Source organism: Pteronotus mesoamericanus, unplaced genomic scaffold (genome assembly GCF_021234165.1).
Source record: "Pteronotus mesoamericanus isolate MK-2021 breed Mesoamerican mustached bat unplaced genomic scaffold, CSHL_Meso_final contig_130, whole genome shotgun sequence".
NCBI lineage: Eukaryota > Metazoa > Chordata > Mammalia > Chiroptera > Mormoopidae > Pteronotus > Pteronotus mesoamericanus.
Window position 1 is genome coordinate 2,849,634 of NW_026555060.1, and position 288,358 is coordinate 3,137,991.

General features: G+C 37.2%; 7 protein-coding genes and 2 pseudogenes across 13 annotated transcripts in view; 6 read left to right on the forward strand and 3 right to left on the reverse strand.

The window, feature by feature from the left end:
- Positions 1-5,615, forward strand: part of ALB (albumin) — a 17,051-nt gene extending 11,436 nt beyond the window's left edge. The window contains exons 11-15 of the mRNA XM_054591527.1: positions 1,164-1,302; positions 1,939-2,162; positions 3,555-3,687; positions 4,314-4,381; positions 5,457-5,615. Of these exons, the coding sequence (XP_054447502.1) occupies positions 1,164-1,302; positions 1,939-2,162; positions 3,555-3,687; positions 4,314-4,355 (538 nt within the window). The 3' untranslated portion in view covers positions 4,356-4,381; positions 5,457-5,615. The remainder of the gene's footprint in view (positions 1-1,163; positions 1,303-1,938; positions 2,163-3,554; positions 3,688-4,313; positions 4,382-5,456) is intronic.
- Positions 5,616-16,323: 10,708 nt separating this feature from the next.
- On the forward strand, positions 16,324-35,395 carry AFP (alpha fetoprotein). The gene is made up of 14 exons (XM_054589804.1): positions 16,324-16,408; positions 17,378-17,429; positions 18,393-18,525; positions 20,461-20,672; positions 21,790-21,922; positions 23,163-23,260; positions 25,881-26,010; positions 27,876-28,090; positions 29,905-30,037; positions 30,576-30,673; positions 31,245-31,383; positions 32,930-33,153; positions 34,284-34,416; positions 35,351-35,395. The coding sequence occupies exons 1-14, from the start codon at positions 16,324-16,326 to the stop codon at positions 35,393-35,395; spliced, it is 1,830 nt and encodes a 609-aa protein (XP_054445779.1).
- A 6,568-nt stretch (positions 35,396-41,963) lies between these two features.
- Positions 41,964-64,204, forward strand: AFM (afamin). The gene is made up of 15 exons (XM_054589817.1): positions 41,964-42,072; positions 44,934-44,982; positions 45,299-45,431; positions 46,126-46,337; positions 47,156-47,288; positions 47,886-47,983; positions 48,715-48,844; positions 50,942-51,156; positions 55,810-55,942; positions 58,163-58,260; positions 59,876-60,008; positions 60,822-61,045; positions 61,864-61,996; positions 63,240-63,301; positions 63,970-64,204. Exons 1-14 carry the CDS (start codon positions 41,985-41,987, stop codon positions 63,273-63,275), a joined length of 1,815 nt encoding a protein of 604 aa, XP_054445792.1. The 5' UTR covers positions 41,964-41,984; the 3' UTR covers positions 63,276-63,301; positions 63,970-64,204.
- A 3,408-nt stretch (positions 64,205-67,612) lies between these two features.
- LOC129085140 (alpha-fetoprotein-like) lies at positions 67,613-104,027 on the forward strand. 6 transcript variants are annotated; one of them, XM_054591531.1, is made up of 15 exons: positions 67,642-67,711; positions 68,295-68,423; positions 68,808-68,859; positions 69,006-69,147; positions 70,452-70,663; positions 72,448-72,580; positions 75,669-75,766; positions 76,763-76,892; positions 79,851-80,065; positions 81,528-81,660; positions 83,259-83,356; positions 86,398-86,536; positions 87,508-87,734; positions 95,725-95,857; positions 103,276-104,027. In XM_054591531.1, exons 2-15 carry the CDS (start codon positions 68,378-68,380, stop codon positions 103,318-103,320), a joined length of 1,803 nt encoding a protein of 600 aa, XP_054447506.1. In that variant the 5' UTR covers positions 67,642-67,711; positions 68,295-68,377; the 3' UTR covers positions 103,321-104,027. The 6 variants fall into 6 exon arrangements, with proteins under 6 accessions (XP_054447505.1, XP_054447507.1, XP_054447520.1 ...); XM_054591530.1 differs by lacking the exon at positions 68,295-68,423 and having other exon boundaries at positions 67,613-67,711; XM_054591533.1 differs by lacking the exon at positions 69,006-69,147.
- A 5,556-nt stretch (positions 104,028-109,583) lies between these two features.
- Positions 109,584-163,737, reverse strand: RASSF6 (Ras association domain family member 6). Of its 2 annotated transcripts, none has more exons than XM_054591561.1 (10): positions 163,522-163,737; positions 152,743-152,841; positions 135,416-135,494; positions 131,211-131,347; positions 122,284-122,381; positions 120,961-121,145; positions 116,556-116,607; positions 112,109-112,227; positions 111,904-112,001; positions 109,584-111,802 (listed from the first exon to the last, which is right to left on the reverse strand). In XM_054591561.1, the coding sequence occupies exons 2-10, from the start codon at positions 152,805-152,807 to the stop codon at positions 111,727-111,729; spliced, it is 909 nt and encodes a 302-aa protein (XP_054447536.1). In that variant the 5' UTR covers positions 152,808-152,841; positions 163,522-163,737; the 3' UTR covers positions 109,584-111,726. The 2 variants fall into 2 exon arrangements, with proteins under 2 accessions (XP_054447536.1, XP_054447531.1); XM_054591556.1 differs by lacking the exon at positions 163,522-163,737 and adding an exon at positions 116,928-117,029.
- A 37,979-nt stretch (positions 163,738-201,716) lies between these two features.
- Positions 201,717-202,323, reverse strand: LOC129087464 (stAR-related lipid transfer protein 4-like; annotated as a pseudogene).
- A 42,582-nt stretch (positions 202,324-244,905) lies between these two features.
- On the reverse strand, positions 244,906-247,867 carry LOC129087473 (Y-box-binding protein 1-like). The gene is given in 3 exon segments (XM_054594415.1): positions 244,906-246,282; positions 246,284-246,514; positions 247,703-247,867. Coding segments are annotated over 3 exon segments (1,299 nt in total). The 3' UTR covers positions 244,906-245,379.
- A 6,792-nt stretch (positions 247,868-254,659) lies between these two features.
- CXCL8 (C-X-C motif chemokine ligand 8) lies at positions 254,660-257,047 on the forward strand. Its single transcript, XM_054589831.1, has 4 exons — positions 254,660-254,775; positions 255,720-255,855; positions 256,209-256,292; positions 256,732-257,047. Exons 1-4 carry the CDS (start codon positions 254,712-254,714, stop codon positions 256,751-256,753), a joined length of 306 nt encoding a protein of 101 aa, XP_054445806.1. The 5' UTR covers positions 254,660-254,711; the 3' UTR covers positions 256,754-257,047.
- A 29,702-nt stretch (positions 257,048-286,749) lies between these two features.
- Positions 286,750-287,438, forward strand: LOC129083836 (ras-related protein Rab-13-like; annotated as a pseudogene).
- Positions 287,439-288,358: the final 920 nt, after the last annotated feature.

The window sequence follows — 288,358 nt, forward strand, 5'->3', positions numbered from 1 at the left end:
CCTGTCCTCTAGAAGATAAACTGGATTTTTTTTTTGGTTCCCCCTTGTAGATTCCACCTGCCATAGAACTTTCAATCATGAAAATAAAGTATATATTTCTAATCCCTTGCCATCAAGAAAGACTGGAGAAGAAGAGAGAAAATAGTTGATGAGATGTGGAGACCTATAACTGAGTGCAGTTTAAAAATTAGCCTCTTGAGACTGGGAGGGAAAATACTAAATCTTGGGATATAGGAACTGAGGATGCCCTCTGAAGGTTAAGGACTACTTTATGGACAAACTAAAGACAGCAATGCTTTACAAAACAGGAAATAGTTGGGCTTGAATAGGAGTAGCTCATGAAGTACTGTAATATGTAAGTTGACCGACTAATGTCCTGATCTAATATAGCCTTACCTATGGAGGTGAAAACAAAGGGACATATCATTCAGTAGATATTCATTGTTCAACTCACATGTCACCACTCTTCTAACTATGGGTGCCAGGGATAACAGTGATGAGCAAGTCTCCTCTCTTAAGTAGATTACAGTTACATATTGACTTTCAATCGTGATTGGAATTCCTAATAAATGATTGTTACATGCTAGATATCATGCCAGGTTGATTGCACAAATTCTTTCTTTTAAATTAATCCTTGCACCATCCCTATTGAGTCAGGTATATTTATTCCCATTTTACAGATGAGAAAACTCATCCATATCTTTCACATTTAGCACAGTGCTGATATACAGGGGTGGGAAAAATTAGGGTTACAGTTGTGAGTACACAAGACAAAGAGTTAATAAAGCTATCGTAATAATCATTACTCTCATGTCTTCCATATGAACTACTGTAAACTTACTTCTGTCTACCCCTGCATTTTAAGCTCAGCAGATTTTATTGAAAGAAAGAAACAGCTGATAAATATATTAATGTCACTGAATTGTAGTGAGTTAAGTCACTTTCCTGAAATTATACAGCACTATGGAATTTACAATTAGGCTTAATAGTTGCCCAGGACAAGGCCTTCCCCCACCCTACCCCATCAACTTGGAGACAGAGATAATTTTATGAATGGAAAACCATTTTAACTGATTTTGTGTACATGTTCTCTGCTTTGCCTACTATGTTAGAAGAAAATAGTTTTTTACCTTGATGAAAATACATGAACTATTTTGTTGTAGGCTCATAATTCGTTATACCAAGAAAGCACCCCAAGTGTCAACTCCAACTCTTGTGGATGTCTCAAGAAAACTAGGAAAAGTGGGCACCAAGTGTTGTAAGCTTCCTGAATCAGAAAAATTGGCTTGTGTTGAAGACTTTGTGAGTCTTTTAAAATATAATAAGTCAATAACAATGAATTTTTACCTTTGGATATTTACAGGCTAACTTTCAGGAGCAGGAGTGAACTAATGTGTGTGTGTGGGCAGGGCAGGGGTACGGCTGGAGGAGGTAGTAGCAGCCAGGACTTGTTACCTCTATTACCCTGACCATCAGAATGAGGATTTAGATAAGATCCCAAAGGTGATATATTGTTTTGAAAAAAATCAATGAATTTTTAATGTTCCATCCTGGCATTTAAAAATTTTTTAGTTTTGGCAGGGGTGGGGGTGGGGAGAATCTTTCCTTCAATGTATGAATATAAAACTGCTTTCTCCTCACTCCAACACATACCTTAAGATTCACCTCAGAGTTTTTTAACAAGTTATTTTCTCAAATAAATTATTCTTAAAATGTAGACATATCTCAAAGAGAAAATACTTTAAAAATTCCTTATTATTTGTAGTTTTAAATTAAATCAACCTTAGATTCAGTGTTGTTAGTTAAAATACAATACTGTCTTTGGTCCACTGAAAAGTAGAATTTTATGGGAAACTTTACCCCATATTTATTTATTTTATTGTTGATGCTATTACATTATGTTTCTTTTGAATTTCTGCCCTACTCCCTGTTCTCCAGCTCTCTGTGATCCTGAACCAGTTGTGTGTGCTGCATGAGAAGGCACCAGTGAGTGAGAGAGTTGCCAAATGCTGCACAGAATCATTGGTGAACAGACGGCCATGCTTTTCTGCTCTGGAAGTAGATGAAACCTATGTTCCCAAAGAATTTAACGCTGAAACATTCACCTTCCATGCAGATGTATGCACACTTCCTGAGAATGAGCAACAACTCAAGAAACAAACGTGAGGAGTGTTTCATTACTGCATGTGTTTGTTATTTCAACAGTGAAAACTGTAAACTAATAGGATAACTTTTCCTGAAGCAGTTATTACATTCCTTAAAAAAGAATATTTAAGTATTGGCCCTAAGTTGATAAAAGTATCAAAAATAAAATGGATAGGTTTTTGTTTTCCTAGCAAAACAAACAAATAAACCACCACCACCAACAGAACTATATTATAATCTTGCCTAGAAATCATTCAGAATAATCTTGTGGATAAAGGCTGCAGTAGAATAATATCTCAGTACAAGTTTAGTAGAAAAAGCTCAACAATTAACTGATTAATTTGTGCAGGTAGCAAATTAGTTAGTAGAAATCTTAAAATAACTTTTTATTTTAAGTTTGTTCTATGGCAACCCACAAGTAAGGCAAATCTCCAAGATGTAACTATTGAGAATGGAATTTGGGATTAAAAAAATCTAGAAATGTGAGTTCTGAGGCTTGACTCCCTGCTGCTGTCACAAGGGGTTTGAAATGTAACATAAAGTTGCTATCCTCTCTGGTGGGTTCTGATCATGACCATACACTTAAGAGTAAGATGGCAAAATTTACTGCTCTCGCATGCCTTCCTCTGGCGCTATTGTATGTGCAGATGTTAATGAAAGAGAAACCACCAGCTCCCATGAGTTTCGATGATCTTGTTTCCTATTGCTTCCCCTATTTACTTTGAATGAGCCAAATTCCAAAGACCACATATAAATATTCTCAGATTAGAAACTTTTATTTTTTAAAAACTTTATTTATTTATTTTTAGAGAGAGGGGAAGGAAGGGAGAAACAGAGGGAGAGAAACATCAGTGTGTGGTTGCCTCTTGCATGCCTTCTACTGGGAACTTGCCCCTTAACCCAGGCATGTGCCCTGACTAGGAATTGAACTGGTGACTCTTTGGTTTGCAGGCCAGCACTCAAACCACTGAGCCACACTAGCCAGGGCGGATTAGAAATTTTTAAATGGAGTCCAAGATAATTAAGCTTTAAGGATCATATATAGCTCTTAAATTGCTATAGACTTTAATATGGCATCACTTTCAAAATCTAAATAATTTATAAATGTAATGACATTTTTTCCAAAAAGATTTAACTGAAAAGAGGTTTATTGATTTATTGAGATTTATTGACACTACAGATATTGAGCAATTACACTTATGATTTTATTTATTTCTATCACTAACCTCATTAAGCAAATGAAAATATTGAAAAAATATATAGTGGTAAGCCTGGGCCTCAAGCTCAGACTTGCCTAACTCTTAAGACTTGGAATTTCAAACAGCTACACCTCTGTCTTTACTGTCTTCCTTTTTCTTTATCTGAGTAACCTTTTCTTCCTGTTTTGTTTTGTTTTCATTTAAATGCAGTGCTCTTGTTGAGCTGTTGAAACACAAGCCCAAAGCAACTGAGGAAAAACTGAAAACTGTTCTGGGAGATTTCACAGCTTTTCTACAGAAGTGCTGCGCAGCTGCTGACAAAGAGGCCTGCTTTGCTGAGGAGGTGCTGGAGTCATCTTCATTTTAACTTACCCAACATCCTTTGCTGTGGCACTCAGTCAGGCTGGGGCTTAGGGGTTTCTGTATTTGCAGGCCACCTCATACATGAGGGACAGGAACTGCATTCTATAGGGATGTCTGAAAAATGATTTAAATTAGCTCTTATTTTCTATCTTCCCACACTGGAGCATATTATTAAATGTATGTAATATATGTTCTTTTTCCAAAGTTGGGATGTTTATGAATACAGGTAGAAATATTCAGGGTTCTGAAATCTTTTGGTAGAGATATCATTAAACCAAAACATTAATTTATGTAAGCATATTTTTAAAAGTGCTGGCTTGTAATTTGGTTGAATCTGAGTGCTTGATTTTACAAGTTAGTGGGGAAGTTTACACTGAAATGCCTAAGTCCTTTAATAGTTTTCCTTATGACTTGACAGTAATGTTTTTGTTTCTTTGGAGCAATGGGTGTCAGTACATTTCCTTTTATAGATTTTAGTACTAAACTGGAATTACAAAATGAGAAGCATAGAAAATTACTTAGTAATCATCAATGGCTGTGTAAATGTTAATTTTTATCTTAATAATACTAATACTCCCCCCAAATCTGTCATTTCTTTGTATTCAGGGTCCAAAACTTGTTGCTACAAGTCAAGCTGCCTTAGCCTGAAAAGAGCACAGTCACAGGCACCTCAGGTAACTATACTCTGGATTTGCTTTTAAAAATTATTCATAATAGTTAGTATTAAAATAGTGAAGATCAACCGACCATTTGCTGATAGCCATACAGACCAGTGCCAATCAATGTTTTAAGGTCCTTGTACACATTAACTTATTTAATTCCCAAAATAGTTGCCTGAGTTGAGTTCTATTATTATTTCCATATTTCAAATGAGAAAACGAAAGCAAAGATCAAAGCGCAGACTAAGTAGTTTATCCAGCTGGTGAAAGATGGAGCCACAACTCAGTATTCAAACCAGGGCTTGACAGTTAATCACTGATACGTTCTGACCTAATGTGACACAGTAGACAGAGCCATTCAACTAAATAATGATTCAGCAGTGGATTACTTCAAGTATTAGGCTGGACGATATGCATTTTTGTAGGTTAAACAAAAAGTTGAATGACAATGATTTCACAAGGTTCAACCTAATAGCTCAATAACAAATTCATGCCATTGGAGAATATGATAGATCTACTTTATGTGAACTCTGCTTAATAGTAAATAATATACTACTAAGTTTCCAGTGTGTCAACATACTAAATTTTAATAGAATTTCTCTTCTTAGGACAAAAAAAAAGTCCACCTTAAAATTTAGATGTTTGACCATAAACATGTTTTATCCACTTTGGTTGTAAAATTTTGGGGGAGATTTTTTAAAAAATAGGATAAATTTTCTCTTTAAAAACAACTAGTCCATCTATTTTTTAGCATGAGTTTTCCAAACTGACCATGATGCTCATTCCACTACTGGACTTAAACTTATTCTTTGCCCACATGATAATACCTACACATTGTTCATTCAGGCAAAGAAGCAGCTTTGTATCTGTGCAAATTTGGTAGTTTCAAAAAAATGGTTTGTTTTAATCCTCACTGTTCAGATTTTCTTCCTAAAGGTCTAACTTGCAGGAGACACCTTGTTTTATTTTCATTGGTGAACATTGAAAATTGCAGAAAGACAATCTAAGAAATTTTATATTCATTTAAATAGATTTGAAAAATGAATCCCATTTTAGAAGCAGTACTTATATTTATCCCTTTGTTTTTCAGCTCACTCTGGAAGAAAGAGAAATGAAGACCCAAAGCTTATTCATCTGTTTTTCCTTTTGTTGGGTGTAAAACCAACAACCTATCTAAAAAACATACATTTCTTTAAGTATTTTGCCTTCTTTCTCTGTGCTGCAATTAATTAAAAATTTAAAAATCTAATGTTATGGCTCAGGACTATTATTTTTCAAAGAATAGTCGCCATTCTGACAAGTTTGTCAGTTCCTTGGCAGCCCTGCTGTTCTCTCTTTCTCCACTTCAGTAGAGGACTCCTAGTTCCTAATGGGCTAATTAATTAAAAGAAACATTAACACTACTCTGAGTTGTTAACTATAAACATTTAAAATAATATTTTAACATTATGATAATTCTGAATAAAAGAGTAATGAGTGCAGCATAGATAGAGTATACAAAACATTTCTTTTCCTTAGTACTAGAACTCTCTAAGAAATGTGAGGGACGAAGAAGACAGAGATGATTATAAGGATAGTCAAATGAGTGGGAGAAAAACACTGATCCTTGAAGAAACTTAACAGTCTAGGATGACAATATATAAAGAGTGTAAGAAATTGAACAATTTTGGAGAAGCATTAATGGAAGAGGGAATTAGGAGATCTGGCCAAAATATAGGAAGGCATGAGTAAGGCACACTGAATTGAGGAAGTACAGGACTTGGAGGGTAAAATTTTCTTGTAAAAATTAAGAGATTATGCTCATTATTGGGCCTCTTTTCCTTGGTCCCAGAAGTAGCCACTGGTATCAGACCATTGTCTAGAATTTACATACTTAAAAGTCATTTATAACCTTGTTAATTGTATATATTTTATTTTTTAGAAAATTGATTTCATACTGTACATGCCATTTCACAACTTATTTTGTCCTTAATAATAATGCTTTATAGTTTTAAGTATGATGCTTGTAAAAGATTTTGGTACCAAGTGAAAAAAAGTCTCCTTTTGTATCTGGAGTGTTTCATTCCACAGTCTCTCCCATTCCCACCTAACCCCCACTTTGGCCTCCGCTGGCTGTATCAGACACTTTTCCACCTAGGGTGCAATGATGACAAAGGTTGAAGAGAGCCTGGGCGGGGAGAAATGGAGATGCAGTGTTTTGTTGAGGGTCTCAGAGGCAGAACCAGGAAGTTCTGAGTAAGGGGTTTCCGCGTGATTGGACCCGCACCGGACCAAGATGTGAGCGCCCTTACCTGGAAGGTTTTGCAGTCCAGGCACGGAAGGGGGACTTAAAACGTTTGGAGAAAGATGTTCCAAACTGTGGGATGCCTGGAGCCCAGCTGCCTTTGCTTTCTGCAGGGTGAACCAGATTCCCAAAGTTGCCCAGTCAGTTGAGCCTAAGAGTGATCCAGGAGCCCAGTGCCTTTTCTGGTTCTGAGACAGTGGCCTGGAAAGTGCGTCATTCGGGTTGGCTGACTTTCGCTGCTCGTGTTTCACCCACAGCGCAGGGGATGGGGCCACCAGAAGGATGCAGACACACCGGGGTGTGCGCGCGCCTGTATGTGAAGTGTTCTTCTCATTTCCTATCAACTGGTACAGGATGGTCACATGACTTATACCAGGGATGTCAAGATTGAGTGGTTGGTTAAGGTGGTGTTTGCCAGGTTTCTCCACTGTACAGATAATTTTACCCTTTCTCTATCTAGTTTTAAAAACAAGTCGCTAAATCCAACTCACCATCAAAGGGAGTGAGGCAGGAGATGAAGCTCCTGGAAGGATGAGTAGTATCAACATATATATTCAGAATTCTTTTGTAAAAAAGGTTTGCCACTTTATTTATTCACTGATTTATACTGCTATGAACTCATGTATACTTATTTTATACTTTGTGTTACAATTCAATGCTACATTATTGATTTTGTTACTTTAATTATTCCAGCTTTGGCTTCTGGAGTTCTCAAGTTGGCTCCTTTTGTCCCTTTGGGTGCCCCTAAACTTTGTTTTTTGAACATATCTTAAATTTCTGGCACTACATAATTCTTCAGGCACCTCTTGTATTTTCCCTCCTTCAGTCCTGGAAACTACCATTTCTTCAAGGAGTTCTGATTCTATTTACTACAGAGTGGTATTAGAAACAAAGCTCTGCACACTGGGTGTGCTCATTGCTAATGGGATATCAGTGCTTCTAGACTGTTTCAGGGAACAGAGCTAAAAAAATGTAGGTTTGTATGCTAACCCATGTACGTGCACATAACTGTAATTATTTCTGTATCTATTTACCTGCCTATCTGTATGGCTAAATATGAGCTCATCCTGATGTCTCTGACTCTGCTCCACAGCCACAGATTTTATTCATTTTCCCTCCTTGCTTATTTGTAACTGCCCTCTTTGGCAGTGAAAAACTCGGCTACCACTACCCACCATCCATTTACTTATTGTTCAACCTCAGGATACATGTAAAGCAGTTTCAGAATTGTTGACCCATACCTCCAAGAGAAATAAATTTACAACTACAGTGTTTATGTACAGTTTCTTTTATCTTTAGCCTTATAGTTTCCAGTCAAAATATCATTTTTCAAAGTTAATTGGGTCACATCCATTTTTCCCTCCCTCCTTCAGCAAGATGATGACTGGTGAGTTTTGGGTGACTCATTCATATTAGACCTAATGTGAGTTTGGGGTCCGGCCATTGAATGAACTTTGGAGATGATCTGCATGCGTGGGCAGCTCTTTCCTGCCTGTGTTCCAATAGGGCAGCCTCTGTCGACCGCATACAAAAGCGACTCCCTGCCAGTGGCAACCAGGGTGGGCACACTGATTCCTTCACAAACTTCCCATTGAGTATGTTGCAGTCTTCAGGGGTGGACAAGTCTATCCCTTTGGAGGCTTTTGGAGACCATCGCTCTGGAGCGCCCCTAGGCCCTTCCATTTGATGTCCTCCCTTGCTTCTGTCCATGTGGTCATATTATGTTCCCCCGGGGTGGTGCTGAGCCCTGCCAAACATGCCTCTAAGGAATGGGATCACTCTTCTTGCTTCACCATAAGCCCCTCAGCTGTCTTTCCCCATTGGTTGCTGTGTGTGGAAGTCCAGGATGCAGTTAACATCTTCAGAAATCACATTCTACAAATGCAGCGATTATGGTCTGAGAGTTCAGGAAAAACAGGGTTGAAAGGTGTATTTATGCCAAGAAAAATATGATAGTAAATTTAAGATGACCAGACTTGCATTTGTGGTTGTCATCAGTGAAACACAGGAATAATTGAAGAGAGTCATCGGGAGCTAGAATTCATGGTGACATGACAGAGAATGCATTATCAAGAATAATGATAAAACCAGTATTAAATTAAATACAAGATAATAGAGAACTATCAAGCCAAGACAATTTATTTGTTGCAATGCAAATAGTCTCCAAAGAGCCATTGTATCATCAATAATAACAGCATTGCTACCTTTTCCTTGAGGTTGCATAAATAAAATTAACCAGGAATGAGATGCACTTGACAATAAAGAAGACAGTACAACAAAAAGATGGTACCTGAACCTGAATGGGAAGATATGGTGCCTGGACATTAGGAAGAATCCTCTTGTGCACAGATAGGACAATAAACAAGCATGTAATTGTGTTTATTCATTATTCAAAATCTTAATTGATAAATTAGTGTACTTCACGTTGGCCCATGCTAGTGTTTCATAAATCCAGAGGATATCATTAATGTAGAATAAAATGTGAAGGGTGCTCCCTGGAGTTAAGTAACAAGAACTAAGTTATTTTTATTACTTAGGCATTTGGTTTACAAAGGGACAGCTGAGAATGTGACAAGACTCTTGTTTCATAACAGATGTGTTGAATATGTAGAAATTACCCAAGACTACATCATTTCTATCCCTCTCTTCTCATATAAGTTTTCTTTGCTCCTTTTAGTCACTTTAAAAAGTGGTTCACTGTTTTTACAATCTCTTTTTTCATCCTCCCTCCCATACTCTAATTGAAACACACCATGATTTTTCATATATGTTTTTCTTCTACCTAAGATATCTTTCTCTCTCTTCTTTGTCTGCCTAGTTCAATACAAAGGTCACCTTCTTTGAGAAAACATTCCTTTATACAGTTAGCTTCTTCCTACTCTGATGTCTCTTCTCCCCTTGAACTTTACTTATTACTGCTTTCACATTTTATTATAATAATGATAGATTTTATGTGCATTTTAGTATGTAAAATCTGAATTCTAAAGCTGAAATTTGAACACATGTGGCTCTGACTCTTGAGAGCAGGCTTATTTAATGGTTCATTTATATACCTTTTGCTTTAACTAGATAGCATTTCTCACCAGAATGTACCATGAATTAGAAGTCTGTGTGTCTCCCTTGGCACTTAGCATAACCTGGTATATAATAAAAATCAGGGTGAATAAATTGATTTATGCTGGGGGCTATAAATATTCTAAACTACAAATAACAGAATCTTCACCTAAAATAATTTCCTGCAAATTTGAATCATGCAAGCTTGTGCTTTAAGATAATAATGATAAATTCTATTTTAACATGTAAAATAATAAAATTCTCCAAAGTTACAATATGTCAAGAACTGCACATACAAACTTGTTAGACCCAGTAATGTGGCATATAATGGTATAACTTTCACATCAGTTTCAATGATATAAAATTATCCTAATTATCTCTCTTGTATGAGTAGTTGATGAATAAATACATGCTGATTCGCATGCCACCAAAGAAAGTGCTTTAGCATTTTGAAATACACCTTTTAGGAAAGGTGGAATCTTTTTTCTGACCAATGAAAGATTTTATGTTAATAAAATGTTACACATGATGGTTGATACATAGGTGGATTAGCAGCCATTTCTCTATTTTATTTTATTCATGTGAACCTTGTATATAATCTTTTCAGTACTAGGCTATAACCCACGACCTGGATAATATCTAAAAAGTACTGCATGCAAATGAGCAGGCAATTTTTCCATATTTACTCTTTATATCTATTTAGGTCTTAGTTCTGTTTGTTGCAAATTTCACCATTTATTCACTTAGTCAACTGATGTCTGGACCTTTGGGACTGGTTCTTCAAGAAGCTAGTCTTAAGGATCTCAAGGGAAGAACTGAAGTTCCTCAACTACTTCAAGTGGAGTAATTTGCTTGACACAGTTGAATGTTGGGAGTCATAGACATCTTCCAGCAATGGAAGGGAACATCAACAAGGCAGATACATTACAAAATTTCAGTAACCTTAGCCCATGTCTTTGGGCTTGGTATTAGGGCAAGAGGCTACAAGGGAGCAGAATGTAGTTAGTTAGCTCCAGTGGTTGTTAAGAAGACTATGTACCAAAATTAAGATGTCTCCACATTATGAGAAAGATGGTATCCTTTTAAGAAAATTGTAATATGAAAAAATGTAGACCACCACAAACAATATCCAGGTATTCATACCACTGTTTCTTCCCAGTGCTGAAAGATTGGCTCTTCCATGTTTAGAACAGTATTAGATGACAGAGCTGACCTCTCTGACTCTGTGAGGAGATGGACAACAAATGCATTGCTTGAGACCAAACTACCCAGTGCAAAAATGGTTGCAACGTATTGAGTATGGGAATGGATGTGCGCTCTCACACATCTTACTACCTTTCTCATGACAGAAATTGTGAGGCCACAGTGCCATCCATTCACAAATTTCTCACCTCCCACAGAATATTGGCAAGCACATATGTTGCTCTTTTTTAAAAGGCCACCAAAAGCAAGCATCATTTCTTTAAATAAAGAGGAATTGCTTAGAAATATATAGTCTGTTATGGAAGAAGCATAATTTGCTTAAGGACAATGGATAATAATTCTAGGTTTTTATTCCATATATTTTCCATGAGAAAAAAAATGTATATTTACACAGATGTGCATGTATGCATCTTAGTCCGTTCAGGCTGCTATAACAAAAACCAGAGACTGTGTGACATAAACAACATAAATTTATTTTTTCATAGTTCTGGATGCTGACAGCGTTTACATTTTGGGGTTAACACTTCAAAATACAAATTTTGGGAAGACACAAACATTCAGTTCATAATAGTGCATGAAACCTCTGGTCCATGTAGGGAATTTTTCTTAATCTCTTATGATAATCAGCCATCTTGCAACCTTACTGAGGAAAGGGAGAATCTAGCAATTATGCGGATGATGGCAGAAGACCAGGGACTACCTTTGTTATTTGTCATACCCTGTCAAGCTGGGAAGAGAGGGGTCATAGTATTTCTTTATAAGACAAAGTATATGTCATTGTAAAAAGTATTTAGAAAGTGCTTTCTCTATACAAATATTGTTCTAGGTCTTTTAGGAAACACTTTCAGAATATGATTATTTTCCTCAAGCAGTTTATAATCTATTTGAATCTGTGGATCAGTTCAGTTACTTTAAGGATCCATGCTTAGCCTAGCAGGATCATCCAATACATATAAGAAGAAATGCTCTTAATCAACCATAGTTTTTTTTTAATGAATTTACCTCTAATTGACTCTTGACTGACTTTGCTCTATCTTTGCTTGACTTTCTTATATTGATGTCTTACTTCACCTTGCTGACCTTACTGTACTTTTATCTTTTTAAATATGGCAAGCAGATTGGTTGCTTTCTCTAAATTTGATAATTCTCTCTCTGCTCCTAGTGTAGAAAAGAGGAAAAAATGCCACCCTCCAAAAAAACCAAGGCAAAATTCCTTTGATGAAAGAAAAAACTCTCTCTCTCTCTCTATATATATATCTCTGTCTCTCTTTCTCTTTCTCTCTCCCTTTCTCCCTCCTCTCTTTAGCAAAGTACTCTGATAGTTTTTGGGAGGCAGCAAATGTGGAAGGTGATCTTTTCCCTCCAGATAATTATTTTGATAGGCTCGAATTAAACAAACACAGAGATGGTTTGATCTGCCTGAAAATAGTGGTAGAAAGGGAATGTAGAAGCCAGGGATAGATGAGGAAAGATAAGTAAGAAGGAGGGGCAGAGACCAAGAAAGGAGGTTGGTCAGGGTTCAACATGTGAAGAGTCAGGTGGTGTTGATATAAGATGAAAGACCTTTTCATGTTTGACTTCAAGTTCCTTGATACAAACTTATGTCAGGATTCTTTGAAAGAGTGATTGAGTGGTAACCAACATAAGGTTCAGGACAAAGAAAAGAAAGTACATATAAAAGAGAAGATAAAAGTAGAATAAATAAAGATAAATGTTCATTGCATCAAGAAATAAGGGTCAGAGTGTGAAAGATACATGCAAGCAGTCCTTCCTAACTCCTAAATTCTTAGAAATCTAATGAGGGTGGTGGTGGTAGTTCTGGTTGTTCTCTGTAAGTAGGATCAGCATGGGTATAGAGGCACTAAATCTAAAGGGACAAGAGGACTCTTTTGGGCTCAAGGACTCCAGGGATGTTCATCCTACTAGAATGTGAATTTTATCTACTCTGTTGAGTCTATGACTTGTGATCAGACTCATCAGCTTCCTCCCAAGACTCTAGTCATTGTCCTCTTCTCATATCTTTCCCAAGGCCTCTAGATGCTGGATATCAGAGAAAATATAGGTGCAAAGATTTTGGTAATGCTCTGTGGTAAGGTAAGAAGGGTATTTGTGTAACATTAGTGAATGAGGACAATTAGTGATCCTGACCACAACAAAATGATTTAGGGTGACTCATTTTCTACTTACAAAAGTTATGTTTGTAAAGCAAGGCATTTTCACTATATTTGTAAGACAAGACATTTTCTAGCAATGACATGCATAGTTTACCTGCAGAGAAGAAGAGTACACCTAATATTTAACACAAATAGAAATGCTAATCATGAGAGTAATTGTTATCTTTTTCAAATGTCTGTTAGGTGTAAGACATATAAATAGATTATTTCATTTATACTTAAAAAATTAAGGGGAAATATCATTTTCATTATATATATGAGAAAAGAAACAGAGAATTAAATTATTTGCCTACTGTCATATGGCTAATAATTGACACAGCAAGATTAGAATCTGTCTGATACCAAAGTCCAGTTTACTGTGCTTTGTTGCTTCTGAGCAGTTTCACAGATTTGTGACAAAGTAAACAGAGTCAGAATGGAAAAGAATTTGATGTGAACTATGTACTTAGACCAAACTTTGAGCAGTGACATATAGATCAACGGTTGTTTGCAGTTAGTAGACAAACTCTGGTTCAAAGCTCTCCTTTACTGTTGTCTTTTAAAATTTGGTGTTCCTCCAGATACTTCTTTTCTCTACAATTTCTCTTTCTACTCTGTTCACATGGCTACAATAACCCTCTATAAGATGATGCTTCCTGAATCTCTGTCTCCAGCCTCAATCTTGTTCTGGAGGGTAAGAAGCACTATTCAACTGCCATTAACTTCTCGACTTTAAGGTCTTAAAGATACTTCAACACATGAACCAGGGTGTTCTGGTAATAATTACTCTAAGTCAACAGGCACAAACCAGGTCTCTTTGAGTAAACTGGTCACTCTGTCCTGAGCTCGGTATATCCAAAACTGAACACATATTCATTAAGTTCTTTTGATTTTATCTCATTCTTACCCCGTAACTTTATCCATAGCTCTCATTTTCCATTAACACTACTCTCACCCAAGTACTCACTGGATCATATTGTTGTCATAGTGTTGCAAAAAACTTCCTCACTTCCCTCCCTATCACAATCTTGTCCCTCTCTATACCAGGAGAGATGATTTCAACACACAAATGTAAATTTTTATTTGCTTCCTTTTGTAGCATTCCATTATCTTAAGATGAAGTGTAAACTTGATTTAAAAGGTCTTTGAGATGTGGACCCCACCAACTTTGCAGAAAATTCCCTTTATAGAGTGAGCTTCCTCATCTTTAAGCTTTGTATTTTATTGAAAATTCATTTCTTCCGGTTCTTTATATACGCCATGCTCGCCCTCACCAGGGGACGTTTCCACAACTTTCACCTGCACACTCTTTCCTCCCTTTTTATTTGGTTCACCTCCAGTTTTTCTTTCAGTCTCTAGTAAGATGTTCCTTACTTCAGGACGGCTTACCTGATGCCCTCCAAAGATATCAAATGTTTCTATTTTTAGTCTTCTTATCACTGCATCCATCACACCATTTTGTGATTCCTGACAGAACTGTCTGTCTCTCCCACAAGATAGTAAATGCAACAAGAATGGGATGGCGCCTGCTTCCTGTTGCTGATTATCCTCATCAAATTGCAGTCCCTGGTATGCAGACTTCATCCTTCTGTTGAATGAATAAATAAAGCTTCCATCTATTAAATGCTACTCTGTGCAATGCCCTATTCTGAGCCACTTATGCTCATTAATTTATTTAATCCTCATTGACTCATGAAGGAGGGCCGTCACCATCCTTATTTTATAGATGACGAAAATAGAGCTCAGAGAAATTAAATAACTCACCCAGAGTCAAAAATTTAGACTTGGTCCCAAGCCCACATGTTTAATTATGACACTGAACTGTTCTTCTGATCACAGGGCAGAAAATTACAGAGGTCTACTTGGTAAGGGAGAATATGGAAAGAGATTAAAGAGAGACACAAAACCAGCTCAATATCAGAGGAAAGATCCAAAAGGACTGGACAGACAGTAATGTTACTCCTCGTTTAATCTCATCAGGGTCTCAATGTATGAGGCTGGTGACTCACCACCTGCCTCTAGCTTGATGTGCACGTATTTATAGTTCTTGTCTATTTATATCTACAGTGTTAAAATAATCACAATTTTGTAAATTCATAGTAATTTACTTTTTACCTATGTCTCCTCTAATTTTTTGATGAAATCATGAGATTGAGTTGTCTAGCCTTGAGCATATTTCCATATCATTAAATCTCCTTCCACAAAATTATTTTTAGGGCTGCATATTATTTCATCTTATTATTGTATCATACTTATTTCCTACCATAGCTTATTTGATTTTTAAGCAGTAGTAACTATAGAATGGTGAATCACCTGTGAAGCTTTAGAACACACTAATGCGTAGGCTCCAACTCCAAAAGATTCTGATTTAATTAGAGTCTGGGGTACAGTCTAAGCATTGAGAATTTTCAAAGTTCCTCGAGGGATATTAATCTGCAGCCAAGACTGAGAACCCTCATAAATAGGGAAGCTACAATATGAATACCTAGAATCAGGTGGCTTTTGTAAGTGCTCTTTATTTAGTGTTAACACAATTATCTTGAGTTGCTAAGTGAACAGTACAGCTGACCCACTTCAAAATCCAGCACACATGCAATATTATTTTGTAACAAATAAAATGGTTATAGGACCTGGTTCACCAGGGTGTGTGCTCTAAGTTTTCTATGTTAACCAATACACAGTATACTAAGTACTTAAAAATGCACCTTATGGACATACACATCAGGTGAAAAGGATTTTTGAGCTAAACAACAACATAATAATCAAGCAACACATTCTTCAGCAAAAGCCTGAGTTCCTCAATGTGTCCAGAGCATGGCATGTGGCAAGCATTCAGTTAATACTTTCAAATGAATTGATGTATTTAGTTGAATTTCATACAAAGTCTGGTCTCTTTTCTTCATAGCCTCATTAACTTTTTTATTTGAAAGGAAGTAATTATTGTATAATTTGGGGAAAATCATCTCTCTGAATACTCTGTAGTTTGAGGAGAATATTTGTTATATTTGCAACATGGAATGAATTTGCAAGTTTTTTTTTCCACCCAAAAGAAGCCTGTGTCCTTGAACATTAAATACAAATAATCCTGTGCTGTTAATTATTGGCAAGTTGTCTATTTCAACCTAAGGAAATAAGGTAACAGATATACCAGTAACAGATTACTAGTTAACAGGTATTGCTTGAGAAGGGTATAAAAGAATTTCAGCATGATTTTCAATATTCTTTCCTGACCTTTGCCTACAACAGCAAAATAACTAATAATCATGAAGTGGGTGGTATCCATTTTTTTCATTTTCCTACTAACTACTACTGAATCCAGAACAATGCATAACAATGCATATGGAATAGGTAAGATATTTTGTGTTTTATTTTTTGTCTTTTCTCTATATGAAAAATTTTATATTTGCATATATTCACTTGTCTTGATTTATTTATCACACTATTCCACACAGGGGAAAATATATAATTAGTGAATATCTATTTTTAAAGATTTTATTTATTTATTTTTAGAGAGAGGAAGGGAGAGAGAAAGAGAAGGAGAGAAACAACAATGTGTGGTTGCCTCTCACACACCCACTACTGGGGACCTAGCCCACAACCCAGGCATGTGTCCTGACTGGGAATCAAACTGGTGATCCTTTGGTTTGCAGGCCGGCACTCAATCCACTGAAACACACCAACCAGGGCTAATTAGTGAATATCTTTAAATGCATGATAAACTTGTAACTGTACAAGAGGTTTACAAAATTATGGCAGTGTTTAACATTATGAATGATGTGTATTCTTCACACTGAATTAATTTTTGTACAGCATTTATTTTTTATATATATATAATCTTGGTTCTGTTACATGCAAAACCTCCCTTAGACTGGTAAAATAAATACTATAAGGGTCATCTTTATTCTTTACTTTAGAAAAAATAAATCATTATTTGACTGTCTAAATAAGAAACAGTGGGACTGGGATACAAATGGGGAAGGAAACTGTGGTATAAACATGTTCAAAAGGATGACTAATATCAACACTTTTAACCATTTGCTTTCCAAGCCTATTAGAGCATCACAGGACGGGAGAGAAACACAAAAACTCGAAGATACAAAATCTGGATTTTAGTGCTAACTCGACTATAAATTATTCTTAACTTTAATTCTTAGTTTTCTATTTGTCTCAAGTACAAAATTAAGATGTTTAGATAGATGATCCCTATTTTCATTTCTAAAACTATATACTTCTTACATACATTTACAGGTAATAATGATTACTTTCCTAGTTGCAAATGAAGACGCTATTTCTCATGAGGTATATTTTGCTTTCCAGCTTCCATATTGGATTCTTCCCAGTGCTCTGCCCAGGTGAATTTAGTAGACCTGTAAGTTTTGCTTATATAAATTCACTTTAAACATGCAAAGCAATGATAATTTTAGTTAAGTAATTAAATGAAATTGGGTAACCTTATGGATTTTTAAATTGTAAAAATAAATTGGACAATGTCAAAGAAAGTCATTTATATTCAATATCAAGTTGATATTGAGGAAGTTGAGCTGCTGGCCTATGCCTTAGATGTTAACCTCTAGATTCCTTCCAATTCCATGGGACAAACCAAATCAGACTTTAGAAACTAAAGATTAGTATCTGATCATTGACAATCAAGAAGAATTCAGGAATTCTCCTTGATACCAGTAAGATGATATCACAGTATTCTCTATTCTGAATATTATTTAAATCCTAGTAAAGAAAAAGAAGAGGTAAACTACTCGATTTTCTGTTATTTGTAGAAGGTGTATTGTTCTTTTGAATGCTATCTTTCTGTTCCACTTCTGAAGGCCCTAGTAAGGAATTTAAAAGTAAATATTGCTACTACCCTTAGCACAGGGAAACCTGCTAAAGCAACACTTTGGGTCAATCCGTGAGTGCCATAGTCTTGGATCAAACCTTGATTATACCAAGAGTGGTCACACGCAGAGGTCTGATGACCAATTCTTTGCTTTAATTTAAAAGAATATATATAAAGAATATAGATACCCTCAATTACAATTACATTACAAAAAGGAAGAACCACTCTTATGGGAAATTTACTTATTTTGATTTTTAACAGATATATGTAAATTTATAGGTAAAAGGGACAAGAAGAAGGCTGATATTTTTCTCGGATGACTGGAACCTAATTTCCCAGGAATTTTTAGCAAAGGTCACTCCCTAAATAGGTCACAACATAACAAAAAACAAAACAAAACAAAACAAAACTGAAACTAAAAGCAAATATAAAGTAAACGAGAAAAACAAGCTTGATGTAAGTCTGTTCCTTAAGCATTCATATATATTTTTATTTTAGAGCTACCATATTTTTTGCCCAGTTTGTTCAAGAAGCCACTTATCAGGAAGTAAACAAAATGGCAAAAGATATCTTGACTGGAATTGAGAAACCCTCTGTCAATGAGCAGACTGCAGGTTGTCTAGAGAACCAGGTGAGTGAATAATAATAATGATAATAATAGTGTGATATTTGACCAAAATTTGACATGCAGAAGAGAAGATACAGGGATAACATGAGAAATGCATTTAAACATTTAAAGAAATGTATGAACAAGGCATCAGATTAATTCTGAATTGCTAAAGAGTAGAAGAAAAAACAATGAGTGCCTATTATAAAGAGACAACAGAAGCATGATAACTAAGAGCGAAGGCCCTGAAATAAGAGTATCTGGGAGACCACAGTCATATTTCCTATCTTCTTGGAGCTTTAATTCCTTATTTATGAAATAAAGAATAGTCACAGCTTCCATTTCAGGATATCATGGAAAATGATATAATAACAGTACTAGGAATTAATTTTTAATTAAGCACATAGTGACAAGCATTATTCTAGGGAGTGTTACATACATGTTAATGATCGCACTGTTTTATGGCATAGAGCATAGATGGCACTGATGAATCAGAATGGATGTCCAGTGAGCCAAGAGGCCCTGGCTGGGGTTTATTGGCAGAATATCAGCTTTTCTTACAAATATGAACATTAAATCTCTATGAGCATCCAAAAGACAGATGCTAATCTTTCAGCTGAGGAAGCTGAGTCATAGAGAGGTTAAGTAACTTGCTTAAGGGATCGCAGACCCAACCAGGATTCAACCTGGGCCACGGGGCTCCAGAACTAACATCCTGGAGACTTCATCCCACCACCTCCTGCATGATGATGAATGAGAAGTGCCTGATTTAGCCAACAATCAGTAACAAAACGTGAAGCTCACTTAAATGTGAATTTCAGACAAACAATAAATACTTTTTCTGCATAAGAATATCCTAAAGTAGAAGATCAATAAATAATACTTATTGTTACTTTATCTCAATCAAGATACGAACTTTATAATAATTAAAGTTACCCAATTATGGAACAAAATGTCCAGAGAATCCTTTGTCACAACGGGTTGATGAAGTGGCCAAAAGATAATATGTCTGGAATATTGTAGAGAAGATGCCCTTATAAATTATTTCCCAACAATGAATTTGGTGATTTAATAAAAATCCCTGTTTTGCATCTCTATTTTTGGCTTATCCTGATAATCTTCTAAAGATATGTATAAATTAAATTATATATATTCCATATTGCAACTTTACCTCAGAGGAGAAATTCGGGTAATTTTAGATTGGTGATTTATCTTTCTAAACTTAAAGACAGGATTTTTATGTAGATCAGGAACTGGAAGTCTTACTTGAAATATCCAAGATTCTCTATATATTAGCAGTAATAAAAACTAAATTTAAAGTTTCCTGAGATGAATAAAATTCAGTATTCCTCACAGTCATTCTTCAGAATATTGGTGTTGTCATGACCTTGGTAAAATTTAGGCAAAAAAAAGGTTTCAAACATTTAAAATGTACATTTTCAAACATTTTAGCTATATCTGTAATTATGACCCCCCAAAAAATGTTTGATATTATTTTTTCAATTTCAAGTTATTCTTATTTTTATCTAAAAATAATATCCAATATTAGATCAATGTCTCACCATAAAAGTCCCATGTGGAATGAGTATCTATGTCTGAAAAGTGGCTTATAATAGAAAAAGGAGAGTTTACACCTATCATGGGGTCAAACTGTTGATAACATAACACAGAAAAAATAAAATATTTCATATTTCTTGAGGGGAGGGAACAAAATATTGCATGACCTTTTTCCCATTTAAAATAAAAATTTTAATAATCATGTATATTACTTAAGATTGGAAACCAAAAGGCATCAAAAAGAACTATTTCATTTGGCTAAAACTACATATGTTGAAATTTGTATGGGGAATTATTTTCTTAATCCATAGTCCTGATTCTGGATATTAGGAAAATTTTAATGCATTTTACAGATTTTTTTAAAGTTAGTTGTCTTTCATTAAAAACAAATCTTTCTGATAGCTCTCTGCCTTTCTGGAAGAAATTTGCCATGAGAAGGAAATTTCTGAAAAGCACGGACTTTCAGACTGCTGTAGCCAAGGGGAAGGGGAAAGACACAGCTGTTTCCTAGCACACAAAAAGGCCTCTCCCGCAGCCATCCCACCTTTCCAGCTTCCAGAACCTGTCACAAGCTGCAAAGAATATGAAGAAAACAGGGAAGCATTCATGAACCGGTAAGGATCCGAGTTAGAAGTTAGATTAAAATCCCGGAAAGGGAATAGTACCAAGCAGAGTCTAGTATTTCTGCAAATTGCAGATGTACTCTCAAACACGGAGCAGTAGAAATAGCATTTGGCATTTGACCTCCTGAAGCCCTGGACTAGCTCTCCAGGAGCAGCTCTCCGTGCGCCTTGTTTCCGCAGCGTGCCAGAGAGTGCAGTGGGGACCACTCCAGGCCCACCAGTGTTCCTTCAGCCTCTTGCGGTGCACCTTGGTTTTTCCCCCTCTAACCTCTCAATTTTAGTTTGCCCAAGGGTATAACAGTACCTTGCAAAATGACACCTTCTGGAGCCAAATGTTTGGTGTTTTGGATTGAACAAATTCCCTGAAAATAAAAAAAAGTGTTAGTGACCCAAGAATGTTTAATATACACAAACATGCCTAACATGTATTGTGTACTTAGGATGTTCTAAGAACATGTGTGCTTGGCGCATATGATCAGATGAAGGCTCACAGCTACCTGTGAGGTCTCCTTGTCCTCTTCCTCTATATTCTTTTTTCCCTTTTCATTTTGCAGATGAGGAGATTAAAGTTTAGAAGGTCAGAGCAAGTGGGTGAGGGCATACTGCTAGTACATCCCCAAGCGGGGGTTTGCACCCAATTTCTCTGTTAAGAAAGCCTGTTTCGAACTCTTAATCTCTTGTGTCTCTTACGTTGCTCTCTAAACCAGAAGACTTTGAAACCTGACCTTAGAATATCTCAAAAGCTTTGGCGACTAACTAGATAGATAATTCCATTCTTCACTAATGAGGGAGAAAACTAAATCTACCATTCTGTTTTACTTAGTGGCCGTCTGGCGTTGCTGACCCTTGAAACACGGTTGAGTAGGCCTTTCGAAAGGACACTTTGCTAAGAACCATCTCTGCCTATTTTGTTCACAAATTAGCGCATGGTATCAGTTGTCAGATTTCTTTCCCCTGAGGATTTTTAGTGAGGAAAATATTTTTATAGAACATGGGAAAAATACGATGGTTTTGTGATTCTTTGAACACATTCAGGAGTCCAATTCCAAGCAACAGTAGTCTTATTTTATGTGCTTGTAAACTTTACCAGTTCTATTTCATTTCACAGATATATCTATGAGATAGCAAGGAGGCATCCCTTCCTGTATGCACCTACACTTCTTTCTTTGGCTGCTCACTATGACAAAGTAATTCCACTTTGCTGCAAAGCTGAAAACGCAGTTGAATGCTTCCAAATGAAGGTATTATATTTGTGTGAATATCTGAACCAGTACTTTCATCTGGCTATGACTCATTAAAACCAAGCAAAGTTAAAAAGTAGAAATATGCTTTCTGTGTGGAATAACATTTCCAGAATAGAGCATATTTCAGTATCCTGAAGATCTTTGGGCTAAACAACCTGGATTTGTTTTGTTTTTATTCATTCACTTATTCATTCAGTCAGAATTATTTTATTATTAAGGAAAGAGTCTAGTGGAGATAAAGAAAGACAAATGTAGAGGTGATAAATGAGAGAGAAGCGTAAGAGGTGAAAGAAGTGAAAGAAGATGGAGTGGGAGAACAACAGGAGGAGCAGAGAAGAGAGGAAGCAGTGAAAAGAAAACTATGATGAATGCTTTATGTTTACTATTCCTTTTAATCCTTAGAACAAATCTGAGGTGTTTAGTACAGTTGACCCTTGGACAATGTCAACTCCCATAACTTCAAAATCTGTGTATAACTTTTGACTCCCCTCAAAATTTAACTACGCATGGTATCCATGGAGGATATGTTCCAGGACCACCCACCCCCACCAACCCAGGATATCAAAATACAGAAATGCTCAGATTCCTTATATACAGTGGCATAGATCAGTGCATACAATCAGCCCCCTACAACCTCAGACTCCTAACCACAGATTGAAAATAGCACAGGTATTTATTGACAAAATCCACATATAAGGGGGCCTGCACAGTTCAAACTCATCTTGTTCGAGGGTCAACTGTATTACTGTCATTTAACAATCAAGAGAACTTGGGTGTAGAATAGTGATTAGCTTGCTTAGGTTCAAAGAGCTCGGATAATATCGACAATTAATTACTTGCCACCCGAACCCCTACAACAAAAATTTTTGAAGAATTATTACTATTCCCAGAATGACAGACTGTTATACAATATTTTTTGTGAGCGGGCATATATTTAATTAATTATCAGTCTTTAATATATCTTACAGCTATTTATTTATTTATTGTCCCAAATATAAAAGTTAAAAGGTTTTTATTTTAAAGTATTTAAAAAAAATCTATCTGGCATAGATGCTTATAAACCAATCTAAAAGAATGAATAAATGAATACAGTTCTACAAAAATGAATTACATTGATAATTTCTGGTAAAAACTTCATAGAGTTCCACATTTGACCTATATCTGTTGTTTCTGTAGTTATTAGAGCCTATTAAAGAAAATACATGCTTTCCTGATGCCTTGTTTCTTTGAATTGTAGGCAGCATCAATTACAAAACAATTAAGAGAAAGCAGCTTGTTAAATCAACATGTATGTGCAGTTATGAGAAATTTTGGACCCCGAACCTTCAGAGCCATGTAAGTTTAAGTTCTATCTAGGAAAAAAGGTGAGGTCTGCAAAACTATCATTTTACAATCTAAGTTCATTTTCTCTTTGTCACTAGTGTAGGAAATGAAGATTCCCTTGATGAGAGCTAATGTGATTAAGAATCATGAAATCTTAGGATTGGAAGGAAGCTAACAGATCAATCTGCTGTTTCACATTTATTAACCTAGACAAGAAAATACTTAGAGAAGACTTCTGAGGTTTATACCGTTGATCTAGTTTAGATACTCTTAAGTTCCTGGCCTGCAATCAAATTATACCTCATTACCCTACGTTTTCCCAGATTCTCTTCAAAATAGACTAGTCTTCACTGATGTGTCCATTAATATTTTTGGCTTAAGAACAAGTTTTTAATATTAATTCTGCCTCCTAGTCTGCCATGAAGTCCATTATGTCAATTGTTCCTTCCTAGGAAAATATTTACTTAAGTCAATAACGTTGGAATCTAGTGTCAGGAGATAAAAAATCCTCATGTTTGAAGAATTAGGTTGTATTCCCCTAGATGATGAAAGCAATATCATTCACTGAAGTTTGTTTTCTTGTCCCAGCTGCTAAAAATATCAAAGCCAAGTTTAGAATTTTTCAATTGACCATATTAACTCTTTCACTTGGCATATTTGCCTTATCTCTTTTTTCTTGATTATCTTTTTCTACCAATCTACCATCCCTATCTATCTATCTATCTATCTATCTGTCTATCTATCTATCATCTATCCATCCATCCATTTTACCCCTACTTCATATTCTATCTATGTTGTTTTAATAAATAGGAATATAATATAAACCCAGTTAAATTATCTAGTCCAATTTCTTCATTTTTATGTATGAATAACCTGAAGGCCAGAGAAATTAAAGTACTTTACCCAAGACCGCAATGCTGGACATCAGAAGCCAGTTTTTCTAGGTCCTTGTCATTATTTATTTTCATTATACCTATTTGTCTACTATGTCAGTGATCTCTAATTGTTTATACCCTGACAATGAGACATTAAAGTCACGTATAAGAATCAGACTACCAACAGTTTAGGTGTGCTATCCAATATGGCCGCCACTGTGCAAATGGGGAACTGTGCTCTAAGTGTAAAATATACACCTGATGTCAAAGACTTATTATGAAGAAGAGAATGCACAGTATCTCATTATAAATTTTTATGTTGATTACATATTAAAATGATATATATTTTTTAAATTTTGTTTTTCAGTTATAGTTTGCATTCAATATTATTTTGTATTAGTTTCAGGTGTACAGCATAATGATTAGTTAACTACATACTTTACAAAGTGATTCTCCAGATATTTCAAGTACCCACCTGGCACCATACATAGTTGCTACCATATTATTGACCATAATCCCTCTGCTGTCCTTTAGATCTCTGTGACTGTTTTGTATCTGCCAATTTGAACTTCTTAAACTCTTCACCTTTTTCACCCAGCCTCCCCAATCTCCCTCCCATCTGGCAACCATTAGTCTGTTTTCTGTGTTAAAATGATATTTTTTAAATTATATTTTTTGATATGTGATGTTAAAATATATTGTGAAAGTTCATTTAACTTGCTTTATTTTACTTTTTTAATGAGGCTACTAGAAAATTTTAAACTATATAACTGGTTAAAATACTCTTCAAAATTTAGGATGAAATATTTCTAGTATAGCAAGACAGCTTATCTTCTAATCAGAGTATTATTATATGCATTCATATTTTATTTCTTTGTTTATTTGTTTGTGAAATGACACAGTACACACCTAGATTAAAGTTTTTAGTCATGGAGTTAGGTCAAGATAGGCTGAAATTTCTTCTTGGAAGAGGCCAAACTTATGTTCTACCCTCTCACTCTGTTAGAAACTTAAAGCTTGATTTATGAATTGGCTTATTTAAACTTATCTTAGTAATAAATATAAATTAGATATTACTGCAATGATTTTATCATTTGATATCCATAAGTAATTTAACTTAAATGTTGTGAAGAAAATCCATATTCATTAGTAAAACACCATCAGCTGCTTCAGGAAGTAGGGGTTTCATCTAGCCATCTCTTCAATCTAATGAGATGTGTGGAAGGAACAAGATTTTTTTTCTTACTTCCTTTTCGGGCCATACTACATTCCTTGACATCATGACACATCTGAATGTTTAATCTGCTCCACTTTCTTGACCCATTTTATTGATTTTCACCCCCTCCTTGTATTCTCAGAAGTATTTTTTTCCTTTCCAAGTAAAAAATGATTATCATTTAATTTTCCATTTCTTAATTGTTTATCCTTTTTAATTTTTTTCACCCCACTCACTACTCTGATCCTAAGTGGTCAGCATTAGGGGTGAACAGCAAAGAATGCTTTCATCACAAGTCAAAGGAAGTGTTTTAGGTAAAGATAAATCACTTCCAAACCATTTGTGGGGCCAGGTCATAACTTACAGAGCCACTGCCTTGGGAGATTGGACAGCAATCTACAAGACTCAACACTTTTCCTTTCTGTTTAAACAATAAGAACACTGCAGGGCTTTGGAGCTGTAACTATATTACTACTCTATAATGTTATTTAATTTTGATAGATAACCAGGACTAATTTCTAATTCTTTTCCCCTCCTCTAGAACCATTACAAAACTGAGTCAAAAGTTTCCCAAAGCTAATTTCACGGAAATTCAGAAACTGGTCCTGGATGTGGCTCACACGCACGAGGAGTGTTGCAGAGGAGATGTCCTGGAGTGTCTGCAGGACGGGGTGAAGAGTCTTACTCCCTGAAAAAGAGCTATTTCCACTCCCTTTTCTTTCCTTTGCTCTTATGCTCATTGGGAGGAGCCTTTTTGGCTTGAGTTGGTCACAGATTATGGTAACTAGTTGACTCAGTGAAGTTACAGACTTCATGCTAGTGGAAAGAATTCTTTTGTAGATCCTGCCTTTCACTTAAGGGATGCTCTCCTCTTCGGAGGCCAGCGCTCATTCATGCTTACTTCTAAAGGAGGTGGTAACCTCTCAGAAGGCCTTCACATAATTTGGGGGGCAGACTCTTCATTTTTAGTGTCTTTGTTTTTTTATCTGTTTGTTCCTTTATTTGACAAATATATATTAAATAATTCGTATGTAGTAGCCACTGTGAGGGACGTTTGTTATTAAAGTACAAACTTACCTCAAGGCATTTATAGGCTGATGGGGAGATAGGACTGGCAACCTCCTTGGGGTGAGGGACTGTCTTTCATTTATTGTTATTGCTGCAGGCTACCAGCTCCATGCCTGGCACCTGTGAGAAAATGTATTATATATTCATATAGCTAGCATATGAATACAACAAAGTAACACAGACACAACAAAAATAACACAAAAAACTATTCTATAAGGTAAAGCTAGCCGTCCCAAAGAGAGGTGCAAATAAAGGGTTCTAGGAGAATTAACCACCAAAACCAAACCACCCAAACAACAGAATTACAGCGTAGGCAATGTGGCATTGGTCTATTTGGGCCAACACTATGATTCCTAGATATTGTACAAGAGGCCTGTCTATCCTCCAAATTACTGTCTCTCTGGTCTGTATGATATATCTTCTTCTCCACGGAGGCTTAAACATGGTTTCCAGAAAGTTGAAAGTGAAGATAAAATGTTCGTTTCAGTGGCAATTCGGCTGAGATAGTCTGACATGTCAGCAAGAAGCCAAGGCTGCAGGAAGGACTGAGGGTAACAGTCTCTGAGCTCAGGCAGGGATCCTGGTGTAAGGAGTTGGAGAAGATGGACTGAGAGGAGGTTGCCACAAAGACAGGTTTTCTTATTTCATTCATTTTTACTTTTAGAAGTATTCACCTGCATATAAGGGACAGTGAAAGACACTATTTTGTCTCTCTCTGAGGTCTGTTTTCTCAGTTTTAATTGGTAATTTTATTAATTTGTATAGTCATTTTTTAAAAATTGGTTTTTCAATTTTTGGAGCTTATAACTACTTTTCCTTTTAAAGTGCGAACATTAATTTCCATATTGTGTGTAAGTTTTACTTTAATGAATGAATAATGAGTTCTAATTGTCCTTGCTGAGAATGCACAAATATTCAATCCTGTCACTGGAATGTGTAAATTCTGCTTCTTTCTGGCCACTTAGGTGCACTGTCATTTTATTATCTATAGACTGCCCTCTGGAGGTCATAGTGGGTCACTGCAGATTGTTTAGTTAGCGATGGAGCAGTTTGCTCTCCATGTTACTACATCAACAGCAAATGCCTAGTAGCAAATTTCAATACTAATAGAAATATATACATAAATGTGCATGTAATTTGGCTTGAGGAGTACATTTCTCTCTTGGTTTTAAAAGCTTCCTATTAAAATAAATCAGTAGGTTTTAGCTGTCTTTATCTATCAAAAGAAAAATTGACCAAACGGGTAGGTGGAGAGGAGTGAGGAAACACAAATTGGAGAAAGCACTAAAATAGGTGACAATATAAAATGTCTTCCTTCTCCTCCTCCTCCTTCTTTCCTTCCTATTTTATCCTTCCTTTTTCTCTTTTCCTCCCTCCCCCTTTTCCTTCTTTCCTTACTAAAACTGGTCTTGAGGTCTTACAGTAAGAATAAACCTTAAAAATTTATACTATATTTTTCCTATTACAGGGAAAAATTATGTACTACATATGTTCTCAACAAGATATTCTCTCAAGCAAAATAGCAGAATGCTGCAAATTACCCACACTTGAACTTGGTCAATGCATAATTCATGCAGAAAATGATGACAAACCTGAAGGCATAGCTCCAACTCTAAACAGGTTTTTAGGAGAGAGAGATTTCAACCAATTTTCTTCAAAGGAAAAAGATCTCTTCATGGCAAGGTAAACACAGTCTATAAATTATGTTTACACAAGCAAGGATTATGTGGTGAACAGCTTTGTGTGGTTGAAATGGGGAGGGAAGGCTATGGTTTTTGAGCTCCGTGTGTGAGAATAATGGTAGGCTGTCTTGAACTAAAATATATTTAACAGATAACTAGGGAATAAGGAAGGAAATCTATTATTAACTGGCTTGTTTTTAGGCTGTATTTTATTTTGCATGAATTTCTCTGGAATTTGAAGTATTGCCATCCCTGTATGGGTTACTCATATAAAGATCACTATTGAACTTCCACATAGAATGTGAATATTTTTGTAATAATAAGGGTTTGTGATTAAGAATGTGCTTTCTCACTGAACATGTTTTAAAAATCCCCCCAAATAGAACTTGATAGATAATGCTAGTTAAAAGGGCTTTTATTGGAAAAGTTTATTTACTATTTATTAAATTCATGTTTTGTTTTTGTAAGAAAATAAAAAGATGTTTAAAGACACAGTATAGTAGTTTGTTGTAATGTAATTGATATGACATGTTATTCTGTTTGCCTTTCAGAGAAGCACAGTTAACATTTTCCTTTATTGTATAGCATGTATCTGGACATCTATGGACACTATTAGAGGAAGGATTTGTGCCGCTCTTAGGACATTATACTTAATGATCTCCAAGGGTCTTTCTAAATTTAAGAGTCTGTTTCTAATGTAGTAATTTTCCCTTTTTCTCTTTGATATTCCTTGAGGATATTAGTTTATTGGCACATTAAATTTAGACATCCATACATTGTTTGCATTGCTAAATAAAATTATGCAAATAAGAACAAAGTCAAGATTTAAGAACCCATATTGACAATTTATTGCTGGCAGAACTAACATAATCTCTTTCTACAACCTGGGAATACAATTAGCAAGTTCAAGAATTATGTTTCAATTTATACATCCATACACATCCACAGCTTATTGTTTATGTAATAGAAGCAGCTCTTCAGTTGGAAAGGTTCTTTGCAGTAGAAATTTCTCAGCTGAGAATGATATTCCTCCAGATACCTGCATGGCTCCTTTCACCTAGATATCTGGTCCAAAAGAGCCACTCAAAGGGAATTTTCTTGACCACACACTCTAACTTAGATGTCAACTCTTTCTCTCTCTTCTAACTTTCTTTGTCTTCATTTATTTATCACTACTGAAAATTAGATCACCTACTTCTCATTTATTTGTTTCTGCCTCCCCATCATGTACTCTTTTTTTAAAAAATCTTCACCTGAGGACATGCTTATTGATTTTAGAGAGAGGGGAAGGGAGGGAGAGAGAGGGGGAGAAACATCAGTGTGAGATAGAAACATCGATAGGTTGCCTCTCTCACAGGCCCTTAGGCATGTGCAACCTAGTCATGTGCCCCGACCAGGAGGGAAGCCCACTGCCTTTCAGTTTGTGGGACCACACTCCAACCAACTGAGTCACAGTGGCCAGAGCTATAATGTATGTTTTTGAGAGGTCAGGCATTTTATCTTATACATTATTGAAAATTTGCTGCTTAAAGAATGCTTGCATAGAGTCAGCACCGGAAAATTATTTGTTGAGTAAATAAATGTAAAATCCACAATTAAAAAGCCAAAATGAAAGATGCAAAGGAAGACATGGGGCACCATTTTAAAACAATTGAGGGATTATAGTTTGTACTAATAGTTTTGTCATGCATATAGTTTAAATTATATTTGATTCCCAGGGTTATTTATTTTGGTTTTAACTTCTGCTTGCCATATAACAAAGGAAAAATTTTTCTCTTAATTTTAATAATATGATTTTTTTCACACTTATTTCAGATTTACTTATGAATATTCAAGAAGACATACTAAGTTTGCTGTCCCAGTAATTCTAAGAGTTGCTAAAGGATATCAGGAATTATTGGAGAAATGTTCCCAGTCTCAAAACACTCTTGAATGCCAGGATAAAGGGGTAAATTGCTCTAGCTTTTTAAGCAGAATCTGAACTACTGGATTGATGTCATCCATTAAAATATGCTGTTAGTTTGAAAGTATCTAGTTATTAACTAATAGCTCATTATATCTGTTTACTAGCATCTAGCTATTAAGTAGTTATTAACTTAGTTGTCAATAACTAGTGGCTTACTTTTGAAATAAAAATGATACTCAAAAGTTCTTTTCTGAATAAAAATAAATACTCATTTTTTAAAACAACTTAAGAAAGGCAAGAATTTGTATAGGAAGAACTGTAATCCTTAACCCAAAGACTGAATTCTGTCATCAAATAGCTTGGTGATTCACAAAGTTTTAAACTTAATCTTCCCAGAGTCCATTTGCTTTATTTCTCACAATTCAAACTTTGTCATCTTTAAATTTAAAAAATTCTTCTCAATTGCTTTCTCTAAGATTTGTATCATCATAGAATAAAGTATTATTGGGCAATTTTTACATACAAAGTTAAGTGTCTAAGAAGAGAAAAAAAATGTCTGTAATAATGCTTGTATTGTCAGGAAGAAGAATTGGAGAAATATATCCAGGAGAGCCAAGCGTTGGCAAAGCGAAGCTGCGGTCTCTTCCAGAAGCTAGGAGAATATTACTTACAAAATGCGTATGTCTTATTAAGCCATATTTTTAGTAATTTAAAATTATGAACTGGTGAGGGAAACATACACCTACATTAGTCACCCATGGCTACTCTAATTTCAACTCCTTTTTCAGATCAGCAGTCAGTGTAATGTGACCACCCAGTTTTCCCTGAGAAGGCTTCATCCCCATTCCCCTGGTTTAGGAAGCAACAAGAATAGCCTGTGAAGTCTGATCTGTGGCATCAGCTTTGGGTTCCCCCAAATCATGCAAATTTTTGCAGGAAAGATATCTATTCCATCATAGTCTGTCCTAGTTAAAACACCAAAAGATCAAAGTTAAAATCAATGAAGCTTCTGATGCAGGGAATAGGAGTCAACCTTCTGCCTAGAGTTTGTTTCCCACTGTGATATGTTGATATAAGGGAAATACACAAGGAGTGGTTGGTAGAATAATCACATCTCAAAAGTTGATCCAAATACCATGTGGATGATAAAATGAATTCATGTCTTCTGATACCAAAAGAGGATCTTTGAGAAGCGAGTCCAAAAACTCGTGAATGACTCAGCAGGATCTGGTGAAAAAATGCCTTTCAGGTTTCTGGTTGCTTACACAAAGAAAGCCCCTCAGCTGAGCCCACCGGAGCTGCTGGCCTACACCAGGAAAATGGCAATCGCAGCAGCTGCTTGTTGCCAGCTCAGTGAGGAGAAACAACTGGCCTGTGGTGAGGGCGCGGTGAGTGTCTTGTCTAGTCCCATCTTGTTTCTGCCCTGTTTGAAATGGTCTCATCATTCCCATTGAGGGAAAATGGCAAAAACCAATGTGGAGGTGACTTAGCAGTCAGTTACAGTTGGAGAGGGTATAAGAACTCAGCTCTGGATAGTTAGCATGTGGCCAGGCTTCCTGCCCTTCTAGAACAGCTGGTGGAAGTGCAAATAGTTTTTTCAACAATGTCTGAGCAAGCTTTACATAAAGGGAAGAGAGAATGATTTCTCTCATCATTCAATTCACGATTTCCTTTTCTTGTTCACTAAATGCTTATTTTAATGTTTAAAAGAAAAAATAAGCTTCATCTTTGATGACTTAAAATCAGTCATTTTATTTTAGCCATACTTCTATTTTTACCTTTTGTAGTACAATCTTCTTACTGTGGTCTTAGGAATAATTTGTTCCCTTTGACAAGGTATAAGGTACAAAAAAGGATAAATCTCATGTTCTCAGTAGTAAAATGACTGATGTCACTAGTGTCCTACATATGAATACAGGGTTTTATTTTTCATTATTTTTTCCCTTAAAGTCACAATTGTGACCAAAATTGTATATAAAATTTTCCCTTTCCCCTTTTTGATGATGAGGAATGATTTGCTAGTTAGTTTTCATGTCCTAAAACTTTTGACCAAAGATTAGAAGGAAAAGGAGAATTTCCTGTGATTAAGCATCATCTTTATCATTTACCAAATTCTACCTGTTGGGAGGATGCAGAGATGCAGGATGGTGTGATGGTTCGGGAGTTTGTTCTGGAGGGCTCCTGTCTTCAGTCCCTTCCCACTTTTAACACTTGTTGGTCATGTCATTGGGGAGGCTAGTTGTCTCACTGAGCTTGAGCTTTTTCATCTGACATTTGAGAACAAAAATTGTGCCACCCTCATAAGATGGCTGTCACAAGGTAATGTTCCCAACTCACTCGTGATTAGCCTATTACGTAGCGTGCACACAAAATGTATTGGCCCTTATTACAAGTTATTAGTAGGTAGTTAAGAAATATCTCCAAAGTGTGGAAGTTGGGAGGGTTCTACATTAGGAAAACCTTAAGGACATACATGCACACACATGCCCTATTTCTTTTCAGTTAAGAATGACTATGTTTGTGCTATTCTTACCTTCAAAAAGAGATTCTCTGGATCCCAAAAGTAAAATAGAAAAGTCAACAAGATAAATAGGGAAAATGTAAGCCATGTATTGATTTCCTAGATTGAGGCAGAGACTTCTTTTCTCCTCTTTGGAAGCGTGTTTTGAATAGCTGACCTAAATAGCAGAAGGGATTGTCTTCAACATCACCTATAGAACACCTGTCACTAAATGCTGAGGTTCATGCCAAACAAATGGGTAAACAAGAATCTAGAATGTAGCAACGCATGATCCTACAAAGACAGCAAATTTCTAGTAATATTAATTAAAAGTTACCATACTTAAAATTTATTGTAACAATTTCCGGAAAACCAGAGTCAATTTTACGGCTAATGCTCAATCCCCTTGTTTTTTTCCTCATTCTCCTAACTAGGCTGATCTTATTATTGGACAGTTATGCATCAGGCATGGAGAGGCTCCTATAAACCCTGCTGTTGGCCAGTGCTGCACTTCTTCGTATGCAAACAGGAGACCATGCTTCAGCAGCCTGGTGGTGGATGAAACATATGTCCCTCCACCATTCTCTGATGACAAGTTCATCTTCCATAAGGATCTATGCCAAGCTCAGGGCGTAGCCCTGCAAACAATGAAGCAACAGTAAGAAATTGCTATTTGCTAGCATGGAGAAGAGTGACAACACCAAAGAGCAGTTGATATTTCTGTGCTACATACCCAACACTCTTGGGCTCATCAGGAGAACGTTATTACTCCAAAACACTTAAAGTGGTTTTCAAGATGGTTTTCTCTCAGTGCCTTCATAGCCTCACTGGGATGTAGGTCTGGGAAAATTTAGTAAGGCAGACAATTCCCTGTTTGTAAAAACAGCCTCCATTGTAACTATTGTGGTATTGTTATTTTTGAGGCTGAGGAAAATGAGCAATCTATTTTGGGAAATTAGGATATATCTTTGCAGTAAGTCTGGGTACTTTCATTCCAAAGCACTACTGAATTGTTTTCACCTTATTTACTCTTTGAAGAGAATAACCATAATGCTTGATTCAGCCATGAAGTGTGGGTGTTAAGGAATGGAATGCACATTTCAATTCATTGTGGGAGGCATTCTGTAATGGTGATAGTAATGTAAGTCAGTAAAACTTACGGCGTCCAAATTCCCATACATTTTAACACTCTCTTGCTTTGTGAATGATCTTCCTTCATTTTGGAAAATGTGTTCTTCCCTATTTTCTCTGTTAAATTCTGGGACATGTTTCAAGGTACAGTAAGAATGCTACCTCCTCTGGCAAGCCGTTCTTATTGTTCCATTCAACATTAATTCCAACGTGAAAGTATTGCTAAATGAATAGAGCAGACAATTATTATCACCAGTGCTCAGGTAGCAGTGTCATAATTATTGATGGCAGGTGTTGGGAAATCTGGGCCTTTGAGTAAGGATATGACAATTTAGAGGAGAGAATTGGAAAGGATATTCTAGATAAGTAAGAAAAAGACTGCATTTCACTATGTATAAGTATGGTGGAACTATGAAACAGTATTTCCTCTGTAATCTGCACAAATGCAGGCCAGTAGAACACTTGGCATGTTTCTAGCCTGTCTTTCTAATGAAAGTATTAGACAAGGTATATGAGCTAAGTCTGATTATGGGTTGATGGAAAGACGGTTTATGGTGAGGGTTGCTAAGGCTCTGAAAATTTTCTACTGGGAAGGCTTTAGAAAAATATCATTGCATAACAGATTTCCCTTGTGTTTTGTTTTGTTTTAAACCATAGGTTTCTCATTAACCTTGTGAAGCAAAAGCCACAAATAACAGAGGAACAACTTGAAGCTGTCATTGCAGATTTCTCTGGCCTGCTGGAAAAGTGCTGCCAAGGTCAAGAACAGGAAGTCTGCTTTGCAGAAGAGGTATGTGCAGCTCATTTTCAGACTCAGAATACTTGGTACAGAATTTTCTGCAGTGAATAATGAAAAGAACAGCCCATTAATCTATAACTTTAAAATAATGCCAGATAGATTTACATTTGATTTAGAAATGGAAACAGTTTTCTCACCAAATAGTAGAAAGAAGTAAAATGTTTAAAAATATTAATAGAATTAGTAATTTTGATTTATTTCTTAGTAGAAAGAAAAATAAAGTGAATATATAATTAACTGATGATAATTTAGACAGTTTCTGACCTAAAATTTATCAGTTCAGCTAAATGGATTAAAATAATTTATTAACAAATGAATTGTGCGAACAGAATACTGCGGGAATATTTATAGAAAATATACCTGAACTCATTTGGAAGCATGCCTTTGAATATTAGTAGAGTAGTAATTAGGGATTATCTTAATGTAATTACTTAGCAGTTTTAGCTGAATTTGTAATTGGCTACATTTTGTAAACCTTTAGTTTGTATTATTAAACATATTTAAGTATAGCATCACTATATTTTAAAAATATATTCTATAATAGCTTTTCCCCCCAATTTTATCTATTTCATAATGCAGAAGTTTAGATATTTTTATTTAAATTACAAAAGTAATGTTCAGAAATGTTTAGTTTTCCAATAGGTAATATAATTAGTGTGCCTGAGTGTGTGCATTTATCAGTATTTGGCTGTGTTTTAGAGATTAGTGTAAAAAAACAAAATCTACTATTGATATGAATATATTTTTTTCTCTCTCTGGCATCCACTGTCCCAGCTTGTAGGCATCAGAAATGTATATCTTTATTTTTAGCTTGGTTAACCTATAAACATGTGAATTCACCTTTGGATAGTAAAAAATTAACTGCATGACTGGCACAGTCATCCATTTCTTTATCTGATGATTCTTATTTATTCTTAATTTGCAGGGTCCCAAACTAATTTCAAAAACTCGTGCTGCTTTGGGAGTTTAAATTCCTTCAGGTAATAAAAAATTTGGACTAGACTAAATAATGCTGATTTTCTCCCAAATATCAGACTACAGTGAAATGCATCCAAAGAACTACCATTAAATGCATTTCTTAACAGAGAAATGCAACTCAATTAAAAACTGTATTTTAAAGACACTGAAACAAAATTATGGCCACAATGTTAAATCAGTGATTCAACTAACTCAAAATTCTTTGAGGTTAATTCAAAGGCTTCAGAGAAAGCCATCAGAAGAACTTCCTTTTTATCTAATATTTCTCTGATATAAAATAATAAACCAGTTACCTTCTGCACCTAGTACTTAATTAGTACTTACTTAATTTATTTATTCAATCTATTTAATTAACTTAATTAGTACTTAATATACATTTCTTCATATTACAGGGTGAAGAGACAATAAAATGTGCCTTGAGGGTTTGGTGTGAACTTTTTAATTTTTAATGATTTTAGTACTTTTTATGAATTAATAAAATGATGAAGACTTTTATGTGAGATTTCCTTATCACAGAAATAAAGTATCTTCAAATATTTCCTTTTTTCTACCTGCTTATTTATGAAAATCTACAGGTGATTTCTTTAAGTGGTTTCGTATATAATTGTCGGAAGCAGATTCTCATCAAAACACATCCAGTATTGGCTGTGGTAGGAGATTAAATCCAATCAAGGATGGATTTATAATACTAAGGTCTAAAGTACATGGTGAACCAAAAATATATTCTCAAGTTAAGCACTGTTTTGCACTGCCAAGGCACATCTTTCATTAAATAACTACTTAAGCATTATAACAGATGAGCTGGAGAAAAGAAATTGTTTTATAGAATCCATCAAGAATGATTCTAGTCCAAGTTTAGTCTCTCCTTTTCTCATTCTTGTTCAGTTCTCTATTCACTGACATTTGAGAACATAAGTGTTAATGCACTATAGTTGTTTTAATTGAATATAATTAGTATTTCCATCAATTAATTTTTTTTATTCCACAAATGTTTATTGAGCATTCACTGGGTGCCAGGTGCTGTTCTGGGTGCAGCCACTGTCCTCCAGTTGCTTTAGTAGAGAAGGGAGCAGCTAACAGCAATGCAAGAAGATTATGGCTATTATAGACGTGATGACCAACTGTTGAGAGAATCAAAGGATGGGCGAGACCAATGCAGACTGGGGAAAGTTTCACACTGAAAGAGACCATCATTTAAAAAGAGTCTTAGAGATGAGTGGGCATTTATCGATTCAAGTAAGAGAGATGTCCAGTTCTTGAAAGAGTGAAACAGCCTATGACAAACATGGTAAATGGTTTGGGGGAGAACAGGGTGAACAGGAAGAGTATAGATATGGAAGCTCTGTAGGATTGAGCCAGATTCTCATGGGCTTTATTCCAAAGGGTTTGGCCAATATCTTATAGGTAACAGAGAACCAAAGTGATGTTTAATTAGTAATTAACTTTTAGAAAGATATCCACAAGATATGGAGGGTGGAGAGCAGAGGTAGGGGAAAGAGTGCAGAGGGCCAAGGTAAGCAAATGGTGAAAAAAGATCAATCTAGCAGTAGGGAGACCTTTCATTGTACTAACTTTGAATAGAAATCTAAAAGTTATATTCGTACTCTGGGCTCTCCTCCAGGAGAAAACAATTGCTCCAGAGCAATGTAATAAGCTTTCAGTGCTAACTCAATTGCTTTGGACTTTACTTTTTTCTTTCAATTCTGTTGCAAAATCTGTATACTTCATCTGATTTTGTTATAATTCTGAAAGGTATTAATTTAGAGGTCACAATAAGATAAAAATAGAATTTAGTATGAAAACATTAAACAGGAAAACAAATTTTTTGTTAAGAGGAAAGTTCAATGTAGGTAAAACTGTTGGAAAAATTTATGACCCAAATGATGTTTCTGTGAAATACATAAAGAAAAAAAATCATTGGAAACACAAGGATAAATGACATCAATACAACGGTAAATTGGTGATTTTAAATTGTTTTAACTTCTTTGAAATAACAAGTTAGGCAAGCAAATAAAGATTCAGGGGAACCTCCAGTCAAGGTTACAAGTGACTGCCATGCTGTAAAATCCAAGTCATTTCTCAGTCTTTAGCTTACTTAATCTGTTCCAGTAGAATCTGACACAATTGGTTACTCCCTTTCCCTGAAACATTTTTCTACTTCACTTTTGGATTTTTTTCAACCTTATGGCTGCATCTCTTCAGTCTTCTTTGCTGCAATTTCTGCAACTCTTGAACCTCGAAATGTTCGAGTGTCTCAGAGCAGCCTTTCCTAAAGCCAAAGTTGCTCTCCAGGTGATTTCATTTAGGCTTGGTTCAGTAATACCAACTAGATGTTGATAGTACATCTTCATATCCCCAGCCCGGATTTCTTCCTTAATATTCAGACTTATATGTCGGCTTCCTTCTTCACATCTCCATATTGATAATACAGAAAGAATTCAAATTTAGCACATTCCAAACTGAATTCTTCCCCTTCCCAAACTTGTGTTTCTATCTGTTTTGTCAATTCTTCTAGTTTCTCAAGCCACAAGCCTTAAAATTATATGGTTCTTCTCTTCCATATCACCCATACATTTAATCTACAAGCAAAGCCTGTTGGCTCTATCTTCAAAGTATATAGAGAATTTAACTCTTTCTCAATACTTATAATACAAGCCAAAATCATACCACACATGGATTATTTCAATAGCTTCTTAATTAATCTGCTTTCAAATACCTTTGCCCCACCCCAGGTCTGGTCTCAATATGCTAATTAAAGTGATTCTTTACATTTAGGTACATTACACCTACAGATAAAAATTCATAAGTTTGAGATTCAGGGGACAACAGTAGAATAACTAGGGAAGATTACCAAGAGTAAAGATGTTTCATTAGATAACAAGGCTAAGATACCCACACCCTCAAATTCCCAATTACTGTGTATGGCTGTGAAAGTTGGACAGTAAAGAGGGATGACGGGAGCTTTACAGATACCCTGGCCCACTGGAAAGATGGACAACTGGGTCTTAGAGCAAATTAAACCTGAAACATCCTTGGAGGCAAAAATGGCAAAATTGAAGCTGTCTTACGTCGAGCACATCATGACAAGGCAGGGTTCTTAGGAAAAGAGAACAATATTGGGAAAAACAGAAGGCAACAGGAAAAGAGGGAGACCAAATATGAAATGGATGACTCCAAAATGGCAGCCATAGGCATGAGTCCACTGGAACTGAGCAAGGCTGTTGAAGACAGAACATTGTGGAATGACTCATTCATAGGATCGCCAGGACTTGGACCTGACTCAATAGTACATCAGCACACACACACACACACACACACACACACACACACACACAAACTATGCCACTTTTTTACTTAAAACCCACTGTGGCTTCCCATCTAACTCAGAGTAAAGTGCAAAGTCTATACAATGCCCCTACAAGATGGTCCCTTTCTGCCCTCTTCTCTTTCTCCTTTTTCAGGCTACTGGCCTCCTTGCTGTTTTTCAAGTTACCAATTAATTTCCTGTTCAGAGTTTTGTCTTTGTGATTCTTCTTTCTTGGAAAACTGACCTCAGATATGTGTGGGCTGACCTCCTTATCTCCTCACACTTCTACTCATTATCATCTACTGGATGATGTCTTCCTTCACTGCTTCATCTTCTAAAAGGCACACTGGGGAGAGGAAGAAGCATGGGTCTAAAAATTAACAGGAAAATGTGAGAAACGTGTTTCTCCTCCATGAGAAAGTTAAAGATCTGGAGTGAGTGAGTGTGTGTGTGAGAGAGAGAGACAATCTAAGATAACTGGCCTTGAAGAGGATGAAAAGGTGGTGGGGGATAGAATGTAACCTGTGCTCTTGCCTATACACTAAATTGCAAAGAAGACCATCACTGGATCCATTGCCACTGTGACACATAAATCAGAAGCAGCGGCCTAGATTTCCTGGTGTCAGCAGGATTACATTATCTATATTTTTCTGGAGTGAGCTTTGGTAGTGTCTATCTTTCAAGGCATTTACCCATTTCATATAAGTCATAAAATTTATTGGCAAAATAGTTTTCAATATTTTAATATCTATGGGGATGTCACCTCTCATTCCTAATATTGGTAAACTAAACAATGCTGTGGATGTGACAAACAGTTCAAAAAAAGTGAGCACAGAGCAGCCACTCTTAGGGGTTAACTCTTCCGAATTTTCCCCTGTCCCTTCACACCCCACCCCAATTGAGAATCACCATATAAGGAATTTGTCTCCCTCAAAGAGAGTTATGTGAGATTCTAGAGAATTGCTTGATAGCATGGAATTAAATTGGTAATAAATAATAGTGGTGTCCCTGAATATCCCAGAATGTTCATGAACTAAATCACTCATTTCATGAAAATGAAAATACAACATATCAGAATTTGTGGGATGCCACCAAAACAAGGAAAATCTCAAACTAATGAACTCAGCTTCAACCTTAAGAAACTTAAAAGTAAAAGGAAGAAATAAAAAAGAAAAAATAAAAGAAAGTAAGCATATGAAAGGAAATAATAAATATAAAAGTAGAAATTAATAAAATAGAAAACAGGAAAAGCAATCGATAAAAATCAATGAAACCAAATGCTTGTTCTTTGAGATTAATAATTTTGATAAACCTCTAACCAGATTTATCAATGGAAAAGAGAGAAAAGACAAATTACCAGTATTAGGAGTGAGAGAGGTGACATGAAGCAAATATGTATGTAAATATGTTCCTATTATACCATTCTATCTTTATTACACATATTACAAATGTTGTTCTATACCTTGATTTCTTCACTTAAAAATATAATCTTGACAATCACTCAATATTATGCATAAGTTTTTTCCTAAGTTTTTTAAGAAATCAGCTTCATAGAATTTGTTTGTGTGGATATGCTATAGTTTATTAACCAACTTTCTACTGATGGACATTTGGATTATTTGCCATTTTCTATGGCAAATAATGCCACAATGAATAATGTAGTACTTTAGGTATTTAGCAACAGTGGCAGTGTATTTTAATATATGTACTTATTGGAAATTTTTTCAGCTCAAAGGACAAATGCATACATTTTTTTAGACATTGCCAAATTTTCTCTTATAGCTATTGCATTGCCATTTTGCATTCAAATCAATGGATGAGAATACCTACTTCCCAACAGTTTTATCCTCAAAATATATCACCAAACTTTCAGATTTTTACCAATTACATAGGTGAGAAATGATATTGGGGTGTTGTTTAGATTTGCATTTTTCTTTTTATAAACATCTCTCTTCATGGTTAAGGCCCATTCGTTTTCTTCTTCTTGTGTACTATCTGCTTTTATCATTGTACCATTTTTATCAGATTGTTGGTCTTTTTCTTTTTCCCTCCAGTTTCCAGGAGCTCTTTGTATATTATAATGCAGATTGCAGCTATCTTTTCTCAGTTTTTCCTCTTGGTTTTTGACTTTGCCTATAGTATTTTTTCATGTAAAGTCTTAGAAAAAAATTTTATGTAGTTGAACTTATTTCTTTTTCTAGCTTTTGCATCATAGTTTAAGTAATTTTCTCCAAATTATTTGTATTTCTTTTAGTATTTTTATGGGTTTTTTTCTTTTTACTTTTGGATCTTCGGTCTATTTGCAATCATTTTTGTGTACGTATAGACATTTGAATATAATTTTACATTTTTAAATTGTATTTCTCTCTCTTGATTGCCAGTGCCAATATAATTATAATTATTATAATGTTTTAGAATTTGCTTGACTGTCCAGTAGTGCGGCTTTACACTACCCCTCACCCTAGTCCTTTTCTTCTTAGGGTTTCCATGATTATTCTTGCTCAGTCAGTGGGTAGGTGCCCCAGCTCCCTGGTTCTCTGGCAGGGCGATTCTAGGAACTCTTCCACTCCTCTGGAAGTTCCCAGTAAGACTGCACCCAGTTGCCTGCACTGTTACTCTTGTCATTAACACCCGATTTATTAGTGTTTGTTAAAAAAAAATATGTACTTAAAAATATTTTCACAGTTAAGATCATGTTCTAAATATAGATTAAAAAACTTGGGTGATTGGTTTAGATAACAGTACTGATCCTTATTATATACTTGTTTTCCAAAAGCTTTGGCTATATGGGTACCTGTTTTGCTATTTGTTTACAAGAATATGATATCTTAATTGTTTTTTTTTCATAGTTCTATCAGGTATAGAAATGTTTTACTTTTAAATTAAACTTGCTTTGGTTACTAGCAAAATTTAACATCTTTCTAGTTGTGTTTTCTCTTTGGTAAATTATTTATTTTAGTTCTTTTTCTCTTAGCATTTGCAGTATTTCAAGATATTTTTTCAGTTGTCTATTTGATTAAGTACTGTGCATACTTAACCTGTGGACTTTTTTTTTTCCTAACCAATAGATTTTTTCAGTGAAACACAGAGATAATTTTTTCTTAGTTAATAATTAACAAGACGACTGCAGTGTGATCAAATAACAATCAAATATGAGGTATGTGAGAAATAGGTTAAACAGGTTACATTTTTACTAGTAGTGCCTAAGAATAATATAAAAACCTGATTTTCCTCAATCACATTACTTTCCTTTGTGAATGTGATTTCTAAAGAAATGAAACAGTTAAAACTTACAGGATTTATTATTTTCTTGTTCTTTTTGACTGAATCCCTAAATTTGCCCACAAAGCCTCAAGATGTAGGTAAGAAATTTACTTGTATAAATCAGCTAAGGAATGACTAAGTTGGGATAATTTCTATTATTTTAACCTATATTCTTTCAACTTAATTTTTCACTTGTTTTTTCTTCCCCACATCCCTACTAGTTTATATATTCTGATCAGATACCCTGAACTACCCCAGACTTTGTATTTTGGTAGCCACATTACCTAATCTATAGACAGAGACAGTTACCACACCCAGAAAATGGTCACCAGTCTTAATGCCAGTATAGAAAGTGTTTCTGGGAGATATAATTTGGATTTGAAAATACTTGTATTTCTTGCAAATGTGTAGAGTACATAGTTACAGTGGAATGATAAATTTGAGTTGGGATTTTTCTGGAACCTTAAGTTGTTCAACATACCTCTTAACTGGGTAGAAAACACCTTTAGGGCATGTAGGACCCTGCTTCCTCCAACTGTACGGTTTATAAATCTCCCAAGCCTGTACACCCCTTGCCCACAAGTCTATCCAAGGCAGTGTCAGCCTGAAGGAAAAGGTGATTTCATATTTCTTCCCACCAAAAAGGGGGCATTTTTATCTTCATATGATCAGAGGAGGTGTCTCTTTGTAATCCCTTTGACCTGAAAAGAACACCTGTTTGTAACTTGCACAAAGGTGCCGTAAGTGTCACAGTGACCCCAAAGATGAGGACTGTGTCTTATTCAATTTGATACCCTCCACAGTGCCTGCTTGTGAAACCCAGTCACAAGGCTCAAACATGAGTGGTCATTCTTGAGTTTTCCTTCTTTTCCCTTTGTAACAACCTGTTCAAAAATTCTATTTATTTCTGTCTCTATCTTTTACGTCTATGTTTTCCTTTACATTGCCATTATCCTTTCAAAATACATGTCCCATTGGTTTTTAAATAAGACGATTGCAAAAGTCTGATGAGTTTCTTTCTTTTTCCCATCCACCCATTCAGTCTACCATTCATCTATTTGACAAAAAGTACCTGTCACTTTCTATTTATCAGGCACTGCGGGAGATCCCAACATATTAGATAAACTACTACCTGGCTGACATTTCTTGGCACATAGAAATAATCATTTTACATAAACATTTCAATGGCTCTTTATGGCTTCCAACTGAAGCCTGAACTCCCAGCTTTGTATGCAAGACTCTCATAATCTGGACCCAGGTCCTTTTTATATTAGGTTCCATAATCCTTCTTTATGACCCATGTTCTCTTCAAAGTGGACTATTTGACCTTCCCTAAAAACATCTTAGGATTTCTTGCCTTTGTACTTTTACTTACATCATTTTATCCACACAGAAAGATGGGCCTCCTTATTTTTTTTGTTAGTGGAAATCTTGTACATTTTTTCAGATTCAACTCATGTGCCGCTCCTTGTATAATCTATTTCTAATTCTTCACCCAGGGATCATAAAGCATTCCTGTTAGATACTTACCCACATTATTTTAGACTGTCATATACATTTTATTTTTTCATTTTTCTTTTTCTCTTTTTTGAGATGTACTTCTTTTATTAAAAGTTATATTTTGATTATACTATTACAGTTGTCCTGATTTTTCCCCCTTTCCCCCCCTCTACCCAGCACCTCCCTTGCCCTCAGGCAATGCCCCCACCCTTGTTCATGTCCATGGATCATGTGTGTAAGTTCTTTGGCTACTCCGTTTCCTATACTGTACTTTACACCCCCATGGCTATTTTGTAACTATTTATTTGTACTTCTTAATCCCCTCAACTTTCATCCATTCTCCCATACCCCCCACCCATCTCTTTATCTTTAACTTTTGGCATTTTAATTATTATGTGTCTTGAGGTGGGCCTCTTTGCATCCATCTTGTTTGGGACTCTCCATGCTTCCTGGGCTTGTAAGTCTATTTTCTTCACCAAATTAGGGAAATTTTCTTTCACTATTTTTCCAAATAGATTCCCATTTTAAAATTTTTTTTCAATGATAATTTGTAGTCAATATTATTTTGTATTAGTTTTAGATGTACAGCATAATGGGACCAAAAAGTACAAATTGTTAGTTACAAAATAGTCATGAGGATGTAAAGTATACCCTAGGGAATATAGTCAATAATATTGTAATAATTATACATGATGCTAGGTGGGTATTGGAAATATTGGGGGAACACTTTGTAAAGTGTCTGATTATTTAACCACAATGTTGTCATATACATTGTAAACTGGATTATACATAATCATTTTCATGGGTCACTTGCACTGTGAGTGTACCTAGGAACCTGAGGTCCAAAGGAGATGTCTTGGTCATCATTGATTGCCTTATAACATACAGCACACTACTTTGCAAAGGTAAGGACTCCACAAAAGTAGTCTATGTGGACCAATGTAAATGTGCTAGGATTATGCTCATTGGAAAGGAATCAATGATCTGAGACTAGTCCAGAGATCACCTAAATATATGTCTGGCTAGCACTGTAAACTATACTGACTACCACATGCATGGCAGCTCTTGTTTGGCTCTTCTGTAACGTGACATCACCTATCAGTTTACCTTCCTACTATTACTTTTATAGTCAAACATGATAAATACTTAACATGGAAATGTTTGTTGACATTTGTGGCTGGGGAACAGTCAATGGCAACACTGAAGTCTGTTTAGTTTGAGATTAATGCAAGTCAATTCAATTAAATAAATATGTTATGTACATAATGAGCTGTGATTAAGATTCCATATTTGTTTCATATGACTTTTATTCCTTCTTGTTAATTATACAAAATTATTTCTACCTTAGTTCTCTATTTTATACTTTGTATTGATAAATTTAGGTATACTATATAGTTATTTTATTAGAAAAGTGTTAAATACCAGGATATAGAATAACTTAAATATCTTTGTTTTTCAGATGATTTTAGTACTACCCAGAAATTTATAGAGGAGAATGTTGGATATATGTGAGTTTCTCTTAATTCTTTTTGATGATGATGGTGTTTATCCTAATCTTATCTGATGTATTACAGAACTGTTAATGCTTCTCAAAAGTAATTTAATTAAATAGAAACCATATCAAAAAGTAAACATATTGTTAATCATAAAATTCAGATGAGGTCATTGAATTGTCAAGAAGTTGTATTATTTACAGCCTCACACTTGGATAATTTCCAGAGGCTAGTCAACAAGTGGATGTTCCTATGAACATCTGCCGCATATATTGGGCATATATGGAAATTCTGCAGATAACCATTATGTACTCTGTGTGGATTGTTGCAGCACCATCATTGCATTTGCTCAATATATTCAGGAGGCATCTTTCGAGGAAGTAGAAATGTTGGCAAAAACCATGATGGAATACAAGGATCAATGCTTGGCCAACATGACACTCTCTCAGTGTTTAAAAGTACCTGTAAGTAAGTTTTTCGCATTTCCTAAACAAACTAGCTTATTTGTCAACACTAAGAAAATTTTTGGCTTGAAAATCTAGAGAGAGATACTCTGTGCCCCGTGTTTTATTTCACCTGACTTTGGTATTTAGGATAAGGTGGTTTTCTAAGAGAGATGCAATTCTGTATTATGATGCACAAGGGAACTTGACCATGAGCTTGTAGTCCATGCCATATGTATACAGGCACAGGACAGCCAAAAACCTGGGAAAGTGCACAAAAGTACAAAGCTGCTCTCCTTAGCTGCCTCTCTCGATATGTACTCTACTATCGTACCCTCTTTTCTTGGACTTTCCCACATAGGGTCACCGTCTGCATCTCTAGAAAAGTATTACTAAACTCCACTACTAAATACTTTACCAACACACTCACACTCTGTCTTAATCACCTTGGGAGAGGAGGAAAAAACTGTTATGCAAGTGGAATATAAGCAGCAAAGAAAAAGTAAGAGGTTAAAGAGTCTTAGGGTAGGGGAGAGAAACTTTTATGGAGTATAAGATGGTTGTTAAGGGTGTGGGTCAAGATGCTCCACTGCTGATATTGGGAAAATAGCAACCTTTTCCCCAAAAGGTGACTCTCACTGATCATTGTATCAACTCAGTAGGCTGAGAAACTTTACAATGAATGAAAAATGTCTTTTACTTCTCTGTTGTCCAGCACCATGTTTTACTGGAAGCAATATGTGCTATGGAGGGGCTGCCACAAAAGCATAATTTTTCACACTGCTGCAGTAAGGTTGACAATGAAAGAAGGCTCTGTTTCTTCCGTCATAAGAAAGCTGATGTAGGATTTCTGCCACCTCTCCCTACGCTGGATCCTGAAGTGAAATGTCAAGCTTATAAAAATAACAGTGAATCTTTTCTAAGCAAGTAAGTTTCATTTTAATTAAAAATGATGTAATTGAAGAATTATTCTTAGGCTAAAGAATATCTTATATCTATTTCAAAGGAACATAGTGGTGTTCATTGAGCAATTAAATCATTTACTGTTTATTGTGTGTCAGGTTCTGTGTTCAGTATTGAGAATATAAACATGAATAAGGTAAGAAACGTGCTTTCAAGGTCCTTTCATTAACGATGTGTGTTTTCTAATGTGAGAAGCCCTAGAACAGAGAAGTGTGTGCACGGTGACAAACTGCTAGTGGAGGAAATACTGCTTTTCCAAAGAGAAGGTGCAGCTTTTACTGAGGGTAAACCTGAAGTCAATAAATGTTTAGTAAAAACCTGCTTTCAATAGCACAGTAATTGCACAAGGAGAGACTTTTTCTGGAAGCCGGTGTACTCACTGAAATCTAAATCACAAGTTCATAAGAACATAAGTGAGCATGATCCCGGAATCTCAGAGGTGGTGTGTCTAGGTAGCTGTTCTTTAAACGTGGAGGGGAGAGAAGCTGACCATTTGGCAGCATGGAAGGTAAGAACAATAGCCACAGCCCAGTGTTCAGGGTTAGAACTGCAATCTTCACTCACTTCAGAGTTGGCAATTCAGTGGTAAGTCTCCAAAAGACTTCCCCTGGTGACTGAACAACGCTGCCTTATACTGAAGGTTTCCCTAATGGGAAATCTTCCTTCTTTGTACTTTTATTTTCATAACCTGATCTCCTCACCTTTTCCCATCTTTTCCTCTCTTGTCTACCATGCCTTTACTTCTTTCTTGTTCCTCCTTCTCTACTTCTTTTCTTTTATAGTTATATCTATGAAGTTTCCAGAAGGAACCCCTTTGTTTTCGCACCTACACTTCTAAGAGTCACTGCTCTTATTGAGGAGATGACTAAAACGTGTTGTGAAGAACAAGACAAAGCTAACTGCTTTCGAACAAAGGTGGGTATTGCATTTATTTCATGGATAAGGATAAGGAGTCACAGGAGATCCTTATTGAAAATTAAATTATAGCAAAGAGTTGTTTACCATTTATAACCACCCTCTTCTTACTTTTACTGGGTTTCAACCCATTGACCACCTGCTGCTTATCTAAAATCTTATTTCCTGACACCCCACAAAGATAATCACCCATTTCCAAGGTATCTGTCTTCTGGATTTTTCTTCTTTGTAAATTGAAAGAAAACCCTGGTGACTTTCAGGGTAAAATTTGACATTTTATCTTCTATCCTTGGCAGGCTTCTTTTAGCTAACCATAAAAGGGAATCATCCCAGTAAAGATGAAGAAGCTCACAGCATGCTACGTGATTCGCCTTCCCACCAAGTGCAATTCTGTTATCAGAAAGACTGGCTCCATCTTTATAATGTGCCACAAATGTGTATTTTTTTTCTGATACATAAATTTTTTACAGTAAAAATCCCATATATTTTTTTAAATTTATGAGCAAGCTTTGGAATAGTTTGGTTGACATGTAGTTAAGAAATAAGAGAATAGAGGGATTTTGCCCTTGCTTCAACAGAATTTTCTTTCTCTTTCAGGCAATAGCTGTGATACGATATTTAAAAGGATTGTCTTCTTTTCAAAAAAATGTCTGTGGGGCATATGTGAAATTTGGACCACAAGTTTTAAAATCTATGTGAGTTTTATAATACATATGTTGTCTTTCCTTGTATTTTCTTGTCTGTGTTCTATTTTTGTTAAATTGTTGATAACTTTTTATTTATACGCTCCCTAGTTCCTGAGTCTATGTAGATAGCTCAGAACCAGGACTTTTATAGCGGGATGACAAAAGACTTGGGAGGTGAGGAAAGGCCAGAGAGAAAGAAGGCTACGTCCAAGATATTTTTTTGGTTCGCTGGGAATCTGAATTGGTCTGGGAGTTCCAAATGGGAACTGAATCTTCCAAGTGCTTTAATATGTCATGTATATCCATCTTCCACTTTAATGACTAAGAAACAACTCTATATGGATAAATTTTTATCTCACTTGGTCATCCTAGTCAATTAGTAATGGTGCTAGTGTAATTTTTTGAGAAAAATTCTAAGATTTCAAACCGATGAGCAGGAAACAGGTCTGTGATGGATCACCTACGCTGACCATGGGCTCGCAGCAGGAAGTGGTGGTTCTTACAGGTGTGCTGTGCTATGAAAATTATGGAAGAGAGCACACCTCTCAGGCCTTCCCCTCCTCACACAAAGTGATCGTGCAGGTTAAGCAGTACATAAACGGCCTTTTATAAAGACATCTGTGAAAAAACAAGGGTGCCAATTCTTTTTTGCAGCTGCTTATACTGCATCATCAAATTAACTCTCTCTTGTCTTGCTTGCTGTTCAAGTTTTCTTAGTGGTTTATCGATTCTCTTTCCAGATACACTGTTATACTTAGTCAGAAATTCCCCAGGATTGAATTCGAGGAACTTACTTCCCTCCTAGAAGATGTTTCCTCCAAGTACGATGGGTGTTGTGAAGGGGATGCTCTGCAATGCATCCGCGGAAGGGTAAATATTCTCTAAGACCAAGTAAAAATAGTGGCTGTGACAGCCATTTTTTAATTCTGAAGTTGTACGAATGCATGGCCACTCTACCGCAATGAAATAAGAATGTTAACAGATTGCTAAAAAAATAATATAAACATAAACATAGTGAAAGGTAAAATGTTAACAAATAAGTACAAATAAATCTTTGGGATTTTATATATATGGGATTGTTTTTAGATTACTCAGCAGGTTCTATTTCATATGGCTAAATGTCTTTGACATAAAACTTCATAAATTTAGGATTTGTGAACATTTTTATAGAACAGATTAAAGTATTTTTTAATGTTGCAAACTCTCTTTTGGAGGTATTAGAAATCAATAGTAAAGCCCAGAGAATGGTTTGTTACCTTTCTTTTTAAGAGCTGCTTTCTCTGAGTTTCCTCAGATTATTTAGAAATAGTCTATCTGAATAAGTGGACACATTAATTTAAAATAAGGGGGGGTAAATGGTAATAAAAAAATACATTAAAAATAACTTACTCTATTCCTTAAAATTATTCTCTAAGAGTGTATGCTGGTAAGTCCATTGATCTAGTTTAAGTTGTTTATGTACAAAAAGGTAACCAATTTCATTAAATGTTTCCTAACTTCTTAATTGAAATAATACTTTTTTTGTAGTGATGTTTAATTAGTTTTACTTTTTCATATTTACAGTGAAAGAATATGTTAATTAAATAACTTGAATTTTAGGACATGGAGATATGTATATTTTATTTTAGGTAGTGGACAACAGATGTCCCCAAGAATTATTTTGTTCCTAAGCATACTCCAACTAAAAGCAATCTCACTAGCTATTTATTTTTGTATTGTTTGGTTAATGGGGATGTGAGTTTTATAATATAACTTACTGAATTAAGGTATAATGGAAGATTTTTCTATGAAATTTGGAGCTGAGACAAAGGGATCATATTATATTCTTAGTATCTTCTTTGATGTTTTATAGAGAAATATGAGGAGTTAAATTATAGTTTATTAAAAATAGAAATGAATTCCAGACAATAAGATATATGTTGCCTAAAACAGTAATGGCCTTGAGTGAAGTGTGTATATGTATGTTTGCAAAGACTGGGCTCAATGTGGTTAATTGAAAACATGATGCCAACCACCCTTCCACTTCTCACCTCAACCCAGAGCTTCATCCTATTCTTCACCCTCTGTATGCACCAGAATAAAATTCTAGGCAGGAGGAGCAGCTTGAGCAAAGTCACAGAGGCCTGGAATAGCCTGCTGTTTTGATGGAACTCCGTGCAGTTCATGTGAAGCTGGAACAGAGAGTAGGAACAATGTGCAGTCTTATTCTGGAGAGTCCAGAGAAGAAACTAGGGGCCAGATCAGCGTTTAAAAAATTATCCAACTATTGTGTAAATAAGAGAACTTCAGCTTCTATCTTATTCCCACAACTTTATGTGGAGATCAGAATTGGGATGAAGGAATAGACTAAGAGTTTTCATTTTGTACATTATTTAATCATTTGAATGGCTTCAAATTAATAATATCCATTGGAAAATGACAACAATGAGTAAGACAGCTTATGTTTCAGAAGTCTTCATCTGGTAGTTGCTGTAGTGGTTCATTTGTTTACCATTTTTTCTTTTACTTATCAAATATTTATTGAGCTTCTACTATGGCTTGGCAATGCAGTTCCAGGCTAAAAGAGAAGAAATCTAGGATTAATGATATTAAAGTAACATGTCTTGGTGGCCCTCATTGATGAACAGTTAAACTTTTATGGGAAAGAAGCAACACGTAGAATTTAAAATGCCAATATATCAGAGAAGTAAGAGTAAATTATTTAAATGATTAATATTTAACAATATATGTGAATTTATAATAAAGTCTTGTTTTCATAGTTATATCACCTAAAATCTTGAATGATAAAACTTGTTTTAATATGAAATTTCATGTGTATTAAATTATACAAAATACAAATAAATTTTATCTGTCAAAATGAAGCAATTTCAGATGCTATGCTTATGGTTAGCTTTGCCTTCTATTATGAAGGAAAATCCAACCATGACAAAATTGTCAAAATAAATTCATTTCTCATTCCTGGTACAGAGCAAAGTTATGAGCCATATTTGTTCAAAACAAGATTCCATCTCCAGCAAAATTAAAGGGTGTTGTGAAAAGAAAATACCAGAACGTGGCGAGTGCATAATTCACTCAAATAAAGATGACAGACCAAAGGATTTACCTCTAAGAGAAACAAAATTTACTGAAAATAAAAATCTGTGTGAAGAACGAAATGCTGACCAAGATATCTTCATGGCTAAGTAATATAACTATTTTGAAATTTATAAGGCAAACAGAAACTTATGATTTGACTTGTTTTGGTTAATTTGGGTGGAAGAAATGGGAATCATTTAAATCATTGGGTATTACATTATTTTAAAAAATCATGGTTATAGACTATAGTATTTTCACAATTTTCAGAAAATGCAACTCTGTTATTATAGTGATGGCTAACACTTATTGAATACTTGATATGTACCAGACAATGGACTAAATACTTTATATAAATTATCTATTTCAATTTTTACAAGGTCATGTAAAAATGATTTCCCCCAATTTTTCAGATGAACAAACTGAGGTAGAGAGAAACTAGGTAATTTGCTCAAAGTTCACATTTAAAAAAATAAAGTAAACAAAAAAGTAAGGATTTGACCAAACAAGTTCTAAGGCCTAAGGAGTGGCAAGCTTAACTGCCATGCTATGCCACCCCAAAGCTGCTCATGGGATTGTTAGTGGACTTAGAATCAAAGGGACAAGATTTGAGTTCTGGTTGAGTCACTGGGACAAGTTAACTTCTCTGTATTTTAATTAATCAAATATAAAATTTGTGGAATATTCATTCATTCATTCCTTCTTTCATTCATTCAAAGTTCATTGGTAATATAGCATAATCCGGTAACTTTAGTAGGTCAGACAGGGTTCCTGTCCCCAGTAAGCTTTCACCAATAAGAGGTATAATGTGGGGAAAAAACAGACGTATAAGTGAGTGCAAGAAATGTTCTTTTATTTCTTATAACACTATATTCTAAGTAATATGAGGGCAGAGGAGGAAGTGGGCAATTCTACCTGGGGTCCCAGGAAAGGTTTTATTAGGCAGAAGTTCTTGAGGAAATTTTGGTAATCTAGACAGAGGGGGAGGAGTGTGTATCGAAGTACAAATCCACTTGGTGCATGTGTGGTTATGAGGAGGGTATCTGTAGTGAGAAACAGGGCAGTCAGAGGTAAAAACAGATCAGATCATGCAGGCATGCTAAGTAACAAGATGCCACTGAGAGGTTTTCAATAAAGAATAAAGAAGGGCAAAATCACTTTTGTTTTTTAGAAACTTCATCTGGAATGAATCCCAGTTTGGGGCTTAGGTAGTTGAGTAATTTTAGTAATTAGGTAGTTTTAATTTAGTAATTAAGTAGTTTAGTAATTAAGTAGTTTTCAGATTCAATGTAATGGGAAGCATTGGTAAAGAAGCAGGTTTTGGGGATAAGAGAGTATGTTTGGATATATGCATATGGACTTTGGGATCCCTGTAGAATAACTAGCTGGGACTGGAACAAGACAATTTTATATGAAAACCTAAAGCTCGGGAAAGAGGCCTGGGCTAAATAAAGATAAGGTTATTCAATGTTTGCCAAACTTTAAGTGCTTCTTACCTACTAACAAACTTAATTTTCAAAACAACTCTCTGAGGTTAGAACACTTTTATTATTCTCATTTTACAAGAAAGAAAACTGAAGCACAGAGGTTAAGCAACTTGCTCCAAAGTGACATAGCTAATACACGTGTGGTAGAGCCAGGGTTCAGATGGAAGCAGCCTGACTCCAGACTGCTGTTCTTACAACCGCTGTGATCTATTGTTTCTTACACAGCACGGCACAAAGTCAAATTAAAGTAAACCAATTGACAGATGTAATGCATTTCACTTGAGACTGGCACATGTGCCTACTAAATGAAAGCCATCTTTATCATCATCATCTTCATCATCATCATCATCATTACAACATAGGTAGTATTTCAAATGGGGGGAGAAATGATAGAGCAAACAATGAAACAGTTTTAAGGTGCAGTCTTTCTGGATGTGAATGTTTGACACAGGACTTCAATGGATCTAGCAAGCAAGGGTAGGCTTCCAGAGGTTTTTGATTGTAACATTTTGGTGGCATGTTTTTAGGTGTAATTTTATTCTTGGAGAAAGGTCCATGGCTTAGTTCAGATATTAAGAACAGCTCTTCATTCTCTGAAGACTACCCATCCCTGATTTTGTAAGTAGGAATATATCCCACAAGTGGGACTGAGAAGGCAGATAAGGAAGTAGGAGAGACAAGGTCAGCAAAACCAAGATTGATTAAGATATTAAAGGCTGCAAAACAGATTAAAAAGAGTTCCCAGACTTCAAAAATTCTTGTGAAGTATTGCTCTCACAAAACATGGAAGACCATTTTAATTTATCTTAAATGGATAAGATTCTATTATGAAGAAGGTTGTAAATGTGCAGCCAAGATATTTAGAGAAGATACTCCTCTCTTGAGAAGAGAGTTGTATAGTTTAAAAAAGAATGAAGTAGGCATCACATGGAACCTAAGTTCAAATTCTATACTTCCTTTAACAGCAAGGTGCTTAACTGGTCAGAGATTTAGTTTCCTCAGCTATAAAATAGTACTTATCTTGAAGACTCAGTAAATGCAAGTGAGAAAGTGTTTAAAGAGGCCAGAAAGCATATCTTATTTCTGTCAACCAAAGGCTGATTCAGTGCCTAGTACCTACTAAGGGCTTGCTAAGTGCTAGGATCTTTGCTTTCCCTTTCCCACTTTCTCCCCAGATCACACCACCTAGACCCTTGGGGCCTCTCACCGAGGCCATGGAAACCACTGCCAATAATTTAGAGCTGCAGGGCTGACGACTCCCATATTTGAGAAGTGTCAGGATGAAGTGATGGACAAAGGCTGCTTCACAGTCTCTCACCAAGGCAGCACTGGGAGTGAGGAGAAAGTCCTATTTTCATCATCTCAAGTTGAAAGTCTGAACGCATTTTCCAGCAGAACTATACTCGATATGTATTTTCTAAAGTATTGGTGGTATGATATACTAATTTTGATGCTTATGGATTAAACTGTCTTAATAATTAATTCAAAATGAACGGAACTAGCAAGCAGAACAGAGACAGACTGATAGGTAGAGAGCAGGCTGGTAGTTCTCTTGGGGGGGCTGTTTAGAGGGTGGAGGGATCAGGCAAAAAGGAAAAAGGCCTCATGAACACAGACAACAGTTTGGTGATTACAGGTGGGAGGGGAGATAAGGGGGATCAAGTAAATTTAAAACATAAAATTAATAAACATATTTAAAATGGAATAATATAAAACTGCAAAAAAATTTTTTAATCAAGCATTCAGTCTAATAACTCTGTGTCTAGAAGGGCCATTTCATATTATAAAGACACCAGTTACAGCTGGTCCAACTCAAGTTACTGCTCCATCAGCCTGAAAAATCCTTTACTGCCAAAACAGAATAGTTAATTCTAATTAAGCCTAACAATTCTATCCTCTAAGTAAAAGCATTGTTAGTTTAAAACATAATTTAAACTTAAATGTTAGACCCAAAGCCATAAAAATCATAGAAGAAAACATAGGCAGCAAAATCTTGGACATTGCTCATAGCAATGTTTTACGGATATATCTGCCCGAGCAAGGGAAACAAAAGAAAAAATAAACAAATGGGACTACATCAAACTAAAAAGTTTTTGCACAGCGAAGGAAACCATCAACAAAATCAAAAACCCATAGAATGAGAGAACAGGTTAATATGCAAAATTTATGAAGAACTAACAAAACTCAACACCAAAAACCAAACCAAACCAAAACAAAACAAAACAAAAATCAAATGACCCAGTTAAAAAATGGGCAAAGGACTCGAATAGACACTTCTCCAAAGAGGCCAATAGACATATGAAAAGATGCCCAACATCACTAATCATCAGCTAAACACAAATTAAAACCACAGTGACATATGACATCATACTTCAATGTTAGAGTGTTTGTCATCAATAAATCAACACACAACAAGTGTTGACAAGGATGTGGAGAAAGGGGAACCCTTTTGCACTGTTGGTGGGAATGCAGACTGGTGCAGCTACTGTGGGAAGCAGTACGGAGATCACTCAAAAAATCAAAAATGGATCTGCTTTTTGATCCAGCCATCCCACTTCTGGGAATATATCCGAAGAAACCCAAAACACTAATTCAAAAGAACACAAGCACCTCTATGTTCATTGCAGCGTTATTTACAACCGCTAAGATAGGAAGCAGCCCAAGTGTCCATTAATAGATGAGTGGATAAAACAACTATGGGACATTACATTATGGAATACCACTTGGCCATAAAAATTAGAAAGTTAAAAAAGAAAAAGGAAGTTTTACCCATTGTGACTGTATGGATGGACCTAAAGAACATTATGCTAAGTGAAATAAGCCAGTCATAGAAATATAAATACCATATGATATCACTCTCATGTGGGATCTAATGAACAAACTTAACTAACAAGGAAAATGGGGGCAGACTCATAGAGAGCAGGGTGACAGCTAAGAGTGGAGTGTAGAGGGTGAAGGGATTGAGCAAAAAGGAAAAAAGACTCATGGACCACATTGTGGTGGTTGTCGGGGGACAGGGGAGTATAAGGGGACTAAATGGTAATGGAAAAAAATAAACTTTCAGAAACAACAACAAAGAGAGAGAGAGAGAGTGAATCTAGGTAAAATGATTGCTGATAGTCAAAATGCCCTTGTGAAGTCACTCCCTGGCCACACTGAAGAGGAACACCATCTGAGAGCAGATTCAGTATTAGATCTGACTACACTAAAAGACAGCAGGATTTCGTGTTTTGCTTTCTCTAAATTCTAATATACACAATATTTTACCCCTCACAGGTTTCTTTATGAACGCTCAAGGAGACATCCAGAACTGTCTACACCACAGCTCTTAAGAATTGCTAGCGTGTACGATGACCTTCTGAAAGAGTGTTGCAATGCAGAAAACCCTCCAGACTGCTACAGTAATGCGGTAGGTTCCATCAAACAAACAAATCAAAACAACAAATACTTAAAAAGTGATATGAAAGTTTTACTTTAGTCTAAGGGGTAGAAAATGTGATTGGCCAACCTGAGTTTACTTTAAATTCAGTGCAAGCTGACCACTGGGAAGACCAAAATCATTAGTTTGAGTTATGCATTAAGTTTTGAACTACTAATTCTGTGTTGTTGATGCAAAAAACTCTTCTCATTAAATATTTTATGTTTATATTTTTATTTATGTACTCTGTATTTTATTGAGCCGTACTAGATATTTTTATGGCTGTAAAAGTAATACATGATTATTAAAGATGATTAGGAAAGTGCCAAAAGTTACAAAGAAAAAAATAAAAATTTTCTGATTCTGTCACCAAGAAATAGCTATAATTAACATTTTCTTTAATCTCTTTAATAAAAATATGCATATACAGGATGGGGAAAAAGTAGGTTTACAGTTGTTTATATAGATAAAAATACAAGAATAAGCTCCATATTTTGTGTGCTCACAACTGTAAATCTACTTCTGCCCCACCCTGTATATGGGTGCGTTTAAAAATAAGACTGGAATATTAGTTCTTAAGGAATTTTTGGACACATTTTTATTTAGTGTCATAAAAAACTTTATGTTATTAAATGGACATCAAAATGTACTTTATTTTAAATAGTAGTGTCCCATTATAATAATTGATGTAGCTGCTTTCCTATTGTGTTCAGCTTTCTGGATGTTAAATTAAATTGTTTTTAACTTTATAAGTGACCCTGAAATATCTCTCCACTCATTTTTGTTTATTTTTATTCTTTATTTATATTTCTTTTTTATTGTGGACACTGTTACAGATGTCCCCAGCCCCTCCTTTGCCAGCCTCGACCCGGTCCTAAACCCCTTTCCCTCTGGCGATCACTATCCTGTTGTCTGTGTCTATGGGTTATGCATATATGTTCTTTGGCTAATCCCTTTTATTATTAGTTATTTTTAAGGTAGGTTATTACAAGGAAAAATATTAGGTCAAAATATAGACTTTAAAAAAATTAACACAATTGCCTAGTTAATTTTCAGAAAGATTTTACCAGCATATAGTCCTACAACAATGCTTGCAAATGCTCATTTTACTTTCACCTTCACCAAACATGGCACATGAAAATTAACTTTGCTAGATTTACATGTAAAAAACAGTGAGCACGTTTTAAGCATATATTTACTTGATTTTTTAAATGAAAGTAAGCTTTTCTCATGTAACTTTAGCTATAGTAGTTATGTTTTCTATAAATAATTTGTTCATGTCTGTTACCCATTTTCATATTGTAATTGGTGTTTTTAATATCAATTTATATGGATCCCTATGTAATATAGAAATTATTTATGATTTCTGATTTTTCATTCATTTGATATGTGCTGCTTTTGATTTATTAAAAGAATTTCTTCCACTAGCCGTGAAAGGCAGTTTACATCCATTCTTATTTGAACAATGAAGTGAGAAGACATGAGTTTCGGCAGGGCTCTGCCACTGTTGTAATGAGGAGGTCTTTCTCTGATCTTTAAATTAATCATGTTGCTATAGTTTGGTGTGTTTTTTTTCCCCACGGAGACACAATTTGTCCCACAGCATCCATTCCCTGGTGAGTGGTTTTCTACCTGGTGTTCATTCAGTAAGTGTCTAATTTTATGTCTCATGAGAGACAGTTTGTCAAATATTGGAAGACAATTATTGGAAGTTTTAATTTCCAATTCTAAATGATGAAAAGAAGGTCTAAAATAAAGATAATTGATATTTAAAATATTCTGCAGCAATACTTACTAGCTGGGTCATTCTAGGCAAGTCACTACTTTACAAAACCAGTTTCCTTTATGTAAAAACAGAGGCAACAGCTGCTCTGGCCACTTCAAGGTGAGAATTGAGTATAATCATTGTCACCATAAGATTTGAATTTGTACTTTGTAAACTGGAACTCTAAAAAAAAAGTACAAAATAATGATGAAAAATGTGAACTTTCATATTTAAGTAAAAAACATATCTAACTATAACCATAATTGATAAAATTCAAATTTTGATACACACATAAAAAGAAAACTACCCTCAATTTAGTGAGTAATGTATGGTAATGATAGTCTGAAAATATTGTATAAATAAAGAAGTTCTTTGACAAGTCAACATGAAGTTTATGATTAAATTTTGGATAAAATATTAATAAATATGATTGTTCTTATTTTCAGGAAAACAAATTCAATGAGACAACTGAGAAAAGCCTCCAGATAGTACAACGAGAATGTGAACTTTTCCAGAACTTGGGGAAGGATGACCTGAAATACCAGTAAGTTGTCTGTACTATTAGGGTAACACTTTTGACCAGGAAGAAATAAAGAGAGCCACCACATGTCAATATTTTAGCTCAGTCTTTCAGTTATGGTGAATTCATAAACGCAGGGAAAGAATAAAACCAAAAAAGTCAAGAATGTACATTGAGCTGTCACGTTAAGCCTTTGACAGGAAGGAGAATAGAAATGAAAGAAATACAGGATCTTGGACAAGTTGACTCTATAATGTTTTATTTTTTGTTTGGACTTGCCTTCTTCACTCTCAACCTAGAATTTCTGGATTCTTCCTCATTTGGGGTTGGGGTGGGGTGAAGCAAACTTTAGGTTGTTACAATTTCCCATGGAAAGGAAGGTTTGTCCAGGATTTAAGCCCATCTTACTGAGTTTATCAAAATAATTCTGGATTTGCTTAACACTTGTATATTTATTTTTTAGTGAGCATTCATGAATAATATGCAGTTTATACTAGATTTTCTTAATTAATTACCATACTAACATATGTTGAAACCAAACATCTTTAAATCAAAATGAAATAAAACACAATTTAAAAAGTATGATTTCACTTAGCATAATATTCTCCAGTTCCATCCGTGTTGTCATAAAAGGTAGGAGTTCCTTCTTTCTTTCTGCTGCATAGTACTCCATTGTGTAAATGTACCACAGTTTTTTGATCCACTCATTTACTGCTGGGCACTTACACTGTTTCCAGCACTTGACTATTGTAAATAGTACCGCTATGAATACAGGGATGCATAAGAAAAATAAGGAATGAAGCCAGATGGTGAAAGAAAAATACCATATGATCTCACTTTTAAGAGGAATCTAATGAACAAAATAAACTAATGAATAAAATAGAACCTCAGGCATGAAAACATGGAAGAGACTGAAAGTGACCAGAGGGGAGGGGGATAATGGGAAAGAAGGGGAAAGGACTAGAAAAAGAACATGTATGAATGACCCGTGGACATGGACAACAGAGTGGGGATTGACTGTGGGAGCGGGGGGTGGGATGGGAGAAGGAAGGCTAAGGGGGAAAAATTGGGACAACTGTAATAGAATGAAAATTAAAAACTAATACAAAATAAAATGTTTTAATAAGGAAAAATAAAATTGCTAATAGAGCTGTACAAAAATTTAAAAATACAAAATATGATTTCATTACGTTTGCAATCTGGCTGTTTGCTTTGCAGTCGCTCAGCCTATTAAAGATCTTAGTTTCCTTCATTTCAGATTATCTTTTTCCAACAAATATTTATTAAATTTTTTCTTTAAAATATTTTTTACCTATTTCAAGCAGAATTTTACATACTAGCCAATGTATTTGCTGCCAAGGAGCTCCTAATCTCACAGTTAAAACAGGACGGGCAAATCTGAGATTTTTTGAAGTCACTATGAAATTAGAGAGAAGCCAAAATACTGAGATCTAGGAGGCAAGGTGCAGGAAAACAGGGAGCAAAGAGAGAGTTCTCTCCCTTTTTATGAGAGAGCTGAGGTTCACATTGTGCTTACATTCATTGTTTGTAGCCTTGGAGGGTTAGGGTTTCATGTAGCTAGACAAGGGGAAATGGGTATCTCCTTCATTCAGAACCGAACTGACAAATGTCCTTTCAGCTACCTTATCAAATTCACAAAGATAGCTCCTCAGCTCTCCACTGATGAACTGACCTTTCTTGGTGAGGAAATGGTGACAGCTTTGACCACCTGCTGCACACTGAGTGAAGAGTTTGCCTGTGTTGATAATTTGGTGAGCATGGACCATGCACCTGACTATGATATGTGTATTTCCTTATTGCTGTATAGCAATTATCTGTCTTCCTCCCTTCATTGCTTTCAGTACTGTTAAGCAAGGAATGTCAAGTTTTCTTTTTGGCTCACTGAATCAAAACCTTAATGAGCAAAAGAGAATGTCTTAAATATTTTCTTGGGATTCTCCAAATCACCATTCTTTTTTATTCTTATTCATATTAGAAGTAATTTGTTAGGGTAAATGTTTTAGGAATCATAATAATGTTTCAGAGTAATATGGGAAACTTGATAATTTTAAGTAACATTACAAATTGTCCCTCCTGCCCCACCAGGTCAGTAAGGGAGTTGCTGCTTCCCCTCACCCCCCACCCTACCGCCCACCCACAAATGCAAGTTGACTGTATTTCTTTAGAGCTGGGGTGAGCAGTGCCCCAGGAGATATCCCAGGAAAGGAATAAGTCTAAGGGCCATAGTGCTTGGCTGTCACTTTGATTTAGCTGTTTGCAGTGAACAATTAAAATTTGTGTATATGGTACACAAATTATCTGTCTTCCTTTCTTCATTGACAAGAACTTGACAAGACAAGAAATTGATCTCCAGGCATTAAAATTGCTAAAGCTTGCAATTTTGTTTTGTGTAATGCCATTTGGGATGGCAGCTTCTACTTTTCTTTGTACATAGTGCTGCGTTATGAGTGCATGGTTTTTTTTTCTGAGTGAAGTTAGCAGTGAACTTAGAACAATTTAACCCTATTTCGAAGCTCCATTCCAGTTTTGAAATCCTATCTGAGTTCCAACTTTCATTGGTACAGGTGGATTTAGTTGTTGGAGAGATATGTGGAGTAAACGAAAATCGAAACATCAACCCTGCTGTGGATCACTGTTGCAAAACCAACTTTGCTTTCCGAAGGCCCTGCTTTGAGGCCTTGGAAGCTGATAATATGTATGTGCCTCCATCCGCCTCCCAAGGTTTACTTACCATTGACACAAACCTGTGCCAGGCTCATAATGAGGAGCTCCAGAGAAGGAAAGACAGGTAGGTACCAGCATTCTCTTCCATTCATCTTTTTATTTAGCTTGAAGACACACTATGTATTGATGAGATGGTTTATGGTAATGGATGTGTGATTTTGGTGTCACAATCATGTTTCCTCCATCAAATTGTCCTATCTCTCTAATTAAAAAGCATCAAAAAATACCAGAGCATATTGATTGGCTTGTTTATACCGTCAAAACCTAGCTAGGCTTTTCCTTTGCTAAGGACATGGAGTGTCCAGTAGACTGTGATTTGAAAAGGTGAACTAGGTTAGCCAGCAGAAAGGCTCATAGGTAGGATTATAATAAATCAGATTTTCTTGAGAGAATATCTTAGATGCTTGCCCTGAAAATCTCACTTAGTGTTTGAAAAAAGGAGGGGCCCCAAAGAGACAGGAATTTTATTTTTATTTTCTTAGATAATACTATAAATGTCAAGAAATAAGACCTATTTTTTAGTTTTAGGTAATGTCTGTATCAAGTGGAATGGAAATAAATTTTTGAGACAGGTCAAATGTAGTCACATTTTCTACAATAGTGTGATAACGAAGACCTAATATATGTTCATATTTTTATACCATCTTGTCTGTTGCTACATAAATCTATACAGAATATTACCATGGAAATCCATCCCATAAGTTTAATAGGAAAATTCCAGCAGACCCTTTCAAAAGTGGAATATTTTAACTTTTTATTTTAACCGTCCCAAATAGAGACCCTCTCCCCTCGAGGTACATGATACTGTAACAAGCATTTTGGAGAAAAAGAGCTTAAGAAAGAAATCTTTAATTAATTCTAACTGACATCTTTGGGTCACAGGTTTCTTGTTAACTTAGTGAAGCTAAAACCTGGCCTTACAGATGAGACGCTGCGGTCATTGCTTACAGATTTCACTAATCTAGTGGACAAATGCTGCAAAGCAGAGGGGCCTGAAGCGTGCTTTAATAAAGAGGTACTTATATTCTTTTCCACTGAAATTCTACAGGTATTTCTGGTCAAATCAAATACAACCTAAGAAGATCCTGCTTCTTCCCTGCAATGTCTCTGAGGCCAATGTTTGAGAGCACAGTGGCCAAAAGCTAATATGCAGCCTGTCTCTGATAAGGTTTTGGTGCCGTGTCCTTGGTGACAACATGATGTAAGAAAAGACATCAGGAAAACCTGGGTTCTGATGCCACCAGTCCTGGCCATTAACTTAAATTGAACCTCAGTTCACTATCTGAGGATGAGAATGGTGATCATTTTTCCTGAATTATACCACTGGTCTTTTTCTATTTTGAATCACCTATTATCTTAATATAACATAGTCAAACTGACTTGGGAAGGAAATTAACCAGCAGCAAAGGAAGAGAAAAAGGAAGGGCATTAGTATGTGAAGCCTCTTAGAGGGTGACTGGGGAGCTGTCTCACCTTCCTGGGCCTTGTCCCAGTGTCCCTAAGTTGAGAATATGGTATTTATATGCGAAGTGAAGAAGCGGCAGGTCAGGGTAGAGAGAGGACAAGGGAAGAAAGGACATGTGTCCTGCATGTTCTCACTCCAGTGACTGGAGTCAGTGACACACACTGTAGTGTTCCAGGACCCTCGGGTACCCATGAACGCCAGCCCCAGTGGATGGCTCCTTCAAAGCTCCTCTTCACCATTTTCCAACATCCTTGCTCACATCTTTGTTCCGAGCAACACCCACTCTACTCCAGATTCCCTCACAATTGTGCACACATATGTACTCTGTGCACACACGATACTTCATGCACACTCACATGCATGCACACTCACACATGGTTTTCATCCTGGTTGAGACCCCTCTATTTTCCAACTGAGTGCTTAGTCTGTGAGAATTATTTTTTGGAACAAATCATTAGTTTTTTAAAAATATGTTTAATGTAATTAGAGGCATTAATCAATATCTACCATCTACCTGAATGACTGTGTCCCTCAGGCTGTGTAAAGGGAAGGATGAATTCATTGGCAGTTCCTAAAAGGCTTAGGGTGTCTGAACTCAGGTTCACTTGAAGAAAGAGTGTTCCCAGTCTCCCTGTACAATATGTGAGTAGTTTAATTTTTCTTTCCAAAGGTCAAGGCAACATGCAGCTCTAAATTTAAATAATGTCTTAAATTTTAATTCCTGTATGTTTTTATTTATTTATTTATTTATTTATTTACTTATTTATTTATTAATTAAATGTTTCCATCTCAGGGTCCAGAACTGGCAGCCAAAAGCCAGGCTTCTTGAAAAACATAAAGTAAAAACCACCAAAGGTAATACTTTCTATCTCAATCAAATGCCAAATATATTTGTAGTTTCTTGGTTGCCCTGGCTTTTCCCCCCTCACGCTTCAATGCCTAGTTCTAGTTCATCCCACATGTCCTGTACCTAACAGACCCCGATAATGGCCGTGTAACGTTTTTCTGGGCCTCTACCACTCCCTATGGGCTGGCACTGCTGCTTTTCAGCCGGTACCTCTTACTGCTCAAGCAGTTTTCTAAATCGCCTAAAGACGCGCACTGCTCTGCCTCTCTGCTATTGCACCCAGCTCTCGGAACCAGGAAGGGGAAGCAATCGAATGTCTGAATGTGGACAGAGGAAGGGTTGGGATGACAGACAGGCCTCAGTAAACCTGTTCCAGGAGCTTTGCTGCAGCATCTCCATAAACAAAAAGCAATGTTTGCGATTTCAAAAAGAAATACAAAGGATGCCCTTTCTTCTGCAGTTTAGGTAAGAATCATGCACATACTTTAGGAACAAAACATTGTGTAAATATAGCAATGATGTTCAATGCCTGGGAAGAGGGTCCTGGATCACCACAGAGAGTAGGTTCATACTTACAAGAGGCCAAACTATTTTTTATAAACATGAAAGCTATACCACCCAAGCTATAACATTTCCCATTCTTTTGCTACATGAGATACTATTTTTTTCTTCCCAGGTTGTGGAGAATAAAGAAAAAGACCAACTTACCTACTTCCAGCTGTCCTGTGGTGAATTTCATTTTCTGAGATGAACACAGTAAAGAGTCCGCTGGCAACTTCACCTGAAATCCTGTTATTGCAGCAAGCAATAAACAACAAAATTATAAAGCTAATTCTCAAAGACTGATTTTATGTGTCAAACTGATAACAAAATTAAACAACCAAGATTTATTTAGGCCATCAGCATCTCTTGCTCACTGGCTAAATTACTCCATGGAAGGCAGGACTCCAAATAGCAATTGTGTGGGCAGAATCCTCACAGAGCCCGTTCTTGCTGCTACTGAGAAGGGAAAGGGAAGTTGAGGGCACCCAGCAGTGCTGTCACTGCTACTACCACCACTGTCACTAGCAAGCACTGAATGTTTTCCATGTACCCAACACTGTCCTAGGTACTTCTCTTGCTTTAGCTCATTTAACCCTAACAACTCTATGAAGTAAACGTCATTTCTATTCCCATTTTACAAACAGGGAATCTGAGGCTTGGGGAGGTAAGCTAATTTGTCCAGGGTTATATGACTAGTACTTGGCAGAACCAAGGTTTGGGTCTTCTAATTCCAGAAGAATATTCTTAGCCCTTGGACAGACTCTCAGATAGGGCCATTTTGTGTGCCTCATAAAATCTGTTACATTGAGAGAAGGAAGAGGACAGTGACTCTTCTCCCCCTCCATTCCAAGCCAAAATTGCTGTAATGTTGGAGCTGTAAGCACTTGGCAGTGATGTCTAAGGAGAGGGAGTGGTAGGAACTGAAAAGCCAGGCAATAAAGGTCGGTCATAGACTCAGGGCCTGATCATCCTTGTCAGTCTCTAAACTTTTAAGGCTTTTAGGCTTTCATTTCTGAAATTGAAGACGATGATCACTTAATAAATAATACTTGAGAATACTCACGAATTTCTTTTGGAATAACACGTAGAGCATAGTTTTGGCAATTCTTATTCATTTATTCAACAAATATTTATTAGACTGTTATCATGTGTCAGATATTGTGGATACAAATGTGAGCCAATTAGACATGGTTCTTGCATCTTGCAGGGCAGGAGAGAAGAACCATAAGCAAGCAGTCACATATGTCGTAGGTGTAGGGATGGAAAAGGGCCCTTCTGTGGGTGCACCCTGCACAGGCACTTAGTCTAAGCGGAAGGAGCAGGGTGAGAAGGGGGTGGGGAGTTTCAAATTCCTACTGCTATAACTTGCTCTATGGTTTCAGACAAGTTCCCTGCAACCTAGGACCTCCATTTCTTTGTGTAGGATGGGAAAATAACCTCCATGTCATAAAGGCTTCTGAGAAACATACTGAATTACTGTACTATAATGTAGACAATACAATGGCCTGCAGATAACAGGTATTTATTTCATGAAGCTATTTTGTCCTTTTGCCATTTTTCTAAGTAGTCTCCATTACTAATGGAGATAACAAGGAAGAATGTTTTACTTAAATAATAAACTATAAGTTCAGTAAACAGAAGTGAAACAGAGCACAATTAGCTACTTCAGTTTTGTATATAATAGTTGATCTTACTCCGTGTACAATGCTATGCTAAGAGCAGGCGCTATGCAGCCTGAGCTGCAGGAACCTGTTACCATCACAAGTCTCTACCGCAGTGGAACTGCCATACAACTCTCTACTGATGTACCAGAGACCAAACTAACGTTAATCATTGTGATGAGAGTGGGAAAAGGCACGGTTTGTTCTGAACACATTCTTCATGGAGAAGAGAGAATTCAGAACAACTTATTCTGTATTGCTCAGACAGAGCCCATACCAATAAATAAAACACACCTAGACTTGATGCAAGAAGAACTTTCAAGTGCTAGAGAGGCGTATAAGAGTGATAAGCCTCATGGTGCACTACCGAGTGTCCAGACTAATGAGAGCATGAGCAGTCAGCACCTAAGTTTTTGGTGAGACCTAGGGATCTAGTTGTGGTTTTTCTAAAGTGTGCTGTGCAAATAATATTTGTTAAAAATCCTCAGTGTGTTTTTACTTGTACACCTTCCATTTTTTATATCAAAGGTCAGCATGAAGATCTTTATTGTTTTAGAGAACAAATTCTTTGCTGTCTTTTGAGTCCTATCACAAAACTCATTCTCCACCTTTGCTTAAATGATCCCCACTACCTGTCTTTCCACTGGTCTGAAATTCCACTATTAGGCACTAAGAGAGGACTTAACATCTTGTTAAGTTTCCAAGAGTTTTACCCTGAGAGGACAGTTCCCCTGGAGAGTTAATTTCATCCTGTTTTTTAAAAAGAAGAGTTAATGTAGCACATATACAATAGTTTTTTTTTTCCTTAAGTGCCAGCTCCAATCAATTAATAGTGCCGGTCTTGTGGCATTGTGCTGTGAATGATTTTGAGGCTGAGCTTTGATTGAGAGAGAAAGAGTGCAGTGATCAACTAGTAATATCTGCAATGGTGACAGGGACAGCACTTGCCCAAAGGATTTGCCATCCCTAGAGTAATAGGTCCATTTCTGACAGTTCCCAGAGGTTCAGGGTCAGATCTCAAGAGAATAGCCATAAGGATGCATGACAGAAGGGATGTTGAGCATTAGGACCCTGAGAAGGATGATGAAACCCTGCCAAACATACTCTTCTGATTGCTGACCCTGGCTTTCTATCACACGTGGCCATCCATATAACCAGTGTGTCCCAAATTCAAATAATGAGTTTTATTGTTTTTCAGGCAAACATACCTCTTTTACTTGGGATATTCCTTTGCCTAGAAGATCAGAAATGAACATATGTGGGTCACAGAATCAAGCAGTGGACTGCTGGCCTCAGAGATGACCTGGTCCAACCCTCCATCTATAAATGAGGACACTGAGTACAGAAGTAGTTAAAGTAGTAACCAGTGATCTCTTGTTTCCAAAATTTTTGGACTTCACATTTATTTTAGATTTTTTATTTAATAAGTAACTACTGTTCCCTGCCCTAGACGACAGGCAAAGCAGACAGTAGCTGAGGAATGTTGGGACCTTAGCTTTTGATATTAGTTCTTGGCTGGTACAGGATCTGAAGTTAGGCAAACCTTAATTTCTCCCCTTGAGTCCATGTACAAATAATATTACCCTGAGTCTTAATTCTTTATTCACGGAAAAGAGTATTGTTCTTATGTAGTGTATAATGGGCCAGACTCACAGTAAGCACTCAGCCCCGTGCTCCTCGGTGCTCCCTACTCTTTCACAGGCTTGGAAATGTGTCTAGCACTGGAGCTGGGGCCTAAATCATTTATTTGAATATGGGGTAGTACATGTTTGTCTTCTCCCCTGCTACTTTAGAACTTTGTACATGTCAATAGACACTTCCAGGAAATGAGATATTTACCAAAAGTGTTTATTGATTCCTTCATTACAAGGCCTACATGGTGTAATCTTGAGAAAACAAGTACATTGACATGATTCACTTTAAAATCCTGTATTCATTAATGAATGGCTATCATCAGCATTTCTTTATTGCCATGAATTCTTTGATTTAATCAGGTTTGTAGTGGCCTGGAAAAAAATATTCACCAGAAAAAGTTTAATTATTAATGGTCATCACTTAAAAGGACTATAAAAGGATTCTTCAATTCCCTCAAATGATACAACACCTTCTATAAAAGTTTGTCTGAAATAATGAAGGCTGTTAGACTTTTATCTTTTCTTGTTTTTTTCAGCTACATTAAATGTCAAAGTCTTCTGAGAAGTTTCCTAGATGCAGGTAGGAAATCCCCTTTACAATCTATGATTTCCCTCTCCCAGGAGTAAGATGTAATGACTGCTGAAGTGAGTGTAGAAAGACTTACCTTTCTGAGTGCTCATCACTGTCCATAGGGTCATGGAAAATGGCTGGACATTAACTTGTCGAATGAATACAGGAAGAGAGCTAATAAACTGAGACAACCCACAGGAAAACCTCATTTTAGCCTTTCACTGTATTTCACTCTAGATGAGAAAATAATACATCTAAAACTTGTACTTAAAATTAGATAAAGGATTTTAGATAAAGCAAAAGTGTTCAGAGTAGGAGGAATAATTTTAGAGCTACATTATTTAATATCTATTATGAGCCAGGCACTGTGCTTAGTGCTTTACACATATGATTTCATTTAATGTGAACAACCATCCATTGTAATATGACTTACTTACCTTTCGCAGATAGAGAAACCAAAACTCTGAGAGCTTAAGCTATTTTCCCAAGGCCACATTTAGTACCAGAGCTCAAAGTTGAACTCAGATTAGCTGTCTCTAAAGCTTTCTGCTGTGTTAATATAGCAAATAATAATGGTTTCTTTATTTAATAGATAGCTGCTAAGCATTTTAGAAGTTATTAGTATAAGAAAGAAGAAATTGTTTTCAATAGAAAATGTGTATGTGAATATGGTGAATGGGGGTGATGAAGAGAATGAAGATGATGAGCAAATCCAAGATCTGTGAGATACTACTTTTGGCAAATTAATCAAACTCTAATTTTCTCAATATTTCTTCAGTGTGGTATTTAACATAATGTGATGAGTTAAATAACCAAATTGTTAAGTTTAATTAATTCTGATGTGTCAACATAAGCACATGTAACTTACTTGTAGGCCAATGATAGATTTCAACTACATCATATATTTGAAAAGAAATAAGTCATTCACAGAATACAGTTTAAATACAAGTAAGACGTATTTTGGTAATTCTTCTAATTCATGATAATTAAAACATACCTGGAAGTATACAGGTGAATAAATATAGATTTCAGAATTTTAAAGGGGGCTATCAATTTGGAAAATTTCCTCTTATTTGTATGAAGTCTTTTTTTTTTCTTTTTTCAGCCATGCAGCACACTACTAGCCAGAATTATCTAGAAGAGAACTTAAGAGACATGTGAGTTTTATTAACAATATTCTTTTGTCTGAAACTTAAAATCACATTAATTCTTTAGGGAGAGGGATGTGGGGCAATGATATAACAAGAATGGTGGAGCAAAGGGGTTCAATTCTATCTTTAACGCTCACAGTGTCATGTTTCAGCATTAGCATTATGGTTGCTCAGTTTCTTCAGAAATCCACTTATGAAGAAGTACAAACCATAGCTAAGGAGTTGCTAGGTTTTGCAGAGAAATGCAAGAGCCTCAAGCTACATGAGTCACCTTCAGAATGCTCTCACCAGTTGGTAGGTGAATCATGTTCTGCCTTTCTTTCTTTCCCTCTCTCTCTCTTTTAAAGCTAATTTGCAACCAAAGATGTTGTTATAAGGCTTTTGAACAAATTGGTAGGGGATTGTAAGGCAGCATTATGTATGATTCATACACAAGATATAATCTTTATACGTTTATAAACTTACAGTTGATCAGTTCATTCCTGGGACTCTTTGAACCAAACATTCAAGAGAATGAATTATAGTCTTGAATGTCAATTTGTTAACTTGAGTTGGTTGCTCTGCTTCTGTCACTAAAACACTGTCATCTGACATCCTTGTGTAAAGGTTCTGAGGAAAATGAAATACTTTTAAATAGTTTTTTAGAGAATATGTGAAAGAAGAAAAAAGGGGAATATTATTATGGTCTCTTTTCTCAGTTAGTAGATAACCTTGGCAATTGTTCTTGTCTCTTACAAAGTTATATCTGTCTTGTGATTAGTAAATTCTTGATAAACATCAACACATTCTATCTATCTACCTGCCTACTTGATCAATTATTCTCATGCCGAACAGTTTAAAATACAAATGAATAGTTTTCTTCTTTATTTGTAATATTATTATTCCATTTTCTTGGGGCTAAAATCTACCTTTTATTAGATTCTTTGTAGATATAGAAAAATCATTAGACTTATTAGAAACAGATTTTAAATGAAATATTTGTGTTAGTGGCTAGTCACACTCATTTTATAGTGATTTCTTCTTATTTTTATTTCAACAGATGATTTTATGCTCTTATCCCCAAAATCTGAAAACATGTCACTTGAGGTTCACAGCATCCTACACATTTACAGCTACCCAAAGATATTAGGAAACTAACAGAATTATTACATTTCCACTTAAAAATTTGGTAATGAACACACATTGCTTCAGAGTTCAATTCTTAAAATAAGTTGCCATGAAAACAAAACTAAAAACAATTAGGAAGCAAGGAAAGCAAACTACTATCTATTTATTGGTAGATAAATCTCATTAAAAATATCTTGATTTCTTTAAGCCCTGGACATTCTGGCTTATGTTTATTTTAATAGCTATGAACTGTATGAAAATGAAGCAATTACACAGGATAGAAGAGAATGATTCATTCTATTTGGCCAATGTCCAGCATGTGTTAGACTTAAAAACCTAAAAGGCTTTTGATCAAAATAACTATGTCCAAGGATTATTGGATACAAAATATAACATTCTGCACTCAGTTGCCTCTTCTTAAAAAAAATAATTTTTTACCTTTCTTTTGGTTATTCCTTCTGTCCCCTTTAAGTTATTATTTCCTCCTACAGATGGCTATCTTCTTAGAACATATTTGTAATAACCAAGGAATGACTGACAAACATGTTCTTTCTGACTGTTGCAAGACAAATGACACAGCAAGACACAAGTGCTTCTTATTAAGTAAAAAAGATGATGCAGATTACAGGGACATATTCCAAATTCCAAATCCTGAACAGATCTGTGAGATGAACAAGGAGAGCGCAGGGTCAGTGAAGAAGAGGTAAGTCATTTCTCCTTGTCATGGTCTTTGAAAAAGTATTTTCCAATTTTGAAGACAGGTCTTTTTTACAAAACAAGCTCTGAGAACACAATGCTTTATTGCATGGAATTAAAGTGAAAATTTGAGCTACAACATATTTTTTTCTCCCTCTAAAGAGCAATTATGGTCTCAGTGAACCCCACAAGGTAGGGAAATGTCTGTACCATGAATCTTTAAACATGACTAAGACCTGTAGTGCACCCATTTCCTTAAGGGTTAGATTAGTCAGACTGGTAGCAAAAGATGGTGAAATGTACAGTCAAGTAGGTGAGCGTAATACACAGAGAGTACTGGAGACAGAGAGCAGGTAAGAGCTCAGGAAGGGGCTGGCATTTAGGATGATTATCAGGAGATATCAGGGAGGGTATCTGATGGGCATGGATGAAGAGTCTGCCATTGGAAACCTGGAATAAGTAACAACTGCAGATGAATTTTCTGCTCAAGAACTCTGATTCTATAATTCCCACCTAGAGTGGATAGCATTATAGCAAATGGGTAGGCAAGCTCATATCTTGGTTTTCTATTTAGCGCAGGATAATTCTATACATTCAGAGTGGAGAGCTAGCAAGTGGTAGGGATTTAAAGGCAGGAAATCAATAAACAGAGAGGTATAAAAGACAAGAGAAATATAATGCTTCAGTTCTCAAGGAATCCAGTTCTGGCCATTATACTAATACAGATCAGACACCAGGAATAAGGCAAAGATCTGATTGCTGGGTCTAGAGTGCAAGAGCATGGTAGAGATTTGATTTCAGATTTTAATTATGAAACTTTAGACCAGAGATGAATGAGCAGACAGGGTGGCAATGCTAAATGAAGTATACATTTTAATTCACCCACAAAAGGTCAGGATTGTCTGAGGAATTACCGAGCTTTCAAGAAAACATTAAATGGGCTCAGCCACTTAGGGATAGGGCTTGGGCAAGTTCCCAACCTGTCTGATATTAGGGGCAACCAAATGGGAACTGAACTCCAAGCTTGACTACCAGGTGACTGTAGTGCTATCCACTGCAGGTGAGAATTATAGAATGAAATTTGGGTTGAACATTCAGTGATTAAAAAATCTAACCAATTTTCAGGCAGTGAATTTAACCTCTTCTTGAACACTTACAATAAAGTCAGTAATTAAGGAGTTGTTTTATATGCTAATTTTAACTTACATGCATGCAACTATAAATATTCAAGTCAAGAATATTTCTAACTACTTGCCTCATAATTATAAGCCAAGACCTTTATTTCATTCTCAACTAAGGAAATTGAAATTTATATGAAAACCAGAGAAAAGTCATCTGTTTTGGGCTTAAAAGATAGCATAGCAACTTTCCTAGTCTAGAAAGAACTTTTGGATGATCTTGAGAGACATCTCTTCACCCAACAATAGCTTCTAAATTTAATTCCTCTGCATTCATGCACAATCCTGCATTTACAATTCAGTTTAGACTATTGAACTTTTTACCTTCTTCTACTTGTAAAAGAGTGAAAAGTTTTAATTACTGACTTCCTTTCCCCACTGACCGAGAGGTACAGTTGATCGCTTCATGGGCATTCGGAATGTCTGACTACCTCACAGTGATCTATCGTAAACATTTGATGCATTTAAGCGTAGTGCTATCTCATGTCTCTCACCATGATATTCTAGATGTTACAGGTCAACAAAACTGAACAAACCATACATATTTAAGAAACAGTGTCAGCACATGTTCCTGAACTCCAAATTATACAATTTTGGGTTTGTTAAATTATAGGTACATTTATGAAACTTCTAGAAAGCATCCATTCTTGTACGGACCCACTATTCTGACCATGTCTGCTTGCTATGAAACAGCTATTCAGTCATGTTGCCAAGAAGAAAATAAGACTGAATGCTTCTTGATAAAGGTAAGATATGTTAGCTCTTATTTCGAGCCTCACTGTGCAAAGTGTGGACCATGGCCAGAAGCATAAGCACCACCTGGCCGCTTGTTAGAAATGTACAATCTGTAGCTCTTCTCCAGAACTACTAAACAAGACTTCAACAAGATACCCAGGTGATCGATACAGTCATTTAAACTTGAGAAGCATGATCTAACATAGTTATTTCTTCCTAATAAATGTTTAATATTTCAGTTGCTATTGCTACATAACAGAAGACCCCAAAATTTAGTGACTCAAAACAACAATCATGTTATTATCTCATAATTTCTGTGGGCCAGGCATTCAGCAAGGACTCATCTAGGTGGTTCTATCTCATGATCTTTCATATGGTTGTACGAGGACAATGAATGGTTGGATCTGGAACTCTGAATGGCTGAAACATCAAGGGACTGATTTAACATCACTTTCTTCTCATATAATCTCAGGGTCTTTCCAAGCAAGCTTGTTCCTGTTGACATAAGAATGTAAAAAATCTGCAGAGAATTTTTAAAAGAATTTATTTAAGCCAAAATGATGACAATGGCAGGAACCAAAATCTCAAATGTTTGGGAGAATGGCAGGTTTGCAGTTTCTTTTATACATCTGGAATTAAGGAGGGAATGTAAAGAAGATTACGTGAAAGTGGGAGAATGCAAGGCAGGGATTGGCAATATTATGTGTTCTCTCAAGGGGCCAGGCTTGTTTAAGGGAAAGAAAACTTTTGCTAAAGAAGTTACATGCCTGGGGCATGACTGCTTACCATAATGCTCCCCATTAAGAATTTATGATCAGATCACCCGGAGATATTACTTTTGGTTAGATTTATTACACAACTCTTTTTTGTCTCCACTGCCTTGACAAGCTTGGGCTTCCTTACAATGCAGTAGCCTCAGGGCAGTTGGACTGCTTACTTATGGCTAAAGTCTTCAAAAATAAGTGTCCTAATGAATAAAGCAGAAACTGTCTGACCTGTTATGACCCACACTCAGAAGCTACTACTGCCATACTCTATTGGTTGAAACACCATAAAATCTCACCAATTTGAAAAGGACAGTATTCATACGGTACCTCTTGATAGGAGAATTGTCAACATCTCATTGTAAGAAGAGCGTGGGATAGATGTTGTAAATATCTTTGGAATATACAGTCTGCCACACTTAATTTTTAACAAAGTGGTCTTTTCTCTTTCACTAAATAGATGTAAATAGTTGTAAAAGTGATTAGTTCCATGTTAGAAGTATGTTTCATGTGCGCTCATTAAAGGTTCTAAATATCAACATAAAATAACCATTTTTATTAGAGGGGGCACCAGATGGATTTTCCAAAGGCTGTGCTGAAATAGGTAGTAGTTTGATAATCATTTTGATGAATTCCTCCAAAATGCAATACCACTTCTTCCTTGCTGTTTCCTTCCATTTTTTAGTGAGATTTTATCTGATATTCTTCTAAACTGATATTTTTCTATTTCTCTAAACATATTTTTTCCTATTTAGCTCCTCATTTTCTACCTTGTGTAAGAAATTAAATAATGTATCTAAAGAGTTTCTGTCATAGTCTAAATATGCAATAATTGTAGCTATTATCATTAAAGATATATAAATATATATATTTTGTAAATTTCCACCCCTTCAGAAGCCAATTCTGAATTCCTAGGACAGTCTTTTTTTTCGTTTCATATTAATCAAAATAAATGATCATGCAGACTTATGTCTCATTACCTGGCATTTCTGAAGAATGAGTTTTTTTCATGCAGGAGAGTTTTGTAGATAACTTGGTGCTTACTGTTTTAAGTTTCAAAGTTTTTTACCCTTCACCTTTTTCAGTGGAAATTTTTTTCTTGACGTATAACATACCCCTATAATGTTAAGCATAAACAAATGTTTTTAAGTTAGCTAAGAGTTCTTTCCTCCTTCGCCTCACTTTTTGACATTAATAGCCTCGCTACTTCCAGGATGTCTGTTCCTAGCAGTCTGGCTCCAACCTCAGAAAAAATTACACAACCAATTGTGCAACTTTATGAGTTAAGTCTTCAGAAACTCTCTTATGAAGAAATAAGTAAGCTTGTTTGTATTTAAGTTCAAATGAGTATGATACAACAAAGTAAGGACAAAAATAATTATATTTATAATTAATTATAAAAATATAATTATGAGTAAGCCAGTTTTGTAGTTTGAATATTCCTTTTGTATACATTTTCTAACTTCTTAAAAATAGCACTGTAAAGTGCAGTTACCTAAAGTAAGAATATTACCTATGGTCAATATAATGTTTTAAGTGAAAATATAGAGCTCTTCTGAAATTTTAAAATATTACTTATATTCTCACCACTAAGAGATATCAATTTTGGCATATTTCCTTTTATTTACTTTTTTTCTATTTACAGGTTTTATTTTGTACATTGTTGTGACCACAGTGAATACAGAGCTTTGACTAGAGATTTAAACATTTTACTTTTTATTAGAAACTTAGATCTTTTAAAAAATAATGCACTATTATTTATTTAACCTTCTCTCTGCTGTTGAGACATTTTTTTGTCTCCCAATTTTTGCTTTTGTAACAACACTCATGTTTCTCTTTTTTGTGTTATGTTTTATTTATTTAAAAAAGTTTATTTGTAATAGTTTCAAAAGTAAAAATCCCAAGTTAAAGAATATAAACACAGTTTGAAGGAATTCATATATAGATATATATTGCAAAACTGAAGCATATATTATAGAGAACACTTAGAGATATGTGCAAGGTAACAGTAACTTGAATAAAACCAAAATATAACTGTAAGAGATGTTGGATGTATCCTAGTGGCTCTTTGGACTTCCCTTTGCTTAGTTTCTTGTTCTCATTTACATTTCAAATGTTTGGTCACTGGAACAAATGATCTCTGGGGAAGAGAGATGCTCTTTTATTTTTTAAAAACTCCCAAATTATGCAGTTGTACTTGGCCTCTTTTAAATAAGATATTAAAAACATTCTAATTTTGAAGCAATGTACAATTTTTACTTTCCTCTTTACTAATGCTGAAATTAACTTCTCTTACTACCATATTTTTTTTCATGAGTTGTTTTTCTAATTACAGCTAGACCCCATCAGAAAATACATTAGAGAAATATCTTTGAGGCATCACCATTTATGTGAAATTGAGATTAAATTCAACCACAAAGTAGCAAAAGCAGTGTAAGTTACCTACTTAGATTTATGCATTTTGTTGTTGCTGGGTCACCCCTGTTTATTAAATTCATTAAGAAATCATTTATCTTGTATTTAATCATGGCTCTCAGTACGAACCTGTTTCCTTTTTCTACATGTATGCTACTTGCCTGTTCAATAGGGCACACAGGGAAGTGCATGAAAATTGCACAGTTCCTCTCATCCATTATCTCCCACCTCAATCTCTTCCATCTGCTCAAATCCCTTAGTCACTTCCTCAGTGCCCAAATGGTTCCATATATGCAGAAGCAGGCACTTCCTCATTCTACATGGCAAAGGCTGAAGGACAAAAGCCATTCTTTTCTCTGGGAAGATAAAAAGATTTGGCTCCAATGTTACACAGAACAGGAAAAGCTAGAGATGATTTCCAGGGGTGGAGATGAGATGAGGATGAGGTGGGAGAAGATTTTGATGTTATTCATTATGCCTCTTCCTAGCCCAGGTTTTGTTTCTGTCCAAGTTGACCCCCGAAGACACGCATCTTCCTTATTTCACCTTCTTGCCCAATTTAGGATAACACTAGGCTGCCTGGAAGCTCAGTTCCTCTTATCTTCCCTATTTCCCAAGAAATTTCAAGGATGCTGCTCACTTGTCAACAGAGAGAGGCAAGGGAGAGCCAAGCCTCCCATAATTATTGTCTTTATGGTGAAGAATTTTATTTGGAAAGTCAGGTCATATACAAATCACCTTTCTAAGCAACTCAACTCTTTAAGCACAAATTTAAAGGATTAAAATGACTATGCTATCCATGATTATGAGTTAAATCATGTTTGTTTCGCGCCTTAGACCTTGTATGGCTCCAGGTGCCATCACTAAAGAAATAGAAAGCATTTAGAATACACTCTTCTCAGCCTATACTTGCAAGTCTGTTTCTATCCTTTTGGTTACTCAATGAACTAGAATTAATTTAGAAAAGAGCAAATTCACAATATGGTTGAGAAATGTACTTATTTTTCTTTTCAGGGAGTTGGTTCTGTTGACTAAAAAACAACCTAAAGCTAACTTTTCTGAAATTACCAAGCTGGCTGTTGATGTTAAAAATCTGCATCAGGCTTGTTGTGAAGGAAATGTGCTAGCATGTGTGGTTGACAGGGTAAGAGCCTCTGTTTTCTTAAAACTCACTTTAGCCTTTAAAATACTTGTAATTCTTACCATAGGGGAAGAGGAATGGAGGAGGATGAAGAGGGTAAAGAGGGTCAAATACATGGTGATGGAAGGAGACTAGAATTTGGGTGGTGAGCACACAATACTATAATGTAACATAGAATTGTACACTTGAAACTTCTATAATGTTATTAACCAATATCACTACAATAAATTTAATTCTAAAAAAACTCGCAATTCTTAAATAAAGGTGATAGCGGTATGTAATGAATCTAAAAAGGTAATTGTCATTTATCAGGTTTTGGTACTACTCACTTATGCTAACTTCTGAAAATGAATTAGAAATTTTTATCCTTTTGAATTTCTGAAATAAATTAAATAGTATTGAGGCCTACCTGTTCTGTGAAGGTTTGAAAGAACTTGTCTGTGAAAAGAGCAGGGATGTAGATAGGAGCAGCTGTGACAGCTCCTCTGTTTCTTTTGTTATGATTTTTTTAAAAACGTTTTTCAGTCAATTCTCATTCTTCATGAATTCTATACTTGACAAAATTTATTTGTAACCCCCAAATCAATACTCACAGCACTGCTGTGGTCATTCTCAGGCTTGCGCCTGCTCAGAGCGGTGGAACATTTGAGTAGTCCCCACTGAGGTGGAACCAAGCAGTGCTCTGGCTTCTTGTATGAGCTCTCAGACTGTAAACAAGTGTTCATTCTGTGGTCTCTTTAGTGCTATGTTTTCCTTACTTTTGTACTTTTTGTTGGTGATTTATTAGCTGTTGAAAATGTCCCCAAGGGCAGCGCTGAAGTGCTGTCTAGCATTCTAAGCACAACAGGGCCGCAATGTGCCTTAGGAGGAAAATACGTGTGTGTCTGATACACTTGTTCATGTATGAGTGACAGCGCTGGTGGCTGTGAACTCAATGTGAATAAGTCACCACTATATATTACATAAGGTGTCTTTAAACAGAAAGATACATGAAACAGCGTCATGTCTTGATCTCTTGACGAAAATGCGGCCAGAGTCTTGTAGAGACCGACCCCGCTATTTCCCCTGGGGTCGATGATTCAGTATTCACAAATTCAGTGTTTATACAACAGCTGTGAATAATGACAGTGCACTTACTTTTGTGAAGGTTTTAAGCATACGTTTTTCTTTAACAAGTCTCCTGCATCAGCATTTTCTCATCTAGGGATATAGAGTTGTACATGGTAATATTATTTGATAATTAAAAATATCAACTATGTAATTACATCACTTTTCCCCATATATTTCTGTTTTCTCCTTTAATTAATTAGCTTTGTGAAGGGACAATTATTGGTCTTCTCCAAGAGCAAATTCTTGGACTTCGTTATTAGTTCTGTATTTCTGTTTTTAATTTTATTAATTCTTTCAAGTTTCTTTAGTTGTTTTTATGTCAATTACTTTGGTTAACGTCTTTATTTATACTCATTCTTTTAAAACAACTTTGTTAATAACTATTTCACTTGAACTATCACTTCTTTTATATACTATGTTCCACTGTTTATTATTTATACTGATGTAATTCTCTTTTGATTAGAGTATTTCTAATAATGCTTTCAGGAATGGTGTATGGATTATATACATCTGAGTTGTGTGCCCTAGAAAATTTTCTTTTTTAAAATTACTGCTCATTATATGGTACCACCCAAGAATGAGTACAAAGGTGCTGTGTAGAAGACAATAAATGGTAGGAGAAGTTTTCTTTTCTACCTAGAATGCCTACATTCTTATAGTTTCTTTCATCGATTTTCTTCCCTTTTTGTCACTGCCCTTTGAAAACTGATATTAACAATAGGTCCATGCCTGGTCTTTTCCTTTTACACATACAATCAGAGCTGGATGGCCATCCAACAAGGATTCACTCTCCTCTTCCACAGTCTAGATTAGTTGCTGGGCCATGAATTTTATTTCCTGTCTTGCAACTAGGTGGGGCTACTTCATCAAGTTCTGGTCAGAAGCGAATGATGAGATTTCTAGGCCTGACCATAAAAATCTCCTGACCAAAGCACCCCCAGTCCAAAAGCAATGTTAAAAGCTTCAGGCTGAAGAACCCTGGTTTCTAGAATTACTGCCTGGGGCTGATACGCCTCCCTTCCCAACAGAACTTTATTGAGAAAGAAACAAACATGATTTTATTCAACCAAAGGGAACATTCTAATTACTTAAATAATGCACATGCTCTTTCTTTTTTTACCAGTCTCGACCTGAACTTATAGCTTCAATTTACCACTTAGCCCATTCTTCTTCCTGAATTAATCTATAGTGCCAACTGCTTAGAGGAAATTCTCATGAAGATGTCTAATGGATGCCTTAAATCACCTTACCTCTATATCCTTACAACATCTGTTATAATGCATTATTATTGTTTAATTATTTGACTCTTCAACTAGACTGTGAGTTCCTTAAGTGTGGACACTAGCTTATCTATACACACACAACTATTTGTGTGTATGTATACATGTATAGTGTATGTTAAATGTGTAAGTGTAATGGTAATATTATTATAATATATATAGTAAGTGACAGAAACAAATGTTTCCAAAATTGAGATCTTAAAACAATAACCACAATAGCAAGACTTAATTTGCTTATTATAAGTCTTAATTTGTATTTTGTTGAGCTAAGCATGGAAACAATGGTATGGTCTGTCTCCCCTTAAGGTCTTTAAGAGATGTTAAAGAGGTTATGACACTTGAGTAAGATCAAACAAAGAAGCTTTTCTTATAAGAATGAGTCAACACAAATGATATTTTGGTGATATTCATTTGGTGAATATCATTTGGTGAAATGATATTCAGTTTGCCAAGGACAGAGCAATGTCAGATGCAAAGTTCTTGGTTTTTTTCTGGTTTTCTACTAATAACAAAATAATAAATAAATTTAGAATGAAGTCATCAAAAATAACTGCTTCCTTTTATGTTTTAGAGCCAGTTTATGAATTATACCTGCTCTAAGCAGACTGTCCTGTCAGGCAAGATTGCTTCATGCTGTGCACTGCCAGTGCCATTCCGAGGGGAATGCATTATCAGCTCAGAAAATGACAACAGGCCTGCTCTTTCATCCCTGCCACTCAGCCGGTTTACAGAAGACCAATTTGTATGCAAACAATTCACTGACAAGCAAGATGATTTCCTACAAGAGTAATATAGATTTTTTAAAAATCTTATTGATGGAATATCATATTTATGGATTCTTTGGAATATTATCTTGAGTTGTAAACTTAAATGATGACAGTGGTGAGCCAATGACGTAGATGAATGACTAACAGGGGACTATGACCAAGAGATGTCTTGTGGAATCCAAAGTTGGTAGCTACTATATAAATCACTATATAGCTCTTCTAGCCACTTATTGCCATATTGGAATGCAGACTTTGGAAGGTTAGGTCTACTGCATTTTTAAAAACATGCAGTGGGGGTCAAGTGTTTGCAAGCTTTGCTCTAACAGACTCAAGAGTTGTGTCTAAGTATGAGCTTCAGATTGATACTCCTGGTTAGCTCTTCTATTTTAATTAATTTAAAATCTATTACCAAAGCCATGTGTGGCATTTAAAGATTAGAGATATGGATGGACTATTAATATCTCTGGTATCCATTGAGAAGTATCTATTAATTTATATATAAGACAAACTGATTTCAATATATAATATTAAGCAAATATTGCTGTATGGTTGAAATACTTTCAAGGTCACTTTGTGAAGCATTATTTGGAACAACTAAATTCTAACAAAGTAAAAGAATGTGAGCTTTCTTTAAAGTTCTTTGTACAATGAATGTAGCTCTATTTCTGAAATTACATTTGATACTGGCTTAAAAAGTAAATGTCACTGCCTAAACCCATTTATTCCTAAACATGTATTTGGTACTGAAAAAGTTGACAGGCACAGCTTTCTAGTGGGATTCACATTAGACTTGAGTTTCAGTCTAGCTTTGTCATACATATGTTTTGGAATGGAGGTCAAGCTACTAAATTTCTTCAGGATTTTGTGTTCCAACTGTAAACTAAGGTGGTTAGATAAGATGACTTCTAAGATGCTCCCTGTGATTCTATGATTCTTTTGAAAACATCCTACAGTCCAAATTTCCTTTCTTATAAGCCAGAAGAGAGTACAGATTATGCATGAACTACCCATGCTTGAAGGTATATATATATATATATATATATAAGGAAAGAGGGGAAGATGTTGATTGAATAACTAGCCAGCACCTTCTTTCAAATGGACTGTAATGCTTACAAATTGTAGCCTCAAAGACCATCGAGAAAAATGTGTTCTCACTCAAATACTTAAAATTAATTTCTAGTAAAGGTAAGTAGAGATCCTGAACTAGGAATTATCAGCTAATCAGGATATTTTAGGTTTAAATTCTGGCTCTGCTACTCATTACTGTGTGATTTTAGAAAAATCACATAATTTTATTGATTTCATTTCCTTATCTCAAAATGTAGTCAGTAAACCCACCCTGACAGCCTCTCAACGTTTCCAAATGTCTTAAGTTCAGTTAAAATATTGAGTAAAGTTCACAATTATAATTGGCTTTTGAAAGAAAACTCAGAGCCTTTGAATTTTACTGCTTACTTTCACCCTGCTTCATATGGATACAGGTTTCTTTATGAATACTCAAGAAGACATCCAGAGTTGGCGGTTCCAGTGATTTTAAGAGTGGATACAGTATATCAACATTTATTGGAAAAATGCTGTAAATTAGAAAATCCTCTGGAATGCTATAGCCATGGGGTAAATGCCTTTTTTACTTTTTAAACTGCTAACTCATTAGTGACTACAAACATAAGAAAAATGACAGTGCTGTGAGTAGCGCCATGCTTTGGTAAGATGATTATGCATGCTCTTGCTAATTGTAGCGCTATGCCTGAATTATTGTCATCTACACCATAGGCCACGTGAACATGCTGCAGCAACTCTCTGCAAGCCACTGTCCTAGATTCTGTGCTCCACCGTTTTTCTGCGCAATTCCTTTCAAAGTGAATGTCTGCTTGGCACAGTAGCAGGTAGCATGGCCGCATAGCCTACTAGGGGATGGGAAGGTTGACTGTTTCTACCACGCAAGAGGAAAACTGTCCCTATTTCGGGCCAGGAATCATATTGTTTGGAGGCAGCAGCTCCCATTTTGCATTCGACATAAAAAATGCAGGCGGCTTTATAATCCAACTGGGTGATCGGTTAGTCCTGGTTTATAAGGAGCTAGGTTGCACTGGCCTTTGTCATTCTAACCAATTGCTTACACATATATAGAGGGTGGGGTGGGAGTGCAGGGTGAAAGGACTTTGTGGACCTGTCTGGGCTCAAGCAGGTACACCTAGCATCCTCCTGTTCCCAGAGAGAAGGATAAATGCAGGTGATTTAGTTTCCCATGGGTTAGCACCCTCTCGTGGCATCACCAGCAGACCTCCACAGTAATCATTGTTATAATGGCGCCTTAAAGGAGTATTATGTGTAGAGTTAACAAAGCAACTTTACAACCAGTGTTCTATTTGATCTTCATAACAGCTTGTTAACAGGTAATTCCAGAATTACTAACACTCTACAGGTGAGAGTATTGAGTTTCAGAAGGTTCAAAGGACTTGCCTGATTGCACACAGGCAGTAAGGACAGGGCTAGGGGTTAAATACAGGCAGTTTGCATGCCTAGTAAAATTTTCCCTATAACAAACACCCTTACTAGGATCAGGTGGACTGGGTTTGGTGCTTCTACCAAAGTGCTAAGCCTGGAAGGTTGCCTGTATCTTCCCACTGGAATTTATTGCATGGTTCAAGAACTCTGAATTTGCGTTAGCTCTTAGAATTCCATTTGACTCATTCAGTGTGTATTTGTGACATATTTTACTATAGTCAAGGCTGGTACATGTTTTTATTATACCATGACTTCTTAATGCACATTTATATTTCTATATCTATATTTTTATCTCTATATTTGTTATTTATGTAAAAGACAGTATTATTAAAAATAACCAACACACACACATGCTCACACACTGCCCAATCAAACTTAGATCTATAAACTACCTTTAATGATCTCTCTTTGGCTTGATAAATGATTTGCTTTATGCTTGTAAAATATGCCCTTTTATCTCAAATGAGTTTTTATCACAGGAAACTAATATCAATCTTGCTGTCCCACTTTTTCCTCCATAAATACATGACCATTTCTGTTTTAGCATAATGTATTTTTCAAGATTCGTTAACTCGGTAAGTAAATAAAAACCCTGGGTGCAGGAAAACAGCTATATTAAACTCTTACAAAAGATGGTTTTGCAATCTTACTTCAAGATATATTGTTGCAGTGGTAGATAAACACTGATTATTTTTATTTTTCAGAAAGAGATGTTCCAAAGAGTGGTTCATGAAAGCCACGAGCATGTTAAAAATCACTGTGATTTACGTGAGAAATTAGGAGATAGTAACTTCCATGACAGGTATGCTTGTAAGATATTGTCCAGATTTACATTTGTTTAGTGAGTTTTTGTTAACTCTTGATGCTGAGAGTTGCTAAGAGTCTGCATCCGCCCTGCATAAGTTATGAGGACATCTGTCTTATCAAGGCAAAGATAGCTAGACAGCTTCAGAGGTCTAGCTATCTTTGCCTTGATAAGACAGATGTCCTCATAACTTTGGGTACTTTCACTGCTTTCCAGGCCAGATTCCAGATTTCAGTCAATGGCCAGAGGTCAGGGAGCCAAGCAGGTCCTGGCTGCCCTCCTGTAATCTCACACGGGCCCATTTCTTCACACATGGATGCTTAGTTCAGGTCTTTGCCTGAAATTTTGAGTCAAAACTGCAACGGAGATCTAATGTAAGGTCCCCTTGTTGATTTCAGATTAGACTCATAAGCAAATTTAGTATTTTCACCACTGAGAGTAGAGATACCTTAGTCCTTTGCCAGAGGGAACACGCACAGCCTCCTGTGTGCAGAGACTGGTAAATCCTACTGTATTTCAAAGATTAATACATAAAAAAAAAAAAGCCAATTTTTAGGAATCTTTAGAATCATGCCATAATAGTCTATTTAGAAACAGAGTATTCAGGAAAAGTTCAGTTTGATGTAGTGTCCCAAATTATTGTTGACCTTAAATGTCCAGAATAATGATTAAAAAAAAAGCATTCTTGTTTCAGAGAGAATATTTGGCTTATTACTTTTCTATTATGTTGTATTCAGCTGCTAACGTCTAGTTTAAGGATTAGAGCTGTGGTGCTCAAACTTTGAATTACCTGGAGGACTTACTGAAACGCAGTCCCGCCTTAAGTGTTCCTGATTCCTAAGTCTGGCACGGGGCCTAAAAATCTGCACTTCTACCAAGTCCCCAGGGCTGCTGACACTGCTGTTCTGGGAGTCACAGTTTGAGAACCATTAGACCAGGCTGACTGTTTCATTGGATGTTATAGCCAAATTCTTCCCCCGACTCCGTTATAACATAAATGCAAGAATTAGCTCTGATTTTTTGTTGTCCTCAAAATCAAGTCTGTGGTGTCTTTCTCTTTAAAAAGTCTCTTCCTATCCCTCAGTTCCAACCACCACACTCCTAGTTCACACTACCACTGCCTCTCACCTGTGTTACTGGAATGGCCTGCAAATTTTTCTTCACTCAGATAGCCTTGTGCCCACCTCCTGGCCATACTTTATATAACAACCATACTTATCTTAAAAACAATGTAAATCTAATTCTGTAACTAAGCTTTCTTCCTTCTCCTCTCTCTTATCTGCCACCCCCTACCCCCATACACACATGAAGAAAACAAAAATCACATTCAATAACTTCCCAAATGCTCCCCTCCCACTTTTCACTCCTTTGTACCTGGCTCATTTTTAGGCATCGTCGGATCTCAGCTCACATGCCATTTCTTCCAGGAAGCCTGCCTGAGTTCCCTGGGATGGGGTTTGAAGCCACCTAATGTGCACCTGCAGCCCTGTGTACTCCTCTCACCCTGCCAAGTGTACTTGTCTATCTCCCCAACTAGCATGTGAGCCCCAGAAGAGCAGGGATTGTTTCTTGATCCTTGCTGTAGTCCCGATTCCTACACATCACAGACAACAAATAACAGCTATAATTGCCTACGCAGATGTCTATTTCAGGACCTGTTTAAGTCTGACTCTGCAGCCGTCCAGAGGAGCTATCATGGGAATCCTTGATAATCAGAAAAAGATGGGTCGGGGTGGAGCGAATACTGTATAGGTTCATTTCCCCTGAAGACAATAATTTCTAAAGTATTCAGAGTCTGACGATATCAAGTTATTCAATTTTTATTTCTAAAGATACAGTTTTAAAAGAAACAAGTTGAAAACTGTTATTGAAGCAGTTTAGTAAGAAATGGGGAAAATTCCCTGGCAAATGGCCTGAGGAAACTGAGATAAATGGCTGAACAAATGGCAAGAAGGGCTGAGCAATGAACAGCCAGCCTGTAAGTCACAAGACTGTCCTCCCCAACTGAAGGTGCCTAAGAGCACATGGTTTATATCACCATAGACAGGGAGGTAGATAACAAAGACCAATTAGAGCCAGACTAATCCAAGCTAGAGTGAAACTAACCAGGCAATGCCCCCAAAGCTCATTATACCATCATTATAATGAAAATTGACACCAGAAGTAGAAAGGGAGAAGCCCGGCCACTTCCACAACAGACCATATTAGGAACAAGACCCTCCCAACCAGAAGGCACCACAAAGCTTGGAGACAACCCTCCTGCCTTGGGAACATATAAAATGCCAAGAATTAACCGATCAGGTCCACTACTCACTCATGAGTAGGTCCGCATCCCCTAGGACGTGTACTTTTGCTTCTTCCACAGTGGCGCCTGTGCCCTGGCCTCTCTCTTTTTCTCTACCTGAATAAATCTTCTTTCGTTCTCATTCTAGCTTGTCTTTGATATTTTTGCTGTGCAAGTCAAGAACCTGGAAGTTGACTGACACGTGAAGGGTCCCGAAAGGTCCCAGACCATGCCAGGGCAGGGCTCACCCATGTTGTGGAAGAGGTCTGATAGCATTATGGATAGCCACATGTCTCTACATTGTACAGGAAGCAAACTTATATTCTTCCAAATGTTCCCAATCGAAAGCAAAAGAAAAATCTATATAGCTGAATCTTCTCATTAAGCACAAACAGAAAAATCGGATTTTACTTCATAGTAGAGTAATTAAGGGCAGTGCTAATCTTCTACCTAAGTAAGGTCACATGAAAGCAAGAGAAAAAGCACCCTAAATTGCATTGTTTGTGTTTCTTTGAATAACCTTTCTCTAGGCAACATGGTTAACGTGACAGTGTGTGAGGTTGGAAGAGAATACCAGGTATATTGAATAGGCCGCTGAGCCATTGGAACAAGGACTAAAAGGAGGGAATTAAACCTAGTTTAATGCCTTGTTCAACTTGAATCAGAGAGAATGTCAGATATTGAGGAAAACTGTAGAATTCTTCATTTTAGGCACATAGTCATTGCCAGGAGTAAGCGGAAATTATTTTTTCAGGCTCCTGGTCCTTTATACAAAGAAAGCCCCGCAACTATCTGCTCAAGAGTTGGTTATGTTCACCAAGAATATGGCAGCTTCTGCCACCAGATGTTGCCCTCTGAGCGATAAGCAACAGTTTGCGTGCATGGAGGATGCGGTAAGCACATCTGTGACTTCATGTTTGCCTGTTCTAATCTGTAACCTTCAGCAATCAATCTCATGTCAGTGGACACATCTATGAGCAGTCAATGGAGCCTAATAATTCTGTCCTCAAGAGAAATTCTTTCAGCTCAGCTCTTGCCAGTTGGCTTTAATTAACAACAGGGTTAAGGCTATCATGTCCCTATCATTCGGGATGTCAGATTCAACACGCCTTTGCCTGCATCATACCTCTTAGTCTATTTCTTGGAATTTCCAGTCAGCAAAAGTGATTTTGCCAGGAACTGCAAAGATAATGCTGGCTTCATCTACCCCAATCAAACATATAGGGGAAAAAATGCCCAGTCTTCCTCCTGTGTTTCTTCTTTCCATTCACATTACTACCAAACTCACACTTCTGCCATCAGATGTGTGTGGGTTATTTTCCAACAACAAGCAATTCTCTGTGACACCAGCTGAGTGTCTTACAATTTAAATCAGTCCTGACACTATCTACCTGGAGACAGCATCAGATACCATAGGTTAAAGGCTCAGTTCTGCAAGACTGCCCCCTACCCCTTTCAGATGACAATTGCAAGTCTAGGTTGTAACCTGTGCTTCTGACTGATTAGCTATACAGCAGAGGTTTCCACAACTCCTTTCTAAGGTTTAATTAATTTGCTAGAGTGACTTGCAGAACTCAGGGAAACACTTACCTGTTTTTTAGAAGATATGGTAAAGGATGCAGATGAACAGCCAGGTGAAGAGATAAATAAGGTGAACTCAACTTGAGGATGATGGGAAGAGGGAGGACAAGTCTTAGAACCAGGCTGCACCTTACACTCTTCTTTTTTCCCTAAACAGTAAAATCCCGGGTGAACGAGCAGGAACTAGTATATGAGAATACTTAAATATAATAGCATTTTCTATAGGTAAGAAGATAACAACCACAAACCTAATGGCTCTTACTTTAATTCTCTTTTGAGAAAGGCTAAACTAGATCTTGGAGCTTTATGCAGAAGACATGAGGCACAGCCTATCAATGCTGGTGTGGGTCACTGTTGTGATGACTCTTATGCCTTCAGGAAGCTATGCTTTGATGACCTGCAAGTTGATGGAACTTATATTCCTCCACTGTTATCCTGTGACCAAGTAATGAGCCTTAAGGAGGACTTGTGCGAAGTTCAGGAGGAGGAATTCCAAACTGAAAAGCAAAAGTAAGAATCTTTGTTGAATTTGTTCTTTACTGCCAACACAGGAGCAGGTATAGAGAACCATAAAGTGGGCACAGATGTACGTACTGCATAATGGATGGAGTAGCAAATGTTATGTTGGGGGTCAAGTAGAATTGAGAATGTATGCAATTTTGCAGTTTTATCTATCATGGGCGCTGCCACAGCTTGATCAGTTATTGAGTTTGAAATCTGTTGATCAGAAAATATTGACAGAAAAGTACATTAATATGTATTTCCTGAAATGTGAACTTCAGATGTTAGTTTTATAAAGGGTCATGTACAAATAGGATTTCATGGTCAAATAAGTTTGGGAATACTATATTTCCTTGCTCTTCTCATACTGTAAATCTTCCATTTACAAGGAAGTTGGAGAAGTCCTGCAATAATCTCTTCAGCTTGTTCTAAATTAGCATCATCTGGGCCATAGAAATACTAAGATTCTTCAGGACCAGAATGCTGGGGAAGTACTTCGGAACATTTCAGTAGAGTGATATACATCACTTTATACTTTAATACTTCAGAGTATATAATTACTTTTACTACCACTTCTATTGTTATTAGGAATGACTGTTGTATATGTTTGGAAGAATGGTTTGGGGATGATTATTTGTAGGTGGCAGCTGGGTGATAATGTAATAATGTCCATGAATTCAACTCCTTGAATCTTTAATTTCCTTTTCCTCCCACTCCCGAGCCCATGTAATGCAGTTTCTTGCACTAGATAAGGCTTTGTAATAACTCCTCAGAATATAGGAAAATAGGATATCATTAGAAACTCACAATACTGGAAATAAATCTTTAAATGTGATATATATATATATATATATATATATATATCTTTCCTATGAACATTTAATACCAAAAATATTGAAAATGAAAGGAGACTTAGATATTAGTCCATTGCCTGCACCCCAAGTTTAGGAAATCCTTCTAAAACACATTGTGCAGTTCCTGCTGAATATTTCCTGTGCTGGAAAGACAATTTGCTTAAAGCAGCTTATTTATCTTTAGATATGCTTAACTAAAAAGCCCATCTTTTTTTCATTAAGTAGAAATCTGTTCCCTTGTCACTTCCAGCTAAATTTCTACTTCTGAAATGACAGGGAGAAATATTTTATAGATATTCCGTGAGCTGAGTAAGGATAGATCCCTATTATTTGACTGCAAACTGAGGATGAGGTAGGGTTGTTATACTCTTAATTCGAAGATGGGCTTCCCAGGGAAGGCAAGAGGAATGGTGTGCAATGCTTTCTAAACTTATATATGACCTTGGGAATGCATGTCTCTGCCTGTGTGCACATTATGTATATGATGTAAACATACATGATATATATGCAAGCATTTATAAATTAGAAAATTTTTTTCAATATAAGTTATTGCTTTACAAAATGCTGTTCTGATTTGGTGGCTGTTACTGGCACTGGAGCCTAGTGATCAGAAATGTTGACAGTAGACCACAATGTCTTTATATTTGATCAGTGTTTTCCAGTGTGTGTTCTATATAAAAAAGGTTTCTGCATGAAGTCAGCAATAGGATTCAACCCAGTGTTCTTTTCAATTCTTGTCTTCACAGGATAAATTAGAATGTTTCATCATTCCAATATGTTGTCCACCCTCTTGCCCTCCTGCTATTGCATCCCATTGCCAAATCTCTTTCCCCTTATCCTTTCTTCATATGATATTAGTTAGTTTGCTGCAAAACAAATTATACCAAAATGTGGTAACTTCACTCAGCATCAGTTATTATTGCTCAAGCATCTGTGGGTTGATTGGATGAGTCTGGTGACCTGGGTCAGGCTTAACTATTCTCAGTGGGGCTCGGGCAAGAGTCTATGGTCAGCTGCTAAATCAGCCGGGAGCTAACAGGCTTGGCGAGCATGGCTTGTCTCTGCTGTATGTGGTCCTCTCCAGCAAGCTAACCCAGGCTTCTGTGTATGGTAGCTGGAGAAAAAGGGGGACGTTTAGAGGCCTCATGAGGCCCAGGTTTGGAACTATGCAATGCCAACTCTGCTGTGAGGCAGGCTCTAGGACTAGCTCAGATTAAAGGAGTGTGGAATAGACTTGACTTCTTGATAAGAAGAGTTGGAAAATCACATTTTAAAGGACATGGACACAAAGAAGGATGGGCAATTGGGTCCATTTCTATCATCAATCTGCCACATGTGAGTCATTAATGTATTTGTTGATGAATGTCAGGATGAATGATGACAATGATGAATGTCAAGATATGATGAAAAGTGAGGCAATTAACTGGATCTGAGGCCATCAAAAATGAGGCGGAATGACCAAGCTTTATACATGTGATAGGAATAAATAGGGGTAGGGGATGTTCGAGTTTGATGATGTATACTTCAAAGGAACTAAGACTTAAAAGAGGATGAGGAAGAGATGTGCTGGAAGCAGTAAAAGAGAACTAGATGATAAGGTAAGTAGGGCTCAAGTGAAGTTAGCCACCTCTTGAGAGGTTTAGAGAAGCTGTGTTCTCTGGGGAGTCATGTTTTCACATGGAGCAAGAAAGTAAAGTTAAGAAAAGAGGCCATGGATATTGGAAAGTTTTCTGATGAGAAACCTCAAGCTACAAAGGAGACAGAGGATGAGTTAGGGAGGACTAGGCCAGCGGGAGATGGGTCAGATTAGGGATACAGAGACATCAGTATGATAACAGATGATCTGGGAGACAGACTGCTGACTGTGACTGAGGCGACTGAGGCACCACCAGCTTGGCCTTGGAAGTAGCACATGCAGCACACCCAACCCTTGGCCAGCTGCTCTTGCCCTTGGCTGCTGACAGCATAGATGATGAAGAGCTCACAGGTGGTTGACATTTCCCCCAGCTCTCCCTAGAGCATCCACTTGCATGGATTAAACGAACACTTATTATCAGGTCTAGAAAAGAGGCTCCTTCTTTGCTGCTGCAGACAAAGAAACGTCCTTAGTGGCATCAGTCATCCACCTCTTCACCCCAAACTCATTCCTGAGACTAGAGCTGAGGTTTTACCATAGTCCGGGCACTTTCCCTTGGAATGAACTCTGCTGTTGATGGATGTGATGTTAGAGGCCCACAAAAGGTAACTGTTCTAGTAAAAGCCAAGCGGTAAAATCCATTTCTTTGAATCAGCAGGATGCATTGAACACCCTCCTACCTCTGAGAGTGAGACAGTTCCCTTCTAGTGCCCACCATGCTTCCCGCTCTCCTCACATGCCCCTGATTCTGTCCTCAGGAAAGGCAGGCCCTGGTCCTCTTTGTTTCTTCTCCCCCAAGAGCATTAGTGTGGTAGCTTATATCTAATTACTTTATTTACTCTAAGACTGGCTTTTGCAGGATCTGCATGTTATTAGTCCAACAGTATCATCTTGCCAAGTGAGGCAAAATGTGTTTGTTGCCTTGGCAATGAACACTTTCTCCCGGTCAGCAAGAACAAGGTTGTCACTTGTTCTGTTTTATCACAGTATTTGCAATTCATTAGCCAGCTGACCCTTGAAGTCCTTTCTTCATTTCCCAAGGTGACCAGATCACAGATTAGGCTTTAAAACTTTCCAATAAGCACCCAAAACACATTGTAACATTTAGTTAATCATTCTTTCTTTAAAAAAAAAATCTTTATGGGCACTTTATACAGATGGCCTGCAGTCTGAGAAAATGGTGGATTATGTACCCTAACGGCCTATCTTAAACTCCTTTTTATTTTATTTTTTTAATTAATTTTTTTTTTTGTTCAAATGCATTTGTCTCTACCTTTCTGCCACCCCTTTCCCCTGCCCCCCTCTCCCACCTCCCTCCCTCAATCCTTCCCCACTTTGGCTTTGTCCATGGATCCTTTAGTTAATCATTCTTTCTTTAACCCAGGCTTGATGTGGAAACAAGGAGAAAAAAAAAATCTATTTTACTGCTAGAATTCAGGCTTTGCTTTCTCTTGAGTTCTCCGGGTGTAGATAAGCACCACTTCATGTATATCATCTCACTAAATTCTTACCCCAAAATTTATGTGCTAGGTGATGTTGCTACACCATTTTAATTATGAGGAAACTGAAGCTGTGAAGGAATGAAGACTTGGTATGAGATCACGCAACAAGTAGCTAAGTCGTTGAACTGCGATTTGCACCCAGGCAGTCCTGGGCAAAGAGCATATGCATAACTGTCAACATCCAGCAGATAATGTATCTTAACCAAAGGGTTGTAATACTGAGTATGTGTAAAACATGGAGCTTTTCCGATAAGGGCTAGGTAATAAAAAGTGTGAAACATTAGGAAGTATCCCTGTCCCAAGGAATTCACTGTGTTCTCCGTATAGTAACAAAGAGACAGTTACTGTGAGGATTTCTGGGATATTCTCTGTGGATCCATATTGAAAATCAATAGCCAGTCTGGAGAAAAGTCCTCCATCTTCCTGGTACAGTGTCAAGGGCTCTCTCCCTGGTGTTCACGCCCACACAGCTCTGGCTGGCCGCTGCAGCCCGTGTTCTCACACACACAGATGCGCGCAAACGACAGGCAAGTGAAGGGGCTCCCGGAGGGGAAAGAAAACATTCAGCAAAATAATAAGGGGGAAGTAGAAGTTGAAGTCATGGAATAAGAGAGAGAAAATGAAAAGGACTCAGAAGTTCAAAGTAAAAAAATTTCCAATCCAATTTGAAAAATATTAAGTTTAAATGTGAAGATTTAAGACAGCATGTAAAGACTAGCATGGACTCTAAATAAAATGGTGCATAAATTGGATAAAAATAAAAGATTAATATCATAGAAATAAAACTGAAAAGAGTTGATGTCATTGAGAATTAAAAATGAAATTTAAGATTTAAAGGTAAATTTAAAAGTTTTAAACTAAACAAATAAAAAGGGTCAGCGGAAATACTTTTAAATAAAAGCCATCTGAATGGTAAGTAGAGAGATCAGAGCTGGAGAGAGCTAAAAAGGGCAGGAGAGGTAAATCAGTTGCAGGCTTTGACAAGGATGTGATATCGTTATTGGGGGCAAGGGTCCAGCTTCCGAGTGGCACAGAGTACCCAGTTGTAGAAACGGCAGCCTTTCTACCTGGAGTGCCAAGGAGAGCTGACGTGACCTCCCGATACTCCGCTCTGAGTCTCATTCCAGACCTTCTGCCTTTTGTTTGTTTGTTTGTTTGTTTGAGGCAATAAGGCATCTTAATTATTTAGTGCTCATAAATTATTGGAGTTCTTGAATGTGTGGCTTCTGCCTTTATTTTTTCTATGGTAAATAGATTCCATTATTATTTTATAAAATTATACTTAAGATAATTCTTTAGCTATAATTATGTATCATTTAAATATAACTTTCAATTTTAATCTTCAATTACAGTTTATGTATAGTATTAATTTGTCATAGTTTCAGGTATACAGCATAATGGTTAGGTAATCATATAGTTTACAAAGTGATCCCCCGAATATTTACAGTACCCAGCTGGCACTATACACATCTCATAATGATTACAATGTTATTGATTATATTCCCTATACTGTACTTTACATCCCTATGACTATTTTGCGACTACCAATTGAACTTCTTAATCCCTTCACCTCTTTCACCCGGTCCTCCGACCACCCCTCCCCTCTGGCAAACACAGGTTCACTCTGTGTCTGAGTGTGTTTCAATTTTGTTTGTTCATCTATTTTGTTCTTCAGATTCCTCATATAAGTAATATCATATGGTATTTGCCTTTCTCTGTCTTATTTCACTTAGTATCACACTCTCCAGGTCCATCCGTGTTGTCACAAATGGTAAGATTTCATGCCCTTTTATGGCAGAGTAATATTCTTTTGTATATATGTACCACAGTTATTTTGTCCACTTGTCTATTGATGGGCACTTGGGTTGCTTCCATAGCTTGGCTGTTGTAAATAATGCTGCAATGAACATAGGGGTACATATATTTTTTCTAATTAGTGTTTTGGATTTCTTTGAAAATATACCCAAAAGTGGAATCATTGGGTCCTAAAGCAGTTTCATTTTTACTTTTTTGAGGAAGCTCCATACTGTTTTCCATAGTGGCTGCACCAGTCTGCATTCCCACCAACAGAGTATGAGGGTTACCTTCTCTCCATATCCTTTCCAACACTTGTTGCTCGTTTATCTATTGATGACGGCCATTCTGACATGTGTGAAGTGATATCTCATTGTGGTTTTAATTTGCATTTCCCTGATGATTAGTGATGCCGAGCATCTTTTCATATGTCTATTGATCATCTGCGGTGTTCTCTTTGGAGAGATGTTGAAATCCACTTTTTAATTGGATCGTTTGTTATTTTGGATTAGTGCCCTTATTGGATGTGTCAGTGATGAATGTTTTCTTCCAATCAGTAGGTTGTTTTCATTTTGTTGATGGTTTCCTTTGCTGTACAAACACTTTTCATTTTGGTATAATCCTACTTGTTTATTTTTTTTACTTTTAAATTTTCACCTGGCAAAAGAGACATCAGAAAAAATATTGCTAAGAGAAGTGTCAGAGATTTTACTACCTATATTTTCCTTGAGAAGTTTTATGGTTTCAAGTCTTACATTTAGATCTTTAACCCATTTTGAGTTTATTCTTGTATATGATGTAAGAAGGTGGTCTAGTTTTATATAATTTCATATATATGTTCAATTTTTCTAACACCATTTATTGAATAGACTGTCTTTATCCCATTGTATGTTGTTGCCTCTTTTGCCAAATATTAATTGGCCATATAGGTATGGGTTTATTTATGGCTCTCCATTTTTCTATTCATCTATGCATCTGTTCTTATGCCAGTAACATGCTGTTTAGATTTCTATAGTCTTATAGTATAGTTTGACATCTGGTAGTGTAATAAATCCCAATTTGTTCTTCTATCTCACGACTGCTGTGACTGTTTGAGGTCTTTTGTGGTTCTATATAAATTCACTGGAATATTTGTTTTAATTCTGTGAAAAATGCCATTGATATTTTGATGCATTGAATCTATAGATTGCTTAGGGTAGTATAGATATTTTAATGATATTAATTCTTCCTATCCATGAGCATGGTATATGCTTCCATTTATTTGTATCGTCTTCAATTTCTTTCTTCAATGTCTTATAATTTTCTGAGTATAGGTCTTTTACCAACTTGGGTAGATTTATTCCTCGGTATTTTATTTGATTTTGATGCAATTGTAAATGAGGTTGTTTTCTTAGTTTCTCTTTCTAATAGGCAGTCTAGTAGTTAGGATTTGGTTCTCTTAATGATCTTCAATGTTATTATTGCAACTGTTCTGGCGTGCCATGAATGTTTAGGTAAGCAGTAAAATATCAATTAATGTACCTTTCCCCTGCCCTTCATGCCTTGTTTTCTTTGTGGTTGAATCTGTCTTGGTTTAGGATAGCAAAGAAAAGAAAGGAAAGATATAATTGAGAAATTTGAAATTCTATTTTATTAAATAGGCAGAAAGTAGGTTACTATTTTAAATATTGAAAGTGGTCGAAACATTCGTTTATATAGTTGTGGGGAAAACAGCCTGTGAGAGAAAATCTGTGATGATTGTGAAGCCATTCAAGTTTCAAATTAGTTTATTGGTTTTATCATTAATAACATCTGAAGGACCCTGAACTTCCTTTGTGTTATGCTTGTAATATTTATTTGGAAGCTAGTTGTTTAGAATGAGCGTTGTTCATAACAAATGTTATAAGAAAAGCTATTTAATTTAATATATAACCTATTTACTGTCCAATGCAATGAAAATAGAAAACAAAAATATTTACCCTAGAAATAATTATACAAACTTAGTTAAATTTATTATAAAAATTTTACTTAAGAGAGAAAATTGAAAAAAATTGTGTCAGATAAAACATGAAGTTGGAGATGGACACTGTGAAAGCTCTGTGCACTTTGGGTGCCTTTAAACTTAGAAGTGAGAGTGATGAAAAAGCATGTGCAGCTTTATATAAACCAGGTTTGCAAGTTGGCCTTTAAGGACTCAGAGGCGCTTTTATTTTTGCCACTCATTTCTGCTTCAGGCTCCTCAGCAACCTTGTGAAGCAGAAACCATATGCGACAGAGATGCAGTTGCAACCAATTATTGCGGATTTCACTCACCTGGTGAAGATGTGCTGCCAAGCAGAAAAACGTGAAACATGTTTCCAAGAAGAGGTATTCCTGTTTCCCTGTCTATTCTCTTAGCACTCTTAGGGTTATTAAAGTTTAAAAAACTCCTTTCTCCATTCCAGTCCTGAGTAGATTAGGAGAAAATCATAGTCTAAATGAGTGATCTTTAACCTTTTTTCATCTCATAGCACACATAAACTAGTTACTAAAATTCTGCAGCACACCAATAACATATTTTTTGCTAATGTGACAAAAATAGGTATAATTTTGATGGACTTACAAAACAGAATAATGATATTGTAATTACCTACCCTCTTTGCTCCAAAGTGACTTTTTAAAAAATTAGGTGTCTATACTTTATATGAGGATTTCTGGTACCAAGAATTAACCAATCAGATACAACCTTATTATGCGACATGACCAATAAGATGAAACTCTATTATATAACCTACATATTTATGGTTCAAGACAGGGCATTCGCATTGTTGTCATGTTTTTTATTTGACAGTCTAAGAGAAAAGAGGTCAGGTCCCCTAATAAATAGTCGGGTATTGCATGTTTTAAAACTTCTTGCAGCACGCAGGTTGAAAATCGCTGGTCTAGATGGAGTGGTGTAATTGACTATATTTGGGTTTAGGATATGTTAGTATTTATGTGTATTCGAGGAAACTAGGAGTGTTAAAATGACTAGGGATAGTACAGGAGTCATGCCGCTGGATGTCCTGTTTGGAATTGGGGGTGAGACGAAGAAGGATGAATGGAAGACTTTGGTAATTGTAGAGAAATGGTGTCCTCATAAATACAGAGAAGTTTTAAAGAAGTAACAGTTGAAAGACCTGTTTGAACAAAACTGAAGTTTTATTCTAGAAATTTTCCAGGGCTCAATCAGGAAGAACCACAGAACGTAGTTTGGGATTGAACTAGGGAACCCAAGTATTTCATTTTCCCAGTAGCCAGAAGGTCATTAGATTAGGGATTGGAGACTAGGGAGAGAAATGAACAGTGGCCAGAAAAGAGTATCTATTCGTGCATACACACCAAACTGACTCCCAGAAGACTGTTTTCTGTAATTAATCTAATTGCATATAATTAACAAGTAATTGATTTATCATAAGATGGTAAGATTGTGTGACTTAAATTTCAAAGAATGTCATGGTGGCAGGGAATATTCATGTAAATGAATGGAGAGGACTTGGGAGGGGTGCCCTCCTAGGGACATGACTTGAGCAGAAACTCAGAAAGGGTAGCTAACAGTATCTAGTGGAGAAATGCAAGGGTATAGTTAAAAAAAAATACAGCAGCATTTACAGTTCAAACAAGCCGGAGCTGGTTAGGACTGGGGCTAATTTTGCAATGGCCCAGGAAAATGTTTTTACAGGTAACAATTTTCATGAATGCCTTAATTAACTTCACTGGCTCTTTTCTACCTATTCAGCTAGATTGTACCTGCATGTTATATTAAAAGTCATATATTTATAGTCCAGTAAAAACTAGGCAAATTATAGGCCTTGGGCTAAATTGGTTCCACTTCCTGTTTATGTAAATAAAGTTGTATTGGGACACAGCATGCCCACTTATTTACATAATGTCTACCACTGCTTTCTGTCTACAACAGCACAATTGAGTAGTTGCGGAATTAAGTTGTGAGAGAGACTATATGAACCACAAAGCACCCAATATTTACTATTTAGCTGCTTATAGAAAAAAATTGCTGACTCCCAGACTATCTGATACACAAAATGAAAATAATCACCCATCCTAGAATTTGTTTATTTTAAAGCCTTTTTACCTTTTTGCAAAGCATTCAGAAAACATGTTTGCTTGAGTAACAACCCCATAGCCACACAAATAAACACTTTTACTGAAGAGCATGTGCCAGTGAATTCCCAAGGGAGTTTTCTTGAAGTATTCTTGTTCTTGAGTATAAATCCTGGCTGGAACTATTTCATCAATAACATTATAAGAAGATTTCTGTGGGTTTTTTCCCATACTTTGTGCTTAATAGCAGTCTTCAACTTAATGATTAAAGAGCCCGATTTTTTTTTTTATTTTCCTCCCTTTCCTTTTTTATTTTCTTGTAGAGTTTCTTCCCAAATTAAAGGAAATAATAGAAGTACTCATAAAAATATGTCAATTAAAATTTGCTAGAATTACCTCTTCAAATAAAAAATGTATTAATTACATATACTTATTATATGTCATTATGCATCATGTCTAAAGTTTGGTCAAGTTTACTTTTTTATTTTTCTAAGGCAGTGATTCTAAAGTGGTAGTTTACACCAGAATAACTGCCAGGCTTATTAAAATCAAATTGATGTCTTTGCCCACTGGGTATCTGATTCAGTAGACCTAGGGTGGAGTCTGATAATTTTCTTCCTAATGATTTCCTAAGTGCTGCTGATACTGCTGGTTTGGGGGCCACTTTAAGAGCAACTATTCTAAGGTGAAAGCAGATAATCAAAACCTATTCCCTTACCCCCTCTCAATATTTTCATATGTTTATCTATTAGTGAGAAGTTGGAACTGAGGACAATAACAAATAATAAAACAATTGGAAAAATAACATGTTTATTTTAAAGAGTGAGAGAATTTTTGGATATTAGATATAAAGATTAGGCTGGAATATTAAAAATTACTTCATAGTAAAGAAATGGGCTTAGAAAAATTGTGGGAATAGATGATCAAAATATTTTGAAATTAAAAAAAATTTTTAAAGATTTGATCTATTTTTAGAGAGGGGAAGGGAGGAAAAAGGGAGAGAAATATCAATGTGTCATTACTTCTCGAGTGCCCCCTACTGGGGACCTGGCCTACAACCCAGGCACATGCCCTGGCCTCGGAATCGAACCAGCAGCCCTTTGGGTTGCAGGCCGGTGCTCAATCCACTGAGCCACACCAGCCAGGGTGAAATATTTGGAATTTTATTGTCAAGAATTTGTGTAAGCCTTTGCTCTTGGGTTTGTGGAAGGAGTCTAGGTTTGATCGTAGTATAAAGGAATAATGCTTAGTGGCTTCAGAAGTCTCCAGGGAACCGCAATCCCAGAAGCAAAGAGGCTTAGCCATTTGTCAGTCTGTAGATGTTCTAGGGACCTTCAGGCATTTTCTTTGTTTTCTTTTCTGAGATTATAATAGTCAGTTATATAAACCTGTTCTGCCTGTTAAATGAGAAAGTGAGCAGGTTTAAAGATTGCCTTTCCAGCTATGGCTCTTGGGAGGATGAAACATTTTTTGGTAAATTGGAAGCCATGCCTTGAGAAGTAAGCCAGAATGAAGGACAGTTCTGAAGAGAAAAAAGTCAATGTTGGAATGTTGGCAAGAGTAAGAATGAAACATAAGGACGGAATAAAACAGGAAACTCAGCCACAGCGTGAATATGGATTGTCCAAAGAAAAGGCATTCCACATTTTATGAAATAAGAATGTGAATTGTAGACATCAGTAGGTTCAAAGAAAAAAATCCTGTCATCCAGTTCAGTGAGGAGTGGTAATTATAGCCTGAGATATTTATCTAGCAATGAAGAGAATATAATATAGAAAAAAGTTAACATGAATTAGCAGAAATTTAGGCACGTTAAAATGATGGTTTGAAAAATAACACATGAATTTTTAAAAATTCTTCACCCATGGGCATGTTTATTGATTTTAGAGAGAGAAGTAATGGGAGGGAGAGAGAAGAAACATTGATTGGTTGTCTTCTGCATACACTCTGACTGGGGATTGAACCCACAACCTATGTATGCGCCCTGCAGGGAATCCAACTCGCAATCTTTTGGTGTAAGTGGACAAGTGGATGATGCTCCAACCAACTGAGCCACCCAGCCAAGACATGAAAATAACACATGAAATTTAACAATAAAAATAAAAAACAAAGTTCTGCTTTTAGATGTAACTTAACACAAGTTCATGTGAAAAAATCTGTTGGTTGAAGTAGCCTTTATTTACAACCTGATGGGTCTGTTATCCAAACAGCTGCAATCTTGGGGTGCCTTTCTGAAGGAAAAAGCAAGCATCAGATTAAGAAATGTGATAGTCCCATCCTCTATGGGTCAGGTCATTCTGGGTTATTATGTTCAGTTTCTTATGATACATTATTCAAGTTTTGAAAATTATGTAAGTCATACACGAACATGATAAAAGTTCAAACAGAGGAGCAGGGTGCATTTCCCATTCCCAAAAGGAAACCGATTTTATTTTATTTTTATTTTTTTGACATTTAAATTTTTCTTTTAATTTTCTGTTTCTTTTTTCTTTTTTAATTGAATTTATTGGGGGTAATATTCATTCATAAAACCATGCAAGTTTCAATAAGACATCATCTGCACATTGCATCACGCACCCATTACATAAGCAAAGTCTCTGTTCTCATTTCCCCCCTTTTGCCCCACCAATTTTAAATCTTCACTTTTAGTTTTCCTAGTTATTACCATCGTCACTTTAATAGTCTCTTAAGATACTACCATATTAAAGAATACAGTGTACAATGTACTTACACTATCTTCAACTCTCCCTGCAGACTTTCTCAATTATTTTTTAAAAAGCATTTTTAGTTCTTACATTGGTTATATATTATTTATTGATCTCTCAACTTTAGCCAGTGCCTAATAATTCTCTAAAACATAATTAACATATGTAAATTTCATTTGATTTATTTGCCAGCTTTCCTTTTTAAAGCTATAACATTACTTCTACATTGTCTGGATTTATTCATCCCGCTTTGTAAATATAAGGATTATATATTTTGTTAATAGGTTAGTGCTAAAAACTGGAAACCATTAAATAGTAAATTCAGTAATGTGTTTACTTGAAATATTATTCACAGCAGTGCTGTGAATGAATTGACCCACAGGCTAATGACTTATCATGTATCCCCCAAAAGGAAATCTCTTTTCTTACCTACTGTCAACTGCAGAAAATTATGCCTTATTTATTTAATTTGCATATTTTGGCTATGATTTTCTAGGATATTCTTTCTGAGTTTCTAATTGCCTCCTTTTTCTCTGTTGACAAATAAAGCAACTACTTTTGTCACACCACTAAAATATTTCAGATACTTAATCATAGAGTTTTCATAATAGAAAATTCTGTCACCTTAAAGCTCTATTTCAAAAAGTCCTCTGACTTAATATTTCAGTTGAATCTAGTTATTTCTAACACTGATTCATGGCTATCCACATGGGGTTTCTTTTCAGTATAATCCTGGGTAAATTTGATTATTTCTAAAATCTTAGTTGTGTTTTTTCTTGGATTCTTTTAAATTTTGGTGCGCTACAATCATGTGTGTGTGTGTCTATGTATATATGTATATATGTATATGTGTGTGTATATATATATATATATATATATACTTTTAAATGTTCATATGGGAGGTAAACTTTCTGGTTCTTGTGTTTTTATTTTATTTATTTATTTTTTAATGACCTGGTGACATTTTTTAAAAAAATTTTTATGTATTGATTTAGAAAGAGGAAAGGGGCAGGGGGTGGGGAGAAGCTTTTTTTGTTGTTCCATTTATTTATGCATTCATTGGTTAATTTTTGTATGTGTCCTGACAAGATTGAACTCACAACCTTGGTGTACAGGGCCGATCACTAACCAATTGCGTTACCCAGCCTGGGTGGTCCTTGTATTTTTAAATATTATTTTGTCCATATTTTTGCACAGTATTTTTGCTGGTATGTCAGTTGGGATTCTTTAGTTTTAAATAATAGGATCAAATTCTAGCTAACCCAAGTAAAAACTAGTTTATTGAAAAGATAGTGGTGGCTTTAGGAATCTTTAGGAAGTTTGGAAAATGGGCTAGGCAGCACACAGAACTAAAGCAGCTCAGAATCAATGACTTTCTGGTCTTTTAATGCTGATACACCTCCTATTTCTGTACTTTGGCATATCAGTTAATATCATACCAATAGCTTTCTTTTTGTTTTCCATTAAGTTCATCAATCTCTCTTATATTGGCATGTTTTTTATATCATTAATATGGCATTATTCTTTTACTTTTTTGTATGTTTTTACTGTTACTGAATTGAAATTTTGGAAGAGATGAAAGATAAGACATTTAAAAAGAATACTGACAAATTATGTCCAAAGAGTATCTAGAATAGGAAAAGGATTGAAAAGCATGTTGCAAAGGGTATGGAGAAATAGATTGGTAATGTTTATCCCAAAGTCTTAGTGGGGGTGACATGTTAGCAGTCTCCCCACATGTCCAGGCTTCTGGGAAAACAAAGAGTGGCTGATTTGGTCTCAGCATGAGGAAGACGTTTCCTCTTTCTTTGCTCTGTTATCTAGATTCCATCAGAGGAGCCCCTGCTTTGTATTTCAAAATCTTGCTTGGGTGTTACCTCAAGATGTGGAGTTATCCTCACTTTTTTCCTCATTCAGGACATTTTACATTATTACAGTAGTCTTCTCCAATGTCTTCCTTCTACCTCATCTTTACAAAAAACTCTTTTTTCCCCCCAGCAATGGTTATCATAACAAATTAGACATTTACCAAGAAACTACGGAATAAATAAGATCAGGAAAGACTGATATGGAGAAATACGAATTCCCCCACTATTGTTAGGTTCTGAGAAAATGACCAAGATTATATATGAGGGTCTTGAGTATACTTATGGGAAAATTTCCCATGACAGTTTATTTTAAAAGTCATGGGTTACCAAAGATATGAAGAAACTTAAAATCCAGCAATATGTTTTTAAAAATGAGCCCAAGAAGATTCCAATCTCTCTAGATGACTTAGATGTGATACTGTTTGAGGGTAGGAAAGAGGACTAAATTAATAGACTTCTAACCATTTTCCACAGAATTGTAGGGGCCCTTAGGAGTGAAAGTCATCTCTCCCCCAGGATGTGTGTGTATGTTGGCAGTGGAGTTCTGGGTTGCCCATCAAACTTTGCTAAAGATCCCACTTTTATTTATCTACCTGGGCTTCTGCAAATGATTTTTATTTCAATAATGACAAACAGGTAAAAATTGGAGAAGACTGCTGAAATTTATACAGAGGTCTACAAGAGCTTATAGGAAGAGGGCGGAGACATACTCTGATCTATTTTAGTGGTTTGTTCCTCTTGAATTCCTGTACTTAACTATATGATGAGTTAGCATTAAATTAGCCTGGAGCAGTTTTAAAATCCAGTGAGAAGGTGATGTTGATTGTCCATTTTTGCCCCACAGCAAAAGTGTCTCATTTTTTGTGAGGAGGCAGCAAATTTTTATTTTTTACAAGTCTGGGGTCCTAAAAGCGGGAGAGGCATTGCAGTTAATTAAATCCTTACGCTAAGGGACTAGGCCTGTAAGAAATTCTAAAACGTTGAGAAGCAGGCACCTCAGAGCCCAACTCAGGCATGAAATAGGGAAGTCTTAAAAGATTTTATACTTGGGGATCAGAGCTGTTAAAAAGTGTTTGTTTGTTAATTTGTTTTTCTTTCTCTCACAGATGTGCTTATTTGCTTATTTCCTTAGGAGTCCAAACTGATCGAAAAGTGCCAGTCTCTCTTAGGAGGCTAAATGATTCCAGAAAATGTCAATGTAGGATCTTCGCTGAGGTCTACATTTTATTTTTCATGTATAACAAAACCCATGTCTAGTATTCAAAATAACACATGAATCAACAAAGTCATTGTTGGCTACTCACAATGTTACACAAGAACACTACCCAGTCTATACTAAATCTCTTCTTCATACTAAGCAGAGAAATCCACTTACAGTAACCTCTACACAACCTAGTTTATTCTTTCTTCTCCCCATAAGCTTTCTGCTTCTTAGAAGCGGCAACAGAAATATGAAATCAAGGGCCTTTGAAAAGCCTCAGGTTGATGTAATTGCCTGCCACATCCACTGGAAACTGGCTTCTGGGTGTTCAGAGTAGAAAGGACCCCAAGTGACTGGAGTTTCTCTCTATAGCACTTCTAAAACTGATTATTGAAGAATTGAATGAAATGTGCTTTATAATAAAGTTACCTTCCTAATCATTTTGCCTTCCATGTTTAACCTGTATACATGATACTGATATTAGACACAAAGGGTCCTAACATATTTAAATTAAATTGAGCTTTCAGTGGTAATTTATAATAGTCTTTCCCTGGAAACCCTGGCACAAATGACATAAAAAATTATCATGGACTTTTTACTTTTCAACGTATTTTTGTATAATAAAAAAACAAATAGTAATATTTTAGTGCTTACTAAATAGGTGAATTATTTTTATTAGAGGAAAAATATAATTTTCATTATAGTGCTCTTTACTTGATTTTAAATATTTTTCCTCATTTCAGTGATTTCAACATGTTATTATATATACTGCAAGTTAAACCCAATAAATATTTGTTAACTATTATGTTCAATATGTCGTGCTAGGTGCTACAGAGAATAACATGAATATAATAAGACCAGATCACTAGTGAATTCTTAAAAGACATAAACACATAAGCAATTAAAATAAAAGGCAAGTTTCAAAGTTCTGGTGTCACAAGAGCACAGCTAACTGATAATATGATGTACAGGAGTTTTTGATCACACATCGTCACCGAAACCATGGGAGAGCATGGTCAAGGACAAAAAATGGGCATAGTTTCAACAGAGATGTGGTAGAGTATGAGGTGTTTCAAACAATGAGGAGTTAGTAAATTTGGCTAGTTGTTTTGTTTTTAAAAAGTATATTTTATTGATTTTACTATTAAGTTGTCCCAATTTTTCCCCCTTTGTCCCCTCTGCCCGGAACCTGCATTCCCCCTGGCAATCCTCCTGCTTAGTTCTTGTCCATGGGTCATGCATATAAGTTCTTTGTCTTCTCCATTCTTTATACTGTTTTTAAAATCCTCCTGTTTATTTTGTACCTACCAGTTTGTCCTTTTTTTAAAAAGGTAAGTTTTTAAAAAGATTTTATTTATTTATTGAGATCGGGGAAAGGAAGGAGAAAGAGAGGGAGATAAACATCAGTGTGTGGTTGTCTCTCATGCTCCCCCTACTTGGTGATCAGGCCCGCATCCCAAGCGTGTGCCCTGGCGGGATACTGAACTGGTGACCCTTTCGTTCGCAGGCTGACACTCAATCCACTGTGCTACACCAGCCAGGGCCCAATTTGTGCTTTTTATTTCCTGCATATTTTTCTCCATTCTCCCTCTTCTTCCCAGCTGATAACCCTCCAAATGACCTCCATATCTATGATTCTCTTCCTGTTCTGCTTGTTTGCTGTTTAGATTCAGTTGTTGACAGTTGTGAATTTGTTGCCATTTTAATGTTCATAGTTTTGATCTTCTTTTTCTCATGCAATTGCCTTTAATATTTCATGTAATAATGGCTTGGTGGTGATGAATGCCTTTACCTTTACCTTGCCTGGGAAGCACGTTATCTACCCTTCCATTCGAAATGATAGTTTTGCTGGATAGAGTGATCTAGGTCACTTTGAACACTTCTTGCCAGTCCCTTCTAGCCTGCAAAGTTTCTTTTGAGAAATTAGCTGACCGTCTTATGGGAACTCCTTTGTAGGTAATTTTCTGCTTTTCTCTTGATGTTTTTAAGGTTCTCTGTTTCTCTTTAACCTTTGAAATTTAATTATGATATATCTTGGTGTGTTCCTCTTTGGGTACAACTTGTTTGGGACTCTCTGAGCTTCCTATACTGGTATGTCTTTTTCCTTCAACAAGTTAAGGTAATTTTCTTTCATTATTTTTTCAAATAAGCTTTCAATTTCTTGTCCTTCCTCTTCTCCTTCTGGCACCCCTATGATTTGGATATTGATATGTTCGGAGAGGTCCCAGAAGCTCTTTAGCCTATCCTCATTTTTTTTTTTTTTGAATTCTTTAACTTTTTAATGTTCTGATTGAATTCTTTTTTTCTTCCTTACATTCCAAGTTGTTGACTTGAATCTTGGCTTCATCCCCTCTATTGTTGGTTCCCTGTAGACTTGCCTTTTTCAATTAATATAACTTTCATTTCTGCCTGGGACTTTTTTATGCTGTTGAAGTACCCAATGAGTTCTTTGAGCATCCTGATAACCAGTGTTTTGAACCCTGCATCTGATAGGTTGCTTATCTCCATTTTATTTAGTTCTTTTTCTGGCGTTTCATTCTATTCTTTGATTTGGGCCATATTTGTCTCCTCAATTTGGCAGGCTCCTTGTGTTTGTTTCTGTGTATTAGATAGAGCTGCTTTGACTCCCTGATTTAGTAGTGTGTGATCTATTATAGAAAAGGCAACTGTAAATTGTGTGGGGTGGAGCCTTAGGTAATCACCAGGGTGCAGCAATTTGTTTCACCACTTTGTGGCTGTGTGGGGTAGGGCTCGGAGGGGGGAGAATGCTGCTGCCTGGCCTCTGGAGATTTGCCTGAGAGGAAGCTATCTCCTGGCACTCTCCTGTTGCCAGTCACTTCACTTTCACCCTTTATGCTACTTGTGCCCTTGCAACTGTTGCCCTAGTGTTAAGTCCCAGAGGGAGTGGGCCTGCATAAGTCCTAAGAACTTTGAGGGCCCTTTAAGAGGAGACTCCAAAGAATCCTGCAGCTTCTTCTGCTGCCTCAACCCCCACTGGTTTTTATAGTCAGAAGTTATGGAGACTTATCTCCCTGGCACTGGCACCCTGGGCTGGGTGGTCTGGTCTGGGGCTGGGATCACTTGCTCCCAAGGTATCCCTCCTGATTTTTATCCACCATACATGAATGTGGAACTTCCTGTTCCATTGCCTCTTGGTGCTACTCCATGTCTTCACACCTCCCTATGCCTCTGCTCCTCTCTGTGTCTCTGCCCCTCCTACCCATGTGGATGAATGTGGCTTCTTTAAATCTTTGATTGTTGGACTTCCAATCAGCCTGATTATCTGATGGTTCTGGGTGATATTTGTAGTCTAGTTGTAATTTTTGCTGTAGTTGTGCAAGGAGGTGAAACATGTTTACTTAGGCCTCCATCTTGACTGGAAGTACCAATTTGACTAGTTTTAAGACAAAAATGAGGTATTTGTGGGCATAATATTTAGTGTAAGATAGGGCTACAATGATGAGTGGGGACATATGGTATTTTAATTATAACAGCAAATATTTATCACACACTTCTATGCAAAGTGCCAACCATGTATTTTGATCATATTCTTACATGTATTATTCCTATAATTCCTACAAGCATCCCATGAGGTAGATGCTATTATTCTCATTTTACAAATGAGAACACATACAGAATACCAGATTGAAGGGGTATGATTTAGAGTGAAGCCATAGACTATAGTGGTTTAAAAGCGTGGATCCTGCAGCCATAGATTCAATTCCTACCTAGTTCTTTTTCTAGATTTTAGCAAATCTCCTCACCTCTTTGCAGATAAATTTCTTCACCTATAAAATTAAGTTGAAGGAGTAATTCCCTCAAGGGACTGTAATGAACATTAAATAAGTTGATATATGTAAAGGATTTAAAATGGTGCTTAGCAAATTGAGCTATTAGTTTGAACAATATGAAATTGTTGACATGAAAATGTCAGATGTTAACAATTTCAAATGGTCCAATCTAATAGGTTTTAACTATTATTGATTTAGAAGACAAATGGTGCCATTGAAGGCTTTTGCCCTCTCTAATTGCACCCTATTCCCTTCTTTCATTTCACATGTAGATATACACCTGTAGTCTTTTCTACCTCATCAACTACCTTGCAAACGGACTCCTTCCCCTTCAGTTTCTGAAACCAATCTGAACAGATCTAAATCATAGTAACAATGCCTATCTGAATATTTAATACAGCTAAGAGATCATAAACTATACCACAATATTAAGAAAAATCATATAGAAAAAACCTATATGTATTTCTTCAGCAGCAGGATCATATTTGTGAAAAAGGAGGCATACATACAGGAAATTTTACAAAAAAATTTCAGATAATTTATTCACTCATTCACTAATTCATCCAAGTCCTTTATTCAGTTGACTTTTCTTGAGCATATCCTGTACACAAGGCACAATATTAAGTACAGCAAAGTACACAAAGATGAATGTGACAGGCCCTATACCATTAATAAGTAAATTATTATCTGGAATTGAATGTGCACTATTGTATAACTGGTAGTGAAATATTTTGACTATCAAAATAAGGCTGAATGACTTTGTGACAAAAATTTATATTCTTCTATATTGCAAAGATGACTTTGAACAGATTTTTTGTCTCAGAAATTGTGACAAATGTGAAGACCCAAATTATTCTAAAATTGGCAGCGTGCTACAACACACATTTCTTATCTCACACAATTTCTGAGGATCAGGAAACCAGGAGCAGTTTAGCTGGGTTTCCTGGGTCAGGGTCTCTCATGATGTTATAGCTATTACACAAAGATGTAATCATCTAAAGTCTTGACTAGAGCTATCACGTGGCCCACGCATATGGCTTTGGAGGGAAAAATTCTTTGTTGGCTCTTGGCAGGTCTCTGTTCTCATTGTGTAGGCCCTTCCTTAGGGTTGTTCTGAGCATGGCAGTTGGCTCCCCCCAGAACCAATGATCCGTGAGAGTGAGCAAGGAGGATGCCACAGTGACCTTATGACCTGGTCTCCAAAGTCAGGTGCTGTCAGTTTTGCTTTCCTCTATTCATTAAAATTGAGTCACTAAATCCAATCTGTTTTCAAGATGAGGAAGATTAGGCTATACCTCCTGAAAGAAGGAAGACACTATGGATGTATTTTAAAATTACCACAGAAGTGATGTTAATGTCTCATTTAAATAATGTATTTCAACATTTTTGCTTCTAGAATAACTGTTTATGTGTTCTTGCTACTTTTTGTTAGTAACTTTTAAATCATAGCTTTTCCACTTCTTGATTTAAAAGTAACACATGTTCATGAAAGAATATTTAGTAAATGTAGAAAAATGTAAAAAGGTGAACCATTAATAATTCTATAATCCAGACATAACCCCATTTAACATGTTATTTTTGGCTTGAGTTATATGTGTAAATATTACTGTTCACATACATATAAACAGATATTTTATGGATAGTGAATATGTTGGTATATTTTTATGTGTAGTCTTATTTAGATACATAAGAATTTACTCCCATAATTAAAATTTATTTGAAAACAATTCTAGTAGCTGCATAAGATTCCATAGGTAAATATTTCTTTTCTTTTCATCTTTTTTTCTATTTTTTACATTTAGCTATTTAATTCCTTTAACAATAAATAGGAAAATAGTAAATATATTTGCATAATGTCTTTGCATGTCTGATTATTTCAATATAAGATATTAAAACTAGTTATATAAACTTACTGCTAAATTGTTTTTTAAAAAAATTATATACACTTGTATTTCTATCAGTAGTTTGAGAACCCATCTTGTAATTTGTTGAGTGTTTAATATTATCACTTCTTAATCTTTACTAATTTTATAAACCAAAAAGTATATTTCACTTTTCTTTACTTTGTGTTTTGTTGACATGCCAGTTATTTTATTGTATCTCTGCTCCAAATTCATTTTTTACTGTCAGCTTTGCGAAGTAGATGTGTACCCTTTGAATATATTTTCTTTGCAGCGTGCATGCCATGATCTGTCAGTAGAGGGCACTGGAGAAACATAATACATCAACAGAAAGAAGTCAGGCTTTCCCCGATTCCTGTGGGCTGGCTGGCCGGGCTCTTGGGAACGTGACTTGTTTTCTCCACTGCTTCACCCAGAGTCGTTTCTGCAGTGCTAGTTGACAGTAAGGTGCAGCTTTCTCCAGCATTTGCTCCTCCAACGTCTTTTCCAATTTTTTATTGTGTTTGTGGTGCCATAGCCTGGAGTCTCAATGCAGGCCTGCGACTAGCTCAAATCATTGCTCTCTGCACCTTCTCCTCCACTTGGTGCATGTTCCTGTGGGGCTGGCCATCTGATGAGCCACGTCTTGCCTGACCTTTGTCCCATGCTGCCTAAAAGATGCCACAGAATGAAAACATACACAGAGTTGTACTAGGTTCCTTCAGAGGAGGCTCCTCCAGTTCTCAGTCCTAATAGCACCCCTCTTTCTCTGTGCCTACCCTGGAGCCTGGGCTTGCCTGTTCCTCCAACCTATTTCCTGGGGATCTTCAGACACAGACCCTATGTGATCTGAGCCTTGCACCTGCAGCGAAGTCCCAAGGCTCTCTGCACCCCTGCCTCCCAGAGGTTGTTCCTGCTTGCCCTATGGCCGTGGCCCTGCTCTGGCATGGGCAACCAGCCGACTCCTTTACCCAGTGGGTTGCAACCACACCTTCTTCTGTGAATCCTGAACCCTTCATACCAAGGTTTTCCTTTTTGGAGCCTCTTCCTCAGCATTAGGCTGGCCTTTAGGGTTCTCTTTCCATCTTTTGGTTATACTCCTATCATAAGTTAATAATTCTATATACTAAATACCCCCTGTTTAAATTACTGTGTGGCTTCTGTCTCCTGATTTGACACAGACCAATACAGTTGATCACTATTAAGATGCAACTTTTTTCGTACACTTAGTAGCCATCTGTATTTCTCCTTCTGTGATTTAACTTTTCATGTAAACTGCCTTTTTTTTCCCTATCCAACACTTGGTATTTCTCTTATGCATTCTGTAGACTTTCAATATATTAAAGAGAAATATTTTGTCATGTTTATGGCAGGTACATGATGCTACTTTAAGTTTTTTTAGGTACACTGAATTTTAACTGTTACATTTTTCTATTATTAATTGATAGGTGAAAGGATAAAGTTTTATGCAATGAAAAAAAACTTACTATGACTGAAAAGGTCGTAGCATATTTTTCCTCTCATCCACATTAGGTTTTGGTGACAGTGAGAAGTAATACTTTTGTCTTGAAAATGTTTCATAAACGAACTGGGTTTAGTACAGACAACTGTATTCCATAGTACATGTAATGTATTCAAACAGTTTAACACAACGTGTATGAGAAATCAAATAGAAGTAGTTTACAGAATGGAAGAAAGCTGCATACAACTGTTTAATACAGAGTTCATAAGTAGAATCATAGTTAAGACTTGTGGCATTCTCAGTGTTTTTTTCCAAATTGGTTTAGCAATGTGTAAATACCTTGAGCATTGTTTTTATAGAGTAAGATGTCTTGAGGAAAAAGAGCAGCACTCTAGAATCCTTGCCTAGCTTCTTCTGCTACAGATTTGCATTGTCTTTTGTATTCATTCACTAACAATGGTTATTACAGGCCAAGTCTTGGCTTAATAGCTGATTAAATATGTGAAGTCTCTGTGGTATCTATGTTTGGAAAAATAAAGAAAACTATTTTAACTGACCTAAAAAGATCTTTAAGAATATTTTTAAAAGTCCTCAGTAAAACAGCAAAAAAAAAAAAAAAAAGGGTAGGTGATCAGGTTGAGAAAATTACAGTTTGGATTTCTTAACAGAGTCCACAAGCTTTTCCTTCCCAACGGACCAAGCGTTCTGATGTTACATATATCACCAAAAGTCACCTATCTACACAAAGGCAGTTCTAGATTTTGTGAAAATACTAGAATTTTCAAAGAGCTGTAAGACAGTGTTACCATCAGATTTCTTGGTGGGGTAAGAATATGATTCTGTTTTATTTCAAGAGCTGGCAGCTTTTACTTCTGAATCATTTCTGAGAGTTGGTTGTTGATATTCCAGTTCTCTTGACAGTTCAGGCTAAAAGATGTTTAAACTGTATCATATTGAAGGCACCATTTAAATTCCAGTACATTGAGTGTTTTACTATAAAGGCTATTTGGAATACACAGTATCCAAGCTTACTTCAGTTACTGAAACTAAATTCAAGCTCATTTCAGTCCAACTGTGAACCCTAGTGAACCTGATCATCTCAAAGAGAGACAATCTTTTTCAATATTCAATTTCCTACACATTCAAGTTTATATATATTTGTATGAATGGAAGTACAGGAAATGTGCACTCATCAAATAGTAACATCTCTCTGATTTTGCTGGAGTTTTGGCAAGAAGGGCCTGTACTACTAAACTGTCGTCTCTGTTTTTACTACCTGTTTCCTTTGAAGACATTTCAGTATAATAGCCTTTTCTGTATTGAATCTGAAAATGAAAAGGAGAAAAATAATATTAAAATTTGGACACATTTTGTGCATTGAACCTGTTAAAGGAGCAAGCACCTAGCATGCATGTTCTTGGCTTACTTTGTCATTATTCTTTGAATCTCTCTTTTTTCTTCTTCATGTAATCTTTGAAGGATAGATTCCAGGAGAGAAAGATGAAAGTTAATGTACTGAGCCACCTGAAAAACATACACACACACACACACAAAGAGAAAGCAGAGCATTTATGCGAGAGATACTAAGTTAGGAGGAAGCAAAGGCAGATTCAGGGTGATGGTATTCATACATCACTGCTAATCTCTTCTGTATCTTTATCCATGAGGAAAATGCGAGCATTCTCTTTGGAAGGTCCCTGTAGGAGCCTATGCAGTAGTGGAATGTCTGTCTTCTTTAGCCGCCTCCTTTCTGCCAATGAAAACAAGAACAAACTACAATCAAGAATCCATACCAGAGAAAAAGAAGAAAGATAATATGGTCATTTCTTTTCTTTTTTTTATTTTAGCTCACTGTGAAAGATATAAAAATACTCCCCCCCCAAAAACAACAAACAAACCCATGTACAAAATGAGGCACACACTCAAAATATTTACACTGAAATTAAAACCTTTAAATGAACTAAAAATAGACTTCTTTCTCTTGTCACCCCACAAAGCTTGACTCAGAGGATTTAACTTGCCTTTGGTTAGTATGTTCAGACAAATCTCCAGCCCCATTTATGCCTTTCATCAAACAACACAGTACAAAATTTCTTTATAATTTTTCATTCATTCATTTAATAAATATTTATTAATACTTTCCTACTTCAGTTAATGTAATTCCATCTTTCTAGTTATTCAGGTTCAACACTTTGTAATTATCTTCAATTCTTCCTTTCTCTTTTACTCCACATCCAATCCTTGGATATTCCTTAAACATATTCAGAATCTTTTGATATTGGAGTATTTTTATTATTTCATTCATCTGTAGGCTTCATCCATTCAGCCACGATAATGAGATAAGAAAGAAAATAACTTCCAATTTTGTATATTCCCAGAACTTCTAATTTCCAAGAATTATATATAAATACTACCACAAAAGCACCTTTAGCTTTCTGTCAAAGTAGCTTTCACACCTGTGATTTTATTTTTATCACAATGTAGCATGAACAGTAGTGCCCTTATTTTCATCTTATTTCCTCCCTCCTTCTTTCCTTAAATATTTTTAAGTTCCTACTATGTGTCAGGCATTTCCGTATAGTTCTTGGTACACTGTAGAACAAAACAAAGTAAAACCAGACCTTACATTCTAGTGAATGATACAAATAATAAGAATAATAAAACGTTCTATATGCCAGTGATAAGTATTCAGAAGAAAAATAAAGCTAGGAATAAATGGAATAAACTGTGGATGTTTGTGTGTGAGTATGTGTATACAGAGGAGAAATTTGCAATTATCGATAGGGTGACTGGGGAAGACCTCAATGAACAAATAACATTTGAGTAAAGACATAAAATAGATGAGGATGGAATCATGAAGGTATTTGGGGAAGTGTGTTCTAAATACAGTGAGTAAACAGGTAAAGCACCCTGGAGGCAGCACATGCCTAATGCCTTCAAAGAGCAACAAGGGACCGGGATAGTGCGCATGAACATAGGGGAGAACATAGGGGTGGGGGCGGTTAGTAAAAGATGCAGAGAAGTAATGAGTTTACTGTAAAAGCCCTGGCTTTTACTGTGAGAAGAGAGACCACTGAAGGATTTGAGAAGAGGTTCGTATCCCATGATCTGACTTACGTTGTTAATAGACAATCTCTCTGCTATGTTGAAATAGACTAAAGGGGAAAGGGTAGACCAGTTAGGTCTTTTTACATCACCATCTATCTGTAAAATAAATTCCTTTGGGCTCTTAAAAGTTCCAAGAGTTAGAACTGTTCCCATCCGTTGGCTGGACTCATCCGAGGGAAAAAGTCAAGAGAGGGTCTAGAACACAGAAGCCCACAATTGAAGTGACATTATCTATTCCTATTTCCACAAAGTCAGAGTCCATTGCCTTAGTTCCTCTACCATTCCTGAAGCAATAGGGAACCCTGACAATTTGGCCCCTCTCAATAACCCTTTTTTTGACCTCTGTATCTTATGTTAACTTGGTTTTGCATCTTCAATTTGTTCTATTCGGGATATTATAGAGCAAGGTTTCTTGCTTCATGATTTTGCTTCATGGTTGCCTGGGATAATTATTGGAAATACATATTCTTAAACTGTCTCCAGATCTGGAGGGTCTTGAGAATATGTTTTTTAAATGAACTCTCCAGGTAAGTCTAAAGTGCACTACAATTTGAGAAACACTGTTATAGATTATGGGTCTAGTAGATAAAAGTATTAAAATGCAGCTATCTTTATTTTCCAGATTACTACTCAGACAGGCACTATATACTGCATTTTTTCCTCTAATGATTATCTTCAGTCCTTGATTTTATGTACAAGAAATTTTGACACAAAATATAAAAGGAAACATGATATTTACAGATAAGATTTTAAAAACCTACATTTTTACAGTAAAAATGGACATTTTTTTCTGATTATACAAATAACACATGCTATTGAGTAAGGAAAATGGGGTACAAAATTTCAGTTATCAAAAAAATAAGTTCTGAAGCCCTACCATGCAGCATGGTGACTATAGTTAAGAATATGGTATTGCACACTTGAAAGTACCTCAGAGTAAATATGAAACATTCTCACCACAAGGAAAAAAATTTATATAAAGTGATAAGTATGTTGATTATATTGATATTGGTCATCATTTCACAATGTATATATGTGTCAAATCATTATGTTGTATATTTCAAATATGTACAATTATATTTGTCAATTATTCCCAATTATTTTTCAATAAAGTCCAAACACACAGACACATACACATATACACTCTTGTAATTGAAACTACAAAGTACAAGGCAGAAAGTAGAAGTCACCTAGGATCCCAGAACTCTAAGACAATCAGCATTTGTATCATCTGAGTACCATCCCTTCATATATCTCTTTATACCCAAAACATACAATCCATAAAGACGGTAATATACTAAAATAATAAAATACAATAAAAGTAGTGATATTTTATTGTAGACATTATTTTCTAATCATGGTATTTTTTATTCCATCCCTTTTCCCGATCATATGATCATATATACCACATATTGAAATAGGTATTTCTCATTTTTTTAAATAAAAATAGGATCCTAGATAAACATTTTAGGCATCTTGCATTTTTCATTTAATGCATATTATAGAATTTTCTCCATTCAGCTGGTGTAATTCTTACGCATTCTATTTAATGTCTAATAATCGCTTATTTAATCATTCCCCTAGGATGAATAACTTTAGTTTTTGTCATTATAAACAGCCTTGCACACAAACCTGTAGGTACTTGTGTTTTTATTTTTGTGAAATAAATTATCACCAATGGGATTGCTGGGATAAAGAATACATGTATATACTGTAAATTTTAATAAATACTGCTATAGTGAATTCTGAAAAAGGAGAGATAGTTATCTTTCCACCAGAATTGTATGGAAGTAATTTTACCTTTATCTACACTAGCCAGAGGTAGAATCATTAAAAAGAATTTTGCCAACCTGAGAAGTGTGAGATAATATTGCATCCTGGATTGAATATGTGTTTTCTCGACCACTGCAGTTCTTTGAATGCTTGTATTTCCTTTAGTTTAAGCCTTTTCCTAAAAAACTCTTTATTGTTCATTTTAATTTTTTAATCTTTAAATTGCTTTATCATACTTTTTTCTATTTTTACTAAGAACCCTTTGATATTTTAGGCGCTTATCTTTTTTCCTGATATCCTTCATAAATTACTGCTTATATCTTTTACATGTTTCTACCTCTTTATACCTTTCAATGTTTTTCCTAAACTAGAATATGAGTATATACATCCTTAGAATTTTTAAAAATGTATATGTATATTTCTTATGTTTAAGCTTTCAAGTGATAAGGACTTTAATTTTGTATATGTTTGGAGATCCAGCTTTAATTTTCTTACAGTTATTCTGACATCAAAATATATTATTTTGTTTATTCATTTCTGGCTTAAACATTCTGACATTTCAATTATTAACCTGGGATATTTCTACATTCTAACATTTCAATTTTTTCCATTTTGCGGTTTTCAAAAATTTGAGCATTGCCTTCAGTTTTCTCTAATCTCTCACTAGCTGCTTCCAGCCCCCCACATGCAACGCTATCCCAATGCCCTAGTTCCAACATTTTACCCCCTACCACTGACTTCTGACTGTCTCTCTACTGAGGAAAAATGACACTCCTACAGTGTGTCAGACACTCTGCTAAGAAAGAGTTAATGACAAGATCAGAGAAAAATGATATGCAATGATGACTCCAATAAAATTACAGTGAGAAGGAAGAACCAAAAAGAAGGCAGTACAGAGATCAGTAATGGCTTAAATGCTCAACAATTACTGGAAAAGTTGTTGGGAAACTTCAAGGATTCTTGAGGGCTCTAATCCCCATTCAGGTAATTGAGTGTTTGGCCAAGTAGCAAATTCTTTTGTATTACAAAGTTTTCTAGGATACCTGATTCTTTGGTTCTTCTAGAACATCCTCCCCTCCTTTCTTTCTTCCCTCCCTTTCTTCCACAGAATGAAGCAAACTGCACCGCTGCCTCCCCTGTGGGTAGAAAACTGTAACTCATGGAAGACATGTACAAAGAACACTCAGACTTTCTTACCTCCTGTTGCAAAAATAATGTAAAGTGCAAAGTCCTGGGCACTGTTTTCAATCTGTCAGTAGAAAAAAATGAACAGACATGAATTTTTTGTTGTCATATGATGTTTTCTAAGCCAACCAGACCCAAATAGGTATCAATCTTCTCACATCCATTTTTTACTTTTAGACATAAAACCTTCTCTGCTCCCTGGGAATAATGTAATTTCTCCGGGCACAATTAATAAAAGGTGTCATACATAGGAAAGAATTCTTCAGAACTGAACATTGAATTTAGATTTACATGTTCGTAGGTCTTTTTCAGAAGAGAGAATTTATGTGTCTACAGTTAAATTATATACAAGATATTTATACCTCAGTTCAGTCATAAAATTACCTTAAATTTTTGAAGAAGTTGCTTTATTACTTCTTCAGTGTTCATGATACTGTTTACTCTGACCTTAGTTTCTGATCCAAAGGATGGAGTGAAAATTGATGTCTTAAAAAAAAAAAGACATATGTCTTAAAATTACAGCAAGGTTACAACAGTTAATATTTTGAAACTGGCCTTCTTTGGGCAAAAGAAATAAAATAAAATAAAAATCTAAGATCACCAGTATAAAAAACTTGTTTCCTTGTTTTTGCTTTCTTTGTTGTTGTTGAGTATCATGTCTCCTTGTAAGTGGCCTTATATTGTTTCTAGAGTAAATTAGGTAAAACATAATTTGGCCATTTTCAAAATATTTTCACCAGATAATCACACCACTTTTTAGCATAATTTAAGATTTCAAAATAAGTTAACTGTTATAATTACACACAATTGGTAGGAATGCAGATTGATGCAGACATTGTGAAGAGCAGTATGGAGATACCTAAAAGTTAAAAATGGATCTGCCATTTGACCAAGTGATTCTACTTATGTGAACATATCTAAAGGAATCTAAAGCACTGATTTGAAAGAACATAAGCACCCCTATGTTCATTTGCAGCATTATTTACAATCACCAAGATATGGAAGCAGCCCAAGAGTCCATCAGTAGATGAGTGAATAAAACAACTATGGGACATAACAGAATACTACTTGGCCATTAAAAAAATAAATCTTACCCTTTGCGACAGCATGGATGGAACTGGAGAACATTATACTAAGTGAAAGATGCCAGTCAGAGAAAGACAAATACCATATGATTTCACTCATATGTGGAATCTAACGAACAAACTGAACAAGGAAAATGGGGACAGAATCATAGATGGTGAGCAGGATAACAGCTAGTATGCGGGGTAGTTTAGGGGGTGGAGGGACTAAGCGAGAAGGAAAACTAACTCATGGACATGGACAGAGTGTGGTGATTATGGAGGGGTGGGGGGTTTATGGGGACTAAATGGTAATGAAAAAATACAATAAAAGAATGGAAAAGAAATAGAAAAACATTTTTTTTTAAAAAGTGAAAAAGTTGAGTTTCCAAGATAAAAAGAAAGAAAGAAAAAAGAAAGAAAGAAAGAAAGAAAAGAAAAGAAAAGAAAAAAGAAAAGAAAAGAAAAGAAAGAAAAGTAACATGAACAGGCTTTTTCAAACTGACGTGCCACACTTTCCTCCTGCACAGAAATAATTGTTTTTAGTTTGAACCATATGAAATCACTCCTTTTTGATTGGTCATAAATGATCCGATTTTGGCAATTTCTTATGGTTCAGGTTATATCTCAGCTGAGGATTGAGGTAAAAGTGCTACCACTTGAAGCTCTAGAACAATATGGGGTCTGTTCAGAAAGCATTCAGCCATATATTATAAAAATAGAGGCACTTATTAAAGAAGATACAAGATACAAGAAACATTGTACATAGGACAACGATGCCTCAGCCCCCTTCAAAGTAGGCATCTGGCCTCACACAGTTCTTCCAGTTGCCATCAGCTCTTTGGTTGTATTTTCATGAATCTCATTGACGGTCTGAAATCTCTTCCCTTTCAAAGGTGATTTTAGTTTTGGGAAAAGCCAGAAGTCACAGGGCAAAAAATCTGGGCTATAGTGGGCTGAGTCATCTGGGTGATTTGCTGTTTCACAAAAACACTCTGCATGAGATGTGATACATGAGCAGGTGCGTTACTGCAATGAAGCTGCCAATCACCAGCTGTGGCCTTCTGAATCCTGCAAATAGTCTCCACAGAGGAATGTTCAAGCCTAATACAAAATTTGATGCAAATTCATTGCTCTACTTGCTTAGTCATTGTGAATTTGATGGCCACACAGTACACGTGCTAACTTAGTGGCACCTACCGTCCCTACTGACTAGTACAGTGAAGTTGTCATTGTTCACACATGCACTTTCCAGTCCATTCCCCTTGGCTACCAGGTTACATCAAGGTCACACAAATAATTCTTGTTATATTAATAATGGCTGGGCTTTTTTGGACAGACCTTGTATGATTCGATATCTTCATAGAATTTGTCAATAGAACTAGATTAAGATTCAGGAGACCTAGTGTCTACTAATTCCAACTTTCTCAACTCACTTAAAATTGAGAACTGAAGGAGCCTCAGTGATTTCATTTATAAAATAAGAGAGTAGGACTAGAGGATCTCTAAGACCTTCTCATGTGCCTACATACAGAATTTGAAATAATGTTTTTCAGAGTTTTATTTTACAATAACATTCTTTATATCAGTTTTGTTGGCCAAAACATATAATACAATCCTATTAAAAATTATTTCTTATTGCATGGATAGAAATATAGTACAGGTCAAGTCATATTCATAACTTATCTACAAATATCACAGTATAAGCTCTAATGTGGGTGTTATCCACAGGCTAACAATATTGGCATTATTAAGAAGTTTCATGGTATAAAAACACATTTAAAGACTAAATCAAGTTTATAGATGCTCATAATTACATACCCATTGATAGAGTGCTTTGGGTTTTGGGGTTTTCTTTTTCTTTTTCTGTTAGTTATTAGTGCATGACATTTGTATAAAATACTTGCAGTCCCAGCTTGATCTCTTTCAATCAACAACAATAAAGGTAATGTAAATTGAGTTCTTTTCTTCCCTTGTGTTAGGCACTGTGCTTAACTCACCTTTTTTAAATTTAATCCCATCAACAACTTTGTGACAGAGGAAGGATGAAGAAACTAAGGCTAAGAGATTGAGTAAATTTTTAACTTTGCTCAGCAAGAATTTGACATCAGGTCATCAAGCTGACACTCGAGCGCGCTGACTCATTGAACCACTGTACACACAGCTAACTTAGTGACAATTTCATTTTTATCACAGGAGATCCCCTATGGAAGCCAATCATTTGGTACAATATGACTTTCACAGCTTTCTTAAAGAAACACAGGTTAACACAGGTCACCTCACAAGATGACCACACACAGCATAATTCTGAGAAGAAACCAGTGAAATCTGTAGCTGTACATGGTTGGGCACTGTCTCAGTTACTTTGTGGCCAGGAGGATAACTCTTGAACAACAACAACAACAAAGTCTAGTTTGAACAAAGAATTCAGATGAGAGGTTTGTTCCCATCAGCCTCCAACGGCACCAATACTGATAACCTCACAAGGATGGAAGAAGAAGGAATAAGGTAAAAAGGCCTACAGAAAAATGCTTAAGATAAGTAAATCAATGTTTTGAATCAAAGGGCTTAGAATAGTGCCTGGCACAGGGTAACTACCTTTGAAGTATTTGTGCCATGAATGGATGAATAATTGTTAAAATACATGACATGAAAAATATTTGTTTTAGAAAAATGGTATGTTTTCTACCTTCAGTACAGTGAAATGTCTTACAAATAGCATGGAAAGGCACATGTAAATTAAACACATTAAGTGAAAAATCAGAATACAAGTGATACCTAAATTACAGCTACATTTGTATAAAAAATGACGTGTGATTGTGCAAGATCTGGAAGAGAACATACAAAATGAGACCTTTGATTTATTATAGTAAATAGAACTTTTGAGAAATTTAAATGTTACTTAAATATTAATGTTTTATGTACAATTTTTTTTTTGCCCATGTCCTGAGCTCCTTCCTGGCAGGAGCATCAGTGGATTCATTTTTATATTTCCAATGCTTGGCACAGTACCTGCCACTTAGATAGGGTTCATCCATCATCTAAGAATTTGGGTTCTGGAGTAAGACAAAGCTGCGTTCAAGTTCAAAGTTACTACTTAAAAGCAGTGAGACCTAAGACAAATGACAAATTGCTTCACCTTTGTGAATCTCAATGAACTCACATGTAAAGAAGGGAAAATAATGGCCACTACTTCATAGTATTGTTACAGTGATTAATGAGGAAATTCATCAAAATCGATTTAAAACCTAATACACAGAGAATATGCAGCCAATATTAGATATACTAGTACTGTTGTTATTGTTAGCCTAATAGACAACACTATTTTAAATGACACCAATAGAATTATAACTCACTTCATGGTTATAGAAGTGTCCATTAATAGAAGCTCTATGTCTCTGTCTGTCTTTTCGGTCCATCATTGGAGGCTTCGTCCTTTTTCTCACCAGGGCTGCTTCACTCATGGTCCTATAGAGCAATGGAGATTTTGGCTCTTCATCTGCATGAGGCTTCAGAGTGCTGCTGTGATAAAATAAATAATCTGGGAAGAATAAAGATGATAAGGCCATATCATTTAGCCGCCCACCTCTTTGCATCCTGGGTGGATTTGTATATATATTTAATAAGTAAATATGTAGTTCAGCAACGGTCTCTAATGCTTTGAAACAGTGGGAAAATGGCAATGTTCTCATGTAGGAAGAGAGCCTGCTGCTGGGAGCTTACCTAAAGACTTTAAATAATTTTCTATTGTAAATATAAGATAGTTCATCTTCCTCTAGCACTGGTCCTAAAATACAGGTAGATTTTTGTGTTATCTTTGGTGTCAAGATATTGAGATTCTGCTAGATTTAGATGACAATTTTTTTCCAAGTGGTTAATTGAAAAGATCCTTATCTAAAAGATGTCAAGAGACCATAAGACAAAGATAAGGGAATGCTGGAAGAAACACTCTGTTTGTTACAGAATATGGTTTGTTACAGTGACAGCAGAGGAAGCTGAATTAATAATAGTTTGGGAAAAAAACAGCTAAACAACAGAAGTTTTTGGTAGACTCAGGAAGATAACCCCAAAAGGAACCCTTGTTCGGTATGAAGCCAGCTTGTTAACATCACTACCCAGGAACATAACCCACCTCCGTCTCAGCCACCTTCCTTCTTGGATCTCTGCATATTCATAAAAACAAAATCCATGTAAAATACAGTATCACACTGGACATTTAGTAGAGTTTCAACCAGTGATAATCACTGATGTTATTACATCACATAATTATTGTTATAACTACTGATGTTACTTGTTATAGAAGCTGGCATTTTCAATTGGTTTGGCATGGCCTGACATAAAAAACTACTGAGTATAATAAATGATCCTAATCCTTGAGGAAAATATTGAACAATTTTATGAACATAAACTTTGTTAAAGTCTCCCTAAAAATCTGGGTTCTGGAGTCATTCCTAAGTGACAAAATATAATTTTTAAAATCACTGTATTTTTAAATAGCTAAGTAACGTTCTTAAACATCATACCAGAACTACAGTGATTTAAGTCAGTGTGCTCCTATGAGCCTTTCTTAAAAACATAAAATAGTTTATTATGTAGTGGTATATAAACTGGTAAATTTTGGAGAAATAGTTATGATTTGTGCATTAAAATATCTTCATTAATAACTGTTTGACACTGACCTTCCTGGGGATTCATTGCTTCAGACACTGGAATCTGGTTCCTGTCCAGTTCACTAATATTATGAAGGTCGTCAAATTCTCCCCAGCGTGTCATTCCCCTGAAAAATAATAAGTCTTATAAATGACATCAATTTCATTTATTGTGAGGTCTATGATGTTTTTCAGACTTAGAGTATTTATATTAGTACTGTGGGCCTCTGTAGATAGATACATCATCCTAGTTTATAACAATTTTACATTATTAAAATAATATTTATACCAGAGTGCTAAGCATGTATTTTAAATACTTTATTTATTATAGACATATCTTGACACAATAATTCAGTTACACACTGAAACACAAGGTTATATATATTTTGTAAAATGCATGCGCAAATAGAATTAGGAGGAACCAACATAATCCATTGTTATAAGAGGCCTTACAATGCTCTTAAAAGAGTTTAGACACAAGTGTACATTCTTCCAACATGCACTGAGTTCCTGTTTTTTTTCTTCAAAGGATTGTAGGTAAAGCAGCTCCAAAATAGTAAGATGGTGCCCATCTTTTAGGCCTTGACTAGTATGAAGAATGCAATTTGCAAAGAATGAAGGTGTATGGAAAGTTCTTTCCTAGAAAAACATGATTTCTATGGATACTAACAATTGTCAATGCATTCAAATGCCTGGAATAAATAAAACTGAGCCACTGCTTATTTTTTCCATGTGAGCCAATACTCATCTTTTTTTTCTTTTTTTAAAAAATCTGGCCTTAGACAAGCTACTTATCTTCTATGTGTCATTTCTATAAAATGGGGATGATAACAGTATGGGCTAGGATAAGGTGGTTGAGAAAATTGAATTAATGTGTATAAAAGTCTTAAAACAGTATCCAACACATACTAAGCACCCAATATGTGTTAAATGATTATAATCATTCTCATCTTCACTGTCAACCTCATCATAATCGCCATTAACTGTATCTACTTCATGATGACCCAGAAACCATTAGAGACCCAACTTATTCCAGGATCTCTCTAGGTTAATGGATACTATTATTAATAGGACCAGCCTTAGTTTTACAAGTTTCTTTCAAAATGTCTATTTTCCTTATGACCAAAAAGTATTCACCCATAATGAATTTGTGGCATTAACTCTGGTAGAAACAAAAAAATACTTATTAATACTAGTGGTCAATGCCTATAAATTAATAGACATGATACATCACATAAAGTGAAGGATAAAAATCACAAGATCCTATCAATAGATGCAGAAAAAGCATTTGATGAACTCCAGCACTCATTTTTGATGAAAACACTCAGCAAGTTGGAATAGAGGAAACATACTTCAACAAAGGCCATAGATGGCAAACTCACAGCTAACATCATACTCAATGGGCAAAAACTAAAAGCATTTCCCTTAAGATCAGGAGCAAGACATATTTGACAAAGGAGGCAAGAACATACAACTAGTTAAAGCTAGTCTATTAAAAAAATGGTGTCAGGAAAATTGGACAGATATGTGCAAAAACACATGAAAATAGACTGCCTTCTTACACCATACACAAGAATAAACTCAAAATGGATTACAGACTTAAATGTAAGACCTGAAACCATAAAATCCTAGAAGAAAACACAGGCAGTAAAATCTCAGACATTTCTCATAGCAATATTTTTTTCTACTATGTTATCTCAAGCAGGGGAAGCAAACAAAAAATAAACAAAAGGGACTACATCAAACTAAAATCTTTTTGCACAGCAAACGAAAACAGCAACAAAATGAAAAGATAACCCTTGAATGGGAGAACATATTTGCCAATGATGCATTTGATAAGGGGTTAATTTCTAAAATTTATAAAGAACTTATAAAACTCAACACCAAAAAACAAATGACCCATTTTAAAAATGGGTAAAGGACCTGAATAGACACTTCTCTCCAAAGAGGACATACAGAGGGCTAATAAACATATGAAAAGATGCTCAATGTCACTAATCATCAGAGAAATGCAAATTAAAACCACCATGAGTTATCACCTCATGCTTGTCAGAATGGCTATCATGAATAAGTCAACAAACAAGAGTTGGTGAAGATGTGGAGAAAGGAGAACACTTTTGCACTGTTGGTGGGATTGATGATTGTTGCAGCCACTGTGGAAAGCAGTATGGAGATACCTCAAAGACTTGAAAATGGATTTGCCTTAGGATCCAGTGATTCCACTTCTGAGAATATATCTGAAGCAACCTGGAACACTGATTTGAAAGAATATATGCACCCTTATGTTCATTGTGGCATTATTTATAATAGCCAATATTTGGAAGCAGCTCAAGTGCCCATCAGTAGATGAGCAGAAAAAAAGCTGTGATACATTTACACAATGGAATACTATTGTAGTTGGTTGTAAAAGAGAAGGAAATCTTACCTTTTTCAACAGCATGAATGGACCTGGAGAGTATTATGCTAAATGAAATAAGCCAGTCAGAGATAAACAAGTACCATATGAGTTCACTTATACATAAAATCTAATGAACAAAATAAACAAAATAGAAACAGACTCATAGATACAGAAAACAAACTGACAGCTGTTAGAAGGGAGAAAGGTAGGAGACTAGGTGAAAAAGGTAAAGAGACTAAGAAAAAAAACCCTCATAGGCACAGACAACAGAATGGTGATTACCAGAGGGAAGTGGGGGTGGGAGGAAGTAGAAGAGGGTAAAAGGGGGATAAATGGTGATGGAAGGAGACTTGACTCTGGGGGAGGTGAACACATATTACAATATACAGACGATGTATTAGAGAGTTGTACACCGGAAACTTATATAATTTTATTAATCAAGGCCACCCCAATAAATTCAATAAAAATTTTAAAAATACTAGTGGTGGTAGATATGAAAAAACAGGATTTCTTTAACCTTGATTTTTGAATTACTTTGAAGTGTTTTTATAACTTTTATATTATCTGAGCCTCACAATAGCCTTATGAAGGAGATAAGGAAAATCTAATATATTTGTTAATTAATTTCCCAATGAACTCTACTACCTGGCAAAAAGCCAATCCAAGCAAATGTCATAATGTCCAAGAACTACAGGTAATAACTTTAACAAAAGGAGAAGTATTCAGATCCTGACTCAGAATCTAGTATTATTATGATAGATAAATTATCCATTAAATCTATAGATTAATAAACAAAGGAGGCAGATAAAATTATCATAGAAAATTGGGTAACAATTGAAGAGACAGAATGCCAAAGAAAAGCAAAAACTAAAAAGGCAAAGCAACCTCATTCTATTTCATAAGGGGAAATGAGATGCCTAAGAAGGCCAGAGCAGTGATGTACTGTAAGTTCCTGGAAACTCTAGCAGACTTGATGCCTGTTCTCACTTTCTTATAACTTAGTAGTTCCACACTACTACTAGGAAACAAACATGGCTCAATAGAGCAGTGATGTACTATAAGTTCCTGGAAATTCTAGCAGACTTCACACCTGTTCTCATTTTCTTATAACTTAGTAGTTCCACACTACTACTGGGAAACAAACATGGCTCAATATATGGAGTGTTTAACCCCTTTTCTTCCTATCATTTTAGGAGACTACCCCAGTTTTAGCTCTGGATTGTATAATTTGAAGTATCATGATATACGACTTTGCCCATGAGTAAGTTTGAGGTCAGTTACCCAGAGTTTTCTAAAGAAAACTGATTAGAACTCCATGTAATACCAATTATTTAAACTTACTCCCGATTGAGACTATTTGCACTGCTCTGACCAAGCTCTAGGATATATACCATTAGCAAATTTAACTGTGGGGAGGTTTTCTAATGAGTTTCAAAGAAAAAGGAGGTAGAAGTTTGATAGACAAATAGAATGCAGTCACTTCTCTACCCATATTGTAAGAAAGAAAAAACACTATTGATAACATTCAAATGCACACCTGTCCAGTTTTCGCCCTTTATTTTATTCTGCCATGACTAGTCCAAAATGGCCCAAAGCTGACTTTGGAAAGATATGAAAATAGGAAATAAAAACTGATTTAAGTACATATAATAAGCCTGTCTTTTTACAACAAAAGTTTTCAAAAGAAAATACATGGACCAAATATGAGAGATCAAAGTACTGTCTATAGATTTCATTCCATAAAAGATTAATTACAAGTGATCACAGATTAAACAAGCTGATTTATTTAAGCTTCTACCACTCCCATTAAACTGACACAGTGTGACTCATTTCAAATGTTATTAAAACAAACTGGTGTTCCAGCCAAGATAGCAGCATCAGGAAATGCACTACTCACCTTTTCCCACAACCACATCAAAATTACAACTAAACTACATAACAATCATCATTCAGAACTGCTTGAATGGAAGTCCTACGACTACAGAGTTAAAGAAGAAACTACATCAAGACTGGTAGGAATGGCAGAGGCATGGAACAGGCTGGTCTCATACCCATATGTGGCAGATAAAAATGGGAGGGATATCTTGGCTGCAGAGGTGTCCCCGAACAGTGAGGGATCCCAGACCCACACTAGGTCCCTCATCCAAGGTTCCATTCCAGGAATATAGGTTCTTATATGTTCTGTCTGTTAAAATTCAGCGGGGATTGAGACTGATGGAGATGGAGGGCTTCTGGCATCTTAGGCAGTTCCTCTTAAAGGCCTGTGCATGGACTTACTCAAATTCCCTCCCTCTGAGCTCTAGCACTGAAGCAGTAAAAGGCACCAAAGACATACAGGGAGAAATCGAATTGTCTGACATTAGCCTGGGAGCTGGGGGAGCAGCTTTCTCCAGGACTGAAGAGCTGGCAGAGTTTTACGAGTCCTCCCCATAACAGAGCTCTCCGGCTGGTGTCATATCTAAGTCTCCATGGACCTGGTTCACACTGTTCACCCACTCTGGTGATTTCCTGAGACCCTATACCTCTGAATTTTCAGGCCCACCCAAGCTTTTGTTACCAGTGTCTTTTCCATATAAATGGCCTGTCTTGACTCATGCTTCAGACTTTCCTGAAATTTCTCAGACAAGGAATATCTGGCCTCAGTGTGCCCCATACCTCTAGCTAAGTGAACCCAGCCCTGGCACTAGCAGCAGCCAGCCTTGGTTTGCAGCTTGGCCTTACCTTGGCACCTCCAAGCCCAGCACAAGTGGCAGCCATTTGCAGATCACTTTGTAGTTCATGCACAGTGGCCCCAGGCAGAACATAGGCAGTGGTTGACCTTGGCCTGCACCTCCCAAGAGTTCCCAAAGCCAGTACACCCAGTGGACATGTTCAGACCACACAACCACCTCCACAAATGACACACTCAAGGGGTAGACTCAGTGGGCACCAGAGCCTTGCTGAAGTAAGTTCTGCTCTGTGGGGTAGACCTCTGCACAGCTCATGCTCTACACTGAGCTCCAGCTCTGGGGAAGTAGCCTGAAAGGCACCAGAGACACACAGGGTGGTTGGTATTCAGTAGTCATAGTCATTCTTTGCAGCTAATTGGCCTGCAGGTAAATCCCTGCCATTGATGTACCAACAGTAATCAAAGTTCAACTAAAATAGGAGGGTGTATATGGTCCACATAGGGGGAAAACCCGGAGCATCCTGTTTTGGTGATCAAGGAAGGCTGTGCACTGGACCCTACGGAACAACTAGTACATTAGGTCACTCTACCAAGCCTGGGAGACATAGCAGCTCCACCGAATACAGAGAAACACACACAGGAGGCTGCCAAAATGAGGAGACAAAGAAACACATCCCAAATGAAACGACAGAACAAAACTCTGGAAAAGGAATTAAACAAAATGGAGATAACAATCTACTAGAGGCAGAACTCAAAACACAGGTTATAAGGATAAGGATGCTCAGTGAACTTAGTGAGAACCTTAACAGCATAAAAAAAGATGAGTCAGAAATGAAAGACGCACTAATTGAAATGAAGAATAATTTATAGGGAATTCAAGAGTAGGGTAGACGAGCAGAGAATCAATCAGTGATTTGGAATATAAGGAAGCAAAAAGCACCCAATCAGTATAGCAAAAAAAACAAACAACCAATCCAAGAAATGAGGATAATGTAAAGAGCATCTGGGACAATTTCTAGTGTACCAATATTCACATCATTAGGATGCCAGAATAAGGAGAGAGAGAGCAAGGAATTGAAAATGTATTTGAAAAAATGACATAAAAATTTCATAACTTGGTGAAGGAAATAGACACACAAGTCCAGGAAGCACAGACAGTCCCAAATTCATATCTTGTACAGTTCTCTAAAAGCAAGCCTGATGGGTAATTTCTCCTTTTCAATGATGCTCCTACTCATTGGGAATCAACCCCATTGGTCATATAATAAGTGAAGGTGAGGGATGCAGGGTTTCATCAGCCTGCCTAAGCCCGTGGTCTCCCTTCCACTCTTCCATAAGTCCTGGACTCTTTGCCCCATGGCAGTCCTTAGCTTGGATGAAAGACTAGTCAGAAGTGGCATATGTACAAACAGTTCTCACAACAGAGCGGAAGTAATTTAACAACCAGGCTTCTGGGGGTTTTGTTTGATACTATATTTTGAGTCCCTTCTTTGTGCCAAGCACGCTGCCAAGCACTGGGGTGGCAATGATGAGTAAGGCATGTTTGGCATTCTCCTCATGCTCAAGGAGCTCACAGGCTAGTAGGCGGAGGTACACACACCAATATAATTAATAGCATGCTCTGAAAGTGATATAGAAAAGTCGTCAGTGCACCTGGTACGGACTGAGGGGTCAGGAAAAGCTTTCTGGAGAGTGTGTTATCTGACCTGAGTCTTAAAGTGTTGGTAGAAAAGAGTCAGGCAAATGGGTGTGGAGAAGCAGGTAGACTTCTAGGCAGAGTCAGTAAAGTAAGAAACTGTATGTTAGGCATAGGGAATTATAAAATGTTCACACTTGCCAGAGCACCATGTTTGAGAAAGATCAGCAAGGTACAAATCATAGTGGGGCTTCAGTGTTTTCTTCAAAGGAAAAACAGAACTACCCTTAAGGCAATATCTGGTTTTTCCTGATTATGCGCAAAGATCAGATTGGGGAAATGGCCATAGCAGCTCTCTTCCCACCCTACCCTCTGCCAGAACTCTTGCCCATCTACCTGTGGATGGGAGGATGGATGAGGTGAAGGTTTACTACCTTCACATGCACACAAAAGAGAGATGAATTGCAACCTCAAGGATTGAGGAAGGGAGGTTGTATGATAGATTTCTATTACGTTTTTTTTAAAGGGATATCCATACTGTTTCCATAATGGCTGCACAAGTGTTCTCTTTTCTCCACATCTTCACAAGCACTTGCTATTTGTTGATTTTTTGATAATAGCCATTCTTATGACTACAGATGTTGAGCATCATGTGTCTCTTGGCCTGTTGTATGTCTTTGAAGAAATGTCTTTTCATGCCCTCTGCCCATTTTTTGATCAGACTGTTTATTTTTTATTTTTGTTATTGAGTTGTATGATTTTTCTTATATATTTTGGACAGTAATTCCTGATCAGATATAATATTTGCAAATATATTTTTTCACTTTGTAATTGTCTTTTTATTTTCTTGATGGTTTCCTTCACTGTGCAGAAGCATTTTAGTTTGAAATCCCACTTGTTTATTTTTTCTTTTGTTTCCCTTGCTTGAGAGGTATTATACAAAATGGTATTACTCAGAATTATATCAAATAGTTTATCACTACATTTTCTTTTAACAGTTTTATGGTTACCATACAATCCAGTAATTCTGCTTCTGGGTATTTGTTCAAAGAAAATGAGAACACTAATTTGAAAAGATATATATACCTCTATGTTCATAGCAACATTATTTACAGTAGCCGAGATGTAGAAGCAACCAGGTATCCATTGATAGAGAAATTCAAAAAGAAGATATACACACATGCGCGCGCACACACACACACACACACAATAGAATATTACTCAGCAATAAAAAAAAAGAATGAAATCCTTCCATTTATGAGAACATGGGTGGATGGACATAAAGGGTATTATGCTAAGTAAAATAAGCCAGATAAGTAAAGATAAATGTTGCATAATTTCACTTATACGTGGAATTTTTAAAAATGAAAAGAAATGGGCAAACAAAACAAAAATAAACTTATAGAAACACAGAATAAACTGACTGCCAGATGGGAGAGGGTTAGAGGGATGGGTGAAAAAGGTAAAGGGGACTATAGTCAATAATAGTGTTAAAAGATTGCACAGTGACAGATAGTTACTAGACTTAGTGTAGTGAAGTAAGTTATATAAATGTCAAATCAGTATGATGTATATTTGAGTCTAATACAATATTGTATGTCAAATATACTTTAATTAAAATTAAAATTATAAAAAAGGAAGAGAGGAAGGGAGAGAAGGATGAAGAAAACAGAAGAAAATATATACATATGACTGCTTCTAAGAATATTTATTGGTTTTTCTAAAAATTATAAAATAAAAAATCAGCCCAACTTAATTATTCAGGGTACAATTGCAGAGAACTGTTTTGTGCATTTACTGAGCTTCAAATGCACTTTGCTGCACTTTGTTGAACAGGGTCAGGACAATCAGGTGGAGCATAATTAAGTCACCTTTCCAAAAAGCAGAAAGAGCTCTTTGTTTCAAGAGAAATTTGAATTTTATCCTCTTTTTTTTCTTGCCTTTACATTTTGTCTTTTCCAATGAAGGGATGCAGTGTTCCAGGGAAGAAACAATACTACAGAGCGGTCAAGAGCACAGGCTCTCGAGCCCTTAGGCCTGAGGTTCAGTCCAGTTCAACTTAAATGGTGATTAGGGATCTTGTGTAATTTCCTACGCCTCAGAGCTCCGGTTTCTGAACCCTACTCCTAGAGTTGCAGAGGGATTAAATGACATTGTATATATGCATTTAGTAGAGGTCCCATCTTTAAGAGTGCATGCAATAAAAGTAAATATGAAGATTATCTAAAGAACTAAAAACATGAGTGATAGCTTACATTTTGGAACAGACATCTGGTGACTTCATAGTAAAAGAAGGGATTTGCTTCTCATCTTGTATTTTCAGCTGTATTGGCCGTTTTACTCCCCAGCAAATGTCCAACATTCCTTCAACAATTAGTTTATCATCTTCAGTCTAGGGAAGAAACCAATCATCTCAAACACCATTGTATTATTTATACAAGGTAGATGTTTTCACTGAAGATGTAGAAATTAAACATGTAAGACATCTTAATAAATAAAAACATAAATTTCCAAGTGGGATTATTTGATTTTTTAATTTATCTACAAAATAATTTTGTTTTTGAAAGTTTTTTTAATTTTTGAAAATAGCTATAACCAGCAAAGTCAGTCATAATGGTAATGACATGCCTATCAAAGGGCACAGTATGTTAATATGTTTCCTGAACTCCGTGATTCTTCAATTAAGTGAAAGTTTAATTCTCTAATTCTGTTTAACTTAAAATTCAAGTGGAATTAAAAACTGCACTAAACTAGAAATTGGAATAACAATTGTTGAGAGATTTAGTGGCTCTTTCCTCATTTCTGAACAGGAAAATTTTAACTCACAAAATTATTATGCAGAATGAGTGAAATAACATATATGAAAACAGTGTAAAATATAAAACAGAAATGACTTTTTGAATACAAATCAATAACAGATTTGAATAATGTCTCCTGAGTTGGAACTGTTATAATAAAAAAAGGAAACTCCATGCAAAGAAAAATTAGCGAACATCTATGAAATATTTACTTATTTAGTGGTTGTAAATATTAATACTAAAGCACATTCCCATAGAACTTATTTTGTAATCTATTTTTCTCTTGTTTATGTAAGTCTTTGTGTTATTAAAGTAATGTGTTAGTATTACAGGTGATTTGGAAAATATAGGAACTAAGAAGAGTCATATTCCAATCATCCAATAACTACTGTTATTATTGAAAGTCAATTATCACAAAACATAAATGACTCAATTCTTATTTAAGAGTGTAATGAAAACTCCAAACTCTGAAATCAGACAGGCCCGTGTTCAAACTCTGGCTCTGCAATTTCCTAGCTGTGTGACCTAGTTGCTGAAACCTTTAAATCTAGGCTGTTTCTTCAGAAGAACAAACATCATAATAGTCCCCAAATCACAGGACCTGGTATTTAATACCTGCTTAAAGAATATAATTACTTATTATTTCTTTGGCTGATAAACCTATGTTGGAGCCACTTCTGAAACAAAGTTTTGCTTTTTCCCACTTTTGAGTTTATATTTCAGATTACTGAGAGGTCAGGTTACTAATAGTTGCTTTTAATAACCAAACATAATTTGTTCTTTGAAATGGCAGTACATGATGCAGATACTACATTTCAATTATCGATGTATAGCATCCTTTCTTTGCCTAATTAAAATTCAATTAATCCCTTACATCAAACATTCAAAGAGTAACTACCCTTTTGATGCTATGTAATTCTTTCCTGATTAACCAAAGAACATATATGCATAACTCAAAGACAAAGACAATGGTGTGTGATGGCCAGAGGGAAGAGGGGGTGAGGGCTGGGTGGAGGAGGGCAAAGCGGGGAAAAATGGGGACATCTGTAATAGTGTCAATAATAAAAATAAAGTGAAAAAAGAAGAAATATTCCAATATCACATAAGGGATATCAGAATGTTTTCTAATTTCAGGAAACATGTCTTTGCACATTAATTATACCTGAAGACTTATTTATACTTATATAATTTCCTTGTCCCAATACGTAGGTCGCTTCTCTTCCATATCTACATGAATATCCTTGGTGATTTCAAGGATCCTTATATGCCATCTCTAAACAAATAGCTGCCAACTTTGTATCTCTAGCCCAAACCTCTCCCTTGAACTCCCATTGTCACACTGCCAGCTTGACATCAAACTTAATCTGTTTCTAACTAACTCATGATAGTTCTTCCATCAATATTTTCTTCTCCCAGTGTTTCCCATCTTGGTAAATAGCACCCCCACCCTTCTAGTTTTTCAGGTCAAGAATTTTACAGTCATCATTTATCTTTCTCTCATACTGAACATTCAATGCAAATTCTACAAACTCTACCATAAAAATATATTCCTAATATAACCACACTTACCACATCCACTACCATGATTCTGGTCCATGCCATTGTCATTGATGACAGATTATTTCAAGTTTCTGGTTTACCTCATTCTTCTCCTGCTCCCTTCATACATTCCCAGTAGCCTGAGAGAGCCTTTACAAAGAACCCTTTCAGATAATCTCACTGTTCTATTCATAACTCCCTAGTGGCTTCTCATCTTATTCCAAGTAGAAACTGATGTCTCCACAAGACCCTACATATTCTTGTACCTTCCCCTCCTCAGTTATCTGTCTACTAGTTCCCATTCTCACAAGGTTCCTGCTGTCCAGGCTCAAAATCTTTATTTGTGCTGTTCTTTCTGCCAAAATGTGTGTCCCACAGACTTCTACAAAGTTTGCTCCCTCACATCTTTCAGAGCCTTTGGTCAAATGTTCCCCTTTCCCTCCCCACTTAGGTTCCAGAGCCTACTTGCACTTGGGTGTTTCCCACAGCCACCATCAACATCTGACATGCTGTACATTTTACTTCTCTTTCTTGCCTTTCTATTAGGATGTAAACAGCATGAAGGCAGAACATTCTGTCTAGTTTATATTTTTTTAATGCTATGGCCCCAGCTCATAGAACAGGGGCTTGTACGTGGTAGACAATCAATATTTGTTTAACTCATTAATCAGAGTTTAAGAAAGCCACGTTATCCTCCATGGACTGCCCCTTTTAATGTCATTGTAAGTCGGTCAGAAGTCAGAAGATTTGCAAAATTCTGTATTCTAACTTTGCTGACCAGTGAGTAAAGATGGAAAGACTAAAAAATCTGATATTCTCACTGTATACTTTACTTCACATAGTTTTAAAAAATTATGTAAGACATGAGATTTTATTTAAAAATTAAGTGACTTTTTGATTGTGAATTGAGTACTAATTCACAGGTTTGGAAAAGGCCTGCCTCAGCTTGTCTGTTCATAACATCAAAATCCAAACAAACATGTTCCTAAGGATAACAAACATCTTAACATCATGAGTTTTGTGAAAACTATTAAATAAAATCTTAATCAGCATTTTCTTAAAATTTTGATCTTTTCTTAAATTTTCTATTTTTTATTAATTATGGACATTAGAGATCTAAGATATAGGCCAATATTAAAATAATTTAAAATTTGGCCCACTTCTTTTTAAAGGGATTAGTTATTCTGTATATTATATTTGGGAAGATAGTTGACATATCCAATTGAACTCAATTATTTAAGTTCATTAGTAAACAACAGAGTGGTTTGTAAACATCCAACTGTCTCAGCTGCAGATTTAAGCCAAAACATGGTGGCCTAAAGTCAATGTTCCGCCATCAAATTTGAAGATATAAAACAGAATATTAGAAAATTATAATGATCCCTGGGACCAAGAAGATATTATAAAGATGGAAAGTGAGCGGCATTAGAATAAAAGACTGAGTGGAGAGACACGCGAAAAATGAGGCAGTCAAATGAATGAACGATCAAAAGAAAGAGGAAAAGAAAAAAAGAGAAAAAGAAGGAAGACCTAAGGCCAGTGTGCACGGTAGCCTGTCAGTTGCACCCTGAAAATGCTTTCTAGCTTCGGAACTGTACTGAATTGTTTCTTTAACATTTTTATTATGACATGGTATGCATTCATTTTAATGTTCTTTCATTTTAACAACCAAATCAAACTATGTTACAGATGTGTCATGATTTATTTGAGCAATTCTCCATTAGTAGAGACTTAACATACCTTCAATTTTTTCCTATTACAAATGGAAAATCCTTCTGTTTACATCCTGGTGCATTTATAAGATAGTATTAAGATAGATTTCTAAAAGAATTGCTGTTCAAAAGATATTCATACACTGTTTTTAAAGTGGAGAGCAGATATGTCATTAAAGTCATTTTAAAATACTTTCTTATTCACCAAAGAATGCTTAGGAAGTCACAGACGTCCCAGGACTGGAATTTTTGTGATACACTTTAAAAAATTATGACCAAGTTAAAGATTAACCTGTTTCTCACAGACCATTTGTGCTGCTGGCTTATGGACTCCACCCATCCTGACTCCTCTGTATCCTCACGGATTTTTTTTCTGTGAATCAACTGTATTTCATTTCCTGATGCACTTACCTGACCATAGGAAATATGCAGATTTTTCTGGTTCTTATAAAAAATGTTATAGGTCTTCAATAAAGAATTAAGTTGCTCCCTTAAAAAAAGAGAAAGTTACATTCAGTTACAATTAGTCTTTGGCTCCTTAAGAGTGAAAGGCTGTGATGGTGCTTCCAGGTCATAAAGATATGAGATGGAAGGAAATGGTTCAATGGGATTTTACTGTTCTGTCATTTTAACGTAATGTAAGTCATTGAAAACTGAAGGCTTCTTAGGACCCAAATAAATGTTAAAGCTGCTAATTCATAAATGAGTAACCAAAGAACGGACACGGCTGAGGACAAAAGTGGTGAGAAGAGGGTTCTATAGCAGAAGGCAGCTGTAAAATAGAGATTTGGTTTTGTGTTCCTTTTTTGTTTTGCAGCACTTAACCAACCTAAGTGAAGCACCTAGTATTTGCCCCGCATTATGCTATCTATCTGGGGATAGAGCAAAGGTTCAGGAAGGGTCCCCACCCCTGAGTGTTTGCCCCTGTGTGGCACGTGGGCTCTGAAGGTGGGGGCGGGGGAAGGCTGTTTCCTGCCACACCTCCATCCTTTCGTCTGTGCCTCCCCAGCTCAAAATGCTTATCTGACCTACTCTGTTGGTCCAAGCTATTGTCTCTCACCTGGATTATTGGAAGTTTCCTGAAAGCCTCCCTGTATCTGTTTGTCTATTTTCAACAGCAGGAGTTATTTTAGTGTACACTTGATTATATCTCTCTTTTGTTCAAACTTCTCATTATTAATGCCAATAGCCCTCCAATGATTTCAAAGGCCAGATGTGACCTTCTCTGCTGTTACACCTTTGATCTCATTTCCTGGTTCTCTCTCCTTCACTCACTACTCTCCAGCCACTGGCTGCCTTGATGTACCTTGAACATTCTAGGTGCAACCTGATCCCAGGGCCCCTGTACTTGTTGATCCCCCCGCTCTGCCCAGGGTGATCTTCCCCCCAAACCATCACAATGTTAGCAAGCTCATTTTTCAAAAATATTTACTCAAAAGTCATCTTCTCAAGGAGTCTTTCTTGACCACCCAGTCTAGAAGTTTTCCTTCTCAAATGTTCATATCCTGCTTCCCTCTTTGCTTCTGCTGCTTAGATACCACTTAACCTTGTATATTTTACTTATATTCTTGCAATAGATAGTTATATATTCCTATATATTATAAGAATATATATTTTTATAATAGTGTCTTATATTTTGTCCCCCACCCCTGCCACTAGGCTATACGTCCCTGAGGGCAGACATGTCTCTATGTTTTGTTCACACTCTGTTTCATGTGCCCAGAAGAAGGTCTGGCACACAGTAAAAACTCAACAAATGCTAGCCGAATGAAGTGAGCAGAGAAATTTTTGTTTCTAAAACTACAAAACATACTGAAGAAAAGGAAAAAGGCTTTTTAAAAAATATATATATAGGTGAATTTATGTGGAAGAAATCTCATGATATCAAACTTCCAAATATATCAACAACTAAAGTCCCTTTGATCCTAAATATGTCTCTCTCCCACAAGGATCTTAGTTCCATGAGGGCAGGAATTTTGGTCTGTTTTATTCACTGCTGCCTTTGCAGTGCTTAGAACAGAGACTTGCTCATAATAAGCTGTTATTCAACAAACACTGAATATTGAACTACAGAATTCATGTATATTAATTTTTACATGTTTGAGATCACATTCTTCTTCCATTTGACTTTTTTCTCTTGTCATTTTTTTCATGTGCACATTCCCAAAGATCATTATGCTCCACATAATCACCACATTAAAAAAAGTTCTACAGAATTCTTGCAAGCTATCATTCCATTTCCCAACTGGGTTACTTTAGAATTTTAGTGTTAATAAATATTTCTGCTCTAAATATCAATGAGCACACTGATTTTGTGCCTTGGAGCCATTTCTGTGGGATATTTCCTAAAACTTATAGTACTGCTAAAGATCATAAACACTTTTATAGCTCTTATCATTGAGTGCCAGAGCAGCATACAGAAATTTCTGGTTCACTTGGGATGCAACTCCTGATATGCTGAGCTGTGAGAGTTGTTATTAAAGCAAATGAATTTTTACATAATCTTATTCCCTCGGCTTCTGTTTCTGATAGAACTGCACAATACGGTATAGTACAAATATCCTTCAAAGTATTTACCTCAGGATTATGTATAATTAGAAAGATTATTCTCTGGGAACAAGCTATTTGGAAAATGTTTCTGTATCTGAACAAAACATGACTAAATCTTCCTCCACAGAAATAAGCCTCCCAGTGACCCAGGGAACTGGCAAACTGTGGTCCTGGGCCATCTGTTTTTTGTAAATAAAGTTTTATTGGAATGCAGCCACACTAATTTGTTGGCTTGTTGTCTATAGTTGCTTTCCTGCTATAACTGCAGAGCTGAATCATTGTGACAGAAACCAGATGTCCCACAAAGCCTAAAATATGTATTACCTGGCCCTATACAGAGAAAGTCAGCCAAATACCACACAAGTCCTTTTTTTTTTTTACCACAGGCAGGATCTTTCTGACTATCAATGACACTTTGAAGGAATATTGGAGTATGGAAGAAGAGTAGAACAAGCTCAGTAAAATAGTGTTTAAATAAAATTATGTAGTTAGTGGTGCAATAAAATGAGGGGTTAGCAAAGAAGATTCAGAATTAGCTGAACAACTACAGCAATGGTGAGTGCATTCCAAATATTGAAAGATCATCATATTTTAATTGTATATTCCTGACCAGAGGGCCTTTTAAAGATGATCCTTTATACAGCTTATGAAACGATGGCTCTAATACAACACAATAAACCGTGGCTTGCAACATTCTGAGTACACTTGTTGGCATTAGGGGCACAAGGAGCTGAAGTGCTATTGTCAGATTGACCATCTGCTGATTCAAATCATGTCCTTTAACAGAACACCTGTACTAATGGTTGTTCATTCATACATTCACTGTGTGAGCACAATCAAGAGACCTCAGTCATATTCTGAGGGTGAGTGGGAACTTGGAGGACTAGATGTACAGCAAACTTTGCAGGGTAAGAATTAAACCAGGAAGGGATGAGGAGCTTACCAGGTAATATAAACATTAACAAGGACATGTAGCTCTTTCTAGAGTTGTGGAGAAAGCTCAAGGAGTTGAGATTCTATGTATAACATGTAAAGTGGGGAGTGGTGAGCAGTGAGCTGAAGAAGCAGAAAGGAACCTTGTGAACCATTTTAAGAAGCTTAGAATTTACCCCACAAGCAAAGGGCAGCTACTGAAGATTCTTAGCAAGAAAAACACATGAAGATGCTAAGGGCCACTAGGGAACTTAAGGAAAACATATTTCAGGACAGGACAAGATGCAGCAAGATGAGTGGGACCACTGCAAGAAGTGCAGGAACTAGGCTATGTTTCATGGAAAGGCGACCAGATGTCCCACATCTATGGAAGGGTCTACAGTCTAAAAGGGACTCAAAATAAGTATAGGGATTATATGGTTTAGGAAATCCAAAGGTAATCACCAAAGTGTTACCTAGGCAGCCCTAGTCAGGAAATGGGATACTGATTTAATATACACCGTGCCTTGTCAATGGTAATTGTAATAGATTTTAGGATACACTTAAATGTTACATATGGACCCCCTCAAAAAAAGAGAAAGACAACCCTTTTCTCTCACCCCCCAAATAATTCACCCAACCACAGCCAGAGTGCTTAGCAACTGTTGCCTTAACAAAACTATAAAATGGGTGAGAAGAAATGGATTCCACATCCAATCCTCTCAGTTTATAAATCTGTGGTATATAGAAGCCACTGGGATACCCAAGAAGTAGATGTGAGATTCAAACAGCCTGTACGTGGCATGTGTGATACATAAGAAATTGATTTTCTAAGATCTGGATGTTTTTTAGAAAACATCACACAGTACACAATCTCGATAGTGTTTTTACAAAACTAAGGGATGGCAAACTTCCATGTAAGCTGGACATCTAACGGCATGAACACAGAATCATAATCTTGCCCAGGACAGAAGCCAGCCCAGTGCCCTGGCAGTGCAGAGAGAGGATCCTGACGCTGACAGACACCCAGAATTTCTCATTATGCTTCCTGGAAGAGCGCTGGCCAGGGAGAGTCTTAACAAGGGTGAAAGGTGTAGAGGAAGGATGCAGAAGAGAGTCCAGGGCTCCTGTTCCTTTAAGGCTCCTAGCTCAGTTTTAATGAGTAATAACAGATCCAGCATTACATGTAAAATGCTTAGGTGTACTTTGCACTTTGTGGTCTGAATTGCAGCTGCTCAGCAGATGGGAATTACCCACATCCTGACGTTTGCTTTGAATGACAGGCTTAGCAAGAAATAAGTTCCTCAATCTTATCACGCTATTTAGCTGCCCAGGGCTGGGAGGGGGAACATTTTTATTGGATTTTATAAAGCTGTAATATGCATGGACATTGGACAGCATGATGTGTGAAAGTGAGTTATGTCCTGCACAGATAACATGGATGTCAAATATTAGTTGTAATAAGAATTATCTCTCTTGTTTTACTAATGATTTATGGCATAATTAAGTGGACACTGAATTCCTTTCCTGGAAACCAAAATTCCCCGTCCCATTCTTTACTAAGTGGTTCTTACAGTTTGGATTCACTGAAGGCCAATGAGAAATACTGTTGTATGCTGCATTCCAACGTGAACTTCAGAGACTGCCAAATGACACAAAATGAGCTTCAGAGGAAAATATAGCCGGACGTAGCCACCAAAGGTGTATTTGGCCGTGACTGTGCTTCCTGAGTTTCTGTTACTTCTGCCTCTTGGAGTCTTGCTGAAAAATGCTCAGGCTCCAAATCGGGCAGCCACTGAACTGCATCATGGCAGTGGGGCTGGGAACAACGTTCCGCTGCGTGCGTTGCCCTGTTTGAGAGCAGGGATCTAAACTACAGGAGTCTCTTCAGAGAGATGAAAAAACTGAGGCAGAGTTAAAATGCTAACTTGCTCTCTTACAGTTGTTTTTTTCCTCTGAAAAAGTACCTTCCCCACAAATGATTTTGTTCATAATGTTAAATTTTAGCAATGAGATTAATAATTGCATGTTAGGTTCAAAAAAACAATTTAAACTTATGTATGCTTTTCTAAAATAACTATGAATTAAACATGTAAAAGAAACAGATTGATCATTTGCTGGGAATTAAGGCTGTAATTTTTATTTTATATGTTTTAGTTCTTGTACTTCCCAAACTCCATATAATAAGTGCACCATACATTCATAATGTTTTCGTAATTTTACTTCCATAAAAGCATAATATAAATGCCTCTATGTTTGGGGAAAGGTGGAACCAGGAAATAGGAGAGCAGAGAATAAATGCACGCTTATCATTAACACATTTGCCAAAACAAGCCATCATTTCATATTTCAGTTGTCTGCAAGCAGTAGCAGAATTCTCATAACCCACTTTATCCTTCATTACTGTCAACATCGGATTAAAATTGCAAACTTCTGCAGCCCTTCTTCGAGAAGCAGCCACGGCCCCAGATCTTTTTTGCCTTTGGTCTCATCTCCTGCCTCCAATGATGAGAAAAGAAGGCCTTTCAACCTTTGCAGGGAGACCTCCCCCAGCTAGCAAAGTAGGTTATTCACATTTCCATTGCAAATGAGGGGACTGGGTTCCACAGCTTGAAACCTGAGAAGATGGAAAGAGGATGACTATCTTGACTGAAGTAAAAATGAAAAGCCTGAATAATCAGAGAGCTCCACATTTGCCTAACTCTTCCCTACTTCCTTTGAAAGTGCTGCCCTCTTTGAAAAGGAAGGCTTTCTAACATTCCTAACAACTTTTCAAAGGTCATCATTAATTATCGCTGCAGGTTGGGGTTCCAAAACTGGAGGGAGCATCAGAATTACCTGAAGGACTTGTTGAAACCCAAGGTTGTAAGTGGCACCCCCAAAGTTTCTGACTGAGTAAGTCTGGACGGGTCCTGAGAATGTGCATTGCTAACATGTTCCTGGGTGATTTTGATGCTGCCAGGCTAGGGTTCACACGTTGAAATCTGTTCTTTTAGATGTCAGGGTGCTGAGAAGCTATATGATATTATTCTTTTAGGGAAAAGAAAGTCTTTCTACTGGCTGGTTGAAAGAAAGCTACCATGTCACCATAGGTTGAAATAGGTGGTCATTCCAATGAAAACTATAATAGTTACATGTAATCGGCCTACTAACAGCTCTGCTTCTCCCTGCTCTGTTACTGAAGTGAGGGGCAGGAGAACACTGTTCTTCCAGACATTCCTGGGAGGGTGTTTGTTCTAGTTTCCTATTGCTGCTGTTACAAATCACTACAACGATAGTGGCTTTAAACAACACAAATATTTATATTGCCTTACAGTTCTTTAGGTCAAAATGCAGGTCTCGCTGGCTATAATCATGGAGTCAGCAGAGCTGTATAAAGTTCTAAGGGAGAATACGTCTCCTGCCTTTCTCCAGTTTCCAGGGTCTACCCACATTCCTTGGCTTCTGGCTCCCTCTTTCATCTTCAGTGCCAGGCACTGGCCAGCAAAACTCTGACACTGACTCTTCTCAAATAGCTCCCTTATAATTACACCGGCTTTAATCTCAGCTGATTAACAACTTTAATTCCACCTGCAACCTTAATTCCCTTTTGCTATGTAATATAAAATAGTCATAGCTTCAGGGGATCATCTTTGAGAGGCCATTCTGTTTATCATGGGACTTAAGAGTGTTCCCTATCTAAATAGTATTGGAACGCCTGGGAAACATCTTTCAGATGTTTCATCAATCAGAACCTGTATTTTAACCAAAATCCCCAGGAAATTTGCATGTACATGCAAGTTGAGAGAAGCTGTGATGTAGATAAGCACCTTGCTCCTAGAAATGAATCCATACTTAAGGGTAACACATGTCAAGTCTAAACACTAAGTTCCTGATTCAGTTTTTTGAGGTAGATTATTGCCATACTCATTCATAACCACCCAAAATTTATGGAAGAATTACTATATCACAGACAACATAAAAGATGCCGGGGGCACTGCAATCTATACAACCATTGAGACCCCTGCAGTGATGGCATTTACTTTCTGGAGGAGGAAGACAGAAGAAAAAAGAAGAGCAAATAAAGAAATACACTAAGTTTATAGAAGGATAAATGCTATGAGAACAGTAACACAAGATCATGTGATCTTGTGCATTGAAGAGGACATTTTAGGAAGAGCTAACAGGAGGACTGAAATATTAAACAGAAACCTCAGTGATGGAAAGGAGACAGTCATGAAGAATGAGGGAGAGTGTTCAAGCACGGGACGCAGGGCCACATCCTGTGTGCCGGACTAAGCGTGGCATGGTTGAAGGAGAGAAAGAGGGGAAGGGTGGTTCAAGATGAGGTCCTAAAGGTCCTCCAGGCCAGTTCATGTTGGGCCTTAGAGACTCCTTAAGGATTCTGCAATAGAAACCTGTAAGGATTCAAACAAGATGATGTCACTTACATTGCAAAGGAAACTTCTGGCTGCTGAGGGAGAATGGACGGTGGGGACAGAGAATGGAAGCAGATTGCCCAATTATGAGGCTGTTGGCAGTTGTCTAGGCAAGAGACAATGGTGGCTTGGCCTAGATGGTGAGAAGTGGTTGGATTTTTGAGGTGGAGCTGATTGGACTTGCTGTGGGGCTAGGTATAGAGATGAGGGAATGCAGCAATGACATTGGTATCTAACTTTTATTGGTAGTCTTGCTTCTCATTTTTCCATGTGTTGAAGTTTCATTTCAGGTTTTTCTAATACTGTAAAACATTTTTCTAATGCTTTACAGATTTTTTTAAAGCTAGTTGAAAAGTAAACACAGTTGTGCCACCCAACACCAGTCCTTATTGGAACAGATGCAAGCTGGCTGTAAAATCCACCCTTTGTGTGTGAACAGCTGGAGGTTTTGTGCTTGTTAAGGATGACTGCCTGGACTCCACTGTCTGATGTCCTTTGTTGCTTTGGGATGAGAATCAATATCTATTTATTCTGCTAATGAAGTTTTTCAGTTATTTTGATGATATGCCTTTCAGCCTCTTGGACTACTGGGATTGTTACAAGAGTGTCTGAAATGCAACAGGTGGTCGTGGATCCTCAGAGCCATCCTTGTGGCTGTGAGCTAGAGAGCGGCTTTCTTTACCTCCCTCTTCTGTAACATTGCCATGACTTTGACCACTGATTCTCCTTCCAGTTGAAAACACATATATTAGACAACCACCTCATTTCTCTCTGGGCATCCTCCAACTAGTCTGTTTATGCTGTACAGAGTATATAGAACGCAACTCATCATATCATCTGCTTTGCTTAACATCCTTAAATGTTTCCCATTGTTCTTGGATAAAAGTCTCTAATCCTTACCACAATAGGTAAAATCCTGCTTGATGTCTCTTCCTCTTTAGCCTCCTTTCGAAAGATGCTTTTCCTTGTGTCTTGTACCTCGGCCAAACTGAGTACCTTTCATTTGCAGGAACTGTGCTCTCTCTGGCCATAAACATTTTGGGATGGCTCTCAGAGTTAGGAACGCTCTCCTACTTACTGCTTTAAACTTGTAAGCTCCCTCCTCCTTCATATCTCTGGACCCTTCCTGCTTAAGCTAGGTCCTTACTCTCCCCGAAAATTGTGCTCCTTTCCTTTTGAACACTTACCCTGAGTTTGTTGTCAGGCCTTTGGACCTGTGGTTCTCAAAGTGTGATTCCCAGACCAGTAGCATCCATACTACCTAGGAACTTGTTAGTCAAGTAAATGATCACTCCGAGCTAGACCTACCGAATCAGAAACTCTGGGAAGGAGGTCCAGCAACCCTTAGGTTAACAAGCCCTCTGAGTGATTCTGATCAAGGCTCAAGTTGGAGATCTGTAGCTGAGACCTCCCTGGTCTGTTTTTGCTCATAATTCCATACCCCAGCTTCCAGTACAGCTTTTGGCTTATAGTATGTGCTTGGTAATTATTTATTTAGGGAATAAAATATAGATAATTAAATCCTGATCCATTTTTAGAGGGGAAAAATTTTTTTCCCAGTGCAACTAACATAACCAGAAATTCAAGTAAAGTCCATAGGTAAATATATTTCTAGAGTGTTTGAGTTTTTATTTTATCAGACTTTCTATTGAAATATTTTTAGTGTATCTTGGACAGATAGATGGTCTTATTGTTTATTAATGGATTGAAGTAAATATATAAATGTGAAGTAAATGCATTTTATTGGGAATAACAGTCATGTTGATGTGTGCTTAATGACTACTGACAATATATGCTCACTGAAATACATCTGACATAAAAAAAGCTTAAAAATTACCTTTTTCACACATCTGGTGGGGGGGAGAACATTATTGACCTATCATAACATAGTAACAAATGTGATATCCAAATTCTCCTAATGAGAATTTCTTTTGTTTTCACTAGGTCATCAAACATAAAAAAGAATTTTAAAATACATTTTTTAAAAATCCCCACATAGGAAAATAATCTCATTCTTAAGAAAAAAGATGGCCCTAATCATGACTCAAATATTTTCCCTGGCTCAATTTAAAACTCTGACTCCTTATAAAGATATATTGGAGAGGGCTGGCTCCCTTCTCCTTTGTTAAAGACAAGAGTCAAGTGGACTTCAGGAAAAGTGGTGCTCTTTATAGGCCTACACGCAGGGCATGCTGGGGCATGCAGTGTTTGCTCTAGTTCCTTTGACCAAGAGAAGGTCCTGGCCGTGAACTTAGCAAATATTGCCCTCTGGCTTTCCCGGCCAGGTAGGAGCAACCTCTGAACACTGGTTCTTTGTGCTGAATTTGTGCTCAGAGGCGCAGTTGGCAGGTTCCTTTGTTTCAACAAAGGGTACTGGCCAGCACACTTGGAAAAAGGAGCTGTTTGGAATAATGCACTTTCTGCTAAAATTTATTACATCATGCTAATTAAAGTTATTTACTAAGGGCAGGAATGCGCACGTGCCTTGTGGGCTGCTGCTGGAAGGGTGACAGCCTGCGAGGGTTTGTATTAGGTTCCCAAGTAGGAGAAAAAGCCTAACAGCTTTCGGGAGTGAAATGGAATCTGCGTTCCAAACCTGAATTCACACTTCTTTTCAACCACAGGGTTGGCATTTGCTCACCTCTAAAGTGCCCTGATTTCAGCTGAGGACTTAAAATGAAAGCACATCAAAAGCATTCATGTGAAACCATTTTTAAAAAATCAGCCCACTTAGAATATTAGCCATGTGAAACTACGCTGTTGTTGGAGTAGTGATGACCCCAGGCAATGAAACAGCAACTGGAACCTTAGTCATTTGAGCATGAAGCAAACTATGCCAACACCCTTCACCCAAAGAAGTTTCTAAACCCAGAATCCTCATCCGGCAGTAAGACAAATTTTATATTGATTACTGTGTTATGAATATTAAAACTTTTCATTTTATTGATCATGTGTAGTTCTCAAGAAATTGGCTAAAATCAAAATTGCCACCAAACAGATTCCATTTTTGTACTCATTTCAGTGATTTTTGTGTTTTTCTGTGGAAAAAATAAAAATCCCTTAATAAGTTGATAATTCTGTCTTGTTTGCTAGAACAATGATTAGTACAGAGTGGGGGCTGAATAGCTACTTGTTAAGTGACTAAATAAATAAAGGTGTTTGTCAGATTTGTGACATTAAATGTCATTGGTGGTCAGTGATATTATTATCATTTCTGGCCACTCCTTTGTAAAGATTTCCTAGGCTCCAAGAATTTCGTTTGTTCCGGGTGGTCTGAAGTCCTCAGGCTTTAATCCTTTCCTACTCTGAGCAGTGGCTCTTAAGCTTCCCTATGCATCAGAAGCACCTAAGAGTCCTGGGGTGGAACCCAGGGTCTGCATTTTTCAGAAGCTCTGATTAGGAGGCAGGTGGCTCAGGAACCACATTTTGAGAAATAAGGTTTTCAAGTCAAGTGTTCATATAAATGCTGTAATATTTTACTTTACCATCTGGAGTTCCAATTAATACATGGATAACAGGGTCTGGAATGGGCTCTTGGCTATAGAAGATAAACTATAAGTCCTCATTTCAGTCAATTAAAATCATAACACAAATTAAGGGTCATTATAATTACAGATCTTTCTTTGGAGATACACTCCTAAAATAGATATGGTTTCATCGTGACATACTTACTGCAGGTCAATTATAAAATGAGAAGGCATATTAGAGTCTCTAGTTTTGTTAGTTTTCTTTCTCCTCTTATATTCCTGATTATTAGAAAGTATTTGTAAAAAAATGTTTTCAAAGGTGAAAAATTAGAGTGCTGAGTGTAAGACTATTTTGTAGGAAAGTGATTAACACATTCTGGCTGAGAGCTGCGCCTGTGCTATTCAAACTAATTATTCATGTACTGTATTCATGATTTTGGCTAACTCCAAGTATCATCTGTTGACAATGTTTTTCTAATTGACTCCTCTTTTTAAGTTAAGTTTTTTTTTATTCATCATGAGCAATAATGTTTGTAAAATCAAAAATTTCACATGCTCTTATGTTAAGTGAAATAAGCCAGGGGGCGAAAGACAAATACCATATGATCTCACCTATAAGTGGAACCTACCCAACAAAACAAAGATGCAGGGAAAATAAAACCAGGAACACTGAAATAAAAAGAAACCAACGAAGACAAGAGGGAAGGAGGGAGGGGTGGGTGGGGGAAAAGGAAGGGAAGGGGCAAGTCAAGGGACATATAGCAAGGACTCATGGACAAAGCCAAATTGGGGAAGGATTGAGGGAGGGAGGGGGAAAGGGGAGCCGGGGAAAGTGGTGGGGGGAAGGCGGAGACAAATGTATTTGGAAAAATAAATTAATTAATTTAAAAAAATCTCACATGCTCATTATATTTTTCTAATATTTCCATAAGTGTTTGAATAAAAATCAATTATCTATGTTTCATTTAAAATCATCCAGGTGCCCCACCTTGGGAAACAGGATGCAAAAAATCCTTAGGGCTTACCCTCAAAGGGCTTATATTCTACCTCAGGAAATCAAGCATCTCTAATGAGACAATAAAGACAAGTCTGGAGACTTAAGTAAGCTGTTGGCGAGAGAGAAAACTCATCAAATGTTTTTAGAAAGATAATTTTTGTTCCAATAACATTACATTTATTTGTACTCTTTGGTCCAGTAATTTTATCTCTGTGAACTAGCCCTTGTGTATTCAAAAAAATTGGAGCCATATTGAGGGTCAAAATTAAAGAAATAACTATATTAAACTACTCCTATATCATTGAATGCTACGATGTCATTAAAATCACCTTTAGAAGTATTTTTAATGGTAAATAAAAATATTTTTAATATAATGCCAGGTGTGTAAAACAAGATACAGTATAATCTCAATTATAGCAAATAGAGTCCTTAGAAGATGGAGAATATGAAAAATTAAATAGTATATATGTTTCCTCAGTAGTGAGATTATGGATAATCTTTATTTTTTATTTTTTAAATCTGGATGTTTCTATATTTTCTCTGCTTTTATAATTGCATAAAACATAAATATATAATATATAATAATCAAATAATCATACTTAATAATTTGGAAATAAATATTTTAAAAAAGAAAAAAATATACAAGTAATTAACACAGGCTAATTAAACTCTTTAACTGCAGTTCAGGGAGGCTTTCACTGGGAAAGTGAAAAGCTGAGACTGGGAAACAAAATATTCCAAAAGCAACAGAAGTTGACCTGGTAACTACTAGTGTCTATGTCAGTGAAAATCTGTGATTTTCATACTGTGACTTCACAATGAACAAAAGAAGGGAATGTGGTAAACCAAGACAGAAGTTACCATTGGCTGGTCATGGCTACAGTGAGATTGACCTAAATCTTATTCAAACTGAGGAGCTCTATAAAGGTGGAAAAAAACCGTTCTAGAGAATAGACCAGGAGGATAAACCTTGAAAATAAAAAGAAATGCAGGCATACAAATGATAGGAATTAGCCAGGACAGAAATACCCCTCAGAGCAGACAAGAGTCAGGGAGGGCACAGGAGCTTCTCTATGACATCTGTCTTGAGCTTTTTTCAGGGAAGAGAGGTTGATGCCAAGGTGTGCACACCAGGGACTGTGGAGGGAGGTTACCTGGTGTATGTTTAGAGTGTATTTTAATCTGGTTGTGAGGGTAGGTCTAAAGGTTGGAGTGGGAAAGGGCTTTGCTTCTTCAGGAATTCAGGAGGTAGATAGAGCTGCTGTGTCACAGCTGAAGTGTCTAAGGGACAACGGCTGTAACCTCAGCAGTTGTAACCTGAGAGGTGGGCCCCAGGAGCAATTTAGCAATGCACTGATGGGGCAGATGAGAGTCATGATTTCACGAGCTGAACTGAGTCATGCAGAGTTGAATAACAGGAAAATATGTACAGGGGTTTGTACATTCTTTTCTTATGCTCTGTGCTTTTCTTTCTCTGAACTTTCCTCCTGGTGTGGTAAATTTCTTTTCCTGGTTGGTTCAAGTTACACAGCACGAAAGGCATATATAGGCAAAAAGGAACACTGGTGTAGACCCAGGGCTGTTGTCTTTGGAGACACCTCTCTTCCTTCTGTAATTTTCTTTGGGAAGAGGCAAATGCGGCAGGGGGATCTTCTTGGAACTTCCTGGGCTCTTACCCTGTTTGTCACCTTCTGCCACTGTCTTGGGAGCCTCTTACCTTTTCACAGGCTCTCCCAACTTCTCCATCATCTTACCTTAACCTCATTTGCTTCCTGCTTCTCCTGCAGATCATTCAGTCTTTTTCTCATCTTTTCCTTTTTCTTTTTCCCTTTCCAAACTGCCATCTTTCTGGTCCTTTCAACAATGCCCCTCTTGTTACCAAGTCCATCTCTTACCAGTCCCCAGGACCTTCTGTCCCTTTTCTCTTCTTGTTTATGTGGAGCCTACCTTCCCTGACCTTCATTGTCAGTCATCTGTACTTAGTATTTAAAAAAAAATAAATTTCTCAGTTTTTTATTTCAATTTTATAATTCCTCAACTTCCCTCTTCTTCTTGTATCTCCATCAATTCTTCAGTTATCTTGACATCCTGGAGTGGTGTCATATATATATTTTAAATGACATATGTAGTGGGTAATATATGTTTTTTTCCTCTGCTTTTCAAATAACATAGCTGTATATCTTTTGGACAGACCTTGTACACACACACACACACACACACACACACACACAAACACACATACACACACAGAAAAACACAGACACACACGAAGTCTGTCCAGAAAAAGTGCAGCCATTGTTATAATAATGAGGATGATTTGTGTGACATCTATGAAACCTGGCAGCCAAAGAGAGTGGGCTGGAATACAATGACAACTTCACTGAACTAGTCAGTAGGGGTGACAGATGCTGTTGAGTGAGCTTGTGTATCATGTGGCCATCGCATTCAAAATGACTGAGCTAGTCAAGCAATGGATCTGCATCAAATTTTGTGATAAGCTTGAACATTCCTCAATTGAAACTATTAGCATGATTCAGAAGGCCACAGTTATGGGCAACTGATGACTGGCAGCTGCATCACAACGTGCCTACTCATGCATCATGTCTCATGAAGTTTTTAGGCCAAATGTCAAATCATCCAGGTGACTCAGCCCCACTACAGCCCAGATTTTGTGCCCTGTGACTTTCAGTTTTTCCCAAAACTAAAATCACCGTCGAAAGGGAATAGATTTCAGAGCTTGATGAGATTCAGGAAAATACGATGGGACAGCTGATGGTGATTGGGAACTGTGTGAGGTCTCAAGATGCCTACTTTGAAGGGGACAGAATGTCATTGTCCTATGTACAATGTTTCTTGCATCTTCTTCAATAAATATCCCTATTTTTCATATTATATGCGTGGATATCTTCTGGACAGACCATGTATAACAGATTATATATGTAATTATCTCCTACATCGCTGTTCTTCCTTCCTGTTCAGTCTCTACAGTCATTTTTGCTTACTTTTCACCCAACATACTTCTTTCTGGCCTTCTTGTTTTCTGCTTTTCTTACTTTATTTCACAGTTTTCTAACCTTGGATCTTGAATCTTCTCTGTTTACATTTATTTCCTTGTTGATTTTACTCATTCTGAACTCCTGATATTCTACCCCAAACCTGTTCCTCCTATCTAGTCTTTATAATATCAGAAAATTTTAACTCTACTCTTCTGGACCAAAACTCTTTGAATCATTCTTGATTATTCTCTTTCTTCACATCCTACACCTAAATCTTTGGAAAGCCCTATTGTCTCTTCCTTCATAATATATCCAGAATCTGATCTTTTTTACCCTGCTACCGCCACTGCTGCCACCTGGGTCAAAGTACTATCATCTCTACCCTGGACTATCAGCTCCTCGATAGTTTCTCTGCTTCTACTCTTGCCTCTTCTTCAGTCTGCTCTTAACTAAACATACAGACTGATCCAGTCACCTATGTACTCAATATCCTTCGATGGTTTCTCATTGCATAAGTGGGAAATGTCGAGTCTCACGATGGCTTTTGAAACCCTCCATGTCTGGCCCCATTATGTCTCTAACTTCAGCTTCTACTGTCCTTCCTACTTCACTTCTCCACACCTGCTTCCTCTTCCTTTACAGGCATGTGACCACCTCTGTGGCCTGGGGGCTCCTAACCAGTTACCTGAACAGCTTGCTTGTTTACCTCCTTTGAGTTTTTATTCTGTTACTTCCTCACTGAAGACTTCCTAGCTATCTTATATAAAATATCAACCTGTCTTTCCACTTTCAGCACTCACTTGGTACTCCCTCTCCTGCTTTATTTTTATTCTTCATAGCTTTCTGCATTTAATAATATATATTGTTACCCATTTATCTTAACATATTGACTGTATAGTAGTTCTCCCTTATCTGCAGGGGATACATTCTAAGACCTCCAGTGGATGCCCAAAACTGCAGATAGTACCAAACCTTATATATACTATGTTTTTCTATACATACATACCTATGATATAGTTTAATTTATAAACTAGGCAATTTCATGGATGGAAGATTCTTTCTTACAATAGATCTTGGTAACAGCATTTTTTTTTTCTTATTAAGTTGAGAACTTTCACCTTTACACTTAAACGAAGCATTTACAGCTTCTTTTTGCCATATCCAAATTTCTGACATCACTCATCTAGCATTTGGGGGCCATTATTAAGTAAAATAAGAGCTACTTGAATAAAGTATCCTGACAGGCTACCTGATAGCTGATACAGCTACTAAGTGACCAATGGGTGGGAAGCCTAGACAGCCTAGGTATACTGTCCAGAAGGATGATTCGTGTCTCAGGTAGGACGGAATGGGATGGTGAGATTTCATCGCACTATTTAAAACTCATGAATTGTTTATTTTTGGAAGTTTCCATTTAATATTTTCAGGCTGCAGGTGATGAAACTGAGTAAAGTAAAACTGTGGATAAGGATGGACTACTATATTCCTCTATAGAAGACAAACCCATGAAGGTAAAATCTTTGTTCGGTTCATTGCTGAATGCTCAGGATCAAAAAGAGTACCTGTCCACAGGAAGCAGTCAATAAGTATTGGAGGAATGAGTAAATGAATCTACTCTTTTACTTTGTCTTCTTCCTACTTCTTATACTTTATGCTGTCTTCCACCAGCGGCTCTAATTCTGTTTTTAACCATATTTGTTCCCTCTGCTTCCTATTTCCCAGTTCTGTATCATTTACATTCACTTCCTTCTCTCATTTATTTGGCTTTGTTTGTCTTTCTTGTAAGACATGGCTCCTCTTCCAGGGCCACTTGTTTTTGCTTAGCATTTAATTTTTCTCTTCGTCAGCTGCTGCCCTAGCTCAGTGAAGTTCAGTTCTCATTTTTTTTCCCTTTTAATTTTTGCATCCCTACTCTATTATTCCCAAAGCAACACAAGATGCTATTTGCTGTGTATAAGAAAACAGCTGTGGGTGTTCGCCACATATTGCACAACCTAATGCTTAGAGGGAAAGAGGAGACATCAAGTGTGTCCCGAGGACAAGGGAAAGAGGGGAGAGGACAGGAAATCTTGTGTTGGACTCCTGGGCTAACTCTTCAGATAAATCATTTGTGAGCGGCCTTAGATCCTTTATTCAATGATGCTCCTGAGAATTTTACCAACTAATAAAATACATATTTAGCTTTTAGTGAAATTAGACCACAGTTTATAAAATATGAATGATTGTTCTATGAAAGACTATGATTTAGCAGTCTTTAGGAATATGTTTATTCAACTTATTTAATGTCTCTACTACTGATCTTGTGGGTCATATATCATGCTTAGAATAGCATACCGCTGGGGCATAACCTACACATGACTGGCAACTATGATAACATATAAAACAGGCACATAGTTACCCGGTAAGGAATGTCCTCTCATTGACGAAGATCCAAGAAGAGCACTGGTGGGCCATCATAGTCATCTTTTCCCCCTCTTTGGATTCATCTAAGGATACCCTAAAATATTAGAATAATATTAATGGTAGGTTCTTATGATGCATTCATAAATCAGTTTCTGACTTAAATTGAATTTTTTTGGTTGTTTTTTTGGTGTGTAGAAGTATTTGAGGGGGATTATTTAAGCAGTGTTTCATGTATGGGCATGAGGGTTGGGTTGGGGAGGGAAGGAAAGCAAAGATATTTTTTAGCATTTGCCTGCCATGGATCTCACACTGTGTACATGAGGCAATTTATACACCTTATCTCGTTTAATCCTCAGGCCATCCCAACCAGGTATGGATGTATTACCTCCATTTCAAACCCTTAGTAAGTAGTGAAACAGATGGTTTGGAGCAAGTCCTGAGTGTCTTCAAGGCCTCTACTGTTTTTTGTTTTCCATTTCACCAATGTTGTTTTTCCAGTTTGGAAAAGGTAATACAGATTAAAATTTTATGATTTTCTATAAATCAGTCCATGCTAAGATTCTTTCCCAGGATTTTTTCTATGTCTGAGGGAATTAATATTGAGGACAAATGAGATGCTCTCCAAAATCTTCAATTATAAGAAAAAGAAAATAAGCTTAGAGTTCAGTTTTAACTATAACTCACTGTGAATGAGTTTCTAAATGGCATCCTCCAGACCTATTTTTCATGATTGTTCCCAAGATAAGTTTTTTGGGAACAAGTAATAATGTGGTTTCTTTTTCCCTATCTCCCAACGCCCTTTCCCCAGCCCCAACTCACTTAAGTTTTAAGATGCTTAGGTGTTTTCCTGTTCTTATTACTCAACATGTGTTTTTGAGAAAAATCTTTTTTTTTTCTATTTTAAACTGGAAATTATATTCTTCATATAATTTAGGGAAAATAGTACTAAAGTGAGAGGAACATATAATTTAATTTTGACAATCTCTAATGAAAGATGATAAAGAGGACATATGAAGAAATATTGCGCAACTTAACAAATAGTCTTCCCAGGGCTAGTCAACTTGAGAGACTGAAAACTGTGAGACAGAAAGAAAGGCAGACAGGGTGGAACACTATTCCTATGGAAGTGCAATACAAACCACAGTGTTGACCCATGATAAATGCTAATGATTTGCACATTTATTAGAAAAATCCTGGATCAAAGTTATGCTGATAATCACTTCACAGTTGATGGCTGCATTAGCTACACTCCTGCTAAAGAATGTATCCAGTATGTCCAAATTTGGCATTACCCCTGTTATAAAGAATCTTATTTCTGAATTTTTAGTATTTGACTTGGAATACAACTTAAGGATTTTTTTTTCCCATTTTTAAATGTATCCGCAGTTCTGATATGACCAAGTTTTAGTGATTTAAAAGTTATCCTCCTGTTCCACCTCTGTATAAATGCATAGGTGTGGGAGTGCATGAGGCTGCTGCACAACTTATATTTTATTAAGAAGTATAAAGATAAAAAGAGAGAAGCCACATGAAGAATTCTGCCCAGCTGGAATAACGTTTATGAAGGCTTCCTACTTATATTTTATAGTAAAATCTCCAGAAATTCATTTTAAAAATGTAGATGTTTTACTGTTATTATATCTTAAAATAAAATTTCCAGAGACTTGTGGGAAAAATATCTAGTCAATTTTACACTTCTGCTTACTTAGCAGCTCAGTGTTATTTTCTTTAAGAAGATACTAAAACCCAAAGGTTTCCATGATCCGAAAAGAGGCATTTTGCAATCCCTTAACTTTTTGTGGCAACATGGGAATGCAAGATAGCTATAGTAGAGAGGAGATTGAAAGGCAAAGTTTGGAGATGTGAAGAAAGGAGAAAACTGTACTAGGTAAACTGAAAAACTACAAAATAAGTGACTCAAGGCAAGGAAGGATGGGCCAGTTTGGTAAGCCTGTTTTTGGAGTATTTCTAGAAAGAACTTTCTCCTGTGAGATTCTGTGTGAAGAAACCTATTGAGTTACAGACATTCAATCCAAACTGGCTGAACTCTGCCATTCCTGCAAACACAATTTTAAGTTTTCAGGCAGCTAAAATCAAGCTCAGACTCGCAGGTTGATGGAGCATGATGTAACATCCTTGGAGTCTCTTTCAGGCTCCAGAGCTGTGGTCAGACATGAATAATATCCTCCCTTAGGTCTTCATGTAAATGATATTAAGGAATGACCAGAGATTTTAAGTATAATAATTTCTAGTTATTCCATCTTGCAGAAATGAAATATTTAATTATCATTGCTTCAAGCCTATAGAATCACAAAGGATATAGCCAGAATAAAAAGGTAGGCTGGAGAGAAAAGATCATTTTTTTTTTTAATTTAAAAACAGAGGGGGAGGAATTTCCTTCTTCTTCTTCTGAATCAGATAATTTTGGCTGGGGCAGGCTGTGTGGAAGATATTTCATGTCTTTTTTTCTCCAGGAGAAAGACAATGCAAAATAAAATAAAATAAATAAAATAAAATAAACAAAAAAAGCTATTCTCACAAAATCCCTGATGCATATTTTTCCTTCTAGCACATTGTTACAATCTATAACCTAGTAGAAAGCCATGAGTTCCTCTCACCAGGCATATTGTAATAATCTCTAAACTGAATGCCTGACTAGTTTCCCATTATGCTTTTACCATTGTTATCTCACATCTTCCTGTTTACAAACCATCCTGGGGTCTCATTCCTAAGCAAATACAGCCCAAGCCTCTTAACCTGACACTCAGGCTTTCTGCAATTCCACCCAAGAATTTCAAACTCAAAACTGAAGCTTTTCTTTAACATCAGGCCTTCTGGTCTAAAGAGTCTTCTCACCAGTTCCTTCGCACAAGAGGGCCCTCATCTCTGCAGGTCCAGATTCCTGCTTCCTTCTCGCCCTTGCTCAAGTGGGACCTTATCTAATCTCCTATCGCCTGTTACCTACACTGCTGTGATGTCATGTTCTGCATTCCACCTTGCATTGTTGTTTTGATTAATGTCTTTTCTACTCATATCCTCTTGCTCAAAGAATGTGTTTCTTTAGTTGGGAATGTCATCCTCTTTGATAGCACCTCGTTTGGGAGGAAGGGGATCTCATGGAGAGCACTAAAGCCAGAAGGGTCAGAGGCTCAGCAAACTGGGCAAATTAACTCTGTAGGTCAGAAGCTACAGGAGCATTTTATGCTGCCGTGGGACCGAGCCACAGCATGCTCCATGAGCCCCACAAACCCTAGTCACTCCTTGACAGGATTTACTCTGGGTTGTTTGGTTACACAGCCCTTGCTCTTGTTTCTACAACCTGACTTTTGTCCCTGGATTTGTCATTCTGATCACCCACAAAAAAGTTATGGATGCATCCTAGTAAGATTTCCCCTGTGGTTTACCTTGCTGCCCAAACACTATCTTCTCCCTCCTGAATCCAGACTATTTATCATCTATTCCTTAATTTACCCCTCCTAATACTTCTCCTCCTACATTCCAACAGTTCATTTTCCCTCATTATTTTCTCTGTCTCTTAGCAACATTTCACAAGGTTGAATCTTCCTGTCTTTTGAAACACTTCTTTCCTTATGGCTTTTTTAAAAGATATTATTTATTTATTTTTAGAGAGAGGGGAAGGGAGGGAGAAGGAGGAGGAAAGAAACATCAATGTGTGATTGTCTCTTGTGGGCCGCCCCCCCCCCCCACCCGCCCACCGCCTGCCGAGCCCTGGCCTGCAATCCAGGCATGTGCCCTGGCTGGGAATGGAACCAGTGACCCTTTGGTCCGTAGGCTGGTGCTCAATCCAGTGAGCCACACCAGCCAGGGCTCCTTATGGCTTTTTTAAGCAATCACGCCACCTTGCCTTATTTTTTTGCTGTTTCATAAGTCTCAACGTACTAGCCTCCTCTGCCGACATCTCCTCTAACAATCACAAAATGCTGGCTTGTTCTGTCCTTGGCCATCCTCTGTATCTACACATTCTTCCAGGCAATCTAACCCATCTTCAGCCCAGCCTCTCTGCTGAGCTCCAGACTCCTGCCACTACATAATCTTTCTGGATGTGTAACTGCCATCTCAATATCAGCATGGCCAAAACGGGACCCCTGGCATTCTCCCGTGCTCCAGAATTCCCACTTCCACAATCCTTCCCTATCTGCCTAATTAAGCATAAAACTAAGACTCCGTCTTATTTTTCCTTCTTTCATCATAACCAGATTCCAATCCAGAAGTAAGTTCTATTGCAATTTGAACTCAAAATCTATTTCCAAAGCTACCACTTTGAGCCAAGCCACCATCATCTCTCTCCTGGATTATTCCATCAGCCTCCTGATTGGTCTCCCTGCATCCACACTGTGACCAGTATTCCATTCTCCACAGAGCATCTGGCATGATAATCTGAAAGATTGAATCAGACTTTGCTGTGCCGTGATTAAAATCTTGCAAAGACTTCCAAGAATGAACCAGAACAAAAGATAACCTCTTTTCAAGGACTCATGAGGTCCTGTCAATCTCTTTAGTTCTCACTCCATTTTATTTACATTGGTTTCCTTTCTGGTTCTCAATCACCTCCTAACCTTTTCCTGTCTCAAGGGTTTAAACTTGCTGCTCCTCCTAGTTGGAGCACCTCTCCCTCGATGTCACATGACCACCTATTTCCCATCATACAGGTCTCAGTCCAAGTGTCTCTCCCCTCAGAGGCTTTCCCTATGCAAGTCTCTGTCACGCTTATATTATTTTCATCTAGTTACATGACATTATCTGAAAAGATCTTATTTACTTACATTGTCTGTCTTCCCTAACTATAACATTAATTTCTTACAGTAGGGGCTTTTTAAAATTTACATGTGTACATCCAGCTATTAGAATGTTGCCTGGAACATGGAAAGAATTCAATTAATATTTGTTGAGTGACTGACTAAATGTGAAGTTGCAGATATGGCCCAAAGGATTAAGAATTACAGATAAAACTTTTCTAGACCTCAGTTAAAATGATATTTTAGTTGAGACGAGAAGTTGCAGATATTCTGAACGGAAGAACCACTGATGGAAGCCTCTCACGATCACAGAGTGCAAGCTGACAGTGAGGAGCCGCAGAATCCTTGCAGCGGCTTCCCGATTGGCTTCCTGTTCGTATTCAGAAGATAGCTGACGTATCATTAAAGATGGCACACAACAGCTCTGGAAACTTGGGATCTAGGCTGAAGCCAAGCAGAAGGTTTCAGATAGGATTAAGGGATTTCAAAAGCCCTTCCTATTATTCTCTGACCTTAGGAAGAAAGATAATTGAATGGAATTTAGGGAAGAGAATAAAAACCGGATAAAATTTTCGTTCATAGGCTGCAAATTTCAATTGAATAAGAAACACTATTGACCATGTCTGAATCTAAAAATTGGCTAAGCAAAATATTCAAACAGTCTAAATACCTGAAAGGTAAAAATCTCATTTTATTGTTAGTTGCTGAAATGATTGATAGATCTATGAATTCAAATAGTATTCCCTCCCCATTCCCATTAACCATGATTCACAGCAAACTAAAACCTGGTTGGGCCCTTATGCATACCTTTTAAATCATAAAGACTTGGTAGATTTAAGAGTCTGAGCTAGTTTCTCTAAAGACTTAGGAGAAGGATAACAGAGGTCATGATTAGCAGAGATGGGGAGATTTATGAAAACAGGAAAAATTATAGATATAGATGCCTAGAGTTCTTACTTTGGACATGCACAATTATTTTGAGAGGCCATTATAAACTATGACTTGAAGAAGATGGCAGTTATTACAAATCTATGTCCTTTACTGGGCAGGCTCTTCAGTCCAGAGACCAGAGCTTATTGATTAGATTGTGTATGAAATATGATTATTTAATAAATGTGGTATTTTTTTCATTTTGTCCAGAGAGAATGGAACTCAAGAGATTGTAATTAGGTATGTTAGCAATGAAGTTTTGGAGAAATAAACAGTTCCGAAAGTACTAGGTCGGCGTAGGTTCACACAAGCCAAGGTGGCTCCACAGGGAAGGAAAGAGGCAAGGCAGGTAGAATGGGTCTGAGCAGGCAGGCGGACCAGGAGCCTGCGCAGGTGGAACGGGAGCATTGAGCATGCGGGCAGCATCAGTGGTTGCCTCCGCCTGCTCTGTGTCCTGCCTGCCTGTGGGTTTGGCCTCACGGGCCAGTCGCCAGAAGGAAGCCAGAGGATCGAAGGGGAGTCCAAGCCGCAATGAACTCAAAGGGGCTTGTCATTTAAAAATACCTTCCTGTGCCCAAACATGGATTAATAAAATGGTTACTTGTTTCAAAAGTGGATAATTTAGTTCACTCCATTGTATGGTCAACAAATATTTCATGAATTTCTTCTCTGGCTCCACTCCCGTGCCAGCCACAGGAAGTGCAGCCTATATGTCTGTCTGCAATGCTTGATTCCTGAGGCCAGTGAGGGCATGCGGTATTATGATGGTCATAATTTTACAATGAACAAAAAAAAACCCCCCAAAAAACAGAGATGCTAAATTCCCTAGGTTCCCCAGCCAAAGTGACTTTCTGCTGCCACTCAATTTTCACAGGAAAATATCTGCAGCTTTCTAATTACTTGCTGCTTCCTCTTTCTAGTATATTTTATTTTACTTAATTTGACTATGTGTTCATTTAGAATAAGATTATTGCTTATTTCAGTTTTGTATTACCTAGAGTGAATATAGATATCCAAGTATATAATACAAGTATATAGATAAAACATATGTAAAATAATGAATATATTCAATATATGGGGAGTTATATTAAAATATTAACAGCAAAATTGAGAGATATAAAATTAGGTGATAATTATTTTTTATTTCATAAGTACTTTTAAAATTGTATGCAAGGAACATATATAACAAACACCATAAAAGTTACTAAAAAACCCTAGAAACTAACACATCAGAACAGCAAGTATATATTTCAATTATGAAGTGAGATTATATTCAAGGCTGTACACATGAAGTTCTTTTTTTAATTATTGTTTTGGCTTGAAGAAGCAATGGAAAGTTACAAATATGTATTCTGATCCCAAATAAAGCTCTAAAGAAAATAAAGTTTTCTCTAAGCTCTGACCTGGTATTTTGAAGTTGAGAAGAAAATATTTACATACAATTGTCTCATTTCAAGGAAATCAGAAAAAAAGACTGTATAATTCTATCCATTATCCAAAAGAGTCAAGAAACGTGTGGTTTCTGGGAAATATTTGGCTCCATATTTTTTTCTAAAGAATGTGTCTTATTTGTAAAGATGGTAAAAGTTTAAGAGCTGGAGTACATAAACTATCATTTTATTAAATGATATTGATTGCAGCTAGGAAATGTTTGTTTTGAGACAAAAATAAACAAAAATGTATCATAGTGCCTGAATTTATGACAGGACTAAACAGGATGTGGCTCAAACACCCAAACTTCTATGTGAGTGTGCCATTACTCTCAGTTCAGGTGGAATCTGATTTGAAATGCCAAACCATTAATATTCTATTGCAATTTACACAGCGCTAAGGCCATGTGCTTTGTTCTTCCCGGAGTGCCCTCAGGGAAGTGAAGGGAGCAAGAGTAGAAGAAGCAGCAAACTAGCTTTATGCCTCAAAGCATCTTGCCAGCACACAGTCTGGAAGGGAGCTGCTCAGACTGTCAACGCATCTTCTGGAACCGCAGCTGTGGTACAACGCAAGGATTTTTTGCTTTATCTGACTTTCCAAGTGGAGATTCTAAGGTTGACTTGACAGGCGTCCTGACTCATCTCTCCTGTTCACATGCTGTCTGCAAAAGAATTGGGACTCTGCTCTTGAGCTCCAGTTACTAGGCTCTGGGATGATGATGAAGAAGAAGTTGTCCTTTGGCCATTTCAACTACTGAAATGACACCCTCATCACTGAAAAAGAAGACACTTCCATGTTCAACTACTGAAAGCAGTAGTATTAGTTTGGTACTTGAGATAATGTTACGAAGTGATGTAATCACTATATTTGAAAGCTTTGAAAGACAGAAAATTAATTTTTGTAACCAAGCCTAACCCTCTCTAAACCCTAGACTTTACTGCAAAGAGAGAATATTCAGAAGATGTTCTTTCTCAGGGGTTCTATTTTCAATTGACCCATACTTGAGTATTTTTTAAAAATGTAAAGTTTTATATGAAGCCCATGCAGCTCTAACAATCCTAAATTTTCTGTCTGCATTGTAAGAAATGAATGTCCTTTACTATACAAGCAAATTGAATGTTAACCTTAGATTTTGATTTCAATTAAAAGTAGAGTATGCTTCTTATTTTAGGGAGTTAATAAATATCAGGTGTAAATCTTTAACTTACATCTTAAAAAGATGTCATATACATGTTGTACTATTTTGAATATATTTCAAATCAATTTTTTTCTTAATCACAGTTGGTTATTTCTCTCTTTTTCTCTCCCTCTCCCAAAACATTTAATAGTTTACCATAAAATGTTATATGTATTAGAAATACTACATGTATACTAAAACAGACTTTAGGAAGATTTACCCCAAGTTATGTGGTTCTTTTATAAGATTTTAGATAAACCACACTAGATGCAATCAGACCCTAGAACACAATAGTGTAGTAAAGTTCAGTTTGGTTGCCTTTAGAATTCTATCCACAATTTTCAAGTAAATGAAAAGTACATTGGAGAATTTTAATTCTTCAATTTGAGAAAAAAGATCGTGTCCATGGATAGATGAATAGTTAAGATATAGTATATACAAGAGTGGGCAAGAGTAGGTTTAGAGTAGTGAATGTGTGAAACAGAGTTTATTTGCTATTTTAATAATCATAATCTGCATACCTTTTTTCATAAGAACAATTGTAAGCCTGCTTTTGCCCACCCCTGTATGTACAATGGACTATTACCCAGCACTAAAAAAGAATGAAATCTTGCCATTTATGACACATGAATGGATTTAAAGGGTATTATGCTAAGGGAAATAAGTCAGGCACAGAAAGATAAACACTGTATAGTTTCACTTATATGTGGAATCTAAAATGAAACAAAACAAAAACAGACTCATAAAAGTAGAGACCAAAGGGATAGTTATGGGGGGGGGTTGATGGATGAAAAGAGGAGGGGAGTATAGTCAATAATATTGTGATAAGGTTACATGGCGACAGATCATTTTAGAATTAGTGGGGTAATAACATGGCTAAGGTATTAAATGATCAATCACTGCATTGTACACTTGATTGGTTATAACTGATATAACCAATATAAGACTGTATGTCAACTATTCTTAAATAAAAAATAAATTTAAGAAAGCCAGGTAATATCAGTGTTCAAAAAAGCAATGAGGATATTAAATTAGGATTAACTGCAAACTACTTAAATATTTTATACTGATAAAATAAGAAGATAAAATTTCATCAAGGAAAGTACTCTGTTAGTCACAAAACTACCACATTTGCCCCTTCCTCGAAGTTATCAACATTAACAAAATTAGCAGCATTAACAAAATTTCATAATAAGGTCACTTACCTATAATTTAAGAGGCAAAGAGCAACAAGAAAGAGGTATTTTTCTTTATATTTCTTGATCACCAACACAAATGGAGTCTACGTCACTTCAATACAAACAATAAAATAATGTGCCACAATGTAAGGACATGGAGTCTGTGGTCTAATTTTCTCCAGTTACTCAAGGGGCAATCTCTCTTATAAAACTCAAATATCATGGGTTCCACAATATGAGATCGTGTGTAACTCTCTTATTAAAATTGTGTCTTATATAACAGATGATTAGAAATGTGATCTTTCCAAAGAAAAAGTGATTGAGTAGCAAGTAAGTTTGAATTTGCCACTATCTACTCTATTTAAAAAATGGCAAGAAGTCAGATGATTTCCTTGCCACTAAGAAAGGTAATACTTTTCCCACATACCATCTGCTCACATGTCTTCGATCTGCTCTCTGGAAACTGGTTCAACTCCAGTACCTCTGCACTGTCTAGAGTCTCCCCAGCTCAGCTCATGCTTCCTGATCTGGCTCCTCTGGCAGGGCAGCTTATTTCTTAATGCTAATAGGAGGTACCGTTTATAGAACACTTGCTAAGTATTTTGTACCCATCTAAGCCTTATTGGCAGATCCTGTTAGGATGCTCATTTTTATAGGTAATAAACTGAGGCTTGGATAAGTTAAGTAACTTGCTAAGGGACAATATGCTAAGTGGCAGAGCCAGGATTTGAACCTATGTCTCTCCTGCCTCTGAATATTTTCCTTAACTCACAGACTCCCATTTAATTGGTTAGGATTATTCTTTCATTGTTTTGTGTGGTCTTATATCAGAAATCCTTTTCTTTTTCTTTTTCTTTCTTTTTTTTGGGGGGGGAGAAATCTCTGTAGCTTTGTGGGGGAAAAAAATGTTAAGCTGAGCCCTCAATTAAAAAGATCTTTCATGCCTGCTGATTCAATGCAATATTGTAACCCTAAGGACACTCAGAGCAAGGAGTCTAGTGTCTCTGGAGAGTAAGTGCAATTCCAGGTCAAGTGCTCACTGAACTATTTCCCTGGTGAAAAGGGAGGAGGGGCTCAGCAGCCACACTAACCTCCATACCTTCCCCACTCCCTCCCTCCTTTTCCTGCTCCTCACATCCATACCTCGGTCACGAAAGAGCATTCTGAAAAAATCAAGAGGAAAAGTAATGTCCGGGTCTCAGGTTGCTCTGATGCGTTCAGCTGGGCTGCCTAGGGATTCTGCTTTCCCTACCCCCATTTTCACCTGTTTTTCACACTCTGAGCCAAAGGGGCCTTTTTACCTTAGTTTTCAGGCTGAAGTTGCTCGGAGAGTGTGCTCCCCTGGCTGGTCACAAACTGTAGGAAAGTCAGCGCTCGCTCACCTGTCCCGAAGGTCCGTGCCAAGAGCAGGAGGAGGGGCGCGCAGGGCCTACCTGAGCACCGCCGGGGCTCTGCTCCCGGCAGGCAGTCCTCCTCCGCGCGCAAGGTCATCAAGCCTAAGGAGCTGTTAATTATTACTTTTTTTCACTACCGCAGGGAACTGTCAGAAACCTGAGCCACTCCCTGTGCCTCAGTGCATGTTGGGAGTGTTTACTTTTTTCCTTAGGATCAGCTGATAGGAACACTCCTTTCCTCCGTGTCACGGTTTGAGAAGTGAGTTGACGTTCTGATTAACGCTTTAACCACTGAAATGGACTGATTCTAATATCCACTCTCTACTCTATCCAGATTATGGAGAAATAGCCTATATAAAAAATGATCGCGACTAGGTCTTAAGGTCATTATTCACCTTTCTTTTTTAAATGTTCTCTTTAAATGAGAAATTTCATATATATATTTTTGCTGCATCCTTTACGCGCCTTTTCACCCAGACCAGTGCTTCTCACCCCTCTGAGCGTACGGGGACCCCCAGTAGAACTTGCTCAACCCCAATATGGCTTCAGCACCTGTGAGACTCTGACCTAGTCTGTCTAGGGGAGGCTGTCGGCATCTCTACTTCTTTACAAGCTTCTCAGAAGAATCAGGTAGACATCAAAGTTTGAAAACTATTGTAATAAAGTATAAAAGAGGAAATTCATAATAATTAAGACACTAATAGAATTGGATTTGGAGATTTTGCTTTTCCTCTGTACCACCAATTTCAAGAAGGCCACCAAGGTCTAGTTAACTAGACTTACTGTGGTGAACATTTAATAATATATACAAATATAGAATCATTATGTCATACATCTGAAACTAATATAATGTTATATGTTAACTATACCTCAGTTTAAAGAAAAGAATGGATAAAGGCATTCACACACACACACACACACACACACACACACACAAGAATGAATGAAAGAAAAGAAAAAAGAAGCTCCCTCTTTGAAAACAACCAAAATGTCAAAGCTTTTTATTGTAAATTGAAATTAAATAAGATCAGTCTAAAGAAAATGGGGTTGGGGAACACCAGACACTTAGAGGCCCTCACGTGGCAGATGCTGTGGAAATACAAAGTGCTTTTACCTGTTTCCTACATAAGGCAACCATGATAATTTTTAAAAAGTTATTTTTTTTTAAGTGTAAACCATAGAGCCTTCAAAAGGAATTAAATACAACTCCTTCAGTGAGTTTAGTAGGCAGAGTTGATTTCTGGTGTCCTGAGGATTCACGTTAAATTCACAGACTGACCATCACTCAAGGTTTTCAAGTCCCATGTTTGATAGATACAGTATTTCAAAAAGTCAGCCAGCCTATCTAGTTAACTTACAGTATGGAGAGAGCAGAAACAATCAGATTCATCATTCTTTGGGCTGTTAGTAGAATCAGACAAATGGTTTCCTGGGTCACAAGCCAAACTTGTACCCCCTCATTTATGAGGACAGTGTGATTTGCAAGTACTTGTGGGTATTAGTTGGACCGCCTTGCTGGCACCACCCCTGCTGGCACGGGGTGACCTTTGGATACTGACTAACAGGAAGTGCAGTGTCCACAGCTCCCAAGCTTCAGGATGTCTTTGTCCTAGGCTGTGCTCCACCCCCACTTGGAGAGGATTGTTATTTTATTTTCAGGATCAGGGGAACCTTGTTTTGCATGTTTTAAGTGCAAGCATCCTGAAAACCTTTATCTGATTACTAATTTGCAGTTGATTTCCTTTAGTTGGAGGCTCAGTGACTCCTTTTGTCTTTGAGTACTTACCCTTTTGTATATGTAATGTTTATTTTGTAATACAAAAAGACATAATTACACATGTCCAATGTGGACATTTTGGAAAATTCAGACATGTAGAGGGAAAAAAATCACTTACAATTCCACTTTCCAAATGTAGTGCCTATAAATAATTTGGTGAATGTCTTTATTGACATAGTTCCTCTGTAGGTATTTACCAAAATGCTATTACATTTGGCTTATTGTTTTATAAGCTGATTTTATTACATAAAACATATTATGAACAATTTACCATATGCCAGTCAGTTCTTTTTTCTGCAACGTGATTTTAGTACCTATACTATATTACACCATATGGATATATCATTATTTATTTAATCAGTTCTCTATTGTGGAAATTTATATTACTGAGGCAGGAGACAGTCAGGAAGGAGGAAACTCCAGAGGTGCCCCAGGGCTAAGATAAAGAACATGGACAAAGGGCAGAGACCCTGCTCTAAGACTGGTAGTTTCTGCTTTCTAGAAAAGCACTGAATCCTAGTGAATCAGGACTGCACCTGTGCAGATGCTACCTGACCCCTGCTTCATTATAATAGTATTATAATAAATTAGCATTGTGGGACCCCCTTCCCAGTAGCCAATCAAGGAAATCATGGGAGACCCACCCTGAAGGAGTAATAACCCCCCAGCCCCTGAGTTTGGGGCTGCTCCTGTTGTTAGGTTGTTAGGCTGTTAGGCTCTGCTCTGCTCTGTTCTTCTCTGCTCCACTCTGCTCAGAGTTGGCCTGCTCCCACGTTCTGTGTGGCTTAATAAATCTGTTTTCTCTTGCTTTCTGCTCTAAACTCTGTGTGTTCGGTTCAATTTTTTGTCCGCGATCACCAAGAACCTGCTTACCTGTGCCCACCTGTGTCATAACCATGAACAATAGTGCAGTAATGTTTCTATACAACTTCATACAACCTTGACTATGTAATTTAGCTACATTTAAAAAAAAAGTTGCCAAATGAAAGGGAATGATCTTTTAAAAAGAATTTCTCTCAAGGAAAGTGTCAATTTTATACTCTTAGAGTAACTCCTGGATTATTATTCTTTTTAAAATATTTACCAGTTTGAAAGGTAAAAAATCATATTATATTTTAAACATGTATATTATTGATTACCTGTAACTCCTTCTTTACACTTACCTTATATTTTTGCTTTTTTGTTTATTGTACTCTTTGTTCATCTTTTTCTGTATTGATTTATAATATCTCTTTATTAAACACATCAACTCTTTGTCATATATACTGTGATTATATTTTCCGGTATTATTTGTCTTTTAGTTTTGTTTGTGATACATTCTTGACATACAAAAGTTTAAAAATGTAAATTGCCAATCCATTAATATTTTTCCTTATTGCTTACACCTCAGTGTTAAAAAAAGATTTTCTATCCTTAATATATATGTATATACCCATATAAGTATGTATTTTCCTTTTCCTTCTAATTTTTTTAGCTGCTATTTATTTGTTAAATTTAGCCCATTTCAACCTGTCTGGACTTCATGTTGTTAAAAATGGGATATTTAAATCTAACAATTTTTCTAAATTATTAGCCCATTACCTAAATAGTATTTACTAAGTACTCACAGATTACTCCACAAGGCAAGTACAGTGTCTTGCTGTCTTTTTGTATCCCCTGAGCTTAGTACAGTGACTACAGGGCTCCTGGTGGCTCAGACCAAATGTCGAATGGTTGCTCTTGATTCCTTTTGCTTCCCGCTATCATTGCCGGCAAGTCCTGATGTTCTGTCCCAGTCCCTGCCTCTCCACTACCCTCTGGCTTAGGAAGCGCTGCTTCTTGCTCCCATATATTGATGGCTTCCTGATTGGTCTGCCTCCGCTCTTGGCGCTTTGCAGTCCATTCTTCACCTACAGCCAGTGTAATCTCTACAAGCAAAAATCAGGACATAATATCATCTCTGACTTCCTTTGCTGAAAACCTTACTGCTGCTTGACCACACCCTCTCCTCCCCCACTCCATTTGGGATGAAATCTAAATCTGAACTCCTCCCCATGACCTCTGAAGGCCATGTGACCTTGCCCTCTCCTACGTCTCTGACTCTGTACTTGCTGCCCTGGATTGCGTTTTATTCCTGAAACAGACCGAGCTGGTTCCTGCTTCACTGCCTGTGCACTTGTTATTTCCTCTGCTAGGTTAGCTCTGCTCTAGTCACAGCTGATTTCTTTTCATTTTTCTGTGGGGATTTTTTTCCCTCTCAAATATTACCTCCTCATGTAACAGTGGAAAATTGTAACAGTAGGAAATTTAACCCACCCCACCATTCTTGTGACATTTCTGTAAGTGCGGACTCTTATGTGTAGGCCGTAGATGAACAGCATGTTTGTATTAAGAATCCCAGGAACTAACTCCAAAAGATACAGGCTCCGACCTTCAATCATTCCAGCTTCAGGAGATTTGCTGACCTTCAGCTGTGGAGCCAGGATGATGTGAAGCTGAGAGGCTGTGACCAGGAGGAAGAAACAAGGATGATGCACACCGGACCATCACTTGCCTTATCAGAATGGTCTGCCCGGAGAGAACGTTTCAACCCCCTCTCTCCATCTCTTTGTTCTGTTCCCCTCCCCCTCTTTATAAAAAACCTTTGCCTCCAATGAGGGGTGGAGATGGGCTTTGAGACATGCGTCCCCCACCTTCCACATGGCCGGCATCTGCAAATAAACCACTTTCCTTTACATCAGCACCTGCCTCTTGAATACTGGCTAGGTAGTGGCAGACAGCTGGACTTGCACTCAGTTACCCTCAGGGAGGCCTTGCATGACTGGTCCAAATGAAGTCTTCAGTCATTCTCTATCACAGTCCCCTGTTTTATTGTACTAATGGCAACTATCACTATCCGAATGCATTTTACTGTTTTGTTTGTTATTGAATTTATATGTATTGTTTTGGATGATTGATTTATTTTACAGCTCCTTTCAATAAAATATAATAAAAGAGGGACCTCGACTTCTGCATTCCCTGCTCTGTTCTTAGTGCCTAGAGCACAGTCAGGCCCGTGTAAGAAGTTTGAGAAACATTGGTTCATGAACAAATACTGATGGCTTAACAAATGCGTGTTGAGTAAGTAACTACAGATTATACTTTTTCCTTATTTGAAAGAACGCTTTTATCAAGCCCTAAGTACACACTTTTCTTGATTATTCTAATCTTGTACGGTCATGGATAGCTTCTCACTGTAGACTAATATGGATTTAGTTTATATTTAGTATTTTCAACATTTACAACTGTCATTAGCAATTTCTCCTAGGCCAGCAGACTAATCTATATCAGTAACTGATGACTTCATGTCGAGGGGAGAAAGGCTCCTAAAAATAGATTTTTTTTTCTTTAATAACTTCTTTTAGGGCATTGAAATGGGTGCTGGATTGACTGTAGTAAAAGCTCTATTTTCTTCTCGCCTCCCATTATGCCTCTCTGTCACAGGTTCTGGGCTTGGCCATGTGACTTGCTTTGGTCAAAGGGTCAATACCAAGCAATATAAGCAGAGACTTGAAAATCAGTTGTGCAATGAAGCTAACCCTCTTGCAGCTCTTAGAACCCTGAACTACTGTACAAAAACAAGCCTGGGCCAGTCTGTGGGATGATGGGACTTTGGCCCAGTTGCCACTTTATGCCAGCTAACAGCCTAAAAGCAGAGCCACTCAGCTAACCTGCCGATGACTGAAGACCCAGAAATGAGTCCAGATGAAAATGGCAGAATTGTGCAGCTGAACCCTGCCCAAAGTGCCCACCTACAGAACTATGAGTTGCGTCAATGGTTGTATTAAGACACTAGATTTTGCTGTGTATGTTTTAGAGCTCAGGCTAACTGATATATCTGGTGTGTTTTTCTCACACACATATGCATGTGTGCACATATGAATGTGCATACACACCAATATCTTCTTAATTGGAAAGTAAGAGAAATACTTGTATCACAATGTGTTCCTATCACAGTTCTGCTGTAGGGATGCAATGATCCATAGAAATGGACCAGAAAAGCAGGAGAAAAAAAAGCAGAAAAAAAGACGCGAGTTATCTTGAGAATGGGTCATTTCCACAGACCATCCAATCAGTCCTGGAAATATTTAGAGATGATTGTAACCTGAAGAAAATACACGGAGAAGGAGAAATTGCCTGATTCGAACACTAGGTAACACAGTTGCCATGGGCCACTCATATCAGTTTATTCCATGGCCTTATTTCTCATTTTGTATCTCATTTTATGAGGCTGCACTTGTACTTGAAGCCTAGGCTACGCACTAAGTGAAAAAAGATGCAGAGAAGCTCCAAACACTGAGGGAATTCCCAATGAAAACCTAACTGGAAATTGCTTTAACAAGGAAGCCAGGCAGCCATAATAAAGCAACATGATAAATTAATTTTCCAATACACAGATTTCAAAATAAATATATTTTATAACTGGGAATTTTGCCATAGAAATCTTAATAAATTACGACATGAATTCTCTGGGAAAAAGTCCCACCGCTTATCTCAAGCTTGTAGAATGAACTGTTATTTCCTGTTTGAATTAAGGAACATGTAATTGCTTTCCAATAAAAACAAAGACTTTAGAACTCTGATTTTTTAAAAAAAAATTTCTTTGTTGAGAAAAATAAGATAAAGAGTAAGAAATTCCCTTTTAAAATTCCCCCAAATTTTAACTAAAGCAATGCTGTTACTGACATACAGGTCATTTAAAAACTTTAGGGTAGTTGATCAATTTTTTAAAAACCTTACCCTTCAGTGGTTAGTATATATTCTGTATTTATATGACTTTTGAATCAGGTTATGATTTATCCTAATAATGGAGAAAGATGTCACACAACTTCTTTTATAACTTGAACAATGAAAAATAGTTATGTTAATTAAGAAGTGATACAAATAATTTCCATTTCTAATGCATTTTTTTTCTCCTCTAAGAGGAAGTGTCTTATCTTCAATATGGACCTTTTTCAATAGTGTAATGGCCAGTGGAAAGAATTCAGCTTAGTTACTGAAAATTTACTGGAATGTGACCAAAATCTGGGTGGGAACATCTGTCATTCCATTGATCACCTGGGTTGATTCTGCTAATCTTGTTGGCTCTGCTGATGTCCCTTCTTCCCGCACCTGTTCCATGACAGCCCCTCCCAAAGCTACCCCCTTTACGTGAAAGAGGATCCCCTTCCTTGATAAAGGAGAATTTTTCTTCGGTCAAGAGTACAGGAGTATCTGCTGTGCAATCCTGCTGAAACCCCCACAAGCTCTCTAGGCACATTTGTAGAAGAACGAAAGATAGTCAAGTTCCAAAGCTCCAGACACATTGAAATGAGGCGCTGCGTGACCACCGCCCAGGCCGGCGCAGGGACGTCATACACAGAAAAGACACCTTCTGCCCTCCAGGAGCTAAAAATCTCCAACAGGAAGATAGGCTCCTTTCATCTTCTCTGCCACAGGAGAGAAAAAATTGAAAAGTACATATACTTTCAAAAGTCAATGACAAAGAAACACGGAACATAATGGTGTTTTGATAGATTTTAAGAGGTAGGAGATGTAAGGATTTTAAAACAAATGCACCCTTTAAATTAGTGCAGAATCATTTGCAGATAAATGAAATAAGCAATAATTTTTCTCCTACCCTAAATGTTACTGATTTTTAAAACTGATAATTGTGTACAAAACCTTACCTTAATGACTAATGATGTTGAACATTTTTTTTAGTATATTTTTGTGAGTATTTGGAAGAAACTTCCTAATACTACAAGGCTTTTATGGTGAGACCAGTGGTGATACTGACAAATGTGATTTTTTGACATTATATAATGAAATATGTTAACATTTCAAAGATCTGCATAACTCAGTAAATGAATATTTTTCAAAGAACCAATATATAATGCCACAAAATCTTGCATGGATAAAAGATCCATTCAAAGTTCAAAACAGACCAGTGGACTTCATTATCGCACACTATAAAAAGTTTATTCATATACTTTCAGATTTCACATTGCAACTAACCTTTAAGAAACTACCACTCATTGAGCTTTGGTGTAGTATCAATGAAGAATATCCACAACAACCAACAGTTTTTTAAAAGGAGAAACTATTAAAATACTTCTCTTTCCAACTATCTATGTGTTTGACATTGGTTTTTGTAAATATTAAAATAGATTGAATGCAGGTACTGTGATCCCTCAAACTTTTTCTTTCTCAAGATTGCTCAAAATCACTAGCCATCAGAAAAATGCAAATTAAAACCACAATGAGATATCACTTCACGGATGCCAAAATGGCTGTCATTAATAAATCAACTAAAAACAAGTGCTGACAAGGATGTGGAGAAAAGGGAACCCTAGTGCACTGTTTTTGGGAATACAGACTGGTACAGCCACTGTGTAAAACAGTAAGGAATTTCCTCAAAAAACTAAAAATGGAACTGCCTTATGTACCAGTGATTCCACTGCTAGGAATATATCCTAAGAATCCCAAAACAACAATTCAAAAGAATTTATACACCTCCATGTTCATAGCAGCACTATTTACAATAGCCAAGATTGGAAACTAAGTGCCCATCAGTAAGTGTGTGGGTCAAAAAACTGTGGTACATCTACACAGCAGAGTATTTACACAGCAGAAAGAAAGAAGGGAATCCTACTTTTGTGACTGCACAGATGGAACTGGAGACTATTATGCTAAGTGAAAGAAGCCAGTTGGTGAAAGACAAATGCCATATGATCTTATTCATAAGAGGAATCTAATGAACAAAGTAAACGAATGAGCAAAATAGAACCACAAGCATAGAATCATGGAACAGACTGACAGCTGTAAGAGGAGAGGAGGGAGAGGGGGACTGATTGAAAGAAGGTGAAGGGAAGTCAACGTATATGAAGGACCCATGGACATGGACAAGGGGACGGGGATTGACTCTGGGCCTGGGGTCAGGCTACATGGAGGGAGGCAAAAGAGCAAAAACTGGGACAACTGCAATAGCATAAAAACTAAAATATTTTAAAAAATAGATTGAATGCAGAAACAGATGTGAGAATGCAGAAGATTTTTATCGAATAAATTTGCAAACTTTAAAAACAATGGCACTCTCTTCAGTACATTTTTGTTTTGGAAAATATAGTCACTTATCATAAAATATATTACATGACTAACATGTAAGGAGTTGGTTTTTTAAAATAAATTAACAGGTTCATTGAAATATTTTCATAGTCTTATTTTCTAACACAGTAAATATTGGTAAATACAATCTACATAAACAAAAGTTCTTTGGGGTCCTGAATGATTTTGAAAAGTGTAAAGGGGGTCTAGAAACTGAAAAAATTGAGAATCACTGTTTGGGAACAGATGTGTGAGACCCGAAGCGTTAGATTTGGGAGTAATCAGCATTTAGCTGGTGATTTAAAGTTCACGTGGACTTATTTGTCCAGAAAAAGTTTATAATGGAAACGTAAAAATACATAACCAAACCTGAGATTTAGTTTCTTAACCTGGTCCAGTTTTCCTCATGTACAAAACGAGAATAGCATTCTATGGGTTGCAAATGGATGACCATTCATAAAGCTCTTGGCACAAGGAAGTCACTCAATAAATGGTATTTACTTTTTATCTTTCTTCTGAGAGATAATATAGAATTAGTTTCTCAGACATTTTCCAGGTGACTGCTTAGTTAGGGGCTCTTAGTTTCCTTTATGCATGAGAAGGTGGAAAAAGGGAATGAGAGGGGGAAACAAAGTCTGACTGAGGCAATGGAGGGAAAGGTAAGCGTAGCTTGGCCTCTGCTTTTCCTGCAGTCATCAAGGTTAGGCTGCCCCTTCCACTGGAGACAACTAGTTTTATTAGTTTGTTCAAATTGAGTTTAAATGTTCTAACGATTTTGCAGTGGGGAAGAACACAGAGATGTTGGGAACAGATGTGATTTGAATTCCGGTCCTGCTCCATACTGGATGTGAGATCTAGGGCAATTAACTTCTTGGAGCCTCAGTTTCCTCATCTGTAAAATGAGGATCTGGATAAAGAGCTCGGATGGGAGTCCTAGTATTAGGAGTTGTAAGTGAAGTGCTATGTAATAGATGCAGAACAAATAGCCGTTATCATTGTTATTAGCTGTGACCAGGAGAGGGCAAAGTCCTTAAAGGTGACAGAATGATGCTTCCAAGACTGCAGTTTTGAATTATAACTGAGAAATGGAATTAAAGTAAAATTAAAGTGAACAGTGCACAATAAAAACATATTTTAGGAAAAAAATTGAAGTTCTTGTTTTCCATGGTGACTCGAGTATCCATTTTAATCTTTTCCAAAGGGATTAGGATTATAAATATCTATCCCTATCTCTATCTCTATATCTGTCTCTATCATCTATAGCTATAGCTATTGTTATAGCTATAGCTGTAGCTATTTATCTAAGTGATAAACTTAGACTGAGGACAACTAAAGTTAAGTCTGGGTGGGGAAAGTAGATAGATGGAGAGACAACTGGGAAAGAAGACAGGTAGACAGGATAGGGCACCTCCACAAATTCCAGATTTGAAGGACATTGCAATGTCTTTCAGCCCTAGGCTTCTGTTTTACAACTGTGGTTCTTCTGTCACCTGTTGGGATTCATTTTCTTCATATCTCTTTATTGGTTTATTAATTTAAGGCTTATTTCTTTTCCTAAGATGCCATAAATATGCTGGAGGTAGAACGGCACGATTGGAGCCAGGCAGAACTTAGTTTGATTTGTAGTTCCAACAATTTGGGGAGATTAATCAGTGCAAACTACATTGTTGCCTTCTACCGTGTTTCTGGTATTGCACTGAGTTCTGACGACATGATAGTGAGCAAGGGCACCGACAATCCCTGCTCTCGTGGGCCTCAGAGAATTAAGTGGGAGACAGACATTATTTTAAAATGACACTAATAAATGTGTAATTACACACTTACATCAGTTCTAAACTGTATTATAATGTAAGGTGGATTGGGAGAAAAGCATTATAGACGGAAGGAACAGCACGTACAAAAAAGATGGCAGAAGAGAGCAAGAAAAATTAACAGACTGAGAACAATCCAGTGTAGTTAGAGTGAAGGCAGCTGGAGGAGAATGTGAAAGCTCAGTTACTTTGTCTGTAACCTGGAGATAACACTTTGCCAGGTTAGTGAGGGTACATGGTACTTCACATCTTATAGTGGCTACTCATTAAATCATAGCTGCAATTATGTAAGTGCTCCAGAAAAGAAGACATCTCTTTTTTAAAAATTTAATACATTTTTTATACTTTTCAATTCCAGTTGATTTTCAATGTTATTTTATATTAGTTCAGGTGAACAGCTTAGCGGTTATACAACCATATAGTTTACAAAGTGATCCCCCTGATAACTGTTAGTAACCTCCTGAATTATCATGGTTTTACACTATTGTTGGTTTTATTCTTCATGCTGAACTTTACATCTCCGTGACTGTTGTGTAACTATCAATTTGTACTTGTTAATCCTTTTTTCTTTTTCACCCAGTCCCACAGCCCCTCTCCTATCTGGCAACCTGCAGTTCTCTGTAGGAGTCTGTTTCTGTTTTGTTTATTTTGCTCTTTAGAGTTCCTCGATAAGTGAAATCACGTGGTCTTTGTGTTTCTCTGAATGACTTACTTCACTTAGCATAATATTCCCTAAGTCTACACATGTTGTCGCAGTTGGTATGGTTTCATTCTTTTTATGGCCAAGTAGTATTCCATTTTATATATGTATCACATCTTATTTATTCACTCATCTATTGATGGGCACTTAGGCTGCTTCCATACTTTGACTATTGTGAATAATGTAATGAACATAAGGATGAAAGTGGATTTCTTCAAATATATATCAGAAGTGGAATTGCTGAGTCAAAAGGTAGTTTTATTTTTAATTTCTTGAGGAACCTTCATACTGGTTTCCATAGTGGCTGCACCAGTCTGCATTCCCACCAAATAGTGCATGAGGGTTCGCTTTTCCCCACATCCTCACCAACACTTGTTGTTTGTTGATTTATTGATGGTAGCCATCCTCACTGTGGTTTTAATTCACATTGATGAAGACGTTTCTGGAATCACTTAATATCAGATCAACCTTCTCCAACAGTTTGTCTGTGCCACTCTTCACTCCTGACTGCTGGCAGACAAATGCAGTGGCTTTGAAGGGCCTCTTTGATGCCCAGCAGACCTGCAGTTTAGGGAGAAAGTGGGGTGTTTTTTGGGGTCTTGGACTATGTAGAGGCTTGTCAGTGAGAAGAGAAATGTCAGAAAGGCATGGCCGAAAGGAAGGAGTGAAGGAGTAGAAAAACTCAATGTTTTAAATATTTTTTTCTGCAGGCAAGTCCTGAAATGTGACATTCCATTCTTGGACTCTGTCATTTTCTGCCCTTCAGGTAAAGGTTCCAACCTCCTAACTTGTTCCTGCAAGCAGCAACCTAAACAAGGAAGCTGCTGTAGAAAAATCTCTTTTAGCACTATCAGCGAAATTGAATTGAAATGCAAATTGAAGAGTCTTGAGCCCACTGGGTGCCTTTCGTGTAGGCTCTGGGACGAGGCCTGTAGCCCAGCAACTGCCGTGCTAACAGCCTCACCCTAAATCCTGCCTCTACGTCTGATTTCCCTTAGCTTCCCCATCTGTAGAACAAGGATAATGATGAAAATAGTAATATCTACTTTACAGGGTTGTTTTGAGGATTAAATGAGTGAACATAGTGAATGTGCAAAACCTTTGGAACAGTTCCTGGCGCACAGCAAGCATGTTTATGTGTTAGCTATTATTTTAATGCCCGAAGCAGTTACTGGTTTTGTCTCTCCCCGCTTTCCAACAAATACACATTCATTCATATATGTGTGTGTGTGTGTATGTATATATGTACACACACACACAATACACATATACTCACATGTACATATATGCACACACAAGGTTTTTATGACACTAATATCAAGATGTACATAATCTTCTTAGGATGTTGCGTGCAATTAAAAGGGCTTTGAATTTAATGAGTTTTCAAATACTGTAGCTATTACAGGCACTAGACAAAAGGAAGAATGTTTTAATTTTGAACGCATTTTTCTAGAGACAAGTGTTTTTTCATCATAGTCAGTGCATAAGGTAGAAAAGAGTGTGGTGGGGTATCTGAGGAGCAGCCTTTTTCCCTCTTCCCAATTTTATGACCATCAATCCATATCAATCTCACCAGCTGGCACCCACCTGTCCCCTGGCAACCCCCCGGAAAAATTAAGGCCTGGGGAAAAGGTAAAGAGACAGCAGGGACGGGAGTTGAGAACCTGTGGCAACATTTGGCAAGCAGTTTAGCCTCCTGCTTCCAGGCCAAGTTCTTGTGACCACCTCTACCTAAAGAAGACTGAACTTTTCCAGGTTGAAACTCGACGTGTGGTTCCAGGTTTTGAGGGTACAAGAAGGGAGTAACGAATACAACAGCACCTCTTCTCCAAACTCACATCAGCTTTCCTCAGAAGCAGCAGGTTGGCTTTTTTAACAATAGGTACAGGTCCTTAGAACCTGAACTTTAAAGACTCCCATTTTCATTACAACTTTATAGCCCCAGTCTCCCCTTGTTCCTGTCAGTCTCTCGCCTTGAGTCTGGTTTCTTTGCTATTCCTATAAGATTGGGGAACCTGAGGCAGCAGGAACCCACTCTCAGTGATGTTGAAGCCATGGTTCTAGAACATGCGTCACCAGTTGCTCCTTTCTACACCTGTCCCTGCCTGACCTATTCATGGCTTCTTACCCTGCAGGCTTCAGCTCATTTCTCTTTGCCACCATTGTGAGTTGCTGTGTTCCTAACTTTCTTTGTGCTAATCATTTGTCTTGACCCAGAGCTACTGTCAAAGGTGATGTGAGCCCTCAGCTCCTCTGGAGGTGAAATGTGTCAGAGTTGCTAACCCCACAGTTAATTGGCGTGTGCTCTCTAACTGCTGCACCAGAAGTCAGCCCCAGCAAAATCTTTTTTAAGGGCTTCTAGATTTCCTTAGGGATTTCAACCCAGCCCGCTCAGGCCTTCTCCCTGATCCCCATTTGCAAGCATCCTAGTGAGGCAGGAGACAGTCAGGAAGGAGGAAACTCCAGAGGTGCCCCAGGAGATAAAGAACATGGATAAAGGGCGGAGAGCCTGTCCTAAGTCTGGTAGTTTCTGCACTTGGAGAAGCATTGAATCCTAGTGAATCAGGACTGCCCCTGAGCAGAAGATGCTACCTGACCCCTACTTCACTATAATGAATTAGCATTGTGGGACCCTCTTCCCAGTAGCCAATCAAGGAAAGGAAGGCCCACCCTGAGGAATAAAAGGCCTCTAGCCCCCGAGTTCCTCCCTTTTTTTGCCCTGCTCCAGCTGCCTGTGCTGCTGCTGCTGCTGTTAGGCTCTTCTCCTTTCTTCTCTGCTCCACTCTGCTCAGAGTTGGCCTGTTCCCATGTTCTGTGTGGCTTAATAAATCTGCTTTTCCTCGCTTTCTGCTATAAACTCTGTGTGTTCGGTTCAATTTTTTGTCCGCGACCACCAAGAACCTGGTTACCTGTGCCCACCTGTGACACTAGGCCATGCCACTTGCACTGCTGCTGGGTTCCTTGACGGAGAGGCCGAGGTTCGAGCCTGAGTGTTTCATCCTGAGGCTGCCGAGAGCCACCTGAAACCTTACATCTGCAGCAGCTCCCAATCAGCAGCACCGCCCCAAACTGCAATTTTTCCATCTTAGTAAATGGTAACTCTATCGTTCTAATTGCTCTGGCCATGAAACATAGCGGCAGCCTCGACTCCTCTCTCTTTCTCACCTCGTCCAATCTGTGGACAAATCCTATTTGTTGTATCTTCAAAATACACCTGGGTGCTCCAATGATTACCTCCTCTGTGTTGCCGTCAGGTCGGAGGCACCATCGGCTTGCTCCTGGATTTTAGAAAACAATAATATGTCTCTCGTTCCTCCCACATGGCCTGTTTTCAAAAGGTCCTTCTAGCTCACTTTTTTAGATCGCCTTTCAGATTGTGTCATTCCTGATGCTTTACAAAGCTCAAGGGGCTCCTTAGCTCACTCAGAATAAAAGCGGATGTCCTTGACAATGGTCTGTAAGGCTTTGCTTAGTTTGGTTCCTTATTCTCCCCCAGGCCAGGTTTTCCAATCCTCTCTACACTGCTTGGTTTTTTTAGCCACACTGGCCCCCTGGAGATCATGTCAAGGGTGTTTGTGTCATTCCCTCTGCCCGATACACAGTTTCCCAGGGGCGACATACTACGGCTTATCTCAACTTCATGCTGAATCCTCACCCCTGACCACTGCATTTAAAATTGCACCCCCGCCCCTGCCCAAGACCACCTACCTCCTTCCCCGCTTCATTTTCTCCATAGCACACATTACTCTCTGCTTTTCTGTTTGTGGGTTATTCATCTCCTTTCACTTGAATATAAACTCCACAGGGATAGGGGTGTTCACTTCTTTTGCTCACTGCTGTAATCTTAGCGGTCTCGGTTGTGCTTGGAAAGTGGCGGGCACTAAAAAAACGTGTTGGTTCATTAACAAATGAATCTGCCAACAATTATATTTACTTTGGACTACATTATTAGGTGAAAGACACGGTGCTACATGTTATTTTAGTCCTTATAGTATCAGACCCTCTGTTACAGAAGGGGGTGGTTTTGCTGATGATGAACTATTTGGCCATACACTCAGTGAAGCCCTTCTTGAGGCCTCAAGGCAGCTGGGCCCTGTGCCCAGGTTGGGGCTTCCTCACTGCCACATCCAGGGCCCCTGTTGGTGGCTGAGCGAGAAGGACCAGAAGTGATGGATGGGAGTAAGCTCCAGTCTCACCGTTCCCTGGCCGAACTTTGATTCTGCGACTATGAGGAGGGATGTTCTAACCCCTACAAGCGGTGATGACATGTACCAAAGTAATGATTTGGGTAACTCATTAATCCCTCAAATGAAGAGAAGGAGAAAACTGAGGCTTGGGGTTGATTAAGCCAGTGGTTCTGAAACCAGCGCATGCATGGGATGCTTATTGAAATGCAGATTCCACTCCACTACCACCAGGACCTAACAGGAGTGCTGCCTTGCTGAGTAGATCTAAGGAAGTTTAGGAAATAACATTTTAAATAAAAACCCAGATAATTTGACTATGGATAATCAGGGAACCCACTTTAAGAAATATTTGATTCAATAAGCTGTCCAAGTTTCACCCAGATAATAGCTTACACAGGACAGAACCATTTTTAGTCCCTAAAGTATGTTCTGGAGTGCCTACTGCGTGCAAGCTATGTTCTAGGGTCTGAAAATGAATTGGTTTGAAAGATAGCTTGAATGAGTCAAGTCCTTTCAACTATAAATGACTCATCTTTTTCTAAAAGAGTCTGATGAGCCCCGGCTAGTATAGCTCAGTGGATTGAGTGCCAGCCTGCTAACCAAAGGGTCGTGGGTTTGAGTCCCAGTCAGTGCACGTGCTTAGGTTGCAGGCCAGGTCTCCAGTATGGGGCATGCAAGAGGCAACCACCCATTGATATTTCTCTCCCTCTCTCTCCCTCCCTTCCTCTCTCTATAAAAATAAACAAATGAAAATAAAAAAAGGAGCTGATAAAAAATTCTTGAGGTGAATTATGCTTTTGTCCTTCAATTTCAGCTGCTGTTATTTTCTGAAAATGACGATTATGGGTATAGATTATAGCATCAATTTAAAAATATAATAGAGAGCATTTTCCCTAAGGCAATCCACTTAAATACCATATAATTCCATATCATACAACACAATTTTATGTAATGCAATTCGATACAACACATTATGTAGTACAATACAGCCAGAAAACAATGCAATGCAATACAACGCAGTATTTCATCGCAGCCGCAGTGCAGAGGCATTGGCGCCAACCTCATCTCAGGTCGTGGGCTGTGGCGCCCTCTCGTGGCAGAACTGAAAAGCTTTTTTATTGAGGTCAAAAGCCGCATTTCTCAAATGAGTAACTGTCAACATTAACAGTTTGTTAGAATTAAAAAGAGATGAGGTTTAGTTTTATTATACAGCAGAGGCCATGGAATTAGGGACCTGAGCTTCCACCTGAGCTGGTCATAAAACGACTAATCGTGCTGTCCACACTACTGATTATTTTAATCCTATTATTTTGATTTGTGATGAATAAGTAAGTTGCCCAAACTCATTCAGATAATAGCATATATGGAATAGAACCAGGTCTAATTCATTGTAAATAATAACCAGCCTATTTTTCCAGCCAGCAAACAGGAAACTGAAGTGGCAAATATAGGAGTGTTAAAAACCCTATGAAAAATTAAGATAAAATAGAATGTATGATTGAATATAATAGAAAAATCTGTATCTTCTTTTTTAAAGTATATTTTATTGATTATGCTGTTACAGTTGTCCCATTTTCCCATTGTATTCCCTTCTGCCCTGCACCCCCCTACTCCCAGCATTTCCCTCCTGCCCTTAGTTCATGTCCATGAGTTGTACATGTAAATTCTTTGGCTTCTCCATTTCCTATACTGTTCTTAAACTCTCCATGTTTATTTTGTGCCTACCAATTATGTTTCTTATTCCTTGTCCCTTTTACTCCCATTATCCCCCTTCCCCGTCCCTGCTGATAACCCTCCACGTGATCTCCATTTCTGTGATTCTGTTCCTGTTCTTGTTGTTTGCTTAGTTTGTTGGTTGGTTTTTTTTAGGTTCAGTTGTTGATAGTTGTGAGTTTATTGTCATTTTACTGTTCATAGTTTTGATCTTCTTTTTCTTACATAAGTCCTTTTAACATTTCATATAATAAGGACTTGGTGATGATGAACTCCTTTAACTTGACCTTATATGGGAAGCACTTTATTTGTCCTTCCATCCTAAACGATAGCTTTGCTGGATAGAGTGATCTAGGTTGTAGATCCCTGCTTTTCACGACTCTGAACACTTCTTTCCAGCCCCTTCTTGCCTGCAAGATTTCTTTTGAGAAATCAGCTGGTAGACTTATGGGAACTCCTTTGTAGTTAACTCTCTCTTTTCCTCTTGCTGCTTTTAAGATTCTCTCCTTAACTTTAACCTTGGGTAACTTAATTATGTGTGCTTCTTTGGGTCCAACTTCTTTGGGACTCTCTGAGCTTCCTGGATCTCCTGGAAGTCTATTTCCCTTGCCATACTGGGGAAGCTCTTCTTCATTATTGTTTCAAATAAGTTTTCAATCACTTGCTCTTCCTTTTCTCCTTTTGGCACATGTATGGTTGGGATGTTGGAATGTTTAAAGTTGTCCCAGAGGTTTCTAAGCCTCTCCTCATTTTTTTTTATTCTTGTTTTTTCATTCTATTCTGGTTGAATGTTTATTTCTTCTTTTTCTTCCAAATCATTGATTTGAGTCCGGTTTCCTTCCTTTCATTTTTGGTTCCCTGTATATTTTTCTTTATTTCACTTTGTATAGTCTTTGAGACTGTACTCAGTAATTTCTGTGAGCATCCTGATCACCAGTGTTTTGAACTCTGCATCTGATAGGTTGACTATCTGCTTGTTGCTTAGTTCTTTTTCTGGAGTTTTGATCTGTTCTTTCATTTGATCTATATTTCTTTGTCTCGGTGCACCTGTTATGTTGTAAGGGGTAGAGGTTTAGGTGTTCTCCAAGGTGGGGCTCTATGTGGGGGAGGGGTCAGAGAAGAAACAATGCTTGCTTGGCTCTTGCCCTACTTTCAGTCACTTCCTTCACTTCCCACTAGTGGATTGTGCCCTTTCAGGGTGGGTGGGTGGACTTTTGTATGTTCTAGAGTCCCATGGGCCCCTCCAAAGGACTATCCTGTGGGATTGAGAGTTTCTCTCACTGCAACAACCCCCACAGGTATTTATAGCCAAAGGTTTTGAAGTTTTAGTTTCCTGCGCTGGAATCGTGGATTGCGTGGTCTGTCTCATTCTCTAGTTGTTCCTCCTGGCTTATCTGCACACAAATGTGAGGATCTTCTAGTCCACCGGCTGTTGCCTTGTGCATCCTCACCACCTGGCTGCCTATCTCTGCCCCCTCTATCCATCTGGATGAATGTTTCTTCTTTAACTCCTTGGTTGTCAGACTTCCATATAGTTCAATTTTCTGGCAGTTCTGCTTGTATTTTGTTTTTAAATTGGTTGTTATCCTTCTTCCGGTTGTGCAAGGAGGCAAAACATATCTACCTATGCCTCTATCTTCTGTATCTTCTAATAGTCATCTTTCTCTGGTTGAAGTGAAGCTGCTTCTATGTTTTGGAGATAGCAAGGAGAATGTTAATGAGAGGTTTCCAGTCACGATAGTGACATAGGCATACATGGCTCGTCTCTTCATACAACCATATCAAAATTACAACTGAAATATAGAACAATCATCACTCAGGAACATCAGAAATTGAGTTGAATGGAAGTCTGACAACTATGGAATTGAAGATACCACATCCACCCAGGCTGGTAGGAGGGGTGTGGATGTAGAACACGCTGGTCCCACATCCATGTGGATAAAAATTTGGGAAGGATGTCTTGGGAGCAAGAAGTCCCAGACCCACACAAGACCCCCCATCCCAGGATTCTAGTGCCAGGAAGGTAAGTCCCCACAACTTCTGGCTGCGGAATCCAGTGGTGACTGAGTCACTGGAAGAGGCTGCTAGAGCCCTAAGCAGTTCCTCTTGGTGAGCCCACATGGACTCACCTACTCAGACTCGTTCCCTCTGAGCTCCAGCCCTGGGGTGACAGCTTGAAGGGCACCAGCGGTATATGGGGAGAAACTGAAGTGTCTGTCATTGGGATGAGCAGAGACCATTGTCCCTTCCCCCACAGAGCCAGTATGCTGGTGCCATCTCTGAGACTCCATCAACTTGGCTAACACTGTGTAACTCACCTTGGAAATCCACAGAGGCTCTACCCCACCCAATTTATGGGTCCACTCAAACTGTTTTTCCATAAGAATGGCTGGTCTTGGCTCCTAAATCCTATCAAACAAGGAACAGCTAGCTTCAGTGAGCCCTAGCAACAGTTAGATTAGAGTCACAGCTTGGTTCCACCTGGGAATCTCCAAGCCCAGCATGAGTAGCTGCCATCTCAGATCGCTTTATAGCACAGGCAGGGTTCCCTGGCAAAACACAGGTCAGGGCTGACTTGGCCTGCATCACCCAGGAAAACCCAGGGCCAACACACCCAGTGGACAGCTACAGATCACGTTGGAGCACCACCACCCTGCCCCTGCACAGCTGATCCTACATGGAAGGAGGAAGTTGGTGGTCAGTGGTCACAGCCAGTCCTTGCATCTGACTGGTCTGAGTAAATCCCTCCTATTAATCTTCTAACAGCTACCAAGGCTCAACTACAAGAGGAGGGTGTACTCAGTCCTCACAAAGGGTGCACCTTGAGTACCCAGTTTGTGTGATAGGGGAGGCTGTGCCACTGGACCCTACAGGACACCTACTACATTGGTCACACTACCAAGATATGAGTCAAAGATGCTCCACCTAATACATAAAAACAAATACAGGGAAGCTGTCAAAATGAGGAGACAAAGAAACATGGTCCAAATGAAAGAACAGATCAAAACTCCAGAAAAAAGAGCTAAACAAAATGGTGATAAACAATCTGTTATATTCAGAGTTCAAAACACTATTTATGAGGATGCCCAAGGAATGTAGTGAGGACCTTAACAGCGTAAAAAAGATCCAGTCAGAAATGAAGTAAACACTAATTTAAATAAAGTACAATTTACAGGTAAACAACAGTAGAATGAGTGAATCCGAGAATCAAGTCAATCATTTGGAACATAAGGAACTAAAAACAACTGCATAGAACAAGAAGAAAAAAGAATCCAAAAAAAAAAAAAAAATGAGATAGTATAAACAGCTTCTAAGACAACTTGAAGAGGTCCAACATTTGTCTCATAAGGGTGCTGGATGGAGAAGAGAAGGAGCAAGAAATTGGAAATCTATCTGAAAAAATAGTGAAAAAAACTTCCCTAATTTGGTGAAGGAAATAGACATGCAAATCCAAGAAGCCCAGAGAGTCCCAATTATGATGGATGCAAAGAGGCCCACTCCAAGACACATCATTATTAAAAGGCCAAAAGTTAAAGATAAAAAGAGACTCTTAAAAGCAAGAGAAAAAAAGTTAGTTACTGGAAGTTGCCAGATTGGGGGAAGAGGGGGAGAATGGGTGAAAAGGTGAGGATATTAAGAAGTACAAATAGGTAGTTACAGAATAGCCATGGGGATGTGAAGTACAGTATAGGAAATGGAGTAGCCAAAGAACTTACATGCATCACCCATGGACATGAACAATGGTGGGGGATTGCCTGAAGGAGGTGCTGGGTGGAGGAGGGCAAAAGGGGAAAAACCAGGATAACTGTAATAACATAATCAATAAAATATAATTAAAAATGGAAAATGTTAATGATAAAATTTCCTTATTTTGCAAAGATTACACACACAATTATAATTCCTTCAAACCATATTTATTGAGCCCTTCTATGCTTTCATTTGCTCAAATGAAACATGCACATACACACCCACACAGCCATTTTATCTGCCTAGTAAAACCTTTTCCCTCCCACACACATTTACCTAGGATGCTGAGAGCTTTTGGTTCCAGGCACTGTATTAAGTACTAGTAGAACACACAGTCATGGGCTGACTCCTTTATCTCCTTTGTGGACAATGTGTTCTCAGATCAGGTATGATGATATATGGGATCCAATATCAGCAGCAGGTCAAACTCAGGTGATCCACTTAGGTGCCTGCTGGCATCCTCTGCCCCAGTTTTGATGGTAAATAGACAAGGGTAGCAATCCTTGCAGAGTCATAGGCTCTTTGAGGGCAAGTTTCTGGATCATGTCACCCAGAAGCCTCTAAGACAAGCAGAGGTGTCAGCTAAAGAGAAAGAGAATCTTTGATAGATAATAGAGAGGGGAGACAGTGTCATCTGCAATTCTGAGACCACTGGCACTGAGGGGGACTATAGGTTTTCCCACTTGATTTCCTCTCCTGAGTTTATCCCAGGGGAGAGACCCCTTGGATCCTGGAAGAGCTGCTGATCCCTACATGCGCACGAGGAGGTAGGAGCCGCAGGGCTGGGCAGGCTGCGGTACGCACTAGCTGTGGTCCTGGATTCTCCTCTGCTGCCCAGGTACTGGATCATGGCCAGCAGATGGCCTTCTGTTCTGACACACTGCAGCAATTGTCTCAGCTGCACAGTCTTCTCACCCCAGCTGCAAGTTTATTTAAAGTTTCTGCTATTGTTTGAAATTTAGGATGCAATTAAATTTTAATTACTATAAAGAATTTGATGATAGCACCTTAAGCATGTCATTTTTCTTTATTTAAAGATTTTATTTATTTTTACAGAGAAGGGAAGGGAGGGAGAAAGAGAGGGAGAGAAACATCGCTGTGAAAGAGAAACATTGACTGGTTGCCTCTTGCCTGTGCCCTGGGGACTGGGGACCAAACCTGCAATCCAGACATACCTTGACTGGGAATCAAACCGGCAATCTTTTGCTTTGCAGGACAATGCCCAACCAACTGAGCGACACCGGTCTGGGCTAATTTTTCTCTTTTTAAAGAAAATGCACATAGAACAAAGCCTCACGGTCAGTCTTGCTAACTCAGAGTACATATATAATTTTGTACCTCCTATCCTCGGTGGTCTAGATACTTTTCTAAAGTATTGTGCAGGTTGTCTGTGGATTACCTCCAGAAATATTTCCTGTGGATATATTTCTATATAGTCCATGCTTATAACCACCTCCAGCTCAGGTATTTGTAAAATCTTAATATTCTGGCTAATTTTTCTTGGTATAATTTGCTAAGCTAATTTTGAACTTTCTCTAAAAAAATTGGACCAAGTCTAAAAATTTTATCTAGATGTGAATGAAAAAGATAAGACATTTTACCAACTTGCTATAATGAAAGTTGCTGTTAACTTGATAAAACAATTCCTTTCTCACGTTATAACTTTACAACACTTTTTGGACCTTTTGAGACCTTTTGGACCTTTTTTTTTGTTTATTGGGAGGATTTGCTTTATATGATTAGGTACTAAAAAATCTTGTATGTTTTTGAGAAAGAGAAAAGCTTCCCCTCACATTTAGGAGTTAGCCTGTGCTCCCAGTGAGATCTTAGTGTTCTCTTGAAATAAACAATTTCCCAGAACAGAGACTTCAGACAGGCCACCCGGTGATGCATCAAGACACAGACAAGACCACTTCATAACCACATCAGAACATGAAGTCGTGAACATGGTGTAAGCCACAAAAATGATCAGACATCTCTCTATCCTGGCTAATCAGAATGCCTGCTACTTCTTTACCAGTCATGGCTTTAGCATCGCTCCAGCCTTCCCTTGGTGTAGATAAGATTCATTAAGATATCCAACCATAGAAGTGCCCTACTTCCTGACAACGTGCAATCTCGAACAAAACCCTGCTTCTCGATCCCTCCTCCAATCACCTAACACAAGCCCAAATGCTAAAATAACTTCTTTCCAATGCCGTTTTAGTGAGACCGCCCTCCCCACGGCGAGCTTTCTCCCTCATACGATGAGCAACCCCATATACTTGTTCAACAACAGCGTTGCCCTGGGTGAGGGCATGGCAACTTCCTCGCCCTATTAGTAATGACACTGTAAAGTGACTAGAATGTCAAAGGCAAGTCTGATTTATCCTAATCTAGCCCTCCAGGTTAACTTCTCTAATTACACATTCTTTTCTCTCCTGATTTCCTCAATTTTCAGTATACTTTTCTTCAAAAAAAATATAGGTTAACAAAAACTTTTACTAAATGCTTGACAATATATATTTATGTGTGCATGCGCACGTGTACCTATATATCATTATATATATATATATGTTTTTTAGAAACAACTTTATCATAGAACTGCCAATGAAGAGATGATAATCCAGTCTGTGTTTGACGGGCACACTTTTTGGCATTTGCTTGCATGGCATTTTGAAACTTTAAGGTTTCTTCTGAACTTGCTCCTTGCTGATCCGACTACCTGTGGGCAAGGAGAAAGACAACTGGATTACCAGCAGGACACATGTTGCGGAGAGGTGAATGGAGCACAGGTTGGAAAGGAACCTCTTAGGATGGCAAGGGCTCTGGTTGGGTGGCCCAATGTGGGGAGCCAAAATTTTGTAACTGACAATAAGTGAGGTCAGCAGAGAGACTGAGTCATGCTTCATATATTGTAGTTCTCTGAATTACCGAGGAAAACTTCATGGGAGAAATGGTTTGAGCTAAATGAAAAACAATGAGTCTAGTCATGTTTTATTTCTCAACTGCATTTCCTGTTCTGGGACTAAAAGGTACCCATGAATGATAACATTTCCTCCAAGTTCTCAGAAAATTAAGCTTCTTTTCCTTGAGTTGGACGTAGACCATATTTCACATGAGTTACACAAGGTGGTGAATAAGAGTGTGATTGACTTAGTGTGAATGCCTTTCTTTTTAGGAACATGCTGTGATGAGTTTTAGCTTAGAAAATGTAGAGGAGCTGTGTAACAATGGTCTTGATCACAGCTTTGGCCTGGTGACAGTTCTCTTTTAGGAAGACGTTCGCAATGAAGCCTTTATTACTTTATGTAGAAAGTAAATTCAGCATTGAAAGTCATTTCACACACCAGAGTTTACAGTACTGGAATCTGTGTATCAAGTAAAAGCTTTCAGCTGGAGAAAACCTGGGTCAAAGGGACTTAGACAATAGTGAAAATCTTATTGGCTCAGGTAACAGAAAACAGAAGGAAGATCTAGTGCCAGACAGGTTATGGGCAAGACCTTCGTTCTATCTCTTCATTCTGGTTTTCTCCTCAGCCAGGGTGTGACCACATGGTCAGGGATGTGGCTGCCAGCAGCACCTGGGGCTATCTGCTTTCTTGTCCGTTTCCAGGGTAGACAGGGGCACTTCTAACTATATCAGATGAAATCTTCAGTTCTTTATGCCAGCTGAACCCAGGCGCACGGACTGACTACTGCTGCAAGGGTTGTGAGAGAGCGCTGACTGATCATTGCTTGGAGCTTCCAGTGGGCAAGTCAACTTAAACATGGTGGTTACTGCACAATCACTGCATGGTTACTGCGGGTAGTCCTCACAGGAAAGTCAGAAATCGTTCGGGTGAGGGGAACAGAGGGCGTAGATACTCTCCAGGAGTTTCTATTTTAAATGGTATCCCTATAGGGAGTGATATCTCATCTACCTGTAAGTGGCAGTATTGGGCTAAAAACATGGGCTCTGGACTTAGCAGCCGTTCAATTGTTAGGTCCACCAATTACAATCAGTGTGGTTTTAGGCAAATCTCTCCTCTCCACACCTCATCATCTTCCTGTGTAAAATAAAATTAACAGAACCTTCCTTGTAGAGCTTCTGTGAGGATTCAATGGAATGTCACATATATTGCACTTAGCACAGTGCTTGTCAATTTCTAAGTACCTGTACTTGAAACTATATATTTGCATGTGAAGAAACCATTCAGTGGACTCTCTAAGGCATTGCTTTGATCTGCCTGGGAACCTGCCTGTTGCCCAGAATGGTTTGGATGCTTTTCTTTCCACCCCTGGGTATTTTTGTCAGTTAACAAATTCATCTCAGGCAGGCTCGGTTCTTTGACCCGGAAGCTATAAAGTGGTCTCATACTGAAGAAGTAATGCGCTGTGATATGTTGTGGTATAAATGTTCAAAAAAGAAGTCCCAGTAGGTGTTCCTGGTGGGGAGGTTCCTTCACAGTGTAAATATCAGTCTTAAATGGTTGGAGAACAGGGTTCCAGTAGCATCTTACTGAGCCTCTATAGTTTCCTGCTGGGAAAATACACATAAGACCTTCTCAACCTATAGAGAGCAATCAAGTTTTAATATTCCTTCTTATTTTCTTTAGCTCAAGTAATTGGGAAACTGAATATATTCATATGTCAATAATAAAGTGGTTTTTCTTTTGGCCTGCAACTCTTCTAGTTCATTTTAATTGAAGCTAGGGGTGAGGTGGTAACACTGGTGAGTAGGGTGAAATGAGGTGAAATAACCCTCATTATTTGTCTTAAACTCACTCAAATGATAGTTAAAATTGGAACTTGGGCTACAGCCTTTGGGAAAATCTATATAAACTTTGTAATATATAAAGGAGGTGAATTAGGGTTGATTGCATCAAATAGCTTTGCTTTGCAAAATGATTTATCTTAGGCATTTATGGAAGTAATGAACTTGGTTAAGTTGAAATGGTTTGCATTTATATGGAGCCAGTTAGATCGAGGAAAAGAACGCCAGCTTTGGAGACTGAAAGACCTGTCCTCAAATCCTGACACCACTGTTTATCAGGTGTGTGACCTTGAAAAGTGTCTTAACATCTCTGAGCCCTAGTTTCCAAATCTGTGAATAAGGGACAGTATTACCTTCCTTGTAGAGTTTATGGGATATTAAGAAAGAATAAATGTAGTTGTCTAGCCCAGTGTATGATAGAAAGAAAAAGCACACAATTATTCTTACTTATAAAGATTCACTGAACATGTACAGTGTAAGGAAAGATATGTACAGGGTCCAGCAGAAGTAAGGCTTGCTGGAGTGTGGTTGGTAGGGTATGTGAATGTCTCCCATGAGATGGACAGCAGTTTGAACATTTCACCTAAAACGACATATGGCATGCTTGAGTGCATGATGCTGTTATGTTACAGAATTACATGCTTATGAATTTCTAACGAAAAATTTTGTCATAAAAAGGGGTGTTATTTTTGCTAGATCCTGTAGATAGAAGCAAAACACACCTGTAGTCAGAATTCCATGACTTCTTGTTGAATATCCTGGATCAGATCACAAAGCATCCTCCTGTCACAGAATCTCAAGGCCTCAGGTCTAAAACTGAGAAATTCATATACTTCCTACTGTCATTAAGAAGAAGCAATAAACTTGCACTGCAGCCATCAGCCCACCAAACCATGGTTCTTAAGCTTGGCTGCAAATTATAATCACTTGAGGACTTCAGAAAACCTCCTGTGGGGAGCAACACCAATAAAATGGCATCGGTCCAATCAAGATAGCACAAAGTAAGGAAAACAAAGTGGAGTCACTCATGTCAATCAACATGGCTGCCACTCAGCCATGACACTTTGGTTTAAGAGGGAAACTACTGGTCACACTAGACACATTTGGCAAGGAGACACACCTAGGATATTTGCACACATGATCAGAACAGCCGTATCTGCAGAGCAGGACCACCCAGAGACAGCTTTTGGGGAAATTCCCCACTTGCCCTCAGGGTGCCAAGACATTAATGGAGAGGCCCAGAAGGGTGGCATACACCACTTTCAAGGTACAACTGAGGCAGGTTCCAGACCACTGCTGAGATGCTGGGCTCCACACACTAAAGGGATACCCCACGCCACACTGAACTCCCTTGGCATCAGCTGCCAGAGGCTCTGCTCTGCTGGACTGCAAACTTTGTCTGCCCTGCTGCCCACCTGGCTCTGGAGATCCTTCCTCGCAAGGAGTTGAAGACTCCTTGCTCACAGTGCTGTCTCTCGGAGGTGCAGACTGAGACTCTGGGATGCCGGTTTGTTATTTCCCATTGATTGCTCTGTGTGTGTTATATTTTTCTTAGATTGTTAGAGTATGAGTAGGATATTAATGTATGTTGGTGTTTTCCTTTGAGTGAGCTTGCATTCAATAAGAGCTGAGTGAATAGCATAATTACTGTGTAGGACTCTTGCCTATTCCTTGTGCCAAGCTGCTCAGCATGCCGCCAGCTGAGCAGTTGCCCGGCTGACTTATAGGAAAGACTATACTCAGAACATATGTGTGTGACACCTCTGTGCCTCAGCTGCACTTCAGTACAATTAAATCACATGTTCTTGCTGTTGGAACCAGATATCAGTCTTTTCTAAAGCTCTGCAGAAAATCCAAAGTGCATCCAAGGTGAAGAACCACTGCTCTTAGCCATTGCTTCCTAAACTATGATTTGCGTATGAAATCACCTAAGGCTCTTGTTAAATTGCAGGTGCTGATCCCATAGGTTGGGGAAGGGGTCTGAGCTCTGACATTTCCCACGTGCTCTCAGAAATACCAATTCTATTGATCCCTGGACTACTCTGTGTAACTGGGCTCTGAGATACTTGTTTCCTTCCCTCCCCCCATCACTGCCCAGTTTCTGGGAAAACACCATTTTATAGAAAATATTTTCTCTCTCTCAGAAACTGTGTCACCCCCACCCGCCTTCAGTTTTATTCAGATTCAGCACCGCACGAGTGTAAGGTATAGAGCATGGTGACTTGACAATCATATATTGCGAAGTGATTACCACCGTCATGGTAGTTAATATCCATCACCTCATAGAGATATACATTTTTTTTTCTTGTGAAGAGATCTTTTAGGATTTACTCTCTCAGCAACTTTCAAATACACCATACAACAATGTTAACTACAGTCATCATGCTATACATTATATCCCCAGAACATATTTTCCTTATAACTGGGAGTTTATAATTTTTGACTACCTTCAGCCAATTTCCCCACTCTCTACCTTCCACCTCTCACCTCTGGTAGCAATCTCTTCTCTTTTTCTATGAGTTTGGGCTTTTTTTTTTTTTTAAAGATTATATTATACATGTAAGTGATATCATACCGTGTTCATCTTTCTTTGTCTGGCTTGTTTTACTTAGCATAATGCCCTCAAATCCACCCATGTTGTCCTAAATTTCAGAATTTTTCCCCTTTATATGGCTGAGTAATATTCCATTATGTGTGTTTGTGTGTACCACATTTTCTTGATCCATATATCTGTTGGTGGACACTTAGGTTATTCCCATGTTTTGACTACTGTAAACAATGCTGCTATGAACACAGGGGTGCATATGTCTTTTCAAGTTAGTGTTTTCATTTCCATTGGGTAAATACTCAGAAGTGGAATTGCTGAATCAAAAAGTAGTTTTATTTTTAATTTCTTGGAAAACCTTCATAGTGTTTTTCATAGAGACTGCACCAGTTTACATCCCCATCAACAGTGGACCAGGGTTTCCTTTTCTCTACATCCTCTCCAGCATTTGTTACCTCTTGTCCTGTTAATGATAACCATTCTACAGGCAAGAGTTGATCTCTCATTGTGGTTTTGTTTTGCATTTCTCTCAGGAATTTTTTTTTTTCCCAGGGGTCATCTTACATCCATGAGAGGAGAATGCTGTTTATTTGTTTGTTTTTCCTCCAACAGTGTTTCAAATTTCTCTAACCCTCTTAAATTAATTTGGGCCTGTGAGAAGATGACCTATAACTTTATCAGGAAGAAGTACCACTTGAACAAGACAGTGTCCTCGGTAGAAAGGGGGCATATCTGTCATATGTTTCTTTCTTACTAGGGAAGAATGTTTGTTCCAGGAGCCTTTCTAGTAGACTGCCCTGTTATCCAACTGGCTATACATAGGTTACAGGTCACCCTAAACCATTTGTAACTGAGCAAACCAGGGCTTGTCCACATGTTGCCTTGATACATGACCCAACAATTAGTGGTCAAGGAAACAGGTTTTTATTTACAAAGTTCAAACCTCAGGCAGCTGAGGGCACTCCTGCTCAGAGCCCTGTTCTTCCATGAGACCCAGCATGTCTCTTGCTCCCACCAGGCTATAAGCCAAAAGCATGCCCAGAAGCTCCCCATGTCATCTGTTCTTAAGCCAGCTGTGCAAACAGTTCTCCATCCGCTCTGGAAGGTGCACTTGTGGATTTCAGAATCACCATCCTCTCGTAGCAGCTCTCTCCTTCAGGACCTGATGTATGTTGTCCTCAGCCTTCATGGAGCAGTTCAGGAAAACATTTGCTGTGTTACACTGATTCATGGTGGAGTCAGGGAAGGCACATGTCCCAAGAGAGTGGCTTCTCTGTATATCCTTCAGAGAAGCAGAAGCCTACATTCCTGGTCACCGTTTAGTTCCAAAGCATCTCCTGCAAATCTGTGCTTGGTTAGACATGTTCCCACACAGCTCCATCAGCTTTGCCGGATCCCTGCACAGCTCCATAAGATCTCTCCTTATGCCCTTTCTTCTGCCTCCATGGCTGCCTTCCTCACTACCCCAGGCCACAGGCGGAATCCTGACTCCTTGCCAGCATGGATTCTACCTTATACACCAGGAGTAATATCAGACTGCTTCACTACAAACTGCGAAGCTGCTTGCTGCTTCCTCTCTCAGACCTCATAGTGGACGTCTCCTTTCTCTCAGCCCACTCTTACTTTAAATGCTGACACGGAACTTCCTACATGACCTCATCCAGCCTCTCCTATCATGTGCTACTTTTGCCAGTTCCCCCATACCTTTTACCTTCTTTTGGCTGCCATCTTTAGTCAGGGCAAGAGTCCTCAGTGATGCAGGGACATTCACTTTCCTGCCTCTTGCACAGGTGCTATATAATCCACTCCTTTCCCGCCCCCCCTTCCCCGCCATTGCTAGTCACTATACTTTCAGACGGTCACAAAGTCCTTTCACCTTTGAGGGCAGTCTGCTTCCCTTCAGGAAGGACATGGCTATCAACTTGCCATTGTTGTGAAAAGTATCTTTACCACTGTATCATCCTCCCTCCCTTCCCCCAACCATGGGCTATAGAGTATTTCTCTTATATTCTGAGGACCCTCAATTTGGTGACACAATCACCAGCAGAGGAGAATGGGATTATCATGATGGGATTATCATCACTCATTCCTTGGGCGGGGTGGGGAAGAAGAATTCACATTATCACATTTTGGAACACATATAATCAAACCAGGATCTGCTTAGCGGAGAAAAAGGAGATAAGTGATTGGACTGACATTTATTTGTCTCTCTCACACCTCTGATAAATGTTTTTCTTCCTTGTTCAAACTACCACTGAATCAGGCAATTCCATATTGGCCCACAGGAAGCATCAACAGGCTTGTTAGCTCCAAACTGATTTATTTTTTTACATGAGAATGTTCTTAGTATGTATAACGAAAATTTTATTTTTAGTAATGAGAGTGACTCTTATTTTGTCACCATCAAAACTTCTAAAGAGTTTCACCTAGCCATTGGGAACAGTATGGCCTCCGTTGCTCTTTCCAAAATCTAAGCCTAAGGAGGTGAAACTATTTACTTATAAACAAACACTTTAAGATAAAATCAAACAAAGTTTCTCACAAAGAGGAAAGGGGACAAATTTTGCTCTCCTTGTTATCAGTATATTATAAATATTTGTTGCTTCCACTGATACTCTATTACAAGTTCTTCATGGGAAGTGGCTGTGTTGTATTTATCTTTGTGTTCAAAGAAGCTGACACATTTCCAGGCTTGTAAGAGATGTTCAGCAAATGTTTTGTTACATATATCGAGACATGATTTCATGCAGTTACAAGTGTCAAAGTTATAAGACAAAGTTCTCATCTTGACGTTAATAAATATTCTAACTTTTTAAACACTGATTTTCAGGCAGTTCGGCAATGATCTTTCAGCCGTTGTGAATGCACCAAGCGGTGCTGACCGTGTCAGCCCCTGAATTGACATTATTTGGCACAGAGAGAGTAGATGTAGGATTAGGTTGTTTTCATAGCACCAGTCCCTCCATCCTTGCCACACTTGTTGGGGCATATCAGTCCCAGAGTCCATAGCTGAGAGATATCTGTAGTGTGGGAGCCAATTCATCACACTCTAAATCTTACTAATGCTTATGTCTGAATCAGAACAAGACATGAAGGTGTAGGATTCACAGTAACTTGTTTATCTGGTTTTCATGAGTTGGCTTGTTAACTGTGGCAGTCAAATCATTTCTCAGTTTGATAATGATGGAACTGATAAAAAGTAGACTTTTTAAAATTAAAAAAAAAAATTCTGTTGAAAGGCAAGCTCTTTACAATGCCGAAACAGATTACCAACCAATATGGCCATGAGGCTCTTGGTTTCAGAAGAGTTAATATATCGAAATTTTTTGAAAATGAAATATTTAAGATATCAAAGGAAAGTCTGAAGAAAGTAAGAATCAAGACTAGATGCCAATAAGTTACTTTAGAATGTGATTTTCTGGAAGGCAGAGACTTATGACTTCTCTATCATCCTGTCCTATCAGTTACCTAATGCAACACTTTACATTCTGTAGGACAATCCAGAAACTTGTGCCAGAAACCCTTCTTCTCTCCTGAAACATAAACTCTCAAGGCCAGAGGGGCATTTGCATTCATTAGTACCTCTAGTGGTCATGCTGACCTAGCACATTCTTGATGGGAGTTTCAGTGATGGCTGGCAGTTCCCGCTGGCCCTGGTTAGGCCAGTTAGTTTGCACATTTCCAGTCGCTCTCAGCCTGGGAAACTCTTGCAGTCTTCCCTGAATGGAAGACTAGAGCATGAACTTCCTCACCCTTATGACTAGGAGTTGCCTTGGGCTTGAGGCTGACTTTTCGGGAGGAACACTGAGTCAGAATATGGCAGTAAAGGTCGTAGATTCTGGAGCCTCATTTTCTGGGTTCAAATCCTAGCTCTGTCACCTGCATGTGACCTTAGGGGAATTGCTGCACTTCTCCTGGTGTTGCCTCACTTTTCTCACCTCTGTCATAGGGTCATAATAAATATTAAATGAGAACACTGTCAGCCACAGAGAAAGCACTATGTAAGTAAGATCATTATCATTTGTGTCCATTCCAATTTAGACATGTTAGTGATTCCACATGGGATCTGCACACCAGTGGCATCCACCTAGAGAATTGTTTGGCTGCACAAGATACGTACCAAAATAATCTTTAGAGCTACTTGATTGTGATCACCATTTTGCATCAGTATTTTTGTTTTAAATTTTCTTAAGCACTCTTTTTATAATTTCTTCATTTCTAAGTGAAGATTTAAGATTTTCAAGGGCTGGGAATTTCTATTAACTTTGTATACGCAATGCAAAAGTGCTACATGTATGTCAAATTAAAAATAGACCTTTTTAAAATTAAAAAAATTCTATTGAAAGGCAAGCTCTTCGCAATACCAAAACAGATAACCAACCAATTCAGTCATGAGGTTCCCAGTTTCAGAAGAGTTAAATTCTAGGGCTGATTTCATTGTTCTCAGTGTAATAATCTGACTACTTTATCACGTAATCTCTCCACCTACCATCTATATGACTATAGGATACCTGGAACTCATCACTGCCTTTCATCTAAGAGAGGATTGTATGCCAGGATTACTAGCGGTTTTGCTGAAGACAGGCACTGTAGTATTGAGAAATAATCCCTATTGAGAGATTAGGAAGACTCGCATCATATGCAGTTAGGATCTTTTTTAATCAATGAAATACTCAGTTGGTGTTAGGTAATACGGAGTATCTGATGATTAAAAACCATGAAATATGGGCAAAATGTTGACAAAACATGGCAGTGTATCCTGGTCTAAAAAATAACATTTTGAGTATTTCTCTAGTCATTTAAAAGTTGCATCTACATCTTGTATACAGTTTCTTGTAGGTAACTCAGAATACATTTCAACAAGGCAGTAGGTTTGGCCCAGGTGGGTGGTGCAACAGAGTTATGAAAAGCACTGGCTCTGGAGCTGGACTTCTGCAATCAGATCAAAGCACCAATGCACTTACCTGCTGTGTGACTGCAGGCTGGTTCCCTGACCTCTCTAAAGATCTATTTTCTTGTCTAAAAAATTAACATAGTGCTGTAGAAATAATACCTATATCATTAGGTTACTGGGAGCAACAGATTTGAGGATGTATATAAAGCATTTAGTCCAAAGACTGCATAGCTAGAGCTCACTACATTCAGCCATGACTACTTTTTACTATCATTTGAAGATATTTCCCACCCTGACTTTGCATTGGTAAGTAACAGAATGATGAAAAGGTGAAAAGAAGGCTCTTCCTGGTTAGTACCAAGTCCTGCTTTATTCAGGGGAACTCTAATTTGCATTTTGTTAAATGATTTTAATACTGGTGAGACCAGAAGGTCCTGGAATTAGATACCCACCCTGTTTTTGTCAGAACCTCTGAGTCAGGATGAGACGAGGTATCACCTTCTTATATTATTTTCATCTAACGAGGCAACCTTCTCCCACTGCTTTCTCTGATAGGCCAAGGAGCTGTTGAGAAAACTGTCAATACAGAAGAGCAGGTTCCTGGAAGGAGGAAGTAATTTGCTTGAGGCCAAGTTTCTGTAAAACTACTGGACCTATCTTATAATAGCCAACTTTAATGACCATATCCTATCTGCTGGCACTGAGTTAAACACTTTACATGCATTATCTCACTTTGTAGTCATAACAGCCCTTGGTATGGGACTTTCATTATCTCATTTTCATAAGAGAAAATGAAAGTAAAAAGAGGTGTGTAATTTGTTCAAATCCTCATAATTCTTAAGAGCTAGGGTGTGCTCTGAACACTACACAATGCCAAATACAAGGAATTTGTTGTGTCTGATTGTTGCTCCTCTGAGACCTGTAAGGCACATATATTCTTGAAAGGGGAAACATTAACTTCTTTGTTAATAAAGAGAAAGAAATTAATTTTTCTTTCTCTTTATTTACATGAGTTTTTTTTTAAAAGTAAGAAACAGTTTTATTTTCTAATATAGCAATAATTAGAAAAGTCAAAGAAAAGACTAGATAGAAAAAGAAGGTCTCTTTTGGCTACTACATACTCAGTTCACATTTCAACTGCTTTCTACAAACTTAACTCTCCAGAATTGGAATTAATGATCTCATCTTCTGGGCTCCAAGAAGCTAATAAGTCTTGATAAATAAACCAATTGGCTCACAGTCCTAACTTCTGCGAAAAAGTGTTGCCAAGATCAAGAGTCTAAGTTATCTCCATTGGCACCAGCATTATTTAACATAGGGATGCAGTAAGTATGAGCAATATTGTTTACTTCAGGGTCAGGGAGCTCTCAAGGTGTCCGCAAGACATTCAAGCAGGTGAGTCTCATAGGCTGGGAAGAGACTGGGGGTAGAAATGGAAATAATGACTTTGACTTATCTGACTAGAACATGCTTCTGATGAAAAGCAGAAACTCAATAAAATATCAGACAAATCTCCTTCAAGAATGTCCTTTCTCCAGAATAACTCAGGAAACTAAAACTTTGCTGACTTGCCACCCAAATCCAAGAGGGAAGGAGCAAGTGAACATTTTCTCTCCCCCCTCCCCCAACCTCTTTTATTTTCTATAGAATTTGTCAAGCTAGGAAATTGCCCATTTTTTGGGGGGGTGCATGTGTATGCGTGTGTGGCCTCCAGCAAAAACTGGAGGGGTGGGAAGTGTTTAAATAATTGTTAAATTTTATTAGTATTTTTAAGTGCAAACAAGTTCCCTGAACTTGAATAGTTAAGCCAGGTCACTCAAATAAAGGCTGGGAAGAAAAAAAGGCAAGGGGAATGTAAGTTACCTTATGTTTGTACTAGCTAAAACCGTGTCAAGGTCCTCTTCCTAAAATTTAGCCACTGCTCTGTTATCATTACTACTAAGTGTGTAAAACATGCCTCATAAATGTTCCCTGTAGGAAAATTACAGCTTTATGGTCATATCCAGAAAATAAGAAACAAATAAGCTTCCATACTGTCCATGATCTGTAATTCTCTCCTGAGAGGAAGCCAAATAGAAAGCCTTTGGAAGAGGCAGCAGAAAGAAAACCAGGGGGTAGAAAATGACCTTGGCAGTTTCTTTCTCACCTGTCCAGTGTTTTGTTCCAAAGCATGATCAAATGCATCGGTTGCATTTAATTAACTAATTCAACAAGTGTCCCTTACGCACCTACTAGATGGCTGACAGATACTGTTACAGGTGCTGGGATATGGGCAAATGGAAGTCCCTACCCTTGAAGAGATTACATTCCAGCATCAACACAAGCAAAACATAGAAACAAATGAATATATTTAGATAAATACATATGTCAGGGGGTTATCAGGACTCTGAAAAAAACATAGCGAATGAGTGGATGGAGATCAATAGGGGAAATGGCATTTTCAATAAGGGGCAGGAGGGCCTCTTGGATAACACCACATTTGAACTGAGACTTGAAGGAAGTGAGGGAGTGAGCCAGGCATATGATGGGTGAAGAAGATTCCAAGCAGAGAACAGCAAGGTCAAAGGCCCTTCAGTTATTCTGTTTATTAATGGCCTGCTCATACAGAGGTGGGCTCACATTTCTACTTAAGTACCTGGTGGCAGTGCTGTGAGACTGGCCAACAATAGGTAGAAAACACACCAAAGGCAGGTAGTAGGTGCAAACATGGGAGGAATCAAAAAGGAAAAAAAAGAAAAGGAAGAGGTTTTGAATTTATGAGTATAAACCCAAGCATGCTCATTTGCAAGCATCACGCTGATTCTTCCACTCACCAATTTGCCAAGAGCTCTCTGTGCTGCTCCAGATTTCAGACTTGAATGTGTTCTCTGGGTTCTGACCATTTCAAAGTCTCCTCTTTGTCACTGGCTGCAGCCTCCCCATAGATGCTTATTCTCCACATTATTTTTCTTTCAGTTGATTGAACTGTGGAGAAAAAGATCTCTCTTTCTCTCCATGAACTAGCTCTGTTGTTCCAAAGCTTCCTTTTTAACTAAACATTTAAGAATAATAAAGATTTGATAAATGTAAAGGTCTTGACACAAAGATTGTTATTTGGAAAGTCTAGTTAATCCACAATGCCCCATTACCCTCCCCCAAAGAACTTAAAGGTGTGGCTAAAGAAGACAGTGTAAAGACAAGTTTCACAAGAAACTTGTTCTTGTGAAAAAAAATCCATAAGGTACAAATCCACAATGCCAAGGAACATTGTCGTCCAAGGTCAAGTCAATATTTTCTAAAAATTACAATCTTAAAAAATACCAGTGGGGTTGAACTGGAAACAAATCATTTGGAAAGCTTGTGACATTTACTGTTCTTTGTGTTGAAAACATCTTTGTCAAATAACAGTAAACAACAGTTTCTTTAGGGAAGATTTTCTAAATGAGATTTTCTTCCTTTTTTTTTTTTTTTAATTTTTCCCACTTTATCAAAATGAGTTCAAGGAACAATGACTTATGCTCTCTTTATTCCCAGGAAAACATAGCAAAATAAAACACAAATCAAACCTTCATGCACTTGAACTACTATATGCTTGTGTGCTTTTTGTGGCCTACCTGGCAAGTATTTCCAGATCTCACATTACCAAATATTAACAAAAAAGAGAGAAAAAAAGAAATAAAACAGTAATAATAACACAGAAAAAACTCACATTAAACAATGAAATAGATTTCAAGATGTGTACATGTACACAAACATAAATACATACAAACATGTGCCTGGACACACTGAGATGTCCCAAGCTCTCATTTTAGAAGTCAACCAGGTGGACAATTCAAAAGCCAGAGTCATTTGGAATGCGAAAATCATTTAGGAAAGTTCAGTGAAGAAGGCAGCCATAGAATCAAGGGACCTATTATGGTTCATTCGAGTTATAAAATGACTCATCTAGGCATTTGGATAAATCTCTGAACGCATTGTCATAGTTCCCACAAAGATTACATTACAATTGTGAATGTTTACGAAGTTAGTAATACTTTATGAGATGAGAGATACTTTTAAAACTGCAGCACGTACAAAACATTCATTGAATTTGACCTTCTAGAGATATGATTTCCTGTTGCTAAACATGGGATATCATTGGCCACATCACACAACCCAGACTTCTGTCCAATCAATGTGGTGTCCGTAGCACATATTTGGCAGTTTTTGTACTGTTTTATTCATGCATAAATGTTTTAAGACTCCCAAAATAAAGGCACATAAAGATACAGCTATATTTTTAAAGATAGCCACAAAATAATGCTACCTAGTATCAAAATTGAATTGCATTTTTTTGAAACTATAGTTACTATAACATATTTTTCTTCTATCCTTTCTTATTTCTGATCTTTTTAGTTCCTAAAGTAGCACAAGACAATTGACAACGAAGTTCATTTTTATAAAATATAGAGAAGAGTGTTTTCTTTAGTCCAAGATATTGGCAAACTCATAAGAGAATAGCAAAAGTAAAGCACTAATATTTAACTTTCAAAAAATTAAAGCCTTCACAAAGTGTTCACAGAGCTCTAAGATAGATTATTTTAATCCAAGCAGCCAAAAAATTCATACTGAGACACTATTCAATTTCTTAAGAGTTTGGGTTGAAGAACTGTTATGCACTTCTTGGTATATTTCTGTCATAGTCTCCACTCCTAGACACGCTGCTATACCAAACATAGTGCAAATAACTATTTAAGAAAACTAAAATGCCCTCTCTTAGATAGCTATTTAGTCTAGGAATAAAATAAGTCAAATACATCTCAAATTTCTCTACAGACTATAAAGAATAGAGGAAAGGGTGATGATTTTTACAGGCCATGGAGCTGAGTAAAGGAGTTGAGTAGGGGAACCATGGTACTACAAGAGTAAACTTACTGTGCCTTTTGTAAGCTTTTTAATAAATCTCCATAGAAGTTGATTAAATGGCTTGCCATGGCTGTATCTACAGCAGACTGAGAAATCATCCCAAGCGGAGCCATCTGATTAGAGCCTGTCAAAAGACTCTGGTTCCCATTGTCTTTCAGTGGAATACAAAACCAACCAGTGGGATGGTTATATCCACAAACAAATTCTGGACTCTTTTCACTCCAGTCAAGACTTATCCCACAGGAGAAAAGCCTTCCTTGATAGTTCACTGTGTAGGAGAAATCAACAAACTCTCTTGGGGAAATGACCCAAAGCCCACCAGCAATAGTGTAACCCATCACACAGCAATCCTCTTCAAAGTGCTCCAGAATGTCCACTGAAGTCATTAGGCTGTCCCAATCCAAGCTGCAGGGACCTGGTCGTATATGATCCATTATACCCTTGACCATGTCACCTGTAACATCTTGGGCTTTGAAAACATACCCATTGAATTCTTCTGAAGGTTTTTCTTATATTGTGACGTCTCTTGTTTTCTTGATAAGAGACAACTTGCCACTTACCATTTTCAATGCTATGGTGCTGGGTGAGATTGTTTTTAAGTTTAGTTGCAAAAGTTTAAGTTTAAAACTTAAAAGTTTTAAGTTTAGCATCAGGCCGGCCTGCCATTTGCTTTTCTCCCCTGAGGAGAAGCGAGGAGTAGGGTGCAGCACAGAAGCATCCCTGTAGGACAACACTCCATAAATGAGATTTTCTTTAATTACACAATGTCTTCATTCTTCTCCTGATAACTCAGTGGCGATATAATCTTAACCATTTACTGCCTAAGGGAAACTCTACTGCAGTGACTCACAGTTTCAGAGTTCAATGGAACCCAAGATAAACTGTGTTTATCTTACATTTTGGAGTAAAAGTCCCAGGGAAGTTACATAGAGTTAGGAACAAGGATCCTGATTCTCAGGTTGGGATTTTTTCCCATTACAACATGGTTTTCTGTTATGGCTTCATATTTAAGAGGTATCTTCCCTTTTCTCAAGTGGCAATGATATAAATAAAATACACTGTCAGAAAATCTGGAATTCTAGAGGCAACAGGTAGGCTCTTACTAGACTCATGGGCAATAATTTAGTTGAAGGCAGAGGCTGGTTGGAGGAAGATACAGTGGTGTTCCAAACAAATAATTATTTCAGACAAATAAGATGTCTGCTTTTCCTTCTTATTATAGTTACAGTTCAGGTCTTTTTTAAAACTGAACTTGTTTTGCCATCAGATAGAATTCTAGTAGCTTTTCCAGCTTAAGAACAACCTAATTGGAGCTCTCCAACAGTTGATCTATAGCCCTGTGGAATCATAAATAATACTAGTTGATAATTTAAGTATAGTAGCTAGTTTCTTTCCTGCAAGTCTGGACAATGATTTCAGATAGAGGTCATTATTCCCTTGCCTTGGCTAAAGAGACAACAAAGATGCTATTCATGGCAGCCAATTGTTTATCTACAGGCAAAAGGACACATCTTAGGTAAATAGAAACCTTTCTTAAAAAAACAAAGGAAAAAGGTTTTGATTTATCACTTTGAGTAGAGTTTTATAAAGAGTGACTTTTATTATATGTGACTCATAAAAAACAAAGATACCTTAAGAACAGAATGAGAAATTCCCTAGTCCTTAGGTGAGCCTAGGTCATAAATTTATATAAAGTATACTCACTGCTTTATATGCAACGTTCAATGGGTCAGTATAGAATCTCCACTTCTCCTCCTCTCATTCTTTTTTAAAATAAAAAGAAGTTTTGATACCTCACATGGAAAGAGGCTTATGGAAACTGGGAGTAATTGGACAGTGTGGCAATAGTTACAGAGTGAGTATGTTTTGATTTCATTTTTTTCTTGACCAAGTATAAATACCTTTGCAAACATTCATTACTGAACCCAAAATCCACAGGGGAAAATAATGCTCACTATAATAAAAGCAAACAAAATATTTTCATAAGAGTCATATTAACCAAAATCAACAGAGAGCTCCATTGAACTCTGCCTACACACAATCTGTATAGAGCTCATTCAGCAGTACACTCAATTTTTGTCTTTTCATATCATGTTGACTATTGAATCTGGAAGAACTGTTCTATTTCCCTTGAGGCTGTTGTAGCTTGATCTCTTCCCTCACCCTCCCTCTCCTCCTTCTCCTCTTCTGCCTCTTCTTCTTTCACCTTACATTTTATTCATCCTGCTGAAAGACAAGGGAGTAAAAGAATGGGCAAATAACTACCAAAACACATTCTTTTAAAGAGCCTACTATGTGTTGGACTGTTCTCAGTTCCCCAAATAACAGTGATCTCCATTCACCTGGAGCTTACATGAAAATTGGAGGGTGTAAAACTATAGGCAACAAAGAAATGAGCACAATAATTACTTCACATTGAAATAGTTAATTTAGCTTGGAAGTTCAGAAAAGGCCTCAGTTACATGGTGATGCTACTTGAGCTGTGACTTGAAACAATGCACAGTTTTAAGGACAGAGCTTTCCAGAGCACAAGACTCTAAGACAGAACTGAACTTGGCATGTTGGAGGATCAGAAGACATAGATAGCTAGGGCCAGTGAGTGCCACCTGAAAGGCTGAGATGGACTAGAGTTTGAGAATCCTGAGGAGCTATGACAAGGAGTCTGTGCTTTATTCTAGCCACAGCGTGAAGTCATTGGAAATTTTCAAGCAAAATAATGATGTGGTTTGATTTATTTTTTAAATGATCACCCTGGCTGTTGTATCCAGGTGAAAGACAGTGATGTTTGGACCAAGGCAATATCAGTGAACACAGAGAAATGCAGACAGTGTTGGGGTGCAATTTAAATATAAAAGTAAGAGGATTTACTGATGGACTAAATAGTCTGGGAGGGGAAGGGAGAAATCAAGGATAAACTCTTAACTTTTAATTGAGCAACTAGGTGGGTTTACCAAATTGAGGAAGAATTAGGAATCACCTGGTTTGTGGAGGGAGTATCAAGAGTTCTTTTTTGGCCGTAAGATCATGAATAAATCTCTAACACTTCCAAGAGGAGCATTATTGCTAATGATACCTTTTATTGATAGAGTACACCATACACTTGAAACAGTTTTATTCTCATGACTGATGGACAGATTGCATGGGTAGATGAGGAGAGCTGGACAAGAAGGAGATGTGAGTAAAGACAGGAGGGTGCAGAATCATGGAGGAGAGAGTGCTCACTGCGTAGTTGTTGTTAATTACATGCCAGGCAATCCAGCCTTGGCTTTGCCTTGTGCCCCTGAGAAGTTCACTCCTTTTCCTTCTCCCATGCCTTCTCCAGACCTCCTTTCTAGGGGTTGATATGAGGTACTTCCTAGTGAAAGGAACAGCAATTGGCTTCTACCCTCTTTGTTTGGCAATTCTCATTTGTCTTTGAAAATCTATAATTTTCTTGATATACTTGTCATTCTAAGTGTCTCATTAAGGCTTCCTAATCTATGAGCTTTTGGCTTCACTGAGTTCTATGAACCAGGGAAAGAATATACTAATTCAACATTTACTTGTTTTATACTTATAGTTCAATAAATAGAAATAATTCAAATGATTCATTTAAAGGAATGTCTTTTAAACCATAAAGTAACACTGAGTAACATTATCAATGACTTATTGTCTTTCATTCAGTTGCCAACTGAATTTTAATTTTTACAGGACTGTTATTTAACATTACTAGAAAATATTCATATCAAAGTCTATTACATTTTTAAAGTTTTTATTCTGAAATAGATTAATAGGAAATTACAAAGACAGTACAGAAGACGTCCACTGTACCCTTCACCTGGTAACAATTATTATTTAAAAAAACTATAATATATTTGCTTTTAATTAATTTTTAAGGGCAAAAATTCTCTCACAAATGATTAGTTTTGGTGAAAAATATATATTTGCATTTTTGTTTTGTACATATTCAAGGTAGAATTACTGAGTCATGGAGTATGTATATATTATTTATTGCATTTTAAATGATAAAATTAATACATATTTATTGTCTGACATTTAAAAAACATAATAGCAAAATAAAAAGATATTTTAACTACCTATAATTCAAGAACTGAGATTTAGGTAATGTAAAAATTTATGTATAAAGTCTTCCTGTGTGCGGAGGGGAGAGCGCTCGGGGAAGAGGTAGGGGCTTGTATAGGAGTCTAAATCAACAGACAGCATGTCACTTTTAAGAACTGAAGGAAGTTCGATATGATTGAATTTTGGAGTATTAGCAGGCAGTGTGGGAGAAGACTATGGAGAACTCAGTAGCTGCTTATTCATGGAAGGTCTTACATTCCCCAAATTAAATTTAGCCTTTATCCTAAAAGCAACGAAAAAGCCATCACAAAATTTTCAGGTAAAAAGTAACATGATCAATTTTGTGTTTTAGAAGATCATTTCTGCCTGCAGGACAAAAGAAGGACCAGAGCAGAGCGTAATTTGAGGCAAGAAACAAGGTTTTCTATTTAATTCAGGCAAGGGAGAGTGGGTATGCGGACTGGTGAAATGTCAGTGGAGAAGACATATAGTTATTAATAGGATTTGAAAGATTAAGAGAGAGGGACAAGTCAAGGAGAGCTTCCAGTTGCTTAGACAACTAAGTAGCTCCATTTGCAAACAAGAGAAGCTGAGATCTTGGTCTAGAAAGATTTACTTGGTTGGGATGAACTACAAGATGTTTCCAGGGTATAGTACATACATAGTTAGTTCTTTGATTCAAGACAGAGGTTTATGTTGAAAATATAAGTTGGGCCTTGGCTGGGTGGCTTGGTTGGTTGGAGCATCATCCCAAACACCAAAGGGCTGAAGGTTTTATCCTGGTCAGGGCATATGTCTGGGTTGCAGGTTCAATCCCTTGTTGGGGTAAGTATAAGAGGTGACCAATCGATGTTTCTCTCTCCCTCTCTCTCTTTTTCTCTCTCGCAAATCAATAAACACATCCTCAGTGATGATTTAAAAAATTAAAAAAATATATAAGATGGGAGCTATTAACAGATAGGTGGTTACTTGCGTAAAGGGAATTCTAATGGAAAAAGAAGAAGACTGGAGAAAGAAACAGCTATATTTTAAAACATGGAAAAAAGTTACTGCAAAATAATTTCATGCAGCACAGCCTCACAGAAAATAGTAGAACCAGAATTGTGTGATGTCTGGGAAGCTAAGTGAAGAAAGATTTTCAGGAACAGGGCAATAGGATCAAGTGCAACTGAGTGAAGATACGGAAAGAAGAAAAAGAGAAGTACCAAGTCTCTCTACATGCCTATCCTATCTATTTTAATCAACATGAACATTCATAGATTGCTGGAATTGTTTCTTCAATGCTGAGAGCAGTTATACTTGCCACTACATAGGCGATGAGGACCTCAAATGATATTTTATCAGAAAAAAGATGTCAAAAAGTTATGGGCACAGCCTGTTTTCATGGAAGGGTCATGGAAAGATGTCAGAGATGGGTTCCCTGGACCCCAAGTCCAGAGCGAGGGGCTAGAGAGGTATAGATGTTTCCTAACCTCTGACTGCCTTTTGAAGATGAACTAGAGGATTTGTAGGAAGTAAAGGATGGACAGGCTTCTGAGCTCACCTCCTGGGACTGATCCCCAGCTGGCTGTAAGGAGGAAAGTTGCTGCCAGCACTTCATTGGAAAGAAATTAATAAGGTAGGAGAACAGCAGTGTGGGTAAAGCAGAGACGATTTCCAAGATAGCTCCTGATGTTTTAGACTGGTTGATTTGTGTGCGCTTATCAGTAATCCTCAGGTAGAAAAGAAATGCACTGCTAATCCAGTGCTTTTCAGTGGTAAACAGTATGGATGGGGGTCTAGGGTGTTTTTACATATTACAGTTTTATTTGGATAGTAATGTTCTAACTGGGTGTTAATAGCCTAAAATTAGAATATCTCCTTGCCTCTTTTGATGTCTCCCAGAGAGAGAGGTAGAATCTCTTACTACCTATTCAAGATATCATTTTTTAAAAATTATGAGAAACTGAAAAAGAGAATACAAAACCAGAGTTGAGACTCTCGGGCTCTGGCCTGGACCAGGTTTACTGGGTCCTGCTATTAATGGCATGTTTACGATTTTCTTTTTAACTTTCCTTGCTATTCTTTTGCTCAATCTTATAAACATGTGCTGTGAAAAGCCTCATCCTAAGCCAGCATATGGAAGGACACAGATGAAAGACATGGCTTTCTCTTCTTCAGGAGCAGATGGTTCCAGGTCAAAGACCGTCAGTTTTATTTCCATATCCCCAGCCGCTAGTCCACAGAAAGTGCTCAAAAGATAATTGCTTAATAAGCACATGAGTGTTGCTATGAGACCAGGCACATATCTAATAACTTTATAAAGAGTACTGTGACTCATTTTGTGACACTCAAATATTGCTGACAATATTTGTGGGAAAACTCTTATCTGAGTGCAGCACGCAATCTACTTGGTGATAAGTAAATAAAATTATAGATTTGTAGGAAGTGAAAATCATATCACCTAATATAAATTCTTGTTTCAACTACTTTGAAGCTCTCACCTATTGCACATGATGTAGGGCCTCAACGAATACTATTTTTAATAAACAAAATACATTTTTAATCCACAATCTGAGGCTTAGTTTGATACTTTTGCCTGGGGGGCACTGTCATATCTACATGTTAAATTTGAAAAGCTACTGTGTTGCAGATCTTTCTGTGCAATGTTGATTTCGTGTCTGCAGTGTTGAGTTATTCTATGGGAATTAAAAACATTTTCACAATATAAGCACTTTGTGTATATTTGATACTGAAATTCAAGAGTGTCAGTGGGGTGACTTAACTGAATAATCAGCAGAAACCGGACACTTAAAACCAACAGCACACTCTAACTCTGTGTGAAGGCTCTTTGAAAGGCTGTGTTTATGAGCTGGTATACTTTGTTTTTATAAAAGGTCTTAAATTATAGACTTCTGTAAAAAGATGAACTAAAATGATTTTAGACAATTCAATTAGGATTAAAATTTCATTGATGTAATTTTAGAGAACACAATCAGGAATAAGATTTCCCTTTAAAAGAAATATTCTTAGGCAAGAAGGATAATTTTACAAGTATTTCTATTAACGATTTATAAATTTGAGCAGTATTGGAACGATTGTCTATAGAAAAAGAAGAGTGAATGACAGTCACCCCACAGCTGTCCTGTGCCAGCCCCACCTCTGCTGCCAGCACCAAGGCCTTTGGAAGCCTCTGCTTCTGTGTCCTCATCCGCTTTTGTTATAGGGGGAAGTTAGGCTGGATCAGTTGTTTACGAGCATGAAGATCTAAGCTCCTTATTATATGAAGTGTTTTATACTATTCTATAATATGTAAAAGTGAAACGCAGAAGCGCTATAATCTCTTTGTGTATATAGTGGATCTCAACTGAATGCTCTCCATGATATAGGGCATAAATAGAGGGAAATTTATTTATAATTAAATAATATGTGTTTTATATAAAATGCCCAAACACAGATACACTAGAAGACAAAGTGAAGCAGACAGACACTGTTCCTACTTATAATGGGTTAAGTTTACATTGGAGAGAAGTGAGTAGTTCAGAAGCTCCTGCAGACAAGCATCACACAGAAATGAAAGCCCAGGAGTCCCAGTGTGAACATGAGAATAAAATAACAATGTTCGGGTAAGTAGTAATAGACCAGGATGATTTGTAGATGATAAGGGGAGAAGGAAATAAGAAAGTATGATACTTCCTTGAAGCTTTATTTGTTGTTTCCTTGAAAAATGTTTATTTAATATTGATGGTTTCATGGCTTATTTTGAAAAGAAAAAAAGTTTTGGCAGACTGAGCAAATGGGTAACTCAAATACCCTGGGGAAGTAACAGGACTATAGGGCACTAGGGGATTTCTGTTTTTTTCCCCTCATTTTTTTTATTGTTATTCAATTATTTTTTTAAATAATGTAGTCAGGAGACTTCTTTGAAGAAGGGCATTTGCACAGAGGACAGAAGGGAGCAAGGAAGGTCCTACAAAGCAGAGAAAGATTCTGATAGGGTGTGCTTAGAAAGTCAAGCAGCTGTTAGTGCAGCCCAAGAAAACTGCAATAAAACACATTGGCCAAAGTGCGGAAGTGGCGGAAGATGAGGTCAGAGAGAAGAGATTGTGTAGGGACTTGAGAGCCACTGTGAGGATTTACAAGTAAGTTTTATCTTAGTAAGATAGGAAGTCACTGGAGATAGTGACCTGAGTAATAACATGATAAGATGTGTCTTAAAAGAGCCTTTATTTTTTTCATTCATTTAGAATGAATACCTTCCAATTAAATATAGAGTGTAGGGGTGTAATAAAAAAAAGTAAGTAGACCAATTAGAATGATTAGAAAGCTATGGAAATTCTTCATGGGAGAGGTGATGGTGGTCTGGACTTCAGTGGTAGCAGAAGAGGAATTGGGAAGTGGCTGAATTTTAGATATAAGTATATAAAATAGAGAGCAAATAGGAGCTGCTGATGAACTGGATGAGGGAGTAGGAGAAAGGGAAGAATCACTAATAAAATCAAGATTTCATTTGAGTAATCTGAAGAATGGACTAGATATTTACTGAAATGGGAAGGCTTAGTGAAAAGCAGTGCTGTGTTTAAGAGGGAAAACAGGAGATTGATTTTTGGCATTCCACATTGAGATGCTTTTTAGGCATGTATATGGTGACTGTGGGAAGCAATTAGATAAGGAGGAAGTTTGTATGGAGTTTAGGAAGAGGTCTGCACCAAAGATCTACATTTTTGATTTACCAGTATAAAGAAGACATTTAGCCCTGGCTGGTGCAGCTCAGTGGATTGAGTGTCAGCCTGTGAACCAAAGAGTTGCTGGTTTGATTCTCAGTCAGGGTACATGCCTGGGCTGTGGGCCAGGTCCCCAGGAGGGGGCAGGCAGGAGGCAACCACCTATTGATGTTCCCCTCCCTCTGTGTCTCTCTCCCTATCCCTTTCTCTAAAAAATAACATCTTTTAAAAAATAATTTTTAAAAAAGAAGATATTTAAACAAATAAGATTGATGAGACTATTAAGGGAGTGGATGCAGAGAGAAAACAGAAATCAAATGGTGTCCTGAAGTTAGTGAAGTAGATCTATTTGTGGAGATTGAGAAAAGTAGCAGAGAAGTAAAAGGGAATAAAAACAAGTGTGCATCCTGGAATTTAAGTGAAGAAATAGGCTTCCAGATCAGCTGTGTTCATGGTTTCTGGCTGATTAAGGTAAAGACCAATACAGATGATTGAAATTAGCAACAGGTCTTTGGTGACTTTGCCAAAAAAAAAAAAAAAAAAAAAAAAAAAAAAAAAAATTATAGGGAATAGTGAGGATGGAAGCCTTAATTCGGTGAGTTCAAAAGAGAAACAAAAGTTAAGACAGCCAGTGTAGGACCTCTTTTCAAGAGTTGGGCTGTGATCTCACCTATAAGTGGAACCTAACCAACAAAACAAACAAGCAAGGAAAATATAACCAGCAACATTGAAAGAAAAAAGAAACCAACAGAGTCAAGAGGGAAGGAAGGAGGGGCGAGTGGGGAAAGGGAAGGGAAGGGTCAAGTCAAGGAACATGTATAAAGGACCCATGGACAAAGCCAAAGGGAGGAAGGAGTGAGGGAGGGAGGTGAAGGAGGGGGCAGGGGAAAGCAGTGGCGGGAAAATGGAGACAAATGTATTTGAACAAAAAATAAAAATTAAACAAACAAACAAAAAAACAAAACAAAGAGTTGGGCTGTGAGTGGTAACAGAGGAGTAGAGTAGTACCCAGAGGAGAAAGAGATGCCAGGAGAGTTCTTTAATTACTTTTTTTAAAGATGTAAGATTACAGAATGTTATACGTAAGTGGGAATAATCTTCTAGAACAGTGCTGTCCAATAGAACTCTTAATAAAAAAAATGTTCTATTATTTATATCTGTGCTATCTTACACTGTGACTATTAGTCACATGTTGCTATTGAGCACTTGAAATGTGGCTAGTGTGATTGAGAAATTTAATTTTAAATTTTGATTGTAGTTAATATAAATAGTCACATATGTTGGTTGTTACTGAATTGGAAAGCATAGCTCTAGAGAGTAAAGAAAAGTTGGTGAAACAGAACAGAAAAGGCTGGCTGCCAGAGTGATGACCTTGAGTAACTGAGAGTGAAAGCGATCTCACTGAAGGAGGCGGGATTGGCCTCGACAGGGCCATGGGCAGCTGATTCACTGTAACAGAAGGAATGGCATATGGGTTCAGATCCAGGCATGTTGGTAGATGTGGTGGTGGAGGGTTATTGAATTTATCTTCTGATCGCTTATATGTGAAATAAAATATGTGTTCAGTAAAACTGCCCATGGCAGGGCTAACAATGCACTCTTTCATGTGTGCCTGGAGGAAAACAATAGCTAACTCCCCAGGCCTGTTCTTTCATGACAGTAGCTGGTTTGGCCTACTTTCTTAATGCCCGACTGGCCTACTAACATTCCTGAGGTTCTGAGCAGTATCATAGAACACCTAAATCATAGCTACCCAGCAGATTAAACCCCGAAGGTGGAAACACATTTCTGCTTCCCTGGCTGTGTCATGAGCTCAGTGTCATGGCACTTCAAAGGAAGACAAATATTGTTCTGAGAAAGAAAAACCCCTAATTTATGCGGCTCACAACATAAACCTCATAAAAAAGAGAGAACATTTTGGATTTTGGGAATAGACCCAAACAGATCCGTGATCCTTGAGTTTCTTCCACTCTTCTCATTTTTGAGCATCAGGATCTGCCTTGAGGGTAGCCCTGTGAGCTCCCCCTCCCCGCCTTCCTTCCACAGCCTAGGCAAGGAATAAGGCTCTGGACTCCACCTTCGCCGGCTTAATTCCACATCCACTTTCCCAGACAAATTTCTGTAAGTAACAAGGAGCTTTGTTCTAGTTTTACTCTAGTACATTTATTCTCTACTGAGCCCATTACTATCATTGCTTGTAGAGATAAAGTCATAATAACTGATAAAAGCCTCTTCTTCAGCACATATATGACAGAGTAGAAGAGGGCCAATGATAGCAGCATGACTCTCCAAACATCAGACATCGACAAGGGAGGTGGACAGCAGGTGAAGGTCCTGTTTCTTAATAAGTTCTTTTATTGAGTTAAATCTAAAATGACCCTGCCATTTGATATCTTTTGTGATTAAAACCACACTATGGAGTCATACATCAAATGTTTATTTTGTAACTACCATAGACCAGTACAGTTTACACACACCCATTTTTTTTAAACAATTCAGAGCCTGAGCTTTCTGTTTGTTCAAACAAAAATTCAAAAGCAAAATAGGAATCCAGAAATATTTTAAAAAGTGGACCTCAATATTTCTAATGCACAATACCTGAAAGCAGGGATCAGGTCACTGTTTCTAATATGTCAAAAACATTTCCTGAGCTCTCAGGGTAAAGCAGAATGTTTGTCTTTGACATACTCATTCATTTTCCTGTGTGGTGCACATTCTAGATAGTTATTCTCACGTCTGGCATTTTCTTTTTTCTCCTTTGATTCACTCAGATATTTAGAAACCAATTCAAAGATAAAAGATTATATGTTCAAATGATACCTTGTTTAACATCTTAAAAAGTTTGTTTTATGGGGAAGAGTATATAAATACATTGCATTATTTTCTTTTTCTCCCTCTCTTCCTCTTCTTCTTCCTCATTCTCCTTCTTATTCTTCAGTTTAACAGTTTCCCCTAGTCTACAGGGAAATACGAGATTCTGTGTATGGAGCGATGGTGGTGAGTGGTTGAAATATGGAACTTTGAATTAAGAGAAGAATTGATAGTTTTATGATTTTAAACTACACTCCAATGCTGGGGCTTTATTGCCAGAAGCAAGACACTTCTGTATAAATGTCTCTGATCATTCTTTCTGGTAAATCAATGTGCTACTTGGAGTCCAGATTATGAGCCATACTGCTATGCTGTCTTGAATTTCTGTTGTATCCTTATGGGAAACACTGTGCTAGGAGAGAGGGATACAAAGATAAATGACCCATGATCCCTGTACTGAAGAAACTCAACATCTAGAATGGGAAATAAAAATACTTTATAAGTTATATTATAAAAGCCAAGTGGTAATATAATATACATTTTGCATCAAAAGCTTAGAGAAAATTATAAGGGAATTGAAGTATTTAGAGATTAAATAGCTAGTCTAAGATCACACAGCAACAGGACTTGAGTTAAGACTTGAACCTACACAGCTTATGAGATAGCTCTTGATATTCTGAAGAATCACAAAATAAGAAGGACTTGAGGTGAATGAAAGCTCCTGAGGGAAAAGCACATTTCACTTAGTCTTGAAGGATGAGCAATAAGCTATGCATCCTAAGTGAACAAGACAGGTGAAAATATTTCATGTACAAGAAAGGGAAAACAGAAATTGTCAAAGGGCCAAGAATGACATAGAAACTCTTGATATAGAATAGGTCAAGTCATCTCTTTTTTCTCCTGTTCCATTGGTTAATTATCTATAAATACATGGGTATAAGCTGTTATAGTTAGAGAATTGACCACAGAAACAGAAATAGGCTCCTACATGAACGCTTAATATAAAAGAGGGAGAATTGCACATCAGTATAGAAAAGTGCTGGGACATTAATGATTTGTATGGAAAAAAGTAAATTGTACCCTTTATTGGATGTTGTGCTGCCTGCCCAGATTTCCCATTCAGGATGTGGCACTAATTCCCTAGCTGCCAGGAATATTGCTAGCTGACAGCTCAAAGCAGTAACCCTCCTCAGCAACTTCCCTGGGCCTAAGAGAGCTGACTAGCTCAAGGCTTTACCCTCTCCCTGAGAGTAGTCCACCTCCAAAGACTGGTGCATATAGTGGTACAGATCTATCAATATGAGGCACCACAAAAAAGCCATTCCAGCTTCACAGTTCCTCATGGGATCTGCTGAGTCCTCTGCTGCATCTGATCCATGGCTCAAGTTCAAGTTAAATTCTCCCTCTGTCCAATCTTGCTTTCCCCACTGCCTTCTGATTATTGTTTCTGAGAGCATTTGTCAATAAATCACATTCATGAAAACCACCATTTCAGAGGCCATTTCCCAGAGAGGTCCACCTATGACAGACCCCTCACCCACACTATATCCCCAAGTCAATTCCAGGTAAATTAAAATGAAGACACAGAGAGATGAAATAATGTGCACAAGGCCACACACCTGAACATTAATAGAGCTGGGATTGAAATCCATGCTGTCTGGCTTTAGAATCTCTTCTTAACCATTAATGGCAAAGAAAATAAATCAACTCTAGCTGCACAGAATAACATGGATGAATCACACAAACATACTGTGGAACAAAAGAATTGAGACACCAAAAATGCAAACAGAATGATTCTTTTCATATGAAGTACTGAACAAGGTCAAATGAGCTGTATCACTTAGGAATGCACACATAAGTGGTAAAGGTATAAAGGAACCAAGGATGGCAAGGGAACGATCACTAAAAAAAGGCAAAAAGAGAACAAAGCAAAACAAACAACAACAACAACAACAAAACAACAACACAGAAGTAGTTACCAGAGTAAGCAGAGAGGGACTGGGAGTGGGAAGAAGTTTCTTGTATTATTTCCTGATTTGTGTGGTGATTACGCATGTGTGAATTTTATAGTATTTTCAAATATAGGTATTCATTCTTTTTCACTTGTTCTGTGAATGTGACCCTTCTCACCATTTTTTAAAATACAGAGAATAAAGAAAATCATAGTGACAGGGGAGGTGACATAAGGGAGAGAGTCCTATGAAGGTTCTGCCAAGGGCGAGGGCCACAGAGTCCTGTGTGTGTAAGGCTAATGCACGCACAGAGCAGCCCATGAATCATAAATTTTGCAAGAGATTTCCCAAGTTGTCTGGCTTTGGACAAGGAACTCAGAAGTCCTGGTGGTCCAGACAGAGAGGTGTTGATTCAGCTCTCTCACTCTCTAAGGAGTAATGGAGAGCTAACTACCCCCTCCCTCTGTCGATTTCAGGCCCATGCTTTAATCTGCCTGAACAACTTTCTCTGCTGCATGCCTTTAGGACCCTCAGAATCAACTTGTCTGAAACAATACTCATCAGCAAAAGGATAAGCTTTTAAAATTCATTGTGGTTCCTTCCAGAACTGAGTTCATACAGGCTGAGATGACAAAGGGAGACAGACCACCAGACCGTTAATCTGAGTCTTGTGAAAGACTTAATTATCTTGCAGGTAGCACTTCCCTCCAGAATTGCTCTCTGCTTTCCCGCATCCTCTGTGATTCAGCAGGGAGAGAGTGGGAGATAAAGGGCTAGTAATGAGGCCAACAGGAAAGCAACCCCTAGAATTCCTGGGACAAGGTATAAAGGAACAAAGGGGTTTTGGAATAGAAGAAAATGGTAGGAGGAAAGGGTATGAACATCCTCACCCAACTTGAAGGGGATGATCAACTGGGTGAATCAAAAGCCAACAACTGTGACTTTGCAACAGTCAGAGAAATGTGCAGAAACCACTTTTGGACTCCTGAACTAGGCCCTAATTCTAGTTTCTTTGCAATTTTTTCAGGTATTTGCCAGAGGCCACGTGGGATAAAGATTGTTCGGTTCCTTTTTCACATATATTTGGTTTACCAACTCTATAAGTATGTCAAATGCCAAGTTTCTGAGCAGGACTGAGAAGCAGAGAATAGACAGTTCCTTCTATCGAAGAACTCGCACTGTGGCTGAGGATACAGACACGTCAATTGGTAAGGACGGTGACAGGCCTTACTCAGGCCCTGGGTTAGGCACTTGGAATGAAAGAAAGGAGTGCACATGAACCTTATCTTCAAGGAATTTACCTAGGAGTTAAAAAAGTAATCAAGATAGATTTGAACACAGCAAGTGCTTAATAATTTGGAGAGAACCTTTTGGGGAAAAGACTGAGGTACAGTTTTAGTGGTTAATGCTTCTAAATGAGACATCTACACACAGGGTGTAAACATATATTTCTTTCAAGTATAATGTCTTTGGGCAATTAATGGAATAACAGTTTAGTTTGTCATTTTATGGTAGCATAAAACAATGAGACATGATTAGGAAAAGTGGAGAATCATGATCTCACCTTTCTTGACTTTTCAGTGGGTCCTTGAAAAATTGCAACATGAGGTAGACCCATTGTCTGATGGCTAGTGTGATGAATTGGGAACATTTGTCAAGAAACTTAATCTGTTTGGTTTTAAGAAAAATATTTTTTTTTCTCCACTGTTAAGGCAAAGAACAAACCTACAGTTGTTTACTGAAGAGATTCTGAAGTGTTGGGATGTCAATAGCAGGAAATTCGGTACCCAACTTGCTTGGCACTTAAGAGGCATCAAATTGCTCATAATTAATAGCTGACAGCTGTTGTTATTTCCTGGTGGGGGACTCTCACAGTTAGGGCAGGAGAAGGCTTAATACTAGGTGCTGTTCATCATGTATCTTGGGATAGATATGTTCCTAAAAGACTGAAGTTTACATTAAACTTACAGGAACAAATGTCCTTGAATTAAGTAAAGAGGGATTTGCGTTATAGAATAAGGCTGTGGAGTCACATGGTGGTTCTGAGCATCTGCTGTGCTTGACCTTGATCTACAACTTCTTTCCCATGTGCACTAAGAAAATGCTGCTTCAAGGGATGAGGCCACTTGTCATGCTTTTGATTCAAGAAACTGAAATATTAGTCAAATAAAATGTTGCACAATTTAGGCTGTTCATCCATAGCACATACACTTTTGAACATAATCATGTGTAGCCTCATATTTGCCAGCCTAGAGACCACTAAGAGGAACGGAAATAAAGCAAGAGAGGAAATAGCCTGACCTTGGCTTCAAAGGGCAACAGGATGTTGCACACTCAAGGTCACGCTGTTTTCCTTCTGTTGATATGGCAAGTCCATGACAAATTTATGCAAATAAGACATGAAAAATAATTTCTTGAAGGCAATTTCTTTGTGCCAAATAGACTATGGACAATATTAGCTTATTTTAGTGTCTAGCACTCCTAATTTTCCTGCAAGCTAGAGCCAGGAAATGTTTATTTCACAGGAAGGCCTGTGTAAGACCAAAACCTTACAAAGCAGGCCTGGAAGTGAAAGAGGGTCCAGGGCAAGGTGAAAACAGGAGTCATTTTCACTGATATCTATCCTTTTCTCTCCCACGGCCTCCCATCTCAGAGTGGCAAGGGTTCACAAAAGGAATAATAATTAACATCTAAACTTGGTAACAGAGGTACCTGGCACTTGAGGGTGAAATCACATCATTTTATTCAAGTTCCCACTCAAAAAACTCTCCTTGACTAATAGGATCTGAACACTGACTCCTTAAAGTAAAAATGCAGCAGCCATTAATACATCAGAAGGAAGTTTCATTAAAATAAAATAATATCCTGCTCTGCTGGTGTGGCTCAGTGGATTGAGCACTGGCCTGTGAACCAAAAAGTTGCCAGTTCAATTCCCAGTCATGGCACATGGCTGGGTTGCGAGCCAGGTCCCCAGTTGGGGGGCTTGTGAGAAGCAACTGATTGATAGTTCTCTCGAGCATTGATGTTTCTCTCCCTCCCTTTCTCCCTTCCCCTCTCTCTAAAAATGAATAAGTAAAATCTTTAGAGAAAAATATCCAGTAAAAAGTGAGTATTTCACAATAGGAGAATTGTTGTCCCTTGGCCCTATTGTTCATAAAAAGTGTTTCCAGGGTCTCTTGTACAGTCCCTGAGTACCACTCACTGTACGGGATGAACATGCCCCCCGAAGACTCCATCCTTCACCTGACTGTCCTCGACTGGATGGCTCCATTTTCCCCTGAGCTTTCAGCCTCCTAGTTTAACCCATCCAGGGAGCCCTAGAGGCAGAGGATATTTGTCCTCATTGGACTGATTGAAGAAGGTGATTCTTTTGACATTAACCAAGGGTCTAGAAACAAAGTGTTCAAAGGTTATGAATTTATTTCTTATGGACTAGACATCCCATCCCAAATGTCTTGGACTGGAGTATCCTGTTATCCTGAAATTACTAAGTGTAGACTCCAGGGAGGAGTTTTCAGTGACCAACTCTGAGGCTACTCTTATTGTCCCTACTCCATTTCTACCACAAATACTTTTCCAAGCAACGACCAAAGAAAGTTGGCATGTCCTGGGGTAAGGTGTGTTAAATTATACTAAGTGAAGGTGCAGAGAGGTGCTATTTTACAAATGGAAGGGACCTAAAAAATAATCTACCCCAACTCTCTCAAATTTCTGCTAAACAAAGAGAGATTCAGTGAAGTCACCCATTTAAAGTTCCTTGCTAGTGGTAATCAAGACCCTGATTTCCACTTCTGGGCACTGTTAATTATAGCATGATGTTTATTATATAAACATTATTACAAGGGCCACAATCAAGTGCATTCAATCCAAGTCCATTTGGTTATTGATTCCCCACCATGTGCTACTGTAGCTTACTACAAGCTAGCCATGGACCGAAGTGCTGAATGTACCCATAAAGACCCTGCTCTTCTGGAGCTCACATTTACTGGGAAAAAAATTATTTAAAAAACACTGTTTGCATTATGCTTATGACCTTTAGTTGTCACACTGCACAATGAAATAATTTTGACAGGAAATGGCTGGCCGCAAAGTTGTGGAACAAGAGTTTGAACATGTTTGTCTTCTGTGATATTCCAATTGAAAACATTCTGGTTGTAGGAGTACATGCCTTGGGGTAGCTCTCACATTCTAGTTCTGAGGTGTAGTCAAATAATTGTAACAGGAGATGAGTGAACCACTTAGAAGGCGTATGAGAAGGGCAGTTGTTGGAAGAACTACAGAAAGCCAAAGCAGAAATTTACCCCAAACTGATTGGGAAAAAGTGTTTTACAGTAATTACTTAATATTTTTTTCTTGCTAAAGGATTATATTAGGTCAGAGTTTCCTTTGTGTATATTTCTGCATAAAAATTTCCCATTGTCAAACATTAATTACCTTATGAAATACAAGTATAAAGAAGAAGTTGGGGGAGCAGGGAAGAGACTCTAGCAATGAGGCCACTGCCAGGTCGGCTTTCTGTAAGAAGTCTCTCCATGACTCAGGGAAAGAGCCTGCAAATCTTCCACCTTCTTGGATTTTAATCCAGTTTTTACCCTTTTAGACTAATATTCTGCTTACTGAATTACAGGTTAGAACATTAGCACTATAGAGATTTTAAAGAAAGTGTTACCTATGGCACTGTGTATGGGCCAAATTATTTGAATTCTTCTAAGAAGGAATTATATCTACAAAAGTGAATTAATAATTTAGTAATATCTCAAAGAGAGGTTACTCATGTAATCAATATATGTTATGCTAGATATTCTTTCCTCAAGAGGAAAGACCCAGCTCTTGACCTGGACTTTTACAGTCCAGATAGGAAGACAACATGAGATGCACAACTCCTGGACAACTATGCTAAATTTAGTAATATTTCAGGCTGAGGACCAGATCATGGCTATCGAGGATTCCATGTGAAGTCAGTTGAAATCCCATTCATGAGAAGTAGCATTTATTCATTAAAATAATCTAGATTGAGCATTACTAAGTGCCCAGTACTAATCTAGACAACTAATACTCCCCTGTAAACAAAATACTAATTACATTTAGTGGAGGCTTTGTTATTTACTTTGATAGACTCCCACAAAGGATTATATCCTATGATGCTTCATGACACTCAAGATAGGCCAGGTGTCTGCTGCAAAGGGGAGAGGGTCCCCAGAACCATGTGAAAGACACACTCTGAGAAAGTAATGACAAAGGCAGGAAAGAGCATATGATTTCCTCCTGCAATTTAAAACCTGGTCTTAAGCATTTTTGTTGACATTTTCTAAGCCACAGTAATAAGCTACAGCTCTAGGACACTTTTCTTTATGAAAACTGCTCCATGAAGAATAGATCATCCCATTGTCAAATATTAACTAACCATAAAGGCCTGGGTTTATTTCTGGGCTCTCTATGCTGTTTTATTGATCTACGTGTCTGTTTTTATGTCAGTACATGCTGTTTTGATTACTATGGCCTTGTATTATAGTTTGATATCAGATAGCATGATTCCTTCAACTTTGATCTTCTTTATCAAGATTGCTGTGGTTATTCAGGATCTTTTGTGGTTCCATATAAATTTTTGAAATACTTGTTCTAGTTCTGGGAAATATGCCATTGGTATCTTGATAGAAATTGTATTAAATCTATAGGTCGCTTTGTATAGAATGGACATTTTAATGATGTTAAGTCTTCCTATCCATTAACATGGTATATGCTTCTGATTATATGTATCTTCTTCAATTTATTTCTTCAGCATCTTATAATTTTCTAAGTACAGGCCTTTTACATCCTTGGTTAAATTTATTGCTAGGTATTTTCTTTTTTATGAAGTAAGCCAGCAAAGAAAGATGAGTACCATATGATTTCACTTATATGTGGAATCCAATGAACAAAATAAACTAACACAAAATAGAAACAGATTCATAGAGAGAGAACAGACTGACAGTTGTCAGAAGGGTGGGGGTTTGGGGACAGGGTGAAATAGGTGAAAGGATTAAGCAAAAAATCCAAACAAACAAATTTATAGATGCAGGTAACAGTATGGTGATTACCAGAGGAAAAGGGGTATGAGAGGAGGTAGAAGAGGATATGGAGGAATAAATGGTGATGGAAGGGGGCTTACCTTGGGGTGGTGAACACACATTATAATATATAGATAATTGAGGTATTATAAAATTGTATACCTGAAATCTATATAATTTTATTAACCAATGGCACCCTAATAAATTCAATAAATAAATAAACATTAAAAATAAAAGCAGAGAAAAAAAGAATAGCTCACTCCAGAATGGTTGTGTGAGTGGCTGTGAAGGAGGGGTGGGGCACAGGCAGTCTGCTGGACCTGGGCCTGGAAAGCTTGGCCTACCTTCTCAACGCTGCTCCTTAGCAGCTTCGCAGAGGACAACTAAGTTCTTAGAACCTCAGTTTCCAATTATCTAAATGCAATTTGCAAACTCTAGACTGTTATACTGATGTGGTTATGCACAATGATGTCTAGATTATTAAATTTTGAGACTAGAGTAGAGCAAAAGTTACAAAGAGGGTGAAAATTCAAATATGTATTGAGAATGTGCTTTGGACTAACAATGTGCTGACTTTTTATATGGTTCTAGTTATTTCCTTTTCATACCAGCCTTGTAAAGATAGATTATTAGTTTATTTTATAGATAAAATACTTGGGATTCACAGAGGTACCTAGAGTCCCACAGGTAGTGAGCAAAGGGGCTGGGATTCTAATTCTGAACAATATGACTCCATACTTGTGCTTTGACTGGGATAAGTGGCTGCTCAGATGCAATAAGTAATACTATTTGAGAATCTCCTATGTAAGTGTTTTCCTAAAATGCTATTTTCTTGCATTTTATTTTATTTTATTTATGGTCAGAGAAAACTTTTTGAAACTACCAAAATGTAGAAGGATCACTTATTTTTTTAAAAAACATTCTTTTGATATGACATTTACCATCATCCTTTCTGAAAATGAGAAACTACATCCAAAAAGTTTAGAGCAGTATTAAGGATTTAGTTTGGAATGTGATATTTATTTAGATTATAGTTTAAAAAGAATTGGTGGGTTATTCATTTCAGAAGATTAATTGGATCTCTGGCAAACTTTCATAATAGTATTTACCATATAATGGTATTTCTCTGTGGCCCAAGGCCGCCTAAAGGCTTTATGTTGATCTCACTCATCCTGGTTCCTCTCTAAATCTGAAGTGCTATTATATCCCATCTTACAGATGAGAAGGAGATAGAGAAATGCAGAGGGGAGGTTCCACTCTAAGGAGAGCTGCTGATTCCAAGTCGGCAACGAGGGGATGCTGATGGAAACAGTATACAGAGATTGAGCAAGATTTCTAAGTATCAAGTCCCTTCTGACGAAAATCTAATCTTCCTGATTTCCACCATTGCTTAAGTTATTCTAAAACATGCATCCTCATGTTTAGTATGACACCAATAAGTGTAAGAACATTATGTTTTCTTGCCAGGGTGCTGAATGGCGTTTACATAACTGTAAAAAGGGAAATGAGTACATCAACTTATTTTGAGGAACAACTGCACATACAATCAAGAACTCTTGAATTTTGGTTGTGGCCAGTGTTTTGGGCAATTGGTTTTCCTTAGTCTAGGATGACAGAGCAAAGCTGTAAAAAACAGAAAGCTTAAAGCTCTTTTTAAAAAACATATAAAAAGACTTCCTCTTTTTTTTTTTTTTGCTGGGCATAGTAAATAAAGCTACATATTATTAGATAATTCTTCAGACTGAAGTTTTCAGTTTCCATTTGTAATTTAGTTTTGTTTATTTGTGGTAAGAATGAGTGTTCTCCATTATTTAGTACTAATTGTGTACTAAGTTCTATCTGAGGGCTCTATGAGTATTAAATTAATTGTTTATTAACTTAGTTCATAACCATGTTTTGAGGTAAGTATGACTGGCCTTACATTTTAGACTGCAAAAGAAGTTGTGAAAACAATGAGCTATATCCCAAGTTCACATTGATGGCAATATTTTGAAATGAGTTTTCAAGCCAGTGTTATCTGATGGCAAATGTTTGTTTTTAATCACTAACCTATAAGTTTTAAGCAGCACCTCTATTACGTTAATGAAACAGGTTTGTAGTCATGCTGTTACATACAGCGTTCAAGACCCGTAACAGTAATGACGACTTTCCAAACACCTGTGTTAACACACTGATTCCTCAGAACAACACCATCAGGTGGGCACTCTTTTCATCTGAACTTTATGGATTAGCCACTAAATGCAGGGATTCAAATTGGGCATCCTGCCTCCTAAAGCCAGATGCTCTTAACCACAATTCTATTCTGCCACTCTGAGTTTTTAATTTAATTAGTATGAACTAAATCTATGTGTACTTCTTTTAAAGAATTACTCTGTATTTTTAAAAAATTTATGCACATATCCATTTCAGGCTTTTATCAGTTGTCTAACTTTTATATTTGTGATTTTTTTCAACTAAAATCTTTAAAAAGTGGTATAAACTATCTCATATGTCTTTTTTCCCATAGATTACTTTTTATTTTTTAAAATATATAATCTTTATTTTATTTTTTCCATTGTCATTTAGTCCCCGTACGCCTCCCTCCCGCAGCAGTCACCACCCGGCCGTCCATGTCCACGAGTCCTTTTCCTTTTTTGTTCAACCTCTCCACTCCCTAACCTCCCCCACCACTAACTGTCACCTGCTCTCCATCTATGAGTCTGTCTCGGTTTTGCTTGTTAGCTCAGTTTGTTCATTAGTATCCACATATGAGTGAAGTCATATAGTATTTGTCTTTCTCTGACTGGCTTATTTCACTGAGCATAATGTTCTCCAGGTCCATCTATACTGTTGCAAAGGGTAAAATTTTCTACTTTTTTGGGGCCGAGTAGAATTCTACTGTGTAAATGCCCCATAGTTGTTTTATCCACTCATCTATTTATGGACACTAAGGCTGCTTCCATATCTTGGTGATTGAAAATAACACTGCAATGAACATAGGGGTGCTTATGTTCTTTCGAATTAGTGCTTTGGGTTTCTTCGGATATATTTCTGAAAGTGGGATTGCTGGATCACCACATAAAGACAAAGAGTTTCCCATTTACTGATAAGAACTCTAACTCGATGAACTCTATAACTCATAGGTGTTTCCATCCTGGAATTTACCTTGCATATACTTACTGTTAATGTACAAAAATAACATCTCAGATGTTATATCTAGCATGTACAGTCTTGAGTTTGATGGAAGGAGAACAAAGGAAGGACTGAATTGCCTGGCTCTGTGAGGAAGGAGCTCCGGTCCCGTCTTTTCCTTTTCCCATAGCAGAAATCATAACAGTTCTAAGTGGAAGGCCACTGGCAGACCCTAGTTCTCAGAACTGTTGGTCTGCCAATGAAAATAAACATTTTTTATTTTGGACAAGTTATGTTTGAGATTTCTATTGCTTCCCAAGTGAGATATCAGGCTGACAGTTTGATATTCAAGTCTGGACTAGATATTCAAGTCTGGAGTTACTTGTTGTCAAGTAGAATTAATTAATTATATCAAAGGTTGATAGCTTAGAGTCTGCCTTTAGCTTAAGGAGCATTAAAAGGCAGACAGAACTGGGTCTTAGTCCTAGCTTTATCTTTCGCCACTGAGACCTAGGCCAATGCTTTTCATCTTGCTGAGTTTCAGTTGGTTCCAGTCTGAAATGGGGATTTATTTAACAGATACTTTTTGAATGCTTACAATGTTCCAGGTACTGTTCCAGGTGCTGGACACAGCAATGAACAAAATTTACAAAAATACTCACCCTTGTTGAGTTTACATTCTAGTGTGAGAGGGCAATGTGGAGAGTTAAGTGATAAACCAATGAAAAGATGAAATTTAATATATGTCAAATGCTTATAAATATCAATGAGAATCAGAAGGCAAGGAAGGTGTGAGGGAGTGTCTGTTGGGATACAGATAGGAAGCTGAAAATTTTGAAGAGTTATACCAATTGTTTTCTTAGAGCCATAATGGATAATAACCCATAAAACAGAAGCAAATTATACATTTTTCACATTCTGTTTTCATGCATAAATCAGGCTGTACGTGGTATTCACCAGTATGATGATAAAACATAAAATTATGATTTTTAATTTCTTAAGGGCGTTCTTAGTTATGATCTGGAACTAAAGAAAGATCAGTGAAGACCTTTTAAGTGGTCCAAAATTAGTCCAAAATTCCAAGCTGAGCTGCACTTCAATTTGAGTGCATGCAGCAAAAGGAAACATGATTTATACTTTTTAAAAAAGTGAAAATCTGCTTTTTATTTGTGCACACACAATTGTTTTCTAATATAATGCTATAAATATATCCATAATATTAAATGATAAAAAAAGCTAATTGAAAGGAAAATGGAATATGTAATATTGCTTTCTATAGGTTTCTGAAGGAATGAGCTATTGTTCCAGATATTTTGCAGTTCTACAATAAAAAGGTAGCTGAAAATTATTTGCTTTTTTGATATATCTTATTTTAGTGCATTTTATTAAGCTGTTAATTTTATTTTATTTTTTCTTTTAAATATCAAATGATTCCATTTTATTTATTTATGTATTTATTTACATTCAATTCTATTTTGTGTAAGTTTCAGACATGCAGCATAGTGGACAGATAATGGTACACTTTATATAGTGACTCTTTTCCAATATTTCAAGTGCCTACCTGGTATCATGCACAGTTATTACAATATCATTGCTCATACCCTTCAAGCATGATTTATTCTGAGTGACTTCTGGAAATTTACCAACTTACAATGTGAAGAACATTAAATGGAGATAACAATGACACGAAATAATTGGCATTGTGCCTGGTGCAAACAGGCACTTGAAAATGTTACTTCCTTCTGCTCTTCTCTAATCCTCTTGCTTCACTCCTTGAAAGGCATGAATCATGACCGTTCAGCTATGTTATGTCTGAGCATCATGACTCTTGCTCTCCCTGGAAGGAAGTCCTTCCAATGTTGACTCTAAGTATCTTCTTCCTTTGCCCTTCTCTTCTCCTTTCTTTATTACTTCACATTATGACATTCAGGTAGTGAAAATACATTAGTTCGGACATGATCATGGCTAGGCCACTGGGCACATTACAGATGTGAAATAACAGTTTTTTAAAAAAACAAAGTTTAAAAAAAATCAAAGAGAATTAAAAAATGAGAATAAAATAAAAAAAAAAGAACCTAAGATGTTTTGGCCTTTGCTAATCTGATATTAGAACTAAAATCTCAAGGAGGATGGTGCTTTCCTTTTGCACTTCCCAGGGCCAGGCCTTTGCTTCTCTAGTTAGTATGCTTGTACTATGAACAAGAGCAGGTAAGGCCTCTTGCTCCTCCAAAGTGATTCTGGGAAAAAAATGTTCAAGAAGCACCAACATGAAAAGTAGCTGTGGTGTTCAGGTTGTGATTGTAAGCCTCAGGCTGACCTTGACGAGTTGAGACAGAAACAACCTGATGACCTACTTCTGCCTCCTATCGTGACCTTGCCTACGTTCTCGGGCAGCTCTCTTTCCAATGAGACTCTGTGCCAAACTTCCCGTAGTATCTTTAGGTTCTAGTTGGTTTTACATATCTTTATTGGTTTGATATCTCATTTTCCTTACTTGTGACTCTAGGTTTTGGTTTGGGATTTAGATTTGTTATCCTCTGGGTCCTAAATCTGACCCTCATTGTGTTTCTGAACTTAGTGCTGTTATATCTGGGTTCAGATATTTATTTACTTTCTTTGGTTCCTTATTCTATTTCTGACCTTTGTTTTAGAGGAAAATGTTTGTCCTTCAAATTATGTCTCTTATACCTGCTTTCTTATTCATGGTTTCCTTTAAGTCACATTACTAGTTGCAATTTTCTTTAATATTCAAAATCTAGTTTAATTGCTTTCTTTTCCAGGAAGCCTTTCCAAATCCTCTCAGAATAAATGTCTCTCCTCTTTGCCCTAGTAGTTTTTAAAGTATATTTTATTGATTATGCTATTACAATTGTCCCAGTTTTCCGTTTTTGCCCCCCTCTGCCTGGTATCATTCTTCCCTCCAGCAATCCCCCACTTAGTTCATGTCCATGGGTCATGCATATAAGTCCTTTGGCTTCTCCATTTCTTCTTAACATCCCCATGTCTATTTTGTACCTACCAATTATGCTTTTTAATCCCTGCCCCTTTTCTGCCATTCATCCCCTGCCCCCTCCTCCTCCCAGCTGATAAGCCTCTAAATGATTTCCATACCTATGATGCTGTTCTTGTTCTGGTTTTTCGCTTACTTTTTTTTCCTTCAGATTCAGTTTTTGATAGTTGTAAATTTCTTGTCTTTTTAATGTTCATCGTTTTGATCATCTTCTTTTTCTTAAATGAGTCCCTTTAACATTTCATGTACTAAGGGCTTGGTGACGATGAACTCTTTTAGTTTTATCTTGACTGGGAAGCACTTTATCTGTCCTTCCATCCTAAATAACTTTGTTGTATAGAGTAATCTAGGTTGTAGGTCCTTGCTTTTCATCACTTTGAATACTTCTAGCCTACAAAGTTTCTGTTGAGAAATCAGCTGATAGTCTTATGGGAACTCCTTTGTAGGTAACTATCTGCTTTTCTCTTGCTCCTTTTGAGGTTCTCTCTTTATCTTTAACCTTTGGCATTTTAATTATGATGTATCTTGGTGTGTTCCTCTTTGGGTCCAACTTGTTTGGGACTCTCTGTGCTTTCTAGACTTGTATGTCTATTTCCTTTATCACATTAGGTAAGTTTTCTTTTGTTATTTTATCAAATAAGTTTTCATTTTCTTGCTGTTCCTCTTCTCCTTCTGACATTCTTATAATTCAGATGCTGGCACATTTAGAGATGTCCCAGAGTCTTCTTTTACTGTCCTCATTTTTTGAATTCTTGTTTCTTCTTTCTGTATTGGTTGAATGCTTACTTCTTTCTTATATTCCAAATCATTGATTTGGATCCTGGCTTCCTTCCCTTCACTGTTGGTTCTTTGTAGGTTTTTCTTTATTTCACTTTGTGTAACCTTCATTTCTTCCTTTATGTTGTTGCTGTATACAACCTGATCATCAGTGTTTTTAATTCTGCATCTGATAGGTTGGCAATCTCCATTTCGTTTAGTTCTTGTTCTGGGTTTTGTTCTGTTCTTTCATTTGGGTCATATTTCTTTGCCTCCTCAATTTTGCAGACCCCCTATGTTTGCTTGTGTCGGGTGAGCTGCTAGGAGCTCACTAGGAGGAGCTGCTTCGACTCCCTGTCTTAGAAGTGTAGCCTATTGTTGAAAAGGTACCTGTAAATTGTGTGGGATGGAGCCTTAGTTAATCACCAGGGTGGGGCAACCTGCTTCACTGCTTTATGGTTCTGTGTAGGAGGAGGGTTCAGAGAGAGGACTGTGCCACTGCCTGACTTCTGGAGGTATGCCTGGTACTTGCCCCATTTCCAGTCACTTTACCCACTCCCTATATGTGACTAGTGCTCTTCCAGCTGTTGCCCTGATGTTGAATCCCAGACTGGGTGAGTTTGTGTATGTTTTAAGACCATGCAGGCCCTTTAAGTGGAGTTTCCTGAAAATCTGGCAGTTTCCTCCACCACCCCAACCTCCACTGATTTTTACAGCCAGAGGCTATGGAGATTTATGTTTCTGGTGCTGGAGCCCTGGGCTATGCAGTCTGGCCTATGGCTGGGATCGCTTGCTCCCATGGTATCCCTTCCAGTTTTTATCCACTACACGTGAATGTGGGACTTCCCATGCCCATTCTGCCACTGCCGCTGTCTCTCTGTGCCACACTGCATCTCCTTGCTTCTCTGCCTTATATCCTTGTCTGCACTCCTCCTACCTGCCTGGATGAATGTGGCTTCTTAAAGCTTTGGTTGTTGAACTTCGATACAGTTCAATTTTCTGACAGTTCTTGGTGTTACTTGTTTTGAGATTTAGTTGTAATTCTTCTTTGTAGTTGCATGAGGAGGTGAAGTGTGTCTACCTACACTACCATCTTGACTGGAAGTCCCCAGTATTTTCCATATTTTGACATCTCTCAAATTTTGCCTTAAATGTGAAACTGTTTTGAGAACAAGGATCTTCTTTCAAGCCTATGCCTCTGCAAGGTAGCAGACTTGATCTATAGAATTGAAGTTATAACAAAACCCATGGATTTGTTATCCAATTCCAATAAAATATAAAGAATTCTAAAGGAACTTCTACTTTTTACAGTGAGCAATGCACTTAATGAAGTCATGTTTCTAACCTAACATTTTATGGGAGATTTATATAAATTCACAACACTTCTCTAGTATCTTTATGTAAAACACTTGTGGGTTGGTAAAAAGAGAGCTTAACTTGACTTGGAGTCAGGCAGTTTGATTTAGGAGGGCTTTCCTATACTAAATATATGAGCACAGTAAAATCAATTAAATGATCTTATTCTCATTTCTCCCTTAATACTTGCAAAATGGGAACATAGCAGACTCTGGTGGTACCTATCCCTGTCCTGTCTTCTGGACCAGTGTACACAACTCCCAGGTACTGGGAGTGCTGGCTGATAATGGCTCATAGTTGTCCCCTTGCAAGGAGAAATGCCCCTGTTTAACATTTCCACCCCCTTCCTCTGATAGTTCACTCTGCGAGTAGCTGGCATTTATGAGTAGGAATAATTATACCTGTGTCAAAGAGTTGTTAGGATGAAATAAGATAACATATATCAAAATGCCTAGGATGCTAAAGTAAGTGTTGAAATTTAAAAAAAAGGAACTAAAAAAAATCATAGCCTTATATTACTAATCTCTAAGGCTAGACTCATGATGTCAGAATATAGTCATTACCTCTTATACTTTCTAGATCAGAATTCTAGGGGGGATGGTTGGTACATCTAAATGACAACATTTCTGTTCTCATACGTGAAAGAAGCTTTCTAAATCACCAGAAGAAATGTTACCTCATGGTGGTGCAATAACATGTAAGAGAAGAGGATGTTGTCTTCTATGTCAGGCTGTCTTCTTTAACAACTTAAGGGAAAATGACAAATATTCATACTTTTAAATAAGTAGAATATTTGACATGGCTGATTGCTACTCTCAACCAATGGAAACTGGTTTAAGATATGGCTTAAGTCTTTAAAATAAGTAACTATGAGCAATTATCTCAACAAATGACAGTGGTAATAATTGTACTAATTATTGAATGTCTTTCATGTGTTAATTACTCTATCTGCATTCATTATATTGGTTAATACTTCAAGGTAGTTATAAGTACCCCAAATTTCCATTCAAGAGACTGGAGACTTTACCATTCAATTACATGCTAAAAGGTCACATTTACTGACAAGTGTGTCAGAATCAGGGTTGGAAGCCAGGTTTGTCTAACCATACAGTCTGTGATTTGTAGGGCTGCATGAAGGTAAGTCCATGTCTATATTTTTATTTTATAAGTTACACTGAGGCCTAAACACCAGGATATGAAAGACGGATGAGTACCTTCAGAAGGGTTGCTAAAGGAGGACTCTCATTTACTGGTGAATCATAACTTAGAAATTGAGTGGTACAGTTATCTCATAAAACATGAGAATGGGGGCATAACATTAGGGATTGTCCTTACTACTTACACGTTTCATAGCCTGGGAAATGAAATTCTCCCAACCCTCAGGTACAGGATTGCCCAATTTTTCACTGCCATTGTGTGTATGTGGTTCAATGGTAGAAGGAAGATGTGGGTAATGATAGGTTTGGCAGACTTGGTGGCTGCAAAAGGTAAACACAAGCTACCAATAGTGGGATCAGGTTAACCCGATTTCAGGAAGCTAAGTAAAAATGTTATTGCCAAACAGAAATATTTCAAGTCTCCCATGAAATATTTTTGGCATTATCTCCCTTTTCAGTAAGTGCTCTTCAAAATTGGTTACTCTTTGAAGAATGTTGATTATTTTCTCCTTCAAAGATGGCTGACACTCAAACAATATAGTACCTGCTAATGCAACTCTGCTCTGAAAACACATTTTAGAAGCACCAATGAATGACTCTTGAAAATTCTCTCTGGAGTCACATTAATTATAATTTTACCAATTGTTCAAAAGTCAAGATACTAATAATGATGCTTATTAAAGTATATCTGATCTGAAGATTCATTCAGCTAACCTTTACTAGATGGATTGTAATCTTTCTTTTTTTTATCTTTTTTAATTTTTATTTTTTCCCAAGTCTGGTCAAATGATCTCAAGCAAAGGGAAGAAATGTCAATAGAACACCACAGTAAACTGAATACTAGCTGACCTCATAGGGGAGTTCAAATAAATAATGTTTAGATTGGACATAGAGATTACTGAAAACTTTCCTGGTAATGCCTTGCTATCTTTTAGACCAGCATATTTAAGCTTGGTTTTATAATAGTTCATGTATCTCAAAGATATTATGATTTTTAGACAAGAACTCATACATCAAAAATTAGAATTATTTTCAGAAATATTCAAAAGTTTACATTTTTTGAAGGAGAGAGTGACATAAAAGCAAACCATATGGTGACCTTTTATAGTGACACCGAGAAAACCCAACCGAATGGCTTTAGGGACTTTAGAGGTGCTCGCATTTTCCTTCTCAGGCAGTTCCCTCAAATGAGACCAACCCTGCTGTGCTTCCATGTGTAAATTCATCTCTAGGACAACTGCAGAGAGGAATCATGATGATGACTAACTCCTGGTTTAGTAGATGGAGAATCTGATGTTCAAAGAAACTGAGTGAGTTCCTCAAGAAACCAAGTGACTTCCTCAAGAAACCCAGGATGTTTAAGAACCCAGTTCCCTGCCATCCTGGCCAGTTTATGTGGCCTGAATAGTGTGTTAAGAAAAGGTGGGGGGGGGGAGACTAAAATCATTTAATAGGCTTAATTATTAGCCTTTAATATTGCAGGACAGACTCTGTTATCTGAGGTTAATCTGGTCTGGTAAGCCTGCAGAGATCATTTTAATAGTTGAGAGTTCTATAAATGTTTTATTGTAAAAAAGTAATCCAGATCTCTCAACAAAAGGGAAATAAGGGGGAAAATTTTTTGTTTATATCAGCCCATAAGATGAAGTCCTAAATCCAAGTTAGGTTACTAGAGAAGGATCCTTTATAGAGGTCTTCAAACAAAGCTTAATTCTTATGCCATTATTAATGTCCCTAATGTATTTAGAGCCCTTGTTCCCTTTGTAGGTAGAAATTCCTTGCCCATGAAAAATACATCCAGTTATTTTTAGCTCTTGAATTGGATTTTTGTTCTAGGCTTTGAACATATAATAAAACATTTGCCCAAGTAAAAAATGAAAAAATATAGTCTGTTATGTAGAATCTAGACTATATGACTTCTAACTCAAATCCTAGATATGACCCTGAGTAGCCCAGGAATTACTATCTCTCATGCACACTGAGATTACGTGTGATAAATTTATTCATTCTGTTGACATTAGCAAAATGCATAAAAAGTTTTCAACATTAATAATGATTTATTGGTGACCTCAGTATTCCAAGATACAAATGTTAAGGAACTTTAAAAGATACTGAAAACACAAAGATTTAAATAAGTCTATCTTTAATAATTGTTATAATACTAAGAAACTTGGACAAACAAAGGCACATATCATTATTTTTATAATTTCTTGATTATACAGGTGTTGTCTCCTGTGCAGTTTCTTTATCATGAAGTGTCATGGGCTAATGCTATTTTATCAGATGTGCATCAAGAGTGAATGAAAGAGATTTGTGGATTTTTAATCTGGAAGAGATTTATAGCTAATGGTATTTAATTAAGAAGGCAGGCTCTGTAATTTGATATCAGAGTTTGAAACTTGCTTGGTCACTTAGTCCCTATGGGACCTCGGAGACCCAAGCTTCATAATCTCTTCTGCCTTAGTGTCTTCATCTGAGGACAAATAAAAGATAACAGTGGTACAAACTTCTTAAGATCATTGTGAGGACTGAATGACTTACTACAAGGAAAGCAGTAAGGAAACTTCCTAGCACATAAAAAAAAAAATACACTGACAAATATTCTCTGATGTAACTGCCCATGATTCTCATTTAATCGATGAGGAAAGTGAAACCAATCAGGATCAAATGCTTTTCTTTATATTTCAGAGAATAGAGCTTTATCTGCTATAGATTTAAATTCATGTAATTAATCCCAATGGATTCTACGCTGTGTAATGTCATCTGGTAATGACCACTCATTTTGGACTCTGAAAATCACTTTTTTGTAAAATAGTGAGTTCACTCTGACTCATCATCTAGCATAAGGTTATTTCAAGTCTGGCATTGTATGTCATTGGAATATGTAATTGTGTATGTGAAGTCCCTTTAGAAAAACTGGGAACACCCAATGACAAAAATAATTTCTTTCCACCCACTTACTGGGTGGAAAGATTCCCTTTACTTAAAGGATTTGTTCCCTGTTCAAATGTGCATTTTTAAAAATTAGGGAGAAAAATATAAGTTTTATTAATTATTCATGTCAAATTGTGGAAGATAAATCAAAAATGATATTTTGAAAAAGGGGAAAGAAGAAGAGAAAATGAGAGTCCTGGGTATAAGAAGTGGAGCATAGAATTGGGATAGTTTGGGAAATTTGATAGAAGACTTTTCCAAAATTTTAATCAGAACTAATTTTCCACATGAATATTCCTAAAGTAACATCTATCCTGGAATTGATGAGTCTTACTCTGTTTGCATGCACTAAGCCACGTGCTAAGCACAGTAGAGGAGTTAGACATAGATTACAGTCTCTGGTATCACAGAGAGCACAATCAGGGAAGAAAAGGAAAATAAGCACACATGAACGACAACAAATTGCTAAACACAGCAGAACTCATGGGCTGAGTAGGAGTCAGTGGGAAACCACTGCACCTCACTGCTGCAACTGAAGTACCCATGATGACATAGGAGAGTACACATGAGCCTAGGGCCTTGGAGCCAGCAGTAGAAGCCCGATGGCCCACACAAATGTGAAGTTTCTTGGAAAGTCTCTGGAAAGCACTGTTGTAGCTAAAAAATTCAAGTAGTGTTTCCTACTTAAAAATTTTTCATTGATTAGTTCAATGCACCATAAAAGTAATATTTTAATTTGCTTTATATCCATTAAAACTGATGTTGCAGGGAGATACCCATATCGATTCCATAGCTCCTTGTACAATCTAGTATGATATTTTGTAACCCCGAGGACCAAGGTACTCCAACCTGGTGCTTGGGGGAATGAAAACAGATGTCCTACAACCTTTCCTGTGTTCCTGGCTTTATTCATTCAATCTCCCAAGTTGCCTGTATATTTCATTAAAGGCTGTGACTCATGGTCTGAAAGGGCGCAAATGTTAGAGTGAGCTATACTTTCTTCTCCAAACCCTAATTACAGCCTGGTGGCAATACCAATGCCACTTGGATCAATAGGTAACAGAGGAAGGAGAGGATCAAGGAAAAATTAAATTTACATAGGATTTACATGGTGGTCATAACCCTTCAGAGTTCTTAGTACTGTCAAGTGTGCCTGTTGGGTCTGCCTTCCCTGTTTTAAATCCAATATTTACAAGTTTATTTCTTCTGTACTAAGCAGCATAAATGAGAAGATGTCAGTATCGTTTGCAGGATAATTAAAGTTAAACTGAAACACAGTGGGAGCATTCTCTACTCTTCCCACTCTCCTCCCCACTTTGGATATTATTCGGAGTTCTGTATAATGATATTATGTTTGTTTTTGTTTGTACAGTAAAGGAAATTTATTATTGTTATAAGTTCCAGGCTGAACTAATATTTCATAGTGCAAGGTAGTTTTTGAAGTTGTGTTTAAAACAATATTGATATCACAATCATCTTCCATTCAGTGCTTACATATTCTATCAAAAATTTTAGTGGGCAGTATAATAAATGTTAACAAAAATTCACTTGTATCTAACAACATACTTAGCATTTAATGCCATTCAGTAAATATTAATTCAATTGATAAATGCAGAAAACACATTAATGAGCAAAATTAATCAAAGAACTCCTTATAAGAATACAGTAAAAGATAAAGAAAACACTGCCAAAAATATATCCTAGATAAATTCTTGACTTTTTTTTATTATTTGTATATTCTGGCAAATTAAAATATATAATCAAGGTGTTAAAACTTCTAATAAATGGTATTTCCACTTTATCTAGAAAATCACTTTTAAATTTTAAATGATCTAACTATATCATTATTTTTATTATTCTGTAATTTTGGTCAACATACTGTATATGCGTGTGTCTCTATGTACAGATTTTTAGGTCTCTGAATTCCAGCTCAGGGTTGACTAATGTTGAGGAGACCTAGGACTGACTGTTTGCTATCTGCTGGAGTGACAGGTAAGAACTCCTGAGTTTTTATTTGCTGGTTATTGAATTACTATGTATGCTTAAGTAAGAGTCTAGAACTCAAGAAAGAGACACTTGAAATATTCAGAGTAAATCTTGTCCTTTTTCTATTTTAGGAGGGATGCAGAAAATGTCCTCCTTCATCCCCATACATATTATTGTTTATAGGAATAGATCAGTTGAAAAGTATACGTGTTGGCTATCTTTACTTTTTTTGTTGATTAAGTATCTATAAGCCTTTTAGCTAATTGTTGATCACCCACAAGGTACATAAGTCTATTTGTCATTTTTGAGTTCAGCTCCCTACACCTCTGTTCATGTATTTAGTAATTTGTGCCCTGGTAACTATGGAGTCAATGGAAAAAAAAAAAAAAAAAAAAAGAACAGAATTGGCTGGCCCCATAAAGACTGGCCAACAATTACAAAGAAATTATGGGATAAAGCTGAGAAAACTGGGTCACTCCTATGGCCTTTCACCCTCTGTTTCAGTACTGGGAAAGAAAGCTAACTTCTAATCCTGCTTAGTACAAGCTTGCTGAATGAAATTGAAATTCCTCTCATAGGTGTCTTTGAAAACTTGGCGCCAGCATGAGTTCTTTTATCTTCTACTCCTACAGAAAGCATTAACAGTTTTTATATAAATTACTAATACACCAATTGTTAGCACATTTTAGAAGACTGTCTTAAAAGCTACACACTTAACACATAAAAATGAAACTGGCACGCTTTAGGGAAGCAGTGCTTTAGTTCCTGTCTTCATGTATTTATGGAAAGTTTAATAATCATTTTCCTGAATTTGGTAGATTTAGGTTTAGCTTCAACATATCATCTGTATGAAAGCTGATGTAGTTAGGAGGGGAGAAGAACAAAATTCGTCCCATGGGAAGCTTTCATTAGGTCACATTCAAGGGGGTTTTTCTCTTCATGACACTATATTTTCCTTGGCGTGGAGTTCCGCCTCTCTCCCTCCTCACCTGCTGCCAAAGATACAAATAATTTACATATGCAAGAGCTTTTTTACCCAATCTTTAAGATGAAATTCATATAGTTTCTTCTGTATCCTTCTGTGGCTCCTAATAGCAAAGTTAATAAATGTTTACACAGTTGGTGATTTATCCACAGGAAAGCAATGCTTTATTTTTCTTATTCTTTGAAACATCAGCTATGGAAAATTTATTGAGGAAAGGGGGTTTAGAGGGAAGATTCCAAAATGCCCTGGAAATTCCACACGTGGTTGAGGTACTTAGACTCATGAGTCCCGGAGCGTGTCAGCAAATGACATTGCGCAGGAATTGCTACTGAGTCATGCCTCAGAAATGAATCTACCACAGTGCAGCCCATGGAGGAAGCAGATTCTGCATGGCCGCAGTTGTCATTTGGTTGCTGAGCCAGAACTCTGGGAAGACTTTTTCTAGTCAACAGATGTTTTATGTCCTTACCATGTGCTAGGATCTTGGGGCTCAGTTCAGACCCTGTTTCATGGAAGTCACTGTCCAGAAGGGAGAAAAAAACAAGCAAACAAACAAATCACTTAAGATATAGGATAGTAGGCTACAGTAGTGGGACTTAAAGCCTATTTCTTGGACTGGCAACATCACCCTCACCTGGGAACTTGTAGAAAGGTGAATTCTTTACCCAGATCCTTCTGAAACAGAAACTCTGGGGTTAGAGTCCTAAGATTTGTGTTTCAACAAACCTTCTAGGCAATTCTGATGTGCCCTTAGGCTTGAGGTAGGCTCACTGAATTAGGGAAGAGCAGACAGGGAGACCAGAACTCAGATTGGGGGCAGGTTGAGGGCAAGGAGGGAGAGAGGATGTTGCTTTCTAGAATTTGTAAAGGATCAACAGGCTCACTGAGAAAAAAAAAAAGCAGGGTAGGAGTAGGGTGTGGAGGCAGGGTATTGCAGACAGAGTGTGCAGTAAGCTCAAAGAGCTGAGAACGAGGGATTGAAGCTGAGCATGGGGAAGGAGACAGACACATCCAGAGAGGCGTCTGGGGAGGTTAGAAGAGGCTTAGTGGGGCAGGACTTTTATCATGGTGAGGGGGCTAAACTGTGTCTTGAAGACTGTGGCGTTGGCCTTGAAATTGAAATTAAAGCCAAGGAAAGGCATGGTCAGATTTGCACTTTAAAAAGTTCACTTGGCAGCAACAAATGGATGGTGGAGGAGTGAAGCTTGAGGTTGACCCAGTGAGTAGGTTTCTGTGGTAATCTAGACAGAGAGAAAAGGGCTCAGCCCAGTGCAGTGAGGCTTGGAAAGGGGGAAGGGCCTCAAATAGGGAAGATGTTAAAAAAAAGTTACTTGGTAAAATCATATATTATAATACATCACAAATGCTAAAAATCATGATACATAAGTGTTGATATAAAAGCTAACAAGAGAGTGGAAGGTGAAATAAAAAGAATTCAAAATTGTACGTATAGTATAACTCAATTTTTGAAATCTATGTTTATAAATACATGTGAAATATTGGAATATGCATATCAAAGTCTTTATCTTGGGTCGTGAGATTACAGATAATTTTTGTTTTCTTATTTTTATTTATTTTCCAAATTTCTACACTGAAAGTGAATCATATTTATAATCAGGAACTATAACTTTTAGGGAGGAAAGGAGGAAGGAAGGAAGGGGGAAGGAAAAAAGGAAGGAGGAAGGGAAGAAGGAAGGGAGGATATGTGAGAAAGAGGGAGAAAAAGTCGTATTTGCAAACCGTATGTGATAATGTATAGCAAGTCAGAATGGTCCTATAAATATAGGTAAATTATAATCCCTACAGGAGCCTTTTAAAATTAACCTGCCTTAAAGTTTCCTACAAACCAGGCCTGACAGAATATAACACCAGGCTCAGATATATTGTGGGGAAACAGGGTAGGGGGCGTGGGGAGGTGGGGAGTTCTGGACATGAGTGGGAGTCCAGCTAAGAGAGTAAGGTGGTTTTGCCCTCCTGGACTACCCATTCCATTGATTTATCCTGATCAACAAAAGTGACAAGAAGGGGATGTGTGCCAGGGAAGTTGTAGTCTTTGTCCGACTTCTTGGATGGATGCTGTCTTGCTAAAGCTGTGCCAAGGGCTGGCTGCCAAGATCCTGACCCACCTAGGCTGTACGTCACTGACTGAGAGCATCTGGTGCTCTGTGGTTGTTGAAATAAGTTAATTTGTGTTGGAACAGAGTGGTACTTAAGACTATTCTTTACTGTCTTGGTAGCTACTTAACCCATTTCCTTGCTATAGGAAATGACACCCAGTTTAATAATAATAATGATGATGATGATGATGTAGGAAATCTATGAAACATTGGGATAAGTTTTTTAGGGATCTGGTAGTGAGGGCCACTAAGTGATGATAGAAAAGTTTGGGATCATGTCATTCATGGAGAAGTAACAAGTGACTAGAATTCCAGGAAATCATAACAACAATAATGAATACTGTCATTTATCTCTATTCTAAGCACTTTTCAAACACTATGGTTTAATCCTCACAATAACTCTGTCAGTTTTGTTTTAAACATACAATTTATAGAGGAGAGAGACTGAGGCTTCATACATAAGTGTTTCTAAGTGTCAGGGATTTGATTTAAAGATCATTTTTATTAAAAAGTCAGAAGCAACACATACAATGGGCTAAAGATAGTTTCCTCAATAAATAGTGTTGGGAAAATGAGACAGATATTTGCAGAAAAATGAAATTAGACCACTTTCTTACCCTATACACAAGAATAAATTCAAAACAGATTAAAGACTTATATGTTAGAGCAAAAACCATAAAAACCTTAGAAGAAAATATAGGCAGTAAAGTCTCAGTCATGGACTGTAGCAATATTTTATCTGATATAGCTCCTTAGGCAAGGGAAATAAAAGAAAAAAATAAATGAGACTATGTCCAACTAAAAGTTTTTGCACATCAAAGGAGACCATCAACAAAATGAAAAAGATAACCCACTGAATGGGAGAATGTATTCATCAATACATCTGATAAGAGGTTAATATAAAAAATGTATAAAGAACTTATCAAACAATCCAACTAAAAAATTGGCAAAGGACCTGAATAGAAATTTCTCCAAAGAGGACATACAGAGGGCCCATAGACATATGAAAGATATTCAGCATCACTAGTCATCAGAGACTGCAAATTAAAACCACAGTGAGATATCACCTCACACTGGTCAGAACAGCTATCATCAATAAATCAACAAACAACAAGTGCTGGTAAGGGTGTGCAGAAAGAGGAACCTTTTTGCACTATTGTTGGGAATGCAGATTGATTGGTGTAGCCACTTGGGAAAGTAGTGTGGAGTTACCTGAAAAAATTAAAAATGGAACTGGTTTATAATCCAGCAATTCCACTTTTGGGAAATTTATGAAAATTAAAACATGAAATGCTAATTCAAAAGTACATAAGCATCCCAAGTTCATTGCAGTGTTATTTAACAATTGCTAAGATATGGAAGCAGCCCAAATGTCTATCAGTAGATGAGTGGATAAAACAACTATGGGACATTTACACATGGGATACTACTTGGCTGTAAATATGGGGTAAATAATATAGGGTAAATTTTTACCCTTTGTGACAGCATGGATGGACCTGGAGAACATTATGCTAAGTGAAATAAGCCAGTCAGAGAAAGACAAATACTATATGACTTCACTCATATGTGGATACTAATGAACAAACTGAACTAAAAAGCAAAACAGAGACAGACTCATAGATGGAGAGCAGGTGACAGCTAGTGGTGGGGGAGGTTAGGGAGTGGAGAGATTGAACAAAAAAGGAAAAGGACTCGTGGAATGGACGGCAGGGTGGTGATTGTTGGGGGCGGGGGGTATACGGAGACTAAATGACAATGGAAATGATACAATTCAAAATAAATTTATAAAAAAGTCAGTACTAAGATTTCTGGAGGTGAATGAATGGTGTTGATGATTGTACAACAATGAGAATGAACTGAGTATCACTGAACCAACTGTACATTTATAAATGGTTATGGAGGTAACTTTCATGTTGTGTATTTTCCTATATTTTTTAAAGACTAACTATTGTACAATGTACTATGTACAATGTGCAATATGACATTATATACTGTATTGCTATATTCCAAAGATATATTGATGCGACCATTTTGATAATCCTTGTCATTAAGGAAGTGCCTGCTCTTTCGGTAAAAAAACAGGCATCTAACACCCTCACTCATTTCTTCCTCTCTCATCTCCTTTCTCATCCCTTCTTCCTTTTTCCTCCTTTCATTCCTCCCCATCCTAAACAAATGGTTAGACAGACTTCCCCCTTCCCAGCACATACACACAGACGCATGTACACGCCCCGCAGGAAATGAGCAAGTGAACTGGTACAGCTTGTAAGAAATGAAAATAACTTGAGTAACACACACCATGCTTGCCTGAAACCCTGGCTGCCTCTCCTGAAACTCTCCAGCCTCACTTTTTTTGGCAAGTTTGAGACTGGAACGTGGTGATCGTATCCTCTGACCACAAGGTGGGGCTTGTATTGGAACACGCTGGGCGTCGCAGGGATTCCTCCTGTTAGCCTTTCCCACTCAGAAATCTTCCTACAGTGCCACCTAGATACGATTAAGGACAGCCCTTCCCAAGCTGCAAGGTTTCAAAAGCACCAACGATGGAGTTTGTGTATGACTTAAAACACGCATCTGAAACACCAGAGAAAAGATAAAATGTCTTATTTTTTTCAAAATTTTTTTTCTCTCCATGGTATATTTATGAAGGTAGATAGTGGTTTCCTGTGCTATAGGGTTCCTCCACGAAGCCCTGCAAAGATCAAGGTGAGCCTGAGCCACTCCGCCTTTCTTTCTTTCTTTTTTTTTTTTAGAATATAAGTATACTGAAGAAGGGAGGAGAAAAGAAAGAAGAAAAAAGGAGAGGGAGAAGGAGAAGAAATGTCAAAATAAAATTATAAGACTTTTAAAAATAAGTTCACTGCCTATATTTAATAAATTATACTTTTAAGATTGTACAAATGTACTGCAATGTACTGCAATATTTTCATGTTGTTAAGAACAGTTCACACTATATGTAAGCCAAACCACTATGCTGTATACCTGAGTCTTATGCAGTGATTTATGTCAATTTTTTCCATGGCTGGAAAAAATGTTTTGTAGAGTAGAATATAAAAATATACATGAGGTCTGTCCATAAGGATTCCAGCCATGTAATATGAAAAAGAGACACTTCTTGAAGAAGATGCAAGAAACATTGTACATAGGACAATGATGCCTCTGTCCCCTTCGAAGCAGGCACCTGAGGACCCCACACAGTTTTCCCAATTGCCGTCAGCTGCCCTGTCATACTTTCCTGAATCTCATCAACGGTCTGAAATCTCTTCCCTTTCAAAGGTGATTTTAGTTCTGGGAAAAGCCAGAAGTTGCAGCACATCAATTCTGGGATGTAGGGGGGCTGAATCACCTGGGTGATTTGATATTTTGCCAAAACATTCTACATGTCATGTGATGCATGAGCAGATGCATTGTTGTGATGAAGCTGCCCATAGCTGCCGCCTTCCTAATCATCTGAGTAGTTTCCATGGAGGAATGTTCAAGCATAATGCAACATTTGATGCAGATTTATTGCTCTACTTGCTCAGTCATCTTAAATGTGACAGTCACATAGTACATATGTTCACTCAGTGGTGTCTAGTGCCCCCTTGACTAGTAGAGAGAAATGGTCACTGTTCATACTACGCATTTCAGTCCACACTCCTTGGCTGCCAGGTTATATCACTGTCGTGTAAGCCATTCTTGTTATATTAACAATGGCTGGAATCTTCTGGACAGCCTCCGTATATAAACACTTCATAGTGCATTCAGGCTCTGTGTCCAAGATAGGATAAAAAGTTCCAAGCTGAATATTTAATGCTTTTTGTTTTTAATCCTACCTATATATCTCTGTGACTGAGAGTGTGACCTTATTTAGCGATAACATCAAAGACCAGCTTTAAGAGTTTTTGTGAGTATAATGTAGAGCATGCTGACTATAGTTAATCATACTGTATTTGAATACTAGAAATTTGCTAGGAGGTTTTAGGTTCTCTCATCCAAAAAGTAATAGTAACTATGGGAATAGATGATAAGTTAAATGATGTAATTGTAGTAACTATTTCATTTACAGGCACATGTGTATGAAATTATCATGTTGTATACCTTAAACATACACAATTTTTATTTTTAAAAAGGATCTAGTACAGTGACTAGAACACAATAAATGTTAATCTACTACATACCCCTCATCCTCTAGTCTCATTTCCTGCTTCTGCCTTCTTGCACCACCAGCAACAGCCACCACTTCAAGCAAATATGGGATATAATTGAGAAGCTCTACTGAGGACTTACTTAGAAGTGTTTATTTAAGCCAGAATTGTCTCATACCCAAATAATTCTGTAATGTTAGTTTAGACACTTTCTTAAGTGTTGAAGTTGATGGAGACTCTGTCTTTCTCATAGTTTGCACTTCAAGCCTTCATCATCAATGAACTTTCCTTTTCTCACATCTCATACCCAGTCCCTTGGAGTATTGCGCTGTTTTTGGAATATCCAGAAGCTGACCAATAGTTATTATCTCTGCTGTTACCACCCTGGCCTGCCGTAAACAATTATCATCTTTCTCCTGGATTTCCTCAATAACTTCTAACTGTTCATCCTGATTTACCTTTGCCCCCACAACCCAGCTCTTTTTTCCCCCTAACAGCCAGAGTGTCAGATCAGATCACTAATTTGTTTCAGATCTCCCAGTGGCTCTCCACTCAGAGCGTAAGCTGACCCACAAGGCCTATCTGATCTGGCCCATTACTCTCTTTCCTTCCTTTCTATTTATTCTTCTCACCCCACTTCCACTGTTCCTCAAATACATAATCTGGTTCCCAACTCAAACTGTTACTTCTAGCTGTCCCTTTGCTTGAAATATTCACCTATACAGCTACTTAACCAATTTCTATATCCCTTGATTATTAGTCAAATATTGACCTTTCAAGGAGGTTTCCCCTGACTTCCTAATCCTATAACCTGCTCATCCTCAAGCTCCCCTGACACCCTGACCCCCCTGCCCTGCTCTACTTTTTAAAAAATATTACATTTATCTACCTAAAACACTCATACATGTAGCTATTTTTATTCATGTTACTCACTGATAGTTTCCAAGCAACTAGAAAAGTGCTTTAGATACTGCAGGTGCTCTGTAACTACCTGTTGAATAGATGGATAATATATTTTCAAGCGATATGCATTAAATTTGCTGTTTTTCTTTGGAGCAAGTCGGGGGGTGGGCTTTCTTTCTTTCAAAAATTGTTTCCAATTCCAACAGCATCACTTGTTTCACAATAAAGGATTAACATTTGCCACTTTTCTAAGAGTTGTGATGAAACCATTAAAAGGAAACTAGCACAGTCAGCATTTCCTCTCACTCTTGGGGGTTGGGGGACAGGAGTGTGATGGTGACTCGCACCCTTCCCTTGACCTCCTATTCTAGGCTCTTTCTTCATTAGGCCTTTATTTTAAAATTAAGGCCCTTCTCTCTCAGTTGGTGAGGATCTTGCGAATGAGACTTCGTAGTTTGCTACATTTAAGGGCAAGTGCAGATTCTCTTGCAGTTTAGCTGAATCTTGAGGGTCCTCTCCTAGCACAAGTGGCCAAATTGCCCAGAGGAAGTTCTCTATCGATTCCACATATGCTTTGAGTCTTAGAATAATACACCAGGCAAAAAAAGACTGGAGAAACGAATTCCCTCGTTTTACAAATGAAAAACCTGAGGCCTTGTCAGGAGGAGGGACTAATCCTTCTACTGGATTATGTTGTCCCTCTCCTCTCACTGAATCAGGTTCCTCTTCTCCAGACTTCTCAATCCTCTCAGGGAGGGGAGGGTGGGAGAAAGCAGGGAAAGGTACTCAAAACCAAGCCTGTGAGACTTACAGGCATGTGAGAAAAACTTCCTGAGGAGGCATGGAGACTCTGGACCCTGTTTAGGTGTAAATGCTAACTCTCTGTCCTACTTTTAACCTGAGTCTGTTTCCTCAACTATCAAATGAGAATAAAGAATCCAAATATGTAGGATCATTGTGAATACTACAAAAATAAAACATATGATGTACTTAGTAATAAAATCTTGTTAGTACAGTTATTCTTGAGTGAGGCCATTCGGCACTTGTTGTTAAAGGTTAACTCAGTCAGTCAAGCTCAGAAAGTAAATATGCCATTTTCATCCTTCCCATTAACCTTGGCTCTCCAATACCCGCTTCAGTTCTCTCTGGGTTCCTTTGGTGTGTGCTTTCAAGGTCTTGCTTTTCTGGCTGGGTGTGTTATTTCTTATTGATTTCTCCGTCTTTTTTTTTTTTTTTTTTTAATTATTTAAGACCTTTATTAACAGGTGCTTGCAGTTTGTTGACTTCTTTGAAAAAATCAAGTTGTAAACTTTTATTACAAATTAAAAATGAGGTTCTTAAAAATCTCAACTTGACCAGATATGAAACAATTTAAAAACCTTTAAAGGTGTATTGAGAAAAACCAGGCTTATTTTTTTTTTAAAAACACGTTTGTCACTACCAAAAAGAGACGTCTTTAGATAAAAATAATAAAAACCCCATGCTGCATAGATAATGCAGATAGTTCTAGTCATCTGATCAACGGGCAAAAAGCAAGCACTTAAGGTCTTCAGCTCCAATCTTTCGTTCATTTCTTATTGCTGGAATTTCATATTCATTTCTTCTTGTTGGATGACTAAACCGGATGATGGTAGAGGTGGTAAGCCAGCATTTACGCAGCCCCGCCCTGCTCAGCCTCGGGAGCGGACGAATTCTCAGCTGGTGGATCGGCTGCTTTTGTCTCTTTGCCATCTTGTGGTTTAGGGTTTTCTGGGCGTCTGCGTCGGTAATTGAAGTTGCGGCGGTACCGACGTTGAGGTGGCTGCTGACCTTGGGTCTCATCTCCTTGGTTTTCCTTATCTTCTTCATTGCCGTCCTCTCTAGGCTGTCTTGGGCGAGGAGGGCCCCTGCGAAATCGTGGCCTGTAGCCCCGATACATATTCTGTCTCACTGGTCTCCCTTGTTCTCCCGCACCCTGGTGGTCGGCACCCTCCAGCACGCGTCCCTGCACAGCAGGGCTGGAATATTGTGGTCGACGCCCGTAGGGTCTCCGCAGGTAGTAAGGGGGGAACCGTGGCCTGCGGTAGGGCCGGCGCCCTTGGGCCCGGCCTTCAGGCGCACTCTCCGATCCCTCATTCTTTTCCCCACTCTCACTGTCCTGGTCATTCTGCTGGTCAGTGCGTGGAGGGCCCCTGGGACGTGGACAGCGTCTATAGTGGTGACGGTCCGCTGCATAGTGACTGCCTGGCACTGGAACTCCACCAGGGCCTGTGACATTGGCTGCCTCCGCACCCTTTTCTCCTTCAACAACATCAAACTCCACCGTCTCCCCATCTCCTACACGGCGAAGGTGCTCCCTGGGGTCATTCTTCTTTATGGCAGTCTGGTGGACAAATACATCTTCCTCGGTCTCATTCCTGTTGATGAAACCATATCCGTTTCTTACATTGAACCATTTTACTGTTCCCAAAACCTTCGTTGCGATGACCTTCTTGTCCCCGCTGGCAGGCGCCGCCGATATGAGTGCCGTGGTGCGGGGCTTGGTGTCGCCAGCGCTGAGGGTGGGAGCGGCCCGGGAGGGGGGGGCGGGGGGCGGCAGGCGGCTGCCGGGCCTCGGCCTCGCCGCTCACGGTTGCGGTGATGGTGGCCGGGGCCGGCTGCGGCAGCTGCGGCTCCTCCCGGGGTGTGATGGTAACTAGGCCGGCGGCGGCGGGGCTGCTCAGGGCTCTCCGGGGTCCGCTCTCCGCTCCCGCTACCGATCGAACTCTGATTTCTCCCCTCTTTGTCCATTTTGTTTTATCTCCCCCCTAGGAAGGAGATGGTCCCATAGTGCTTTCCAAGTTCACCCCTTCAGTTGGAGAAACGGAAGTTCGTGAAAAGCTTATCCAACAAGTTTGGAGTAGACAGTTTTTCTTTGTTGCAAAACTACTCAAATCTGCAAGTGGTGATTTCCTCCTTCCTGGTTTAGGGACCACAAGAAGGGATTTAATCTTGATGAGTAACCTGATATAGTCAAGAAAGCACTCGAGATATGGAAAGTAATAAATTACACTGGGTGGGAAAATAAAGTACCCAGACATAAAAGGGACTCAAATCTGGAAATCAGATAATATAGGGCACTAGATTAAGTACAAATAAATTAAGAAGTTTTATAGCCTTATTTTGCATAAATACAGGAAATTCTGAGAGACTGGCCCCTATCTCTAAACTCATCCACAATCTGAATAATTTTCTAATTTTTTTATGTGAAAACATCACATATATTTTTATTTAATTATACATCTATTTGGTGACTTGAAGGGAATTATGAAAAGGCTAAAATTTCACCCTCCACCTCAGCTACTATGTGTCACTGGTACTGCCTTTTAGCAGACTAGCTAAACAAGTTGCCTCAGTTGAAAGTAGTATTCAATTTTCATCTTTTTGGATGGTTTTGGGTTTTCTCTTGCATATGACAAGAAAACTAAAGGTCAGTCATATCTTGACTTCACTTAATATGTTCTCTTGGAGGTTCTCTTCCTCCTCTTCATTCTTTTCCTTATTTGCCTCTACCTTCTCTTTCGAGGACTTGGAGAATTTTTTTTCTGGAGTCTCTGTCCTGGACAAATTTAGGAGCAGTAAGCAGTAGTCAGAAGACATCATTCCTCTTTCAGTTGATATAACTTAAACATAGAAAACTCAGGATTCACTTGTTATTTTCAATACCGCTAATTTACTTTTTATTGATCTCGCTCCTTAAGAGTTTTTAGTGGAGGTGAGTCAATTTCCTGGAACTTGATGTACAGCATTGTACATTTTGGCTTAGATGAATTTAGGGAGTAAGCAGAAGGCACATAACTTTCATTATATTTTCAAATGATTAAGTAGTTAAAATAGAAAAAAAAAGGTTAAGAACCACTGAGGTAATACCTAAAAGGAAAGCTAATCTGTTTTAGCCTTAGCACTTTTAAGGTTCATTAGACTAAATTTGTGGGATATCATTCAAGTTCACTCACTGGCTTCTGAAAATACCACAGTCCATGAAACATAGGCAATGGGAAGAAGGAAGCAGCTAAGCCCTTCTCCATCAGCGAACGCCAATTATTGGTAGTTCCAGCATACTGCTCTCCATCCCTTTCCTGGTCTGCGGTAGGGTACCCCTTACTCCAACCCCGAGGCATCCTAGAAGAGAGCACAGTACTGTTAATTCATGCAAGGAGGAAATCGCTGCTGGCTGAACTGGTTACTACTTTATCTACACACCACTAAATGAGAACATGAAGTAAAACTGTAGTTTCTGTACTAGACTCTTCTGGGTTCATGTAAATAAAGCACTTGTCCCTGAGGGAAAACAAAATTAGACAGTGATTAACATTTTCACTTCCTTTTGTTGATATTGCTCTTGTTGGGAAAGGTTCTGAGAACTGGGGAATTTGTATTTTCATTCAGGAAATGTTGATAGAGCACCTGTTTCGGCAGGCCCTGGGTTAGAACCTGGCACATAGCGTAAATAGGGCCGACCTGGTTTCTGACCCTGTGAAATTTCCAGTCATGTGGGTGAGATATAGATCAACAAACAATCACACAAGTGGGTTGAGTGTTCCTCTCTTTAACAGAATCCACCCACGTGGAGGAGTTTGTGTTCTGGCCAATTTGTGTCTTAAATGTGTCAACAATCCCTAAGGCCAAAGTGAAGAAAAAGGACTAGTTAAGGTGAAGCTCATATTTTGAAACAAAACCTTTAAAACAATCAAAGTTTTAAGAAGGAGAGTTATGAGAGACACACTATAGAAATTATAACATATAACATGGTTTTTCACTTAAGCTACTTTCTCCAAATTGCTGAAGTTCAACTCGGCTAAGCTTAGGTTTTACATTATTACATGTCTGTAAAAGCAAAAGATCAAAATGACAAAAGAATTTTTTTAAAAACAAGAAAAACAAATATCTTTATAAAATTACATAACTTTGAATCAGCATTTTTTAAACATTTTTTTCCTGTTATTTGACTCAATTGTTTTTATGGGTCTTGTTTATCTCAAGATATAATTAAATCCTTGTATAAGCCCCGTCATTTCTAATATAACAACTTCCCCTTCTGCCAAGTGATTAAGTTATTTCATTTCCTATTATCTTTACTTCACAGGAAAGAATATGTAATATGTGTAACAGTTACAAATAATACGGAATTTTCATTTGAAGGATATTTTTATTGTAAACATTGGAGTAAACAATCTCCAGATGGTTTTAGTGTAAGTCTAACAAAGAAAATGGGTGTATAAAACTTTACTTTATAAATTTAACAAAGAAAAGAAATGATTACAAATAAATATTTACATTTTTTTAATATTGAAGACAGGCTGATCTTAGATGTTCCAAGTCTATAATAAATGCCTGTTTCCACAACCTGCCTCTTCTTTTAATCCCATCCTTCAAACTGTGTCTCAAAATATCTATTGATTTGGGAGTTAGAATTGGAAATGATACTCAATTTTCTGAGTATCTCAATAGTACTTTTATTTATTTTTAACACACGATGTGAGTTGAATTATTAGGGACCAAAAAAAAAAAAAGCACTACAATCAATAAATAAAAAGCAGCTAGATGTATGCTTTAGGGAATATTTTATGTCAATATATATTCACTTTTTGGTTACTAAGTTTTTATTTTTTAATTTGCTTATTTATTTTTTAAAGAGGAGAAGGGAAGGAGAAAGAGAGGGAGAGAAACATCAATGTATGGTTGCCCCTTGCATGCCCCCTACTGAAGATCTGCCTCGTAACCCAGGCATGTGCTCTAGACTGACAATCAAACGAGTGACCCTTTGGTTCACAGGCCAGCACTCAGTCCACTGAGCCACACTAGCCAGGGCATGATGGTTAAGTTTTTTTTTTTTTTTTTTTTTTTTTAAATGGTACTCTCACTCCAGGCAAAGTTAAATGTGACTTTAAGTGACAGATTAGAAGAGAAGAAAAGTGACATTTATTGAGTACCTCCTATGGGCCAGGTCCCACTCTTGGCATTTCCCATGCAAGTCCTTATTTAACTATCACTGTGATCCTATGGAACTGGTGTTATTCCCATTTTACATTTAAGGAAACTGAGACTCAATGAGATTAAAAGAAATCCAATGGTTGTTTGTCTAATAAGTGGTGAAACGAGGCTTGGAGGCAGGTTTGTCTTTTTCCAATGCCTATACTTGATATTGGTCAAAAGCAATGTATTTAGCTCTTTGACTCTCCAACTTGTTAAGATTTTGGAAAGTGACTTTTTTAAAAGAGTGGAACACCTTTAGCAGTGTGTACCAACTTTGCTTAGTATTTTAACAAATTATTAACTCAAGATATTTGAATTTGGAGACAGAACTGAAATGTTCTTGAAGCACTAGAGCAGATTAAGTTATTTTAACAAAGTACAAATGAATGTGTAACAGTTACAAATAATATGGAATTTTCATTTTAAAGATACTTGTATTGTAAACATTGGAGTAAACAATCTCTAGATGAATTTAGTGTAAGTGTAACAAAGAAAATAGGTGTATAAAACTTTATTTTCAAATAAATCTTCAAAAAGAAAGAACATGTTTTAAATCTTCCAGCTAACTCAGAGTTGCATGGATTAAAATTTCAAGGGGAAAGTATTTTACTTTTATGATCTTAGCAGTAACAACATTGTAAGTCAAACTCATTGGTGTGTGTTCAGCATTTGTCTATGGTTCTCTGAACCTTAAGGATGTCTGAACTGAGACTAATATTCTCAAAAGGAAAAAAAATTCCAGGTATAAACTGAAACTTAACTACTGAGATTAAGAAATGTGGTTCAGATTTAAGCAGCAGCGGTTTTAACACCTACATAGTATCAGCTCGTTCAAGGTCTCTTGACTGATAAACTTGGGACAAGATTCAAACCCAGTTCATCTCACTTCAAAGCCCATGTTTCCCTACCACATTCTACTTTGTTACATGAATACAACTTTGTTTGCATTTACAAAAAAGCTCTAATTCCAAAACACCTATATGAAGGGGAATGGGGTACTTAGATGGTTTAACATACCAAAAAGATATTCAATTTTCCTGTGGAGAGTTTGATGGAAAAAGAAGAGTTATGTATAGATATGGAAAAAAATAAATGCCCATCTGTGGCTTGGCTTTTTCTTGAGCTCTTCCCATCCTGGGATGATAGCTTTGGTAGCATAACTATGGTAAAGATCTCTAGATGCTCCTCTGTTTGTTGAGTTCTCCCGTTGTTTCAGGAGCTGGTTGGAACTTAAATAAACAGCTTAACGGTTAATAGTCCCATTGAGTCTACATTTAGCTCTAGTGGGTAATAAAATATAATTTGTATTTATTTATGCTGTTTTGCTTTTCAGTTAAACTTTCCATTCCAGTCTGCTCTATTTCAAAGCAAGATTTCTTGAAACAAGATAATTAGCTCTTTTTTTTTCTACTTAATCCCATTTATTTCTTCTACTTACTATGCAAAGACTCAAAGAGTTACCTTTACAGTAGTGGTCACTTTGACTTTGTCTGCTGTTACCTCTGATAAAGAGAGTCCTAGGACATAATGCATCAAGGCCACATTGTGAGAGATTAACAACATTAACAAAGATCTTGGTTTCCTTATTAATGAATGATCCATTGTTTAAAAAAAAAGTGAGCACGTTTGCCCTGGTTGGTGTGGCTCAGTGGATTGAGTGCCAACCTGTTAACTGAAAGGTCACCAGTTCTATTCCTGGTCAGGGCACATGCATGAGTTGTGGGCCCGGTCCCCAGTTGGGGGCATATGAGAGGCAGATGATCAATGTTTCTCTCACACATTCATGTTTTTCTTTCTCTCATTCTTCTTCCCTTCTTCTCTCTCTCTTAAAAAAAAAAAGAAAAGTGAGCCCCTAGGTCAAATGGACCTCATTAGCTCAACAGTTTAATAGTCTGAGAGGAGGAAAAGAGGAGGTGAGGAGATGGAATTGGGACAGCCATGAGGCACCTATGTTAGTGGGACTCAGCAAAAATACAAAGGCAGCCCTGAGGGGTTGAGGAGTTAGTAAATCCTCAGAATTCTGAACATCTGAGTGGTGCCACAGTATAACTGAGTCCTGATGATGAGGGACCGAACCAACCACATCAGGTTCTGTTCATGGGAGAATATGTCCTTGCCGAACAAACAAACTACTGTTACTGAAGCAAAGAAACTCTCAATTTTCTTTAAGATCCAGGTCTTGCTTACATATCTGGCCCCAATTCTTTCCTCTCCTCACTCCAGACACTGTTTTTCATACGATGCTCAACAACTTCAGGAACCCCAACGAGTCATGTTCCCTTATCTCTCATTACCTTCTACTTGCTTTTACCTCCATGAGCAAGGAAGTCATCCCTTCTCCCTACCTCATTGATTTTACTTCTACTCATTACCAATATCAGGTTACAGTTTTGAAGTGGTTTCTTTTTCAGTTTATCAAAACTGCTCCAGAGGTTCTGTTTGTTTGTTCTCAGAGCAAATATGTAATCTCTACTATAAGATCCATTGCTGTATTGTAGTTGCTTGTATAACTAATTGCCCATATCCAGCACCTGACTGCAAACTCTTTGAAGTTAGAGACTATATCTCATTTACACAGTACTTGACATTAGCATATAATCAATATATATTAGGTGAATAAATGAACAATCAAGTTCCTGAAATAATAGAGTTAGAAACAGTAGGAATTGCATTATATATAATGGACATTTGGTTTGCCGCAGAAGGTAATGAACCTCACATACTGTTTTGCCCCTGAATCTGTGGTTGCTTGGGGGAAGAATAAGAAAAAAACATGGCTGCTCACAACCAAATAACCTCTTTGGAAAGTACTCAGACATGCCATTTCCATTGCATGGACAAGCCCATTACTCTACTGAGCTTCCTGGGAAAGAATAAAGATGATGAGTCAAGCTAAATTCTTCATCAGTTGTGTATTTTCCCAGAAGTATACAGACTTCTGTGGATGTAAGCTTCTTTTCGTAGTGCTCCTTATCTAAGGAAACCCAGACCAATCTTTGAAGACTCAAAAGGATAGATTAAGAAACCATTAAATCATAAAAAGATGTTTTTTTGTCCCACTGTCTTGAAGAAAATTTCTTTCAACTACTCCGTGTGAATGTGCTTTTAGATAGGGCTAAAACTAGTAAGTTTCTAAACCATAACTCTATCACTACTTAGATACATGAACTTGAAGATGCCACTGAGATTCCTCCTTTGTAAAATGAGGACCTGATTACCTATCTAATTGCTGTGAGAATTAACTACACACATGCACACACACCTAGTGTCCCTAATGTCAATTAAGTTAAAGTGATATTTAAGAAGCTTGTTGGGGACACTGCACAAATTGTCCAGAAAAGGAAGTTTTCCTCCCAAACTACAAATGTTCACATTCTAAAACTTCATTACTCTTGATCTAATTTTCAATCTTTTTTTGGTAAAGAGTTTAATTTAAATCCTACATCAGCATTTAAACTAGCTTTTTCCTTAAGAGGTCTAAATTTCTACAGATTTTAAGACTCTCCATGCTACAGACTTTCAACTTGAAAGGGCAACTTTATTTCTAATACAATCAGATTTTCATCTGGAATTTTAATTATAGCAAACCATAACTTGAACTGATGTCATTTCTATTTTATTATATTGTCATGTTATATGCTGTAATCTAGCTGAACTTGGTATTTCAGGAACCAATCTTTTTTTTTTTTTAAGAATGCCTCTAAGGCAAAGAGGATTTTTAGTAAATAATTACTATTTGAATGTCTGCCATTTGGAAGCCAATCATGTGACAAAAATGAGAAATATGAACTGTAGTTCTTGGAGTAGATGATAATTCACCAATTTAAAAGTTAAACCAGGAAGTTTACATATGTTAACTTTATCAGGTAAATGGGTATTATTAAACCCAGATATTTTTACACAGATATGAACAGGAACACAGTAAGTTTAAAAGCCACCCAAAAATTTCGTGGCTGAACCAGAGTTTGAACCTACATGTTCTTTCCATGAAAGCATATGTTACTGACCTTTCCATTAAGGTTACTTCATCCCACCCCAACTAAGTGGTCCTATTGAACCACTTCCTGGAACATTAGCAAATCTTCATTTTACCACTTGACTGTCCTATCTAAAATGTGTTGTTTCCCTTTATCTTTCTTTTGTAAAGTCCTCCCATGCTTCATACCCTACTCAAATCAAACTGCTTATGCAGGACTCTGCCCTTACGTCCCTCGTGGAATTAACATCTCAGTACCATAGTGGGTTCTTAAGTTGCTTTCTTCTCCTGATAGACCAAACTTGTTACTTGATGAATATTTGTGGAACAGAATGAAACCTTTCATTTGTGGAACAGAATGAAACATACATTAGAAGAACAAATCTTTTGAAAACTTGTACAATGCTCCTTGACTACAGTAATAGTTTCTTGAAACTTTCTAAAATGCTTAGAAAATAACTTCTCATAAAATGTGCCTCCTACTAAAGGGTCAACTAGATTGTTTCCTCTCTCATTACTACAGCACATATAATTTTCCTAAATAAACAGTTGTACCATAAAAGAATAATCATAAATGACCTTACTGTAGCAGCTGCCAGATGGTACTATGATAAAGTTATCTGTAAATAGAAAGGAAAACAACTGATAATGTATCAAACTGAGAAACTCTGCTGTTTAAAAATATTTTAAAACATGTTTTATAACAGACATCTTTTTAAGTAAATTAAGTTATTACATTATTTTAGAGATCTAATAAAACTTCAATTACACCGAAAAGGTGATAAGAAGACAATTAGAGAAGTCTGATGACTCAGGTTTGCTCACAAAGAGTGGCAGGAAGTTTGCAGATTGTGGAATTTCCTCTGACCTAATGCAAGAATAAGGGTGCACATGATCTCCACCACGGAGATAATATAAAAAGCCATGGGAGCTCTTCATCCAGCACAAGTCCTTGGGAACAACAAAGCTCACAGGCGTCTAGGACAAGAGACAAGAAGGAACCTTGTGTAAACATGACTTCCAAACTGGCTGTTGCTCTCTTGGCAGCTTTCATGCTTTCTGCAGCTCTGTGTGAAGGTGAGTGAGCACATCTTTCCTATCCAGAGTTTTCCTTGGGTCTAAATGTGATCCTTAGATAACAAGATTATCTTAAATGCTTTGATTAAAAAAATAACATTTTTAATCAGGAAAAGAAAACAATTGTCATTTAATGTCAATTAAATTGAAGTTTCATATTTTTTAGGCTGTACTTTATATAACAATTAGAAAAGCATGACTTTTGATTAATATATGCATTTGTTCTTATCATTCATACTCTGTAGTATGCATATATTTAATATACATCTATAGTTTAGAGTGTATCTTATTGGGGGCCACAGTTACCCATAATATCTACCAATATTGAACAAGTCAGGTAATTTTATTCCATGTATTATTTTATTGACAAGCTTCAGACATCTACCAATTCCTGTTTGGTTTAAGGATACCCTGGCAAATTATAGACTTTCTTGGGATCCCTTTTATGAAACAAATACAGTTTAGAATGTTTATAGTATATAGTTTAACTTTTCTCTTGAGCATTAAGGGTTTTCTTAAGATAGAGGACATCTCTGTGCAACTCACTTATGTATTCCTATTAATTCTTTCTGAAGACAATCTTCCAATTGGTGAATCTTATATAGTTTGCATACTATAAATAGCATTGTCACATCACGGAGGATTATTCAATATTAAGTAGGAAAAAAGTATCATAGGGATATCAACATTGCACTAGCTCCAATTCTTTAGTAGAAAGTCATTCAATGTAGTCAGAGATGACTGTTTTTAAAACAAAGAAAAACTGCGGTCAGGCCCAATGAGAATATCCAGCCTTCAATTTCAAGAATGAGTTTGCTAAAGATGCGATGTTTACTAAACACAGTCACCAAGTTTTTGTATTAGGATTAAAGAGGAAGTAGTTAGCAGAGCTGTGCCGATTGATGAAATCAATCTTTGATTGTTTTTACTTTTGTTTTCCACAGCTGCAGTTTTGTCAAGGATAAGTGCAGAACTTCGATGCCAGTGCATCAATACGCACTCCGCATTCTTCCCTCCCAAATTTATAAAAGAACTGAGGCTGATTGAGAGTGGACCACACTGTCCCCAATCAGAAATCATGTAAGTACTATAAAATAGCTTACATTAGTAAACCGAGAGCTGAGGAAGGTGGCAGTATCCAATAAGTTTCTAGGTACTAGGAATAAAGCAGTGAGCTAAAAAAGGCGGCTGGGCTGGCTTTTGTCACTTTTTCACACCTTCCTGGGAAGCGCACTGCTGGTCCAGGTTCTTCTGCCATGCTTTAGGGCAGCGATTGCAACCTGTTTGAGACCAAAATTGTGGTGAGTTCTTTGCATGGTATTTAAATATGGTAACTTCCATGATTCATAGCCTGTACTTGAGGAACAATAACTTGAATGGCAAAGGGATGTCTGAAACCCCTCAATATTTTGATCATATCTGTCTCATTTCAGTGTAAAACTCTTCAATGGAAACTCGGTCTGCCTGGATCCCAAAGAAAAGTGGGTGCAGAAAGTTGTGCAGGCATTTTTGAAGAGGTAAGGTGGTTTTTATTTAAAAATTTTAGATTTTCATTTATCCTGAGATATACTGTCCAGAAGTCAGACTATAAGTTCCTTGTTGTTGCTGCTGAAAATCTTTTTTGGGTAACTGCCTCTTTAATTAAAAATAAATAGCAGCAATGGTGAATTTATTGTACTCATGACTGGGGAAACCACACATCTCATTTGTCCAGGGAACTCTGGGTTTATGCCTGTTCCCTGTGTCATTATTATGGTTCCTTTCCATTTTTAGAAGTGTGCTGGTTTGGATGATAACTTATTGAGTCTCTCTATTTATAGTTGAAAGTATAGAACATTTCTAACACATGACTATCTAAAGCTCTATTAGTTTCTGTATTAAAAATAAGAACCATATGTTACTCCTTATTAGAACATTGTTCATTTTTAAATTTTATTTTATTTTATTTATTTTCAGAGCTGAGAAGGAAAGTCAATGAAAGAAAAAAGCATTCTCCATGGTTTCCAAGAATTCCTCAGTGAAGATGCTAATGAAACTTCAAGCAAATCTACTTCAGTTCTTCATTGTGTGTGATCTGGTGCAGACAGTATTGTGTGTGTCTGGTGCAGAGTTGCCAGATAAAGTACAGGATGTCCAGTTCGATTTAAATATTAAGTAAAGCAATGAATAGTTTTTTCACTGTCTCATGCAATATCTAGGACACTTATATTTAAAAAAAATCTAGTTGTTTACTGTAAATTCAAATTTATCTGGAAATCCTGTATTTTCTATATATTTTGGTTAAATATTATAACACTGGTCTGCTAGCCAAGATCCATGAGTCCCTTTTAGCTGTGCCTTGTTATTTTTTTTAGGAGAAAAAGTGTCAGCTACCATCTTACCTCACAGAGATGTGAGGACATTTGGAAGCAATTTAACTTTTGTTCATGGTTATGTAGATTATTTTCAAGCATAACTTATTTACCTATTTATTATTTATGTATATTTAAGCAAATGGAGTTATATTTGTGCATGAATGTGGAAATTGGGGTAGTATAATGATGGTTGTAAATTTATATTTATTTTAGATATTAAAAGATAGAAAACTATCTTAATCAAAGTTTTATTTCTACCAAAATTGCTAGATTTAGCAAAATTAAAAACAAAGAGCCAGAATGTCCCATTATTTTTATTTAAGAAAAAACAATAAGGTTTTGTATAAGTGCCTCATTATTTATGTAAAATGGTAATTACACTGGCAGTCGTGGTTTGGACGCACCTCGCGTCTCCTCTGGTCGCTGCCGGCGTTATTAATGCTGCTCTTTGTTGAATCACCAGAATCCTGAGTTACAACTGTCTTTCTCAAAAGAGCAAAAATTCACCAGGCAATATTCACAAAGTAATTTCCTGCTGGTCAAAACTTATTTATTATGTACAAATACATTCTCATAATTTTATTGAAATAGTTATTTTTTAACATGTTTAGATACTTTTATGTATTTTCAAAGAAAGTTTTTCTACTGTTTTGTTGGTATGGAACTATAAGGGCAACTTTAAAACATTTATAATAAAATTTATTGTCAAAGTCATCAGGTGTTGGTGTTTCTTTGGTACTTTTAAAAAATACTGTTTTATATTTTTGGTTGTATTAAAAACATATGATTTAGAAAACATAAATGCTTTCCCTGAGTGTTCTGTATATTATGTTAAAAATGACAAACCTTTGTAGAAAAGTAGAACTTTCCAGAGATGGCTACAAACAGTAGTCTTTCCCGTAGAATAATGGAAATTCTCTCAACAACCCAATGTATATCATTTTGTTAATGAGGATGACTTCAGATTTTCAATGAACCAGCCCAGGTCTCGGTACAGGTTACTACAGCCCAGGTGTCAGTAATAGGGGGATGCAGGTACACACGATAAGGTGCTTCTTAGCTAATTAAGGAGTAAAACTGACACATTGGAGGTAAAGAAGTTGGAAATATGAATAAAAACCAAGCATATTTGAAAAAAATCAAACAAAACTCTTAAAAGTAAAAAATACAATAATTTAACTAGAAAACTCAGTGGATGAGTTTTATAACAGATTAGACACAGTGAAAAAGAAAATTGGAGATCTAGGGAATAAACTCAAATATCTTTATTTGGAATTTATGTGAGAGATAAGAGGTACTAAATTGAAAGAAGAAATGAAAAGACATGGAGAACACAGGGATAATGTTTTCTCAGGATCTAATTGGATTTTTACAAGTAGTAGAGAAGGCCAGAGACAACAGTTAAACTAACAAGGGCTGAAAACTTTCCAGAAATGCTGAAAAATAACAACCTACAGTTTCAAGAAATCCATTTAACCAATGCTTACATTTACATTCCTAGTGAAAAAAAAACAAGGATCTTAGAACTTTGATTCATACTTGTCCGCCTCCAAGAACAATTACTACTGCTGTTGGACTTCTTCAATCCACCCTTTTTTAAAGCTCCACAATGGGCAGTGAGGAAGAAGGTCCTCTTTCATTTTCTCACTAGTTAGTTCATACAGCAACCTACTTCTCCTATGTCACTTTGCTCTTTACAATCACTCTGTGTACCTGAAGCTGCCATCCTATGTGTCAACATTATCTGTGGTGCAGAATAAAGCCCATTCTTTTCTCTAAATTCCAGTGCACATTAATACAAAAGTACAAATCATAGAGTTAGTAAAAAATTTATGAGTGATACACAAGCAGGAAACATCTGGAAATTCGGCTCTAATATTTACTATCCTTAGATATTACTTTGTTCCCACTATTTCTCCCTCCCTATGTTCTTCTCAGGCCATGTTGTGGGGCTGCTGCTTCTTCCTCAGAGTTCTGCCTAAATTTCGTTTTCATACTCTCCTCTTTAATTTCAAGTTCCCTTGTCCTACTCCCCTTTGCAGTCTTTCATCTTGTGGATATTATACATAGGAGTAAAGCCAATTATAAACAAGTAATTTTAAGAAAATAGTTTTAAGAAAAGAATACAAACAATCTCTCAGACCAGCACCACCTCAGCAGGATTAATAAAATATTGGCAGGAGAGATACAGAAGAGATATCAAAGCGTTATCTAACTTAGCTAGCCAAGGTTTCCCTGAGAAACCTAAGCTAGAGTGTGGAGAAGGAGTAGGAGTTAGACACACGAAGGGAAGAAGAATGTGTGGGAAAGAGAGGCCTAGAAAGCAGAGGAGAAGCAGTTTTTCAGCAAGAGCATGACATGATTTGAGAAGTGAAAAAGTTCAGTGTGACTGTATTTGACACTGAAACAGAGCAAATACTAACAGATAAAGTTATGCTAAATGGACTATGGAATGCTCTAAAGGGCTTAGATTTGAAATTGAAAACTTCTAGTGGATTCCAATTACCTTCATTTTAAATTGTGAACATTATAGGCCATTCTTCTTCCTGGTTCTCCTTCCAGAGGAAGGGCGTAGCCATGAAAACAACTCAAAAGTCTGATCTTGGGGCTTTTGAATGATGTTTGGAAATCAAATTATCAAATAACTCCCAACTCTGTACAAAACCTATTAATGTGTTAAGTATGCTTCAATACAATCAGTGATCAATCTTGAGAGCAAAGTGAAGACATCCAAAAGGCAATTAAGAGGATCCAATGGAGATTAGGCATTATGTGCACAAGCCAAAATAGAAAAGTGAAGAGAGAGAGGATGTGAGAGCAAGAGTGAGAGAGAAGCAAAAGCCAGTCAATTTGCTGAATTGAAAATTTTTACATTTGCCTCAATGATATTAGTAAAATTAGTAGACAGACGCAGGTTTTATTTATATAGACACAGATTTAGACACAAACTTAAACATGCAATCTATCACCTCATAGTTTTAATCCATTTGTGTGGATTGCAAATTATGAAGCAAATTTTACCAAGTAATAACACGAATGTAAAGATACACACACAATAAAAGAGGTATGAAGAGATAATAAAAAATTCGTTCACCTTAAAATTCCATTAATTGTAAAATTCTATAATATATATATTTCATATACAATGTACAAGATCAAGTGTTTTCATAATTGCCTTTTTTTGTTTGCTAGAGATGCATCAAGAGATAGACTCATAGGTTGAAGTCATCTAAGAATAATTTTTCATTCTCAAAATTTTGGTAAATGTACTCATTTACTGTAATACATGTATTTTGCCATCCAGGCTATGTTTGGAAAAGTCAGAAGAAAAAAAATTAAAAACTAGTTTGTTTTTTGCTTGTGGTAGTGATATTGCAAACAAAAATTGCTTAAGACTATATTAATCTTGCAAAAATGACAAGGAAAAAAAAGGCTTAAGAAATCAGTAATCTCTCCATTATTCACTTGCAAGGACAGCCCAAATGTAACATCCTCAAGTTTGATAAACATCAGCTAAATTTGCAGAGAACACACAAAACAAATATGAAATTTTTAAATGTAAATTCCAGGCTGACTCTCTCCCACAAGATTTACAGATGAGGCCATCAGGAATTCTCTAAAAGATTACTAAAGTATCAAAGGACCCAACTCTAAATGATTGCAGACAGAGGCCTTTCCATGCTCTTTGCATTCCCATAGATGAAAATCAACTTGGATAAATAGCATGTATCATCTCTACCTAGATAGACTTAGAAAGCATAGCATGATGGAAAATTAAGACAGGAAACATCCACAGACATTTCCATTCAAAGTTTGCTTAGATGTATCTGGAGGAAAGTTCTCATAGCTTTGTAAAAGACCATGGTGCTGGATCTGAAGATAAACTTCTAATAAACCTAGCAATTCCATTTTATAAGGCATGATTTAGCTTGTTAACATGTGATTCTTTCCACTGTCTGCATCCTAAATTAATCTGCCATTCATCCCATGCTATTCAAAATGCATATTTATTTTTAAATATTTTTAAATATGCAATATTGATATTTATATTTTTAGTGTTCCCCTAAATGTTTATGTGAAAGTATTCTATATGAAGATACTTCTGCCTAGATTTGCTTTTTCTTTATGCTTCCAAAAGTAATCAACATGTTCCTTATAGGAATTCCATATAGAAATATGTTGTACTACAGGGACAGGTAGTTCCTGCAGGTCTCCAGCAGCGCCATAATGAGATATGGGCTGTCTCTCCACCAATTTTCCACACTTGTTTTAATCTTCTCTATTACATGCCAGACATATTTTATAAACAGATCATCCTCAAATTTTCTTGAGTGAAAATTGTTATTGCTAATTTCATTTACAAATACATATGTGTACTAAAAAAATCTCATATTTACATCTCTCTATAAAGCTTGAATGAGGCATCTGTGCTAACATGACAAGGATTGACTTGTACTTATAAGTCCCTTTTCTAGAAAATTCTGAAGGAATCTTTTCTCTCTCCCAGTTTACTAAAATACTGTTTCATTTTCTTTTTTTCAAAATGTAGATAAGGGTTAATATAATCTACTTAGAATTTAAAGTATACCTTCCACATGTAATGTTACATAGATTTATATAAGCTGTGTTTTTTAAAAATCTATCTTCTCCAATTATTTAAAAATCTGACAAGATTTTATAGTGAACAAATGTACATGAACTCTGATTTTAAAATACGGTATGCTCTGTACAGAATTTATTGGGAATAGAATAAATGTCATTTTTATACTTGCTTTTTATATCATACAGTACATTAGCTTTTACAGATTTAACTTTGAAATTATGACTCTTAAAAAATCTATGGCATGCAGGGAAGTTGACAATTCTGATACTGCTACACATGAAATTGAACAATTTAATTAAACAATTAAGCAAATGGCTGGCTGCTGGTGGGAGCCAAGTTTTTCACTGTTACAGTAGGAGTTTTTAGATAGGAAAGGGGAGGAGACTAAAAGGATTCACGTAGTAATGAATTACAGTTGGGGACATTAGTATGAATTTATATTTAGCTTAATATAGATACAGATGGATACATATGTAAATACTTATAAACGTGTATAAATGAGTTAGGAAACACATATATATTTCCTTCCTTTGTCACCTAAGAAGACCTAAAAATAATGACACTCTAGTAGCAACAAGCACACCTAGCACCCAGATCTTGGTTTCTAAGGCCATTTTCCAATAAAATGAACCAAGCTTGTTTTGTTTTGTTTTGTTTTCTGTGAAATGTCTGATCATAGGACTGGGGAAGGAAATATATCAGTCTCAAGCATTTTCCAGCATCAGAAAATAAGAAACACCTTCTTCTGAAAAAAAAAATTAATGAGGGTATGTCAAAATGGAACAGAAGCCAACAAAAACCTGGAACAATAGCCCAACATGTAACAACTTAAGAGCAAAATAGGTAGAGTAATATACAGGGTCTAGCACAAATAATGCCTCTTTTTTATTACAAAATCATAAGCATGTAATTCTGTAATGTAACAATATCGCACTCAAGCACACCACATCACATTTTAGGTGACATGTTCAAGTTAAAACTATAAATTATTACATCCATATTATTACCCTACCAACCACACTCAAGCAAGCCTTACTTCTGCTGGACCCTGTATTTATAACCCAAAATATAAAGCAAATATTTATTAGTCTATACTGATATGAATACATGTTGGGTTAAATAACTAAATGGAAGAGAACATACAAATCTCCCATGCAGAAGAATTCCAAATAACTTACATAGGTACTCCTTCCACCAGAAGGCAGAGCATAATTGTGTACTGGTAAAGTATGGGCTTCCCATAGAGTCTTCTTTCCAAAAAGTACACTATGGAAGGGTGAAGAGGAAGAGGAACTTTACAGCAGAAAAACCTGAAAAACACTAAGTTAGCTAAGGTCACTATCAACAGTGATAAATCATATTGATAGAATGTAATGATGTCATGGAAATGGCACTTCACGTCTAGGGTCTTCCTCCTGAAAACTCATGATCTCAGTTTAATGATGAGAACAACAACAAATAAATTCCAGTAGAGAGACATTTTACAAAATTCCCTACAAGTGCTCCTCAAAACTGCCGAAGTCATCTTAAACAAGGGAAGTCTGAGAACTGTTACACGTAAGAGGAGCCTAAGGAGACATGACAACTAAATGTAATGCATTCTGGATTGATCCTAGAACAGAAAAAGATGACACTAGGTAAAATATGAAAATCTGAATAAAATACGGACTTTGGTTACTGTTAGTCTTAGTTGGGGCTGCCATAAAAAAACTCCCTTCGACTGTGTGGTCGATAAACAATAGACATTCATTTCTTATTGCTCTGGAGGTTGGAAATTCATGCCCGCATAGTGGGATGCTAGGGAGGATCCTCTTCCTGCTTGCAGTCTGCCAATCTCTGGCTGCAGTTTCATGTGGCAGAAAGCAGAGTGTGAACAAGCTCTCATGTTTCTTCTCGCAAGGGTACTAAACCCATTCAAGGGGGCTTCACTCTTACGACCTAATTCCTTCCAAAGGCCTCATCTCTTAATACCATTACATTGGAGGTCAGGATTCCAACATATAAATTTGTGGGGAGGGCACAAACGTTCAGTCCATAACTATAATGTATCAATATGAGGACATTAATTATAATAAATGTATCCTACTAATGTAAGATATTAATAACAGTGGAAACTGAATGTGAGATTTGTGGAAACTGTAATATCTTCTCAACTTTTCTGTAAATCTAAAGTTGTTCTTGGAAAATATTTATTTAAAAAAAAAAGTAGAAAAATGGGAACCAAAGTGAACAAACTAACCCACAGAGTATAGTAACTTGTTCTTTTCTGCCAATAACAATGAACCTGGTACATAGGCTATAAAGCTGGTGTGTGGAGAGGATTGTCTCTTAAGAAAACATAGGTAGTAAAATCTTGGACATTGCTCATAGCAATATTTTATCTGATATATTGCCTCGGGCAAGGGAAACAAAAGAAAAAATTAACAAATTGGACTACATCAAACAAAAATGTTCTTGCCCAGCAAAGGAAGCTATCAACAAAATAAAAAGACGACCCATAGAATGGGAGAACATATTCACAGATACAGCTGATATGGAGTTCATGTCTGAAATACATAAAAAAACTTATAAAACTCAACCCCCATCTCAAAATGTCCAATTTAAGAAGATACAGATGACCAATAGACATACGAAAAGATGCTCAACGTCACTAATCATCTTAGAAATGCAAATTAAACCCATAATGAGATAGCACTACACACTCAGAATGGCAGTCATCAATCAATCAACAAGTGTTGGTGAGGACATGGAGAAAGGGGACCTTTTTATACTGTTGGTGGGAATGAAGACTGGTGCAGCCACTGTGGAAGACAGTATAGAGATATCTCAAAAAATTAAAAATAGATCTTCCTTTTGACTCAGCAATCCCACTTCTGAAAATACATCCAAAGGGATCCAAAACACTAATTTGAAAGAACATAAGCACCCCTATGTTCATTGCAGCATAATTTACAATCACCAAGATATGGGAGCAGCCCAAGTGTCCATCAGAAGATGAATGGATAAAAAACAATTATGCAACATTTATTCAATAGAATACATCTTGGCCATAAAAAGGAAGAAAAGTTTACCCTTTGTGACAGCATGAATGGACCTGGAGAACATTATGGTAAGTGAAATAAGCCAGTCAGGGAAAGACAAGTACCATTATGATTTTGCTCACATGTGGAATCTAATGAACAAAATGAACAAAGAAGCAAAATAGAGACAGACTCATAGATAGTGAGCAAGAGGACAGCTATGGGGGTGGGGGTTAGAGGATGGAGGGATAGAGCATAAAGGAAAACAGACGCATAGACATAGACAACAGTGTGGTGACGGTAGGGGGAGCAGTTTAGGAGGATGAATGGTAATGGAAAAGAATACAATAAAAAATACTGTGCAAAAAAGAAAAAAAAGAAAAAGAAATGAAGTCACTCTTCTTTTCTGAGGAGATGCTTGGGGTAGGGGACCCAGGCAGTGACCTCACTACACTGAACTACACTGAGCAGTGACCTCACTTCTGGACGATAGAGCCCAACAGAACTTGGAACCCTGGTAACCAGGCAGCCACATTCTAAACCTGCCCTTTCCTAGCTCATTTAGTTGGAGACTCTGGCACCCAATGGGATGTTTTCATGTTGCCTGCCTGTGTCCCAAGGCCATGGCCCAAAAAGAGACAGTGGTGATCATCTGTGGCTGTCACGAGGTCTGCGCTCATCCCAGATGTCTGTGGCTGTTTCCAAGGTGGGACCCAGAGGTAACAGAGGGTGGCCCAGGGTGGGCCAGGGTGGCCGAGGGTGGTATTTTTGGGCCAGGCCTCCACTCAGATGCCACCTGAGCAGCCCTATGTCCCCTCCCTTCTGTGTGTGTGTGTGTGTGTGTGTGTGTGCGTGTGTGTCGTGTGAGTGCGTGCGCGAGCGTGTGTGGAAGAGGGTTCATGTTAGGAAGGTTCACGCTCGTGTGGGAACAGACTGGGTGCATTCAGACGACTGGTGCGCTGGTCATCTTCACACCCTAGGTCACCCCAGGTCAAGGCTTGCTGCGTGGATGTGAATTGTGAGCGGCACCCTCTGCCTGTGGTTTATTCCGAGCCCTAGAGGTGAATCTCATCTCTCCTGGGTGGATGTCTGTGCAGTCATGGATCTGAGCCAGATCTGTGAGCAGAGGCAGCTGCCATTAAGTGACTAAGGCTGGCCAGGGCTTGAGGCCAGTTGACCAGCTGCTGGTCACTGTCATTGCAGAGCTCCACCCAGGTCATGGAGGAATGGCAGCTGGTTGATGAAGAAAGTCACCCTGTGTCCACCAGTGAGGGGCAGGCGTGCCACATCACCCAGGACCAGAGCAGGCCCAACGTGACGGTGGCCACCTGGGGTCTGGGGAATGAGGCCCGACACCACCCACCAGACTCCACAGCCGGCTCACCATTTCCAGCTGCAGCCTGGAGCATGGTGCCCACATTAAACACACAGGGCCGGCTGGCCTGGAGCCCAAGGAGGCTGAGCCCAAGGGTGAGAAGGCGGAGGAGGTGGGGGTGACAAGGGGGTGGAGATGAATGTGAGCTTATGGGGAGGAGTCGGTGCAAGACACATGGGGCACCCGCAGAAGCTGGCCGGGAGCCAAGACCAGCCTTCGACCACCATGTGCTGGACTGCCTGTGGGGAGGATGTCCTGGGGTAGGTCCTGGGCTCTGCCTGTGGTCTGTCTTTAGGGGGGCCCGTGGAAATGCAGGCACATGGGTGATCTTTTCTCCTCTCACAACTCCAGCACCAAGCCAGGAAGCAGAACTGGCTGCTGCTTCAACACCTGTCATACATCCCATGGAGCTTGACTCAGGGGCAGACCCGGAGGCCGCTGCAGATCTGGAGGGGTGTCCAGCGCCCGCGGTCGTTCCACCTGCAGTGGCTTCTCCAGCTGCAGCTCTGGAGACCAGGCTGGCCTTGGCCTCAGCTCCTGACCTGACAGAGGCCCCACCAGCCCTCCTGGGAACCTGCCTGGGTTCTGCCCCAGAGGAGGAGCTGCCTCTGGAAAGTGCATCGGGGCCAGCTCTAAAGCTGCCTGTTTAACCTGTCGAATTTATTTTACCTTCACTCTTTGACCTGTTTCTTTTATTTGCTTTCATTGTTCTGTTTTTCTTTCCTCCATGGTGTGATTCAGTTTACTACTCTTTAATTTTTATTATTTGGGGTTCCTCTGGGATTTTGTCTTGTATTCTTTTCTTTTTTCTTTTTTTATTCTTTGTTTTTCCATGGTGTGATTCGTTTTAAATAATAAATTAAAGTTATTGTTGGTATTTTAAATTTGTGCCACCCCTGGCCATGATACACATTCACAACACTGTGCAAGCATCACCCAACTATACCGTGGCAGGACGCTCCTTTGCCCCAAAAGGAAACTGCACCACAAGGACTCAGTCCCTCTCTTCCTGCCCCTGGCAACCCTTGAGCAGCTTCCTGTTTCTGTTCCTTTACCTGTTCTGAAAGTGTCTTCTCAATGGAATCTTACAATAGGTACATTTTTGTTTCAGTTCACATATTTTGTTTGTTTTAACGAAAATGGCATTTTGATTATTTCAAAGGAAAATTCCAGAAGGATTAGCACTCATAGGTTAAAAAATAAAAAAGCCCTTTCAGTATGTGTGTTGATACTCTTGGGGTAGAGACCACTGTGCTAAGTGTGGCCCCAGGGCCAGAAGCCAGTCAGGACTATTCCAAAAAATTCAGAAGGGGGGATATCTTTCAAGCTCATTTTGCCAGGCCAGCATTATCTTAATACTAAAACCAGATAAAGACACTACAAAGAAAGAAGATTATAAGCCAATGTTCCTGGTGAACATAAATGCAAACATCCTCAACAAAATATTAGCAAACCAAATCTGGCAATACATTAAAAAGATCATATACCATGATCAAGTGGGATTTATTCCTAGGATGCAAGGTCAGTATGATATCTGCAAATCAATTAACATGATACAATGTGTAAACAAAATGAAGGATAAAAATTATATGGTCATATTAACAGATGCAGAAAGAGCATTTGACAAAATCTAGCACCTATTTTTAACACAAACTCTCAGCAAAGTGGGAATAGAGGGAACATACCTGCACAAAATAAAGACTACATGTGACAAACCTACACCCAATTTCATACTCAATAGGTAAAATCTACAAGCGTTTCCCTTCAAATAGGGGAAACTTCAGGGATATCCACTTTCATCATACTTATCCAACATGGTAGTGGAAGTCTTAGTCACGGCAATCAGATAATAAGAGGAAATAATAATAAGAGGTAACGTACTTGAATCATTCTGAAAACATCGCCCCCAACCCAGGTCTATGGAAACATTGTCTTCCATGAAACTGGTCCCTGGTGCCCAAAAGGGTGGGGACTGCTGCTCTAGGCAGTGAGGAAGCTAAGCTTATCATTAACTACACCTGTACACCTTGGTTTTCCCTTCCTTGAGGCCAGCTATGAGAGTATGCTGGACTTTAAGACCTTGCCTAATATCTAGACATATTTCTCAAGGGCAGCCTGAGACAGAGATATTCTAGGAATATTATATATTGAGTAGGCACAGGTGAGGAATAGTCAGTGGAATTTGGATAAGCTATACTGGATTCCCAACTTAAGAAGCCTAAGTCTGAATTCAAGTCTGTCCTGGGTGTGTTCACCTTTTTTTCCAAGTTAGGAAATTTTTATGTAATTCTAAAAATTATCTATCTACTATCTATCATCTATCTGTCTATCTATCTATCTATCTATCTATCTATCTATCTATCATCTATCTAATCTTATACCTGCATTCCCTTTTGTGTTAAACACTGTTTTATTGTGATGAATATACCTAGCAAAATATTACATTTTAACAATTTTTAGGTTTACAGTTCAATGGCATTCAATATATTCACATTGTTGTGCAACCATCACATTGTATATCTCCAGAAACTAAAACTCCATACCCATTGGACAATAACTCCCCATTCCCCCTTTTTTTCCAGTCCCTGGCAACCACCATTCTATTTTTCTGTAGCTATGAATTTGTATCATACAATATTTGTCCTTTTGTGACTGGTTTATTTCCCTTAATATTATGTCCTAAAGGTTCATCCATTTTGTACCATGTGTTGGAATGTCTCAGCTTTTTAAGACTGAATATTTCATTGCATGTATATAGCACACTTCATTTAACCATTTATCCATCATGGACACCTGGGTTGTTTCCTCTTTTGGCTAGTGTGAATAATTCTATGAATGTAAATTGTGAATAATGTTACAGATGTTGGTGAACAAATATCTATTCAAGTCCCTGCTTTCAATTATTTTTGGTGTATGCCCAGAGGTGGAATTGCTAGGTCATATGGCAATTTTAATTTTTTTATTTATTTTTTAGAAAGGGAAAGGGAGGGAAAAAGAGAGGGAGAGAAACATCAATGTGTGGTTCCCTCCCAAAGGCCTCTAGCTGGGGACCTGGCCTCCAACCCAGGCATGTGCCTTTACGAGGAATCAAACCAGCAACCCTTTGTTTTGGAGGCCAACCTTCAATCCACTGAGCCACACCAGCCAGGATGCAATTTTAATTTTTGAGGAAACACAATACTGTTTTCCTCAGCAGCTGCACCACTTAATATTCTCACCAGCAATGAACAATATTTCAAAATTCTCTGCATCCTCACCAACTCTTTCCTCCCTCCCTCCCTCCCTTCTCTCTCTCCATCTCTCCCTTCCTTCCTTTCTTTCTCTCTTTCTTTCTTTCCTTCTTTCTTTCTCTTTTCTTTCTTTCTACTTGGCAATTCATGTATGTATCTTGGAGAAATGTCTATCTGAAGCCCTTTCCTCATTTTTTGTTGTTTGCTTTTTTATTGTTGAGTTGTAAGAGTTCTTTTTTTTTAAAGATATTTATTTATCTTTTTAGAGAGTAGGGAAGGGAGAGAGACAGAGAAGGAGAGAAACAGATCGGTTGCCTCTCACATACTCTCAACTGGGGACCTGGCCCGCAATCCAAGCATGTGCCCTGACCAGGTATTGAACTGGAGAATTTTCATTCCATAGGCTGGCGCTCAATCCACTGAGCCACACCAGTCAGGATGAGAGTTCTTTATATACTCTAGATTTAATCCTTATCAGATATATGATTTGTAAATATTTTCCCTTACTCAGTGGGTTGTCTTTTTACTCTGTTGACAATGTCCTTTGATGCACAAAAATGTTTAATTTTGATGAAATTCAGTTCTCTTGTTTGCTGTTGTTGTTGCTTGTGCTTTTGGTATCACATGTTAAAACTTATATAACATTAGAACTTTCCTCAATTTTCTCTAAATAATTCATATGATTTGATGTTCTGGACTTGAAGGAAAACATTTCTTTAAGAGGAAGCAAAAAATCTTGAGAAGCAAAATGCAAACACTTCTTGGATCCATCTGGGATCATTCTCTTGCTCATGAGTGCTTGTTTTAATAATACAAGTACAAGAACTCATGAGAAAAATATACAGTTGCTGAATGAGCTCCCTTGCAAGACTTTGTCTTCTCTCTCTCCTGAATTTCCTCCATCAGTAATCATTGGATATGGGCTGTTATGGTGTGGAGGAGAGTATAGGAAAAATATTGCCATATAAAGGTATTTTAATCAATACAAAGATTTTTAAAAAAAATATTATTTTGAGTTGAGCTTGCAATGTACCATTTCCTACTCCATGGTTTAGTCATCATGAGACCTTTATGACTTTCCAAGATTCTGCAATGCTGACCAGTTTCTATTTTTGTTATTCCTCCAAAAGCTAAAGAAAGTCACAGCTACTGAGGGGATATACTGCTAATAGCAATAGCAACTTATTTCTAAATTTTGAATTTCTGCAATAATGGTGAGTAAATATTGTTTGATGTTTTATACAAACACTATTACTACAAAGAGTTAGTGACAAAGATATTTTTTAATAAAATATTTCAGTATAATAAACATTCTTCTGAAAGGTACTAGTAGTCATGTTTTACTTTACATAGGAAAGGAACTATGTGCATGAATAGTTGTTTCACCATTCAAAGTGTTGCCATTAAAAGCTGCACATAGATAATACTAAAAACTGTAATTAAAATCCTACAGAAAGGCTTCATGGGACTCCTTTTCAAAACAGCCCATAGGCCATACAAAATTAACAAAAAGATTTTTCTAAATGTAAAGAAGATATGCCTTATATCTTCTTATAAAATTCTAATATAAAAGGCTTATAGCCTTTGAAGGTATGATGATAAAATGTATACACTACACTACACACACACACACACACACACACGTTTAATTCCTATGCCTGTTATTTAACTGGTACTTTTTTATTCCTTCATTTTACTGTAATGCTTTGAGAGAGATAACATTATCTTATTTTGTAATTGATAAGACTAAAATTCATAAAATTTAAGAAACTTGCTTAAGGTTACCATAAGCCAAGATTTGAACTTCTTCCTGTCCCTAAACCAATCTTTTCATTTCATTATATCACAGGATCTTGTCAGGCTCACTCAAATCACTTTCATAAGAACTCATTATCAAACATCTATTATTCTCTGTGTTGAAACCTTCAGGTAACATATATGGGTGAATAAGCTACAGTCCTTTGTCTTTAGAAGTATCAGTAGTCCTAGGTACTATTATTTGACACAAGTACAGTCAAATATGGTATATCCCTCATGCACAGCAAAGGCCATACAACTCGGAGCCTCATTGACAACTTCCATTTCTGAATAAAAATTTAGTTCTGTAGCCATTCCTTTTATAACCTAGTTAGCTGGAACCTTCTTGCTCTTGGGAATCTGGCTAAACTTCATCTAAGTACCATGTTGAAGGTTTTGTTAGAGTCCAATATTTGCTGTTCAAATCCTATGAGATTTCAGAACTACTCTATCTTCTGTGATAATCATAGTACAAATTCAAAATCTTAACTAGATTATCAACTAATTCCAGACTGTGTGTGCATTTAGAAATTTGTCAAATTTGCCATTGTTGGGGAGGAAAGAGGCCTATAGCAAATCATAAGGCCTTTTGTATCTTATTGATTCATCTCCCATATTCTTTCTTATTCTCTGTCATCTCAAGTCTTTCCACCTTCTCACACAAAATAACTCTACTAACATTTTGCACCCTTTGGAAAATTCACCTTTCCCCCTATTTGCCCATTACAATATTTTTGTCAAAAATTACAATTGTACTTGTTATGGGGAATCATGGTAAGTAAAATATTTTGTTTTCATTATATATTTCTCTTCCTTCTCTTCCGTTTCTCCATTCTTTGAGGATATTGCATTTTATCAACTGAAAGGATTAATATTTAATTTGACAACAGTATAATCATACTCAATGAACTATAATTATTATCTCTGGAAAAGTATTAAAATTTACTACAATTTTAATTTCCTTGCTGTAACTACTAAAAACATTAACATATTACACAGGTCAAGATCATATTAAACCCTTATTTTTATTGTGGTGTTGGTTTTGATGGTTGTTATTATCTACTGATACTCTTTGTCTCACTAGATGACTTTAAAAATTTTTTGACTCTTTATTAGGACTTTAAATGTTATTTTCAAAAAGAATTTTGAGTCTCTTATTTTGTGATTGTTAAGTATTAATATCTTTTTTCTTTAAAAGGAGCTAAAACCTGGTCCTGGCTGGTGTGGTTCATCGGACTGAGCGCTGGCCTGCGAACCAAAGGGTCGCCGGTTTGGTTTGATTGCTAGTCAGGGCATGTGCCTGGGTTCCAAGCCAGGTCCCCAGTAGAGGGCATGTGAGAGGCAACCACACATTAATGTTTCAGTCTCTCTTTCTCTTCCCCATCTCTAAATATAAATAAATAAATAATGTTTAAAAAAAAGAAATTAAAATCTGTCAAACATAAAAAGTCTATAAAATATATAAATTAAATAAGATGTATGTCTGCCTCCTTTGGGGATTTTTGCCAAGCATTGCATTATAATAATGCAGAATTGGATAGGTCTTTAGTCATCATCTAGTCATTTGTTCTTGATAACACAATCTAAAAATGGAGCTATAGAAGTTACAAACCACTTTTCTCTTTCTTGGGAAAAGGGACGTGTGTGAGCCTGATGAAATAATTCTTACTGTAGGATTATAAAAATCCTCTCCAAGCACGTAGCATGCATTTATTCCAGTGAAAATGTGATTGTGGGTAAAAATATATCAGGAGAAGAGCAGGAGTTACCTGAAATAATTTGATTATTAATATATGTTATTGCCTTTGGTCTTGAAAACAAGTTATATAACCATGAGGAACACCCACAATTCATTATTTATTATTTTTTGGTATTCTTTTTTGCTAGCTCTGGCCAAAATGTAGACTGTGTATTTGTAAGTCTAAAACCAAGGCATATAGAGTTATGGATCACTTGGATGTTAACAAAAAGCAGAACTGGGAAAACTCAAAAGATTTCAGAAACCTGTGTCTGAGAGTCTTTCAGTTCTGGAGACAAATTATAATACTACGGATGATAATATTTGTTTCCAAGTAAAAGTTTTTATTGATATCTGATTTATTTTAATAAAATGATTTTGACTCATTTTGGAAACAAAAACTGGGTGCATTTGTTGAATGCATAACTAAATTCTCCTCTCTGGGATAGCAAAAATCTAACGTGCTTGTTGCAAAGTCAACAGAATTGGGAACCACCTGGATGAACCTCTAAGTCTTTCATAAGCCTCAGGGCAAAAGAGTAGGAGGAATAAAGCATTCTACCACCCCATGAGTAGTTATGGAATAAGTATAAGGACTTGTCCTAACAGATCATTTCCAAAGAACACACACAGTGTACTGCAGTTGCTAAATCTGTATAACTGTTCTATAACTAGAGTGTTACTTTAGTAGCAGTCATCATTTAAAAAAAAGATTTTATTTAGTTATTTTTAGAGAGCAAGGAAGGGAGAGAGAAAGAAAGGGAGAGAAACATTGACGTGCAAGAGAACAACAATTGGTTGCCTCTTGCATGCCCCGATCCAGGGACCTGGCCTGCAAACCAGGCATGTGTCCTGACCAGTAATAAAACCAGTAACTTTTTGCCTTGCAGGCAAATAATGTAGTATTTTTCTTTAAAAAGAACTAAAACCTGGTCCTGGCTGGTGTGGTTCACTGGATTGAGTAACAGGCCTATAAACCAAAGGGTATTTGTCTTGCTGGAAGAACAATGCTCAATCCACTGAGCCATACCAATCAGAGGAGTAAGTAGTCATCTTATTCATTAATGACAGCATAGAATTGGAAGAAGAATGGAAAACAACTATTATTCTACCCATACCGGAAAAACACAGAACTAAGAATATTTCTGATTCAAAGGGTTAGTGAAACTTAATAAAAGAGTAGACTAAGAATCAATAACAAGCATTCTTTGCCATATAATGGTTAAAAAGCAAAGCAACTGGAGATCCATCCATGCAGCAATACAATTGTGCTGATGAACAATGAGCACCCCTATCAGAATGGGTAAAATAACAAGACAGAATTCCAAGTATTGGTAAGAATGTGTAGTAACTAGACTTCTAAAACTTTGTTGATGGGAGTATAAATGGTACAGTTTGGAAAACTGGCAGCATTTATTAAAGCTGACTTACATGTTTTATGACTCAGTAAGTCTTTTCTTAGGTAAACCCAATAGAAATGTGTACATATATATTCCTAAAAAAAAATCTAATAGAATGTTCACAGCAATACTATTTGTAGTGATGCTAAATTGGAATTTACTGAAAATTCTATCCACAATAGAATACATACATTATGATATATTCTACAGGATTGCAGTATTGATAATAAACTATAATTATATACAAAAATATAGAATAATCTTATTGAGTTTAAAAAGCCAGCCACAAAAACATACATACTAATTGATTTCACTTATAAAAATAAGAAAAACAAGCTAAAGGCAATATGTGATTTTAGAAGTCTGAATCATGGTAATCCTTGGGAAACAGGATGTGATTAGAAAGAAACATGAAAGAGGATTCTGGGATACTGGTGAAGTTCTGTTTTTTGATCTTGGAGCTAGTTGGTTTGTTTAAAACTCAGTGAGTTAAAAACATGTGCACTTTTTGGTATGTATGCTACACTTTGGTCAAAATCTTTAAAAATAATGAGTAAATATTCTGTGAAGAAGTGTGTAGAAAAATAGAATGTGGATGAAAGGGAAAAAGAGTTCATCACAGAATATGGACCTAGGGGATAGGACTGAGGGTGACTGTGTGTGGAAGACTACAACGGGGTGATGAACGACAGAGGCGTGTCATAATGCAGAGACAGTACGCAAGGGTGCAGCTGAAGATGTACTTGTATCCTATGTGTGAGTTAGTCCAAATTCTCTGAGAGGGAGATGTCAAGGTAGGATTACATATGCAAGATGTTTACTAGAGTAAATGCATGTGATAAAAAAATGAAAATGGAACTAGAGAAGGCTGAGAGAGTCATCAGACCAAGATGCAGGTCTGATCCCAGAAGGAAGGAGTAAAAGTAGGCTGGGTAGAGGCATCTTGGACTGCAGTGTAGTTCAAAGGAAAGTTTGTAAGGACATCATGGAATCCAAGAGTCAAAGTCAGCTATCAGAGAAAATCTGCGTCTTTCAGGAAGGGCCTACCATGTCTGTCATGCTTAGCTGTCAGCTGCACTTGGGAAGACTGGTTTTAGGGCAAAAGCAGTGATAGATTTCAGAGCATCGCAGCTGAAGTCAACAGTTGGTTAGGCTCCTGGCAGTTGCATGTCTGACATGTACATTTTTATCATTGCCTCAGTGAGAGAGACAAAGCTTTTGATAGTGTTATTCTGGTAAAAAGCTTTCCAAAATAAGAAAAGCCATGATTTGTGACATTTGCCAGTTAGTGAGGTGTGAATACTTTCATCATTGTTCTTTTCAAGTTAGCGTGTTTTTACAACTGGCTGGTGAAGTTTCTGAGAGTTTAATAATTAATCTTCTTTCAAGAGCCAGTATCCGCCAGCCACCACTGCTTATAAAGTTTGTCCCCACAAAGGCAAAGCCAAAGTTTACAAGAGCAAAAACCTCAGACAGTTTTCAAAATGGAGTGTCTTGTGTTTAATTTGTTTTCTAAAGTAACATGATGGGCTAAAAGCTATTATAAGGAGAATGATCCCATGAGCAGGCTGATAGAATCATTAGGGTGGACAGTTGTACATCTTATGACTTGTGGTATGTACTTGAGATATATCTCTGCAAGTCCTTACATTGGCATCTTTGCCTGAGTGAAGCCAGATCTGTACTATGTGCTCATTACAATTTCTTTTTCTGCTATTTTGACATAGTTTAATGACCTGGACATTGGCTCAGAATAATGACTTTAGTACTTTAAATACTCAGATATTAGAGAGGAGGGGAGGGCAAGAACAATGGAAGCAATCACAAATACCAAATATTGACATTAGCTTAATAAAAAATAATGCCTTAAGCATTGATTCATCAAACCTCAGCTAACCAAACATTAAAAAAAAACTGATTAATTGACTTCAATTAATTGTTCCATTCAAGGGTTGACCCAGATACAATGATATGTGTTTTAATTATTGCACAGACTCCACATGACTAGCCAAAATATGCTGGTCAATGGGGCCTCCAAATTTTGAGTTGTTTTAATTTTTTATTTGGGCCAAAGTAAAGGTCATCTTTTTAAACTAGTGGAATCCAGCATATCAGAACCAGATAGCCCATTGATGGTTCTTCCTACCCATCACAATATTCCATTCCTCATCTCCCTTACCCTGACTTATTTTGTGTGTGGCTGTAGCACTTATGACATTTACCATACTAATAATTTACATATGTTTATTATTAGTTATTGTTCCTCACTAAAAAGTATTCATCTATTTTGTTCACTTTTGTGACCCTGGTGTCCATGAAAGTAGAACTGTACTTAGAGCTATGCAAAGATTAATACATATTTTGAAAAAGGAGGAAAAATGAACTTCTGGTTTTGTAAGATGGCAGACAAAATTAGAAAAAATATCCTTTTTCTTCAAAAGCTTAGAAATGTTGAATAAATATATAGAAAACCTTTCTATGACTATGCCCATAAAGTAAAGGGAATCTTCATAGAACTTACATAGCAAGTGAGTCAGCAGTGGCTAGTAATGGAACTATCTCCAACTAAGTTGCATTAATCATGACAGAGAGCTCTTATAAGCCTCAGTACCAATTACAGGGTGATCTGATGACTATACCAATTCTCTCTTTCCCATCCTTTTTCCTCTCATGTTAATGTCTTCCTCCTTCTTATTCCTTTCCTTTCCTTTTTTTTTTTTTTTTTTGGTCTTTCAAATATTTACCATAGACCAGATGTTTATGGTCTAGTGTTTGGAGAGACAGAGAAAAAAAGAGATGATATGTGATAGACAAACAGATAGATGTGTGTATTTCCTAGAAGAAAGACTTTTACTTTAACATACCCTCTTCCAAAAAAATCAGAGACAAAGGTGAACAAGTGACATTTTGTTAGTTAAATGTTTTTTCAAATAGTGTAGGTTTCTACTATCTCCACCACTTCACATTTCCAAATAATAAATAGGCTTGGGAGGCTAATGTTAATATACCTTAAATTCATTCATACGCTCTTCTTAGGGAGCTCCTGGTTTGAGTAACAGAGTGAGACTGAGCATCTGATACTGAGCACTCTGCTAGGTGTTAGAATACAGATGTATATGATCAATACTATGAAAGCCCTTTGAGACTCAGAGGGGACAAATAAAAAAACAAAATAGCATGATGGAAGCATGGAGAAGGGGGCTCCTACCTTGACTCAGGGGCTTCCTCTGGTCCCACACATCACTTAGAAGACAAGACTAAGGTGTCATGAGTGGCCTCTCATGAAATAGTTGTAAAACACTGACTGCCTTAAAATTTTCCCCCAGTAATTGACCTATTTATTATTAATTTGTCACAGTTTTTCTCCATGTTGGAAATAAATATAATAATTAATACAATTTTAAAAATCTGTATGTATTTATAGATATTCTAAGTAGGACCAATTTACTCTAAGACCATGTAATGGGTTTAATTTTGTCCAAAGCTCCCATACCCAAATTCATATGCTGAATTCTTAACTCTTAGTGTCTCAGAAAATGAGCTTTTTTTTGGTTCATTGCAGTTAGAATTAGTTAAGGTAAGATAAGGTCATACTGGTGTAAGGTGGGCTCCTAATCCAACATAACTGGTGTCCTTATAAAAGGTGAAAAATTCAACACAGACACACACACACACAGGGAAAATTCCATGTGCAGATGAAGGTGTAGATGGAAGTGGTACTTGTACAAGCCAAAGAAAGGCAAAGATTGCCAGCAAACTGACAGAAGTGAGGTGAAAGGAGTGGAACAGATTTTGTTTCACTGCCCTCAGAATGAGCGAGCCCTGACAACAACTTGATCTTGTACTTGCAGCCTCTGGGCCCATGAAGCAATAAACTTCTGTTGTTTAAGCCACTCAGCTGTGATGCTGTGTTACAGCAGACCTATCAAATGAATACAGATTATATTAAAAGTCAGTAGAAAATCCTGTAGTGATAGGCAGTGCCGTGTTCTTGTTATGGTGGAGTTAGGTGAACAGTGCATAGTCCTTCTTTTCAGAGAATCTGATATTGCAACATTTTATAATAAAGATATTAGATGGAAATTCTCACAATATATGGAAAAGGAGTATTGAAAAATTTTAACAACACAAGCTTGTTTTAAAACTCATATAGTATTAAATCCTTGTTCTACCACTGCATAGCCATGTAGGTTTAGACAAATAATCTGAGATTCTGTTTCTTCACTCTTGAAAAGAGTAGATGTTACCTATGGCATAGAGTTATAATAAAAATTATAAAACATTATAAGTGAATGACACACGAATAATAATTAATAAAGGGTAATTATTTAAAATGTATAATCCTAAACTATATGAAAGACTTCAAATCCTAAAGATGTAAATTTTCCTAAATTGATTTATAGCTTCAATACCTCAACCAAAATTTTAACTGGGATTTCATGGACCTTGATGAATTGAATCTAAAATTGATATAAAAATGGGTCCAAGATAACCAAGATACTTATAAAGGAAAAGGAGGGTAAACTTGCCATACTGGGTCTCAAGAATTACTACAAGCCTATAGCAGTTAAGACAGCATGGCGCTGGCAAGTACAGTGAGAGACAAGTAGACCAATGGAACAGACAAGAGAGCTCAGAAATAGACTCCTACAGGTAAGGAACATGGACACATTACAAAGGCAGTCCTGGAAATCAGTGAGGAAATGAAGGACTATTCACTATATCAAGACAAAATAAGTAATTTATTTATTTTAAAAACTTAAAGTGGCCCCTTACCTCACAGCATGAACACACACACACACACACACACACACACGCGCGCGCGCGCACACACACATCCGAGTGTAATCTTCAAAACTCTAGGAAGAAACTATAAGTGAATGTCTTTTTGACCTTGGGACAGGAAAAGATTTTAAAAATAAATTGTAAAAAGCACTATCCAATAATGAATAGCTATGCTCTCAGAATGGAAACTTCCCACCTAAAATACAATTCTTTTGCCCCAAACCATTTCAGTTTACATCTTTTGTAGTGAAATCTACTAAACTCATTAAGTTAGGTAAAGAAAACAATGTATGAATGTAGAAATATTTAGTTAGAAACTTGTTTTGTAAGCAATTTCAGAAGATTTTGTATTTCTATGAATGAAGATTCTGACCTACTGACTGTGAAATCATGAAAGAAGATGAGCAATTGTTCTCTCAGCATTTTTATCTATATAGATTAAGGTATTAATCACATAAGAGCATTAAATGTTATAGAGTAGATGTATAATTTTTATTTTCAACTGAGTTGACTTACAAAGTCATTAATAAGAGAATTCAAAAATTGCTTGTTGGCCTGACATCTCCGGGTAACTCTTGTTATCAGATTCTCAAGTGCATTTTGCTTCCGGAGAATAAGTTCACTGATGGAAGATTAAATTATGTATAAGGAGCTGCTCAGCACTAGCTGGTGGACTGGTTTTTCTCTTTGGGACAAAACAGATACTCAGAAAAGGAAGGGAAGGTACTTATCTATACATAGATGGCTCGCTTAAGGTCTTCTCAATTCTAGACCCTTCCTGTTCAGACACTTGGTTCTGATTAAATATCAGCCCCAGATTTTACACACACACACACACACACACACACACACACACACACACACACTCACAAATGGGCACACTCAGTTGACAGTGGAAAAACGCTGTGTGTACCAACAACACCTAGCCACATTTGTGGGTGTGAACATTCCATGAGGTGTTCAACAAATCCCACAGTTAGACTGAAGTAGGTGGTTATAAGTGACAAATATGCTGAGTGAGGGAAAACCACCTTGCAATCATGTTATATTAAGATTAAATAATTTTATTCATTATATAAAAATGATACTCCTGAGTATCAGCCCCAAGTATTTTGAAATTTTTTAGAACCACTGTTTCTTATATATGCTTAATGTCATGACCCAGGAAGGATAGGCCAAAGAATTTTAAGATAGGGAATTGACCCTCAGGGGTAATGAATGTACCAATGAAGCATTAATATAAATTTCTGGTGTTTTCTTTCTTTAAAGTATAATTAAAAGTTTGGTTAGCTCACTCTTCTTACTCCCTTTCATATCCTCTGTCAGAGAAGATGTTAATTGATCCTGTTTTAGAGGTAAGATGGAGACTTCTGAGACAGCTGATCTGTGAAAAATGTGATCTATGCAACTGTAATGCTTGAGTTAAAAAATTTAGTGTTCAGAGAACTTGATATAAAATGATTTTTTATTGGAAAGCATTCTTTCTGAGGTGGAAAATTAAATGTTCTGTAGAGTCATTAAATTTTATTTTGTAAAACAGGAAATTTAGTGAAGAAATATAAATATGCCTAATATAATTATGGCAAAAAAATCAGAATGTTATTGTGACAATGAGCCTTACTTTAAACTAGTAATCCTGCTTTTCAGGATAACTCCTTTTCTTGTCTATAGGAGCATTCTGATTCGAAAAAGTAGGAAAGGACCTGATTTAGAAAGAAAAGCTTATTTAGTATAAACTTAATTACAGATAATAAACAAATTATCATCCTATCAAAACTTACCAACATCATGCCAAAAAATAGGAGTGGTTATTAGAAGGCTAGAAGTTTTATATATTAAAACTGAAAGATTTTTTTCCTTTGCTTTAAGTTATTTCTAGCTAGAGACAAGGGAGCCTAAATAACATAGCCTCCAATTGCCATATTTTTAAGAAAAAGTTAACCTTAAGCTAAAATTACGAGTTGAAAATCTTTCCCTTTGAGAATCTTTTATTACTAGAACTTTTAAATGAAAAAAAAATTGTGGCTGATTTTATTCTCTACTATTCAAAATCAGGTTACAAGTATGAAACATTAATTAGTGGAACTGTTACTGAACAAAAGTGGATTTTGGCTGCCTGTTGTCACCCACAGGCAAATTCCAGAGGTAGAAGATGGTGGGGAAGAAAAGAGGTCTTTATTAAAATGTTGCACAACTTGGGAAGATGTAGACTCCCGGTCTCCAGGCTCATCTCTTCCACAAAACACAAGCAAAACCCAGCTGTTCCCAAAAAGGCCAAAGGCTAAAACAATAACCAGAATTCCTGGCACGCAAGAGCTGAGCAGGTGGCTCTCCATCTTTAGGCGCCCTCCTGGGGCCTGTGGGTGCTATTCACCACGTAGCTTCCAGGACCAGCTGATTCTGTGAATGCACCAGCCAGCACAATCTGCATGGTGGATTCCCAAGGAAGACAGAGCGTTCCTCCCTTCCCTTAGTTTATATTTTTAACTTTTGTAAAATTTTTAATATTTTTAGTAAGTGCTCAATGAATGTTACTTATTAAATTTACTTATTTTTATTTAATCTTTATTACATTTTTCCCATTATGATTTAGTACCTTTATAACCCTCTCCCTCAGTAACTTTTAAAAGTTCTAAATAATACTGTAATCTTAGAATATTTTATACTGTGATTATTATAGCTAATATAGATTGCTTACTCTGTGCTAGACATTGTGCTAAGGATTCTATCTTCATAGTAACCCTATAAAGTAAGTACTATTATTTTATAATTTAGCAAATGAAAATACTGAAACACAGAGAAGTGATATAATGTGCCCATTTTTATATGACTAGGATGTTACAGAACTGAGATTCAAAGCTAGAAACTATGAGTTTGGCCCAGAGCCTACCTTGCTCTCTTAAACATGATGCTACACTGCTTCTCTATGAGATGATTAGGTAGGTAGAGAAATACAGTGAGGTTTATTAGAATAGGTTAAGAGAACATATATGTAATATTTGAGGAGTAAGGCTTGAGATTCAAGATAGAAGTAAAATAAGTAGTAAAACTTTTTTTTACTAACTTTCAGTGAAATTAGCATATCTAAATGGTCTAACAAATTAATTTTAAACTCAAGGAAGGTCTTATTCTTCTACAATTAGTATTCAAAATATATCACAAAGTACAATATATCAGTGAGAAAGACAAACAATCCAATAGAAAACTGAACAAGAGTATTAAAAAGTATTTGGCAATATGTAGTTGAAATTGAAGATGTTCAAATCTTACCCTTCTGAGTATCCATCCTAGACAAATTCTCAACCATGCACATAACAAGTGATTTAAGGATGCTCATGAAATACTGTTGTGTTGGTAATAGCAGGATGTGGAGACAACTACTGTCTCTAAGTAGTCAAACTGATAAATGATCCTATGATAAAAAACTAAAATGAAACAACTCAGTTTAATTGGATTAACATGGGCAAGATTTTAAAATAGACTTTGGATTAAAAAAATAGCATATTCAACAGGGACAAGAGGGAAGGAGGGAGGCAGGGCAGAGAAAAGGAAGGGAAGGGGAAAGTCTAGGAACATATAGCAAGGACTCATGGACAAAACCAAAGGGGAAGAGCTGAGGGAGGGAAGGAGGGAGGGGGCAAGGGAAAGTGGTCGGGGGGGAGGCAGAGACAAATGTATTTGAAAAAATAAATTAAAATAAAAAAAAGAATAAAGTAACTCCTCCATGTTTTGAAAAAAAATAGCATATTCAGTACACTGCCATTCTTTAACATATAAATACCACCAAATAGTTGCATTGCATCTATTATTTATAGAAACATGCATGCGTAGTAAAGGTTTAAAACATTAATGAAACTGACACTATCATTCTGGGATTTGGGCTATGAAGAGGGAAAATGACTGATGAGTAAGGCTTCAGGATGTATATATTTTTTAAATTAAAAAAAGAAAACCCTGAAGAACCATATGATCTCACCTGTAAGTAGAACCTAATCAACAAAACAAACAAGCAACACTGAAAATATAACCAGCAACATTGAAAGAAAAAAGAAACCAACAGAAATGAGAGGGAAGGAGGGAAGCGGGTAATGGGGAAAGGGAGGGGAAGGGTCAAGTGAAGGAACATGTGTAAAGGACCCATGGACACAGCCAAAGTGGGGGAGGATTGAGGGAGGGAGGTGTGGATGGGTAGGGCAGGAGAGAGTGGTGGCAGGTAAATGGAGACAAATGTATTTGAACACTAAAAATAAATTTAAGTGCCCTATATATCAGTTTAAGTATGAATCAAACTTGTCAAAAAAAAAAACTGAAGAAAAAAACAACAAAATGTAACCACTCCTTAATCTCAGAGGTAGATAGATAGGTAAGTGCCATATGCATATATGTATTACTTTTTTATAAAAAGGTTTTATAATTGAATGTAAAAGGGCTTAATATGTTTATGGAATTTTTCTCTTAAAGAGACGGGAATTGAAATATTTCCTTCATCAGAAATCCCTTTCAGCTTTTATTTGTCAAACTTCCTTCTTCCTTGTCATGGGGATTAGTAACCTCAAACCATATTTACTTGTGGTTTCATTCTGAAAAAGAAAAATTGACTGGTTTAGAAGTCTTCTACTAACCTAGATTCTAAACTAGCATTTCAAAAAGGAAAATATTTTCTGGCAGAGCTGCAGGGAAAAGCCAAAATATTTTGATGTTGACATAACTCTGGTGAAATCCCACAAAGGTCACCAAGTCTATGATCCTTCACAGTGTTGCCAGTGTGAGCCTTGCAGCTATTAGGTCTCATTCATCGCTTGGTGTAGGTCTTGGGAGCAGAGTGGAAACATTCTGAGAAGATGAATGATATTGTTCCAGGATTAATACTTAATGCATTGTTTTTACTTGTTGTCAAAGTTTTACTTGTTGTCAAAGTTTTACTTTTAGAGAATATTTCAATGAAAATGTATGATTTTTACATATATAATAAAAGATACCTAACCTGTATTATTTGAAGTCCTTGTAATCCAAAGAAATGCTTCCTGAAAATTATTTTTCAATATATAAAATGTATATTTGATATATTGGGTTGGCCAAAAATTCTGTTTAGTTTTTTTCCATAAAATAAAAGACACATTTTTTATTTTTACCAATAACTTTATTGATTTGAATATTTTGAGTATGTTGGCTATCTCCTGTGTGGTATAACATTGATTGTTCTCAATTAATGTCTCGATTTGATTGCTATCAACTTCAACTGGTCTACCTGACCATGGAGCATCGTCCAGTGAGAAATCTCTAGCATGAAACTTCACAAACAACTTTCGACCATTTGATCAGTCACAGCACTTTCTCCATACACTGCACACATCTCTTTTGCATTTCAGTTGCTTTTTTACCTTTCTAGAAATAATAAAACATAATATGCTGATATGCATATTCTCTCCCATCTTCAATATTTAAAAGGCTACACAAAAATTCACCAATTTTGATAAGTTTTTTTAAATGACCTCTGATATGACACAATACAATCTAACAAAATTATTTTGAATGAAGTTGAAGAAAATTAAGCACTACCAGAGCCATTACAGAAATAGCCAAGCAAACATTTTGGCCAACCCAATATTTTACATAAAATCTCTAGAAGTTGGATGTAGTTGATGTTGTTAACTACTCCAGTAAATCATTATAAATATGATTCAAAATACAGCATTGCTTGACAATATGTTTTAAATCACTAGAGAAACATGAAAAACATACTACTTTTCCTTTTGGATATACTTAATTTTAAGTACATAATACATGTTGAGCCAAAAAAATAAAACCTTTTAAACTTAAGAGAGAAAAGGTCACAGATGGTGACAGTTTTATATTTTTTATATTTTAAATTTATAAAATGTTATTATATTTACTAAATACTTTTTAAAATTAACCTTTTTATTTTTGCTTCACACAGTGTCATTTATCTTTAAAATATGACAAGTCTAAGAACCTTTTAAAATTATTTTATTTGGTTCTTTTTAAAAAGATTTTATTTATTTACTTTGAAGGAGAGGGGATGGGAGGGAGAAAGAGGAGAGAAATATCAGTGTGCAAGAGATATATCAAAGATTTGCCTCTTGCATGGCTCCAGCTGGAGACCTGACCTGGAACCCAGACATGTGCCTTGACTGGGAATCAAACCTATTTTATTTGTCTTGGTTGGGTAGCTCAGTTGGTTGGAGTGTCATTTTCTACACCGAAGGATTGCGGGTTTGATTCCCCATCGGGGCACACACCTAGGTGGTAGGTTTGATCTCCAGTTGGGGCATGCGTGGACAGCAACCCATCTGTTTCTCTCTCACATGGATTTCTCTTTCTCTCTCTCAAATGAATAAAAAGCATATCCTCTGGTGAGGGCAAATAAATAAATAAAATTATTTTACTCAAATCATGTTTTTCAGAAGAGGAGTCTCTGCATTAGTCATATTTGAAAAATTTGCATGTCATTGGTGAGCCTCACTTGCTGGAAGGGAAATTTTGATAGGTTTGGTGTCATCTGAGTCTCAGAAACAACAAATGATGAAGCAAAGTGGTAGGAAACGCCCCACAGTCTATGGGTGACTGAGTGAATGAATCAACTAAGGATACTGTAGCATTGTCAACAGGAGTCTTGTGTCTATAAATCTCTTGAAATTGTTAGTGGAGTAACAGATGGAATCTGGACAATGCTCATGGCTCCAAAAGAGTGTTGGCTTCCTTCTCCACATTCAAGACCTGAAATTTTGAAGTGAAGATGGCATTTTGTTTCTCAGCTGTGACAAATCCTAGAAATTACCATATTGGCATGCTATTTGAATAAGGGTATGAAAAAGCAGACAGATCCAGATATGCTCTCTTACATACAGTAAAAATCATCTCTTTTAAAGCTTTGATTTTCAATCTTTTTCATCTCATGGAACATATAAACTAATTACTAAACATCTGGGGCACACTATTACATTTTTTGCAGATTGGACCAAAAATAGTTATAATTTTGATTTACAAAAAAACCAAAAAGTAATTACCTAGCCTTTTTGCTCTAAAGTGACTTTTACAAAAATTAGGTGTCTGTACTTGTATACAAGGATTTCTCGTACCAAGAGACACATCTTACCCATCAGACACAACCTTGTTATGTGTGACATGGCCAGTAAGATGCAACTCTATTATATGACCTATATATCTATGGTTCAAGACAGGGTATTCACGCTAATGCCTGTCATTGTGTTGGTTGTTGTCATTTTTTTTTTTTTACTTGACAATCTAAGAGAAAAGAGGGCAGTGCCCCCGACTAAATAGTCAGGTATTGCATGTTTTAAAACTTCTTGTAGCACACCAGTTGAAAATCTCTGTTTTATGGTAGTGTTTGATGAATTTTGATAAAGATATCAACCCATCTAGCCACTAATGATCTTGAACATCTTTTCATGTGTTAATTGGCCAGTTATATACTTTTTCCTATTATTTACCTATACAAAACTTTCCCCTATTTATTATTAAATGATTTGTCTTCTTATTAAGGAGTTGTATGCTATATAGTTTGATCATGAATTTCATAAGATATACATATATACATATATATGTGTGTGTGTGTGTGTGTGTGTTTTAAAGGTTACTGGTTAAGAATTCAGTTCCTGCGACCCCTCCCCATACTCCCTAAGTGTCTGACATGGCTAAAGCCTATGACCGCCTCTTCAAGTTGCTGCTGCTTCAGGACTTGGGGATGGGCAAGGCTTGTCTGATCATTTGCCTTGGTAGAAGACAACTTCAGCAACTCTTACATCTCCACCATCAGAATTGATTTCAAGACCTGCACTGTGCATACAGAGGGGGAGAAGATCAAACTGCAAGTCTGGGACACAGCTGGCCAAGCACCATCCACGATGATAACTATTGCCCACTGTGACTGAGCCATGAATCACTTAGAGGACAGCAGGAAGCCTAAACAGGGAGTATGGCCCAAGGCTCCATTGTGAACCCTGCCGTTCTCCAGGGCATTATTCTAGTATACAACATCACAGATGAGAGATCCTTTGAGAATATTCAGAACTGGATGAAGAGCATCAAAAAGAATGCCTCAGCTGGTGTGGAGCACCTCCTGCTGGAGAACAATGTGATATGGAGGCCAAGAGGAAGGTACAGAAGCAGCAGGCAGGCAAGTTGGCTCAGAAGCATGGAATCTGATTTTTTGAGACTAGTGCTAAATCCAGTATGAATGTGGATGAGGCTTTCAGTTCCCTGGCATGGAACATCTTGCTCAAGCCAGGATGCCAGAGATCAGGGAAACAGCAGCAACCTCTCCAGCAATGACTGAAAACTTGTGACTAAAAGAACACCAACAAGTGCTCCTTGGGTTGAGGTCTCCTTTGTGCCTCCCCACCTTAAATCTGGAGGATGAACCTGAGGGAGGCAGGGCTGAGGGGTTGTGTGGGGGAGAAATAGCAGGTAGGGCTTAGCGAAGTATAAATGGGTAGGTGGTGAACGAATGGGGAGAAAATAGAGAAGAAAAAAAAGGAAGCAAGAGAAGGGGAGAGAAAAAAAAGAAAGGAAGCAGAATAAAGAAGGAAGAAGCAAGAAGGGAAGAAATCGAGGAAGTGAAAAAAGGTGAGAAAGAGGTAGGAAAAGGGGGAGGGAAAAAGGAAGGACAGATAGCCCTGGGCCACAGACCTTTCGTGGGTTTTCAGGGCAAGCATAAATGTAAATATATAATTTGAAAGAATAAAGCTGGCCTCATTTGCTATTGTGGCACCATTTGCTGAGCAGGTTTATGACCTTATTAATCATGACTGCCATTTTACTCTTCTGTTCCCAGGACTGGAAATTACTGAAAAGCTAGAACTCATCATGACTGATTAACTTCCACCCCATCCCTGCCCCCAACAGCCGCAGGCAAAAGATAACATTGGAGTAAACTGCAACTTACGCAATTAACCAAAACCTTTGGTTTTACAATACCTCTTACAGTCCAGGGCCATACAACAGCAACACCCCTCCCCCACCTTTTTATAACCCATTTATAATCCAGGAAAAGCGCAGAGCCTCCACCCCTCACTGCTGATGTATCTCTTTACACCACGGTGCTCTCCTCTCCTGGAGAGTGAATAAAAACTTTACTCTCTGCACTTTCTTCTCTTTGCGAATTCTTTCACAGCCTGTGTCACCAACCACCATGATGTAATTGATTTATTCTGTTATTGGATCAGGTCTTAGGGTCATGTGAGAGGCTGGCTCAGAACTACCCTCAGAAAGTTTGGTCTTATTCTGCCACTCTCTATGGT

Bases quoted from the DNA above. Each gene is read 5' to 3' on its own strand.
- AFP (XM_054589804.1), top strand. From the start codon at position 16,324: ATGAAGTGGGTGGTATCCATTTTTTTCATTTTCCTACTAACTACTACT. The intron at 21,923-23,162 runs GTATTATATTTG...TTTGAATTGTAG, and splicing joins TTGAATGCTTCCAAATGAAG to GCAGCATCAATTACAAAACA. The intron at 30,674-31,244 runs GTATGTCTTATT...AATGCCTTTCAG, and splicing joins GAATATTACTTACAAAATGC to GTTTCTGGTTGCTTACACAA.
- AFM (XM_054589817.1), top strand. From the start codon at position 41,985: ATGAAACAGTTAAAACTTACAGGATTTATTATTTTCTTGTTCTTTTTG. The intron at 44,983-45,298 runs GTGAGTTTCTCT...GGATTGTTGCAG, and splicing joins GAGGAGAATGTTGGATATAT to CACCATCATTGCATTTGCTC. The intron at 46,338-47,155 runs GTAAGTTTCATT...TTTCTTTTATAG, and splicing joins AGTGAATCTTTTCTAAGCAA to TTATATCTATGAAGTTTCCA.
- LOC129085140 (XM_054591530.1), top strand. From the start codon at position 67,627: ATGAAGGCTGTTAGACTTTTATCTTTTCTTGTTTTTTTCAGCTACATT. The intron at 68,860-69,005 runs GTGAGTTTTATT...GTCATGTTTCAG, and splicing joins GAAGAGAACTTAAGAGACAT to CATTAGCATTATGGTTGCTC. The intron at 95,858-103,275 runs GTATTCCTGTTT...TTATTTCCTTAG, and splicing joins AAACATGTTTCCAAGAAGAG to GAGTCCAAACTGATCGAAAA.
- RASSF6 (XM_054591556.1), bottom strand. From the start codon at position 152,807: ATGACTATGATGGCCCACCAGTGCTCTTCTTGGATCTTCGTCAATGAG. The intron at 116,608-116,927 runs GTAATTTTATGA...TTCTACTGACAG, and splicing joins AACTTCTTCAAAAATTTAAG to ATTGAAAACAGTGCCCAGGA. The intron at 112,002-112,108 runs GTATGAATACCA...TATGTTTTTCAG, and splicing joins CAGAAGAGATTAGCAGTGAT to GTGGCTCAGTACATTAACTT.
- CXCL8 (XM_054589831.1), top strand. From the start codon at position 254,712: ATGACTTCCAAACTGGCTGTTGCTCTCTTGGCAGCTTTCATGCTTTCT. The intron at 254,776-255,719 runs GTGAGTGAGCAC...TGTTTTCCACAG, and splicing joins TTCTGCAGCTCTGTGTGAAG to CTGCAGTTTTGTCAAGGATA. The intron at 256,293-256,731 runs GTAAGGTGGTTT...ATTTATTTTCAG, and splicing joins GTGCAGGCATTTTTGAAGAG to AGCTGAGAAGGAAAGTCAAT.